The following is a 281,689-nucleotide window of genomic DNA, read 5'->3' as shown; positions in this document are numbered from 1 at the left end:
GATCGGTAGAGTCAGGGCGGAGCTAAAGGGAAGACAAGAGAGGAACAGGGACAAAGAGCAGGAACACATACAGCCATAACAGTCACTATTCATTATTAACAGTCCAACAGCAGCATAGAAGACTGAAATAAATATCCGGATATCTTCCCATTTGTGATCTTCATCATACATTGTATCACAAGTGGGACTTAAGTGACCAGTCTAAAAGTAAAGCATCATGGGGCCGGACGAGACAGACAGGAAGGTGAAAGGCCAGGGATCATGTGGTGCTGAAGCCACGGACTGGAGGTGTTGATGCTAACAAATCCAGATTAATCCTGGAGAGTGATCCGGGTTCACACTGATGGTACGCCAGTCAGGTCTTTAGCTGCGACTGGTCTCCAGCCAGAATGATTATAGACATGCTGAGATGTTGTTCTTTGAGTACCTTGGCGTGATGCAGAGAGACGGACAGCTTGGAAAAGCTCTGCAGACACAATGGAAACAGGCCAAGGTGGAGCAGAGTGTTGCAGTGTGAACTGCTGGCAGGAGAACAGAGGAGAAGAGAAGACGGTTGTGAAACACCCAAACATTTTGTTTGGTCAGCTTGTGGTGCTGGGACGGAGGCCCGACTTCACTTCTGTGGAATTTGAGGAGAGAGACAGCAGTTTGAACGGAAGTTAAAGGACATAAAGTCAACGGATCTAAAAAATATGAGGCAGACAAACTAATTTCCTACAATACCAACACCTTTCATTCACGCTAAAGAAACAAAATATTACGTTGCTAATCTTTCTACTCTGGAAAAAACAGTGAGACACATTCATTCATGTTAAAAAAAATTTTTTTACATACACTGACTTGATCTTTTATCCATGAAATCTTGACCAACAGCCTGGAAATCAGTTATTAAATCAGATACAAAGAGATACACAATAAAATAGTTGAAATAGAGACAGAATAATTAGTTGATTAATGTGAGTTTTCCTCATGGCTCAAGCAAAAAATAAACTGCACAGAGCAAAGATAATCTCTGACAACTGGATAGGTGTGTAAATAGGACCATACCTTCAGATGTATTTGTTTATGTGATATTTTTTTATGTTTGTATCGACTCTGGTCAGATTTGTATGATGAATACTTTCTTTTTTAATTAGAAACTTATTTGACAACCACTACCACAGTGTTTTGTCCCCGTTTTGAAAGTCGCCCCACAACAAACATCCACCCACACAGTTGCACTCAATTGTTTTGCCTGATTAATTGGCCTCCTCTCGGGACTGTGTGGGCACAGACTGTGTATCTCCCACTTGTTATTCTCACATATGTAGTAAGGGGAGTAAAACATCTTTAGGCCTTTTTAAATTACTCCGTTTGTCTATCTCCATCGTATGTAGGTGTGTCAGATCCTACACTGGTATTGCTGCAGCTAAAGGCAATGGAGCCATCATTAATATTATCTGTACCTTTCTATATATGTTTTTATCAAAACTTCTGCTGCGACAAAATACATTTTCTTAGGTACATGAAGTCTAGCAACTTCACAAAACTGTTATTTTTTGCAGCAGACATTTTGACTGAAAGCTTTATTTTTATAGCAGTTTTCTTCACAAAGTTACAAAGCACTTCACAAAAGAATTGAATATCAACAATAAAACAACAATAAAATGAAATTAATCAATTCAAATCCACATAGAGATTCACACTTTTTTATATTTTAAGAAGGGATTTAAAAGCAGATGAAACAAGTCTTCAAGTTGTATCCCGATGTATGTCCGCTCTGCATTAGCTCTCTCTCTCTCTCTCCATCCATCCATCAATCAATCATCCATCTATACCGCATTTCCTCCTTACAGCAGGAAATAACCATAACAACTGGATTTTATTTTTATCGTATTTATAATTCCCTCTGAAAAAGGCTGAATGTTTCCTTTTCTTATTATAGTGATCAGTGCTGTCATACCAATAATTAAAGCAATTAAAGCAAATACTGGCCACCCACTTATGTACAAGGACAACAACTTTGCACACTCTTTTTATTTCTTCCAACCCCACTTCCTGTCTGTCTCTGTCTACATCTCACCCACAAGCACACGCCATGTAATTATCCATGCGGTCAGGCTAGTCCCTGTGAGTTGAAGAAGGACAGTTTATCCAGGTATGAGAGGGCCTTGCATTTCACCAGGCCATAGTAGGTCTTGAACAGTGTGCATCTTCCGCCCTTCTGTCCCAGGTCTGCCCAAACTCTCTCCAGTTCACGATTCCCCATCCCTGCTGAGCTGAACAGGTAGTGGTAGCAGCAGGCGTTGTAAGGGATGTGTTTTTCTCCTGAGAACTTGGCGCAGTGGGTCGGTACCACACCAGCCTTGTGAGCACAAAGGCCCACAAACACAGCAGCTCTCACAGGAGCTCGAACCGCCGCAGAGGCGACGTACACTTTTCGGACCACATCTTGGGACAGAACGTACGCCGTCCCGTCACAGTATTCATGCAGGTACTTGTCAGGGTAGAGAACGAGGGGAAGGTAGCCGGGACTGTTGCGGTCTCTATCAGGTGGGTCTTTCTGGATCACCCTACCTAGGTAAAGGTCCTCAGGGTGCCTGTGCAACCCGAGCAGGTAGCCTCCGATGGCAGGGAGGTTGACAAACACAGAGTTCTCGGTGAGCAGGACAAATCGCGCCAGAGGACAGAAGATGATGACCCAGCGGAGTGCCAGCACCGTCCTCTCTGATGGGCCCCGGAGGGACGAATCAGCCACGTCATGACCCTGGACCATGTCCCCATAGTGGTCAGATTCTCTCATGATGGTCTCCTGTGCAGCAGAAGTCTGAGTAGATCCTACGAAGAACAGCACCTTCACGGGAAAGTCTTGGATCAGAGTTTGGTTGGCCCACGTCCTCCTGACTGCCTCTCGCTGGGTGACATTCGCTGGGGAGCTGAAAACTAGCGTGAGGAGGAAGAGGTCAGAGTTCCTGCAGGCATCAGGGTTAGTGATGGGGTAGACCTGGGACACGTTCTCCCTGGCATTGCTCAGGTCCAGTTTCCTCGCTCTTTCCCTCACATCAACAACGGTGCCATCAGTGTAGACAGCAGGCGAGGGCTGCAGGAGGTACTCCTCGACAAAGTCGGCCCCGAACAACAAGGCGTGGAAGAGCAGCACGTTGAAGAGGAGGAAACACCACTGGTGGGTCCGCAGCTTGAACAGAAAGCACTGGCAGAAACAGACAGAGAATGAATGACCATGAATACAGCCAGACAAACTTAGATAAATATATATATAAGCTGTTGACACTGTACCTGCATCACACGGCCTTGTTGTTTTTCAGCTGTGGGTGACCAGAGGACCTCCTGCTGCAGTCAGTGCTACAACAATACTGGCTGACGGACAAGGTTTCCACTTTCATGAAACTCTATAGCTGCATGAAACTCTGCACCCTGAACCCCAGGAGGAGAGGATCCTGCATCAGCATCATACACATACAACTTTAATGATGGCTAGAACGAATTGCTGGATCATACCACAATTTATTAAGGATCACCACCAGACATGTTTTAAAACATATAGAAATATTGAAATCAGAAAATGTAACTGTGTCTGATGTGGGTTTTCTACATAAACTGTTAAATTAAAAAAATATTCCTCATTGAAAAGTAACGCAGCTATGAACATCCAAACAATTTTTGTTTCATTTAGTTTTTTTATATTTCCAGTTTATCTACTGATGTGGAAACGTGAGACAAGTGTCAGTTTCCACATCACACTTGTATACTAGAGCCTGGCTTCTAAACCTCTGGTGATGTTCCCTCCATGAAAAGATGAATGTGACTCTACACATGCATCGTTCAGCACAGTGAAGGTCAAACATCCAAGTAACAAGACGTGTTTGAGTGAAGAGAGACTTTCAGACAGTACAATGGACTAGAATAATTAGTAAATTGAACATTTTTACTGTACAGAGAACAAACATTTTTCCATAGATGCAAATTAATGTAACTTACATTAAATCAGAAACACAAGTATGCAAATTTGACAAAAAAGTTATTTGATGTTTGTGTCGCTTATGCAATATCAAGCTTTCATGTTTTCAGGGTTAGTCAATGAATAACCTCAGCTGGTAAGAGGTCTGTGGCTCCCCCTAAAAAGTAAAAGTATGCATTTGTAAAAAGATAGTAGAGCACACACCTCTGCCAAAAAAAATCTTACAAATTATTGTTTGGAATTGATAGTAAAAATATAATAGAAAAAGGAAGTGAGGAAAATGAAAGGGGACATAACCTCTTTGGTGGAGCTAATAAAGTAGAAAACATGTTTATACATGCATATACTACAAAGTAAAGTCAAATGTATTTGCTGTACATTTATTTACATGCACAATATTAAAAACTAATCAAAAGATCGCAGTTATTATCTAACTACTCAACATTGCATAATACAAGCATTGTAAAACTACATGATATTGTACAACATAATACAAGAGGATCTTACAGTTTATTGTTTTAGATGCAAGGGATTGTTTGTGAAATGTTATTGGCCATCTCTAACAGTTTATCTTTTTTTAGAACAAAACAATGTGAGAAGTTAACTTGTTCAAAGACCCTTCCCATACTGATGGTTACTGGGTTCCCTCACTACTGCACCTCTGTTTGTGTTGGACTGGAGTGTAGTTTAACGCACTGTCCGGCAGGTGGCGGTAAGGCGCCGTGATGCTGGACGCTCACGTTTTAAATTGCGGCGCCGAGGAAGTAGACGAGCAGGGGACAATCACAAACAGACCGTGGTCGATAGTTTCTCAGTCATGGCGGCGTCCATAGATAGTTTACTGGAGGAGATATCCGCTGTGGAAGACCCTATAGAGGAGCTGCAGGGTCTCAGAACAGCGCTGCTGTCTCTGCCTGTGAGCGCCCTGAGAGACGCAGTGAGCGGGACGCGCCTCGATGTCATTTTCTCCCTGTTAAACTCGAACCACAGGTCGGTCTGACTCACTGTGTCCGCACCGCGTTAATAAAGAGATGGCTGCTGTCTGCTGAGTCAGTCTAATGTCAGGATGTGACACCGGTAGCTCCAGTCAAACCGGTAGTTCAGTTAGCTTGCTTAAAAAGCCTGTGTTTGACCTGTGCTAGTCATTAGCATGCTAAGTGGCTACATTGCTACAAAGAAAACACAGAGCAGGTGTGAGGCGACGTGTTTTCTGTCACTTGGCCCTTTATTCCAAGTTATTAGCTTTAAAGAGAAGCTAAACTGTTACATCCAATGTGCTCTGGAGGGTGTGCACGGCTAACTCAGTGCAGGAATGAGGGAAACACAGTCCCCCATGTTTGTGTACAGTGCAGATGTAGAAGATCCAACATGGATGTGAACACCCTCCTGTTAGAAAAGGCAGATCAGCACCTACACGTCACAGTCACCGTTTAATTCAAGTGCTGGAGTGGAGAGCCAACCGATGAAAAAGTGTCATCGTCTTAATAGTCACAGCTCAGATTTTGACAAGTGATAATGATAGTAAAGATAATAAGTTAAGGCCGTGTTGGTCAAGCCAAACAAGAAATTAAATTATACCAACTAGTCCTGTAATAAAGGATTATTGATGAATCTGATTGGTTCATTTAGTCTTTAAAATGTCAAATAATAGTTAAGAAAACAGCCCATGGTGTCGTGTTTAGTCCAAAGATATTCCGTTTTACTGTCAGGTAAATCAAAGAAGACATCATATCTTCACATTTGAGAAGCTGAAACCAGCCTTTTAATCCAAGTGATTTGAGTATCAAATTTACAGAGAGCTCACATCTCGCAACACATGCAGTTCCATCACCACTGATGAGAAGCAGATTTCAACAACTTCAAAGCATTAAACTACAGCCAGGTTCATCACTTTTTTGGGTCCCCTGGAAACATTTCCGGTGTCGTTTTTTTTTGTAATTTGCAGCGCATTTCTGTATTTGCATTTGTTGCGACTTTTTCAGCACGTGCGTCAAATGAAGATGAAGTTGTTTTCTTAATTTGATGTGCTGTGTTCACAGGGAGCAGGTCGAACTGTGTGTTGACATCCTTGAACGCATCCTATTGGCGCTCAGCCCTGAGCACCTGGCACAGAACTTCAGAGTGGAGCTGCAAGCAGGTCTGAACCATCCTAATGATAAAGTCAAGATACTTGCCTTGACACAGGTAGGCTGCACACACACATGCAGACACACACACACTCATGCACGCACACACACACAGAAAGACACCTTTAAAGGGGACATAGCATGCCCAAGTTGATATGGTTCCTTGGGGTCTTAATGAAATGTCTGTAACATACTTTGGTCAAAATACCACAAGGATCATTTAAAACAGCACCCTTTTTACCCTGTATAAAACAGCCCTCCACAGAGCGACCTGTTTTGAGTGCCTGTTCCTTTAAATGCTAACGAGCCAGCTCCCCCCTCTCCCCCCATGATTTTAAACGATATAAATTACATATTTTATATGATATAAATTATCAAATATGCATCCCATACTTTGTATTCCCCTTCTGTTGTCCTGGAGTTTTAATTTTCCCAATCACATAATTAAATGTCCCCCTCTGCCCATCCACTACAAGCAGACAGACAGACAGACAGGGGTGGGGGGCTATGAAGACCTGCCTCGCAGCGGCGCAGCGTCCGGTGTAAACCCGGCGTAACGAGTGGGGGGGCTCTGTGTGTTTGTGCCAGTGTTACAGTAGTGCTGAACACTGCGGAAGTCTTCCACACTGCTCGCTGTGTGGCGTTGACACAAATTCCAGCTCACGCATGGGAGAGCGAGCGGTCGCGCCCGAGCAGCTGCTGCAGCCTCCCAGTCCCAACGATCCAGACAAATGCCACATGTGAGTGAATCGCGGGCTGACCAGCGGAGAAATGCTCGTCCCGTGTGAACAGCCAGGCGGCTGCACGCTGGGAACGGCGCTGCGCTGCCTCGCAGCCTCGCTGCCCGGTGTAACCCGGCGTAACGAGTGTGGGGGACCGGGGGCCAAGGCCATGTAGGAGACTTCCAGTGCCTTGTTACGACACAAAACCCAGAGCTCAATCGAGTCCACTCAAGCATGACGTTTCTGACTTAGAGGAACCATAACAAAACGCGCGAGTGTTTTTTCCCCAGAGTTTTTGGGTTGGTAGACATGCCAGATACCCACATTAACCTGTAGAAGCACTAACAAAGTGGAATTTGCATGCTATGTCCCCTTTAAGACATTGACCAAATCAGGTGTCCCTGTCTTTTTCGGGCAGATTGGCAGAATGATGGAGAACTCCGACGCTGTCACTAAAATCCTCAACAACCACGACATCCTTCAAGCGCTCATCCACTGCATTAGAGATGAGAAAATGGCTGTGGCAAAACAGGTGAAGACTGAGGCCCTGATATTACCAAGATGAACTTCTAACGAATCTACAATGTGATGGTGCACTTACTGTGTTTTTTTTTCCGTAGGCCATTCAGTCCCTGACTAAACTGAGTCACTCCAAGTCTGGATTAGACAAATTGTTCCACAGCGAGCTGCTGAACGTCATGAAGGAAGTGATGGCCACAAGTGACATTGTCAGATACAGATTGTACGAGGTGCGTTCAGATGTGCGTCACTTGGGTTTGATGCTTAAGTGACAAATTGTACAGTGTTTTAAATGAAATCTATTCTAAAGGAACCAGTAGAAGGTGTGACTAATCGGAACAAGAAATCATGCCAGAGTGTGGGCAACACTGATGCATTTATTTTAATGTTTTAATGTATGACAAATGATTTCATAACCATGTGAAAGCGTTTAGTCACACTCACAGTTAAATGACGGCTGAACTTTCAGTTTGCTCTCTCCGCTGTTTTCATGAAACCATCCAGCAGTCATTTAGCAGACTCTGTAAACAGCTGAAAGATTGCCCACACTTACATGGACTGACTTGTTTTTTTTGCTGGTCACAGCTGGTGGTGGAAATCGCATCTGTTTCTCCCATTTCTCTTGGTTACTGCGCCAGCAGCAGCCTCGTGTCTCAGCTCCTCAGTGAACTAACTGGAGACGACGTTTTGATCAGGTAATAAGATAAAACATACAAACACAGTGGCAAACATATGATATGGTCTGTAAAAACATAATGTTGTAGCTGCAGTTGCATTAGGTATCTCTACCTTTCTTCCGCTTTCACAGCCTCATCTTTAAATGGGCATCTTCAGTCATGTTCCATGCTATTAATCTCAGTCCATTTTAACTTCAAAGCAATGCCACAAACCAAAAATGTACCACAGGAGGCTTTACAATCTCTACACTATACATTCACATATGTCATTAGCCCCTAAAATCAGAAAAAGAAAAAAACATTCCACATCCCATTTAAAAGGGAAAAATGAAGAAATCTCAAGAAGAGCAACAGAGAAGGAATCTTCCTTCCCCGATAGACATGCATGCAATAGATGTTTTGTGTATAGACAGGAGCATTTCAAGGGACTTTGTGGGAGGCCAGGCAAAAATGACCTGGGGGGGTTCTTCATGAAACCAATTACCTGCTTTGCCTGTGTACTGAATAGAGTAACATTGTAGATTTCACAGTATGGATGATCACAATTACAACTAACATCTGTCTTTTTCCTTTTCAACAGGGCCACAGCCATAGAGATGGTGACCACTCTAGCCCACAGTCAGCATGGTCGGCGGTATCTGGCCCAGCAGGGTATCATGGACAAGATCTCCAACATGATCAGAGGAGCAGACACAGACCCCTTGTCCTCCCTCTACCTGCCTGGTAAGTCACTTTAGAAAAGTGCTCCACACAATTAAGCTGTATATTTACTTGTTCATGCTTGGTTGTGAGTAGATGTGTTGAATTACTGTATAGGAGAACACTAGGCGTGAAGAGATGTTGTTTTTGGCATGTTTCACTTGGGTGAATTGAATTGATTAATGTGATTCCAAAAACAAGTCAGCCTGTGAACAGCTGCATCAAAACAGAAAGGACTGCAAACGTCTCCGTAAATAAATACAAACTTTGTGAAGTGGCGAGCGATCCAGGTAACATGGGACGTAATCATGAAAACATGCTAAAGTTCAGGTGTACTGGCAACATGTCACTCCTATAGGTTTGGTGAAGTTCTTCGGGAACCTGGCCATTGCCGACAGTCCGCAGCAGGTTTGTGAAACCTACCCGGCCTTTCAGAACAAGGTGTTTGAGATGGCTCTGGACCCGGACGCTGCAATGATCGGGGTGGCTCTGGACACTTTGGGTTTACTCGGAGCTACTGTGGAGGGAAAGCAGGTCCTGCAAAAAACAGGTCAGCATGTCATGTGTCTTATTTTTCTTATAGTGTCTCTCGGGCTTAAAGCAAATGTCTTTGGATCTTGGCATTGTGTCTTAATTCTTTTGTGTGGTTTCAGGAGAAACGTTCAAGGCCGTGCTGTTGAGAATGAGTAAGCTCGCGGGCTCCGGAGCTACGGAGCTGAGAGTGCGCAGCTTGGAGGCCATATCCGAACTTCTCACTCTTGAGGTACTTTTGTGCAGCATGACTCTTTTATGTCTTAAAGTTATCTTCAGAAATAAGAGATTGATCAGTTTCTGTATCTTAAATCAATGTTGTTTTTTGCAGCCAGAGCAGCAGACAGAAGATCTTTTGGCCCTGACAGAGTCCTGGTTCCACCTTTTGTCTAAGCAGCCCATAGACATGATCCGCACCATCAGCACTCAGCCATTCCCAGAGCTGCACTGTGGGGCAATGGGGATTTTTACTGTGAGTGCTGAGCTGAATCTAACTGTCTAACTATAACCTCCTGGTGTTACTGAAAGAGTAACTTCTAAAACAACAAGGCAACTGTGGATATTGAAATATTTTTTTGTTGTTTTAAAAATATTTGTGTGTGTGTGTGTGTGTGTGTGTGTGTGTGTGTGTGTGTGTGTGTGTGTGTGTGTGTGTGTGTGTGTGTGTGTGTGTGTGTGTGTGTGTGTGTGTGTGTGTGTGTGTGTGTGTGTGTGTGTGTGTGTGTGTGTGTGTGTGTGTGTGTGTTTTTTCCAGGCCATTGCCATTCAGCCCTGGGGTCAGAAGCTAATGGTCAGCACTCCCGGATTCATGGAGTTCATTTTGGATCGTTCAATGGGTCAGACTAAGGAGGCCAAGGACGCTAAGTTTGAACTGGTGGGGTCCCTCTTGTCTTCGTCGACAGCAGCAGAGATACTGGGCAGCCAGCATTACATCCGTCTGAGAACGTACCTCAGAGAAGGAGCTTACTATGTTACAGCGGTGGCCACAGTCAGCACAGAAAGAGCGGAATGATTCACACACAAACATGGGTTTCTGTTTAATGCTTACAGGTGACAGATAAGTGCCTGAATGATCGAAACGTGGGTTAACATATGAAGACAAATTTGTCTTCTCTGCTTGGGCTTCACTTGCTCCTCTTATACACAATAATATAACTATCAGGCTTTTCTGACATGATTACATCCAATCATCATTTTCAGCTCCTCTCCTTTATTTTACTTCATGAGTAGATTTTGTATTGTTTTGGAAAGAAATTGTATCCTCAAAGTTAATGCAGAGAACAAGTGTAAGACAAATACAAGTTTAGTTTTCAAACTTAATTGTTCAGTGCTCTCAAACAAAAGGCATGACTTTGTGGATGTCATATTTACTAACTTCAAATATGAAATATACTTGAAAATTTGACATACTAGAAACTAAAGGGACAGTAAAGTTCACTGAGTTCTTATTTAAATTTGTACATTAAAGGGGCATGCCACCATTTTATACATCAAATTTACTTTATTTATCTTTTGGAGTATTACACAGTCTGTTGTGTAATGTCATCAGTTTATTCTCGGTTTGGGATAAGAGACTGCAAATCTTGCAGGTGGCATGTAGTTATGAGGATTTGGACATTGGGTAGGTTAATGAAAGATACAAGTGACTAGTGCATTTTGAGAAATGTAGGATTTAGGGTTTTTGGAGCTTGACCCGTGTTGGAGACAACAAGTCAGGATGTGCTGGAATGTGATTCATTAATTTTGACTATTTTCAAAAAAATAAAATATTGCAGCAGTGTCACTTTTAATACTCTTGACCAAAGGTCCACACTGAACAAGTGTTGAACAGTAAACTCAGAAAAAGTATGCAAACACATGTTGAGTTTACAGTCTCTTTACCAGCTACAGGAGCCTGACAAGATGTTACGCTTTACTGTTCACTATCCAGATTCTTATACAAACAAATCCCCATCACTGTTCACAGTATCTTTCAAACACTACTGGACTCAACCGCAAACCACACTGATCCAACCCCTGATCTGCAAATTCTTCAGACACTCACTTATTTTTGGGTCAAAATTATTTTTGTTTACCAAATAGATTTTTTTTTTATTAAAGAAGATTCTGTCTGACAATAAATGTGTGTTCTGACTTTTTTCTTTTTACATAAATCATTTTGCTGAACTGATTTATATGAGGAGTGGTGCATGACCCACTAAAGAACAAACTGAATTTTGGACTGCAATGGGTTGATTCAAGATCTTTTTTAAATGATCTTTAACATGGTGTAATAGGGTAATTAAAAGTGATAAAACTACACAGTCATAACAAATAAGTAAAGTTTTACATTAAAAAGATACTTTCCAGCATATAATTATATAAAATATAACAAAATAAGACAAAAGGCTTGTGTGATTGAAAGATTTCTGTATATAATAATAGTGATTATACTGATTAATTTTGTGTTCCCAATATAAAACACCCACATGGACACTCAAGTTTGTAAACCACAAATAACAGTGGAATTTATGGATTACTTAATGTCATATCTGCAGCCTTGTGTGTCTGTACAAAATTAGTTTTTTTTGTTTACTACGGGAAGAAATGCCTTCATCTGTGAGTAAAATCACGTTTGGCTCAATTACAACTGCAAAATCTATTTCACATTTTAAAAAGCTCCAATTCAAATCCCTCCACATGGGACCGCTGCAATATTTCCTCATCCTCCTTCATTCCGCCGCCCATGTGATGCGTTGAAACAGATTTCTCAATTTGAATCTACAAGAACATATCCATGAACAGCGTGGGATAATGTCACAGAGGAGACTTTCCTCCTGTCCGCTGGTAAAAGACTTCCCACTCCAGTCAGAGCGTCTGACTCAATCCCAAACATCCATCAGCTGCCTCGTGTCACCGTCTCCCCACTGAATCATATCACCTCTCCCACGTCTCCTGCATACTTGCTACAGTTTGCGTCATCAAAAAAAATCCAGTCAGTCAATTTCTTCTGGATGCTTTTTTTATTTCCCTGTTATTCTGTCTGTGGCACGTCCTCAAGCATAGTGGAGGTAATTTGGTTCCTCCTCGAATCTTTATGGTGTTTCATCTCTAATATTCAGTGTTAGTTAATGGCCTCCTCGTGAAAGATAGAATAACAACACACTCATTTTTCTAAATGTTGAAAAAAAGCTGAAAGAATTGTTTTCATCTCCTCTGTGTGCAGCTCCATATTCACCAATGCCTGTATGTGCTGCAGTCATCACACTAAAATATGAGATGTAAGCTTTACCTCTTATCCCCAGAGCTGTCGGCCTCTGGTCCCTCCCTGCTGTCAGAGAGTGTGAGGCTTCTCCTGGGTTTCCTCTGTGTGAGAGGTGGGAGGATCCACTTGAGCTCAACACTCACACTGACAAACCCAGATGACAGGTGCCAGGTGAAGGGAAACGAAGGGATTTTAATGTTATATTTGAATGATGAGTAGAACTACCATTGTCAAGCCAATGTGTCAACCTTATAGTCATGATCAGCCATGAATGCAATGCGATTACAATGCAATATCAATCCAACATGCTATTAGATTTAAATTCAGCGATAATGTCTTCAGGCGTAGATGAGGTAGATATAAAGACACATATAATACTGTGACTCAAAGAGTTTAAAAATCCTGATGTGTTCTGGAGAGTGAAATTTTGAGTTGTTTTTTTAATCAGGAGATTTATACAAATTTGTGCGACGGAATACATTATATCCTTTATAAGATGACATTGTATGTGAAGGATATATTTTGTAATATTTCTTATTTCCTTGGACAAACAAATCAACAAACATACTGATCTTTATATAATTAGTTTTCTTTCCTAAAAGTTCTGCTTCCTGCGACAGAGCACCACAGGAGGTCATTCCTGCCTGTGGCCATCCAACTATACAAATCCTTTCTCTGAGTGTCAACAGACTGGACTCATTACAATGCCAGCAAAATCCGCACATATCCATGCTTGCACTAAATACTCAAGCGGGACACGTTTGCTTCAATGCTCTCAAAGTTGGCTGAATGAGAACTTCTCATGGGATTTTGAGGGACGATTTAATCCACATAAACAACAGGATTCTTCTTTCTCAAGTAAATGCAATCTGCTTCTGAACAATACCGTTCTGGATTGCATCTCCTAATAATTTCAATGAGGAATCTAACCCCTCCTTTCCTCTAAAAACTTGTAGAACATTGTATTCAGCCAAGTTTTGTGTTATACAAGAATGACATATGGATGTTACCCTGGTATTTTCATTGAGAACCACATATATCTATTCATCATGTGGTTTTGTTAGTTTAGTTAGTGGTCACTTTTTTCACCCAGGTAAATGGTGATTAACACGTATTTTTAGTCAAAAGTTAAAAAGGATCCAACCTTTGAACCTGAGAATTATTACACACTGGAGAAGACAAAACCAAAATGTCTGTGCGTGTTTCTCATATTGATTTGAGAATTTAAACTGAATAAAATGTGATACCTTATTGACTTTGGTGAGCAAGTCCTCTTTGTGCTTGGGAGAAAAATACATGTATTCATCTGCAACATGCAACTTCACCACTAGATGTCACTAAATTCTACACACTGAACCTTTAACATGTACATCAATAGGCTTATAGGATACAATACAGAAAAGCAGAGTGTAGTAGGGTCTTCTTGTTTTATTATATATGCCAATATGTAGCTATATTTATTAGTTCCATCAAATAATTTCCCCAACTTTACAAATTGTTTGTATTTCCTTTAAAATATGGTCACACAACAGTCCTGTAACCATTTTCTAGCTTTTTTGTCCTAGTGTTTATTCATCATATGGTTGAATCCTGCAGATTAGGCTAAATGTCTTAGTTTAAATGTGAACATTCACATCTAAATTAAATATTTCCACAGTGGAAAACTGACTGAGACTGAGATCCTCCAACAGATGGTGCTAATCTTCATCCCTCCAGCAGGAGTTGGGTGATAATTCCTCAGTTATGTCATTAGGTGTACCCACCACCTCAGGAAGGAAAGCTGTCATCACCTCCCTGCTGCTGCTGCTGCTGCAGACCTGAGCTCCGCATCTCTGTCAGCTGGATCTCACACCTCACTGCCTCATGGTTGCACTTAGTCTTATCTGAAGAGTTGAGCAGTTTGTCTTGTCACTTTAGTCGTTCATCTGCGTCGGGTTGACACAAACTCCTGCACACTTCCAACATGCACCTGGGGAGGTGAGAGGGGAGGAGCAGGAGGAAGAGGAGAAGGAGGAGGAGGAGGAGGGAAATAAACAAAACAAACAAAAACCAAAAAGCTTCTCTCTCTCCGGGTCACCTCTCCTGGTTTGCCAGCCCAGCCTCCGATGCAATTAACCCAGGAAGGCGACTTCGTCAAGGGGGACTCAACGCCGACCACCGCCGCTCCGCAGCATTCCGACGGCAGCGCAGTATCTCTGGGCAACATGTGCAGCGAGTGTTACGTGAACCAGTCATTTGTGAACGACGATGGGACCGTGAACGAGCACAAGCCACGGTAAGAGCAGCACACACACACACAGAGGAACAACTCTGGAGGCAAAACTTCGTTTGTGGAGATATAATGATGATGATGAGGATGATGATGATGAGTAAGTTTGGGTTTTTGGTTTTCGCACCTTGCATCTCTCAAAGTTGTGTCCAGCTGAGGCATCTGATGAATAAAAACCTGAGAGAAGAGACAAATCCTCATCATGACATTTTAATGTTTATTATATTCTGCAGCCTGTCATCATAACCTTCTTATCGTTAGTTTTTATTATGTTTACCTTTATTATATTTATCCAGAGCTCCATCCACTATATATATATATATATATATATACACACACACACACACACACACGCACACACACACACTGTGTATATACACTGCATGCTCCCCCTGTCACCATCGTTGTGTGTTCAGCTGTTGTGTGCTTGCTCTGTGTCTCAGTTGTCACTATTACAGCCCTGATATGATCCAATACTAACATGGTTGTAATGTTAATAATGGAGAGTAAACATCTTCAATAATTGGTCCTGTGTGTGTTCTTTGCAACATTTGTGTTACTTTTCAATGGAAATGTTAACATATGGTTTAGGTTTAGGTTTATGTTTAGGATAAGTAAAATTAAGGTTAGGCAAGTAATTATGGTTCAGGTAAGAGTAAGTCTCCACGAAATCAGTCAATGTAATGTCCTCTGAAGTCATATAGACTCAACTGTGTGTGCGTGCGTGCCTGCGTCCACAGGAGCTCTACAAACACTCATAAGTGGTTCTCTTTGCCGCTGGGCTTTGTTTTGTTTTGTTTTGATTTGTCTAAGTTAGATGGATTTGGCTGCAAACCACATGGGAAACAAATCCTGCATCTATTATGCAATAAGTTTGACAAGCCTAATACAGGATTATGGGCAAACACAGACAGGGTGAGGTGGTGAGATGGAGGGAGGATAAGAGGGAGGGATGGAGAGATTGTGTGTGGGGGGGGCTTGAAGTCATAACTGCACAGAATAACTACTTTTCAGATATTTAATAATGCATTGTAATCACCTTAACTTATTTTTTGTGTAATATCTTAATATAAAAAGTAACTGCTGACTAGATCTTTTAAATAAATGTAGTGAATATTTCCCTATGAAATGTAGTGGGCGCCCAACAGCTCAACACAAGCCTCCTGCACTGGTTGTGCGGGAGGCTTGTGTTGGGCTCCGACCCTTTGCTGCATGTCTTCTCTGCTCTCTAAACTCTGTGACACCTCAAGAAAAGGCTTGATGTCCAAAAATATCATAAGGAGAAAAAGAAATGTAGTGGAATAGAAATATAAAGTAGCAAAAACTTGAAATACTTAAGAACGTCTCATTTTTACAGAACAAGCTGCAGACTGGTTAAGAGGTTCATAACCAGGCCTGTCTCCAAAACTCAGAGCCGAGGATTTTCTGAATTGGGCTAAAATTCTTAATGTCTTTATTTCTTTCCTATTTGTCTGTCTGATGTATCAGTCGACCACTTGTATTTCTCATCCCATGTTTCCTTTCTCTGCTTCCTCTCCTTTTCCCTGTGCGCCTTTTTCCTTTTCACTGTTGCCTGTTCTTCCAACTCCCTTCAGCTTTGCCGCTCCTTCTCTTTTTCTCCCTTTCACTTCCCCTCTGCTCCTCTACTTCCTCCAGCTCTGCTCCAGCGCCACTCCAGACCAACAGCAAAAGCAACGAGGTTATCTTAGACATTTCCACCCTCAAGATGGAGCAGCTGGAGAGCGAGGTGCTGCCACTGCCGCTGCGCTTCCGCTTCCGGGACCTGCTGCTCGGGGACCAGAGCTTCCAGAACGATGACAGGTAGGCAGCAGTGTGGATGTGATGGGAAACAGTAAGCAGGTTAAACAGTGCTGTTTGACATGTTCAGAGACAGAAACATTGCATAAACTCGTAAAAAGTTGTTTTGAAAGTTCAGGTATTAAAAGTGAGTGGGTGTTTTTTTTAATGTTTCCAGGTCCCTCCAGGGAATTGCAGAAAAATCCCCTGGGCTTAAATCCCCTGCGTGGGAATTCCTTTATTAGTCAACTGACAGATAATTAATCAGCAACTGTTTTAATACTTGATTAAAGTAAAAGTAATTTTAACATAAATATGTCAAAAGTTCACTTCTTCCATTGTGAGGCTGTAAGCTGAGACAAAAACTTGGCGGTAACTACAATGGCACTTGGAAAAGTGTACACTTGTGTACACAAATTCAATGAAGTATTAGTTCCCTAAATGTGCCTGGATTTGCTGGGTTTTTCCCTGACCCATACCTTCCACCAAGTTTTGAGGAAATCCTTTCAGTTTGCAATATTGCTCACAAACAAAAGGACAGGGGTGAAAACATGACTTCTTGGCAGATTGAAAATACAAACATTACATTTTGTCAACCAAACCTCTTTGTACTCTTTATACATCCTGTGTTATTCAAGTAGCAGCAACTTTTGCTTTTTCTGATGACATTTGACTTGATTTGCTTTATCAGGGAAAAGAACAATTCAGGTTTGTCTCATGTTGCTTTCACCCATGGAGAAGGCTGATTGTCAGACTTGTTTTCTACAGCGACTTACTTTGACCCACCGTTGTGTCAGTGTTTATAGTTGTTACACCAGAGTAACTGCACGGAGCGTTTAACTTGTCTAAACCTTCAACATGCACAAAGTGTGGTTTGAGTGCAGGGTTCTAGTGGAAGTGGTAAAAGAGGAAATGAAGCCAGACACATGGCAGCATTTGGAGTGCTGCTGTCCATGGTGCTGAAAACAATGTGGTTCGTGAAGCACTGAGTTGGAGGGGAAGTGAAGTAGGCTGAGTGTGTGTCTGACTGTGTGAAGCTTGACTCTGAACATTCTTCAACCTCTTTTCCTCTTGATTCCCTTCTCTGAACTTGATATAAGACGAGATCAGTGGCTGTCTTTTGTTTTTTTGGGATCTGCATCATTTTTTTTTACCATAGGATTCAAAACTTTGCCACAGCAGGGAACTAGAAAGTTTCTGCTTCTAAAGTCGAAAATAAAGAGTCAAAAATAACTTGAAACAGAAAATCACGTGTCCCTTTTTCTGTGAATGCTCGAGTTATGCAGAGAGTTCAACAATTTTGCAGCAGTTAGTTCTACACTCATTTGAGTTTTCTAAAGATATTTATTCAGGACAGTAATTGTGGATTATACCAAATGGACGTCAGGACCTAGGATGATCTAACGTAATGGTAGATGTTGTTACAGCAGCAGCGTTCCTTTGAGACTGCAGTGCTGTTTGTAATATTTGACGAGGAGAAACAAAAAGCTTTGCCTCGCCTCTTTCAGTCAAAGGTGACCTTTACCCAGTTGTCCTTGCAACAGCCACTGTTTTCTCCCTGCCTACAATGTCATCTCCTATTCACACAATCGTGACCATTTCTCTGTTATTTTCACTACAAAAGGACTTCTGTCCGCTGCAGATAATCCAGCGGAGGCGACTCATGCCTCAGGTTTACATTTTCAGTGCTTGGTCTCCAGGCTTGTGTTCAGCAGCAGTCGATGAACTCCCAAATGTCACTGCTCACATCTGCCCAGAGCTCATCTATCACTCAAAGGTTCCTTTCTCAGAAGCAGAAGTACACAAATGCATCGAAGCACAATATCAACAAAATATTAACCTCAATTTCATCCTGTGTGCGGAGGTCTTCCTCTCGCGGTCTTTTTTTGATTCTTTTGCCTGAATTCCTATATTTTCTCAGCAGTTTCCCGTCTAACATTATTTCCATTTTCAAACTGGAATGGCAGTTGTAGAGCACATTCCAGTTCATCAAGATCCATGAATTATTCTCTAGCAAAACAGCAAACATTTTGCTAAATGTTTGACTCGTAATTTTAAACAATTACTTAAATTTAATATTTATTGTTATGGTCTTGGTCTGTAAATATATTTGTTCTTGGAGCTCGAACAACTGTAACAAAACCCAATTTCCCCCAGGTGTAAATAGAGTATTTCTGATTCTGATTAAAGAAAGTAAAAAAAAAAAATCCTTGTGTGTGCACCAAATTTTAATGAGTTGTTCCCTGACGCATACTGCTTCCCTTCACCAAGTTTAAGTTGAGTCTTTGGGAGCTAAACTTTGCAGTATATAAATGCATAAATGAAAATGTCACATAGGCAGGAGTTATGGTATATAAGGGTCTTCACATGCAACTGGGAAAGCCACACTAAGTGGCTGCACCAGTGTGGGCGAAGGGGCTTCAAGTGGAATTGCCTCTTTCCGGTATTTTTCAACCGCAGTGACTCATGGAGGAGGTCATCTATAAATTACCACTTCAGACTCTTCAAATTTAGAGACGACAAAGAGGTGGGAGGGAAAGGAGGGAGTCGGAAACAGAGCGGCGCCTCCTACATTGTTCTTGACTTTTCTTTTTGTCTGCATTTTCCACTTAAAAAACTGTCGCTCAGTTTCTGTCGCTCTGTCACTCATGATGCCAAAACCTCCACCTCAGCAGAGCCAAACAGGAAGACATGCATCCTAGGTGCTGTATGTCCTGGCGGTTGTGGAAGTGTTAATACACATCAGATACAAGATGAAGCCACTTGGATAAAAACAATCAGTGTTTATCTGATTCATGTGATCGTCCCTCCAGTAATATGTCACAGTGAATGTTTACAGCTTTGTGAGGAGCTGCAGTGCTGCTGGAGAGGCGCGCGCTGCTGCAGCATCACTTCGGGTTATTCCTGTCATAGCAACGTTGCTGTGGCAACAGGCCCGCACATGAGAGAGATAGAGAGAGAGAGATTGATGCCTATACATTTCTCAAATATATATACATAAATATTCTAGTAGGCACTGTTTTTCTTATTCCAAATAAATTATTGATCCAACCATATTTTGTGTCTCTGGTTGATCATTTTTTATATTATTTTTCTCCAATCAGATTTCCCTCCAAAGCACAAAATCAATTGATCATCCTACAAACTCAGTTAGAGCTGTGTTATTTTAGAGCTGCGTGCATGCGGGGAGGTGCGCTGGTCAACGAGCCTCTATAGTCTCCTGTAGGAAGTAACCGGGCGCACGACGCAGCCACAGGTGTCCCTGCGTGCGCAATGGACCCGAGGACCGTCATCCCGACCTGGGCCAACCCGTCCGTCGGCGCGTGGAGGTCGGAGGCTCTCGGTAGTGATGCCGGGCAGAGGTAGGGGCACATGGAGCCTGAGACATAACAAGTGTTTCTCATGATAAGTGAGCTCGACGCGCTGAGAGCGAGGCGACATGAGGGGAAGTTGGATGAAAAGAACAGTTTAAGAAGTGCGCCCCCCAAAACTGCTGAGGTCCGCAGGAATAACCGCGTGTGTATTTATTTATAGGAAAGTCATATTTATACATTTAATCGTAATAGGGCTGCAAGTAGGCTGTAATTATGTCACTGTCATTTGGACTAATTATTTTCTCATCAAAAAATTGTATTTAATATTTTATCGTTTAAATGTATTACTTTTATTATTTCATTTTTGTTTATTTTATCAACTTGTCAGTTCAAGTATCAGAAAAGGGGGGTGAAATCGATTTTCAAATCAAAACACCATATCAAATTGATTTTTTAAGTCAACATTTGGTCTATTAATTGATTATTATTATTATTATTATTATTAGTATTTAGTATTATAAGTATTATTATTGTAGTATGCCTTTAACTAATTATATTTTCATTATCAATTAACCTGCCTTTTTAAAAATCTTAAAAAACAAAATCAGATCATACTAGGTTTACTGTCAAATGAAATTTGTTGCAACGCTACAACCAGTGAATTCTTTTGAGTTTTTGATTAAAAATTAATTAAATTAAAAAAACTATTATGCTGATTGGGAAATAATTGTTTCAGCTCTAGTAGCCTGCATGGTGTTTGATAGCTGGGGCTAATGGTTGGATTTTATTTTTATCTTAATTAATCATCTGTTCTAAATCAGAGGATGATGAGAAATGTTGACTGCAAGAGGTGAAACATCTTCAAGAACCTGAAGTGAGTCCATTTCCTTCATAGACCACAGCTCTTAACACCTGACTGAGTATCTTCTCAAGCCTGCAGGTGATCAGGCCTGTTCCTGGTTTGAAGCTTCGACACAGTCACTTGCAGAACTCGCTGAATTACAATTAGTCATCATAGAAGATCTAATTACTTCCAGAGCTGCGACTCTTAAAGCCTGAAACTCTGGTGTGACACTGCTGTATGACTAATGTCACAGCACTTCACGGAGTAATCGTGTGCACAACAAGAGCTGATTAACGGTCATTAGTTGAGCCATTGTGTGTGTGTGTGTGTGTGTGTGTGTGTGTGTGTGTGTGTGTGTGTGTGTGTGTGTGTGTGTGTGTGCGGGGGTGGAGGGGGTCAGACAGATAGTCCTACAGACAAAAAACAAACTCTCAAATGTTACAGCCAGTTCTCAGTTGAAGAGTCTTTACCGCCAAAGCTCATCTCTGCCCTGTGGCTGTCTCGTTCTCGTGTTCTCTGCTTCATCTCTGAAGGGCTTTCTCCTTTTATTCGGTGCACACATGAAATAGCTGTTACACCGAAAGAAGTCAGCGCATCCTGCATCCCACACTGCCTCTTCCGATGAGCCCGAGCTCTGGACTTCTGCAGCAGGAGCCGGAGCACAATCCTCACAAGCTTCCCACCTTCCTCAAATTCTTCTCCTCTCTCTTGCACTCTCCTCTGAGGGACTCACACACCGATAGTGTAAATATTGTTCCTCTGTTGCAGAGCTCCTACTGTAAGAGCTGTGTTTATTCTCTTTCTCTCCTCATGTGCTCTGCTCCATTGTTTTGCAGTTAATCTTCTTTTATCTTCATGTGAATGCAAGACAGTTGTTCCCGACTGCTCACTAAAATCCTGTTGGTTGTGTGTTTTGCTGGAGCCATAGCAAATCAACATGTACATCATGAGAAAGGCATGATGTACATTTGTCATTTTACTGGCAGACTGAACCCAAATAGAAAAGTTTGTGTTCCCTTGTTTTGCATTTTATTCCTATTGCATGGAAACAGAATGCGTAAATATGAATATCATTTTCAATATAGTCTATGTATTAATATCTTTAAGTAATAATAAAAAATAAAAAATCTAAATAAAAAAAGATAAAGTAATACAAAATATAGTAATGATTATTATTTATAATAATGATGAATGATGAATGATGAATGAAGTTGATTAGATCTTGAAACTGATATTATGAAATAAAAAAAAAATATATATATATTAGTTTCATTTATTAGTTTATTTTATTTATTTTATAAGTAACTTTAAAATAAAAAGTTAAGCTTGAAAGTCATATTAAATAATAATTATGTATTTATAATTTTATCTCTTCATATTAATTCTGGGAACAGATGCTTTTTCGTGCTGCTGTGGTTTAAACTGCGTATCCCACAGTAACCCTGTCTTGTAATTGGGAACTGAGTCAGAGACGGATAATTACTCTCCTCAGGCACATGATTAGAAGAACAGCATTATGAATATTCATGCTGTGTAAAAGGTGATACTTTATAAACTGCCTCTTGAAAAATACGTCTGTGTGGCTTTTTCTTTTTGTGCTGCTGATCCCTGTGTGTTCCCCTTCTTCTCTTCTCTGTCAGGGTGCAGGTCGAGTTTTACGTGAATGAAAACACCTTCAAGGAGCAGCTGAAGCTTTTCTTCATCAAAAACCAAAGATCGAGTAAGTGGATGGTGCAGGACAAATTCTCAAGTCCCTCAATTTAGCGGTTGCAAAATTGAAATGACCACAGACCACCGTTTGGCAAGAGTTTTGGTTTTAGATGTTTTATTACAGGACGTGTATGAAATTCAGGTTGTGACCACTGTCTTTATTCGTTATTGTTGTTTCTTCATTGTGTTTCGTCTTAACTGTAGGTCTTTGTCTTGTTTCATCCTATTTTTGAAAAGTGAGAAATATTAAAGACAAAAATGTGTCCCTCTCTCCACGTCAGGCCTCAGGATCCGAGTGTTCAACTTCTCCCTGAAGCTGCTCACCTGTCTGCTGTACATCATCAGAGTGGTCACGGACAACCCCGTTCAGGGCGCCAGCCACGGCGCGGGTCAGCAGAACGCTCCCAACGGCAACATCAAATGGTTTGTCTACACAGAGAGGAGAACTGATCATCAAATCAACAGAGGAACTGATAAAAGAAGACACAAAACATTGAAAACAAGTGCAGATAGATGATTTAAAGCACACAGCTAGAGGGGGCTGTATATTAAATGCTATCATCTTTCCTTAATGGTTTTCTGAAAGGTGATGTTCAGTCAGATGCATGTCAGGGCCAATCAGCTCCTTTGAGTGATTCATTGTTCTGCTGGCTTGTTTATTTTTCTACTAGTTGACTGCAGGGAGTCTTATATGTTTGGATCAGCCCAAAAAACTGGGCTGATCAAATGTATTTTCTATCTAACCTCTAGCAACCAAAACATCTTTAAATAAACGCATGATTTGACCGGTCCAACACTGGGGACTAGTGAGCAAGAAGAAGTAATACTGGTGGATTCATTGGGCTGAATCTGAAAGAGGAACACTGAAGAGCATCTGTGCAGAAAACTTCACCACATATGTTCATTAGTTGGTAATAAAATGTTCTCTTCTCCTCGTCTTCATCACTACCCTGCAGCATTGACTGCCAGTGGAATGGATCCGTGCAGGACAGAGAGATTAACTGGTAATCAACAGACCTTTATTATGTTGCCTCTAGTATAATCATTATTCTGTTTGATCTCTTAGCTCCTTGTTTTATTACTAAACTTTAAATGCAATAAAGTGTTTCCATTATGAGATCAATGCTCAATATTTATTAATAGCCAACAAAGTGTATGATAACTGGCATCTTGGTGATCTGAATGTCCTATTTTGACTCGTCGGCCTATTTATCTTTAAATGAATCTATAAAAATAGATAAAAATGCATATTGATGTTGACAATATCGATTGTTGACTGTTAATTAGAGTGTTGCTGTTCTCCACTGTGTCTGACAGGGAGCTGATCTTCTGGGTGGACAGAAAGGTTCCTGTCTGGGCCATTCAAGTGAGTCCCAACAGAGTTTAAACAGGGAAAGTATGAATTCAGTATTTTAACTAAAGTGTTCAATTGTTCCAAGTCCAACTCAGATGCTTTACTTGTTCAAATAATATAAAAACAGTGAGTTTCATTCGCATTAAATTGTTTCTGAAAACTTGCTTTGTGAGATTATTTATTAATCGCTGTTTGGGTTTGTGCAGGTGATTGTGGCCATCATAAGTTTCCTGGAGACTATGTTACTAATGTATCTGAGCTACAAGGTAACACACACACACACACAATAGCATGATTAATACACTCTGTATAATTAGTCCTCGAAAGTGTGTGAGATTGACAATCCATAAGTGGTGTAATTATCCCAAGTCATTTGTCAAGGCTACATTAAGGACAGACTGTAGACTGTAGTAATTACAGGATCTAGTGGAGATGAAGTATTAAGTACTTTTAGAAAGTGACAGATGACAATGAAGATCTCTGCAGTGACTCACTGTCTGTCTGTCCTGTGTTAACTGAGTAACCTGTTTCTGATTTCAGGGAAACATTTGGGAGCAGACATTCCAGGTGTCCTTTCTTCTGGAGATGATCAACACAGTCCCCTTCATCATTACAGTAAGACTCTTTATTGAGACACTCAAATAACAGACTTTAAATAAAGATCGACGACGCATCTCCACTTCCTCCACTATCCAGAAATGAGGGCAAAGACCCTGGATACGAATCATCTTAAACATTTGGAGCTGGAGTCTGTGCAGCAGCGATTCGGCAATGGTTTCAAGGTCCTGCAGATACACTCTCTGGACCAATCAGGAGTCAGTCTCAGCTGTCAATCACGATGTTTCACCCTGTTTTTCTAACATCAATTAACTAATTAAAACCAAACTTACCAGGAAAATTAACATTAAAAAAAAATCTGTGTGAAAGGAACTACCTACAAATTTTGAGAAAAAAGATTTGGACTTTTTTGTCTGGTCCATGTCTCATCTGCTAACATAGAGGAGGCGGGGTCTATGACCTCTACCACAGTCAGCCACCAGGTGGCGATCAAGACGATTTGACTCCACTTTTGGGGAGCCGTCACATCGTCCATCTTTATTTACATTCTCTGAAACACTCATTGTCCTTCCTATCTGGAAAATGTGTTTTAGTGTTACTGCTATACTGCCAGATTTTTTCATCAAATCAATCAAATCATTATTCTCTGGGAACACAGAATATTTCATAATGTTAAAGAAAGTGAAAACTAAATTCTGGATTCCCCCCTAAAGTGTATTCACACCAACATTTAATGGGTTCTTCCCTGACCTCATCCTTCCACCAAGTTTCGTGAAAATGTGTTCAGTTGTTTTTGTTTAATCTTGCTCACAAACAACAAACCCCAAAAACGGACAGGGATGAACACATAATCTCTTTGGTGGAGGTAAAAAGTACTGAAAGGCAGACCAGTTCTTTCTGGAAACAGATATGTATAAAAATGAATAGTAGCAACAAGCTGCAGCGCTACAGTTATTTTTGTGTGTTAAAATGTTGAATAGCCTGAGCATCTTTCAGCATGTATACAGTATTTTCCAGATTTGTGGAGAAGTGTCTGTGAATATGTGACTGACGTCGTCGAGGAAGGTGTGAAAATCAGTGACTTGATGTGTTTCCCTCTCTCCTCAGATCTTCTGGCCCTCCATACGGAACATCTTCATCCCCGTGTTCCTCAACTGCTGGCTCGCCAAATGTGCTCTGGAGAACATGATTGTGAGTTAAAACCATTATCGTCTTAATGGTTCCTGCTAATGACCTCTTTTTAATCAGTGTCTTAATGACTTAGTTAAGGCGAGAAGCTTCCAGTCACACTGCCAGTTCAGCCAATTTAGTCAGGTCCTCTCTCATTTCCTGCTGCTATTGACAACAGAGTTGCTGCTGCACTGGCTGTGCTCTGATTGTGTGCACCCTTCCACTGAAGGATTATTATCCCTCTCTGTAATCCATCATGTTCTGTGTTCCATGCTGTTATTCTGCAGCAAGGTGCGTCTCAGAAGAAGCATCTGTAATAAACAGCAAAGTTAATGATGTGAATGATTCCTGGCGGTAATAACTGAAAGAAACATTTGGGTAGATCCATGTTAAATGTCTGTATTTAATATGCATATTGAGTTGATGAAGTATTTTGTTTGCAGAATGATGTGCACAGAGCCATCCAGAGGACCAACTCAGCCATGTTCAACCAGGTCCTTATTCTCATCTGCACCTTGCTCTGCCTGGTCTTCACTGGGTGAGGCTGCCTCTTCCATGAGTGTGAAAGACATCTTTAATCTTCCCACTTGTATTATCACAATAACATTCCTGACATTTTTAATTATTCAGTTCAACCCTTTAGTTGTCTGTTGTCTTGTATGAAGTTATAATATCAGATGTATCTAATATTTTTTGTCTGTCTGATAGTCTCAAACAAAAGTAAACATTTTGAAGCTTTATAAGCTGCAGAGCTGCGTTACTAAAGAGTAGAGGAGATGCTGTTAGTTTTCTAACTGGCCAGAGACTGAATGTGCAGGACACAGATCTCCAAACATGAACATTTAGAAAATTTCTCAGTGAATCAATAAAATCTTGAACAGAACAAATTGAACTGAATCAGTCTTAAAACTCTTTTTACTGCAATTATCACCAAAGTACATTCCAGGACACTTTCAAAAACTTCTAAGGAAATTATTTTTGAATAATGACCCTGTAAAATGAACTATTAACCATATGCAGTATGCACATGTAATGGCAGTGCAGCTGTATGTCTGATCAAATTGTCTGTGGTTCATGGTTGAAGACTTTTTGTATTTCGGGGAAGGTACAAATAATTGCTGCAAGCCATTGCTTACGATCTATTATGTTCTCCAGTAATCTTCTCTCATTCATTTCTCCGTAATTTGTAGATTTATTTGAATTATTTAAACGTTTTAAAAATGGTGTTGATATATTCAGTTACTTTGTTTGTGTACTGTATGTAAATTGCGCAGCACTTGTGGAATCCAGCACCTGGAGCGAGCGGGCAAGAACCTCTCCCTCTTCAACGCCTTCTACTTCTGCATCGTCACCTTCTCCACCGTGGGCTTCGGAGACGTCACCCCCCGCATATGGCCCTCCCAGCTGCTGGTGGTCATCATGATCTGTGTGGCGCTGGTGGTGCTGCCTCTTCAGGTATGGAAGACGCCGAAATAACTTCAGATGACTTCTCATTTGTTATTTATTTGGTTTGGCTCATGATGTTGTGTGTCAGTTCGAGGAGCTGATCTACCTGTGGATGGAGAGACAGAAGTCTGGAGGGAATTACAGCCGCCACAGGGCGCAGACAGAGAAGCATGTCGTACTGTGCGTCAGCGCGCTCAAAATAGACCTGCTCATGGATTTTCTCAATGAGTTCTATGCCCACCCAAGACTGCAGGTAGAGAGATACACAGTTACACTATGTTATGACCGACACATACATGCATGCATTTACGGAATTTGTAGACAGATTTTTTGACATTAACATCTTTCACATGGTTCTTCATGTACACCACAGTTTATACTGATGTAATTGTTGCGTCATCTTAAAGGATTACTACGTGGTGATCCTGTGCCCAAGTGAGATGGATCTCCAGGTGCGGAGAGTTCTGCAGATCCCTCTGTGGTCCCAAAGAGTCATCTACCTGCAAGGATCCGTTCTCAAAGACCAGGATCTGCTGAGAGCCAAGTACGTAGCAGCAACGTAAAAAAAAAACTCTGAATCTGGAGATGAATGACTTTTTGCTCCTACGACAATGTATTTGAAAAACTGTGTTGTGGTATTGAAACATTACACTGATTGGCCTAATGAGGGTGCTATAAGTAAGCATCAAGTGTTGAAACCTGACCTCAACACAATGCACTACAGTTTATGCTGAGTTTAATACTTAATTAACCCAGACTTATTTTTTAGTCATCTGTCTCTTAAAAAAAAACATTTTATAAAAATAATTCTACTTTGGCACCATACCTGCTCACAAGCATGTTTTTATCTGTGCCAGCAAACCACTTCAATCCAGACGAAAATATCCAAACAACTATTAAATGGATTGCCATGGATTTTACACAGAAATTCATGGTCCGTAGTGAATGAGGCCTACTGACATGTGTGATCCACTGACTTCAGCAAGTCAAATGTCACAATGATCTAGTGACATATATATCTTTATATCTACAGGATGAATTAAGACAGTCCTGTTTCCCAGAGGAATTACTCTTTAATTGTTAATACAATACAAAAATCTGGTCAAAATTTCTATCAGTGAGGATGAATACCTACAAATACATTCTCCTCAGTCTCAGCTGCAATTTGAGTTTAGTGCAGTACAGGCTCACAACTATGTTGAATGTTCAGCAGAAATGTGAGCAAGTGTTGCTGAAATCAGTGTTGATGGAAGCTTTTATTAGTAGGATGTGAATATCTATTGTCCTTCCAGTCCTTAGTATCTCTCAGATATGCTTTCATTCCTTTCTTTGTAAATAGGCTTGTCAGAGCTATTGTTTAGCCTCATACTCAGACAACAGTGTGATTATTCATTCAAGCGTTGCCCGTTTTTTAAAAGTCAGACGTTAAAAGAACCATTTTCAACATCTGACGAAAGAAAACATGATCCATACACATTCATTTGATCATTTATTAATGAGGCTTTGTGGGAAATTCTACAAATCTACTTATATAATTACTACTTATATACTTATGCTTAATTTACACATGTGAGTCACTTTACTCATCTTTGGTAGTAGTACACACAGTGAAAGTAGTTGAATAATTTCTTCTGTACCTCCTGAGGAACCTTTTTTCCCAGTCTGAGACAGTAACCTTGACTGGGCTCCAACAAAAATATGCTGCATTGTGGGAAATGTAGGACCCAGAAACCAGCAGGTTTTTAATTTCTACTGCTTCGATTAATCATTTATGTTTTTATCTGTATCCCACCCTTATGCAAGCATAAGCCTAAAAGCAAAGACATAGTGTAGCTTATCACAAGAACACAACAGTCCAGTCAAAGCTATTTTACTAAAAGCAAAAGAATGAAAAAAAGCTGGGAACACCATACATAAAAATAAGTATTACTTTGATGAAACTGTGTTATGTAAGCTAACGGTATACATTTGCATTTGGAGGTTTAGGTAATTAGAGGTTTACTGGGTGTGTGTGTCAAGCTTCAATCCTGCATCTGGCACCATTTCAATTCCTCCCACACTTGTTTTGCATTCTACGCTCTGCTGGCTAATATGCAAAATCAGTTCCACAGTCACAGCACATATACATTAACGAATGCCTTTCACAGTGATCCTCATGTGTTTGTCTACATGGAAGGTTGAATTACAATGACTGTTGCTGTCATTTCCTATGACTCGTCAAAGGTCATGCAAGAGAGTCGTGATTTTTTCTGCAGCCCTATAATTGAGTGATTTGCTGTTTTCGTGTATTTTGACTTTGTTCTATTATGTGTCGACCTGTGCAGGATGGACGACGCCGAGGCTTGTTTCATTCTGAGCAGTCGTAACGAGGTAGATCGAATGGCTGCGGTAAGAAGAACAACCACTGAACTCTGACTGTTTATCAAATCTGAACTATTTGTTTACCCAGACTCAGCTCATTAATGCTGTATGTTATGAAGTCAATAACTCATTGATTAAACAAAGGTTAATTTGAAAATGCAAGAGAGAAGCATGATCTTTGACTGTTTCCCCTCAGGACCATCAGACCATCCTGAGAGCCTGGGCCGTGAAGGACTTTGCTCCAAACTGTCCCCTGTACGTCCAAATACTCAAACCTGAGAATAAGTTCCATGTTAAATTTGCAGGTGAGACTTTCTAAACTGTTTTGCATTCACATTTTTTCGCTCCATAAACAATAGGGATGAAAATAATATAGCACATATTTCTGGATTTTAATATTAACAATGGTCACAGGTCTGAATGAACAGACTAAGAGCAACTAGCTGAGAACATTAAGCAACTAAAGGCTACATAACGTGCAAATGCTCAAAGGCCCTCTCTAGAGCCAGTGTTTGGTTTGAGCATTCTGGGCTACTGTAGAAACACGGTGGGAAGGGGACAGGCTCCCTATGTAGATATGAAGGGCTCCTTCTACAAGCTAACGGAAATACATTGATTTGGTTTCAGGGGATAAGAAACTAATTAAAACATACCTATGAATATTATATTCGATTCCTGCGAATAGATCATGTTTGATCCTCCACAGTGTTCCTATAAGAATTAAAGACACAAGACATGACTATAAACTGTATAGACAACATCCACTGTTTGCAAAAAGAAGTCTGTGAGAAAATCACCCTAATTCTAACTTGATTTATAGCATCAGTAAGCATTTTCCTACGGAGTTTATGTTCAAGTCTTCTTCAATATCATGTTCATTTTAATAAATCATGGTCCCTAAAGCACGGTATGAATTGGTGCATGGATACCATGTGATTGAATGCCTGCTCAATGGGTGCAGGTCGCAGGTGTAGGTGGACGTCCTTGAGCTGTCACTCAGGTTACTTCTAGCTCCAAAAAACCGAGACAGCGCTGGAAAATATGCCAAACGACACTTCACAAACACACAACATGATGTGTTACTCTGTGTGGGCAGGTGTATTTCTGATGTTTGGAAAGAAATTGTCTAGATGATCTTTTCAGATCTCAATTTAGCCAAATTGACTCGTAGCTTTCTAGCTTCACACTAACGATCAGAAAACAAATAAATGTGTTTTCCAAGTTTTCCAAATGTTTCACTTATAAAACATCTTACCTGCGTTAAATCATAGATCTTCTGATTAGCTTGTTTTGTTTCTGTTTTCAGATCATGTTGTTTGTGAGGAGGAGTTCAAATACGCCATGTTGGCTCTCAACTGTGTTTGTCCCGCCACCTCCACCTTGGTCACGCTCCTCGTTCACACCTCCCGTGGAAGGTCAGTCATCCTGCGCAAACCTCCTCAGGCTTTGCGATCTCTCCTTAGTGCGATCACAAAGTTGAAATGTCTTCACAGCTTGATGTCTGCTCATGTTCAGCTTATACACATGAGCCGGAGCTTGCTTCCATCACACTGTCACAGAGCGGTGAATAAGCCCAAGAAAATAAATAGTCTGAGTTCATTGTGTAAATCAGCAGGAAGTAAACAGAAAGAGTGCATAAATGAAAAGAGAGAACAGGCGGCAGCTACATTGATTTTTTTAGGACGTGTTCCCTGTAAAACTGTGTGAAAAGTTGATTTTTCACAGCATGCAAATGGATGACTTTTAAAAGCTGATGTCAAAGGCTGGGAGAAACAGAATCAATGGGCTTTAGCACTTACTCTGCTCCTAACTGTGTTCTTCTGAAAGTGAAGCCCTGTGCATCTTTATTAGACAAAGACCTACAGGTTTTCAGATTTCACACTTTAACCATAAAGGTACATATGACGTATGTGTATAAGGAGTATGTTGCAAATATGTACATTTGTGTTTGTTTGCATCACATGTGTAAGTTTTTAAAGTGGCTCGTGACTCGGAGATGATGATAATACGCAGCATGTCATTCGACCTTTCACAATAAGTTACAACATGGAAGCCAGAAAGTGTTAAATACGCTTTGTAAGTTATTGTATGTAAATAAAGTACCTGCTTCCTTGAGCAACTCTCCAGTAAACTCCATCAAAGTGCTCCAGCAATTACAGTAATTACCAGAACTCATTACAAAGGGCACATCAGAGTCAAGCTGACTGACACATGGATGAAGACATCTGCTTTCATTTGGTAACCAAGGAGACGCAGCGTGACCCAGAGGGTCTGGGGGGACGTGGGGGGAGTAAGATGGAGAGTTTTCATTTTCCAAATGTTTTCCCCATGCAAAGGCTGCGTGTATATCAGCATACGTGGTTCATTTCTAACACGTTTAGAGCTTGACTCATCTGTTGTGCACTTGCTTGTATTTTCTCTGAATGACTGCAGAGAAGGACAACAGTCTCCTGAGCAGTGGCAGAGGATGTACGGCTGTTGTTCCGGCAACGAGGTCTACCACATCCGACTGGGCGACAGCAAGTTCTTTGGAGAGTATAACGGCAAAAGCTTCACATATGCCTCCTTTCATGCTCACAAGAAGTGAGTTGACCTGTGAGCTGAAGCATCTTTTCTCAGATGCTGTTTCAGATTTGTGGATTTGGACCTGGTATCGTCTCGGATCGTCAAGTGCAGCTGAAATTTTATTTTGTCTCATCATAGTTTGATATAATTTCCATTCACCTAAATAAATGCAGAACAAAGAAGATCAGACATATTGATTATACTGTCTTGCTAAGAGTGATATCAGATTCAGATGTGTTTCTTGTTCTTGTCATTTTCCTGTAACACTTCAATGCTTTTGAGGAGCTGCAGGAGATAGACAGAGCCACACTAACTGCTTTCCCGATTCTCCAGTCTTTATCAAACTAAGTTCATTCTTCCCAAGAAAGGCCAACTCCCAAAATGCTAAACAATCCCTTTTAGTCTCAACGATCTCAAGTCTTGGCTTGAAATGAAATGACACCATTTTCCCTCTGGTTTTTACCTGATCTCCAGGTATGGCGTGTGTCTGATTGGTATAAAGAGGGAAGAGAACAAGAGCATCTTGCTGAACCCTGGCCCACGCCACATAATGGCTGCCACAGACACCTGCTACTACATCAACATCACCAAGGAGGAGAACTCAGCCTTCATCTTTAACCAGGAGGAGAGGAAGGGCCGCCCCGCCGCGGGGATCTTCGACGGGCCCTCGCAGCTTCCTGTGCACAGCATCATCGCCAGCATGGGTGAGAGAGGAAAGTGTGATGAAGTCGGTTAAACTGAGAAGATACTGGTTCATTAAGCTCAGGTGATTATATTTTCCAGGCACTGTTGCCATGGATCTTCAGAATACAAGTCCACCCGACAGCTCAGTTGGTAAACTGGTCCCACCCAGTGTAAACGGGACAGGGAGCCGCCGGCCCAGCATCGCTCCGGTCCAGGAGCTCGCCGACTCCTCCTCAATCCTGCCGTGTGACCTCCTCGCCGACCAGTCAGAGGATGACTCAGTCTTCACGGATGAGAAAGACCAGTCATCTGCTGAGTAAGGATTCTGTTTTGTTAAAGACCCATCCACAAGGAGGCAGAGCGAGTCCCCTTAGGAAACCATATTTAAATTCACTGGATCCAGATTTTATTTTGATCTGAACCAAATTGCACACACTCATAAATATCAGTCCCCTTAACATGTTAGATTTTTTTCATCAAAATCCACAAATTATTCTATGACAAATCGTAAAAAGTAGAAAAACGACCTGTCTCACCTGTTGAAGAAAGTAAAAACAAAAAGATCCTGGATCAACCCCCTGATCCATATTTACACAAAAATGTATGTGATCTTTCCTGACCCACACTACGTCCTTCCAACAGGTTTTGTAGAAATCCATCCAGTACTTTTTGCATAATCCTGCAAACTATCAGACAAATAAACAGATGAAAACATAAACTCCTTGGCAAAGGTAGTAAATTAGTGAATCTGCAAACAAGAATTTACGACCAGAAAACCAGACCAGTTTTGAACTGAGTGTATGTCATGTTTGATGTTTTTTGGATTTGTTGCCAGGTATGTGAAAGGTTATCCCCCCAACTCTCCGTACATCGGGAGCTCGCCCACCTTGTGCCATCTGTTGGCTGAAAAAGCCCCGTTCTGCTGCCTACGACTGGACCAGGTGGGCAGTCGCAGTCTCTCCAACTTAGTCACCCAGTTATTTATTGCCTTCATCATTCCTTACACTCTCTGTCCTTCACCTGATAAAAGCAAACCGAAGGTACCATTTGTTTTTCTCTCCTCTTGTGCAGGGCTGCAGGCACAACAGTTTTGAGGATGCTAAGGCGTATGGTTTTAAAAACAAACTCATCATAGTGTCTGCTGAGACTGCAGGGAACGGCCTCTACAACTTCATAGTGCCTCTCAGAGCTTATTACAGGCCCAGGAAAGAGCTCAACCCCATCGTCTTGCTGCTGGACAACCCGTGAGTTCATCTCAACGCACGTACGACGCACACGTTGCTCCTTTCTTTCGCCTTTATTTAGTCTTTTCAACAACGCACAGTGGGAAATGTTAAGCACGCTAAGAGCGCACGTCAGCCGAGCACTTAGGCCAAGGCTGTGGGGGCGGTACTCCATTGTCCCTCCTGATGCTAGGTTACTGCTGCCACTCACGCTGACGGTGTGTTTAAAGCAACAAAGAAAAAAAAAGAAAAAATGGTGCTCTCTGTATCACAAGACAGTCACCATGGCAACTCGCTGTGCCTTGAACCTGAATATTATACAGTATATCGCTATGAGGGGAGAAAAAAGATGGAGAAAAGGATTTCTTTGGACAACACCAAGCCGGCTTTCATCGACCGCCCTGATGCGTTCCTTTTCAGCCCCCACATGCGAGCTCTCAGGACCCTCACAGAAAACACGCACAAAACAATAAGCGCTTCCTCCATGCCGCCCGCTCCCCCTCCACTTTTGCACATACGCACACACAAATACAAACACCCACACACTCTGATATGCAATTCAGGCACCGACGACAGCCTTGGGTCTCTAATCAGCAGGACAAGGCAGATGCATAAAGTAATGTTCTGTCAGGGCTAGTGTTGGAGGACAGGCAGCAATAACGCGACAAATATCTCTGAGTGCTTAGCAACAGATGGACTCACCCCTCAGCCGAAAGACACACTAACTAGAGAGCTGCACAAACGTAGGGTCGCCCTGGTTATTAGGCTGCTGTTTTATCTCATCTCATAGTAACCACACACAGTCATTAAGCAGCCGTAAAGGGTTGTTCTTTTGTTTGGCCAATCAGTTTAACTTGCAGGCGATCTGACTGAAATAGTTAAAGTGGGTATAGTGTTTCCTAGGCCTGAAAACAGTCGTAATTGTTGACTTGAAAGTGGCTAGACTGGATTTGGGAGATTTTAGAAAACAACGTAGAGATTTTATTTATCGACCAATATTTGCTTGATATGATGCAGATAGACGTGATGCAGATCATGTATTCTCTTCATTGATTTTTACATTTGCCCAATTCAGAATATCAAAATATCACAAACAAAACAATATATCTTAACCATAATGTTATTTGTTTTTCCAATAACGTCAGGTAACGCATGTTGGCCATAATTTGAAAATATCATGTACACTAAGCAGAAACAGAGGCACCCATCACTATGTCGAGGACCTCCCCCACCTTGGCAGCTTTGTCAGTAAAGATGATGCAGCACACTAGGAGATCGGAGAAAAGTTTAGGAAAGCACCCGGAGCATTTGCAAGACTCCAGCCCATCTGGCAATCCAAGCAGTACAACCGGATGACAGACAGAAAGCTGTTGCGTAGTAAAAGGTGACACGAACAATGGATGCCTCAGGAAATCATCGGGCCCAGATGGAAGCAGATCGCTGATGCCTCATCCGCCTGAAGGAACGACAAAGACTAACAAGAAGAGAAAAAAACTGAGCAGAAGAAAGAAACGCTAAATGTTCAGGGTTTATGATGATCTTGTTACTCATCTTTCAGGTTCCCTCCAAGTAACTGACGAAATTAATGTCTCTCATGTGAGCAGCCAATTCAATCATAGTCATTTCATCTTATACAAACACCAAACAATGTATTTTGTGACCTAATGTAAAAAGGAGAATAGAAAAGAGAATGGTTCCATTTCATTCATGTATATATATATATATATATAAATATATGCTTCCTTTAGGCCAGATAATCACTTCCTGGAGGCCATCAGCTGTTTCCCTATGGTTTACTACATGGCTGGGACCATAGACAAGTAAGGCTGTCATATAATCTTCGGTTTTTCATGCATTTTATCATATATAATTTACTCTCTCATATAAATCAAACCTGAATTTTCTCTGACATTTTATTTCTTTTTAGATGTACAGTACACTCCCAGTAAATTGGTGTCGTATGCTCTTATGCTCATTTTGTGTGTGTGTGTGTGTGTGTGTTTCAGTCTCGACAGCCTGCTGCAGTGTGGAATCATCTACGCAGATAATTTGGTTGTTGTGGATAAGGAGAGTACAATGAGTGCTGAGGAGGACTACATGGCTGATGCCAAAACTATCGTCAATGTGCAGACGATGTTCAGGTAACTCATCGGTTTTCCTCACAATATTACTGATGACATTCTCTTAAATTGTGTCCCGTCAGTTTGATATAAAACCTACAGATGTGAGCCTCCATGTTTGGACATAAGTAAGAAAAGCGATGGCGGAAATGAGTCTGAAGGTTTGGTAACGAATTGTAAGTCACGTCTCCTGACTCATCTTTTTCCTTTCCCCTGTTGCAGGTTGTTTCCCAGTCTCAGCATCATCACAGAGCTCACTCACCCGTCCAACATGAGATTCATGCAGTTCCGAGCGAAGGACTGCTATTCACTGGCTCTCTCCAAGCTGGAGAAGGTAAGAGGGCAGACGGTGTGAGCTGTGAATTTGAATGGCAAAGCGAGGAATATGAAAGATGTTTTATGTTTCATGCCAGTTCATTGCAACATTCTGCACTATCAGAGAAAGCAACAGACCTTTGAACGGTGTTGGTCATTGCTTTGCTTTGTGCGTGTCGACAGAAAGAGCGCGATAAAGGCTCCAACTTGGCCTTCATGTTCCGACTCCCCTTCGCTGCAGGCAGGGTGTTCAGTATCAGCATGTTGGACACGCTGCTCTATCAGGTTGGTGCACACCTACGGCCGAGCATTTGGCCTCAGATGACTTTTCAAAAGCAGATAAAAGAGATGGAGGTGTTTTAAGGCAGCAGAGGAACACGATCACCTGCAGAGACAGAGCGGCATCACAAGGCAACAGTGCCCTCTAGTGTTCAGTTGCTGGTTTATTCATGTACATTCATGGTAAATTATTCTCTGTGATTCCCTGTCAGTCTTTTGTGAAGGACTACATGATCCTTATTGCGAGGCTGCTGCTGGGACTGGACACCACTCCAGGATCAGGGTACCTCTGTGCTGTGAGTTACATAATAACAAGAAGAAAACAGTACCATGCTCATGTTGCATAAACTAAAAGCACATCTACGTATCTCTTGTTCCAGATGAAGGTGAATGAGGAGGATCTGTGGATCAGCACCTATGGCCGACTTTTCCAGAAACTCTGCTCCTCTAGTGCCGAAATTCCCATCGGGATCTACCGGACAGAATCGCACATTTTCTCTTCGTCTGAGGTGAGATCTCACAGAGAAATCTTCAAGTTAACTTCCTAAAATGTATTTGTATTTATTTGTTTATTTCAAATAGGCTTGTGGTCTCGGGTTTACAGTAGAATATAAATCCAGACTGTGACTCTCATGCAGCAGCTATGTGAGGTTGTACTTTGAGCTAATAATTGTCAGTGGTGGAAAAAGACTCATGTAAACGTACGGATCTATTAGTATTAAATATTATCACATCATCAGAGATTGTAGAAGCTGCAGAGGTAACTTCTTCTTCTTCTTCTTCTTCTTCTTCTTCTTCTTCTTCTTCTTCTCAGTCTCAGGTGTCAGTCAGTGTGGACGACTGCGAGGACACCAAGGACAAGGGGGACGAGGCTCGCAGCAACGACCAGTCCGATCACCCCCTGCTGAGGAAGAAGAGCATGCAGTGGGCCCGGCGGCTCAGTAAGAGAAGCGGCAAGTGGCAGGGGGTGAGCCGGGACTCGAGCAGGGACCACTCCCAGCGCATCGCCCAGCAGCGCCTCAACCTGTACCGACGCTCCGAGAGGGAGGAGCTGTCCGAGCTGGTCCGCAACCGCATGAGGCACCTGGGCCTCCCCACCTCCGGATATGGTGAGTTCAGACACATCTGAGACTGAGACACACAACAGCTCATCCTCTAAACCTTCATGTTTCTGCTGGAGAGTTTGACTTATTCTGCTGCTTATAGAAGACCTTACTAATCTGACAGCCAGTGACGTGATGAACAGAGTCAACCTGGGCTATTTACAAGGTCAGTATCTAAGTCAGGATCATATGGCAGACAGCAGGCATCGCATCATCATCATACAGATGGGATTGGTCCCGATTGCTGTGTGAACTGATGTTTTCTTTTTCAGATGAACAGAATGATCATCAAAACACCCTCTCATATGTCCTGATAAACCCTTCTCCGGACACCAGGCTGGAGCTCAACGACATCGTGTAAGCATGACTTTGACTTTATATTGCTCACAAGTCAATTAATACACTCCTGTGGAGCATTTCTGTGTTGTTATGAACACATGTGTGGAGATACTCCTGGTGCATTGTTAATGGGTAAAATGCAAACTCCGGAGAAAGTCCGCACCCAGCTCCTCTGTTACTTAACCTGAGCAACAGCGCCCTCTGCAGTCACTCTTGGCGATGAATTATGTTGGGCTCCGTGTTCCAGTGGTTTTCATGTCAAGAAAAAAAACTAAGTGTATCAGTCTCTGGACAGGAGCCAGAAGAGCTGCTGCTGTAGGAAATACACCAAACTCTGTTCAGAATTCTTCATATTTCAAAAGTTCTCTATAGCTGATTGTTGACTAAAAGTTTAAACTAACAATTTAGTAGCACTTAAATGGCACTTACTTATTGCACTTTGTAGTTTGGCTTTTTTGGAGAAATTGTACTTTCTTGATTCTTGTTGTTCTGGGTTTGTACCCTCATGGTTGAATGCACTTATTGTAAGTCGCTTTGGATAAAAGCAGGTTAGGGTTAATGTAATGTAATGTAATATAACACTGGTTTGTAATGAATTCTCTTTATAACTGATCTACAGTTTGGCTGAATATGCTGGACCTGATTCAGTTCAGTGAGTTACACACTTCTCACAGAAGATGGTTGGTTACCCACTCACCAAAGTTACATAGAGTCAGAAGAGACGCTGTGAGGAGTGGGAATGAAATAATTACAATAATGACACATTTGTTGACACTTTAAGGTGGTAAGAGACAGGACTCCGAATAAATAATAATGTTGCTTCATGCTTCATGATTGAGTGAGCAGGGGGCCTTTCGGTAGCCATGGTGACGGCAGATAATGGTGAGCGGCGAGTGCAGTTCACACCTGTTTGTTTAGCTCCTCTTCTTCGATGGAGAGTGCCCCTCGTGCCTGAGAGTGTGACCTCAATGGTGAAGGGTTGGTGGAGTGCAGTGCTCCCATCATTTCATCATCATCTGCACCCCCCCCCGCTTTTTTTCCCCTCTCAGGTACCTGATTCGTTCGGACCCTCTGGCCCACGTCCCTGATGACCCCCCCGTCCACAGCAGCAGCCTGAAGGAGATGCACGAGTCCGGCCTGGACACCAGAGAGGACACGCAGCTCTAAAAGCACGCTGACCTTCACGGGTACACTTTCCTCCTCCTCACCACCCCCGCACTGTTCAGTGGGTGGGGGGTTTGGTTGTGTCCACACAGGTCCAGACTGACAGAGGACAACCTGTGGCATAACGTTTCAGAGCTGCAGTCTACAGCTGTATTATATGAGTGCCTACTATTCGGCAGATGACAGTTTGAAGTCATCTGTGACATTTTCATGAGACACTGTATGTAAGAGTGGTCATTTCTGTGAAAGCTCGCTCCAGTGGACAGTCAAGGACGCGCTTGTTCAAAAAAGATTTAACTATTTCAGTCAGGTCGCCTGCAAGTTAAACTGATTGGCCAAACAAAATAATTAAGATCACAGGACAACCCCTTTATTAGTTTCACTGTCATTTATCAAGAGAATTATACCTTTTCTCTTTTCTCTTCGATTGTCGCTCCCTCAGAGAAAGTGGAACCTCAGCATCAGAGGTTGCAATTGGAGGATTGTCCATCTCATCTTTAGTTTTTGAGATGACCAGAAACCACATGCAGATATTCTAAACTTACCTGGACCATACTCTTACCTATTTACCATTAAAAAAACCTTCAACACAATGTGACTTAAATAAAATGTGCATTTAAAGCTTTTATTTGAAGCTTACTTTTGTAGCTGAACTATAGAAATAGTAGTAGTAGCGTCTACAAACAATGGTGGTATCTTTATATGTTTGCTGTCTGAGGTTGGATGAGGTTTTTGCACAACAAGAGCTTAGTTCAACCCTTTAACCGTTTTCCATGACATATATTCAGTATTGTGCCATAAAGGTTTCATTTGATTTTGTACTACAATATATTAGTAATCAGAGAACCTCATTCCACTTTCACCACTGCTCAGTGATTTGTGGCTGTGTGGCTGAGATCTGTATTTTTAAAATGCTACATCTTGTACACAGGAGTTTTAGATTGCGACTTTTGACTTGGTATATATTTAAATGTTGAAAATATTTGTACATGAGTTTCATTTTATTATCGTGTGCACATTAAAGTGCTACAATAAGAACAAAGCAAATTAAAATGGTTTGAGTTGTCTAATAATTTAGCCTTTGAATTGATATATGCCTTCAACTTCGGTATGGCAATATGAAGGAATAGTTATAGTTAGTTTAGTTGAGATTTATGCATTAATAAACAGGTTATCTATCCTCTGCTTAATCCTCATTAGAAAGAATAAACATTTAATGAGGAAGTAAACCTGTGTACAAAACACCAGGGTTAATGTAAAATGTTTCTGCCTTTATTAATCATTTATAAATATGTAAGTTTATTGAAATGAAACTACAGAACTTGAACTGTTTACTTCCAACAAGGAGTTTATTTTTTCACCCTTTGTTTGTTTGTCTGTTTGATTTTTAGCAGGATTACGCAAAAAACGCTCATCCGATTACCCTGATATTTTGTGGAGGGGTGGGGTATGACCCAAGGAAGCAGATCCAGGAATTTCTTTTGACGTTCCTCAAAATTGTGTGTTTTTCAAAATTTTCCTTAATCTCTCAAAAAACTATTTATGGATCTTGATTTAAAAAATATATAATAATGGATCTTGTGAATTTAAATGTGGTTTCATAAGGTGACTGTTGAGCTTGACTGAACGTCATTGGGTTAATGTAATTATGTTTTCAGGACTTTGTATAGAGTTTCAGAAGTGAACATATATCACTAATCTGAGGTGTTGCACCAACCTTCCCCAAGGATATAGAATCAAAACAGGAACATAGATTATAAAAGCCGCTGGTACATTCCAATTCCTTCATATATACACTGTAGTGGAGAGTTTTGCTGAGGTGAGTAATCACATAATCCTCAAAAACGTTTCATCAGCATCATGTTGCCTAAAATTCTCTGCATTATTCAGGTGCAGCACTCAGCAACCAGAGTTTGTTTGTGCCATTATGCCCCAAATCTTTTTTTTTAATTTTCTTGAAGCGTCATTTAGGAAACTCTGCGACTGATTGATAAAGAGATGTTTGTATTTTTGGCTGCAGGTTTTTAACTTCATCAAGAAGGTTCTTGGTAAACTTCCTGACCAATGTATGTTGCCAAAATGTTTTGATGCTGCTCAAAATACACTTTAAAGGGAGATCAGTGTGTGACTGTTTCATTTTCTGATCATTCTTTAACCATGTGCTGTCACAAACGGAGAGACAAAATGCAGGAACCACAGATTCCAGTGGAAAAACACCAGGAAAGGGAACATAATGCAAAAACAGGTTTCCAAAAAACAAAGATCAAATCTCAATATGCAAGGAAACAGGGAACAGCAGCAAAGCACAAGGCAAACGAGCAAGATGACACACAAAAGACAACAAACTGACAAAGGGAAGCACAGAGACTTATATACACAAGGGGGGGCTGCAGGGATGATTGAACACAGGTGAAACACATGAGGAACAGGTGCAGACGATCACAGGGACAGGAAGATAGGACAAAGACAGGAGGTTAAGCTACAGACACACAAGGAGCATAATTTCAAAATAAAACAGGGAGCGGAGAACTCAGGGGGAGGCAACTGTACACAAACGTCAACACAAGGAAACACAGGTAAAAGTCATAAAACAGAAGCAAATTAGTTTTCCATACTTAAAAAGTTCAGAGCCACAGTGGCAGAATCATGACATGTGCCTGTTATTAGCCTGGGCTTGTCAGCTTACCCAGCATGTCGCATTGGAAATCCAAAGAGAAACAGCAGCCGGAAGGAATGATAATGCAAACCATGACTCTACCCAAAGTGAGCCACAGGTACCAGGGAGAAGTGAACAGAGTGTACCAGAACATCAATCTGCAACCGGCGTGACACACTCATGAAGGCAATCAAGGCCGAACACTTAAAACGCACTCAGTGCAGAAATCTGAGTCATAATTCTGAGCAATGATTTTATATTCACTGAATTTAGAGTTCCTCAAAGTACATATGTTCTGTGAAGACTTTTAACGCTTAGTGTCACATTGACACGCACAAACAAATATGAAATAACCTTTCATAAAAACACTGTTTAGTCTTTATCATCCAGAGGAGAGAGAGAAATGAGAGCAGCAGAGAAACAGAGTGCACATGAAGAGGAGAGATACAGGAAGGCAGGTGAGACAGAAAAACTTTAACCTTGATTGATTTATCACTTGGTCGATAATATTGGCAGATATGAGCCATATCGTTATCAATGTCGATTTTTGCCAATATGAGCCAAAATGAAAACTACTCATGTTTACATTTTAAGTAAGAAAAATGTTTATTCTCTTAATATAAGTACTATATATTTGGTTGTATTTGTACTGGTGTTTATTTTTTAGTAAATATATCGGCCGACATATTGATATTGTAAATGTTTTACTCCCTCTGCCCAAGAAAGAAGTGGTGAGTAACAGATGAACATATTGGAAACATAAAGATCCACACAGACCACGACAACTTTAGCAAGAAAACATACCTAGTTGCACTTTATTATATTTCTTCAAAATAAATAAACAACATAACACAATGAAATAAGTCTGATAACGTCTCTGATAACGTTGCCTGTGACAGAATAAACCTCAAAATAGTGCCTGCTTTTTAGTAAACATAACTTGTACATAAAGTACAAAAAATACTACTCAAAAATGTACAAATGCAGCAAACAAATATCAAGTATTGTGCAATTCCTCCCCCCAACATTATACCAGCCGCTGACAGTCATCACAGGGATATTACTAGTGTACAATGCCAGAAGCTACATTGAAATATAATGCTCACCAGAATCCTGTGAGCTGTTAATGAGCAGCGAACGGCTCAGTGGCATAGCTCAGATCATTTTGGTTCAGCAATACGAGCCAGTCAGGGATCTCAGATGACTCGTATGGGTACGGATATATAATGCACTACTGATGAAGTATAATGCACTGAGTCTCCAAAGCGCTTCCTGTGTGGAATAAATACTGGTAAAATATACCCTCCTTTCGAAAGACGTAATCTCTCCTCCACAAAAACGTAACAGCAGGTCCCGAACAGAAACATAAATTGTCTTGTTGCTTTGCCCCATTGTTCCGTTTCATGACAGTTTTAAAGCATAAATAAGAGTAAACATTCAGAGATGGATGCACAGGTGTCATCGCTTTCAGCTCCCCCCCCCCCACTTCCCTAACACAAATACTCGCACACTTCCTCAAACACACTAAAATAGAAAACAACACTGGACGTGACCACTCACTAACATCCATCCCATACTTACATAGAAAAGTTTCTTTACTTTCAGAAAAGCATTGACCAGTAGAAGTTACTGGTGAATAAACAGGAGCTCTGTATGTCGAGCCTGGATTCATAATAATCACAGCTGAAGGTGTAAATTTTTTGCCGAGCTGAAATAGCAAACGTTACGGTATATAGTATCGAGTGGTTGTTCACCACTGCCTGTCTGTAGTCGTACTTGTTATTAGTGTGTGTCAGCTTTTGCCAGTAGTATTCAGTAGTATTCAACTCCAGGGTCCATTTCCTCTTCGCTGCTACATAAGAATCCATCATGAACGGTGCCTAGTCACTGTAGGACGTCCCAACAAATCAAATCAGTGTGACATGCAGGAGAAAACGCAAAAAAAATTTAAAAATAAGAATAAAGGACTGCATTCAATTGTCAGGTGGTTCACCCTCTTGCACTGCCACACACTGACATCTACGCCCTCGATCTAACATGATCGCATGTCAATCATCTCCAGGATTATTGGGTCCTGCCCAACACATGTAAATAAACAGAAACTGGAAATCAGGGTTTCTTTTCCCTCTCACTTCCTCCGTGCGCTCCCTGGTCTCTTGACCTGCCAGAGGTGGTTGTGGATAGTCAGAGCGTCCACGCTGACCGACACGCTCTTGGTGGGGATGGCAGTGAACTGCTTGCGGTCAGAGCTGTATTTATAGACCTTGTCAATCATTTTCCGGGTAATGTTGCGCGGCCCGGTGCCCGTGAACTTGACGATCTCCTCCGTGTCTGGGGAGTATGAGTAAATGGCGCGGAACTGGCACCCGCCGTCACGGAAGAGGATGATCAGGTGGTTGGCATCGCACTTTTCAAGCTCCTGTGAAACAGACATAAGACAGAATTCAACACATCGCATCGAACAGGAAGAGAAATGTTACTGTGAGAATAATAGATAAAAAAAAATACAAACTTTCTCTACAAATGACACAAAGTTTACTAATAGCTATAACTTCAACTTCAAGTGATGACACTGACCTCCAGAATAACATTCTTCTGGCCCTCATTAACCTTTCCAGCCAGGCAGCAGTGAGCGATGGCATTGATGATGATTGGCTTGTTGGACTTAGAGCTCGGCTCCTTGAAGAGTTTAGGACCTTTTACAAACAAAAGAGAGAGAAATGTCTTAAAGTCAGTGTGTAGGTGTTGAAAGGAATTGTTTAGGAAATACATCGAGCGAGATTTGAAGATTGATACCACATATCCCATATCTGTAAATTAAGTATGGGGCTAGAGCTTAGCTATCTTAGATGAGCATAAAGTCTGGAAGCTGGGTTGGATGCAGCAACCACTTGGACTGAATCTAAATGTGCTTCATGCATAACCTAAAACTCAAAGGACATTACTTTACGTATGACAAATGTCTGCAAGTCCAGAGGGCTCAGCACTAGTAGCCTGTTAGCGTCGTTGATAAGACAAAGGTCCAGGTGGCCAGAAAAGGTTCCAGGGCATATCCCATCCTAAAACTTTACTCTGATTGGCTGATGGCTCTGATTTCATATTTACAGATTTGATCAGCCAATAACGGTGTCAAACTTTTCATCTACCTCTCAGCAAAAAAAAAAGGAAAAAACACATTTCCCCAAAATGATCAAAAATATGTTTTGTCTTTAACTTTGTCTTGAGATTTTTATGCTCAAATAATTGCTAGGTGATAGTAACAATAAATGAAAAGCTTTTTCTACATCTCTGCTCACCGTTGTACTCTGTGGACATGATGGAAGAGGCGATGGAGCCGTTCTCCCAGTCCCTCTCCATGTTCCTGCTGGATGCTCTGCTCAGCATCGGGAATGACTCCACAGAGCAAACAGAAGCAGCCCTGAAGCACAAACATACAGGTCAATCAAATTACTAGTATGATAGGCAGACTGGACGAGTCTATCATCTCGGGACTTTACACACAACTTGGGAATCCTCACCTCTGCGGCTCTGCCCCTCCCGATATGACACTGTCTGTCTCTGTCGCCAAAGAGAGCGTCGATCCTCGATGACTGCAGCTCAGATCGACTGAAATTGACAGATGGACTTAGTGCCTAATTGTTGTTTGCCCGATCCCCCCACTGTTCTATTTCCATATGCAAGCAGGAACCCAAATAAATAATGTAACGTTACTCTAAATACTAACAGCCTACAACCCCATGATTCAAACAAGGGACAGAAATCTGCTTAAAAGACAAGTGGATCACAATTCGTTCTGAACCAGGTACTGTATAAAGTCTGATCTTTTCTAGTCCAGGGATTTTATGGGATGTGTTTGTCTCATATCACATCATGCAGAGCAGGTTAGAAGGTTCACCTCCCCTGCAGCCTGCTGCTGAGCCCTGGGCTTTGATCAACATGGACACCTTCAGAGAATTACCTGCACAACACACGTACACACTCAGAGCTTGACAACATTTACACGAGTGAGGTTAACTGAAAAGACTGTATTGAAAGATGGACGACGCTTCTCCACCTGCCATTTAACCCCATTTTTATAACAAATAACAAATTAAAACATAGTGGTGGCAAGGGGTTTATGACCTATACAGCAGCCAGTCACTAGGTGGCAATCAAGATGACATAACTTGACTTTTGGGGAGCTGTCATGTCGTCCAACTTTATATATAGTCTATGTTGTACACAAACAACATGACAACAAGACAACATGGACAACACTAGACAAAACATATATGCTGTTCAAGTACCTAGGGTGTCCTTATGTGTGGTGTATCCTTTGGAGAGGCTGTTATACTCTTCACGGTGGAGGGATTTCGGTCTGTTCCTGCGGGACTTAATCCGCGGACGAGGCTTGACCTGACCCTGCTCTTCCACCAGTGATTCCTGCTTCCTCTGCAGGTATTCTTGTTTAATTAGCTCTCGCCGCGCCTTCTCTTCGTCCTTACGCACACGGTCCTCTTCCGCCTTACGCCTTGAAGAGCAGGATGGAGAGTTGAACACAATCCGAATTTCACTGCCTGACACACACAAACCTTTAACCTTATAATTATTGTGTGAGTGTGTGAAAAGAAAAAGTACCGTGTCTCATCACGTTTGAGCTCACTGTCGGCTTCTTGTTGTAGTTTGCGTAGTCTGGTCTCTTCAGCTTTGCGCTGCTGTCTGAGGAGGAAGGCAGCACGACGTTTTGCCATTTCATCTTCTGCCTTCTCCTCATCCTGGTAGATAAATTACATTTATTCACTTACTCACTGTGTTTCTCAGACGGTACTCTCCATGTCATTGATGTACTCTTGATGATGCCAAATCACAAAATGCTAAACATCTCAATTTTACCTTAAAGAAGAAGCCCAGCCCATTCTTCTGCTCGCCCTCTGCTGTGCAGTCTGTACCATCTGGATTGCCATCCACCAGTGAATCCTTAAACTCAAACAGGTCGACCTCAATCAGTTGACCTTTGACCCTGGTACTCTCATCTCCAGCCAAAGCCTCTTTTCCTGAGTTGTCAGCTTCTTCTGGATCTGCCGCCTGTGAGGCAGATACAGTTGTACTGGAGATGACTGGTGGGTCCGGTGACTGGGGTTGTTCTTGGAAGCGCCCGAATCCTTCTGCAGCTAAGCCATGGACTCTGAAGGTGCTCTTTCTCTGAATGTTTCTCTCTAACCTGGAGCTCTCCATAGAAGCCACTGTCCCCTGGTCTCCACATGGACTTTCACTAGGAGAGGGAGTGCACTCTGGGGAGTCAGTATTAGAAGCCACTATAGAGGCCAGCTTGCTGTTCTCTTTATTCTGTTTTCTCTCCAAGGCTTTGCTGCGTTGGCTGGAACTAAGCTTGGGAGGTCGGCTTACAGGAAGAGAATTGCTGCCACCGATATCTACAAAGTGGACTGCAAAAGATTTGGACTCTGAGGTAGAGGTGGTGGATGGTGTTGGTGTCGTTGTGGGGGTTGGGCTAGCTACAGATTCTACTCGTTCTGGAGGTGAGGCCACACTGTGCTTCATCAGCAGGTCCTGCTGTAAGGAGAGCTGCATCATCTGCTGCTGAATGGAACTAATAGCGTCATTGAGAAGATCTATGGAGCGGGAATACTCAGGGCAGCCGGGATCAGCCCCATTATTTTGAGACAGGGTGCTCAGTTTGTTGACTCTGTTCATGTGTGCTCCCTCTTGATGGCCCATCTTTGCTTGGACCTTCAGCGTATCCAGACAGGAGTCATCCCTGCTGGACAGTGACTTCATTTTATTCCTATCAGCAGCTGTTTCAGATTCCTGGGAGTGTTTCAGCGGCAAAGGAAGTGTCTCACTCTTGCCTCCACCCTTTTTTACGATGTTCAAGAAAGCAGCTTTCCCTAGCTTTAGTCTCTGCCGTGCTGACAGGGTCTCCATCTTCTTCTTCTGATATTCTATTGCACGTCTTTGTTCTTCTAGCTGCATGTGAAGTTGCAGCAGTTCTGAAGGCACTACTGGGAGGCTCCCCATCATATTATTCCCCAACACAGAACCAGGCTCCTTCCCAAGCCAACTGGAGGTGGGGTCAGTCTTCAGTTGCCATGGAGGACAGGGGTTGTTCTCAGAGCCATCAGGTGTGGTCTTCTGGGAGCTACTGGTACTTGAAAATCCATCCCGGAGGCCAAGTTTAAGGAGCTTTCTCTCTGCGAAGCTGGTCATCTTGACACTGGCGCTGCCCGAAGCGCTGCAGCTGCTTGCCCAGGATACGGTGCTGAGGCAAGGGCTTGAGCGTCCACTGCCGCCTTCCTTATCGTCCCGCTCACTCACCTTCAAGTCTTCTCTCAGCTTGGCTGACTCGCCCTCACCGAACTCACACACCTCCCCCTCCTGTAAATATTTCCCCTTTCCTCTCTTCATCACTTCTCTAGTTTGCTCTATCTGATCGTCCTCCTCCTCGTCTTCCTCAAGGTCTGCAATGTCTGAGTCAGAGTCGTATCCCACCTCAAGTGTGCTGGAGAAAGAGCTGTGGTGCTCCGGCGACAAATGAAGGAAAAAGCCTGGGGACAGTTGTTTTCCAGGCGGAGAATTGCCTAATGAACCCTCAGTGGGCGGCCTGAGGCAGGTAGGCACTGACTCTGCAACAGGTAAGGGTGTAAAGGTACTTCTATTAGACTCAGCCACAGGGGATATTCTCTGTGAGGTTTTCGGGACAATGGTGGGCGCTTTCCTTGCAGCCACTGCTCTACAGCGACTCTCCCCACTTTCTTCCTGCTTGTTCAGGCTGATGCTCTTCTCTTTGGCTGGCTTGGGGATGGCAGGCATCAGAGGCTCCAGATAGTAGCCGTCTGCCTGATGGTCCGAAGTAAAACAACCAGTGTCAAGGCGAGGAGAGCAATGAGGGTTCGAAACCCTTGAGGTGGAGGTTGCATCCTGGATTTCTAGCTCATCTTGTTCCATGTCACTCCCAAGCCGATGTCGAGAAAATGCATAGGGGTGGATCACAGCAACAAGTTCCTCCTCTTCTATTTCCTCCTCTTCGTCTTCTATGCGTATGTGACTCAGAAGGCTCTGACCACTGAGTCTGTGGTGAGACAGACGAGGACCTGACCCCAGCATGTGTTTCGGGGTAATACTCATGATGTTCGAGGCCAAGCTGTCTTTGCTGATGGATCGAGCGAGGCTGATACTGTCGGCGTCGTCCTCCATGGGATAATGCAGGGCATAGGGCACTGGCTGCGATAAAGGCCTGGACAGGAACAGAGGAAGGAATACAAATTAGATGAGCTAAGTGTAATGAATCATGGAAACAGAAACTGTAAAGGCTGTAATCCCGCTGCTCACCTCTGCCTCCTCTCTTGCCAGGCCAATACTGAGCCCTGGTGCGGCCCATCTGCACGAGCCATAGAGGTGGACCTATTTCTCAGCACTGAACAAAGAAAATATGATCCATATCAGAAAAGGGAATTCTCAAACATGCAACATTTGAAGTTGCAACTCCTTAGACAGAATATTAAAAAATGATTTTACAGTTTACAGTTACAATTCAAAATATTCCAGTTAAATGCTTTAGTTAACAAGTCGGAGGTGATCTAAGAAAGATACAAGAACACACGTCACATTAGGTACATTAACGTCACCTACAATAAACAATCCCATTGTTTATTCTTTCCTCTCCCTTTTCTCTGCTTGAAGAACTTTCTTTGTGACTTAAAGGATCTGACTCTGCACAGAGTAAGTATTTTTTTATTACCTGAAGTGCTCTCCTCAAGCACCTTCTGTTGTCTCTGTCTCAAGGGCAGTAAACATTGAGAGGAGCTTGATGTGCTTGGTATAGAGCTGTAAGAAAAAGACAGATGTTTGAATTTAAAGATTAAATTAGGTTTGAATTGAAAAAATGATGATATAGTGAAAGCTTTTCTGAAAATATTACTCTAGTGGTATGTAACCAGTATAACAATTGAACCGTGGTTTCACAATTAAAATATATGGGAAGATGCTACGATAAGTGCACTTAGTTTTTGTCATATTCATACATGAGATCTTTCTCAGAACTGTAATGTGAAAAACAACTACAGTATATGAATTGGTAAACCTGTAGGTTGAAAGTAAAACTCTCTGTGTGTTGTTACAGGCAACAGTTACTGTGTAATACCTGAGGTCAGAGCTCTGGGGCATGGTCAAGACATCAGCGGAGTTTGATGACGTCAGGAAACTTCGTTTTGTGACGTTGGAGATGGGCGTATGGGATCGAGAAGCTTTAGGCTGGAGCAACAATCTCACTAGGAAAATTGTAGAAGAGATATGAAACCATTACGGGTGACCATAGTGTTTACGAAAGGAAAAGTGTATTTTTGTGGGTGTGTTTTACCGTCTCTGATTTCGTGAAGGTCCCTGGGCTGTACAAAGTCTGGCCTCACGCTCTCAAACCACCAGAACAGCTCAGCAATAAAGACCATCATGTTATTCTGTCAGGAACCAGATCAATGGGACAATAGGACAGTGTCATTGGAGCCTGTTTTTAAAGTATTTTCCGTCTGTAAAGTGTTTTTGAGCTCACCTTCAGGACCGGTGGAGAATACAACATGTCTTCGGGCTTCAGGTAGAAGCATTTGCTCAGGTACTCGTTAGAAAACTCCCTCAGTAACTCAATGTTGTACATGCTGTCTGCTATGGAGGGAACCTCCTTCAGACAGATATCTGCACAGAACAGGATAACAATGGTCATTACTATCAGGGTAATACTGCATAGGGTAATAGTAGTAGGCAGATCAAGAGCTTTTTTAACCCGTTTCTTGTGAAAATCAAATTCTTTCTCTTGGCAAGAGAACATACAAATATATTTCCCAAAACGTCAGACTGGCAAACAAATCATACAACCTTAGGAAACTATCTTTTTCTTCAGTGGATTCAGTCGCCCTGTGTTACCATACCTTCCAGTCTGATGAGTTCAGGGCAATAGAAGTGGATCACAGCCAGCAGAGCTGTTCCGTCACACACGTCCTTCAACAAGTCGTCCAGCAGGGGGAAGTGCTGAAGTGTCCGACCTGACAGGTGATCTCTGCGGTATCGCACCTACACAGCAAGAGAGAGCCCGACTTTACATATAGTACACAAATTCATAAGATCATAACACTGAGTCACATGCTCACTTGTCACACACACACACACACACCATTTCTCATATAATATTTGGAAATATCACTTTCCATATGACTTATTATTCTCAATGTCATTATTCTCATTGAGCGGCTCTCTGTAAAAGTTTTTGATGATATTTAAATATCTGTATCAGATTGTGTCAGATGTTGCAAACCTCATGTCGTACATTGATAATGTTTGTGTGTCACTCAACTGGCAACAATGTTTATCACTTTCACGTATTATAATCAAACAACACAAAGTTCTTGTCTGATACAGAAGTCATTGTGTCCGAATACTGAGTCATAGATTCTGGTGACTTGGCCGTGAGACATGACAGACCACAGGTTCTTCAGGAAGTATGTCCCCGGGGCCCACTGTGCCATGCTGTGAGGTTTCCCAGATGTGTCCATTACTATACACTACAGAATAAAATGATCATTGTTGTGCCATGGTGCTAATTGTTGGGCATAGGCCTGATGTAATTATCAGGTTGATATTGTGTAGTGCAAACCAGATACAAGACTGAGATGGCTTTCATAGCTGGTGCATGTAATAAATGGTTCAAAATGCAAAAACAGTAGAGGTCAGGAATAAATAAAGGAAGGGGTCAATGGTTGGTACATTCCCACAGAAAAGAACTCCAAAGGCTCTGATACACACTGGACCAGAGCGTGCAATACAGGCTGGTGAGGGAAGAAAGAAAAGAGTGGGAGGAAGTTAATGAAATGAGAAGAGCCGGGACCGGTTGAATGGATTTGAGCAATTTTAACACTTGGCTCCACACACGTTGCGTGATGGTGACAGTGAGTTCAAGTGCCAGGTAGCTTTTCGCGGTGGACAGCAGAAAAAGTGTTGAAAGGAACAGTGGATTGTGGATGTGTTTGAAGATGTTAGATGCAAAAGCTCACATGGAAATTGAAGGAATTACTAAAGGGTTTCATGCAAAGTAAAAACAAACACGCAGAGGAAAAAAGGGGTTGGGAGCTTGCTGTTTCTTCATTTGCCTCCATGGGGCACTGTGACATCTTCAATTTGTACATCACTGTCTTCTCTGTAAAATTGGTTTTGATTCATGTCTGTGTTTTGCTATCTGACAAATTAGTCATTAGTTTTTAAGGCTCCTCTGTTCTATCTGATCAGACACGCATACACACACACACACAAGTAGACACACACACCCCATACAGCCACGCATACATTCACACAAGAGATCGCTAGCAGTTGCACTTACTGGTACAAGCTTCCAGTACCATTTGGAGGGAGACTAGAGACAGGAAGGAATAGAATTTAGGTGGGAGACACAAACAGGGACAGCAGCAGACAAGGGTGAGAAACAGAGACAAGGAATCAGATTATCCCCTGTTACCATGGGGACAGATCTGATCTTAACAACTAGAGAGGGTTAGACAAGTGTTAAGAATATTTAGTGAGCAGGCAAATGAGGAGACTGGAGGTGTTTGTGCATTTTGTAATTGATGGTTCAAGTAAGATTTCGTGGCAATACCATACTTCCTGATAAAATACCCCAATGACCTCAAATTAAGGCGGCAGAAGTTCCAGAATTTAGAGAACGATCCTCGAAATGAAAGTAGAGATAGAAAATCCATTGAGTGAGTGGGCAGAGGCGCAGTGTCAGACTTTGAAAACCCCTGACATAGGGTGTCCACACTTGAGAGACAAGAAAATGTTTGAATCTGTTTTCAGAAGGTGAAACGAGGTGCCCATCACATCATAATCCATGGAATGTTCGGATTATAATGACAAAAAACTACATATCTGACAGCTAATGCACCCGGTGAGTAGAGGATGCTTGTGTATAAGACAGCCAGAGGAACAACAGACAAAGGCAACAACATTACTAAAGAAAGACAGTGTTCAACAAAGAGAATGCTTTAGAAAAAAGGGACAGAGAGGGACAAAGAGACAAAACAAAGAGAGTGTGAAACGAGGGGATAAAACGAGGCACACGGGTCTTACCTTCTGCTGACTCGACGACTCCAGCAGATGTTGCTTCATCTTCAGCTCTTTCTCTGTGATCTCCCTCATCTTTATGTTCACCTGAAGTGGCAGAGACACCGTGAGTCAACAACAAACAAAAGAATGAACAAATACTACCATGAAAACATCAATGTTTTGGTTTTTACCTTGTTGATCCAGAAGAGCATTGCGTCCTCCATATCAAAAGGGAGCTCCTTAGAGGCACTGAAGTTCGAGAAGCGCTTGACACTGGACACAACCTTCTCTATGCTGATCATCTCCACCATGTAGGCCATCATCAGGGCGTCAATGAGGTGGATGTGGGAGCTCTGGGAAAACACAGATTGTGGGTTATATTCTAATGTAATAACAGAAACCTAATTTTGGATTCCATGTCATTATAACCAACAAGTCACTTGAGAAGTGTCTCTAATGTGTATATCTGTATTAGAATCACTGCTCTGTTTATAGAAGAATATATTGCCTAAAATAATTGTGGTAAGGTAGTACTTTGCTCTGAGTTGCCATGGAAACAGGGCTGAATTTTGAGACTGAACAAGTGGAGGTCTAATAGAAAAATCCTTACCAGCCTACACATGATACAATTGCTGTCACTATTTAGTTTAACACACGCTGTTTCTGTTGCTTCGAAAAGGCCAGGGGTGAGCTACAGCTGTGTAAAATGACTGTGTGTGTTTTGCTGTACGCCCGACACATTGATTCCCTTTACTTCGCAATGATAGGCACACCCGGAATATCAACAACTCATTTCCAATCACTGTGAAAGAAGACAGTTGGACAGAAAGTCGATTCATAGGTTTTTAAAAATCGATTACATGTGACGATGACAGTCTGAGAGTCTCTTCAATGTCTCCTATTGAGCTTGATACAAAACTAAGTAGCCTGGAGCCAACTTTACACTCATTTATACTGTGAGGGACAAAGCGTCAGCCACTGCTTCTTGGGCAGGTAGTTGCCTTTTGTGTTTTAACACCTGTGGGATATGACTAATACGTTGAGACAGTGGGTTTACTGTATATTCATATGAACTGAGCCTTTGGTTCATTTTGCTTCATGAATATTTTAGATACACACTCTAAAACCTGCAAAACAGTCACATCCACCGATTAATTATGTATTTAAATACTCGTGGCTCACTAGGCATTTGGCTCTGGAAAGCAAAGTCACATTAACCTGTAATAAGGTGGTAAGAATGGGTTGTCAGTTCACAAGGTTTTTTTTTAAAAATGGGTTCAGGTTAATCTGAAATGAAATGCTGCAGAAGACTTCATACATACACAGATCCCGTTACCAACGAGGACGTGAGCAGTAGGGTTAATCTGCAAATGCCTTATTTATGATTAGACATTTTCAGAAAAACTGCATCTATTACTGTTTGAGCAATGTTCTCTAATCAGATATAAAACTGATCTATTAAGAGTTTGGGGGAAACGTATGAAAGCATGTATGACAGAAATGCCCCTGATTTAATGAAAGTGTGTACAAAAGCAGGCCATGAGGAAAAAATGCTCTCAGCGAAATGTCCATAGATAAATAAGGTTTAGAAAAGGAATTCAGATACAAAAGTATCATACCTAGAGTATCACAGAGTACCTCACTGTAAACACTGGCCATTAGATCCTGTTTCCTTGGTTAATGTGTAATGCACTCACTAATTTGCTATAATTATTACTTGTGCATAGGTTACGTGAATTTTGGAATATAACTAGACAAAAGATATATCCACCATCTTTAAGGGAGCAGAGCTGAGGTCCAGATCAGAAACAGGGGTGTTGTCAGCCTCCAGGACATAGAGGCCTTTCCTGGACAGGGCCTGGACGACAGACTGGTGGCTCTGGAGCGAGGCAGCCTGCTCAGCGTGCAGGATGAGCCCACACACGCGGCAGTACAGCTCTCCAGACAGCAGCAGGCGGATGATGGGGGGCTTGATATGTTCCTGCTCATACTGGTCGGTGTAGAAGGGGTTTCGCTGGTCTGCAGGGACGTTGTCTAGAAAGAGGAAAGATCATAAACATGTAGACCTAATGACATCTTTTTAAGCCTGGTTGATGAGACTGGGTTAGACAGTGAGTTGCTTTTCTATCTATAGTTCTATTAAGCCACAAATCACATCATGTGCATCCACACGCAAACATGTTCTGCACGTGTCCAGCAATGCATCACAATGTGACGTAACAGAGAAGCTCCCAGGACACAGACTGTGAAGGTATTAGACTGTCTAAGAAGAAACCAGCGCAGGAGGAAAGCGCTGAGACAAAGTCGACAGTTAAACAGTGTGCCAGGTAGCAATGAGGGCTGATAGGTGGACCTCAGGCCTGAAGCCAATGAGCTAACAGGACTTAGCTGGGATACTTAAGCTGATGGTGCTGTCCCAGCCTGCCTGGTGTTCATGGACACAGACATGGGGCAGCTATTTTTATATGAGTTGGACACGTTAATCCAGAGCTACGGTCTCAAGCACTCACGAAATCAAGCTTCCAGTGCTTTCAGGGAAGATTCAGACAGAAGGAAATACAGGGACTGGTGCATGAAAGAGTTATTGAGTGAGTTGGTTATGTACGTTTATGGTGAGGAACAAAAGAAAATAACGGGAAGTTCATGATTATTTCTTACATTAATTATCAATATTACCTAACTGAATTTGTATTTTTCCAGCCTGGGTTTTATTAGTACATTAGTACTTCTGTCTATCACACCAGCCATTTTACTGTCCACATGAATTGTAGTGTTATAGGCGCATGTCCTCTTAGTAAACATGTCTTAAAGGAGTAGATCGACATTTTCTGACCTTCTGGCTCTGGCAAGCAGAGTAGTATCGATCTTCTCATCTAACTCTCAGCACAAAGTGAATAAGCATTTTCCCAAAATGATGAACTGCTCCTTTGACAATAGAGCAATGCCGAATAGGCAGCCAGATCATTGCACACATCCATTAGATTGGGCTGAGCAGCTTTCTCAACCACGATAAAAACTTAGGTTGTGTACACACGCAGTTTTATACATAGATAGATAGATAACCTTTATTTAGACAGGGTATAAAACAATTGAGAGCAGAGCTCTCGTTTACAATGGTGCCCTGCATTTACATAAACAAGTAAAGATCAGAATACAGAGGAGTAAAAATGTCTTTAAAAAGGGATAAGATAGCCACATCAAGAAAACCAGGAGCATTCATCAACTAAAACTTCCTTTACCAAAAACCTAAACTGTTCTAAGGTTTAAAAAAACAATCTAGTCTAATTGAGTCCTGAAGTTTATTCCAAGTATGAGGAGCGTGGTATCTGAATGCAGTTTTACCAAATAATATGCCCAAGAAAGTTGCCCTCTTATATGGATCTGCAGCAAATTTTGATGGGTTCTTCCCTCACCCAGTGTACTGTATCCTTCCACCAAGTTTTGTGGAAAGCTGTCCTGTTGTTTTTGTGTTACCTTGCTTACAAACAGACAAACAGACAAACATACAAACCAACAGGGGTGGAAACACAACGTGACTGGCAGAGGTCGTGACAATGAGTCAGATCAAAACTGGGAAAACAAGAAAAGCTGGTGATCAATGATTCGTGCATCAATATTTAACGACCCTAAAAGCATTAAAGCTGACGTGCGGTAACCACAACATTCAATGTCATGATGACTAAGATAAAAAAACATAAAATAAATGATTAGTGGAAAACCGCCACGCTCTCACTCTCACACACGGGGCAGGTTCAGATTAGTACAGCACACTGTGAAGACCTCAGATGTGTCTTTCACATCAGACTGTGAACCTACAGTGTCTATCTCACTCTCTGTTGCTGCCATATGTTCATGAATCCCAGATCATGTGAGAAATACTTCACATATCCACCCTCCACCGCTCTCTTCTCAATTGTGTTTCTCTCCACAAAAACAAATCTCACAAGTCCCCCACCAGCCCCTTTCTTAACACAACACTCTTCACCCTGACACTTCCTCAGTCTCAGCTGTCCCACAGTGTCCCCTCTTCCTCCCTGGTTGCCGTGGAGACGGTGGCGGGGAATGCCAGCTTGGCCGGAGGTGGGGGCTGGGTTGCTGTCCCATTTCATTACAGAGGCCTGCTCATTGGGTCGTTGTATGGTCCCTGACATCAGGAGGTGGTTGTGTGTGTGTGTGGTGGAGAACTGCAGAGGGGGGAGGCTGGAGGTCCTCTGTAATCCCAGTTTATAGTACTCCTTAGATATTTATTATCCACCTGATCCAAGCGTTAAAGCCCACCCTGGTGTACATGTGGGGAAATCAAGAGGAGGGGTTTGGAGAAAGCTATTGTTCCTATTCTTTTGGACACGAGGTCAGATAGATCAGCAGGGATCTTGCTGACAGTCAGGGAAGGGCTGTCAGACTCTGGGCATTGCTGGGGAAAGACACAACCATTCTCTCCAGTAAGAAGGCTTAATGGAGAATCCTGCAGAAGACAGTATGTTGAGAAAACACAGCCTTTAAGCTGATGAAGCCTGTGGTGACACTTGAAAGTCTGACCATGCAGAAATGTGTTAAGTCTCTTATGGAATCGCCCAGTTCTTCAGTATAGTACGGTTTGATTTGTGGCTCTTGACTGACCACACTATCTTTTATATCCACACACAATTAAAGAAGTTATTTTGAAATATTATTATTGCAAGTATTATTTACATCCTGCAATATAGCTGGAGCCAACATTAGCTAATTACAGATATATCTATATTGGTGTATACTCTATGTCGGTAAAAGGAAAACCGATTTTCCAAGATATGCTTGACACAGTTAGGATACAAAAATGTGTCCATTTGTATTAAAACTTTTTCAAACTTTAAAATGTTCTGCTCAATATATATCTTACAATTATTCTAAAACCATTTTAAAGTAATTTTCATTCAAAATATCTGTATACTTTGTGTTTCATCAACTAAAGATATAATTTAGACACAACTTTTATTACAACTAGTTTCCTTAAAGTCCTTATTTTTATTTGTTACATTTTTCTATTCAAAATGTCTCAAATGCAAACTTGAAAATATGAAAAACATGATTCCTCTCGTCAGAACCTAATGTTCTTAGTTTCTAGTAATAACATTTAGAAATCATTTCAATGCTTCCCCAAAGGCCATTCGTAAAACTGGCATGAGTCTAAACAACCAGGCTGTGTTGTGAACAAAGACTCGGCCTTTCGATCCAATCCCATTAAACACTTAAACATGTGACTGGCTCTGACTTTCACTCCAGCACACACAGACAAACAGAGTCCTCCCAGCACTGCCCTGTTGCTTGGTTTGCACTCTAATCTAATAAGAGTGTTTTGGTTCTTCTGACCTTCACACTGACACTCTCCACTACAATGGGAGATACTGTTTTCAACTCTGGACTAATATATCCCAGGTAGTTAGCGGTAATGCAGTTTCACAACCTGCAGTATACAACCAAAATATTTAGATCCTGCCCAAAACCAAAAGTCCATGTTTGCTTTGGCACTGCATCATTGTGGTTATAACACAGAGTAAGCCAGCTTTAGCCTAAGTAGGATGCACCAGTCAGATACACCTGATGCGTACTGGCGTCAACAACTTAGTAAGTGGTATGAACGGGTATTGGCCAAGAAAATGCACCGTCACTGTATCGTCAGGATCAAATGATGTGTTTACGTTATCCGTTAGTACATTCGCTTTACTGTGGTAGAGCGGCAGATAATCCTGAAATCCCTGGCGTCATGTTTAGCCACATAAAAATGAGTGCAATAACTTCTCTGCAGTGAAGTACCCAGATTTTAAAGAAACATTTCAAAAGCATTTTTGATGACACACAGGCAGAAGTCACACACCACCGGGCCATCACCGAGCTATAAGAACAAGCTAGCTCAACATTTTCAGTATACGGACATCATGGCAGATTGTTTTCAATATATGAGCTCTTAGCTTCGAGGGGTTACGGTTCTTCCAGTACCCTTGACAGCCACAAATCATTTAATGCACCAGCTACCTGTAATGATTTTTTTCTTTTGGCTGCAGAGGCCACTGTTGCCGCTGCTCAAAAATAGCCACATAGTCTATCTACAAATCCCGGGAAAAGATGGACTGGAACAGGTACTCTGTATCAGCAGATATCCTGAGTTGAGGTATCGAAATTGGTAGGGATAGATAAAAAGCTGGATCTACAGCTGAAACAATTAGTCATTCAATACTATTGCAATAACAGATTTATTGTTTTGGTGATTTTTCAAGCAAAAATAACAAAATTCTCAACTGTGGGGATTTCCTTCTTTGCTTTTGTGTTGTCGTAAGTGATAGTAAACTGAACATCATTTGGTGTTGTTGCCTAGAAGCAATGTGAGAATGAAACTGTAACTGACAAAGATAATTGACAGATTAACCTATAATCATAACAGCCATTAGCTGGAGTCCTATTTGGTTGATTATAGTCATCAGGAAATAATACTGCGGAAACGAATGATTTAATGAAAAAATGTGTAATTTCGGCAACATTACATCTGAAGTAATTTGTCATTTAATCAATTAATCATTCAACTGGGGGTTAATCAGCAACTTCTCTGATAAACAAAAGTCTATTTTAAGATTTAACATTTCTTTCTTTCCACTTAGTTGCTTTTCTTTATTCATCCTAAACTAAAACCCTTTGGGTTTGGGACTATTGGTTGAACAAAACAAGCAATATGAGGTTGCCAAGCTTTGACAAATTGTGATGAACATTTTTCACTATTCTCTTACTTTTTGTGGGTCAATTAAGAAAGTAATTGGAAGATTAATAACAATAATGATATTGAATATAACTGCTAGTTACAGCTGTACACAACGTTAGCAGAAAAACATTTGACTCATCAATGACACGAACAAAGAAAAGTAGATTAGACTGATAATAAATGTCAAATCCTATTACATTGGGTTCTTTACTGTTCCTGGCACAGTGATGGCAGGAGGAGCCAATGAGATTATGGGAAGCAGGAAGCTTGATGGAGTAAAGGGTAATTGTTTGATGTTTATTATCGGTGTCTGATGTCTGTCCTAGAACATTACAGCGTCACAGAGAGGAACCAGCAGACAGTTCTCATGATATTTACAACACTGACACTGAGCATGAAAAGGTATCAGTTGCTTGCTCATGCTGATGTGGTGTAATACTGGTTGTCAGATTTTGGATATTTGAGAAGGTTTTGTCTTATATCTATTTGATATCTTTGTTTTTCTCTCTTGGCTTAGTTGCTATTTATCCCAGCACACATTACGAACTCTGAATTTCAGGATTTTGAACCAGTCCATTTCCTGAGTCATTGCCTGCAGCACAGGATATCTCACTGCAGTGATGGGAAGACTTAGAGTAGAGTTTATGTCTGGCTATGATGACAAAGGCTTTTCCTTTACTGAAGGACTTTCTCGCTGTGTCTCCTTCCAAATGTCTCATCATTATTGCTCATAATGATGGTAGAATCAGGGAGACCCCCAGGCCTGCATGAATAGCACAGCTGACATCCTGTTCACACTCCCCAAGGAGCAGTCAGGGAATGACACAAAAACCCACATTCAGTGAGTCCTTCCCAGACATTTCCTCACAGCCATTTCAATCATCATCAGCGATCATCACTATTGCTTTTCGTTTGATTATTCAGCGTCAGGCCTGGTGAAAATTTACGCATTCTGGAGTAATTAGAAACGGCCGTGGCAAAATGGCTCAACAGCGCCCCCTAAAACGCATCAATTCCGTCTGGTTTAACCGATCTTCACGAAATTTGGTGCAAACGTGTATCATGACCGGACGAAAAAAAAATGTTAGTGGCGAGGCGTCAAATTTCAACGTGTCGCCATGACACACGAAATTGCTGTAACTTCAGTGTACTTTGTTCAATGTCCCTTAAACTACATGTGTGTAACAACAGCCCCCAGAGGTTTCATCAGATCAACTTTAAATTCAGTGAGTGTCATCTTAACTCTATGGAGATTAAAATCACCAACATTCTCACCTATGGTCAAAGTCCCGGCCTGAACAGCTCCATATGTCAATGTGGACTCAGGGTCATAGTGCCACTGACTGATTCGCCATGAAACAGGGCGTTTTTTTTAACTCCACTGTGCATTGAATTAAAACCTATGATCAGACCACTGTACATTGTCCAATCTGCTCTCAAATTCACGCGTTTATCCTTCCCACGGATCGCAAAACGGGCGTGACGCAGAGATGTTTCACCCGATCCCTGTCCGCCCTCCCCCATGGCCAAATCAGGTCCAGAGTTCACAAGTGCTCAGGCCCAGACAGTGCTGCTTCACAGCCCTAGTTTTCAATGTTTTAGTAGAGCTCATCAGATCTGGCAAGCCCAGTGACCTGAGTATAAATGACGAAGCGATGTCGACCTAAGCCTTCGCTCACAACCACCGAGGTCTGGAGCGCTGCTATGCTCTTGAGATGTAAGCATCTTTTCCTTAGGAACTTTGCTTACCACACAACATTGCAGTTAAAAACTGAAACAACCTATGAATCCATCATTGTAAACAGTAAGATTGACGTCATATGAAGTGAGAACTGGAGGTGTAGATACAGTTAATAATTATTGTTTTTTTTATTAATACTGATATAAACCATATAATGACAACATCATCTCAAAATACCATTATTCATAGCTCCATTTATTGCATTCAACTTCATTATCTATTGAAATGTTATATTTATTAATAGCCGATGGTGACTGCAGGGATTCTTGCTATGTTTTAGTAGTGGTGGGCCATCTCGCCTTAAAAGAAAGTCTACTACATATATACACTCTAATAAAATAAAATATTCACTTTCATGAGACTAGAGCAGATGCACAATTTCACATGTGGCATATAGTTAATGAGTGTGGCTGTTGTCAAGACAGTCATCAGCTAACCACAATGATACAGAGGCCAGATATGTAAAGACCTGGGAGGTTTACGGAAACTGGGAACAGGACTAAAGCATTTCAGCTATGTTATACCACCGAATAATGATTCATTATCAATGATAAATTATCATTTATCAAATAACCTGCTAATTACTACTTTCTCTACTCATTCAAATACTGCAATGAACTGTTTTTTTCTGTATATATTGTTGTTTTATGTCCGATTTGTTGTTATGTCCAAAGGCACCAACCACACCAAGGCAATTTCCTGTATATGTAAATATACTTGGCAATAAAAAAATTCTGATTCTGATTCTGATTCTGAAAGGTTCTATTATTTCATTCAAAGCTGCAACAATTAGTCGAATAATTGATTTGTTGGTTGAGAGCAAATTAATCAGCAACTATTTTGATAACCAAATAATCTTTTTAAAAAATGTTCAAGAAGAAACTGCCTCTTAAATGAGAGTTTGATGATTTTTTTGTCATAGAGTAAACAGAGTATCTTTGATTTAATAATAATAATAAATACTGGGCATTTCTTTCACTGTTTTCTGACATTTATTGATCAAATGATTTATTGATTAATAGACAGAATGTTCTGAAGATTTGTCAATAATGGATATACTCATTAGTGGCAGCATTAATTTTGTCCTTGGCTAAACTCATCAGCTTCATGAATGTGTGTAGTTTTCTCTGCTCTCCAGGACACCAGGCCAGGAAATGGAATTTGAGTTTAATTAGCAGGATTTGTATTAAGTAAACTGTTCATGCAAATACAGTGCAGGGACTTGACTGCATAAATACAATTTGGCTTTAACACATGAAGCTGCTGATGTAGCTCAGTTCATGTACAGTAGACGGTTGCTCCAATACATGAAATAAAACAAATGAAACATATCATACTGTGACCACTAGGAAAGAAACAGGCCCCTTTCAGAGTCTCAATGGTGCAAGGTAAACATAGAGAGCAAGCCTTACCGATACCATAGGCTTTGGCAAACAACCAGCGGAGATTTGCTTCTATTTTGGCCCTGGAAGAGTCATAGAGCTCCAGTGGTACAATCTGAGCCTCCATGCCTCCTCGTCCTCCTCCTCCTCCACCTCCATCATCATCATCTGCTGCTGCGGCTGCTGCTGCTGCTGCCCTCCTCCAGGTGCTGTCCCTGCCAGCACTCACCTCCACATCCATCCTGCACAACGGAGGAGACACAGAAACATTAATGCCAGACCCAACCAGGGCCATGACATCACACAGTAGATATAAGAAGAACAACAAGCAGGGAAGGGGCCTGGCTCCCTGACAGACACCACCTGCTCTGCTGATCACAGAGAACACTGCACACAGAGGGGCTATCTGCATGGGTCCAACCTGCTGGTGCTGCAGGTGTCTCTACTGTCATTATTCATATTTTACTGCCATAAATCTATGCAGGTGCACTTTTGAATCACACCCTGGTGCAGTTATTAGCTGCTAGGCTGTTAATGCATTGCAAAAAGCAGATGTTTTCTATGAGAGCTAGCTAATTAAAGCTAACAATAACACCCATCTTTGCTAGCTGCTGCTGGTGGTGGTTATTTCCTCGCCTGCTCCGGTGGAGGGTGACCAGTGGATGGCCGGAGATGAACCGTGTGTGTGTTTGTGTTAGCTCTCTGACCCGCACACACACACACACACGATATTAGACAAAGACTCACCTCTACCAGCTCATGGAGTCCTGCCTCGAGGTGACTGCGATGTTAACACACCGACATACCGGCCCTGCGCTCCTCAGCTGACGGTGGAATAACGGAGGTGGAATAACGGAGGACTCCTCCCCGCCCCGGAGGCGCAAATCTCCGGCCTCGCAGGATAAACCCGCGGCTTGATGCGAGCTAATCCAATAATAATTACAAAATAACGTACAATCTCACTGGCAACCATCCGGGAAGTCCGTTCTCGAGGGAATGAACCATGTCCGGGTGGAGTGACACCGAGGCTGCCGCTGACAGAGGCCGAGGAGCAGCGGCTCTGACGGGCAGCGCTGTTTGTGGGAGCCTGTCTCTATGGGGACCAGGGTTATCCGTGTAGTGCACCTGTTCACCTGCCGAGGGCGCTGCGGAGGGAGCCCTGACACTGACACCGCTGTCTTCATCATATCACAATATATTATTAAGTGTTTAAATTATATTTTTTAATGATTCATCCACTGCGTATGATGATGGTCATCTACACTGACCTGAAGGAAGAGTCCAGAGATTTAATGTTGTGTGGTTAAACTTGGTCTGTGGACTCAACATCAGAGAAAAATCTAAAGTAACAGAGGCCAAGACATACTGGGTCAGTCTATGATCTGGCTCCAAAGACACTGGCCAGATACTACATGTCCCACAATGCAACTTTGTTGACTAGTAAAATCCCATTGTCATAAAATATCTCCTCTACCTTTTTTTTAAGATTTCTTCACATTTCCAGGTAAATTCTGCACTACTAGCAGCTTTCGTGGTGGTCAAACTGTTTTGTGGAGGTAGATTTAGATCCATAACTAAGTAGTAGAGGATATAAATCTACTACTGTAAAAATACTGTCAAATAGGTCTTCTGTAAGAAAGAGAGCAGTAGCAAGATAGTAGCATTTTAATGATATGATCGATACATCTAAAATTAGAGCATTTTTACAACAATAAAATGTATAACATATTATAACATACTGCATTTTATAGGATGATATATGTACGATCTATATGTATATAATTTGCATGTAAAATATAATCCTGTATAGTAACTAGAGGGTAAAATTGTAGGAGAAAAAGTTGTACTGCTCAAGGTTAAAGTACTCAAGTAAAGTGCAATCTTACACAACTTGAGTAATGCTGATCAATCAATTAGAAAAGTTATTATCAATGATACAAATATTGATTTGTCTAAGTTATAGTGTTCAGCAACAGCAGTCTCATTTTCACCAGTTTCACTATGGTACTACCAGTGTACCACCACTAGAGGGCGACATCCACCACCTCCTGTTGTGATGGGATACAGTTTCTTTTCATTCCTCTGTGATGGCTGTTGCATTTAATCTGGGGAACAACAAATAAATTGACTTTACTTGTCAACCATAGAATATTTCAGAAAAAATAAATGATGTTCAGAAAATAAGAAATTTGAAACTTGACAGTAGCTTTTATTGAATCAAGACAATTTTTACAAAACATTTTGAATCAGGAAATACTTTGCAAACTACAACTTTGCATGAACATTATCTTTGAATTACATCTTCTCTTTAAAAACATCTTTATCTCTGGATTAGTTTATAAAACATGACATTTTGACACTTTAGACAACACTCCTTCACGAAGTGCAGGCGATGCCATCAGACACACAAAGGTCCCCGGTTCTTTCACAAACATCGTTCTCCACCTTGAAGACATCTTCTGTTTTTTACAAGAAATCTCACAAATACATTGCTTTTCTGAGGAAAAACCAAACTCACACTGGCACTATTTGAAACTGTGGCAAATGTAACATTTCAACTTCCTACAGCAGGTCTGCAAATTTAACACTTGACAGGTTAAACATGGTAACCACAACCATTGATTTGAGAGGCAACATGACATAAAGATAAACAGTCCTTCCATCATAAATGATCACAATTCAAATACTCAGCACCAGCCCAGACCTTTATTCCAAAAAAAAGCAGGCTCAGGTTGATTCAGATGCGTTTTCCACTTGTGTTGAAAAGCATCTCTCATCTGATAAGAGAAGTTTGTTCTGTGCTTTCAGGTCCCAAATCTCCTACGAATCTCTCTCGCTCTCTTAACATGAGTGGACAGTGTAATAAGTAACATGAGAGGTGACTCTTATATATATTTGATCATCATCTAACTCAGTGATAAGACTTATAAATGTAGTTCAGTAACAAAAACCTGTGTCACTTAAAAAGACAAAAGAGGTTAAAATATAATTAATTAATACTGAAATTTTAAAATAATCTATAAAAATTGAAAAAAAAAAAATCTGTACAAACTTAATGCAATGCAAATCCCAAAACATAACATTTTTGAAGACCAATGCAACACAAGATTAAAATAAAATCCAGTGAATATAGCAACACAAGAGACAAATAAATAGCCAGTGTACACATCTAGGAGTCATTTATTTCTGATATACACTCCTTTGTTTCTAATCTTCCCATAGATAACAAAAAAAGAAATTAAAAAGCATAAATATAAAAGCATCTTCTTTAAATTTCAGGTCGAAAAAAGCACATAAATAAATACAAAATTACTAAAACGGTTCTTATCGTTAGTATAAAAACTGATAGTGAAAAAGGAGCGTCTTCAGTCTTGGATAGGTTTGTCACTCTCTGTCTTTGTTTTTATATATTTCTCTCTGAACTTAAGAGTCAATTCAACAAGTCTCTACTTAAACTGGTCTGGGATCAGATTCATCTGTGAGTGGATACTCGTGGGCGGGCTGCAGATGCCCTCTGACCAATCGGACATGTTGGAATGTGGGGACGAGCTGGACCACTGGTCAGGGGAGCCGGGGGAGGGAGTGAGAAACGGGTGGTCAGGGACCTGTAGCTGGTGGTTAGGTGTGTTGTCCATGGGGCCAGAGTAGCTGTGCTGGGAGGGAGGGGTGAGAAACTGGGTGCCGAGGATCTGCGTCTCCTGCGGCATCACAGTGTGGATCTGCATGGAGCGGCCCGAGACGTTGCTTTGCTGCATGTCGGAGCTGGTCAGCTCAATGCTGGGGAAGGTCTGGTTGAGGGACTGGCCGGCTGTGGTGGAGTTGGAGTTCTGGTGCTGGAGCTGCCGCGAGTGTGCCTGCTGCATCATGTGCGCGGATGAACTGAGGTGGCTGGTCTGCAGATTCTGGTAGCCCATGATCTGAGACAGAGTGGCGGTGCTGACGCCATGCAGGGGACCCAGCATGTTGTGGGATAAGGGCGCTGCTTGCGTGAAGCCTCCCTGCTGGCCTATACCAGGGTGCATCCTGGAGACCCAGTCACACTGGCCTCCTCTGCCTATGGAAGCCGTGCCCTGACTATTGGGGCTGGACACAGGCAGGTGAGAGAGACGCGGTGGGTTTAGGTCAAAAGACATACAGACCATATCCTTACCCATACTCATCTGGCCCATATGAGAGTCTCCATTGCCTTGTAGGTGATTTAGAGACATAGGGGGGGACTGCTGGAAGGGTGACGTCATGGGAGGAGAGGCCACATCAGATAGGTAGCCATGTGGAGACTCAAGGGAATCAACCGGCGAGAGGACAGCTGACGTGTCCAGTAAATTATTCTTCCCATCTAGAGACTTCTTCTTTTTCATCCTATTATCTTTGCCCCCGTCCTTCCCTCCTTTTCCCCCGGAGCTAATTTTGCGAACCTTCTTAGCAGAGAGGTTGGGCTTCAGGTTGCTAAGGTAGTCATTGGGTGAGCAGAGAGGCGGAGAGAGGCTGGAGGTGCTCATGTGGCCGTTGTGAAGCCCAGGACTCCTCACCACATTGTACTCGTCCAGGAGGCGGACGATGTCGTGGTGCATGCGCTCCTGGGCGATGTCTCTGGGCAGCTGGTCCAGATGGTCGGTGATCTCACGGTTGGCAAAGTGCTCCAGAAGGACCTTGGCGGTCTCGAAGCTGCCTTCACGGGCTGCGAGGAAGAGCGGTGTCTCCTCCTAAAAGACAAACAAACAGAGACAGGTCAAAAACAGGCAATACACAAGATATACTACTGTGCATGTAAGGGAGTAATTACATGTCATTTCACATACCTTGTTGTCTTGCATGTCTTTGTTGGCACCATTTTTCAGCAGCACCAAAGCTGCCTCGACATTGTTTACAGCCGCGGCCCAGTGAAGAGCAGATTTACCTGCAGAGAGAGAGGAAACAAAGAGAGTTAGTATCACACAACACCTGAGCACACTGAAGGATCCTGAAGGACTGTGGATCCTGTGAATCTTGATGGTGATAAAACGTTATCTACCTGAGTCGTCTGTGGCATTGGCATCGGCGTGGCAGTTGATAAGTTCTTCCACCATGCCCTCCACCGCCAAACGGGCAGAAAGAATCAGTGGCGTTGTTCCGTCATGCATTCGGGCATCGAGATCGGTGGCACGGTTTCGGATCAAAATCTGCATGAATAAAGATTTGTTTAGTTCAGTGCTTTCAAGCTGCAGGACAAACTCAAATCAAAACCTGGAGAGATGAGGTTACCTGGAACACTCCTTGTGCATCTGCAGCCACAGCGGCGTGAAGTGGAGTGCGGCCCATGTTGTCTTGAACGTTGGCGTCGGCGCTGGACTCCAGGAGGCGTTTGGCGGCATCAGAGCGGGCATACCGAGCAGCCAGGTGGAGGGCGGTCTCCCCCGTGCGGTCGGTCTGGTTGTGGAGGTTGGCTCCCTGGTAAATAAAGTCAGTGATGATTTCTGCCGAGGGGTCTTCTTCCTCTTCGATGTTTCCAGTCTCCAGTCCTCCACCGCTGCAGGAGGCGATCATCAGGGGAGTGAAGCCATCTGAAGGAGGAAGGTCGGGGAATATAATGAGCTCCCAATAATTTTTCATAATTTACAGGAGATAATAGTTTTATTGATTGAGAAAGTCTGACATCCAGTAATGTAAATGTACGCACCTGGTCCTCTAACATTCACATCCATGCAGTCGTTCTCTATCTCTCCCTGAGGAGGCGTAGGGGCGATGGATGGAATACGTAGGTCAGCAGCATCCAGGTGCTGCTGCGTCCATTTCCTGTGGTCAGTACGGTCGCTCAAATCCAACATCGCCTGCTCCTCAAACTGAAAGACAAACCAATCATCAAAACATCAGCATCGGTAGGCGGCACACATGAAAATGGTTGTGATTGGAGAATTTTGTAAGATGAGGAAATTCGCTAATCTTACCCTGAAGCGCCTGCATTCTGGATCCTCATCACCCCATTCATTTTGATTGTCATCCATGAGATTGATGTCTGGGTTTTTCATAGGCCTGTTGAAAAGAGGCAGATTAGACCACATACATGACATTAAATACAAACAGCACATGATACCGTTTGCTGCTGCCAGTAAAAGCCAAGAAAACACAGTTACAGGTAGAATTTAAATTCCACTTTTCAAAGTCTACTTACTTCAGTCCAACAGAATCCTCTCCCAGTGGCTCTCTGCGTTTCTTTTTGCTGGGTTCTGACACTTTGAATCCCTCTGGAAACCAGAGCTGGCCGTGCTCTCGCCGCCGCTTACGAGACACCAGAACACCCAAGCAGATGAAACCCAGAGCAGCCAAGCCCAGGAAGACCACGTACATGGGGTAGAGCTCGGAAGAAGGTGGAGTTGGTCTCACACCTGAAGAGATGGTCAAAGTCACAGAGGGTTACTTTAGGTTTCAATTTTGTGACCACTTTTAACCTTACATATTGACTGTAAGAAACATACTTGTGACAGCTTCAATATAGGGAACATTGAGATTCCCGCTGGAGGCCAGAGCTCCGAGGAACGCAGCTACATCTGTGGCGCTCTGGAAACATTCTGAAGACTGCTGGTAACACTGGCGGTTGTCGATCTCCAGGTACACCACAGACCTACAAGCAGAAATAAAAATAATATGTTAACATTCATAAGATTTTTCTGTAATGGCAATAAAAATCATTTTATCACTCAGTTTTTGTGGTACGCACCCTTTGACTTGCAAAGGATCCAACTCTCTGCGTTTCCGTGGGCTGACCACGGCGGACACGCGCTCCTTCACCTGACCCAAAACGTTGGCGGGCACTGAAGCCCACTCGGGCCAGCCGTCTGCAGAGCGCTTCAGCACGTTATGTTTAACCAGGTCCTGTTCGTTGCCATAGTAAGGGAAGATCATGGGTTCCCCTTTGGCATCGCGACGGAACACCACGTTGGTGTGGAGGACGCTGCTGAGCTCTCGGAGGAAGGTCGAGGAGCGATTCTTAAGTTGTTCTGGTGAAATGTGAACCACCAGAACCAAGTGTCCGTCAGCCAGCTTCTCTGGCATGTTGTTAGCACAGTCCAGACCGTCCCATTCACATTCTGCGTTGTTGCAGCCCTGGTCACAGTGACCGTCAGCATAGTGGTCTTTACAGTACTGGTCATACAGTGGGCTGAAAAACAGAAAAAGACCAGTTAAGTATACTGAAATGTTTGCAAACGCCCAAATCTATGGCAAATCACCAATACATATATTTTCATCTGTTTTCCATACTTACTTGCATTGGCCTTCCTGTCCTTGGCAGTCAAAGCCATCATAAAGGCAGCCAGGGCTGTTGCACTGACCATCACACTTCCCGTCGTTGAAGTATCGCCAGCACTGCAGCGCAGCCGAGCAGTTTTGCCACGGGTCATCGAAATTCAGCGAGCAGTCTCCTCCATCCCAACCACAAGCATGGTTGTTGCAGAGGGAATCGCAGATGTGGTTGCCTGCCCACTCGTCACACTGAGGAATCTCGCAGCTCACCTCCACTTCCGGAGGTGGGGTGATGTCCCGACCGAAACCTCCGATGAAGGAATAATCCAGGATGTGGCACAGCAGGCCGTTGAAGTTGCTGGGGCAGCTGCACTGAAAGAACGGGGCTTCTGAGGTGATCTGGCACGTTCCGCCGTTGTAGCAGGGGTTGGAGATGCAGAGGCTGTCGGTGGGGGTCTGGCACTCCGGGCCAGTGAAGGATGGTGGACACAAGCAGCGTGGGACTAGGTGGCCTGACACACACGTACCTCCGTTCCTGCAGTTCAGACTCCCACAGGAGCGAGAATCATACTCACAAGAAGAGCCAGTGAAGCCCTAAAGAGACAGAAATGCAAGGAGGTTATGATATTGTACTATACTTGAGGTTAAAAAAGTATTTTGTAGGATATGATGGTCTCAGTAAATCTCATAGCTGCACTCACAGGTGGACATTTGCAGATGAAACCATGAGGTGTGTTACTGGCAACAGCACATGTCCCTCCATTTCTGCAGGGTCTTCCTTTGCAGCCGTCGAACACTTTATCACAACGCTGACCTGGAGAACAGAGGTTAAACGGTTAAACACACTCGTGTACATTTAGACAATGCAGACAGGCATGTTGCATTCATGTTACGGGCTATTAGGTTCACATCGGTACCTGTATATCCAGTACGGCATTCGCAGCGGTAGCTGTTGGTGAGCTGAATGCAGTTGTACGACCCCCTGGGGTCACAGGGGTCTGACAGACACTCGTTCACGTCGCCTTCACAGCGCTCGCCCACGTAACCCGCCGGGCACACGCACTGGTAGCCTCCAATGCGGTCCACACACTTGCCATTGTTGAAGCACTTGGGCTCGTTGGTCAGTGGGTCAGTGGAGGGGTTGCAGTCATCCAAATTAATCTCACAGTGGACGCCTATGGGAGAAGGAAACAGTGGGTGAGGGGAAATCTCTACCCTCTGTATGTGTGCATGTGATGTTATATGTAGGTGTTCAGTTTACCTTGTGTTCCTCTGGGACAGGAGCATTTGTAAGTGTTGATGAGGTCGATGCAGGTGCCTCCATTCTGGCAGGGCTGAGACTGACATTCATTGATCTCTTTGGAGCAGTTTACACCATGGTAGCCAGGGAGACACTGACAGAGAAAAAAATATAGATTAATCATTATAGGTAAATCAGTCACTTAAATAATATTTTAAATTTTCACATTTTATTCAAAAGCAACTAGGAAAGTTTTGAGAAACATTTTGGTTTACTTTGTTAGGGTTCTAAAAGATAGATTTAATGAGCTTTTATTAAACTTATTATCCCTACCTCACAACTGTAGCCTCCCAGATAATCAGTGCATGTGGCTCCGTTCTGGCAAGGATTGGGTGAACATTCGTCTACTTGCTCCTGGCAGTAACTCCCGGTGTAGCCGGCCTGGCAGCGGCAGTAATGTGTGTTTCCAGCATCCAAACACTGGCCGGAGTTTCTGCAAAGGTGACCCACCTCTACACCTGAAATCCACAAGGAGGAAGTTACAGAATGTACAAAATCACTCTCAGGACTCACAGGTTCAAGAGAGGAAAGTTGGTTATATCATGTGATAGCAATTGAGTTTTGGCGGGCTATCGTACCTTGCTGTTTGGCTGCTACCTCGCAGGACACGCTAGGGATGTCACAGTAGATGCCCGTCCATCCAGTCTGGCACTGGCAGGTGTAAGAGGCTCCCTGCTGCCAGCACGAACCTCCATTTTTACACGGGGAAGAGTCACACCAGCGCACAAGATTCTAACACAGAAACAAAAAGAGAAAATATTTAATGACCTGTATAAATGGAGGCAACGTGTGAAGCAGACACAAAGCCGGTCACAGTTACTCAGACAAAATAAGACTTTTCCTTACCTGACAGTTGACTCCTGTGTAGCCATGGGGGCAGGTGCACTTGTACGTCCCATAACTGTCAAGACAAGTTCCTCCATTGAGGCACGGTTTGGAGTCACACTCGTTGATATCGTACTGGCAGTAGCTGCCGGTGAATCCAGGGAGACACAGGCAGGTGAATGCATTGATTCCATCCATGCATGAGCCACCATTGAAGCAAGAGCTGCAAGAACACAAGGAAATAAAAATGTTAACATATTACTTTGCTCACTGGATGTTGATAATTCAGCCAAGCTTGACAGTTGAATGAGTACAGATAATATTTTTTAGTACCTGTCAGTGCAGTCGTTGGTGTTGATCTCACAGTTGATGCCACTGAAGCCGGGCGGACAGGTGCAGGTGTAGCTGTTGACACAATCCGTGCAGTTGGCTCCATTTCTGCAGGGGTTGCTCTCGCACTCGTTTATGTCCTTCTCACATCTGCCGCCACGGAACCCGGGCAGACAGGTACATGTGAAAGTGTTGATGCCATCGTGGCACAGACCACCGTTACTGCAGGGATCTGAAACACAGAAAAGGAGGATGTAAGATTGCTGTTTGCTGGTTTGAAGCTGCAGACAATATGGGAAGTTGCAAAGGTGTGAATCTGTTCCATACTTGGTTTGCAGTCGTCAATGTCTGTCTCACACTTCTGGCCAGAATAGCCTGGCTGGCACTTGCACTGGTAGCCACCCATCGTGTTATGGCAAATTGCACCATTGCGGCATGGGCTCTTTACACATTCGTTGATATCAACCTCACATGTTTGACCTTGAGATAAAGAAAAAAGATAGTTTAAGAAAAAAGATTAGCCATGTCCAGTGGATGGATAAACTAACTGGCAGGACGTGTAACAGATGATGAACAGAAATGAGTGGATGTATACCTTGCCATCCTTCAGGGCAAATGCAGGAGAAGCTCTGGTAGTCGTCCGCCTCCTTACATACCCCACCGTTTTTACAGGGTCTGGGGCTGCAGGGGGCCAGCAGGATCTCACAGTTCTCACCTGGATGTGGACAAAGGACAACATCAGTATGTGTGTTGCACTGGTTACATAGAGAACAGTGCTCCTGCTTTACGACTTCACCAACAAATACGAAACTGCAAAAAGGTTGTTTCTAAATCCATGTTAAAGATTTCGTTTCTAAATCCCACTTCCTTATCCATTTCCATGACGACTTTGCTAAACAGGAAGGCCCTTCCTGTTCTTCCTGTTTCCTGCTATTGTGTGATCACAGACAGGAAACAGAACAGGACGGAAGTGGGAATAGGGCTTGGAGCCGGCTCCACTACTCCAGCTTATATTAGCCACTGTGGTATGTTATTCCAAAACACACACAAACTCTGTTATCCCTGCAAAGCAGACAAGCAGATCTTTCCACACAGAGGTGCCAAAAACAGACCATCCCTAATAGTGGCCGCTGGTTGATGTTTTCTAAAACAACAGAAGATAGGGTAGGACAGGACAAGGTGGGACGGGATGGTACAGGGTATGATAGGACAGGGATAGGATAGCAAACTGAGTCTTAACTTAAGTAACGATCCAGGTAATAGTCTGATCTTTTGAGTTTAAAAGCAGCTATGTGTCATACCAGTGTAGGGCAGCAAACAGTTGCACTTGTATCCAGCCACATCATCGATGCAGGTGCCCTGGTTTAGGCAGGGGTTGGAGGCACACTCGTTGATGTTAGTTTGGCAGTTAGGTCCTACAGTGGTGGGATTAGAGATCACACTTGGGTTAGATATCAGCCAACAAAGACACGCACTCAGTGTCCATGAGCAATGGAAAAGTAAGGTAGTGATGAGGGGTCGCAGGGGGTTATAACTGACCAGTGAAGCCGGCTCGGCATGTGCAGTGGTATCCGCTGGTCATGTCCTTGCAAGTTCCCCCGTTCATGCACGGGTTGGACTCGCACTCGTTATTGTTGATGTCACAGTTTGCCCCGCTCCATCCAGAGTCGCAGGTACATTTGTAGCTGTAGTAAAAATGTAAGAGAAAGTCAGTTACATTTATTAACTCCACGTAGGATGTTGTGTTTTTGTTTGTCTGTCTGACTTTCAAACTTAAAACCTAGATAATGAGTTCCCCTCTAATACATTTGGGTGCTCACTCATCTCAAAATTTTGATCTGTGCTCACCCATTGATGAGGTCCTGACATCTGCCGTGGATGCAGGGGTTGCTGCCACACTCGTCCACCTGAGACAAGCAGGTGGGGTCATTGTAGCCCTCTGGGCACAGGCAGGTGTAGCTGTTGATGCCGTCCACACATGTGCCCCCGTTGTGACAGGGGTTAATGGCACAATCATCGATGTTGATGTTACACATTGCTCCTGAAAGACAATAACGTTTGATTTTAGGAGGTGCAGCAAATATTCCTTTAGACAGACGTGAACTGATAAATATCTGCGCTGTTGGACACCTCACTTTTTGTTGTGGTATTCTTTGAGCCTTTATATGCTGCTAGCTGAGGTGCACTGTGTGGCTTTCGGACAATAGAGAGAGCTAACACTAAAGACTCCCTCAACATTCAACAGGCTGAAGCTGTGGCAGCTCCAATGTGTGCCTAGCCTGGCGGCCCCTGGAGGCCCTTTTGCCTCTCCCTCATTGATTGAATGGGGCCCTGTTGAATAGGCATAAGGAGCTGGATGGGAGAGGGGGGTGGTGTTGCAGGGAGAGGGGGAGGTGGGCTGTAGCTACTCACCCTATTCACACATGCACCACACCACCCCCCACAGAAGTAACCTCACCCAGGGCTGTTTACAGGGACAGAAGGCCAGACCCATTTCACACACGGCCGAGTAACAATTAAACCCCCCTCTGATCCCCTACCCGGCTCCCTCCTCCTCTGTTCCTCATCAATCAGGGAGGGAGAGCCCAACTGCCTGATCTTCAGTTACAATAGTCCTCTGTCCCTCTGTGTCTCAGTCCCGCCGTGCCCTCCACACTCACCCCGTCATCACAAAAAGATGGACGGGAGAAAAGAGGAGGAGGGATGCACAGCAGCCTGCACACACACTTGTTCCTCCCTGCCCCACTTTTAGCATAATGACACAGCTGCTACCGGTCAGAACCGGATCTGCTGGGCCATGAAAGGGACGAGGACAAGAGAGGTCCAGGGTTGTGATTGGGATGAGACTTTGTAATTTAAGTTTTATATTCTAGTTTATTACAGATAGTCAAGTTTAAAGTAGCACTTCAATGTGAGTTATCAGTGCTATTTCTCGTTGATAATCATCCGATATGTGATTAAATGCCAAGCGATTTTCCTTTTAAAGTATCACCTTACAGACTCTTTACAGGCTGAAACATCACAGCCCTTTCAAGCGGATGGCAAAGTCAGTGCTTTGTGTGTGTGTTTGCATGTGTAGCTGGTTGGGGACTGTGCTCCTCTCTCTATTACCCACACACATCCCGAACAGGCAATCCGACACCATTGTTCCGGAGCAGTGGGCCCGCCAGCCATCTGTCCTACCTACCCCTCCCAAAGCTCAGGGGACAATCCCACCGCAACCTGTAAACTCCACCCAGTGCTCGCTCACCTGTGTATCCCGGCTCGCACGCACACTCGTAGCCGTTGATTTTGTCGATGCATCGCCCATAGTCACAGGGTTTGCTCTTACAGTCGTCCAGGTTCACCTCGCAGTTGAAACCTATAGAATTGGAGCAGAAGTGAGCAAAGTTGAGGAGAATGTAGAGATTTAAGCTTATGAATTTGTCACAGTTAAACGTGGATGTCTTAAAGTCTCACCTGCAGTGCCTTTGGGGCAGGCACAGTTATACGTGTTCTCCCTGTCCTGGCAGGTGCCTCCATTCTTGCAGGGCTGACTCAGACACTCGTTGATGTTGGTCTCGCACAGGCGGCCATTGTAGCCGGGGTGGCAGTAGCAAGTGAAGGAGGCCAGGCCGTCCTTACAGGTGCCGTAGTGGCAGGGGTCAGAGTAGCACTCGTTGATGTCGATCTCACAATGCTGCCCTGTGTAACCTGGATGAGAAGAATACGAAAAATGAGTATCAAGAGGGACAATGGTAATGCTCATTTAAGTCAGTCACACAGAAAATTACAGAAGTGCACAGAAATTAAGGCAGTCAGTACTTCCACTAGTGACGTGCTTGAGCTAGTGGTGTAATCCATCTCAAAGTGAAATTTAAAGTAAAACATATGCAAAAAAAAAATCAGGTTTACCTTCAGTACATTCGCAGGTGTACTTGTTTGGACCGTCTGTACATTTAGCTCCATTTTTGCAGGGTGTGCTGGCACACTCATCAATGTCCACCTGACACAGGTTACCTGAAAAACCTGCAATTGGATTGGACAAAATACAGAATTTAAGTTATATTTAGATTATGCTTTAAAGGTGCATTTTTTTATCAGCTCGTTTCCATCGGGCAAAAAATATAATAAACAAAGAAGAGAAAAACTCATTTGCATCTGAAGTATGTCTGGAGGACACTGGAGGTCCTAACGAACCATTCCTCAACACTCCTTCCAGCCCCCCATCACTCTTACTGTGCAGGGAAATCTCTCTTTCAAACCACAACATAATAGCCTCCAGCTTACCAGGCCTAAACCAATCCCTGCCCCCAATTTTGGCGCTAAGCTCCAAAACAAACTCTCATGCCCGCCAAATATGCTAATGTGTCTGCAATCTGATGTGCTGCACGCTGGTCACCCGAAAAAAGTGTGTTTGACACGATTAGAAAATAGTAAATCATTTACATTCAATCTGAGAGCCATGCACACTCTACTCATTGACAGATACGTTAATGATCCACTCTTTTATAGCCCCTTCCCTGCTCCTATTGTCAGACCTAAACAGGGGATAAAAGAAACCTGAAGGATTGAATAACCTATTTCTAATACTCCATCCACGCTATCATATCTCCGGACCTGATAATGTTCTCACCTCTGGTGCACTCGCAGTGAAAGGAGTTGATCTTGTCAACGCACTTTCCATTGTTGAGGCATGGTTGGCTGGCACACTCGTCTGTGTTCATGTGACAGAACACGCCCTCATATCCTGAAAGTTATACAGTTATTAGTGAAAATGTTTTTCTTTTCTTACCCAAATCATTGTCCAAGTATTGAATAATGCTCCAAAATGATTCAAACATTTTTATTGTATCTGTTTAAACAAATGTTCCTACCTGGCATGCAGATGCAGTGGAACCCTCCGATCTGGTCCAGACAGGTGGCGTCATTGTGACAGGGATTAGACATGCATTCGTTGACGTCCATCTCACAACGAGGACCTTCATATCCTTGAAGACACCGACACTGGAAAGAGCCTTTGGTGTTGAGGCAGCGACCACCATGTTCACAGGGGTTGGCACCTGAAGCGTATAAAAAAACAAGATATCACACATATGAGGTCATTTATGTACAAGAACTATGAAGGATTGGACTTCTAATCTAAAGAAGAGGAAGGAAGCAGCTGGCTCTGTAACTTACCGAGAGAGCACTCGTCAATGTCCAGGTTGCAGGCGGACCCAGTGTAACCAGGGGGGCAGGTGCAGATTGCCTTGCCATTGACTGGGTTGGTGTCACAGTTGGAGCCCTTTTGACACGGGTTGCTGATGCAGGCGTCATCAAGGTGGCACAACAAACCTGTGAGCCGGACAAAATACACATTTTTGTCAAAAATGTTTCATTACGTTTAATCACTAAACATTATATAAAAAGAGATCAGGATCTTTGTAAACCAGGGCCAGATCCAGGGGTGGGAACAGGGGGGGCAGTGACCCCAGCTGAAATCTGATTGCCCTGAAGTGTCCCTTGTTAAGAATTAAAATTTTCTTTGCTTTTGAAGTACACAATATGCTTGAATTTTCTAAACATATTCGACAATGTGTGGCTTTGCTCTAAGCTATAAAGTTAACGGTAAACAAAGAATGGCTTAAATGTGCGTTTTACTGAATCAGGAATTGTGCATTGATTGCACAATTGATTGGACAGATAATTGGCCCCTCTGTGTAAATTGTGGCCCCTGATTTAGAAAAATCCCAGATCCACCTCTGATGGGCATACTCTGCCCGGAGGAGTCGTACCTGTGCGACCATGAGGACACTCGCAGAAGAAGGAGGCAACGCGGTCGTGGCAGGTTGCGCCGTGGTAACAAGCCGCGCTGGCGCAGTCGTCGATGTTCTCACTGCAGTCGTCGCCAGTCCACCCGTTAACACAGACGCAGTGGTAGCTGCCGTGAGTGTCATGGCACGTGCCTCCGTTCTGGCATGCGTTGGGCATCAGCTCGCACTCATCCACGTTTTCTGTGCAGTACTGACCTGACGGTTTAGAAAGAAAAGAGGGCATAAGCACAGTGTAAGGGGAAGTTTATGAATGTGCAAATTTTTGATTTTTTACTTCAAAAGAAAATGATATTCTTCAAAAAAGTCACACAAAAAATCACCTGTGTAATGTGGTGGACACTGGCAGTTGTAGGTGTTCACACCATCTACACACATGCCACTATTCTGGCAGGTGTGACCTGGACAGTCGTCGATGTTATTTTCACAGTGCTGACCTGTGAAACCTGAACAGAGAGGAAGAGGAGGCTGTGGTGAGTCTTAGAAAAAGATCTGGCAACATTTGCTTATGGTTAATAATCAAGATTCCCTCTTCCTCTCGATATCACGCTGCACTTAAGTGAGAGATAAGGTCCATTTATCCTTCTTTATCCTCGTGGCAGATTGTTTTATTGCCCTGTAGATGACAGCGCAGCTTGTCACCTCCTCAAACATCAAACAGCCAAGTGGGTGTTTTACGGCCACGAAAGTCTGATTAACTATCAAACCGCAGCTCTGCAGGTGCCTGTGCAGCTCCGCTATCTAAACGCATTCCAGCACGGACACCCACGAGAGACACACAGCGTGGGTTAAACTTTAACACACAACAGCACATCATCCCTTATTCATCTGCATATCTAAACAGCCTGCTCTGTGCTGGTCATACACACACAATCAGACAGTAAAACAGCAAAAGCATTGAGTCTTTCAGAGCAATAGAAATGTGCTTTGTACAATGTGGTTTACAGGGAAAAAGTTTCTCCTCAGCTGCTCCACTGACACTAAAGCAGTAATAAAAACCACACAAGATTTCCCAACACTGCAACACAATGAAAATACCAAATAGATTGACTTTATTGAGCTTTAAAAGAAAGTTTTTGTTGTGTATTTTTGTGTGTGTTTGACTTCATTGCCAGTGTGTGTTTGTATATACATTCATCTGTACGTGTGGCTGTTGGGGATTATCTGAAGGAAACGTCTGTACGACTGCATCCTGTCGGTGGAGGCTGGCAGGGAGAGAGAGAGCGGAGGGGGGGTGCTCATTCCACCCAATCAGAGTTTACGACAACAACAGACTGGTTTATAGGTCAACTGATGTAATAGAAAAACAAAAATGTTTGTGTTTTTGTTGCTAGACGAATCAGATCCAACTCCATATGGCAAGATAACCACTATTTCTTTCTGCTGACTTATGTGTTCATCTTTATAAACAGACTCTGCATTTGAATTTGCAGAATCAGTAGGTGAGTGAGAAGATTACGGGGTTTGACCAATCACCATTGAGCAGGCTTTGATTGTCTGCAGGTAAAACAGTCCATGTGGAGAGAAAACGAGGTGGAAATGCATCAGCTATCGGCTTTTTAATTGATTGCACTGATTGGCTGTGAGGATGCTTATGAGTAGAAGTATGTCTGTGAGATACCTGGCAGGCAGCTACAGTCATAGGTGGTGTCTCCCTTCTGGACGCAGGTGCCTGCATTGTGGCATGGTGAGGGGCTGCATGGCATGTAGCGAGTCTCGCAGTGTTTGCTGGTGTACTCGTGAGGACATCGGCAGTGGTACGAGCCCACCTCGTTCACACACACGCCACCGTTGACACAGGGGGAAGGACTCAGAGCGCACTCGTTGACATCTTGTTTGCAGGTTTGACCGTAGAAAGTGGACGGGCAGGTGCAGATGTAGGTGGAATCGAAGGCTGAGCAATGGCCGCCGTTTGCACACGGGTTGGAAGCACACGGGTTGGCAAGCTGGCATGTTTTGCCTTGAAAACAACACAGCAAAAGAATGTTATTAATAATTATGGTTCATGCAGAGATGAGGCAAAAATGCACATTGAGCATATAAAGTTTTTGCTGCATACCTGACCACCCAGGTGAGCAGCGGCAGCGGTAGGCAGTCAGGGAAATGAGATCACATGTCCCTCCGTTGCGACAAGGGGAGCTCATGCAGGCATGGTTGTTGGGGGTCAGGCATAGCCGGTCGGTGAAACCCAGGCGACACACACAGCGGAAATCAAATGTGTTGTCATGGGAAACTGGGCGGCATTCGCCACCATTGCGGCAGGGTGAAGGGCTGCAGGGGCTTGGGTACTGGCACCGGCTGCCTACGTAGTCACTGGGACACCTGGGAGAAGAGTAGAGAGAGAGAGGGGAAGCAGTTGTGGTTAGAAAAGTGGGATCTTTTTTTTTAATCATGGGAACAATTATCTAAACAAAAGAGGAATGAGAGGAGGGGGTAGACGAGGAGGGGGACTGAAAATTTCCCGCCCAGCAATGTCCCACTGCTGCAGGACAGGGATGGCATGTTGTTCTAGTGTGTCTCTCTGGATTAGACTCCCTCAAAACCCTGAAAACACACTCTGCTGGGACAACAGATGCCACAAAATAGTCTAGCCGTAACAGCCCGTTCCCATCTACCTTTCGGCCCCACGCTGTCCGCACTCATCCTGTATGATCGTAGAGATCAAGGGGACTGTGCCGGCCTCTGGATGTCCTATATGGAGCAATGAATTCAGGCCCTAAGCCCCTGGGTGCTTCCCTCCCATGCAGACCAAGGACAGGATAGAAGCTGCTACAGTCACATAGCTCATACTGGCTGCTTATGACTAGAGAAGACTCACAAACAGAAGCTGGACAAAGACTAGGACAGAATAGTTTTTTTTGCAATGTGAAAATAGATGATAAAAACGTGACAAATCATGAGGATCTCCCTTATTGTGTTTTACAACCTGCACACTGCTCAGACATTACTTTATATGCAGCTTGTACACAGCGGCAAAGTCCTCTGGTCACGTGCAGGATCCTTTTTAAGTCAGCAAAAAAGGTGTTTATGTTTGAATTGGGGCTTGTGTGAGAGTGTGTGGTTGTGCATATGAGAAGTGTTTATGTGCGAGGGACGGCATCTGTTGGCCTCCCCACTATCTCCGCAGGGAGCAGGTGCGCATGTTAATGAAGGCAGCTGTTGGACACGACTCCTCCCCCCCTCCTCCTTTCTCCTCCTCTCTCCCCTTATCCATCCCTCCCTCCCCTCTGTCCCCTTGTCAGATGGGGGTGCCGACAAGCCAACCTCTCCTCCGGGGAAATAAAGAACCCATGCGAAGTCAGCTGTTGCAACTTCTGTCTCTTGAAAAGACCCCCTGCACCTTCACAACCACCTAGTTCACTCTTGATTCCTCTCTTCCTTACCTGTTCCTCATTTAATTTCCCTTTTTTTGCCTTCCCAGCATCAACTCTTTCTCCCCTTCGGCTCACACTCAGCTTTCTCGTACAGCTCTATTTTCTCGTTTCTCCCCCTGCGTGGACTCTTTACAGCTCCCAGCAGTTTGCTTTTTACAGCGTTCCCCTTTTGTCACATGGGACTGCTGAAAACTCCCCTTGTTGACTTAGTTAGGTGAGACCAAATCTGGGAGTTTTTAACAGTCCCATGTGCCCCACACACACATCCCAGACAGTTGCAATTGGCAGAAGATTGCAAAAGCTTTGGGGGAGGCTTTGAAGTTTCCCTGCTTTACGTTACCAAGAAAAACACACTGAATGATCACTGTTTTGGTATAAAAATCCGTTCTGTGTGTGTGTGTGTATGTGTGTGACTAACTGTAATAGATACTCTTTGTTCTGAAGTCACTCCCGTCAGAGATAAAGATCCACCCCACACATGCTGCAAAACGCCGCACACACACCACGGCAACAGGTCTCTCCCAGCGATGCAATGTCCCCTCAGGCCAGAGCAGATGCTTCCTCGACCTCTGACCCCCCCCCAAACACTTTTGTGACTGTGGGATGGCCTCTTTGCCTTCTCTCTCCTCTCTCCCCACGGGGCCTGATCTGCCATCTGCCACTCTGGGGGTGACTTTATCCTGCCGACACAAAACCAGCCCCAGTGTGTGGTGGAAATGCCACCGCTGAGGGAAATGTTATGTAAATGACTGTCGCCAGTGTACAGTAGTCATGTCTGTGTGTGAGTATCACTTTTATACTGTGGGGGGTTGTCGCTTCATTTCATATTATTTATGAAAGTATTACACATAACCCTCTTCTCTGTTCGCTCTCACCACCCCCTCTTTTCTCTTTGAGCAGCCATTTGTCTCTGTCCTTTTCTCTTTCATTCATTTTGGCTAGTTAGCTAATGTTCCCTTGGATTTGTCTAATAATTAGCCAAGTCTGACCCCCCGGGGTACACATCTGTTGGTAAGACAGAGAACAGAACAGCAAAGCATGGCTCGAGGAAATGAAAAATGTGCTGTGCCTGGAAGGCTCTGAACTCCCATCACAAGGATCAGTGACTTTAAAACTGCAGTAGGTGCTTAACACTGAAAACAGTATGTGCACTATACATAGAATAAGTGAATTATTTGGTCAAGTGACTTGATTATTTTTAAAAGCTTTCCTGTAAAATGATTCCCCTTTGAGTGTGACATAATCGGCGAGCCAATGTGAATTTTTGAAGTACACATTAAAAATCTAAGTTGGTACTGTATAGAGTTGGATTTTTAAACAAGGTTCTGAAACTATTGTCTAAGACAGAGTCAACACCAAATGGGAAAACCAGAAATTCAAAAGTAAAGATCAATATTCTCTATAATTAACACGCATCAAAAAGATATAATTTTACAGTGATTGAGCCATTTCCTTTCCCAGTAGGAAGATTTATGAGGGTCAGTCACACCAACAAGGACACAGCGCCCAGTGACTAATGACTGTGAAGTCACTTCCATGCTCAAAACACCAGCTAACAACCACCAGGGTCATAACTTTTCCACAGTGCAGTCCACTGCGTGTGACTGAGTGATACACCTCCGCCTACTGACAGCACATTCAATACAATTACTCTCAAAACACAACGTCCCACCTTGCAGTCCAACAAGGAGAAGCACCTGCCTGCCGCTCCACTTTTCTTTACGATCATTATCAGTGACAACACATCTGCCTAAGTACCTCATAGCCTGGAGTCCATGAATCAGCCACAACGCCCGGGGTTGGAAACTGAACTGGGACCATTATGACTTAATCCCCACTCTTTCTTGGTTCTCTTAGTAGAAATACCAACAGCATTAAGGATAATGAGAGGTAACCAACTGTCCCAACGGATAACTTTTCCACTCTGGCACGTCATTTAAACGCAGATAAAGAAACGTGCAAGTGTACAAACATTTAACCCATTTAGCCCCCTGCTCTGACCGACCTGCCAGAGCAGTCTGTGTTGCTACATGTGTCTGCTTGTGCTGGTGCATGTGAACTTCCAGCACCCACTAGAGCCGAATAGCCTCTTATCTCTCTGCTCTGACAGCGCAGCTTTGATCGTCCCACTCTGAGGATCCCCAGACCCCTGGATCCCCAATCACTGCCCGGTCTCTATGTGTTCTTCTGAGGCCACCTCAACACTAAATGTCAGTCTATGTACTGATTATTTTCTTAAGGTTAAGCTCAGCTTCTTTCGATCAAATGTCAAAAGCAATATAGAGTTTCTGTATTTCTCTAGGTTAAATACGATCGAACCTTTTTCCTTAGTGTCCCCCCCAACCTTATTCACAGCTGTATCTCAGGGGCCCTGGCATCTTGGGAATGGGCCTAACTTGGGGAGTGGCAGCCGCGGGGCTTAAACCCCAATAAAAGCCTAACACCAGCAGGCACACTTGACCCAACCATGCACTTGTATGCTCCTGATTCGCTTAAACCCACATGGAGCTAAGCTTTAACAGAGACCTGCCCGGTAATCCTATAGTAGGACAAATGACGAGCAGCATTCCTTGGGGGAGAGTGGAACATCTTCTTGTTACTGGTACTGTTCTCGCTCCATACTGTCTTCAATGGTGAGACCTTTTATCATCAACATGCAACATCACAAAGCTCCGTGCGAGATCATAGAGATGGGATCAAAACAACCACATCAGACTTTCACTCAATTTTCTATCTTGCGTCTATTTCTGTTTGCCTTCTTGCAGTATTTGAGATATGTAGCGAGACAGTTGCAATGTTTTCTGGGTTTATTATTACCACTCACCTCAGACCAGAACAGTGTCTATTTCAGCAAAGCGGCATCGACAGTCAGCCAGCCACGCAAAGGCAAGGTTGAGGGCCAACAACCTTTCGACCTCGCCATGCCCCCATTACTGTCTCACAAGTGGAAACTAAATTTGACTCAAGCGGTGCTGTGCCCTCACATGTTTTAAGCGACATACAACAAAATGACTGGAGCGCCATGGGAAACAGGAAGCCCTAGACCTTCAGATAACCTCTTAGAATCATGACCGAGTGCTTCCCCATTACGTTGATTCACCACCACAAACTAAAGCACACTTTCGAGTCTAGACAAAGTTTTCCACAGACTGAAACCTTTTCCTGTTTTGAACTAATCGGTTGACCGAATATGATTTTAAGCAAGTTTGATTGATCAAATATATGTTGTTTCCTCTTTGTTCATTTTGAGTGTATAAAATACCCCGTGTACATTTATTCTGTATTTTGTCAAAAACATCTAACCGGAATCTGACTCATTGACTTTTGTTTTAACTCATGAAAACTACGTCATAGGAGTATAGCTAAGTATAGCTTCAAACAAATGATGAACAAAATGACTTGTTATTTAGCTTAAGACAAAAGAAAAAAGTAGCTATAGTGACATAATAGTACAATAGTACAATTCACTGGATGAGAATGAAAACTCCATAACTTGTATTGAAGGTAATTAGTTTAGCAAAGTAACAATAATTGCTAGATAATATTATCTTAAACCTCATGAATTTATGATAGGTTGAGGTTATGTTACTTTTAAATGACCTTTAAATGTATTATTTTGAAAATAACCTTATTATGCAGATTTTACTGTTTTAACAAAGTGGATGGAAATGTTTTGTTTGGTTAAAATTGGATTTTCCTTCACATACCCTGAGGCTTTGTTTCATTTAGGGTTTATGCCTGTTATTACTTTCATTCGGATGAAATAATCAGCTTTAAAACATATAAATTGAAAACATTACACACTACTGCAGTGTGTTGGACAGACTGAACATGTTACTCAACCTCCTCTGTTGTTATTGCCCTTTTACCGGTGTAGGTAGCAACATTTAACAAGAGAGCGTTGAAACAAAAGCTGAGCCTAATAAAACTAAGAGAGAGAGATACACAGCAGTTAAATAAACAAGACATAAGCCAGATCCAATTTCAGGGATGATCCCGATTGACGAGACTCAAATTAACAAGGGTTGATTTTTTTTTTTACCACCAGGAAGGACATAAAACATCCTTTCTGCAGGAAAGGGCAATTGAATATCAGTTTTGTCCCAACATAATCCCACTAAACCATTCCATTAGACATGTGATTACCACAGTTTAAACCAAGCCTAACATTGTTCTCTATGCCAACATGTGATTTTACTCCCTGTTCTCACACTCGTGGGAACTGTGCTAAAAGGGGATTTAAGCCTAAAATCTTACCACTCAAATCTGTGTCGCCAAATGCTTAAACACATGCAGCAAAAAAACACAACGCACAACATGACTCACAGCTAACTCCAGGAGCTGCATATCTGGGTTTAAAGCATGTTTTGCATTGCGACCTTTGACCTCCCATTGAACATTGTGTAACTGGAATAAACATCTTAACCTCACGCGGCTCATATCAGTCTGAATCTGGAGCATCGCTTTGACTCGGCTGTCACGGTGCCAGCCTCTTCTTCTCATCAAACTGTGTGTCAGTGATAAGTTTCCCCAGGAGGACTTTCCACACGTCACCAACACACATTCAGAGGGAAATTTGGCAGTTAATGTGGCACAACATCAGCCCCCCTCACCCCAGTATAGGGACGCTACACTCTGACCCAGGGAGTAGTGACGCTAAATTTCCCCCGTGCACCCTGTGACTGCTGGCTGCTCGGTTTGGCAGGGATGAATGATTAATGAGAGGGAAAGCGAGGAGGAAGAGAGAGTGAGGCTGGATGAAGTGATGCTCTTATCCTGTCCCTTTTTTTTAATTGGGCCCGAGCAGAGATGGGGACCACAATAACAGCTTTGTGGAGGAGGAGGGTGGAGGGAGACTTTCAATGTGCACACGTGTGTGCGTGTGTGTGCGGAGTGTGCAGATTAGATATTGTGAGTTTGTGGCCCTGGACTAGTAGCATGGGCTCTTAAATAGTCCCCCCTTTTCCCAGCAGACCGGTGAATTGCCACCCCCCATAACCACATGCCCCGAGGGTAAATCAGGCCACCCCTGAGCTTTTTCACAGATACAGACAATATAACACAGGTGGAAATCCCAGATATTTTTCCTCTTTCACAAAATATCCAAGATTTAACCAGTTAGCAACTCACAGACTTACATGTAGCAGCTAATGGGAATATGTCAGCATATTAAGTATCTCAAACTAGTGACAACCCAGCCAAAAGAAACGTCCCACAATCTGCCTCTCTGTCTGTTCCCACTTGTTTGCCTTCAAATTTCTGCACTTTATTCCAATTAATCTCACTCTCTCGACATCCAATCCAATTACATTTCTCGGCCATCTGGCTTTCTAATGGAGATCACAAGCCGGTGAGGTGGGGGGGGGACGGAGACGGAGGAGGGGGTGCATCCATTCAGATAGCAGAAGGGGGAGTTTTAAGGTTAGTGGGGGTTGTGGCAGTGGTTCGATGTGTGTGTGTGTTGTGGGGCGGCTGTGGCATGATGGGAAGCCCCACTCAGATTAGTCACACAGCATTATTCTGACTGCAGGACAATGGGCGACGGGCGGCGGGCGAGCCCCAGCTGTCGCCCGTGAAAGAGCAGAAAAACAAGATTTAAGACTGGACGCGTCCTCTCACTTTGCCGGCGAAGGGGTCTTGCATTCATTAACAAGCCTACTGATGGAGGGGTGGGGGGTGGGCTTTTTTTGTCTGCAGCCTTCCCTCTCTCACCTCTCCAGCACTTTGGAATTGCACTCTCTTTTCACTTCTTCACTTCTTAAACTCTTTTCTTCTTCCGGGGAATGTGTGCAGCCTCACAGAGCAATGTGACTCCTGGAGGGGTACAGGAGCACCACACCGGGCCAGAGGAAACTCAAGGGCCTCCTCTGGTTGCTGGGCACAGGGCCCGCTCAAAGGCTGGAATGGAGAGGGGGAATATGTGGCCCCCTTTTCTTTGCAACTAAGAAAAAATCCTTTCAAGTTGCAAAATTACACTACACTGCACTTCTAAAAGTTCCACAACACCTCAATGAGCTATGCTACAAAGCGGCAAGATAGCATGAAATGTTAATGTAGTTGTGGTCTAAACTGCAACATCTGGGTCATTGCATGTTGCTGCTTTTTAGTTTTGCTTGTTACTTACTTGCATTCTCCATTTCCATTTAAGGTGGCTTCACACCTTCCTCCATTCAGGCATGATTCAGTGGATATGGAGCATTTTAGACCTGTTGAATGCAGGAAAAATATTAAAACTCATCCTTGATCCAACATGAAGTCATATAACAGACATTTATTTATAGTGCATGGGAAATTACACATATTATTAGTGCATTGTCAAACAATCTGTTTGGGATTAAGATGGATTAAGCATTCCAATTTAAATTATTCACCAGTGAGATTTTTTTGAGACAACTTTATTCACAGGAATGTAATATTTAATGCACACTCGCACACGCCTGCAAGTCCTGGTTGATCTTTTAATTGATTTGTTACACAGTCGCCCGTGGGGAATATTGGGTGGCTAGGGGGGGTTTACAGTGGACAGCGGTGAGTCCGGAGCGGACGCGTGGTGCGTGGCTTGCGTGGGGGTGAACGCGCAGCAGCAGCAGCAGCTGCGGGGCTCAAGATGCGGAACAAAAGAAACCAGAGTCCAGCACGAGCCATAAAACACTCTCCTCGGGCATTGTTTACCACCGGCAGACGGGAATAACAGCACCTCCTCCTCCCCCCACCACCACCACACTCTCCCACACTTGCAGACAAAAGGTGCACCCCTCCCCAGCGTCCCCCCAACACACGCACGGACTTCCATTATCTCCCATGCTATTTAAAACCGGTTTCTCGGAGCAATGTAAAAAGAGAGGGAATTCCCTTTACAACTTAAAACTCACTATTTTCCAGTTAAATATAATGAAAGTGTGTGGTTAGAATAAAGAAAACAGCCAATTAGAGGCAGTATAGGTTTAAGTCCACATGATAACACGTTTAGAATTCATTTGTGCATTAAAAGTAGGCCTATAAAGTTGATTACCTGTGCAGACCTTACTAAACAGTTAACTTTGAAGTGCGCAGCCAAAGCGCACCGCAGCTTTTGGCTCCTGCACTTGTTGTGTGCCAATTAAACACGAGTCTACTAAAATAAAAGATGGAGTGAAGGGGATTCATTGGTGCCCTAATCTTCTGCTCGCAATAACATGGCTCTTAGATCAAGTTTACAGGATTGCACCAACTTCTCAGAGGAAAGATTTGATGTGGTGGAGCTTCCTTCCTGAGAATCGGCCGTTGCGCGCAGCCTCCTGTGTGTATGAGTGTGTAAATCTGTGTGTGTGTGTGTGTGTGTGTCTGAGAGTCTCAGTTTACCTTGTGAGAAGACGATCGCCGGAATCAGAAATGTCAGTTTCACAAAGAAACGATACATTCCTCCTCTTCAACTTCACAAATGTCGCTGAATCCCGCGTAGGGCTCTCATAGATCCACCAGTTTGGTACACTCCAGATGTGGGCTTGAGGTGAAGAAAAAATAGTCCTCTGTATGAGAAAAAGTTAAATCCGACACAGAGAGGAGGAGGAGAGAGACGGAAAAGCGCAGGAATCACTTCATAGATGTTAACCTGGTGCTCTCCGAGTTCTCAATGAAATCTAGAGGCAACTCTACAAGTTCCTCCCACTCCTCCTCCCCCCCCCCCGTTCCTCCTCCTCCTCTCCCCCTGTCCTTTTCAGACCAGATAAAAGCTGCCTCTTTCTCTCTCCACACGCTGTTAGAGGCACAGACACACTCTCTCCTCTTGCTGTCCAGTGTAGTCTTTTGAAATTAATAACAATAAACAGTGGTGGAGAATAAACACATTTACTCAAGTGTTCGACTTATTTGGATACAAAGGCACTTTTATTTAATTTCTTCTATTTTACATTATATTTCTTTTTACATTTACTCTAGAACATGCAATGTTATCTTTACTCCATTATATTTATCTGGCAGTTATATAAATACTGTAGAAATCATGATTGTACCTTAGTTTATAAAATATGATCAATTATTGTACATTTATAATGTAGACGCAGTGCATCTATCTATCTATCTATCTATCTATCTATCTATCTATCTATCTATCTATCTATCTATCTATCTATCCATCCATTCAACTGATCTCTGCTCATGTTTAAAACAATAACCTTCACTCAGGAGCAAAATTCATTCTTTGAACTTAAAGACATAATAATGTAACATTTATTCTGAGAATTATCAATATGGATCGGCTGATATGAATTTCTTTATTATTTTTACTACAATGTCTGTGCACATATAATCTTTGGCCATATCGCCCAGCACTATAATTTTGCCATGATATTCCCACTTGGAGGACTTTGCTTTTGATAGGACATTTTGCTGATAATACTTGTAAAGCACCATTATATTTATGAGTAAAAGAGCTGAGTGATTGTTGCATAACTAGAAGTTAATATTTAATGTTAAATCAAAAGCCCGGCGATCCAATCCACTGCACTTCACACTTTCTGGTTTGAGAATCCGGCTCTTCCTGTATCTGCTTGTAAATTGATGCCTCCGAACCACAGAAACTTAACTCATGTAATAGAGATATAGTTAAGTTCTTGTTACAGTTTCATTTTCATATCACAACTTCCCGCAATAGCCAGGGTCTTAAAAACACATTTAGAATCCCTCTAGTGACGCCTTTTTGCATTGTATTTCTATGTTTCATTCAACATATACTTTTGTACAGTAATTACAGTACAGACACTGAAAGCTCTTTTTTCACCCTCTCTCTCTCTTAGGGCAAGTGAAACTGTCAGGGAGTAGCTGTGGAGTTTCTGCACCCCAGGGCAGAGATTATTTTATTATGAAGCCCACGCACATGCTGGTCCTTCTGTCGGTGTGACGGCCAAATGGACTGATGCCAAAAGGGGCTAGGTCTCTTGAGGTGCACGTAGTGTGGGAAACACAGGGACGAAAGAGAGAAAAAACAGGGAGAGTGTGCAGCTACAATCATATTACGTAGCAGAAAGAAAAACACAAATGTGAAGTGTTGAGGGAAGGTGTTGGACATATGAAATAACAAAGATGTGTACAGGCATGCAGTGTGATAGTAGGGGAACACCTGAACCAGCGTGAGAAGTGTTAGATCCATCAGGCACACGCCCGGCTCAAGTGATGGCGTGCGGTTGACACATGCCCTCCGTCCTCCTCACACGTAGTAAGGCGCATGGTTCCATCCTCTAAATCAGAAAGTGCAGAGAGCGTTGTCTTTTTATCTGCCATGAAATCGGAGCTTCTGTTTTCGCTTGCGAGGCCCTCTCTGACTTGAGATACTTGTTTGTTTGGGAGCGACAACATAAGGCCATGAGAAAAAGCTCTGTGATGGATTCACAAGGGTGTAGAGGGGGAAGACCCAGAGCCAGCAAAACAAACTCTATCAAAGCTTAATATAGAAACAAAAACCAGGGAGGTCGACGCAAAGTGCAAGACAACAGAATCACTTCTTTGAGATTACATATAAATACAACTGACCAGCGGCGGCTCGGTGCTGTAGAGTCTGACCTGGAGCTCATTGCCGTTCCTTCGGCTCTGACTCTCTTCCTTCCTTCCCTGGGAGCAAGAATGGAGCGAGGTCAGAGGTTCCGATAAAACCTACGAGGGATACATGATGTCATCCTACTATCAGACCTGTATGTCACCGCAGCCTGAGATAGGGTTCTTGGTTCACACCCAACAAAGTCTCCATCAAGCACAATGACACAACAATCAGCTATAGAGCAGAGATATTCACAAGCCAGAAAATGTTATTTTACATTGTTCTCAAGAACAACAAATGTTGCTTCATATTGACCAACTAACTTAATGTGTTTTTTCTTCAATTGTTTCAAATCGAAAAAATAGAACAAATTGGACATTGCACAGATTAGACATGACTTAAGCATATGATACAAATTAAGTATTACATCATCATTTGGCATCAACCATCTTTTTTCTGTTTGTGTGTGTGTGCAAGTGAAAAGTAAAAATCACAGAATGCACATCAATGTAAACTGAGCGGTTGATTTGACTCGATTAATGGAAGAATGTGATAGCACATATGTGAATTATGGAAAATACTAAAGGAGCCAGGCCATAACAGCCACTAAAGATTCGACAATTTTGACAAAATTAGAAGATTATATCAGAGGTATTCTTTTTGTGCTCTTACTATTATTCTGAATTGTAAAGTGAAAAGCAGATATATCACATTCAACATGCCTTTTTATGCTTGTAGTTTTCCAGAAAAAGTGGAAAAAATAAATTAACTTCATGTTAACATGAATATATTGATACATTGAAGTCAAAACATTTTATCCCTGTTCTTCCTTTGAATCAAAGTACTCAAATGATGCTTCGGTTGCAAAAGTTACATGGTCAGTAACAGCGGCTGATTTTCTAAAGACAAGTTGCTTTAAATGAAACTATTCAAAAATCTATGAGATCAATTTACAAGCAAAAGCGCTGCTCAGAGAAAGGACCGGCTTTGTGCCTAATCTGCTGATGGTACTTCACACCTTTGCCTCTGCCAATCTGATGGCCCCGTGTTTACTGAAGGGCCTGGGCTGAATTGGCTGCTGTTTGTGGGAAAACAACCCCTCTGTTGATTATTTGGAGATAAGTGATTGGACAAACATGAGACTTTATCAAGAGGAATATCGACCTCCCTGTGGCGTGGAGGCTCTGTTTGTTTTCTCTCCGGAGTATACGGCTCCCCGAATCAGAGAACAGAGGTCCTCAGGTGTCTCAATTATCACCTTCCTCTGATGGCCTTCACATTCACTTTTCAGACAAGCCTCTCATATGTATGTCACTTGGGCTGATGTCAAACATGCCCAGACACTCAGTAGTGAGAATGAGTGAGTGATACAGATCAAGCACTTTGCCACACATCTAACCCCCAGCGGCAGATCAGCACATGAAGACACAGCTTATCATCAAGGTGACAGAAGGAGAGGACCCCTCTAATCTCTGATGTGTGCTGCTTCCCATCTACATATTTTTCCAATTGAATGTGATAGAAATATTATTAAAATCACAATGCACTAACTTAACACTTCTTTCCGGTGACACCGTTTCAGTCACCATGAAGCAAAGTGTTGAAGCAGAAGCAGATTTACGATCTTTTTTTCTTCTGCTCATTCTTCTTCCTGGTCAAAATCCGGAGCCTGATTTTCCCACAATGCAATTCAGCTGCACCAACAGTTGCAGATCCCTCAGGAGCCACAAAAGCCTCTATACAACTTTATTCACCCAAACAGTTAGACTTTGATATGTAAAATCTGTGTATTTTCCCTTTAAATTACCATACAACTTCTATGTTGTCTTTAATCCTACAGCCTCTCCACTGATTTTCAAGACTAAACACAAAGTGCTTATGAAGCTCATGGAAATATAATCTTTTTGTGCTGGTGTTTTGTCATAATCCAAATATTTGAATGTGGTGATGGTGCCAATTTACTGCACGTTATCAGTATTCATCCGCATGTATCTGCATGTTTAAAAGATATGGACCAACATGAGTGTCATGTGGACTTGTATCTCTGACCACCTAACAAACCTGTCACTGATCGATTAAACATTATATGAGAGCTTTTTGTTTCATGGTGCAATTTATAGAGTAATATACTATTTAACCACATGTTAACTGTGTGTGTGTGTGTGTGTGTGTGTGTGTGTGTGTGTGTGTGTGTGTGTGTGTGTGTGTGTGTTTGCTTGTGTGTGTGTCGGCCTGTTTGCCAAAGGACAATGGAATGCAGGAAGGGCCCGGCTCCATGCTGTCCATGTAGACAAGGCATATATATACCTATATGCTACAACAGACAGCCCAACACACACACACACACACACACACACACACTTCCCCCAACTACATAGTCCAGAGTGCGAAAAGTGCAGGAAATGGCCTCTAATTCACAACCTTGTGACAGAAAGGACAACTGGAGAAACACACACACACACACACACACACACACACACACACACACACACACACACACACACACACACACACACACACACATCACACACAAACATCACACACACTAAATACAGAAATACAGAAATACACTGTCTCAGCAGATAACCAAAAAAGATCATAAATTAGATTTGCCGCCTCACTAAGCAGATGTTCCAGGCCTTCACAGAGGAACATTGGATGGTTTTGGCTGGAGACTGGAACAGTGCGGAAGGTCAGGCAGTTGGCCTCGACCGGCCCACTGATCCGACCCATAATAGCTGCACGAACTGGTCAGGGTTGCACAGTTGGAGGCCTGTGCTATGCTCTGCGGCTCACGGGGAACGCAGGCTTTTCATATCTGAACGTCCCCCCTCTTTCTGCCCAGAGGTCTCCCTCTGTCCAGGGTGTCAGTGTGTGTCTCTCCTGCCAGCCAAATGCTGCAACACACAACCCACAGAGATACTCGTTATACTACTGAACCCAGAGGCCCCTGCAAACCGCTCCACCAAAGCCCCAATACATGATAACAAAAAATAAATGAAAATGAAATAGAAAAGTGTTAATGTGACCGCCACTCTTATTTCCCATGGACTATAGTTCACGGTGGAGAGATGAGTTAAAGTCTGAATTTAGGGACAAGAGACAAGACAAAGAGATGGGGAAACTGACTGGAACATGTGCTTAGAAACTCTATGTTTGTGTGTGTGTGTGTCGGCACATGCCCGAGTAGTATGAACACAAAGATTGGGAATATTCTCTATGAGGGGGAGATATTTGTTCAGCCGGGGAATTTACTGATGAGATTAAGCGCTGGAGATCTGGTTAGGGGGTTTGGGGGTGGAATGTAAACAAGAGGCCGGCAGACAGAGAGACTTTAAGTGTAGACTCAAACACCCGCCCCTTCCTCCCCACCACCACTATTATTATTCTTCAGCCCCCCTGTCGCTCCAAATGCAAGTTGGGTACAGGGACTTCCCCCATGTAGCTTGTTTTTACTCTATTAAATGCGTTTTCTCCAAGCATCTGTGTGTGAATGTATGAAAACGTATATGCTCCAGTGAGACAAGGGAGCAGGAAGCAATAAACCCCCACTATTACAATGTTTGTGCACGGTGATGATGTTTAAGTCATGACACAGCTGGACTGTGTATTAGTTTTGAAGGAGTTTTAAGAGCAGTGCAGATTTACTCTGTCATAACTAATTGAATGTTGGTGTTTTTCCCATACTTTAGAGAACAGCGACAGTGAATAATGATCTCCCTCTTTCCCATACATCACGCATGCTGGTACTAATGGACACTAATGGATGCCAGTATGCATTCTCCCTCTCTCTCTAAGAGAGAAGGCCAAGTTTTGGGATATACACACAGAGAGAGGGTTTGCAAAGTGTGAGCCAAAATCCATAATTAGAGATAACATTGTAGTCAGGAAAGCAATTGTGGAGATCTGGGAACACCGTGGTGTAGCAACGACAATGTCCGGGGGCAGAAGAAATGATACAACCTGTTGTCAACAAGCCTGAATAAGAGTTGTACTAGTTGTATTCTCTCCGCCAAGGTAGGTTATGTTTTTGTTTGCTATTTTTTTGTCTTTTCTTCTGTTTTCTTCTGCGTTTGATTGTCTTTTAGTCAGTGTTTCAACAAAAAGTCCTGGGTGGATTACCATGAAACTTGGTGGAAGGCTGGGATAAGGGTAAGTTAAGATGCTATTAAATTTTGCTGAGGATCTGAATCAGGGGGAATCTTTTTTTCTCTTTCTTCAACATTGCAAGATGTTTGCATTTTCAACATTTCTCTTCATTTCTTTGACAAAAACTGAAATGTTTAGGTTGGGCCTCAGCTGAGGTATGCTTTCTGAGTGCCATCCTAGTTTGGCCTTGGTCGTAAAATTGACAGTGAACACACTAGAAATTATAATAACTAATCACAATCGAAAACTGTGTGCACACAGCTAGCTCTCAAATGAAATATGTAGAAATTCACTGGATCAGGGAAAATTGTGACCTGCAGGAGGTGCTGGAAGAAAAGTCTGAGGATCGCCAAATGATTCATCCTCTGGGGACTATAAATGTCTGTAAAAAAATGTCATCACTGGTCAAACTGGCAGACAAACCAATGGACAGACCAGCATGGCTACAGCATGCTTACAACTTATGTGACTTATTGTAAGTTGTAATAAACTGTAATTATCCTATAAAGAATTACATCAATCCACACACATTTTTCTGTTCAATCCTTCTGAGGGATAAAAACACAAAACCTTCGCAGACAGAACAGTCTCTTCAGGGAAGCTGCACACTCAAAGTAAACTAGATATTATACAGTGTCACCCATCAGCTCAATCCTATTCATGATGATTCATGATTCCTCGTGACATTGGCGCTGAAGGCATGTGTGGAACTTGGAGTGAGTCCCATTTGGAGAAGGAATATCTGGTGTCCAGAGAGTCTCATCCCACTTATTTGTTTATTTTAGGGCCCACCTGATATGCAGCCTCACTGCGGAGAAAGAGGGAAACATTCACTGTGGGGCTCTCATCATGATCTCTGAGCCCCCAAGACTACATGGGTGGGGTGTGATGTATTTGGGAGGGTGCCAGGCCTCAGTGTCAATAATTATGACTGAAAGAGTTACAGACATCGCATGACTCTGCGGTTACACGACAACCTCAGGAATGTGTTCTGTGGTCGTGACTGCAATTTGGTGAGCGTGTGTGAGAGAGAGAAGGGGGGAGAGTTAAGGACAGGCAAGAGGCTGAGATTTCCATTCAGCCCCCAGTTCCACGTTCATTACAAATCCATCCAGAGCAAAGTGAATGTTAAGACGCTCCAAATTAACCCTGAGAGTGACAGAAGCAGCCTCAGCTGTCCGCGGTATCACTTTCCATCCAAATGGTATGGATGGGGGCCTGACAACTGTCACCCTGACCTTGCCTTGCTATACCCCTGTCCCAAGACTCACAACTCTCTCTGGGGTGAGGTGGGACAAGATTACCAACATTCATGGTCTCCTCTGTCAGAAAAACACGGCCAGCCATCTGCCAATCACCAGATACAGTCACGACCCGATGGCTGAAACCTTATGAAGATACTGACAAGTGAGGATCTCAGTATGTCTTCAAGTAGGTTTATATTTAAAATAATTGTTTGTCTCTTGCATGTCACCTTGAATCACAGCAGAGGGTGACAACTAGTTGGGCAGAAATTGCTGACGGATTTATTGGCTGATTAGCGAGCCACGTCTGATTTGCAGAGCTAAATGTCACAGAGATAAGTCACATGCTTTCCACTCTACATCTTCGTGAAGTAGCCTCTCTCCACTTCCCTCTACTGTCATACTGATTTCTTCATCTGTCCACATTTTAAGTTGACTATCCTCACAGTAGTTTCTCTTCTCTCGTTATCTGGATCCCATCTCTTGCTTATCCCTGCTTTGCTGTTTTCAATGCAAAGAACTCAAAACACAAAATTGTCCTGAAATTTCCCAGAGAAGGCAAACATCAGTTGCAGCAGACATTGTCCAAAACATTTTGTGCCGACCTCCTCAAGTAAAATGTCCAGAAAATGTCCAAGTGAGCCCATGTGAGAATACAGCAGTAAAATGTCAAAGCGAGTGAAAGGACGTGTTGATGACATTTCTAACACGTGACCAATGCAAAACTGGAAGAATACAGATACCTCAGGATGAAAAAGAGGAGCCATTCACATAGAAGACACAGACAAAGATGTGAACTTTGAAAGACAAAGAGATTGTCTGTGCCTTCCATGGCAGAATTGTTACAATATTTCTGGCCTTCTGCATGCTCTAACCAGATGACTGTCCTTGTGTAACTGTTACGGACCTTTTCTGTTGTTGTGAACCCATCTGACCCAGAGAAACTTCTGCTGCAGTACATGTGAAAGGCATAGTACGATGAAAGCCTGGACCCAATTTTCTGGACTTTTTTTCGGAGTTCAACGGCTTAAGAGTCTGCAGCGTGTATCACTGTACTTCGGCACAGTGGTCCACGGAGCTAACACATCTTAGTTTAGCGTGTTTGCAATGCTAACATTTGCTGCAGGGCATTACAGGAAAAGGTTAGACAAGATTAAATCTCTGAGGACCATCAATGTCAAACATCTCAATCCAACCCATAATTGTCAAGGTATTTCAGTATGGACCAAAGTGGTGGACCAATTAACCAACAGATCGGCACAGTTATGCTGCAATGTACTCCAGCATACACGCTGAAACTGAAGCTGAAACTTCACATTGAGGTTTTTTCCTTGAGCCCTGCTGTGGCTGTCACAGTTGTCCAGCCAATCAGTAAGATAGGTGACAGAAAATGTAGTGACAGGAGCCTTTAATCCTGCTAATGACAGACAGGACATTCACTGTTGCACAAGAAAGAATAAATACTGTACATATCTGATGTACATAGCAAACACAGACACGACGCTCCTCATTGACTGCAAATTTACATTTTAAAACTGCTACAATGTCTTTGGACAGTGAATATCAACCAGGAGCCATCAATTAATGCCAGAAATGTGTCCTCGCATTAAACTGATATCTGATACCTGATCAAGGCTACAACCAAGGCCAAGTGAAGGGGCTGATAGGAAGGAGGGGAAGTCCTCAGGGGGATGCTGGAGGGTGTGTGAAGCAGTGGCCTGCGTGCCGTCGGCCAGCCGCCTGAGGGGGAGGCACATGGTGCCAACAGCTGCCATGGTGAAACGCTAACCCCTCTAAATGCTCTGTCCAGTAAACAACGTTGGGCTGAACACATGCCAGTGGGGGAGCCAGGGTGAACGGGGCGACCCAGCTGACGCCGTGGAGAAAGGAGAATTGACCCCTGTGAAATGGCTTATTAAAGTGTGGTGGTCGCCATTCTGGGGGGCCAACACAGGACAAGAGAGTGAGGGTAACTCAAAACCCTCTTTGGCAAAATGAGCACCGCGCACAGCACAAGCCGCAGACAGGAAGCCAGAGATTCAGGAGATACTTTTATTGGATGTGTTCACACAGACAGAACACGCTGCGTGCATGAAATACTGACGACAGATGCTTTGATTTTCCCTGCCAACCCCAAACATGAACAATGCCAAGTTTATTTTTATCTCACAACTGGATGATGGGTGGAACGGGAGTTGAACTCTGCTAAGTATCCGTCTCTCTTACCCCCCAAATGCATCACATTCAGACCCATGCAAAGCTTAATTTACCTTTTAAATTGATAAATGAACTGCACTTTTGGAAGACTGTTGCAACCATTGGAGCTGCTGAAGGTTCCCATGCTCCCAGGCCCCCTAGGGAGTGGCAGGAACAGATGTGACGTCTACACTCCTCCGCTCGGCCTGTCCCTCCCACTCTCAGTCTATCCCTCTGCCGCTTGTAAAACAATCCATCTTCCACAAGTAAAAACATTACTTTCTACCTCCATCGCTTGTGCCATAACTCGCACTTAATAACACGAAAACAAAATTATCAGTCAATTTGTAACACGATAATTGCGTCCAGTCCTAGCTGATGTAATACAAGACCCCGAGAGTAATCTTGTAAGTGCTCTTCAATGTGTCATTTCATTTTGCTCCCAGCACTGGTTTTCACTAACATACACATTGAACAATGTACACATTCAAACACGTACAACAAAACCAGCATCTGCTAGATCAACACATTAAAATAAAGTGAATTTCTTCCACTTATTGCGAAAGAAAAAAAGTAATTTGGAATCAGCACGCTTAATATGAGGAATTCTTCCTGGTACTTTTCATCTGTATGTCTCCAGGCAAGTCAGCTGAATTCACCTTTGTCTCATGATTGATCATCCAAGCAACAACGCCCCCATCTGGTGGCATTTTCGAGCTCATGAGGGGGGTGTAGACTGGCTGCTCACTGATCATTTCTCTTCCCTAACTAACATTTTTTGTGAAATAGTCCTGTTTTCAGCCGAAATGCTTCAATAACCACTTTATTTGATTCCCCGGTGCAGTCGTGGTTTCGTGTATGTTGGCTCACTGGCTTATGGAGCCACTGTTGATGTCATAAGTGGCTAAATACACCTTTACTTCCAAAGTAAAAATGCATACAGTACTGAGGAAAAACACCAATATTGCTGCTTTTGATTGCAGCTGCAGATGCATCAGTGCTATTCTAGTTTTTGAGAAGATGAGAATCATACATAAACCTACCCGCAGGTCACATGAGAGAAAAGCTGTCACTTTGACAAGGCTCGATGACACCACAGCTTCTAATTGAGATTCTGTTGTAAAGCCCCATGAGGCAAATTCATGATACTGGGCTATAAATAAAATGTACTTGCCTGATGTCTCAATATGTAGATCCACAAAGATTTCCACGATAATATCATAAACATTAGAGAACTATCATTTGCAGTGCTGGGATGTAAATACAACATTTACTCAAGTGCTGTACTATAGGTCCACTAGATCTATCTTCTCCTTCTCTATTCAAAAACATTTTTTTAAATCTCCGTGCCATGGTGAGTTTCTATCTCAGTCATCACACACCTGCCACATTCGTCAGATAAGTGTAGGCGTATGTGCCTCAGCAAGAATGATCTCACTCTGGGACCATTGTTCAGAGATCCTTTGCTATTTAAAAAAAAACGCGGGGCTCAGGTTGATATTCAGGGGCTTCTCAGGCGTTTAGACAGTGGTTAACCAAACATTAACCACTCTCTTGGCTTTCCTGTAAACATGGCCTTAATGACAAGGTCACAAACACTATATACCCCGAGGAAATGATGCAGACCACAGATGCTGCTGATTGAGCAATTACTTCTTGAGTTAAAGCTTCCAGCTTTCATTTAGGTATCAAACCTGATCATTAGTATTGGCCTCATAAGAATTTTCACCCAATAAAACAGGATATACAAATTAAAATGACAGGGATGTGTTTCAATCTTTTTATACTAGTTATGGAAACTTGCAATTGACTAAATTCCACATCTTCTATCACTTTATTCTCTATCCCTTCTCTCATTGGATAAACATGTCTCTTATTGAAACACGAAATGAAAACAGTTAAGTGTGTGTTTGTAGTGTACATCTATAACATATGGTGCAGACATTGTGGTGTGTGTGTGTGTGTGCATATGACTATACTACACATGCATGTGAAAAAGGGAAACTTCAGCTGCAGCTCGACATCCTGAGTCACACGGTTACTTTAACCACAACAGCACAACATTATAACTTTTCATAGGAAGACATATTTCATAATAATACAACTCTCCTTTACTACTTTTTTATTAATTGTGTGTTCATACACTAGCCTTCGCTTATGCATATTGTGCTATCTATGTATTAGATATCTATTTACTGGTTAAACCATGATAAACAGTGGGGGTGGGGCGATGTATGTGTTATCATTTCTGTGTGAAGCACTTGTTTTTCTTGCGATAATCTCTTTAAATGTCCCAATAAAGTTTGATTTATTGAAGGTTTGGCAGTGCAGAACAACATGAGGCGAACAAGCAACTGATGATGATAATTTGTCAACATGTAAACACTGATGCTCCAATTACATGACATAACCTCCCATGTAATGTTGCCCGATAGCATTATATAATATCACATTATTACATGAGCTGATGAATATCGATTAAGGATAAATTCAACGTGTCATTAACAAACAGCATATTTAGAATAATGTCTTGTATTATTACCGCCCCCAAATGTTTTTGTCGACGTTTGTCTCTGTGATAGTTAACAGGATTACACTAAATCTACTTACCGGATTTCCACGAAACTTGGATGAAAGATGTGGTATTAATCAAAAAAGAACCCAATAAATTTAGTCAGGATCTGGATCAAGGGAATTTTTTTTCAGTGTGTGCAATTAGGCGCTGATCCAAATAAAAAAAACAGCATGGAGTGAATTTAAACCTGTATTCAAAGGGGACTGTTTGGCCTTGGCGGTGTTACGTGATCTTCTAGGTGAATTAGAATAATAATTTATGTGTTGAAATTATGATACATAATAATCAGCTCTAAGGCAGTGAAGGAACTGCTGTGAATTTAGCAATTTATCACATCACCAGGATGTATGACATGTTCCTCTTGTTTTTACAGAGATACTGTACATTGAGACAAGTTGGCACATCATCATTAGCCAGAGGGTTTCACACTCAGACAGAGCTCGAGATTTCTCAACAGCCACTTCCTGCACGGAAAAAAAGAGGCCAGTGGGTTTTAGGTGCAAACGTGAAGGTCTGTTCAAACCTGCCCCGCGGCCTATATTCTCCACACACAGTCTGGTGGGAGGGTAGGTTTCGGTTGACAAGCCTGAGCGAAAGTTGAGGAAAAGCAGGCGTCCAAACAAGTCATAGATGTGCGTATCGTGGGTGTTTGAATTCTGCGTTGACGGCATGTGCCTTCCATCATTTTACCAGTTTTTCATTATCTTTGACAGAAAGGATTACTTTTATAAGTTTGTTTAGATTAAACACCCAGTGTAGCTCAAAGCCTTATGTAGAGTGCCCATGGTGAGGGATTTGTGGCTGCATGCTAAAATATATCATGTATAACAAAGGTGGAATGTATTTTATTTATTATCACAAAATATTTTTAAAAGAATCAAGTTCATATAGATCTTCTCATCTTCATCCACCCCCTCCTTGGTCCAGTTTCAACATGTAGCTGTGTTATCTCTGGATTTTAGACAAATTACAGCCTACTCAACATAATTTAATATTCACAGTATTCACTTCCACCACATTTGTTTTTGGAAATAGTTTTCCTCAGAATCTCATTTGGTTTTCTGTTTCACCCCATATTTCAATAAACGACAAAATTATTAACTCCTACATGTTTGTTGCCGTGTTCTTTATTTAACAATGGACCTATTGAGTTGGAAAGTTGGTCCAGGTAGTATTTAAAAAAATACTCCATACAAGCCATTGTCTTTTCAAGGTGCAACATATTGCACTTTGCATTACTGAAATTCACAATAAATCAAAGTTATAGTTTTAAGGAACATCTAAGATTTATATTTGGTTAAAGTTGGTTAAAAAACATGGTTTGAGATAGTAGATTGTATAGTACGTGTATTACACCATACTGCCCCCCAGTGGAGAAAGACCTCATCAAATGTTTTGAAACGGGGTTAAACGCCATAAAGGGCCTCCAAAGTTATCAGTGAGCGATTGGAGAGAATATAAAACCTAGTGGGAGCCAGTGAAAAGAAGCTTAGTAGTTACGTGAGAGGATGGTGATGATAATCATACATACAATATTAAATAATTTTCAAACTATGAGTCAGTAGTGTCCACAGACTTTTGTCAACAAATGCTCTCCCTCGTTCATAATATTAATAACTTTCCTATGAATTTCCCCGCGACAATAACAAACACTTATTTAGCGTTTTATTCGGAATATCTGTTTCTGTACCCACGCTTATTTGTGCAATTTAATCACGTGGCCAATAATGTGGCAGAAGTGCAAAGCATAAAATCATGAATTATAGGTCAGGTCACACAGGTGGGGATCTTCAATTAATGTTCACATTAAACATCGGAAAACCTGTGATCTCACTGACTTGTGATGGGACTGTTGGTGGCAGATAGGCTGGTTTGAGTATTTCTACCACGGCTGATCTCCTGGCATTTTCACAAACAAATGTAGTGTTTTTACAGAGAGTGGCAGAGGAAAACATCAAGTGAGAAGCAGTTGTGTGGACTTTTTCGATAAGAGAGGACAGAGGAAAAAGGGCAGAGGGGTTGAAGCTGACACAACGAGTCAGGTTACACAGATGACCCCTCTTTATGCTCAACAGTCTAGTGTGTCCCAAATGACCTTCATCACCTGTACAAGGTCAAAGAAGGGTCGGGACAATCCCAGAGTATTAAAGCTATCCACTGTTTAGTGAGTATTTGTTGCTGGCCGTAAATCATCTAGTAATACAACTTTGCAAGCTTTTACATGTGCAGGTGATATTTTTTAAATATTTCCCATCCTTTCAGGTAATATAAGGGACCAGCATCCAAGATTCCTCAACCTGGAGATAAAATGAATCACAGTCTGACATTGTGGAACAGTCTGATGTTGAAAATAAATCGCAAAGCAGAGGCACCTGATTACGCACCATGTCACAAAGCAAGCATCTCAAACTGAAGAATATGGAAATGTACTTCAGAGGCCTCCCACAGCCCCCAGATCTGGATCCAATACTGCACCTTTGATATGTGATCAAACAGGAGATTTGCAGACTGAGAAAGCATGTGATAAATCTGCAGAAATGATGCAATTAACCCTAGAACACTAACGTAAAATTAGTAACACCATCACTAACGTTGGGTATATTTTACCCGATATAATATACCCGATAAAAATATGTCTCATCAAAATATATTAAAGTACAACAATACATGGCAAATTGAAGTACTCTTCTTTTATTTCCCCCTATACAACGTCTCAAAAAACGAAAAAAATGTATCATGTACCCTATAAAAAGGCTCTAAAATTGGTGAAAAATTAGGGAATCGTTAATGAAAAATTCCTTAAAAAATAAATAATGGAGCTGGGAACTTGTTCTTCGGTCCACCCGTTCCTGGGACATGTGAGCCTTGTCCGGTGAAGGCACAGTCTCCCTGCATCACTGACAACTTTGGGAGAGATAAACAAAAAATTGCATTTTTCGAGAGGGGAAAAATGACAAGCTGACAATAAAAACATTTTTAACAAATGAATTTCCTTGGAAATTACCACTAAGTGATATTTATTCATAACCATTACACTAAATAAGGATTACATGCAAATTCCAAGCTAGATAACTTAGCTCTAGTATCAAAGAAGAAATCTGCGTAGCTAACGATTGCCAACGTAAACGAACCTTAGCTATCTTTTACTCAATGGCATGCCAGAGTCACCAAGCCTGTGACAGGATGATAGCTGTGCACGATATGGGGCAATAAATATGGCGGGCCTGAACTTTGTTACCCTTGAAAGGTAATAAGATCGCCTGATTTAATGCACAAACACTAACGTCGGGTGAAATCCACCCGGAAAATATTTTACCCTCAATCACTAACACGTGCCTATTGAAAAAAACCAGGGATGGGAGAGGGGAACTAGCCTACCGTTGATGACGTCAGTGAGCAGACTGAAGCTACCCAAGGACCCACGGGTTAAGAATCTATGTTTTCAGAATCCACTGCATGAAGAACTGAGTCTGAGAGCAAAGAGAAACCCTCATCATTATGGGTATGTGGTTCCTAATAAAGTGCACCCATAGTGGATATACATCAGCTCTGGGATGCACATAAATTGAAGGTAAATACAGCCAATGAACCTTTTTCCCGAGCTCCGCCCTGCGATGACACCGTGGTTGTTTGGCCCGTGACGCGGCTTGTACACGTAGCCTAGTAGGATGTGTTCATTGAAGATGGTGGCGCCGTGTCAGACTCACCCTGCTGCACATTTGTAAGAATTGATTTATACCTGTACACATTCCCGGCACCGGGTAAGAGTAAATATACACCGTCACTAACAAGGTTTAGCTCTCGCTGCTTCCATCTGGTGTCCGCGGCCGACCTGGAACTGTTATCCTTGGAGTTAGCATTAGGCTAGTTAGCCAGCGGTGCTAACTAAGCGGTGTTGCTAACGCTAGCAGGCGTTGAACCGGTTAAAATATGACCGCCGAGGGGCCAGTGACGTGTAGCTGCTCGTGTCCGTGTCTAATGTGTGTGAAATGATAAGTTACCGGTTGCCAGGGGGTCTGCAGCAGTCCCGGCTTCGGGTACAAGCAGGCGACTGGGTGTCTGTTTTGCTGGGTCTGGCAGAGCAGTGTAGCTCTACCGTTAGCACCCTGGACCTTTCCTTCATAGCAAGTGTAGCCTGAACTTAAAAGACGCAGCGGACCTAACAGGGTCGCTCGTTTTCAAACAAGTGTCGCACGATGAGCAGAAGTCTGTGTCTTGTTTCTCTTTGGGTTAACGCTGCGGGTTTCGCTTCGTGTTGACCTGTCAGTGAGCCGGGACATCGGCTATGCTAACGTTAGCTCCGGGTAGTGCAACGGTTGTCGGTGAAATTATAACCCAGAGCGCTTGATAAGCCCCGGGATCACGTCGGGAGAGTCCATCCGGTCAAGACGTGTCTGTCGCCCGGCACTATCTGTTGCCGATCTCCCTTTCCTGACTTGTCAAATGATCATTTTCAGCCGGCGTTAGCTCCGCTGAGCTCCGCCGCTGACAGATCCACAGTGCTGGTGTGACAGTCAGCTGTCAGACCGTCTCCTGTGTTTTGTGTGTGCTGCTTGTTTATTGAAGTCTCACCAACAACTAACGTTTACCCCTACGAAAACCAAAGGGCTGAGGCACGTTTGTTCTGTCACATGTAACATCAGCAAGTTCCTGTTTGGAAAGTGTTTGCTTAATCTCTGTCAGGTGAGATGTTTTTACAAAATCCAATAAGCCAAGCAGAAGCCACCACATTCAAACTTTCCCTCTTGAATCTGTCTCTTATCAAAATGAAGTTGCTATTTAGATATGTGAAGAAATTCTGATTTGATTTTTGATTTCTGATTGTCCTCACTCATTTTAAAATAACCTTGCTGCGAAACAGCTGCGTCTATTTGAACTGTTTTAACTTAAAATGGGATATTGTAATTTTTAAATACATATATAAAACAAATCAACTTTGATTTGGAGGCAGTATTTTTCTCATTTGTGACATTTTTTAATATACTTTTCAATAAAGATCTATTTATCTCTTCTAATTGCTTGAGTAAGATAAGTAGAAAGTGTTTGAGGTAATACCATATGACTCATTGTGTGTCTTACAATCAAAGTTGGCATTCATACAATTGGTCAATTGTGTTCTGCCCAGTAAAGTACTTAATGTATTTATCTCTAAGAAAGTACAACAGGTGTTGTAGAAATTGCCACGTTGTACTGTTCATCTGAATAGGATCTTGGCTTATTATACAAATAAAGGTGTGGTGAAGTCTATCAAAGAGCTTTTGGTTTACCACTCCCTCTTTCTTTCCCTCTAACCAGCTTCGCCTGACTTCCGTCTCTTCAGTGACATCTACTAGAGTGACCTGGTCCTCGGACCTGTGAGCTCTGCAGCCATGCAGCCTCCTCCGCGGACTGGACCTCCAGGAGCCACCGGCCCTCCTCCGTCTGGGCCCAATATGTTCCGCAGGACCAGGCCCTACAAGCATACAGCAGCAGCTACTGCCACAATGCCACCTGCGACCCAACCCATGACAGACCCTTTTGCTTTTGTCAGAGCTCCCCCTCCTATGGCTGCAGGTGGTCTCCCAACAATACAGAGCAGTAACCCTCCACCCATGCAAGCCCCACCTAACACCATGTACTCTCAAGCTGGTGGAGGTCTGCCTCCACAACCACAGACATTGGAGGATGTCCCGGCTGCTCCATATGGTCCCCCACCATCCTCTGTTCCCGGGGTGACGCTGTTCAACCCTCATAGTACAGCATCCCCTGTTGTTTTCCCAGTTCCAAGTCCTGCAGGATATGCATCGTCGCATACAGAGCAAGGCTATTTTAATTCAAGAGAGCAGACACCATCCACAGCCACAGAGCCACCGCCTGTCTTCTCAGCCCCAGCGCCTACTCAGACACAATTTAACCAGGATTTTCAAGGACAGCCAACTCCTCAGCCTGTGCCCTTCCAGCCAGTTCCTCCCACCACCTCCTCTTCCCACTGGGCCCCTGATCATGGAAGTCGCCCTCCATCAGTTCAGAACTACTTCCAGCCTACAAGTGACCCTCCACCACAACCTTTTAATATACCTCCACAGCCCCAGATGTACCCATCCCACGCCCCATCGCCCCATCAAAGCACCCCAACCCCTCCACCACAACCTTTTAATATACCTCCACAGCCCCAGATGTTCCCGTCCCACGCCCCCTCGCCCCATCAACACACCCCAACCCCTCCATCACAACCTGTACATCCCCACATCCAGGCTCCTCTTCCTCCTCAGAACCTTGTAAGGCCCCCTAGTTCTCAATGGCCTGACCCAAATGCACCCCAGCAGCATAATTCACACTTCCAATCTCCAAGCTACTTTTCCCCCCAAGACTCTTGGTTCAACCAACCCACACAGGATTCAGGCTACCACCAAATGGGGACTGGCTCTGGCCATTCTCAGCCCACACTTGACTCTGGTGGATCTCAACATGTGGCCAGTTTTGAGCCTGGGCCTAGTTCTGCCCCTCCCCCAGTACCATACTCTCAGGAGTCTGGTACACTTTCAATGTTCTTCAAAGACAATGATGTGGAAAATGAGGAAACACTGGCTGGAGACAGAAATAAGGCAGTGAATGGCATTCCTGCTTCCTTTCAGTATCACAACAACCCACAAACCCAAAGTGGCCACACAGATGCCCCTATGGATTATCAAGGAGCTTCTCTTCAGGATCATTCACATGTACCGTACATGAATGATGGCAGTCATGCATCACAGAGGCCCCCGGATTCTCACTACGACCATGTGGAGAATTTAGAGTGTGTCCCGAATCAGGAAGTATTACCCAGTGAAACTCACGGTAGTCCTGCTGCTACTGCAGTGCTTGATGTTGACCAGTTCGAAACCGGGCCTAACCTGGAGACTCCAGATTCTGTTCCAAGACCAATGAGATCTGCCAGTGTGTCATCCAACTACAGCAATATGAGTCATGGAAGCGGGACTGGCACTCGCCGGCACCAGGGAGTAGTAGGTACCTTTATTCAGCAGGAAAGCCCTCGTCTCACTGATGATGCTAGCCTGACTGCTGCCACTGGAGGTTACTTTGAGCAGATTGACACTTCTCCAGCTGGGGATATGGGTGCAAGACAGAGCTCACTGGAGCAGATGTGGCAACCCACACCAAGCCCTCCCAAACCAACTGGCATCTTTCAGGCAAGTGCTAACAGCTCTTTCGAACCTGTTCGCTCCCATGGTGTTGGGGTGCGTCCTGCTGAAGTTGATATGGCTAAAATTGTAGCAGAGGGAGGTGCAGATTCTACACCAGGTAACCTGGAGCAGCCACCAGATAATATGGAAAATATTTATGGCCCAGGACACCCCTTGCCTCCTGGGACTGGAGTTGGTGTACCTCACCCGACACACCCAGTGGTTCTTTCTCACTCACGACCTTCATCCCGTGCTTATGGGGCGAGTCGGCCCTGTGAGAGCCCAGCCACTACTCTGTGGGCACAGCATGATCCTGCTAGCTTGGGCGCTAACATCCTTTTAGCCCCTGCCGCCCCAATGGTTCTTGCTCCTTTACGAGAGCCCAGTGCTGATGTTATCCAACCTCCAGAGGATGGTCCCCTGAACCTCCAGCCCTCCCACAGAGTTCAGCCAACCTCACAGCAGCACTCAGAGAACCTAGAGAACCCACCAAAGGTGAGTGACGCAGAGTCACCTGACTCTCAAGGCAACATGGGATATGCGTCTCTCCTGGTGGCTGATTCACTCCACCAACCTGTTTTGATTGCCCCGCCTGTATCCAATTATAGTGTGATTTCCCCCAGTACCCCGACTCACGCAGCCAGTCAAAGTAGCCTTAGGGAAACTACCCCACCTGTGAGATCACTCGCACAGGGGCAAGGTGCCAGTCCCCCCCAATCACTTTTAGTAGCCTCCAATCCAAATCCACTGTTTGCCCCTGGACCAGTAAGCTTCAATTCTTCAGCCTCTAACCAGGGTCCGCTCAATTTGACCCGAGACAACACAGAGGCGGCAACATCAGAAATCACAGCTCCGCCACAGTCTCAGCCAGTCCGCCCTCCTCTTTCAAGGGGCCAACCAGACAACCACTCTGCTCTCCAAGTTAATGCACAGGCTTCTCTCATGACTCCTCCCGTTTCTAATCATAATCCGCCTTCAAATTATGAACTGCTTGATTTTTCTATGCACCAATCACAAACCCAAAATCAAGCATCTGGCCATCCTTCCTCTCTACATGAGTCTCCGCAGTCTAGTAATGGATTTTACCTACAGGTAACCAAAGATGCTCAGCAGGGAGTAAGAATAGAAGGGAATGCCCCTATCCAGACCCCAGCCTCTTCATCCACCCCACAGGTACCGCCAGCACCCTCCCAAGCAGCTGCAAACACAGAGCCACCACCAATAGAACCTCTGAGGACATCAGATCCTCAGCCTGTGTTGCAGGGACAGGCTGATGCTCCTCGTGTTCCACTGAGTGGAGCACAACCTTTCCGTGGTCAGTATCCAGCTCCTGCACAGGGGCCTGCTGCAGGGAGTGCTCCTCCCCCTGCTGCTGCATACCCCCCAGGGCCTCTAGGACCAGGACCTCCAGGGGCTTCCCATCCAGCTTCTGCAGAGCCACCACGACCACCTTCAGCTGCAGGCAGCCAGCAGGGCTACGGGCCCCCTCCTCCACAGCCAGGACAGATGTACAGTGGCTACTATGGTTATCATGGGGAATACCCGGATAGCAGAGCACCATATCCTCCTGGCCAGTACCCACCACCACCTGGGGATCCTAGAGCACCACCTGGGGATCCTAGAGCACCACCTGGGGATCCTAGAGCACAGCAATATTATCAAGTATGTGGAACGACTTATATCTACGCTGGCTTGTGAATGTATTCAACTATGTGAAGATGCACTACGTTGCGTTTTCTTTTCTCTCAGGATGGTCAATACAGGACCCCAGCTGATCCTTGGTATGGCAGGTATGATGCGCAGACCCAAGCTTATCGGGACCCAAATCAGTACAGAGAGCCTCAGCCAGAGCGACCCAGCTCCAGGGCTAGTCAGTATTCTGACAGGCCCTCATCCAGGTCAGTGAAACTGTTCCTCAGTTTTACATTTGATGCACTGCATATAAAACCACAATATTTTCATTAATTTGTTCTTGCAGATTCCAAGTTTCTTCCTTAGAATTTTGTGAACTAGGTATAAACTCATCTCTTTTGTTTACTTTCTCCCATAGACAAGGCTATCCTGAAGATTACCAGAGAGCTAACCGCAGTGCCTATAGTGAATATTATGCAGATTATCCCAAAAACTACGATTACAGAGGTATGAGTTGAAAACGGTGTGAATCCTTAAATGAAGATGTTGCAAAAATAAAAAAGATTAATCACTATGCATTAAACAATTTTTTTGATATGAATCTCTCTTTTTACCCACTCCATATATTCTGTGAAAAGGATACAACTATGGACAGTATGACCCTCGATACAGAGGATACTATGATCAGGCCTACTGGGCTAATTACGATGAAAACTACAGAGCCAGAGAAAACTACTATAATCAACAGGTGTATCCTGCCAGGTATGCAGAGAGAAGCACCACTCACAGTGGCCACTATTACATTAAGCTAAATCTGTCAGTAACTGTGTAGAGCTATGTTTTTTGATTCTCAAACACTTAAAACTCCACTTATAGGAAAGAAGGCGTTGAAGACCAGTGGCGGTACTATCCTGGTTACGATCCCAGCTTTGATGACGATTACCAACGACGCGGAGAAATTTATGGCGATGAGTTCGATCGGCGCAGCGTCCACAGCGAGCAGTCAGCACACAGTGTGCACAGCTCTCAAAGCCACCACAGCAGACGAAGCAGCTTCAGCTCAAGGTCGCAACAGGTAAAAGTCTTCTTGTGAAAGTATTATTACCTGTTCTTATTATCTTGTGCCGTTTTCAGACATGACCTCCGGGTCAAATCCGGAGAATTGGCTAAAGAGTTTACCCAGAGTTTGTCTTTCACACATACACAACACAGCGGGAGGTTCTCTGCACAGATGCGTTCAAAACAGCAAAAAATCCTCTGCATTATTGAGGCGAGAGGTAGCAGGCAGAGGCAGGAAGTGACGTATTAACTCCGCTGCAGATATCATGTGATTTTGTTTACGGCTCCCGACACCGTCGTCAGCTCTTATCACCACAAACTCTCTTGACATCTTCGTCGGTGTCTTCTACATGTGTGACAGCGCTTTTTCCCCGGGAGATATTTGTTTTCTTTTTGTATTTTCATTTTTGCATCTGTCGCATGTTAGAAGCATCATCATCATAAAATGGGCATTGGATCACATTGTATAGACTGCCATGAAGCCGACTGTAACACATTCAAATGACAACATTTTAAGTGTTCTGAAAAACATTGTTTTGATTCAGGCTTTATTCAGATTTTAGAACTTGTGTGTTGAAATGCTTATCAGACGTTGTACGGTTTGTAGATTGTGAGCAATGTGTTTATCACATGGAGCGTCTGAGTTGTGGTTGAGAAAATGTCCGAAATGAGCTGGAAAGAAAAGAGTGGGAATGTGTTAATTATTAATTGCAGAAGAAACCAATTTTCCCTCACTTTTTTCAAGGTTAATATTTGCTTGCCACCAGAACAGTTTAGACATTTCTTTTCCTAGATTTGTTCCTCACCCCCTGGTAGCATCTAATCTGTACTATTAGCTATGCTTGTAAGCGGTCTCATGATCCCTCCTGCTTCTCAGTTGCTTCATTCATAACACATCCTTGACAATTTTAGGATGGTAATCTATGTGTCGCTTGTGTTCAGGGAAGTAGGTTGTCTGATAACGGCTGCGTTATGTTCCAGACTAACCCATAATGGTCTCTCTTCGACTTTCCCTACTGCAGAGCCAGGTATACAGGAGCCAGCCTGACTTAGTGTCAGCTGTCTATGACACCACAGCCTCCACTCTGGCTGTGGACTACTCCTATGCACAGTACCCAAACCAAACTGATGCCACACAGAACTACAGCCAGTACATCTATCCTTCTGAGTACACTGCAGACAGCACATGGATCAGCCCTGAGCAACGTAAGGAGAAAATTCTCACGCTCTCAGCCTTTTTAAGCTTAACCAATCTCTAAATGTTAACAGGATCTTTATCAGAGATCAGTCAAACACTCACAGTCTGACTCTTGTTTTCCCCGTAGCCCCACCTCGTCCTGCAACCCCAGAGAAGTTTAGCATACCCCACCGCTGTGCCCGCTTTGGACCTGGTGGTCACCTGGTTCAAGTTCTGCCCAATCTCCCCTCAGCTGGACAGCCCGCTCTCGTTGATATCCACAACATGGAGGTACGTATTTAACGGGTTATAATTCAGCATCTTTGGTGTAGTCTGGGAAATTTTCTCCGTCCTCCGTTCATGTTGTGAAGTATCATAAGAGTTTAAGTATCTACACAGTGAAAAACAGAACAGAAGAGGGTTCTTCAAAACTACAGACTTGTCCTAAAATATTACTGATTTTGGTATTTAAAAAGATTATATTATTATTACTATTATTATTATGACCTACTGAAGCGGTAAATGGACTGATCTGGCTTTGAGAAATTACTTTGGCAAAAACTTTCATATTCATAAATGATCTAAATCCATTCTGCCTTATGCCCAAACAAATGCTTTAATAAAGGGAACATAATACTAAATACTAAAAATGAGTGACAGTCAAATCTTGTGTCCTAACTGCTTCCTCAGACTCTTGAGTATATGTTATACATACTGCTTAAGAACCTATTAGGTCAAACATGATAGCTTTCCCTGTGTTTTTTTTTTCCAGGGAACTTGTTTGACTTAACCTCAGACACTTCAGCATTTGCACAATGTTTAAGTACGTCAAATCTCAAACCACATTTGTGTTTGCAGACCATGCTGCAGGATACCCCGGATCAGGCAGAACTACGAGCCTTCCCTGGACCTCTTGTTAAGTAAGTGTACTCAACCCTTTGTATGTATTACAAACATGTCAGAGACACTAACATTTTACGGGGTGAGGCTGGCAGCATTCTATATTTATTCTCTTGTTAACAAATCCAATGAAACACTAAAACCAGCAATGCATTAGTTAATCTCTTGACACCTATAGCCTTTCCAAGCCTGTCTGTTGCACTAGAAATGTTTCATCTTTAATTTCCTAAAATAGTTGGGGCGATTTATAGCAAACATACCTAAACAAGACTTGTAAGTCAGACTATTTTTAGCTACAGATTTTGCATTATTTATGGCAGAGAATTCTTAGTTAATTCTTGAACACTTGAGCTGAAGCCATGTCCAGCTTTTGCAATACTTATAATACAATAATATGACAAAAAAAAGAATAATACAGAATATCATTTAACACTCTCTTATTGACTTCCAATCCATCTCACTTATTGCGTTCTGTCCATCAGGGAGGAGACCCATAAGGTGGATGTGATAAAGTTCTCCCAGAACAAAGCCATGGAGTGTTCTCGTGACAACAACCTCTTGGACAGGGACTCTGCCTGTCTGCTCTGGGACTTCATCATGCTGCTCTGTAGACAGAATGGGGTAAGACTGCGCAGACGTAACTCCAAATCTGTCAGAAAGAGAATTAAAAGGGAAAATGTTTCAGCCTTTCTGCATGAAACAATATTCTTTTCATCATCCTTATCTTCCTCATTTGTTTCTCAAGACTGTCGTGGGCACGGACATCGCTGACCTCTTGCTGAAAGAGCATCGATCTGTTTGGCTGCCGGGAAAGAGTCCGAATGAAGCCAACCTGATTGATTTTAACAATGAACCACTGGCGCGAGCTGAGGAAGAGCCTGGAGCCGGACCACTCTCCCTCCTTTCTGACACCTTCATGATTGTCCCAGAGAACGTTGGCAAAGAAACTGAGCGCTTCAGGGAGCTGCTTCTGTTTGGCCGCAAGAAGGTAAAAAAAAGTGTCCTCTTTAAATGTATTATTGTCATTTAGTTTTTATCTTCCGAAATCTGACATGTGCTCTGCTTTGTCTGTGGAATAGGATGCACTAGAGGCAGCCATGAAGGGAGGTCTCTGGGGCCATGCCTTGCTGTTGGCCAGTAAGATGGACAACAGGACACATGCACGTGTCATGACAAGGTAAAGTGCGAGCGATATATAAAAGGTTGTGGCTCATAAAATAATTAGCATATTTATCCTGCCCTTATTTGAATTCAATAAAACATTCAATATGTTTGTCTTTGTTGTTTAGGTTTGCCAACAGTCTGCCCATCAATGACCCTCTTCAGACAGTGTACCAGCTGATGTCTGGGAGGATGCCGGCCTCAGCCACTGTAAGTACTAATTTGGCTTTCTCTCTTTAACACCTCATTATTTTTGAATAATTGTTCTAAGTAAATTGTTTTTTGTTTGTGAAGTCATTTGTGGGGTTTAAAATGTTTTGCTTTTTTCACAAATATATAACAAGCCATATGTTGTGTTCATGTAGTGCTGTGGAGAGGAGAAGTGGGGTGACTGGCGCCCTCACCTGGCCATGGTGCTGTCCAACCTCACACATACCATGGACCTGGATACCCGCACAATCACCACCATGGGAGACACTCTGGGTAGGACTGCATAAAAAGAAAGCAGATACTCACGGCTTCTAAATCAAAAAGGATTTTTCAGACAATACCTCACATTCTATCTGCTCTCATTTTGTGTGGTGGCAGCTTCCAAGGGGCTGATCGATGCGGCACACTTCTGCTACATGATGGCACAAGTCAGTTTGGGAGTCTTCACAAAGAAGAGCACCAAGATGGTTCTGATTGGCTCCAATCACAGGTTCGAAATAGAAATTGCACATAAATGAAATGGGTGTTTTCTAAAAAAACAAAAAGCCAAACATTTACCCTCATCTTTGTCTCTTCACTTTAGTTTTCCCTTTTACCAATTTGCAACCAACGAAGCTATTCAGAGGACTGAGGCCTATGAGTATGCTCAATCTCTTGGCTCCCAGCCCTGCACACTGCACAATTTCCAGGTAGGTTTTTTTCTGTTACTGATTAATCAATGAACTGTCTCCTACAGATGTATCCTAGTGATTGATTGCACTGAAGCCTCTGCAGACATTTTAAGAAACAGTCTTGTTTGTGTGTCTGTATATCTGTCCACTATGGTGATATAACTGAAGATTAACACACTGTTCTCTGCTTTATTGTCTCCTACAAGGTGTTCAAGTTGATCTATGCATGCCGTCTGGCTGAAGCAGGCCTGAGTGCTCAGGCCTTCCACTACTGTGAAGTTATTTCCAAGACAGTGCTCATGCAGCCTGCCTACTTCTCTCCTGTCTTTATTAGCCAAATCATACAGGTATGCACTCACTCTCTTTCCTGTCTTTCCCTCTGGTACCTCATGTTTTCAGTCATCACAGATGTGCATTAGGCTTTGCATTCTGACAAACACCATATTATGCTATTTGTTGACAGATGTCTGAAAAGCTGCGGTTCTTCGATCCACAACTGAAGGAGAAGCCTGAGCAGGAGCTGTTCAATGAGCCTGATTGGCTGATTCACCTCAGACAGTTGGATGGACAGATCCGGGTGAGGAGGCAGACACATATTTGCACTCATAGATGCTATATTAACAACTAGAATTGCACTCATTGGAGCGCATACCACGGCCATGGATCAACAGTCTAATTTATTTTGATCTAGCTGCATCATCTTTCAGACACTCTCAGATATCAGTTCCCTAAATGTGTCTGATTTATTTTCTTCAATATCCACGAATAAGTAGAAAAGCACCCTAAAACGCAATGTGAAAGAAAGTGATACAAAATTCCTTGATCTGCACCAAAATTTCACAGGTTCTTCCCTGACCTATACCACATCCTTCCATTACGTTTCATGGGAATTAGCTCTGTCGTTTTTGTGTAATCTTGCTTATATTATTGGTATTTAACTCATTTACACTTTTATACAAAGCAACTTACAAAGGGTGAGGGTTATTTCATAAAAATACCTTTTTTGTCTCTAAACTCAAATTTCCATGACGATGACCATTCAAATAATTATAATATATTATAATAATAATAATAAGTGAAGATATGACTTTAATTTGATGTGGAACTTGTTGAATTTAATCCTATTTTCATTGTATTTTAAACTTTTCTGCTAATTTGTACCCATTCAACAATTTTCATTTAATACCAAAATTTCAGACTGGGGTGATTACTTACAGTGCAGACAGAACAACTCCTCTACAGTTCGACTGCAGCAGCCCATCTGACTTGGACCAGCCCAGTCCACCTGAGCCCTACAGCATGCCACTGGAGGTTGATGGCCCCACTCCTGACAACCCACTAATGAGCTCATTACTGCCCGGGCCTCCACCACAGGGAGTACAGCTGATGCCTCCAGGTGGGTTTGTGTAAATGTATTTGTGTACTCGTATAATAATACTCTTGTTGTCTCCTTTTTTAACCTCTCCTGACTGTCAGCCTATTCAAAATGCAATCTACTTTTTTTCAGCCCCTACCTCCATTCTCCAAGAGGGGATGGCCCCACCTCAGCCTTTACCCCCCGGTGATGTGCCCTATTTCTACCCAGTACCTCCCAGTGGACCACCAGGTCAGATGTCTGTCCCAGGCTACCCTCCACAGGATCCCGGCTTTGCCCCCCCTCCCTTCCAGCCTCAACCGGAGCAGACAGAGATGTATCCAGTAGCCCATCAGCAGCCGTTTCACCCACCTCCTCAAGTGGGCCAAATGTCACCACACATGCTCCCTCAAGTGCCACATTCACCTGTGCAGATGAACCACCCACTGCCCCAGATGCCTCAGCACATGCACTCTTCCCCTGGGCATATGCCGCCTGTCGAGCACCCATACCAACCCCTACCAGAGATGCAGACTGCTCAGGCAATACCATCCTCCCCAACCAGAAACTCCTTCACACCTAAGATGGACTTCTATGACCACATGGCTCACATGGTCGGTTTCTCCAGACAGTTGTGATTGCTGTTGTGTTGTTGTTCAAATCTTACAGAAAATGTTTACCCCATTGTCTTTCCTGGTGCTGCAGGGTCCTGGAAGATCGAGGACTACTTCACAATCATCAATGCACATGGTGGGTTTGTGTGTCATGTTTGTATCAGAAAAAAAGCCTTCAATGAAGTGATGCAAAGCTTATCAAAAATGGTATTTTAAATTTCCTTGAATTATTAGAATTTGTTACGTTCTAAACAGTTTAACTTGTCTAACCAGTTCAGTGGAGTATTTTAAAATCTGCTAACAGTGAGAAGAATAATCCATCATCAGTTATCAGCCGATCTCGCAGCTAGTGTCTGACACTTCTTGTCTCTAGAGATTCTGCATGTTTACATACAGAATCTGTTTACCGAGATAACTTATCAGCATATGTCTGCAAAGTAAGAATTCGATATCAGTTCAGTAATTATAAATAGTCATGATTGGAGAAAATGGCCTAAAGGAAGCCTGTCTATGTCAAGGCACCACAAAAAGAAGTTCCGTTCAAGAGGCTTGAAAGAAAGGTGTGTGTTGTCGTCTTATTCTTACCTGTATTTTCTGACTCCAGGTTTCAGGGCGACGCTCACGCACCACCTCTGAGTCGTCCACTCACTCTGGTGGAAGAGAGCGCAGCAACTCAGCTGTCAAGCAGATCTCTCTACCGCCGCCTTCAATTCCTGAACAGCCACGCAAAGAAGAGGCCAAGAAAGTCAAGAAAGACCCCCCAAAACAGGTTCATATTCACTTCTGATTCACAATGAGTGCACCCACAGTGTTCCCTAGTGGTCATTTCAATATGTCTTCTTTCTTTTCATTCACAGAGCGGTGGTGGTGGTGTTGGCTTGCTGAAGAGGTGGTTTGGGATGGGGAAGAATGAGGCTCACTTGCCAGATGACAAAAACCCATCTGTAAGTTACAGCAAGAACATGTTCATGTCTTATTTCAACATTTTCTCTATATCAGCAGTAACTGATAAGAGCCCATTGTTCTCAATTGTCAGATTGTGTGGGATGAACAGAAGCAGAAATGGGTCGACTTGAACGAGCCTGAAGAGGAGGTCTGCTATCATCTTTTAAATTGGTCCACAAGACAGATATACAACAGATTTGTTGTTGAAGTAGACTGACACTTAAATCTGATGTGTCTTTTTTTTAAATCTGTTAGCGTAAGCCTCCTCCGCCACCTCCCTCTGGCTTCCCCAAGATGGCTCCAATGCCTGGCCCTGCAGGACCTCCAAGCAGTGGTGGTCCGCCTGTCAACATGTTCTCCAGGAAGGCAGGTGAGATGAGGGTTATTCCCTGTGGCCTTTGGCTTTACAAATACCATATATGACCTTGCATAATTTTTTGAAAGTACATTTTTTTTTATGTCTATGTCAGATGTCTATCAAATGAGTCACTGTTTACTCAGTTTCTTGCCACTTGGGCGTTTTTCCCTCTTCTCAGGCACCAGGAGCAGATATGTGGATGTGCTGAACCCCAGTAGAACAGCTAAACCAAGTGGATTAGCCCCTGCTCCAGCGGACATCTTTGCTCCTCTGGCACCGATGGCCATGCCTGCTAACCTATTTGTGCCTAGTTCAGGTGGGAGTTATGTATAATTTAAATACATGAAATCATGTAAACAAATTTAAATAAGCAGCCTTAGTTGACTAACGTACCAGTTAACTCACAAGCGAGATATCCCTGATGGCTGCAGAGGAAGAGATTCAATATTTTTTCTAAATTACCGCTATAGCTCCTGACGATCAACAACCTTTAGAGGGCAGTGAAGGAGGATATCAGGAGCAGAATTCACCGAACACCAGCACTGCTCCTCAGGTAAACCTGACATCTAATGTTTAAAGAAAACTCACATTGTTGCTCTAATGCAGAAAATGTATTGTAGATTCAAATTTGTATAAACAATTCTCTTTAAATGTAACTTCATCCCTAAGTTTTGGCTGAAGTGATTCCCCCTTGGCTCTGTCCCTGGTTTGAAACACTGGGTGGTGTTATGAGCCATGTTCAACCCATAAATGTAGATTTTATTTAACAAATTTGGTGTATTGTGTATGTATTTCATCAAAGAAAACTAATGCATTTGAGTTTACAGCTCAATAAAGCACATTTAATTGTGCAGTATCTCTAAAAAAAACTGTAATTGCTAAAGGTCATGGGAAATGAGGACATTAGGGGTAAGCCAGTCGAAATGAAGTACAAAGCTGAAGCTCTCCTCATCCGCATTCTCTTCCTTTTGCACATTAATCTGTTCAGATGTTCAACCCAACGTTGTTGCCACCTGCCCCAGAGGGAGCTCCTGTGCCTGATGGCTCACAGTCCGGGGAGGTAAGACAAACTGTCCCTGTCAGATCTCACTGTAGCTGCCATAGTACCATCATGCCACCACTGCTCATCACCTAACAGCCAGTGCGTGCAGTTTGCTTATTTGTATGAATGTAAGTTAATGTATAAAGGGTTGAGAGAACATGAGAATGCCTGCATGTCAACTGATAATCTTTCCTGGTAATCATGCTAAATGCAGTCTTGATTAAAAAAAAAAAAATCTGTTCCATTTGCTGTTACATTCTAATTTTGTCCATTTCTGTTTTTTCAACAATCATAAATTATCTAACGCTGATTTTATTTGTTTTCACTCTGAACTGGTGGCCGAGGGGAAATAGTTCTAATCCAATTCATGGGAGATTTTTAATATGGGCTTGTGGTTTGTGTCTTGGTTTTTCTTTCTACTGTTAATTTCCCTCCTGTCTTTAGCTCTCACGTTCTAGCTCAATGAGCTCCTTATCACGTGAAGTGAGTCAGCATTTAAATCAGGTACCTCTAGCTGGGCCTCAAATGGTTCCCTCTCACCCCTGCCTGCTCACCCACCCAGCTCACTACATCACTAGCAGCACGCTTCACTGATGCTTCGCCGCCCAACCATCAAACCCAGGATGTCTGCCCGCTCATCTGCCGGCTGTCTCCGGTGTTGTTCACTTCTCTGTGTGATGATAAACCCAAATTGGCAAATGGTCAACACATTTAACACACTAGCAATTCTTGCAGCCAAAGATATTTCCATGTGTATTGAATGGATTGCCATGCCATTGCCACGTTTGTATCTCAATATCTATACCATGAATTGGCACAAAATGTTGGTGTAGACATTAATAGTCACCAGAAGATGGATCCTACTGTGACATCCTCGAGCACCACCATTTGGTTGAAATTTGTATTTTTCGACTGAGTATTAGGGCCATATGAAGAAAATATAATTCTGAGATTTTGAGAATACAGTCGTAATACTACAAGAACAGAGTCCTAATTTAATGAGAAAAATGTCATAATAGTACGAAGATGAAATCTTAATTTAACAAGAAAAAAAAGTCATTAGGAGAATTAAGTTCTATTTTAATGCGAAAAAGTCATATTACGATAATAAAGTCGTAATTTAACAAGAAAATAATTATAAAGAAAACCTTATTTACCAAATAAGTAAAAATGAGAACCCCTGCTGGACGGAGTTTCACTTCTGGATCCAGAATCTTGATACCTAAGATAATGTGGCGCTGATGTGACAAAATATTAAGTGTTTTGTTATTTTTTAAACATTTACTAAAGTATAACTTAATAAGACACTCCAGATTCCTCATTTTAATGCAGGGGACAGGGTGATCTTCTGATATCCTCCTTCTAATATGACACATAGCCTCAAATTGTGACTTTATTCTTGAAATCTCCGATTATTTCCCCCCTTTAAATTGCCCTTATACGCCGTCATACATCACAGAGCTGCCAGCAGAGTCTTGGTCATATTGACGTCAGACAGAGAGTGACACATGCTGGAGACTGCTGCAGGACGACACCCCTGTTTGTGGTCATGGGAGCACATTGCTTGATTAACCCATCATAAAGCATGCATGCTTACTAATATCAATGACTTGTGGTTTGTAAAGCTGCCTCACCGTAGAGCTTTGCCATTACTTTGTGTCTGTTTTATAATGTCCAAACATTCAGTGGCATTTGGAGTGTGACCTCCTCTCTGTGCCTGTAGCAGTAGTGAGAGTAAATGCACACACTGTACTAACTCCATTTGTGCCTTGCAGAGTCATCCTCCTCAGGGAGCTGCACCCACAGGAGGCGTCACCTTTTATAACCCTGCACAGTTTGCACAGGTAAGGATGTAAAAAAAGAAAATAAATACCAGTATGGACCAGTATCGTGAGGCGCTATAAAAGCCCCTCTCGTGTTTCTTCTTTTCCACTTCATAAATCGTCTTTCCTTATTGTTGTTTTTACTCCTTTTTCCCAGCCAAGTGCAGCACCAGGCGGTGGAGTTCGTCCTGGGCGTTTGACCGGTCAGCGCCAGTACCCGGTGATGAAGTAACATCATCCTGCAGAGAGATTACGTAAACAGACTTTGTTGGATAGAGTGATATCCGACCTGGAATTATATGAAGCACATGGACGTACTGCTCTCTGTCTTAAGGACCTTTTCTTTTTGCCCGCACCTAAGAAGAGCGTAAGGTGTCTCCATCTTGTCAGTCTTCGTCAAACAGCTCCACCGCTCTCTGTCGTCTCTGTTGTTCAGTAATTGTCACTGGAGTATTCTAAAAGGCATGGCGTCTCCACGAAGGGCTTTTTGCTGCATCCAAACAGAAGACAGGAAGTTGTATCAAGGGTTTTAACGAACATGAAATAGTTTCCTAGGATGTATTCACAAACCCAATGTTCTATGAAGGCATAATTTGATGTACCATGAACATGTTTCCCCTCAAAGCTGTCCAGCTTCCCATCAAATGCAACACAGAATGATCAACCCAGGTCCTGTTTTAGTTTGTGTCTTAAGTCTGAACGTCCATGTTTGCTTGATTGATTGACTGTGATGGATAGAAAAGAAGTGGCGCCTTTTTTTAATTTCATACTGTCACGTTGGACTTGTTTGTGCACCTGCAGCTCTTCAGAGTCTGTCTGCTGCAGATTGCGTTTTGCGTGAGAATGATTTGTGTCAATAGTGCGTCGTCTGCTGTGTTGTGTGCTTTCCCTCAGTCACCCTCCAGCAAAGGAAGGATTGTTGAATGATACAGGAAACGAAGACTCAAACCTGCTTCACAACCTGAGAGTTGGAGGACGTGTGCAGTGTTAGGATGCTGCTCATTTCAGATATTTATTTAAATGTCCTCCCGCCCAACAGCGACTCTTCATTTTTACAGCTGAGTCAGGGGCTTTCGTCCGAGTCAGGCTACGGTTTCTCTTCCCGAGAAACTTTGACAGTATCAACGAAACAAGGGGTGGTCTTCAGAAGAGGAGGAATCTGGATTAAACCTGCATTTTAAGTATCGCTTAAATAAAAATAAATCTATCCAAATATTTGTATATCAGATTGATTGTATTTATGGGCTGTAGGCAAGACGGTTTGTGTGAGTGTGTATGTGTGTGTAGAGCAACTAATTTTTCCCGAATAGCTTTGACAAAATGCATTTATGATTGACCGGAGATGACATGGATTCATATTCTGATCATTTGTATTGGCCGCTTCTGCAGACAAATAAATCTTTACCTAAATTGTGAATCAAGATCTAATTGCACTCTGAAGACTTTCTTTGTCATTTAAATTTACTGACGTGTTTTTCTTTTCAACTCAAATCAAGTGTTTTGGATTCGTTGATCTTTTATTTTTTATTTTTTTTGTAGAAATCCACTTCTGATTTTGAAAGGTCCCCTTTTGTTTCAGAGTTCCTCATGTGCAATTATTGACAAAACCGTGAATAGAAAAAGATGAAAACAAAATGGTAATAAAGGTATTTTGTGCTCTGTAGCACCATGAAATAAATGTGTACTTGTTTCGTCACTGAACTTTGTTTTTAAATGAATTGAATCTATTTTGGCAAATATCGCTCTTTTTGTGCAGATGTGATATCAAATAGCTTATTTATTTTCAATAACTTATATTAAAATGATAAGAACATTAAAGATGACAGAGATATTCATTTTAATTGCATTCTGGAGAGGGGATTTTTTTTAGATATGTTGGATGTGACCAGGATCATTTGTCTGACCAGTGACGTGGTGGAGGGGGATTTACAGTCACATTTTCATTTTCACCGTATTCACGTCTCTTCATGTAAAAGCACCGGTGTGACCGAGTTAACCAGCAACTAGTCCCAGTTTAAGTTGTGTATTTGAGTAACAAGAGTTCATCCATTTGCTTAAAAGATTATTAACACTCAGCAATGTTTGAAAACCCCTGAATGTGGTTTTGAATAACAAAATACTCAGTTCACTGCATGAGAAAAGCATATTTTTTACTAAATTTGATAAAATAGACATTTTATTAAAGTTCCAATGTTAATGCATTTTTTCACCATTTTTGTGTTTTAGCATGCCAACATCAGCTAATTAACATGAGGACAGCTGAGGGGGAGGGGCACGTCATTAGTTTCTGTTATTTCATCATAAAACAAGAGAATTGGACATTTTAACTTGATGATGGCACTTGATTAAAAAGTTAAGTGATCACCAAGTTGGTCAGATTCATCAACATTTTGTGCAGCTCTGTCAAGAAGATGTTGAAATATTCTTAAATTTAAAACAAAAACGGCATCAACAAAGTCAGTAGCATTTATCCTCTGGGGAACATGAACGTCTACACAGGATTTCATGTCAATCCATCCAGTGGTTCCATAGTTCAGCCTGAACTAAAGCGCTGAGCCGACAGACCAACATGTCATTCCATAAAACCACATTTACACAGCTGCACTGATAAAATGCAGAATTATCTTCTGTATTTCTGTTGGCAACAGACATTTCACCAAGTTGAAAAATCCAAAGATACACTGTCATCTCTAACACAATTGTTAGCAACACTAAGATAAGCACTTTATCTTAAAACCACACAAGTAAATCCTTTCATACAGCAAAAGTTTTCATCCCACAACAATAACTCTGATGTGATGTAGTGAAAGTTTGTCTCCCAGATGGAGCAACACTGATAAATAGTTTTCATTTGACACTTGTGTGGCACTTGTGTTGAGTCTTTTTTATCTGAGAAATAAAAGCATGTGTTGGCAAAGAGAGCACCCGTATTAGAAAGTGGCAAAATTGACTTTGATTCATCTGAAGAGAGGTTTAACGGTTATTTACAGTTGGTCCAGTCAAACCTAAACCCTCCACGATTCAACTTCCTGATCGCAGCCTGGATACGTGATAAAAGTTCATCCAGGTCAGTCGTTGATTAATGTGTTCTTCTACGTGTTAAATGTCATTGTCCAGTGTCCAGAGCTGATTGTGCTTTCTCAACAGCAGCCTCCAGCATCGTGTGGTCGCTGAGCAGCTGTCGGAGAACCGCTGGCTCCATCTCCAGTAGCATCCCTACACGGACAGATAGACCCATGGATTACAGAGAAAATATCATTAGTGTTATGATAATGTCCGTATACATATAAGAAACTGAGGATTCATCCTAAGTGTCTATACAGTGAGACAAATGGTACATTTCTGAGATATTAAATCTAGTAAGATCAATCATCATATTTACCACGGATGTCAATTAAAGCCTCCGCTCACCTGTGATATCATTTGCATGAAGAGAATCCATCTCCTCCACCAGTGAGAAGAGCTTCTCTCCCAGTTTCTCTGTGTCGTCAGCGTCCGACACGTCGCTGAAGTCTGTCTCCTCGTTCTGCCTGAAGAGCAGCGGCAGGAACGTTATTACGAAGAGCTGGTTTCACAGAAATTCATTCCTTTATACAGACTCTTATTTAAGTTGGTATTTTAGTGGATTATTGTGAATTATGGATTCGTGTCTGGGGTGCACATGTAAGAAATGTGCTTTAACATAGGAAACAAAGGTGGATGTGGATGTGTGATTATGGCCTTGTTTGCACACATGACTATGCTCCATGAACAGGAATAAGTCACATACTCCTTTAGTGTCTCCAGGGCGATGTGCACCTGCTCCTCCAGCAGTTTGGGATCTGACAGAAGGTTTGAAACTGCTTCTTTGTGCTGCTCCAGAAGCATCCCTGTGGACAAACAAATATTTGATGTTTATGTAAATTATAAGAGTGCAGAGAGTGTACAATGTTCTAAAAAATAACTTATTATCCATTTCATTACTAATTGCTATCTTACCCCATAGCATTCAGTGTTTGTTGAGTCTGAGGACAAGTCTCCTACCTGTGATTTTCTGAGAGTGACCAGTGTTGTAGATGTCCACCAACTCAAATAGCTGCTCCCCGAGAGAGTCAGAGGACGCTGACACATTGTCCTCCTCCTTGCACGTTACCCTGCTGCAAAGAAATGAGACACACACACAGTATCCACATATATAAATTATTCTTATTCCAACAATAATACTTAAACCTTAGCAAAATGCATCAAGTAGCTATATCTATATATGCATACATATGTATACGTTTATTTCAATATCTCCTTATACATAATGCACACACACACACACAGTGCATCTATGTGCAGCACTTTCTCCATCACACATACACTGTCGGCACTGCTGTCAGGGGGAATTTGGGGTTCAGTATCTTGCCCAAGGACAGTTCGGCATAGGGACTGGTGGAGACAGTTGGCGACCCTCTGGTTAGTGGACGACCTGTTTTACCTCCTGAGCCACAGCTGCTCATAACAGCGTGTGCCTTCTGCATCTATTGACTACCTCACTCCTGTGCTGGGGAATGCATGTGGCTCAGAGATGCAGACTTGTGAGGACCCCCATACTCCCCCATACTGGAGGACGGAGATCATGTGTAGTCACCTCCTGCCTGTTCCTGTACCTTGGCTCCTGCTCCAGCTGCAGGGCTCGGAGGGCTTTCTCCACAGCAGCGGTCAGCATGGCCTCGTCCTGCAGCATCTGACTCAGCACAGGACCTGGCAGCTCCAGCAACATACCTGCAACACACACACACACGCAGGCTCGGGAGGCTTAGCTGCTGTTTTCAGTGTTGGATCCTGCTGGTTTGTAAAAGTCAGCTCACCTGTGAGTTTCCCAGCAGCCTCTCTGTGTTTGGAGTAAATCCTGGTGTACAGCTGCTCACCAAGCGTGTCCAGAGCTTCATCCATCACATCAAGACACTTTCAACCTGGCATGTGGCTTTAAAACGAGCTGCTCTCCAGCTGATTTTCACTTCTTAACAACCTCCACATCTTCCAATCACACGAGCAGTCAACCACAAAATCGACGCCCCAGACTGCAAGTGTTTAATGACATGATCCTCTTATTACTCGGGCATGCATTCGTCATAAAATCGAAAACAACTCTCCTGTTTTTAAGGTTTAAAACAGCTGCTGTTTGGTGTCTGGTGTTTTTTGACGGTTTCCTGTAAACACCAGGCGCACAGTAATGACGTCAGGATTTTGCCGAGAGAGGCGAGGACGTGTTCGTCCGCTGGGTTTTGAGAAAAAATAGTACTTCATTGACACTCACAATTAAAGATATATCTACACAAAACTTCAAAGAAAATTAATTAGAAAACAATAAATCTCTAATCTAAGTGTTTTAAATGTGTAAAAAAAATGGTTTGTGGTTAAATGCTTTATAAAGAAGGTGGCTTCAGGGGCGCAGAGATCTCGGATAGAGGTTCCGTAAAGCGGTTTCCGGTCTCTCCGGCCCTTTTCCTCCGCTAAAAGGTAACGTGGTCGCTTCAGCCGCTAACAGCGGATCATTTATGTTGGTTTGTCTCGTTTTCTTGCCTCTTTTCTCCCTCATGAACTAAAGCTCATCGTTGTGTTGTTTGTTACACATTAGAATCTGAAGGCAAAGCCCGTTTGAAGCTTTAGAAATTGTAGAGAAAGTGTAATGAACGCGTCGCCCCGGCCGGGCCTCATCGTGCTGAGCTGTGGAGCTAACGTTAGCAAACTGAACTGTGGGGAAACTACAGCTTAGCGTTTGGTTCCTACAGTGAAAACCCATCAAAACTGTTCATATTCTGTACAGCTATCTAAACTGACTTCCTAACCACTGGTGGTTGACTCACTACATGTAAATGTGAAGCTAGGCTAATACGAGGCTAGCTTCAGTTAAAATGGTGTCACACCGTTTGAAACCTGTCAGGTGTAACTTGATTAACACGTGGTTCTGTTGTGTCCAGATTCATCATGTCTGCCCATTTGCAGTGGATGGTCATCAGGAACTGCTCCAGCTTCCTTCTCAAGAGGAACGGACAGACCTACAGCACTGTGAGTGATCAGTCATATCTATTAATGTGTACCTAATCGATGTGTCAAACGTGATCTCTACACATATCTTATTTTGTGTATCAACCATTTAAAAACCCCAAAGTATTCATATAGCAGTAATAAGGTTTACAGAAAAGGTTTTTATATTTCGGATTATATGAAAAAGAGCAAATATTTGCCTGTTTTTCCTCAACAATGACACAATAGCTTGTTTATTCAAACCTCAGTACTTCTCTGATTGTTTAATATTGAGTGGCTCTACTGTTTATTTCTCATGCGACCTCCTCACCACCACATTAACATTTGGAAATCCATCAACTCTCCCTAAGATTTACTATTCGTCTACACTACTCTGGCGTTTTAGAACAGCTAAACCTGAGAAGGTTTGAAATGCTTTTGGAAATGGCAGGGCTGTGTTTTAGTCTGGACGGACAGAAATGGGTCCTGTTCGGTCACGATGTAGCCTTCGATGACTCCTATCTCATGTCCCCCTTCTGGAAGAAAACATATCGGCCGTAGCCTTGGCTACCAGTGTATATAGATAGGACCTTATTGATCCCAAATTGTGAATTTATTGTTACAGCAGCATGTCAAGAGCATTGCACATAGAGAGAAGTGGCAATTAAACAATTACGAAGAATTAAAATAGCTCAAAATAAAATGTAATAAACTTAAAATAATAAAAACTATACATATTCCCTAAGTAAATGATACACAATAATGTACTAGAATACACAGGGAATTTCTTAAATATGATATAACAAAGAATAAGTCTATTAACAAGGGACTAAATGCAAGAGATGACAAACTATGTACAAGAGACGGCAACATGAATAATCAGAAAGTGTTCCTGACTGTTACAACTGATGATACAACTGCTTACATGCGTAGGAAACAAGCTATTTACAAGCAATGCCCAGTGTATGTGAGTGGTCACATGATGTGCGTTTTCAGGCGTGTTAGTTTGAACAGGGATTAAAACTGATTCAAAGCCAAATGGACAGGGATCGCTTTACGCATCAGTATAGCTGTAGCCTCAGTAAACTGTTGTCTAGTAATTCAACCCTCAAAGGTAATGGAGGAGATTCTCACAACTGGACCTTGAAGGTTTTGGTTCAAATGTTAGAATTATGAAAGATCATTTTTGTTTTATCTGTTGAATTGTTTGCGTCTTAGCACACACTGTATGGATTTTTATAGTGGATACGGAATTCTTGCATATTAACAGCAACATACTTGAAGCATTTAGTAGGAAATCTGACTGTGATGACACAAGCTGTTCAGTGGACTAATCTCAATTTGACCTATTTACGTAACAGGAACCCAACAACCTGAAGTCCAGGAACTCTTTCCGCTTCAATGGTTTGGTGCACAAGAAGACTGTTGGTGTTCAGCCAGCGGCCGATGGGAAGGGTGTCGTCGTCGTGCTGAAGAAGCGCAGAGGTAAATTGTTGATGGATGTGTGTGTAGAGAGCAAATTCTTTAAACATGACGCAATGAAATGTTAACCTGTTCAGCCTGAATGTGGCCCTTGACTGAAAAGAAGCCGAGATTTTTTTTTCTTAACCTTGTTCTTGAGTGACTGTTTTTCCAGCCAAGTGATTCAAATTAGACTTCGCTCATGTTCTTTTAGAGTGTTGGTCACAAGCAGGAGTTTCATGCCTTTTTAATAGATTTACGTCTGCACTCATTCATATCTGGAATACTCTTAACATTAGATATATTTGGATCATTACTTCCCCTGAGATTACATTTGAATTCCTGTCCTCTTGTTGCACAGGCCAGCACAAACCTTCCGGTTCTTATGAGAAGATCACAATCAACAAGAACTCCCGTGCCACCCTCAACAGCCTGAGGCACATCATTCGCAAGAACAACTACAGGAAGGACCTGCGCATGGTGAGCTTTGTATAGTTTAACGGCAAAATGTCCGATTTAGTCTTCACATTGTTTGTGTGGTGGTTTTAAGTTTGTACTTCATTTGAAGTTGGTATTTAAAAGCTTTCAACAACCTATGCTGTAATTTGTTTCCCCAGGCTGCCCTGCGTCGTGCCAGTGCCATTCTGAAGAGCCAGAAGCCCGTTGTGGTCAAGAAGAAGCGTACCAGGGCTACCAAGACCGCATAAACGAATACACATGACAAATAAATAAACTTTTTGTTTGGAAAAAAATAACTACATTGTCCTGAGTCTTAGTTTGTCCCACAGAATGTTTGCAGTGTCATACAGAGCTATTAATACTTATGACAGTATGGAAATGAGCAAACCTCCCAGTAGGGTCAGCCATGGTTGTCTGGATTAGACGAGGACTTGGAAGGTTCTTACCTCCAAGTCTAATGACATATCTTGGCATGTTAAAGAAAGTGTAAATAAAAGTTCCTGGGTCCACATCTTTATCCAGATCGGCTACAAAACTTGATTGAACCTTCCGTCCATGCAATTTTATGGAAATTACTAAAGTGATGTTTGAGTCTGAAAGACAATCAATGGAGATGTTTTATTTGTACATTTCAGTTCCAACTTGCAAACCTGATTCCTACAGCAGTTTCTGTAGTGTTGAATCCCATTAATCTTCTGTTCACTTGTTTTTGCACTGTTACGAATAGAGATGGTTCAGTAACCAGGTCATCTTCTTCAAGCTGTTTTAAATTTAGTTCAGATTTGCATAATTATTCAGACGGTACAGCAATGCAGTTTATAGTATATCAGGTATTTTCCAGTTATTTATATATAAATGACCCGAGAACACCCTGTGTTCCTCTCTGCTGAGCTCGGTGCCCTGATGTACCAGTGATGATGAACAGACTACAGCATGGGACAGAAATGAGCTGCAGCTAATTAAAATAACACCCGGGTGTCTGGATCTTCTGTGTGGATGATGCTTCCATTTTAGTCCATATCAGGGCCAGAGTTATTTTGTGTTTCTGGGCATTTAAAATACATTTCTTAAGAGCTGTACACCCACATGTAAAAAGTATAAAGCATAACATTGTCAGCTGATGCATATTAAGGCCTCTCGCTGCAGTCACTGTGCCCACTGGTGCAGAAACATTGGATGGATTTTAAAGCACAGCCCACTGGCAGCTTTCCACTCGTGGCTTTGGAAAGAAAGAACAAACTGCAGTCACCTCCCCTTGTGTTTAAGCTGATGAAGTGTGCTACACCGAGTGTGGTACATCGCAGGGTGAGGCATTGTCTGTGAAGATGAGATAGGAGGAGCGGTGTGCTGCGGACGCTATGAGAGGACTGAGGCTGGTGTTTGTGTTGCTGCCGCTGGCCCTGCTGGTCCTGGACGGTCAGAGCTTTGAGCTGCAGGACACCATCCACTTGCTGATAGAGGAGAACATCCACCTCCATGATCAGCTGGAGAACCTCACCCAGGCCCTCAGGGAACTCAAGCGCATGCTCTGGCATCACCCAAATGGTACTTTTAGACAGGAGGTGGGAGCAGGGGTTCATGGGAAACTCTTTGTTGGGCTCCAATTATGAATAGCAATATTGTATATAGTACAGATATACTGTCTTCATAGTAATATTTCAGAGGATTCCTCGTGGGACTCACTACATTCATTAAATGAGCAACTGAAAATATAAGGTTCAAATTTTGTAATAATTTTAAAATAATTTATAATTATTAGAATTTATGCAGGTTCACTCATACAATATTAGCAGCTCATTCAAAAACTTAACTTTAAAACTTTCACTTCATATTTCTGTTTTTAGTTCTTGATTTTAACTTTATTATTCATTACATACAGTCGCCTCATTTTATAGAAAGAAACCCTGTGTTCACTACACATGTTTGTCCAAATAAACCTTTTGAACCAGATTGAATAACTTTTACCACATAGATTAAATCTGAGAACATAATGTATTTGTATTACTTGCTTTTAATTGATTCTGCTTTATAAAACCCATGTAAAGTATTACTGATCATTGTTAAAAGTTCAATATAAATCAATGTATTATTATTAATACATTGCATCATTGCGTACATCCATCTGCAAACAATTTTATTATTAATCAAATATTGTTTTACTTTTAAAGTGCATATTGTGCACATTAATGACAGTGAAGTAGTAAAGTTTAAGAGCAAACCTCCACCCCCATCCCAGGCTTGGCATTCAAATACATTTAGACACTCTAGTCTCCTGAAAAATTACAAAGGTGGCAAAAAGTAGCATGGGGCCTAGTGAGGGGGCGTCTGACTATCCAGGCTCCTGTACACAGATGATGATAGAATTTCAGGGGGTTCTCACAAAATTGTTGTTGTTGTGGACTTACGTAACCCACCGTGGGACCAGACGATCGCTCTGCCTCCCCTCTTGCGACGCCTCTGCAGCTGGGCTTAAAGTGTTTGGTCCCCAAGGTCAAAAAAGCTTTTTTTCTTTCATTTCCTGTTGGTGTCCAGTCTGTTTCCCCTTAATCCTCTCTTTGCTGCTTTTTATTTGTTCACATTCTCCCAAAATACTCAGGATTCACTAAGCTTTCAGTTGTGTGACGTCAGACTGAGGAATGAATTACCCACGCAGGATTCTGGTCCTTTATTTGACATGCCTTCGTCTGCCTTGTGACAACAACATCAGTTTTCTGTGTGTTTTACTGAAGACGCAGATCATCTCGAACACCCCGAGCATCACGAGGAGGGCGCTCAGCACATGTGGGACGAGTGGTCTCAACACGGTGCGTATCGCTGAGAAACAGTTCACTGGATCCACAGAGGACTGACACCAGTTGTGAAAAGCTTCCAGCAGATTAACAGCATCGAGTGGACAAGTTGTGGCAGAGGCCACACCATTAGTTGGCATTGATTTCATGAGGATGTGGGCTGCAGTTTGACTTAACGGGTCATGTTAGCACCAGAGGGATAATGAAATGATTTGTTAATCAGCTTGGGCCTGATGAGGCTTCAAGAAGAGACATGCTCTCTCTCTCTCTCTCTCTCTCTCTCGCTGACTCTTTTTTGCTCTCTCTCTCTCTGACTCTTTTTTGCTCTATCTCTCTCTGACACTCTTTTGCTCTCTCTCTCTCTCTCTCTCTCTCTTCTTCATCTTCTTCTTAATACTAGTACTATTGTTATCATTAACTGATGCTGCTATCATTAATAGCATTATTACATCTATAAATATCACTCTTATTATTGTGCTTACAACAACCAGCCTAACTAATATGACAGTTACCCAACTCTTCCTGCCCCCCCTCTCTTCTCTCTTCTCTCCCTCATATTCTTCTCCACTCACTCAGATGGCCGCCCACATTAAGTATTTTCTCTCCACAGTTGCCAAAGTGTTTGCTCGTTGTGGGAACAGTTATGTTTCTCTATAATATTTTAAGGTCTCCACCTCACTATGTAAAATGCCATGAGAAAATGAATGTTTTGTTTGAATTGAATGTTTGTTGCCCATTGGATTGTAAAGATAAAGCCCCGTATGAGCTGATGTGACGGTTTCTCTCCCTCTCAGGCATCAGTGCAGAAACCCATCTCCTGCTGGAACATGTCTTTTGTGGACACGACCTGCACAGCTCAGCGTCTCCCTCCCTCCGCGAGGAGACGACCCTCCTGCTGCTGACATTACCCTGCCTCGCCCTGCTGCTGCTGAGCTGTGTGTAGGCCGCCTGAGCCCGGTGTCGCTCCTCATGGCCCAGTGGGTGTAAGAGCAGAACTACAGCGGGTCATTTTAACATAGCCAGAGTGATGAGTTGTGATATTGTTGCAGAGATTAGTGCTAACTCTGGCTCTTCCCGCTCCGAGTGATTACTGCGCGGGCCGGATTGGATGAGTCGACCTTCCCACAACCTGCGTGAGCCAAAACACCTCTGGGAAATTACCTGGAGTAGGAGAGTTGGAGCCTGTTGATGCTGATGTGTCATCACAGAAGCTGAATTGCAGCAGGTTAAACCCCTGAGTCTCATCTCATTATTCCCATTGTGCTTATGAGGCCAGGGGATTTTTTAAAATCATGCTTTCACTCAGTGTTCTATGATAGTGATGATAAAGGGAATCAATCACAGAAGATACTTTTGTAACTCAGTTTGCATCAACCCAAAACAAAAGAGACTTTTTAGGAATTTTTTATATATATATATTATATTTAACAATAATTTAGGCCTCTTATTTCAACTGTCACGTGCGGCGTGAGAATGAGGGCCTTAATATTTGGAGAGTAAAATTGTAATTTAATGAGAAAAATATATATATTTTGAGAAAAAATATTCTTTTTTTTTGGAATTAACAAGCAAAGAGAAACAATGCTAAAAATGTAGATACTATCTATTTGAAGTGATCTGTGAATACAATAAATGGCTACAAACTCAGGCAGCTCAGTGTGTTACTTCTTTTGTTCGCTCATGTTGTTGAAATAACTGACCACTCATTGTGGATATTATTTTTTGGCCACATGGGGGCAGCAGGAGAAGCTATGACAATAACCTCAATTCATGAAGTTGTTATAATGGATGTGCAAGAGAACAGTAACTTACGGATATTTACGCAGGCACGGACGCTGAAAATTGACAGTTGTGTTGAAACACCATCAGGAAGAAATGGATAATTCATTGTACGGGATTACATGCAACACTTCCTGTGAATCTGTGATATTTATATAGGGAATCCAGTGCAGGAAACACAGACTGCCTTTACCATTATGAACTACGTTTTAAAGGGTTAATCATAAATATAGTATTAAAAAGTGTTTGATGTCATTAAATTCTATTGTAAATTCAATGTCGATCCTTCTTTTAGCCCGGGTTTGGTCTCCACCAGCTCCAGAGGGAGGTATCAGGTTCTTTAGCTACTAAATTCTCCACAATGTTCATCAGCTAATTGCCAACCCTCTGTTTACCATGATTCTGGGGAGATCATGTAAAGTGGGTTTATTATAGTTTTTTCCCCCCCATTAACATATCTGGAAAGAAGGTTGATAAGGACTTAGGTAATGGGCTGGAAATTCAAAACAATGAGCTCAAAAAGGCTGAAGAAGTGGTTTCTTTACTGTGACCTTTCACATGACACATTCATTGCAGTTGCTTTAGTTTTATTATTCAAGCATTATTTCACAACTCTGATAATGAAGGTGCAACAGGCAGCAAGTCCAAAGACTTTACACTTTATTATTCTTAGTATTTGAAATGTTACAGCACATATAAAAGTTATAAAATGAACTTAAAGTCAGAGATCGTTGAATGTTTCGTATTCGACAGAGTGACACAGATGATACAAAGAGGATGCACGTGGATCAAAAACAGGGAAATGTGTTTTAAAGGACCAGTGTGAAAGAATTTAGGGGGATCTAAGAATAAATTATAAGTTTTTTTGTGTGCATGATCACTTGAAACTAAGAATATGTCCACATAAAAATAGGGTCCTCTTGTGTTGTACCACCACCATGTTGTACCACCACCATGTTGTACCACCACCACGTTGTACCACCACCACGTTGTAGCACCACGTTCTACAGTAGCCCAGAGAGGACAAGTCAAACACTGGCTCTAGCGTTTTGAAGGGGTGATTAGAGATGTACTCAGGTGGTTGCAATCTGGAACCCCACCACTAGATGCCACTAAATCCTACACACACACGTTCCTTAACACAACAAATAAATAGTTGACAGTCAAAGCTCAAACAAAATATTTAACCTACATATACAGCATTCACACCGTGCTTAACAACAGGTACTTGATAATAATAATGGCTATTGTTACTATCATTAAATATAAATCATATTTACCATGGAATGATTAACGCCCACTGGACCATGATTTCTGTGCATTTACTCTTCACTCTGCTTCAGTGTTTCTAGTATGTTGCTGTGTGAAGAGTAAACGACAATCCTGGCTCAGTCCCTTATCACATGGGGTCCGCATAAATATGTATGAATGACGTATTGTCCATGCAGATGCACTGTAGGTACACTATTCCCAAGCATACAACATATTTAAGATATCATGACTCTAGTCTATATCAAGGTCAGAGTCCTCATCACTCACAATGTTCTGTCTGATGGCTCCATTGCGAACCGTCTTGGGGACCATCGAGGGCTTGTCAGGCAGCAGGCCGTACTCCTGCAACAGGGCCTCCAGGTCCACAGCAAAGAAATCTTCCCCGAGCTGGTCTGTGAGCCGCACAAAGTTGCCGATCAGGTCTCCTCCCTTGTATACAAGCAGAGCGGGCAGAGCACTGTCTCTGAACAGTGCGCTGGTGCTGATGGCCGAGCTGCGGACGCTGCAGAACTTCACCAGTGGGTATTCCTGAGCCAGACACATCAGGCTGCCGCTCATGGCCTCACAGCCCGGGATCTCCGGCTCGTAGATGTGGATCATGACCAGCGTGCTTTTATCCTCTTTGTCTAAAGCTTCCAGGAAGTCCTCGCCGCAGATGAGCTCCTGGACCTGCTCGAAGCGTTTACCACGGCAGAGCTGGTGCCGCATCTCTTCAATGCGCTGCATACGGTAATGCTGGAGGAAATCTTCATCATCCTCGCCTTCCTGGAGCATATTGTACTCCTGAATTGTCATCTGTAGAGTATAAAAAGATTAGTGATTAGTTCAAGTAATTGTTTCACAGCAACCAGTCTGGTTCTGTCCAAAAGTAACAAATTTACATTCTCAACAAGCATTTCTTTCACATGTATGTATTTCTTCCCCATCCTACTTACTTTGCCTTTAATTTTATCCTGCAGCTCTTTTTGTTTGTCCGCGTCCTTTTCCAGGTCAAGGTCAGAGCGGCAGGTCATCGACAGTTTCTTGATCAGTCTCTCCATCTCTTTCTTCTGCTCTTGTTTCTGCTCCACCTCCAGCTGCTTGTATTTCCTCCAGTCATTGATCACGCCCTTCGGTCCTGAGAAGGAAGAGCCAGTGACACTGTCATCATACTAACTACTGTAAACATGAACCATATTCTAAATAAATATGATATCCATATAAATGACAAATGCATGATCAGCATTGATGATAGCATTAGTATTGATTTTATTGACATTACAGAAATTATGCAAAGCATAGTATTTTTTTCCTGTTTTAAATCACTGCAACCTGCATGTATTGGACAAAACATTAAAAAAAATTCTATATACTAAAGGGCACTTAAATAATAATAAAAATAATCATTAGTTTCAGCTCTGGTCTGTATTTGTAATAGCTGATACCTGTGTTAACAGCACTTCCATCAGCGCTGTAGTCGATCTCTGGCTCAACAACGTTAGCGTCCCTGATGGTCTTGTTCACCCCTTCCTCCTCCTCGTTGTCACTTCCTTCATCCTCACTGCTGCTGTAGTAGTACTGCAGCTTCTCTCCCAGGATCTTATCGTCCAGAGTCGTCATGACAACAGCTCACCTGAGTAAAAGAGTTACTTATGTGTGAAACAGGACACTGATACAAGTCTCTGAAACAATTGTGACTGCTTTCATATAAAACGGTATTATTAAGTTTAAGTTTACTCTAATTATCAACTTGACTGAAAGCTAATACTCCATCTTTCTATTGCCTGCAAGGGAAAGTGTGAGTATTACGCAAAATGAATAATGTGTACTAATCTCATGCATTTTCCCCTGGAAACAAAGCAAACTCAGAATTCTTGTGTAATCAGACTAGAGCTGCAACTATTATAAAATAGATTAAGTAGTTGATGGGAAAAAAAGAGAATTATTGGCAACTGTTAAGCAATCCACTGATCATTTGTCTTTATTTATCAAGCAAAAATACCAAATGTTTGCTAAAATATGAGGATTTATTACAGTTTTCTCCAATGTTTGATAGTAAATTAAGTATTTTATGGGTTTGTATCACTGGGCACACAAACAAGGAAGTTAAGAACATCAATTTGGGCTCTACTAAGTTATGATGGACATTTATAATAGAATGCTGGATATGGTAAATAATCAATAGTGGCAGTCCTGACAAAGACACAACTACCATTTGCCTTTAACAATTGAGCCAATGTTAACTGTGTTGCAGACTCTCCACAGATTAACAGCAGTCATATCACATCAATTCAGACAGAGCACTTGAATCAGTGAAGCGTAATAATCCACCTGACAGCCATCCAAGTTGTCATGGGTCAGAAAGAGCTTATTTCGGGGAACTAGGACATTCACACTATGCAAAGCTTCGACCTAAGTGTGTCAGTGTAAAAAAACCCTTGAGCCTAAAGGGCCTTTAATGGTGCACTGAGCCGTAGATAAACCAGCTCGTATGCACAGATGGAGAGACAAGGAAGCAGAACCACCCTCTCAGGATCACTCTTACTTTAATACCTGTCAGGCTTTATAATAAAAGATATTATGTCATATAACTGTGCACAGCTCCTTTGTTTAATTTTACATCGGGTGACAATGAACAATGATATACATGCCCTACCTTTGCATATAAATCCTCAAACACACAAACAGTGGAGACGAGGGGCTGGAGTTAGCAGCTACAGTAATCGCTATAGTTCCTGATGGGACAGCTACTCAACATTAGCAAACTGTGACCTGTCACCGTGGTTTCCTCGCGTATCTCAACGCTACCGTGCGGAGGATAGAGACAAATCCAATTATCCTGCTTATCGAGTAACACACCAGCAGTGCGAGAGTGAGCTAAGTTAGCGTTAGCCGCCTCAGCTAGCTAACCCTGCCTCGTAAACTTAAACTACGGGTTAGCGAGCCCGACAGTTAAATACGACTCGGTGACGATACTACACACTGCAATGAATGGATGTAAAATAGTCGCTGTTTGTTTTTAATCTCACCTGTATTGTATTGCCAACCGGTGCTAGTAGTAAATCACCTGCTCCCACCGTTCACTCACTCGGGCTAATGCTAGCTTTAGCCGCCTCAAGCCACTCTCCCCGGACTGTGCTGCCTTCACGCCCCACAGAGCTGTCGTAAATATGATACATAAATGCAAAGACAGCCCACGTTTTTCCACGGAGGTGCGACTTCGGCATGATCCCCCACTGAAATCCACTTAAGTAACTAGTGACGATAGAATAACGTTATATGTTACAGCAGCACATATGTATTCTCAAATGAGCACACCTGAGCTTCGTTTTATTGTTGCATGAGTAAAAACGTTGACTTTACCGAGGGTACGTAAAGTCAACATGCAAATATGGTCTGTCCCATTGACGCAGGACATTTTGCATATTTATACAAATGTCTCTTTTCCTATTGTCTTTTCCTCATAAAATGACAGGAGTTTAACTTGATTTAAAGCAAAATACTTCTGTCATTTTACCTGTAGTTGTTCACATACAGAGAAAACCTTGTTCACACTTTCTAGAATCCATCCATCATTGCAGACTTTTTATTTTGTTTTGGGATGTTTTCTTTGTTATGGTTGATCTGAAGGTGGAAAATTCTTTATTAACAGTCTATTATTTTCACTTGGTAAATACCACATCCATAAATGCAAAATTGGTTAAAACCTAAACCACTCATTCCTGTTTTAAACTTAGTGAATATGCCGATGCCCTCAAATACACAAGGTGCCCCAAAGCCATAAAGACTGTGTTGTTATAAACAACCTTTATGAGCTTTTAAATGTATTTACAAAAAAATTTGTTTATGTTTTTAAATGTGGCAAACCCCCCTTGTATGAAATGATTTACTGGGCTCCATGTGTTCACCGCTATTTTGCTTTGTTTCTAGTAAACATAGGTCTGAAAAGGCACACGAGTGCAATGATCATCCTGGAGAGGATTTTCATTTTACTACTTGCTGCTACTCCTGTTGGAGCTGCCCCAACTATTTGGGCCTGGCTCTGGTTTGCAGACACACACAGAAGATGCTGGAAGTATGCAGTTCCAACCTTCAAAACTGGATGGCAGTATAATTATGAGACATACTTGTTCTACTACCACTACCGCTAGTTGTAGTCTACAACTACATATTATTCCCATTCTTTAAAAATCATATGATCAGTTTTTGTGTAAAAATTATACATATATGGTACCCTATTATATACCAGTACTAGAATATGGGTTCACACTCTTTGGGTTTGTTTTATCTGGCTGGTTTCTGACATAAATAAACCCAAATGTTTTTAGCTATGAGATAACTATTGCTTCAGTTTTATAAGTGTTTGGGCGAGTCTCTCTTCTGTTGCCATTAGTATTTGCTGTCCGGCCAAAAGAAACACTGACATCTTGAGAAGGTGCAGATTAATGGAAAGTGAAAACAAACAATAACCCACTTTGTGTCTATGGTTTTTATTTCCATGAATGTACATATTGCATTAAAAAAAGCCACTTTCAAATAAACTTACAGACGGTACAAACGTATGTGACTAGACAGTGTGAACACGTATTGATGATAGTATTTCAGCCTTCAGACACTAAGCATTTAACACAAATTATATGCCTATGTGTGTCTGTGTCCCTTGTGATTCTCCAGTGTTGATCAAACAAGCATAATTGTAAGTTCTCCACGCAAAGCATCTCCAAGGCTTGTTTGTGTTTTAGCAGCAGCCTCTTCTATCTTTAGGTTTGCTCTACGTCTGGTGTCTGTCATAGCTCATCAGATACTTTACTGTCACTTTTGTCCTCTGTCGGAACTCTAAATGCCACATAAGGACACGTCCTGGTATTCAGGCAGACCAGCTTCTTTAGCGTGGCAGAGTTCACTATGTCAAAGCCGACGTTGCCTCCGAAGGTGCTGGGCTTCCAGTAATTTGGAGAACATAATGGGTTTCCCAGAAGCCCCTTGAGGGAGAAGGGGGCACCCATCTCCACCATGCTCTCTCCAAATATGGCATTCTTTCGTGTTCTCTCCAACATCAAGCCGGGATAAAATTCAAGAGCATCGATGTCCCCGTAGTATTCTTCAAGCATACTGGCTATCTCTTCATTATCTGCAAAGGTAATCACAAGTAGAAAACAGTTAATGCTAGCATATACATAAGTGTAGGTATTCATTTATAGATTTTTTTGTCTTACTAGTATGGCCTAGCATTGATCCGCCAGGTTGACCTTTTTTAGTTTTTTACTGAAGAACTTGAACAACTATCGGACAGATAAAATGGTCCTTGGTGCATGGGGACCAGTTGATCATTAGTGGCACCATGAGATGTCACTAAATTATTTTAACAAGTAACTGCATTGGAATCATTATCATGAAACACACATTCATGTTCCCCCTCTGGATTAATCACAGCAACTTCCATGATCCCTCACTTTTCATTGTTTATGACAATACCATTGAAACTCCCATCAACCTGTAGCTGTACTTTGTGTTCAGTGCTAATTAGCAAATGTTAGCATGTTAAAGTCGATATGGTGAACCTGGTAAACATACGATTGCTAGAGATCATAATAGCATTGTTAATGAGGACCACAGACTATATATTGTATAAAGATGGACGACGTGTCTCCACTTCCTCGCATTGTACAAAAATGAAGCCAAGTATCATGAATAGGCTGCCACCATCTTGCACTTTGGACGTCACTTAGAGCCAGAGACTGCGCAGTAGTGATTGTGGTGTCAGCAGTTTCAGCAAAACCAAACTCACATTTTAACAAACACCAGTCAGATTAGAACTTTCTAAATTGACAGAAACCGTCACTAATGACAAATAATTTCATATGTTGGCTATTTTGACTTTTTAGTTTGGTCCGTGTCCCATCTGCAAACAAGGAGGAGTTAGGGTTTATGACCTATAATGCATCCAGCCACCAGGAGGCAATCACGACACTTTGGCTTCACTTTTGGTAGCTCTCGTGTCGTCCATCCTTACATACAGTCTATGACGTAGACACAAGTTTAGCATTTAGCTCAAATAAGTAATCCTTCACTAAGGTCTGGCTATATGTCTTAATTCTGTTAATAAATTCATATGCCAAAACTACCTGATTAAAGCCAACATACAACATGAAATACATCGAATTATCCACGTGCATACCGTGCAGTGTATGTGAAGCAATGCAGAATACATCAACAACCGAGGACTGGGTTAAAAATGTCTTCCGTGGTTTCCCCTCACAGAATAGCGGTCGTAAGTAAACATACAATTACAATAAGTAATATTCTTAAGACCATAACAAGAACTTGAGTGGATGCCATGTATTTCAAGAAAGTACTTGCTCAGCTGTTCTCATGGACTCGTCGAAGTCGTAAATCTCAGGCTCTTGTCTCTGTGTGGTTTGGACACAGAACAGTTTTTTCTCACCAGTGAATTGTCTGAATGACGTGTACGGTTTCAGGTTGAAACGCTTCCTGTACTCGTTGAAGGACTGAATGCGGAGTTGGCGGGACTCCTTTATGGCTCCCACTGCCACTCTGGTCACCACAGCATTGATGTTATGGCCGCCGCCGATCTGTAGGATAAAAGGACATCATACAAAATACAATATGAATGGAGGTTTCAAAATCTGGCAGACGGTATCTTGGATGAAGATAACGTCGTGGATGAAATGTGCATTAAAAGAAACATTAAATACTTACAAATCACATCCTGTTACACATACATTGTTCTGTATGTTTTCCCCGGAAAGACGTTTGTACAGAATTTTTATGTACAAAATAATGCTCTTCCTTCACACACAAACTGAACCATTATGATTTTTTTAATTATAAAAATGTTTAATCCAAATGATGGTTACAATAATTACATATTACATGCAGCCCCATTGTGTAATGTTTCTTATTCTGCATCGAAATAATAAATAATCTCTAATAAATGTCTTATTTTAACTAATATCCTATTTATCACCACAAAGTGATTCATTCAACAGTAAAAGATATTCACTGTTTTTTACTTCCATGCAGCTTGGGTTGATGTGTATTGATCTGTCTGGAGACCGGGTTTAAAAAGTGTATGAGCTCCTGTAGGCTTGCAAATGTATTAATCTACGTGAGGATTATGATTATTAAATATGAATCATTTCCACCTTATATATAAATTTGAGTATATGGCACAAAGAAAAGAAAAATAAATCGTGATATTCTTTTTCTCTGAGTTCAGTCCAACATCAGCATGATTACAGTGTGACAATTTCCACCAAACTCAGTTAAACACACAAACATAGTAATTTGTAATCATGCCAAGTACTTATGTGAACCAAATCCATATAAACAGGAAGAGCATGAGTGACAAAAAAACTTGTGACGCAATACTGCATATTCTATGAGTTAAACACATAGTTATAGCATTATATTTCTCTTTGTATATTAGTTTTAATGGTTGTGGTTTGTTACCTGTCCGGCAACCTGCCGAGAGAAACCATCCACCAGCTTCTCGATGCCGTAGTGTGTGAGGACAGACGTGTTGAAGAGGAACTGTTGATACGACAGCTCGTCTCCATTAATAAAGAAGCTGTCGGGCATCAAAGGGTGCCAGTGGTAGAGCTGGCTAAACTCTAGAGCAATGCGGTTGCTGTACTGAAACTGGGAGCTAAACAGCAAGGTGGGATCAAACTTCAGCTGCAGCAGGTATCCACTGAGGTGCTGCACGTACTCCTCTATCACGATTTTGATGGTCTCACCTGAGAGAGACAAAAAGGGAGGGGGCAAAGGGATGAGGAAAACCCACCAACCTGATACTGAGTCACAACTGGACTGGTTCAAACTGCAACAAAGTTTGGGTTCGGGACGTCCATGCATGGGCTTATGTAGAGATGTGCTAACATACACTGCTATTGAAGAAATCAAGTGAACATGCACTAAGCAAACAAGATAAAAACTTAAAAAACATAATCAATACATTGTTAGAATAGCTTGACATTTTGGGGAATAAACATTTTGCTAGCTGAGCTTTAGAAGAAATTTAAAAAAATTCTGTCGGCTATTTTATCATAAAGGCTGAAAAAAGGGAAATAGGCACCATCATCTGGCCCTGGCACCTCAAAGGCTCATGCACGAACACGTTACATTACACATTACAGAACCGACAATTAGTGGGTTTTATTAGATGTTATCTCTTGGCTGAGTGCAGAGACTTCCTGGAGTCTTGGCATCACTATGAGCAATCACGACATCATGACTGCGCCTGTGCCTTGACCAAATATAAAAACTATAATTATTATTATTACTGTTTGTATATTATATACTGAAATGTGTGCAATTTGGTCACAAATAATGTGTGTGCTAAGTGATTTTAGTCTTTATATGTATTATGAACTGTCGACTACCTGGAGCATACACTACTTTTTTTTATACAACAGAACAGATCAACAGACCCCCCATAACCACATCAACAATTAATCAGATATAACTTGTTAATTAGTGAGCTATAGAGGTTGCAGACTATATTACCATTGGTCAGCTAAGCTAAGCTAATCAGCTGCTGGTGGTAGCGTTCAATTTAGCATACAGAAGTGAGAGTGGTATCACTGATCTTATGTAACTCAGCAAGAAAACAAATCAACACACAGTTTTACCCAGAATGTCAAACTATCCCTTCAAGATTGTGCCCAGCTCACCAATGATGATGAGACGTGAGGTCTGGAAAAGCTGCTCGTCGTCCCAGGTGGGATGTTCCGCCTTCAGGATTTCACAGACTCGGTTATGTTCTCTCAGCCACAGTGTGGCGTACATTCCCAAACCAGGGAGGAGTCCATACACTTCCTGACCAATAGCTATCTGATGCTCAGGGGGGACCCCGGGGGGGTAGTTCATCTTCACTGGTGCATCAGCTACAGAAGGAGGGTATAGCTCGCCGTCAATTAACTAATGGGGGGAAATAGTAATATTAATGAATTATACAAAACAACTCACTGCAAAATATTCTTTCCCCTTCATCTGAGATTATATTCCTAGAACATGACATTTAAAAAGTCAACACATTTACATCAATCATATTTGGCAGGTGCTGCACAGGGCATTTATTTGTGAGCAACAGGTTGCTTGTTATTAACTAAACTCAAACCAAGCATAATACATTTTCAACTGAAGGGAGAATTTTTTGCTCAACGTGTTGAAATAAGTCTGGGAATATGTTTTCTCTTTCACCTGATACTTGAGCTTTCCATCCTTATGAAGCCTGAGCTTCAGCTGACGTTCCAGATTGTCTCCGTAAACGTGCCCTGCGTCCACCTGTACCACATGACAAAAAAAAGAAAATAATCAAATTAATAACTACAATTTCTTTCATTAAAAATTGACATTAAATGCATAAATACAAATGTTTTGGACTACAGAGACAAACATAGGTGTAAAGTTATGTGAGGCTTTTTCTACTTTCGCTCAAACTGTCATGAAATCACGATGAATTATTAACTTTGTTCAATAACTGTCAATAACTGCTGCCTCTCTGTCATTGGCCACATAGCCCCATTTAGAAAAACACATTTCCATAATTCTTATATAAGCAACCATAACCCCTTATTAGCCCATGTGCAAATTTTTGTCTGTAAGTGTGTTGAGAGAAAATAATTCAACAATGCATGGATGGATTTTCCCCAAATGTGGTATTTATATTACAGGGGAGGGTAGCGCCAGATAATTAACTTTTGGAGCTGAAGTGTAAGGTCAAGGTTAACATAACTATAAAACATAATAAATATAAAGCTACCACCAGCAGCCGGTTAATGTAGCTTTGCACAAGCTCGACGACTGAAAACAGAGGAGCTATCCTGTCACAAAATCTTCCTACTAGCACCTATAAAGTTAATAAATTATCATGTTACAGTTTGTTTGTTAAATAAGAACAAAAAAACTGAATTACTGGTTCTTACCATAACAAATTAGATATAAAATGTAAATTTATGGACTTTAGAGGATCCCATCGGTTGTCTTTGATGTTTGGATTGAGCCAGGCATCTGTTTCCGGTTGTAAGACACACTTTAAACAACAGAGCAAATGACTCGTACTTCCTTTTAAGAAGATTGCTTTAAACCTTTCACATTTGTATCTCTCAAGAAGAGCCTCCTCTTGTTGTGTTAGCAGATTTGTGTTCCGTTGTGGTCAGTACAATTGTGGTGCGCTCCAAGAATCAATTCTCCGCCCACTGATGTTTACAACTTACATGCTTCCCCTCAGTCAGAAGATAAAAAAACAGCTTTGTTATTTTATGTTTGTATCTAATCATAACAGTATCATGTCTTTATGTTTTATTACTTCTTTTGACTACCTTTTCCCTATTAAGATGAGTGCTAACCAAGTAAATTGTATTATTATTTAGCAGGATAAAAGCTGTAACCGCACTAACCCCATGCGCGAGAGCCTTAGTGAAGCCCAGGCCCATGCGATTGTAGGTCTTAAAGAACTGGTGGGTGAAGTGCTGTGCGAAGAAAGCGAACATGAGGTTGGAGCCCTGGGGGTCGGGTCTGAACGTCCTTCTCTTCAGCAGCTTCTCAACCAGCATCTCAGGGTCAGGCAGCAGAGCCTTGCCTATAGAGAGACAGCACAACGTCACACACAGCACACAGCACAGAGACATCACACCTCTAGTCATAACACTGAGACAGTCTGTTTGTGAAAACAGTACTGACAAAGTGAACACATCACACTGCACTTCTGAACCATTCAAGGTCAATAATCTGCATGCACTGTAATCATGACGTTTCACCCTGTTTTTATATCATATCAACATATTAAAATAAAACCTATCAGGAAAAATGAACACTAGAAGAAACGTCAGTGCGATAAGAACTACCTAAAATGGCAGATACTTTGAGAAAAAAATATTTGACGAGTACTTCAATTTTAGTTGAGTTCATGTCCCATCCACTAACATGGAGCAGGCAGCCACCAGATAGTGATCTAGATGCTTTGGTCTAATTTAAGGAGCAGTCACTTCGTCCATCTTTAAATACAGTCTATGGTCATGATATAAGCATATTTGTAAGTGGCGTTGCATAAATGCCTGAAGTTCATGTGAAAATAAATAAATTTAAATTCAATATTGTTGAGTGGCTCACCTTTGACCCCCATAGGTGTAGGACAATCATCTGGTACCGGGGGCAGCAGCCGAGTGTAGTAGCTCACGTTATAGTAGGATTCCCAGCTGAGGTAGCCGTACTTTGAGTTGAAGGTTGGAGGGCTGGGTATTAAGTTGGCCCTGACTGTTCATACAAAAAAAAAAATCAGGTCATCAGATAACTGGAATTTGTGAGATCCCTGAAAGACTTTCTTTTAGTGACTCCCAACCTGTGAGGACCAGCCGCATGAGGACCTCCCGCAGGAAGGTGTGATTGATGATGTCCCAGAGCCAATGGAAATGGGTGAGAATATAATGTACCACATCTGGGCTGGGCTTGATGAACTGACGCACTCTGGTCCAAAACTCGGCTGCAGGGAAAGGACACGGGGAAAAAAACACTCTTTGTAATGAGCATCTGGGAATTTATAGTGGACATTGACAAAGTCAGGACGTCAAAGTCAAACAGGACACACAGTGAGTTTGGGCTTGGTTTTACAACCTTGGTATAAATGTTTAAGTCACCACCTGCAAGTCAAAAAGGTCATTCAGTCTCATGTCTGTTTTTCTCAGAGAATAATACACACCTTTCAGGGCAGCCATTTTGACATGAAATAGTAGGTTAACACGTGTGTAATCCAATTCATTAAGATTCTGCCCTATTTAGATAGAGCCTTAATGAAAAAAATGGCTGCTGTGAAAAGGGCCTATTAATGGACCAGGAATCAGGCATGTTTAGGGGACTGATATTTATGACTGTGAGTATTTTGGAGCAGATCCAAATACATAAAAATCTAGTGAATTTAATTAAGTCTTGTTGGGTCTTGGCGGAGGTATGCACTCTACTGGTTATATACTAATATAATAATTATTTGCTGACTCATTTCGTTTTTGAAGCCACAAACATCTAAATTTGACCACAAGAAAGTAAACAACATCAAACTATCACTTTAAGAGAATAAATATAACAATAATGACTCAATCCATCACCATCCACGAACACATTCCATTTCCCTTATCCTGTTTGACGTTGCTTCTCTCGCCCTCTATCTTGCACAATCAAAGCAATGGTTTATTGTCCTTATGCCCAGTGAATGTGACGTAACTGCATAACTTTCAGCCAGACACATCACATGTGATTAATGTCTCCAGTGTGTGAGCACTCCTTGTTGAGGAGAAGCGTAGCGGCAGAATTAGTAGGTGCTCCGGTGCAGAGCTTGGCACCAGCAGCTCTCCTCCAGCTGCTCTCTTTCTGGCAGGGGCTCCTTTTTTTTCTCCAATTTATCCTCCAAATATTTGGGTCTAGACAAGAAGCCCTGGCTCTGGGGAGCCGGGCTATGTTGCACTATTTCCTGTTTTAACAACAACAAAATGTAAGCCCTTTCATCAGCCAACCATCCTGACCCCTTGCAGCTCGCACACAAAGGAATGAGAGGATATTTCAAATTCCCCCAAAAGCTCCTCTCACTCACGGACGGTGCAGTTTTCTCCTTGGAAGCCGGTGCGGGTGCAGTCACACTCGTACTTGTCCTCAGCATACCTGACACACACACCCCAGTGCTGACAGGGGAAATAGCAGCACGGGTTCACTGCGGAAAACAAGAAGGGGAAGACACTGTGAGAAAGTGGAAAAGAGATCAACTATTATGCTGACAATCATAAAATAGAACTGTGGCTTGGACAGTAGTTTATCCGCCCACCTTAACATCTGTCTGGGATTAGATCACCACTTCTTCTCGGATAAAGCCTTTAGGACTTTCTCTTATTTAAAACAACATCTGCCTGTGAGGTAATGCCATTTTTATTCCCTTAGTGCACTTCTTCCTCTCAGTTTTTCAGGAATTTTGTGGGAAATACTCTCAGAACTTGTTTAAAAAAAAAAAGACTGAGTTTATTGCCACATATTACCAAACAATTTCTCTAAACTGTCCTGGAGAGATACGACTGTTTGTATCAGACATTCCTTTATCTTTAGATTAACAGCTCAGGGAGTAGCTTCACTGATAACTGCATGTAAAAAAATGACCAATGAGAAGCTTTGCAGCAGTGAATTTATAAACACACAATAGATGGTAAAACAAACCAGGAAACATGTCTGTACACAGCCCCCAGGCCTTTCTGTCTACCAGCAGCACACTCGAGTATCACACACTGATACTATCTGATTCAACAGGTCAGATGTTACTGAAGTAATTGCTTCAGATTCAGACGTGGGAAGTAATCACCGTCTTCCCAACTGTGAGTCGACAGTTGATGGGAAAAGTACGTCTCAAAAGCCTGGAACGTAAATCCTCTAGTGATTGGCCTTTACTGGAAAAATGACACAATATCACCGTGAGAAACCAGAGGACCTGGAGCTCGTAACAGCAGAAATCAGATGCCAAAATGTAAAAAAAAGAAACGAGTAGGTTTTTGTTCACAAGTGTGTGCGATCTCTTGGCCTGAGGGCAGAAGAGTATGTAGCTAGGAGGTGTGACACGGGCAGGGGGGGGGGCTGGATGTCTCCACAGGTTGGGCAGGAAAAGTCGGTTCAGGGGCTCCATTACAAGAAACACATGTAAACTCAAGGACAAATCTAGTTTGGCATATTGAAATCTTGGCTTTAATGCAGTGAAGAGATACATTTCTGTAGTGCCTCCTCAAGAGACAAGTTCCTGAGACAAGCTAATATGCATTAACAAATACAAAATTAGGCCCTAAAATGATATTTTTTCCATATTATGATCTGTCTTAGAAGATAAAAAGGATGTTAAACATGATTTTATATACATTATCTTTTCTGCAGTGCCTCATCAAGATGCAAGAAGACGTGAACCAAGCTAATATGCACACAAAAAACTACAAAATGAGGCTGTTTTTCCTTATCATGATCAGTTTTAGAAGATAAATAATGTGTTAAATATGACTTCATACACATAATCATTTCAGTAGTGTCTCCCCCTTGCTAATGAAGTCATGTCATTGTTACCAGGCCTGTCAGGACCTGCCTGTGATTACAGGAATGTCTAATAGCATGGTGGGCATCTTAAATCCAGTGTCTCCAGAGGAAGACCTGAGAAAACCGCGGGTACAATGAAAACCCGGGCGTGCACGCACACTGATTCCTGCACGTGTTTCCCTTCCGAAGACCTCTGGCAGCTGTAAGAGCCACGAAATGACCGGACTACAGCATTCGTGATGTGATTACAATGCAGGTACAACAGTGGTGGGTCCAGCCTGCTGACCTCTCACCTACCTGTGCTGGAGGTAACCTCATCTCCCAGGCACGCAGGCTCCCGCAGCAGCAGGAGCAGGGCACAAACTGATCCCAGGACAGAGGCTTCAGAAGGAAAAGTTTGGAGTCAGTTCAAGTGTTTCAGGGGAGCAGAGAGGTGTACACACACACACACACACACACACACACACACACACACACACACACACACACACACATATATATGTATAGAGCAAGCAGCAGCAGCCAGGCTTCTACTCACATCTCATTACAGCAGCCGCAGTTCAGGAGAATCTCATTCACAACTCATAAAAACTGGAGATAAAGTGGGATAATCCGGAGGAGAGAGATGCAGACAGGTCCACAGCTGTAGAGGAGGAGATCCAGATGTTTTCAGATGGTCAGTGTGGGAGAAACAGACCCAACAGGAAAAAAGTCTGCTGCCTCTGGGTGCTGCAGCTCCGTCGCACTGCGCCTTCACCTGCCCTCTCACACACACACACACACACACACACACCCTCAGAGAAGAGAAAGTGGGACGGTGACTTCAGGCAAGTCTCCCCGGCTATGTATCGCCCCCTATCGGTGTAAAGTCATTACTGCCGTCTGTGCACTGCTGATTTTCCTGCCTTTACAGTTTATCTATCTATCTATCTATCTATCTATCTATCTATCTATCTATCTATCTATCTATCTATCTATCTGTCTGTCTGTCTGTCTATCTATCTATCTCATCCATCCATCCATCCATCCATCAAGGATTATGCAAAAACTACTGATGCGGTGGGCCCTGGGTTCCTCCTGGTGCAGGACAATGCCTGGCCTCATGTTGGCAGATCCTGGATGACGAAGGCCTTGATGCCATTGACTGGCCCTCACGTTCCCCTGACCTAAATCCAATTGAGCACCTATGGGGCATTATGTATCGGTGCATCCGACACCACCAAGTACCACCACAGACTGTCCAGGAGCTCACTGATGCTCTGATCCAGGTCTGAGAGGAGATCCCCCAGGAGACCATCCACCGACTCATCAGGAGCATGCCCAGATGTTGTCAGGAGTTGGTGATTAAATTCACGCAGGTTGGGTCAGCCAGTGATTTCAATTTTATACTTTGATTGTCAGTGTGGTTTTGAATCCAGCCCTCAATGGGTTAATGATTTTGGTTTCCATTGACCCTTGTTACGTCATTTTGTTCTCAACAAATTATAAAATGTACATCAGTAAAGATTTTCAACTTGAATAATTCGTTCATCAAGATCTGATGTTTGAAGTGTTCCCTTAATATTTTTGAGCAGTGTATTATTCAGCCTCACAACCATTACACTGCTTCAGGTTCCTGGGACCTGGGTCACTGCCACAATAACCAAACAGAACTACTGAAGTCCATCTAATATTTGTAGAGATATTCCAATCATCCCCGGAATCTCATAGCTATCATGGAAAAAAGAACTTCCTTCTTTTGAACAGATCATCACATTCAAACTGTGAGAACCGTCATGGAGCTTCCTGCTTGTTTCTTGGCCAGTGTGATGTTTGTTTGAGCGGTATCACTCCACAAAAGACGCTCAGCTCACAGAGAAGGAAAACAAAACCAGGGCCAGAGTGGAGCAGGTCTGCTAGTGCTGAGTGGATGTAACAGATCTCCACTCCAACGCTGGACTTTAAAAAGCCCGGGAAAGTTACATTACACTGTGTAAACTTTAATATTGCAAAAGTTGTATTATTTTGATCAAATATCACAAATATTTTTAGACATTTGTCTGTGGACAGCTGTGGACATTTATTATATCTGTGAAGTTAAAAAACTGTATTTTTGTGCATGTGTGCATTTGTAAAACTGTTTTACATGTGCACAAATTGCTTGGTATTTGAATGTGGATTTCAACATGCATTTGTGAGTACCCAAAGTTACACACAAATTATTGTTCACAAGTGTAAATCTTATTTTTCACTTGTAAATCATGTAAAACACCTTTGCGCCTATTTTTTTTATCTATTTTCTCTCCATACATTTTAAGTTTTTGCTTAAGAAATCACAATTCTCTTGCCAATATTTGTACATTTTTATCTCTATAACAAGGTTCTTCAACATTTATTTAGTTATGTTGGTCACAGCAGGAAACAAGGTAAAAGATATGATTCCTTTATCATTATTTTCCCTTTAAAATTAAGCCTCAATATTCACAATGTAAAATCTAAAAATGTGTTACTCTATGTGGAATCTGGAATCAAAAATATTTATCTTAAAAAGCCAAATCCAGTCATCACTTTATTTTGAAAACTCAATCAACACTGTAGAAAATAAACAGATAAGCTGCATTACAGCTGGAACCACATCGTAAAGCTGTATAATCAGATCCACAGAGAGTATTTTGGCCACGCAGGGGGAGAAACTCTGCAGCACAACCAAGAGGAATGTTTTCTGTGAGTGGAGCCGCGCTCCTCCACTGAAGTGTGAGGCTGCAAATCATGTATGACCCAACCAGATCCTCCAACAGATGAGTTTCACTGGAAGAAAACTGCCTGGAAAACATTTTGGATTCCGAAAAACCAGGAATAAATTACTTTGCCGGGAAATCGGTGATTGGTAATTCGATATAATTCCAACACCCAAACTTTTCCACTGCGCTTCTCTGCTGCTTTTCTTCACTGTGGCCGACTCCTCTGACATTTTCCAGCTGCAACCATAACATTTAAAAGTTCGAGTCATTTGTAAACAGACTTCCCTCCACTCGTCATCTAAGAAATCTCAGTATTGTTTGGCCCCTGATAAATATTTAGACTTGTTTTGTTGTTGAGGATGTTTGGAAGCTGCGCGCTGCCATTAAAGCTACAGATTCAATCTATCAAAGCTGCACTTTTACTAAGTGAGGTAGAACACAGCCCTGTAGGAGTATCTGTATTACATGTTGTAAGTCTAATGAATCTGACTCAAATCCAGGGAATACACGTGACAGTGTCCTGGAGGCACGTGTCTCAAAGAGTTGTTAAAACTATCTCCAGACTGTGAAAGAGATAAGTTGCAGTTTGATGCTAAATCTGTTCAGAACTCCACAATAATTTGGATTTTAAAGATGTTATATTACAAATATTTCTCCACTAACAGGGGAGATAAAAAAGTAAGTCATTGCTTAATATGCAGAACAAAAGATATAAGATAAAGTCAATTAGCTTTGGTCATTAAGTGCACTTGTATTGATGTTTGTGTGAAATGCATGGTGTGGCATCAGTGATTAGGCCTCATTACGGAATGACATTTTCTAAATGCCTTTAAGAGATAAAAAAACATGTATATTCAACAAATGTGCTTAAAGAGGGTTTGGTAAGGATATTTTTTTAGATTTGCTCTTGATGAGGTTTATATAATACATTTTAAAATAATATAAGTTGAATCATACCTGATTAAAAGGTTTATGTTTCACACAACTACTAAAAAAAGCTGTTTACTTTCAGTAAGCAAAACATTTGACTTGTTAAATAGGAAAAATGTGAACTCAAACATGTCCAGTATTAATACAAAAAGGCCCATGTTTCTGAAAACACTTTATTTCAGTCACCTGTGTTTTTCTAACATTGAAACCTTTACATTTTGGAGATTTGCACAAGTGAACAAAGTGAGAGTTAAATCTCAACCATGTATATATTTAATTGACACTAAACATGGCCTCTGTCTTTGGCCTTCATCACTGGATAAGACAGTGAGGGTGAAAGATCAAGAGACAAGAACAAAACTCTTGTTGTACATCACATTTATTTAACCAAAAATGTGTCTTTTAGGATGAGCTGGAGGCGGCCACTGCAGCACGTCTGGGTTTGGGGGTGGTGCCTTCCCGGAAACCATTCCTGGAAAATAAGGAATGAGATAAATTTAAAAGAATGAATAATAATATACGGTTGATGTAGATACATAAAAGAGTAGTCTGACTCTGGTGAAAAAACCAGAGTCACAGTATTTGTTATTTCACAAAAATGCTTGATAATTTACTTCCAGGTTTTAGTCACATTTATAAACAAATGAACTTGATGATTCCAGTCTCCTGTTTACAGACTGGTTAACTATCTGAACGGGTAAATAACTCGTGTTACCTCACCTGTTGTGATCTGATGATTAATTCTGAATATTTATTTCTCCCAGTTTTGTTTGGACAGAAGGATAAACATCAAGTTAAGTCTCTGGCAATTTGGCACAAATAAGCTGCGACTCATTCTGGTGTTTATTGCCCAAACAGAAGTTGGCATTTCAATTGAGATGCTATCTAAATGCGTTGACGTTTTGACTTGTCAAAGCAGGATAAGAGGTTTAATCCTTAAATCTTGGAAACTGGCACAGGTAGATTAAATGACAGCAGTGAGAGAACATGTTCAAACATCTGCCCTGAAAGAGCTGTACTTTTATGTTAAATAACATTCATCACCTGGCTTCATCTTTGATCCACAGATTTCCAGTCCTTATTAAGACCAACTTCACTGCACAATCAGTGAGTCGGTTTATCATTATTCACTGAGCACAAAGGTATGTACGCTCTGATGGTGAAAACTACAGTACGACTGCCTATAAGATAATGAAGTGATATGAACTATAATTAAAGTCTTTCAAAGCCCTACTTCAGAAAAATAACTGGAATATGAACAAAGTTTTAACTTAGATATTATGAAGTTAAAAGACATTTGGTCTTGGCAGTTTGTGACTTTGTGTGGATCCAAGACCAACAAACTCTGCCAGTCAAACTTATTTGGATGAAGAGTCAGAGCTTATTTACTGTAATGAAGCCAAACTTTGTTAATGGAAAGGCACCAAAAGTACAAAAGCTTGTCTATATTCTCACAACACACACAAAACAATGTTTCCTGCCAAACTGAATAAAAAGCATGTTGAAAACTGCACATTCAAGCAACTGCAGTGTCCAGTTCTATGTCACTGATTGAGTCTTGGAATGAAGCTTACCTCAGAGAAAATACTGATATCATTTGATTTCATTTGTTCAGACATTTTTTTCAAACATCATTGGTAAGCGACACTGACAAGTCTCCACAGGACTCCAGACAAGTTTCCCGTAAGCAGAGTTCTCATGTTACCTCAACAAAAGCCACGATGGGGAAAATGTGGTTATACAATCTAGCATTTCTTTTATTAAAATGTCTATATGGGAAATAAAGAAGTGGTTTTAGGTAAGATGCATGGATCTTGCTTGTATTTCCATCACGGAATATGTCAATACAAATGAAAAGCAAATCCAGTGTTTGCAAATCAAGATGCCAAATAAAAATGACTTATTAAGAAAGTGTTAGAATACTTAATTATAAGTATGAGCATCATGATACATTTAATCATTTGTAACACGTCACCTTTCATACATGGGAGTCCTATAACACTGAGGCACGGAGGGCAAGCTCTCTTTCATAGCAGAGTTAGCACCTAAGTGGCAGCACATCTAAATCAGCATCTTCAAATGGATCATACCTGAACCTGCGGTACACAACCTTCATGTGTCTCAGACGGCCGGTACCAGTGGTGTTCCTCCTCTTGGCCTTCGCGCTCCAGTTGTCTACAAAACAAATATTTCAATGCATCAAATCAGCCTGGACATTCACACCAATGTAGAGCTGGATAATGCACTGACATACAGACACTGGGCAAACAAAGTCAAAATTTGTTGTCAACAGTACATAAAGTACGTGTGAGAAAAGACCTCTTTAGAGGATAAAACCGTAGCTAAACTAAACAAGCACTGAGGCAATTCTCCTGCATGTTCTTTCAAGTCATTCATTCACAAAGCTACACTTACACTTTCTCTTGCGCTTCTCGGGGTAGCCACACTTGCCGCAGCTGGACTTCTGCAGGTGATAGGCCTTGGAACCACAGCGACGGCACAAGGTGTGCGTCTTGTTGCGGCGCTTTCCGAAAGAAGATGTCCCCTTCGTCTGAATAAGAAAGACGCCACAGGTCAACGACAACTCAAAGACTTGAGCACAAGTTCAGAGCTCTGGCGGTCTTGTCTCAGATACAACGTATGAATCACAGAAAATCATTTGTTCAGACATTTGTGTTTGAGAACATCACTGACAAGACTCAGACGCTCAATGACAACCACTTGATGAATGTAGGGGACTGCCTCAGTGATAGTAAATAATGTTTCACACAGAAGATCTATCAACTACAGTTCAGTGTTTAGTCGATAATCACTAAGAAACAATACACAACTGCTTCTGTGGATATTTAAAGTTATGTGGATGGTTAAATGTACAAAGTAGAGCAGGTACAGCTCTTCACCTGGTTACTTGCTGTATAATACGCTCAGTAGATGTTGCTGCTATGGATTTGTTTATCATTTGTCACTGGTCATTATATTTGAACATTATCAGTTTGTTTAAGTCTGTTTTGCTTAAACAATGTTTACAATTATATCAATGAAAGGTGTTGACTTGTACAATCAGAATGAATTACTTTATAATGCATGAACACCGGCTTCAAACATACACAAACTTTAAAAGGTCTGTTTACTTGGTGCAGATTCACCTAAAATATCACATGAAGAAACTAGCTGGTTATGCTAACCGCTATGGAGGAGCTAGCTAGTTAGACGTTTCACAGCCTCCTTTAAACTTCACAAGATAAATAGTAGGTGTAGGTTTGACTATTTGCACCTACAACCAAAATCAGAGGGTAATTTAAATGTTATCCGCTCGTGTCCCGGGTGAATCAAACTGAATTTGTAAACTGAGCCTCGATGCTAACGAGAGCCTACAGATGCTAGACGGAAGCGACATGAACAGCCTTATTTTGTTAATAAAATGGAGCTTCATCTCTAAAATAGATCATCCGAACAGAAACGGTGTTTCTCCGGTGGAGAAACATCGTGAGTTGGTGTCATCTTAACGGCCCATTGAGCTGATGTTTGCAGATTTCTGTGTGACAGCGTTGCTTCTCACCATTTTCGTCCGAAGGCTGAGGGAAAAGAGACCGGAAGAGGAGCAGGCGCCGCATGAAATCACATCCGTGCTGCTTCCGGTGTAACACACAAATGCGGCCCCATACTGTTTTGCACAGGAAAAAGATTATTAATTCAATTTCCCCACCCAACGCACCGAATTTAAAAGTTCCCACTCAAAGCATAATATCCATTTATATTTAAATAACATAAAAAATTGAATTTAATGTATTATAAAACACAAGACATTATATGAAAATATAAAAATGTAATTCTGGTGTGTCAGTTTTAATGTGAACTGACGGACCGAAGCTTATTTAGAAGGCTTGGTGTGAGATCGAAAATATAGTTGATAATCAACTAGAGACATATCCTATATTGAAACGGCCCCTGTTTCAACATTTAGAGTTTTGCTGTTGATACTGTGCTTGTATCAGGAAACTACGTTTGTGCCTTTTGGGGCAAACATAGAGCACACAGAGGAGGGAGATCCTTTATAACTTCACATATACTCTCAATTCATGGTTAATCTATTCATGGTTAATGTATTCATGGTTGATCCATGGCTGGATTAACCATGATGACAGAAAGTAACACTGCAGATATAAAACACAAAGGGGCTTTCTTTGCAGGCCTGGTCTCACCCTTTAAGGATGAAGAGCTCACAATGCTCCTTTCTGTTGAGAGTAGTCAGAGAAGTTTGTTGCAAGCCTTTTTGTGTGTGCAAATAATCTGTGTACATCCAACTGGGAGGTGCCCCAGGAAAGACCCAGAACATGCTGATGGAGCTACATGTCCCATCTGGTCTGGGAGTGAGTCAGGTCCTGAGGGCTGCGGCCCGAGAGAAAGATGTCTAGGCTACTGTTCTCACCTTGCAGGCAAAATTCTAGAAAAATAGGTTGTTGTGGAGAATAGATTTTTGCAGGAATTCAACTATCAGTGTTTCCGTCTGACTTGCTTCAGTTTTAAATTACTATGTGTGTCCCTTCTAAAATATTTGTCAACCAAAGAATAGATCAACAGATTTACACAGAGGCCCACGGCAGGTTGGGCTAGATATATGTTTCAAGACAGAAATGTCAAATTATTATTGGTGGGTCAAGAAAGAAAAGACAAAACATTTACATTCCACCATGCAGATCTTTTATAAAACACCATTGACACTGTGTGTAGAAGTGTCATTCAAAGTGACATTAATGAGACGACCCACAGAGCAACATCAGTAAACACATGAATAATCTAAAGACTGTCACACCCACCTATGCCATCACACAAACTATCAACGTGGACAATGAAACTGAAACTGTTTTCTGCAGCACTTAAAGATCCACTGGTTCCTTTCAGTGGTTTAGCTCCGGCAAGGTAATATACAGGGGTCCTGAAGAGCAACACAACAGCAAATCACAAAACACAACAACAATTAAGAAATCACAACAGCAAATCACAGAACACATTGGCAAATCAAAAAAATACAGCGACATTTACTAACAAAAAAGCTAGGTACCTGTTAATGACGAGGCTTGTCGCTGATTTTAGTGTGTATTGTGTTGTATTTAACACAATGTATTATTTTTGATTTGCTGTTGTGTATTTTTTGATTTGCCGTCTGCACTTCAGGGCCTCCACACTGCTGAACACTGTTAAATAATGCTTAAAATGCTAAAAATAATAATAGGACAGAAAATTGCTTAGCAGAGAATTGTTGGATGTGTATTACCTCTGTGATACAAAACAATGAATGGCTTATAATTTACACCATGTAATCTTATTGTGAAAGTCAATTTTTGTGTGCTTCATTTAAATCTCAGCGCTGCGGATGTAGTGAGTGTGCAGGTGAAGGAGAGCGTGACCTTGTCTTCTGGCTGTATTACAACGGAGCATCTGACTGAGTGCGCGTCCCCGTGTGCCAGGCGGAGAAAAGGCGCATCCTCCTCCATTTAGATTTCGGTCACGCAGCTTTGCTCACATTTGAGATGAAGCATGCGGGACCCGTGTGTTGTCTCTCTCTCTCGCAGCTCGCACCAGTTATTTAAAGACAGAGAAAGAAAGAAAAACCGAATGCACCTTCTTTATCTGATTAAGTAATTCAGGATTTATTCTGGACAATAACAATCTGAGCGTGTTGTTGTGGATAACCTGGATTGTTTGCCTGCGACTGCACCTCCTCGACGTTTTTTCTCCCATCCAGCTGTTAACAGCATCTGCAGCAGCCTATATTACACACACACACACACACACACAAACACAGACATCCAGGGTTTATTCTAGGCAGGACTGGATGCAGAGCCCGTTGACGGCTGCTGATACATTGCGATGCTTCTCCTGCAGCAGCGGTGATGTGATGGCGTGAGGGGCAGTGAGCTGAAGCCCAGTGAGGAGGTGAGGGACGATGCCCGGTGCAGCGGGCACAAGGCACCTGCGACCCCGGCCGTGAATGCAGCGGAGAGCGACACCTTAGCGGGTGTCCCCACCTTCAGCCCTGGATGCTGCGCCGCAGGATGGGATACGCCGACCCCTCGTCGGGTAAAGACATACTCGGCAATCGCTCCCTTTGTTTCATATTCATTTGCGCCTTCGGCCTCGTCACGTTACTGCAGCAGATTCTCTACGGGAAGAACTACGTCAAGAAGTAAGTGTTGTTTCTGTGCAGCCGCCATTGACTAAACACAGGCAATTAGAGCGCATGCATGCGGGCCTTGCTGTTCAGAGTTATCCACGCTGTAATGATAATAACCAGATTTGAAAAAGCATGTTTTCATAGCTTCCATTGATCCCAATGATTAACCGAATGTTGTTCGAACAATAGGCCAGTGATTGATAAGCTGATGGTGTTCAGTCTACATGTGGGGACGCATGGGGGGGGCAGACAAGCTCTTATGGCTGAAAAGAACAAAAGCAATTAACCATCCATCTTTCTTTCCCAGTAGAAACAGTTTCCATCGGATTTCTTTTTTTGATATTTTCTGAAAGCAAGGCATCACATTCATACCATACACAGTGCTCCAGCTCGTGTATGGTAATGGTTTCCCCCCTTTCTTTTCCCTCAAAGATTTTTATTTTATATTTTTCCGTTTCAGCCTTTCTTGACTGGTAGTAGCCTACATCTGACAGAGCATCAGAAAATCATACTGCAACTGAAAGCTACTGGAACTGATGATGATGACAGATATGGTTAAAATGATGTGTATTTCTTATTGCCCCCAACATCCCCTGATAAATAAATAATTTGTTCCCTACCAGGCTGCTGCACACACAGCCACTGCAGAGCCAAGTTTTATAACAGCTCTGCAACAGTAGTAGTATTTAACTCCCGGATGCATGGCTCTCGAGCTGAATCCTGCTTGATAGCTTCCACTCATTTGAATCAGTTTAAAATTGCAGGCCCATGTCATTTTTTCTTTTCTTTTTTACATTCGGAGAAAATTTCAGTGTGAGACGAGCAGATGCTGAGAAGCCGGGATGTCTGATCTTTAGGTGGTTTATGAAGAACACACCTAAATCTCACCTCAAACGAAAGAAACAATTAGAAAAACTTCACCCCCCCCCACGTCCAGATATTTGACACTCAGCACATATATGCTTCCTCCAAAGCAAACATACATGTGCTGCAATCTGAACAGCTCCCCCACAGCGAAAAAACCCTCCCCCTTTCTCCCACCCTGCTGGGCTGGTCTGGATACTCAATGTGGATTCATGGCATCCTGACCTCTGCGGTGAGATGCATGAATCCACACCTGACACACATGCACACACACATGCACACACACATGCACACACACAGGCATACACACAGGCACACACACCTATATGCTCTGTGCTCTTACTCGCTCCTGGTGCTCGGCCTAGGAGCGATTGGGGGGAACAAGCCACGCGACAAAAACCAGAGGGCTCAGCGGCAGCCATTTTGCTACAGTCTGTCTGCACACACACCCCAGTGCAAGTGGGGGAGAGAGAGAGAGAGAGAGAGAGAGAGAGAGAGAAGAGGGGGTGATGAACTGAGTGTGCTTTCATGCTTTTGTATGTGTGTGTGTGTGTGTGTGTGTGTCTGTGTGTGAAGCAGAGTGAGAGGGAGAAGCGACGTCATCTTACGACATCTCTCCAAGCATAAACAATCAGAAGTCGATGCCACATGGGTTCAGCCGCACCCTGATTCTTCCTCAGGCCTGGGACCATGTTGGCAGGGGCATGCGCTCCTGTTTCTTGGCAACACAGGCAAATAAAAGACATATATCTTAACTTGAATTAACAGAGACATCTTGGCTGGACTTGCAGCTGAGGAGACATTTGGGTGCTGTAAGTGAGAGAAAGCTCAGGGAGTCATATTTCGAACTTAAGTTATCATAAATCTCATCCATTCATCCCAGATGAGCAGGAGATGGCAAAGGTCCCTCCTCTAAATGCATGAGGGTCCCGTTGTACTTGATAGATTTGACCGTGAATCTGGCCGTTGAGTGTCACAAATCAGTTCCCCTGCCCCTCTTTGCTGACATCAGGGTGAAGTTCTGTCGGATTGTAAGATTGCACCTGCAGGAACAAGCAGGGAGCTTATTAAAGGATAACAATGAGTGACACACTTCTTCTTTGCTGGCAGACATATTAACTTTCAGCTGTAATGGCTTGAAGAGTGTGAGATCTAAAAATAGAAGGAGGAATGCCAAGGGCCTCAGGGTTGGAGCAATCATCCAGAAAGTAGCGGCTTTACAATTAAGTGCAGGTGGATGATTCATTATCAATTCATTATCGTTATGATTTATTGTGTAAAGCTATAAAACCTCAAAAATAACAAACGTCCTCGTCCTAAATCAAAAATGAAAAAATCTTGGCATCTCTACCAATCAACAAATTTATACACCAGACTCTTGAGAGACAAACATTTCTTGGTGCCTTATGTGAGTGGACTGTATCTCCTGAGCAGCTCAGTGTTTTTCTCCAACATGCTGTTGACAGAGCTGTATACAAATATATAGATTTTAGTCCATAAAAGTGCATATTTCATAATTTATAAGACTGCACCATTTACCAAAGTGATTCCCTGCTAAAGGTTAATGCAAAGCGGAAACAAGATAGAGTCGGTGAGGAGATAACGTCTGTTAATTTCCTGTTTTGATAAGGACAGGAAGTCCTTGATAGTAACAGGAAATACTTCTGGACATACAATAAGTACTAAGTGGTCATCTGGATCAATGGGCCTGGCCTATCCTTAAAAAAACCAGAGTCACTGAATCCAATATTACAAAAGTCCTGACTGCTTTCAAGTCCCATTAACAGCGCTCTAGGGTAGAATCAAAGATCGTTAGTGCTTCGGAGCAACTTTGTGTCTGTTGTTCGTCCAATCTAATGCTTAGATTACTGACCTCGTAATCGAGTCAATGGGAGATAAATGGGCTCTCGATGCTTGTTTGCAAGATCAGATGCAGTAACATGAGATTGATTACACTTTTATTGGAGGCCACATTATTGGAAAATATCAGTACTTAACAATCTTGATGCTATTAATCAGCAATTTGTTGATGATTATCTATTTTTTATCATAAGTGACCACATTATGTTACTGTGATTCTCTTTTCTGTCCTATTTCAGGCCCATAGCCTAAAGCAATAGACAGATGTCACTCAGCAGGAGCTGTTCTGTCCTGTTCTGTTTTGTTCTGCAGCCGCTTGTTACAGAGAAGACGGAGCGGCTCCAGAGAAGCCAAGTCTGCCTGCAGATCAGTGTAGACATGCTCTCGGTGATGAATGCTCGACCACATTATGCACCCGGAAAGGCTCTTTGGGTTCGATCGCTCTGCTAAATTTAGCACGACGCCTACAGAGTACTCACAAATATGACTCACACATGAATAGCTGCATAGTAATCAGTCACATAATAGGAAGAGTTGTCGGGTTGTGTAATATATTTTTCTTATTCTTATTACAAATCCAATGAAAAAGACTGACCAATGATACAGTTATACCCTTCTATATATTATTACACCGTCACATTAACCCTATTTTGAGTCCAACCTAACATACACTGTCTCAATTCTGTAAATAAAAGCTTAGTCAGCAGCAGAATATAGTCCCCAGCAAATAGACAATTTGAGTAATGTTTGTAACAACTTGCAGAGCTCAGCTGCTTTGGGAAATGACTGAGCCTTAAAAAAAAGAAACTGTGTTTGTCGCCTGTTTTTTCAGTGGCCGAGTTCCGCATTGTTGATTTTGGTGCTTTATTAGGATTTGTTGACAGTAACAAAACTGTAGAATATTACCAGCCGCTCAAAAATAAATATGTCTTATTGCTTTTTATTGTGTCGCCTATCTGTTGTCCCCCGAGGAGACTAAACATCAATAAGGACTTGAAAACAGGATGTGAACATAAACTGGGGCCCCTCATCTCTCTGGAATTACTTTCTTTACTGTGAGTTTATGAAGAACCTGCACCAAATGATCTCCTCTGTCAAAGATATCCTGACTTTAGCCATATTATAATATAGGTCAAGTTCCAGTGGATCCTCTTCCCATTAATACAACCATAGCATTTTTTTTCTTTGGAGATTGGCCCAATGTTTTTTTGTGTTATGGCACGGTCACACATACTCGAATGCGAAGCGAATATCGTGGCCCAGAGTTCAGCAAAGTTGAACGAAAGGTTCGCCACTGATATGTTCACGTATGTGTAACCGGGCCTGTGGTGTCCAGGTCCAAGTTGAGATATCCCATCACCTGATTCGACAAAGAGCCAAGGACGACATATAACAACTGTTTTCGCAGTCTGAATAGCACTTAACACGATAAATAAAAGGATCTTTCGGTGTAAAAGCCTCTAATCGGTTATATTTGGCTGAAGTGATGGTCTAAATTGACCACTTTATAGCATCTACGCTTGGCGAATCCATTGGCATCTCTTCAGAAGCGATTTGACATTTGCAAAAACATTGGCAGTGATTAGTGTTCCGCCCATTAAATCGCAGTGACGATAATAGATTCAAGTACAAGTGTAACACTCCTGGAGCTCAATACTGCCGAGTGCGATTGTTTGAATAACACACAGGACGATGGCGACAGCCCAGCAGATCATAAATTCAACAATTCAAACCCCAGTGTCATCCTAAATCCATTCTAAGCATGTTGATGTCACATTATGACTGTTTCTCTTAAGCCAAAAAAGTTGGTCCCCCTTAATGTATATATATGTGTGTGTGTGTGTGTGTGTGCGTGTGTTTGAGCTGCGAGTTCTGTGAGTGAACACATGGGCTTGGTTGTATGTGTTTGACATTTGCACAAAAAGGACAATAAATCCCAAATAAACTGACTCATTTTCTTACTAGTGCGCAACAGTTTAGCCGACTCAAAGGGGACGAGACAGGAAATTGGACCGGTCCCGTCAATTTCTCGGATGACGGACCGCTGAAGCCGGCCAGAAATGGAAGGAAAAGGTACCTTTCCAGCGTGACTGACTACACAACACATCTGAGAGCAGGGAGTGTGAGAAGCAGACAGACAGACAGACAGATAGAGGAAAAGGAGAACACAAGTTTTAGATCCATCACAGTGACGGCCCAGTCCTGCATGCGTGGACTGGGCCGCTGTTTAATGCCCATCATTTTCCTGTGTAGATGCTGTAAGACACACACTGCAACACATTTGGTCCAACACATCTAGGCCAACACAACTCTTTCTCTTCATTACTTGACTTATTTTGAATTCTGCAGGTTTAGGAAGTGAGCAGGGCTACATTACCCAATTAATTCTAACTTAACCTGTCTGCATGTTGACAGATGTTTCCGTCAGAATATTCAGCCAGATTCAAAGATCTCCGTAGTAGTCGTACCCTGCGTAGGCGGTAATAAGAAGAAAAAAAAACGCTCTCACAGGTAGGCCAGTTTGAAGGCTTTCTTTTGTAGTCTTTTTTCTCACAGAAACCCAAGAATGCCTCTTTCTTTTTCATTAGTCTGAAAGGTATAAACTCTCATATTTTGTCAGTGGTGGTTGCACTTCAGATTTGCTCTTGCATGTTGTCTGATCCCGTTCACCTCGAAACCCCAGTTCCCCAAACCTCACCACCCCCCCACTCCCCCCCCCCCACCCCCTGCCAGAAGCTGGTTGAACCACGGTCTGTCGCTGCACTGGCTTCTCCTCGTTACCTCTGTGTCCCATCCAGCACCCATTTCCAAATGCCTTGTCCTCCTCAACCTGTGTTTCATGTGTTCTGCACAGCTCTGTGTGTATGCCATGTACATAGTGTGGACACTACTCTCTGCTCCCCCCTTTTTCTCCCCTTCTCACATCTGCATTGTCTCTCCCTGTGACCTGGATCTACCCCCTTTTTTCCACTTGACTTTCCTTGTTACAAGAAGACAGGAAGGTGCCAGATTTAACCCCCCTCCCTCCCCCCCAAAGTTCCAAATCCTCATTGAGGATGTCCCTATGGCAAAAAAAATGAAAAAGATGCAGGTTTAGTTCTTTCTCATCCCAGATTGGTTTTGAACCAGCATTAAATGGTTCACCCTGGCTGCCATTAGAGATGAAATTCATCTCTTACTGAACCAAACACAGAACACTTGCAAAGGTTTCGTCATCTTAGCTAAAACAAGCATGAATAGTCCTCATTCAAAGTGTCACATATAATTATGTAGGACAGATGCTCCTCTCAGTAAAACCTCAGAAATATCCTGCATCATCAGGTGGATGTAGACAACCAGTTTCATCGCTCTTTATTTCTACAATTTCATCCCAGCAACTTCTTCCTTTTATTGCATCCCTCCATTGTATTGCTCGTTCTTTTATCATCATTATTTCTTTTCAAACTCGCCTCATTTACCTCCACAGCCACAGGTAATATGTTTCAATTTTATTCATCTTTGAAAACTACACACTGCATTTAATCTCTCTGACAAATACCAACATTTGTTCTGACAAGTTCACCCCGCAGCTGCTGCCATTTTGGCATTAATTCCCATTTTTCTCAAATGTTTATGTTCTACTTTTTCTTTTGATAGTCTTTTACATAAAATGAACACGGACAAAATCAAATAACCTTTTAGTTGGTATCATTCATTAAGCAACACATTTTGAATTGAAACTGGATCAACACAAATTTCCCAGCCTTATCAGAAACTCCTTCCCACGGACGACACCTTTGACGCATCAAATGAAATTCCTTCCTCTCTTCTTTCAAACTTCGTCCCAACCACTTCAAGTTTAGTTGAAAATATAAAATTCCAAAGGTCTTGCCTCTTCTCTGATTACCTGTTTGCATGGCCATCTGTGTACATGTTAACATATCAAAATATCAGGTAATCAGCCATTGAGTCACTCTACAGCACAATGTATATACAATAATACCTTTGTGCAATTAGCTGTACAAATTTGTACATTTAAAATATTCATTATAATATTCTGCCTGACAATAAATCACGGACCCTCTCATACTCATATCCACCAGATACTACACATCTAATCCGCCATTTTAACAAGCTTGTCTTTTAAATTAATACACATCACATATGAATCATGGACTAATGGTGTTAAATCATGTAAGTTCTCATCATAACCTTTAAGAAAAGGTAAAATATGAGAGGTATTGTTTCTCTTCACCCAGTTTAACATTGGTTTAGACTAAGATGTAAAAGAATCTGGTGCAAGTGTCAACTAAACCGTTTCCTTCTCTCCTGTTGCATCCGTTGCATCACTTCTGTCATTTGTCATCCCACAGTGCTACTCTGATATTCTACTATTTCATTAAGTCACTCTATAGATATTTTTTATTAAACATAAATAATGTTTTGCTTCATTATGTACTTTAAGCACACTATTTTTTATATATTGCATCTTATCTCTGTGGCTTGTTGTTAATTTTGTTGATTCTCTTGTGTCTGAGGAGAAGTTTAGGCAGACGATGACTGTGTCTATCCCGCCAGGTATCTGGATAACTATGATGGCCCCTTTGATTACAACTCCACTGCATGCAGGGAGCTCAGGCAGGAGATTATGGATGTCAAAGTCCTGACAATGTGAGTGTGCACCTGCGATATAGAGAATGGTGGAAAACCTTTTTTATTCATTTAGAATGAATGTTTATTTTTTTCGGAGGCGATCCCATCAGGTAGGTAAAGAGCAAATTCTCCGCAGTTTATATGATATATGAATAAACCTCATTTCCCAAATGAAATAAATATCAAATATATTTCATGAAGCAAATATTGATTATGTAATAAATCCTAAATTTAAATAAAAGTCTATGGTACCTTTAAATTACCTTTAAAATTCCCCACTCTCACGATTCTTTTTTTATCCCTTTTTAGATTTTGTCAGTAAAATTTATTGTTTCCAGACTTTGATTGGTAATGTTTCCTTAAAGCCTGTTGAAAATATCAAGAGTTATTAAGTTAAAGTGGGCTGCGATTCATCAGAATTGTTAATGTGAGCTAGTAGTTATTTAATTCTACTCCTTTTTCAAAATAATTATTAAGTGATAAAGTGGCAGAGATTATATATATCTAATTAATAGCACTCAGTACAGCGTATACCTTTACCAAGGCCCAATAGTCCCCTTAAATTCAATCCAGCCACACTAATTGATATCACTTCCCCAAAAGTGCCTTATTTTTGCCATTAAGATCCACCAATTATTTCCTTGGAAAACTAAAACTGTCAAATAAAGTGAAAAACAATTCCTGAATGTGCAACTGATTGGAGTACGCACAAAATTCAATGGGTTTCGTCCAGTAGAGAGCAAATATCTCCACCAAGGCTAACACCCTATCTCACCAAGTTAGATATCCCCCACCCCTCCATGAGTGTAATCCTGCTGACAAACAAACAAACGCAGTTGAAAACAAAACCTCCATGGCGGAGGTAATAAACAGCAAACAACAAGTTACAGGCCCACACACTGGAAACTTTAACTGCAGCACACTACAAATAACATTTCTACATCATGCAGTAGATTAATGGCCCGATTCATTGCACTCCTCAAACAGCCAGTCATGCTCACGGCCGTCTGAGCAGCATATTTCCTCTGGTATGAATATGAACATTGTCCAGTGACCTTTTACCCATGTCCCTCAGGCAGTCAAAGTTTATTATCAGACACATTCTGGGCGCCTGATGAACGGCTGTGAGCCACACTGGCCGTGGCAGAGAACAGCCGCTGTCACTCTGCCAGAGCGACCGAACTAATGGTGCCACTCAGCTGCTCAGAGCAAATCCCATCTCCCAGTCATCTCAAAAGGAATGGCATCTCAAGGACAAGCTATTCGCGGACGACGATGGAGCCACTACCTTTGTGCTAATGAGTCTAGATCCAGTGGTGCCCCCATGCCCACAGTCATCCCGACAAATGCTCTGTCCCCTTGTTTGTCTTCCCGTGTTGTTTCCTTGATGCTTCTTCAATTTACTACCCCTGTAGAGACATGGTTAAACGGAAAATTCATGGCCATGGGTATCCTTCCTCATTCCACAAGTCTCTCTGCCTGTCTGCCAGGGTGAAAACCTCAGACCTGTTTGAGAGGTGGCGGAACCTGCAGGTGTGTAAGTGGGAGCAGAACAAGGAGGAGGCCAGCAACTTCAAGTAAGAATCACACAGTGTCGGCCACAGAAATAAAGCCTGTATCTGAGTGTCTCATTCATTCAATCTCATACACAACGTCATTACAAAAACACGCTTCTAAAGAAAGCTGCCTGTTTCATTTTTAATCTTAAGTATTTGCTTTTTTTTTTATTACTTTATTCATACTGGGAAAAGCCTTTTCTGATTTAATTTTTGGTTTGTTCATTTTATTTCTCTTTTTATTTTATTTGTTGTCTTAATTATTGTAAAGTTTATTAATATTATTAAAATACCTCAGTTTGTATACTGCACACATGTCTTTGCTTTTTCTGTTGTGTGTTTGGGTTCAAAATCATTTCTATTTACAGTCGTTTCAAATTTACTGGTTTATTAAAAGCAAATTGTTAATAAATATGATTTTGAACTAATGAGATTACTGATGTTCAAAGTCTCTAGTTATAAAACATGGTTAAATATAAATGATTTTCTTATTTTGTCTATGAGTGATTGGTTTCTAGTAATTATTATGGAGCATTACACGTCGCAAATCCCAAATCAGTCTGTTTGGATTTGATGCTGTTGCAGTTTTATAAGAAGGATTTAACTGGGCCTTAATTAATCCCAAACATAATTGAAGTCCCTATGTGGGACAGAATTCTGCACATGTTTTTGCCTGTAAATGACTTTTCAGCAAACAAAGTGAATATATGTAGAAATAATCTCTCATTTGGTTTAATAATGCTTTCTGTTGATTGCTGCATGATTTTTTTATTGCCCTCATTTAAATGTGGAAACCCAATCTGAGACAAATATGAGCTTTACCATCTCAATAATTTGATGAGTTGTTATTTATTTAATTTATAATATTAATATATATATAATTACAAAATTGCACAGAGTGTTGGGGTCTGTATGATCCTAATGAGGAGGTAAAGCTGATATCGTGATGCTGCCCTCAGTCGACGGAGATGAAACTAACTCTGACTTTCCTCTGGTGTCTCCCTGAAGGATGTCTCTGTCTCGCTGCTGTAATGCTCCTTCCTTCCTGTTCACCACCAAGAGGAACACACCTGCAGGCACCAAGCTGAGGTACGAGGTGGACACCAGTGGTATCCTCCCCATCACCACAGAGGTCTTTAAGATGTTCCCAGATGTGAGTTCATAACCTGCGTGATATATAATCCCATATGAGCGGTTTACGTGTATATTACCTATCGTTTAAATTACACCGTGCTACCTGGTGCTACAATCTGTTTGATTTTGAAGTGCCCTCTTGTCTGACATTAATAAAACCTGTCTGCTTCATGCAGGATATGCCGTATTCCAAATCGCAGTACAAGAAATGTGCTGTCATTGGAAATGGCGGCATCATCAAGAACAGCAAGTGTGGAAAGGAAATCGATTCAGCAGATTTTGTATTTAGGTACGCAGCATATAATCCTTCAACTAGGACAATAGTTTGAATTAAACAGTGTCATTTAACAGCAGCTTCTGATAACCCCAAAAAGAATAAGCAATCAGTATTTATGTGAGAGCTGCATTATGACAAACACATTTATTTTTGCTCATTAATAGCAATGTGATTGTGATTGCAAATTAAAATGTTTCTCTAATACTTGACAAAATATACCTGCTGTTTCACATTGTAACTGCAACATTTATAACAGATTAAAAAGTAATAATCCTGATCACATCTATTTTGAATTTAATTGTGCAACTCTGTATATATTTGCTTAGTTTTAAATGAATCAAGAACTCGTTTATCAGTGGACTTCTGTTTTCTTTTTCTCCAGGTGCAACATCCCGCCCATTATTGAGAAGTACTCAGCGGATGTTGGCACTAAAACAGATCTGGTGACAATAAATCCGAGCATTATTACTGAGAGGTACTGTAGATATGAGTCAGAGTGAGGAATCAGATCTCTCTCCCACTCTGTGTGTGTGTGTGTGTCTTTGTGCAGTCTTCTTCTCTTTTGGTTTCGGTCATCTCACATGTCGCCTTCTCTGCAGATTTCAGAAGCTGGAGAAATGGCGGCGTCCGTTTTACGAAGTCCTCCAGAACTACGAGAACTCCTCGGTGGTGCTTCCAGCCTTCTACAACACCCGCAACACAGACGTATCTTTCAGGGTCAAATACATGCTGGACGACTTCGACTCGCAGCGAGGCGTGTTTTTCTTCCACCCGCAGTACCTGCTCAACGTGCAGCGCTTCTGGGCGGTGCAGGGCGTCCGGGCCAAGAGGCTCAGCAGCGGCCTGATGCTCGTGACCGCCGCCTTGGAGATGTGCGAGGAGGTTCACCTCTACGGCTTCTGGGCGTTCCCCATGAACCCCTCCGGCATCTTCATCACCCACCATTACTATGACAACGTCAAGCCGCGCCCGGGCTTCCACGCCATGCCTCACGAAATCTTCAACTTCATTCACATGCATACTCGCGGGATCATCCACGTGCACACGGGGCAGTGCACGTGATCCCTCACTCCTCTGCTTTAATGTTGAAAGCACCGTTGATATCTTTTTTATTTTACATGTCATGTTTTATGTCAGTGAATGAGTCAGTTCACTATTTCCTCCGTGTTTAAAAAGAGAGTCAACCACACATTGAAGGTTGCTTGCTTCACCTACCGACATACTTCTCTTTTAGATGCATACCTGAGGTCGTTTATTTAGCCAATCAAATCACTCTGGCTCTCTTTGACTGTCGGACCATAGGATGCTTGTTTTTAATGTGAAAAGTGGTCTTCTTAGTGATGTTGTTTTGTGAAGTTTTCTAGTGGCTCTGCTGTACAGAGGTATTGTTTTTCTACTCAACGTTGCACAGAATATTTATGCTGAAATGGGGCAGCCTGGGTGTCTTTGTGCTGCCTCATTGCCCCCTCTCTTCTTCTTCTTCTATTTCCTCTTCTCCTCTCTTTATCTCGGACACTCTGTGGGTGTGGCAGCTTTTAATGTTTGTGTAAAACAAAGCCTGAACCTTGATATCAAGCTAACATTTAAAAGAAAATAATAAAATTGTAACATCCAACTGTCTCCTTTTTAGATCTATTTCCTATTCACCAGATTAATTTGGTGAATATTTTAAAACATTGTTAAAATGGCCTGTTTTCTGTGGCCTCCCCTTTAAAATTTCCGGTTTGAAAAATGTGGCACATGAGAAGAAGCAATGTTTTTTCTTCCTTTTTCCTTTTGGCTTCGTCATGATTTTGGACAAAAGCCAGATAAATATTTTGCAGCGACACCTAGTGCAGCGAAACGTTTGACTTCATCCAATTTGTAGAGCAACAGAGCACTGTTGAGTGACCCAGCCTCTCGCCGTCATCCTTGTCTTAAGCCATGCTGCCTTAGGAGATATTAAACCCTTCTCTTTGATATGCAGTGCACCCATGCGTTTCGCTTGTCTTCAAATGCATCAACATCCACCTAAAGCGTAGCTGGTCTCTTGAATGAAAAAGACGTTTTAAGACTCTTTGAGGTGTAGACGCTCATGTGCAACTTATATTCTATTGGAATTAGTGAAGTCTGAACACCGTTCATAATCATGTAATGCTCTGCATGACTTTACTCTGTACTTGGCTTTGTGTGTGCCTGCTTCAATGATCACTAAAATATGTTTACACTTAAGCCTCTACTGAATCTCACAGTCGTTGGAGATATGTACATGAACTTTGTCACGGAAACACAAACGGTTTTGTTGAAGTGAATTGTATAATAGTGGATGCGGTTCCTACTGATTAAAGATGCAAGAATGAAGACGGTTGTCGCCCTTTTGTGAAGCGGTACAACACTTTTATGTATACTGTGTTAAGTTATTTCCCCTTTGAACTGTGGTCTATTTGCACTCAAGAAGGCATTGTGCATTTAACTTGTGCACGTGAACGCATCGTGGGTTTTCACTGTTTATTTTGTTGTACACATCACAAGTTTTTTAGAGACTGTGAATCAATTTTTTTTGTTCATATGTTCATGCTTGGCTGAGCACTTGTCAAATATCAACCATTTGTATTTGAAAATATTGCTAACAATATTGAGACATGTCGTTCCATTTATTTACATTAACTCAAGTGATACGAGTTTAGCAAATATCAACACCAAAAATATTTTGGATTGACCACAAATTGTTGTGCAGACACAAGTGAATCAAGATCAGTAAAAGAAAGGAACCCTGGTGTGTGTGCAGAATGAAGGTAATATATATAACACAGTGCTTCTTAACTGACTCTGGATATTTCTTTATACTGGTATAGTGTTTGTAAATAAACTTGTTTGGATTTTCTCACATGTATGCTCGTTATTATTGTGTATGAGTGGGCATAGAGTCTCCAACACTATACTTACATACATACGCACATACTAGCATCGGATCTTATATTAATAATAATAGAATAGAAGAGAAGAGAACAGGCATATTCATACTTTCAATAAACAACAATTGTTTCTCTTAGAAAGCTGGAGCATTCCACATCTGCTTCTCTTGACAGTTGCAGTGATGCTAGTCTGCGATGATGTGTAACCACCCCCAAAAAAAAATTAAAATCAGCTGTCAGAAAAGGATGAAGCGATTAGATCTGGCTGTTTCCATCACTATTCATGTTCTCTCCACAGACTGTATATAAAGATAGAAAACGCATTTCCACTCACCCACAATTATCCGGATTAACCCTAGAAACCCAATACAAAATGGGTGTCTGCCTGGCAGCGATCTAGGGATGTAGTCGCAGAAGCAAGGTCCCGTCGAAGTGCTCGACCAATCAGGAGTCAATCCCAGCTTTCAACCATGACGTCTCACCTCGTTTTTAACGCATCAAATAACTAATTGAAACCAAACTTACCGGACAAAAGAGCTCTTAAACAAAAACCAGTGCAAGAACCACCTTAAATGACAGAATCCACATTTGAGAACAACTATCATTTGATTTGTACTTTGAGTTTTTAGTTTGGCCCTCCCTCCCATCAATTAACATGGAGGAGGCGGGATTTATGACCTATACTGCAGCCAGCCACCATCGAGACGTTCTGGCTTCACTTCTGGGGAGCAGTCATGTCGTCCATCTTTATTTACAGTCAACAGTTCTCTCTGTCTGACCTGTCATTCTTCATCCAACCACTAGATGTCCCTGGACTTTCTTCATGTCTATTATTCCACCTGCTCACCTGTTCCTCATCTCCAGTCACCTGACCTTTACACCTGTGCCTCTTTCTTTAATTTTTATTTCTTTGGCTGGTTTATTGGCAGGTGGCAACCAGCATGAAGGTGCGTTACCGCCATCTGTCTTCCTTCAATGTCATAAGTCTTCCTTTTACAATCACACATTTCAGCTTCATCTGTCCCTCATCACACAAGCTCCAATTTCTTTTTCACAAGTTCTTTATCAGATTTTCTGCTTTAAATAGTTCCTCCATGTTTTTCTATGTTCCTGCTAACAGTGAGTAATATTCCTGTTTCCTCTGACAAGCAGGCAGACCATGTGACAAGCAGGCAGACGGTGTTCCTGTCTGCCTGCTTGTCACATGGTGACATGCTAAAATGTCTGCTGTGAGAAAGTCCTATCTGTGATCCCACTGCAAAACCTTGTTGCGTGGATGTTCTGAATGTGATGGTTAAAAGAAAACTGCAGCATTTTGCCTTTTATTTTAGAGGAGCCGTTTACTGTTTCACATGACTCTGCTGTCATCCCTTGGTCGGGTAATCTGATGTTGAAAGATCAATATGACCAAACTCTGCCCTCCCCCTTGATGTCTGTCTTATCAGGTAGCAGCAATAACACTAATGGGATGGTTTGGCTCATAGCCAGGTGCAGATGTGTACAACTGTGAACTAGAAAAGGCCAGAGGAGTACAGAACATATTTGCATAGAGGTTTTTCTAGAAAACACAGACTTGCCAAAGACAGAATTCACACAAGAATTTAAAAAAGAAACGATGTGAAGAAAATGTATTCAATATAATTTTACACACTGACGGTTCTCACATTTAAATGGGCTTGAAAATCTACAGTATGAATGGAGATGGAGGGAAAATCCTCGATCGTGGTGATTACCACAAATTCAAACTTTTAGAACAATGTATTAACATGTTGTATTTTATTTACTTAATGCTTAGTAAGTACAAAAACAAGTTGTGGTTTTATGGATTATACAAACAAGTGAGGTTTTGAGGTAGATTTGCCTTTATATGCCTTTGTACTTTTGAAAAGAAAGCTAATAAACGTATTTCCTAAAATATGAACCTATTCCCTTCGCTGATATCTAATAAAGAAAACAAATCATGCATGTATATCAGCTTTTTCAGGAATTGTAATAGACATTTTTTTTGTTTAATCAGAAACAGAAGAAGAGTTGTTGTAACTGAGAGTTTGTGTGTGTGTGTGTGTGTGTGTGTGTGTGTGTGTGTGTGTGTGTGTGTGTGTGTGTGTGTGTGTGTGTGTGTGTGTGTGTGTGTCTGTCTGTCTGTCTGTCTGTCTGTCTGTCTGTCTGTCTGTCTCCGTCTATGTACGTGTGACTGCAGGTCAAAGCGAGACGTCCCCGGCCCGTAAAGCGATCCTGACACCATGAATAATGGAGCGTGCCGTGGCAGAGAGGATAAGTTCTCTGTGCAAGGCTCCTTTTTCACAGGGCTTTCTCCCATGGGTCACGTGCATGCTGAGGTGACAGTAATTTTTCATGAGTAGTGTGTGTTGGTTGTATGGCCATATACTGCCCAGGTTGGAGACGTCCATGCAGCCATCCGTCCCTTTGCGTGTCCTGAGTTGGTATACATACCACCGCTAACACCCGGGCTGCTCTGAACCCCACGATCCCAGAGCCGCCCCACAGCCAAGGGTCAAATGAATTGTCTTACAACATTAGAAACTCAAGGCAGCACTTACGAAACTAATAGCCAGGGAAGTGGATGAATTAAAGATGCCGTCGAAACAGAAACAATCCACAGCTTCAGAAGAAACTGAAGAAGTCGATGACGAAGTGGAGGAAACAGAGCCAAAGTTAAAGGAGAGGAGCAAAGGAGTGACCCGTGGGAACTCCACAAAAGGAGAGAAGAGTCGGAAGAAACACAAGAGCTCAGAGAGCTCTGAGACTCAGGAGGTCTCAGAGAAAGAGCAGAGAAAAGAGGGTGAACGAGTAAAGGAGAAAAAGAGGAAAAAGAAAGCAAATGATGACTCTGAGGCTGGTGCTGTGATTGAAAATGAAGCTGAAGAGGATGAGCAGAACAATAATGACCCCACAAGCAATTCCAAAAAGGAGAAATCAGAGAAGCTCAAAGAGGAAGTGACTGAGGGGGTCAAGGAGGAAAAGAAGAAAAAGAAAAAGAAACCCTCTGCTGAAAATCCACAGGGAGAGGAGGAGATGGGCTCCAAGGATAAAAAGTCCAAAGACGGCAAGAAGAAAAAGAAATCTCACAACAATGATGACGAGGAGCCCTTGATTGAGGAGCAGGAAGAAGAGGAGGACTCAAAGAAGAAGAAAAAGAAGAAGGCAAAGAAAGGATCTGCTGACAGCGATGAAGATAAAAAGAAAAAGGGAAAAAAGTCCAAAAATAAACAGCTGGACTATGCAGTGATCTACCAGAACGAGCTGCTGAACTACCACACGGACTCATCTGATGGATACGAGGATGAGTACTACAAAAAGAAAGGTCAGTATTTGGCACTGCAGCACCAACAGAGAAACCTCCAATGCTGCTCTTTAGGTGAGTCTAAGATGTAAGAACCTGCTGGAGTGAATCAACTGGTCAAACACTGACCACAGATTTCCTCTTGTTCCCCTCAGCTCTGAACAGGGCACACAAGGGAATCCCTCTGTGATTGCTCTTGGGTGAATGCTCAGTTATGTTCCACATGAATGGTATTAAATAGAGGCTCAGGGGCAGACAGGTGCTGGGTGCCATCCCAGTCGCAGGGACTGGGAGCGACACCGGGGCCAGAGGCAGGGCTGGCAGCCAAAAGAGTTTTCTTTAAGCCGATGAAAGGTTGGCGAATAGGAGGCACAAGATTGCTTTGTGCTTTTGTTTAGTAGGGGAAATGGAAACAAGCCTTTTTTAAGTGATTCAAATGTAAATACAATACATGTTTCTCTAGATTATTTCATATTTTGTTCTTAAATATTCTTAGATGCTCAGATACAATAATCTGAAGAAGCATGTTGCCTTTGTGATGGCTGGTAAAATCTAAATAATTTTTCTGTAATGATAAGTCTTGGATAAGAAGGACAGGTCAGCTCAACAATGCAATAAGAGCAATGCAACTCTGTGCAACTCTGATTAACTCTGAGTTAGACTATCATTCAGTGAATGAATTAATCTGAGTAAATTAATCATGATCTCACACCAATGGCTTATTAATACCTTCTATTGACCTGTTTCTTTTTGCCGTTATTACGCCCAGTAATAAGCCAAGTACGTCTTTTAATAAATTAATTTCGATTTATCTGTGATACTATTCCTACCCAGGTAAATAATATTCCAAAAAATATTTCATAATGTCTGAAACTTTTTTCAATAACTTTAAGTTCACACTGTATTCAAGTTATATAATAACAAAAGATGTTGCATAATCAAGAGAGAAAGGAGTTATATATACAGTAAGGCAGCCGGACTATAGAATTACCACTGTATAGGCAACAGTATTGAGTCACAGGTAATAGCCACACTCTGACTAATCCCCTGATGAAGATTTAATGTTGATACTGTTACTCAAACAAAGGCAGATGCTCAGGTGTGTCAAATTCCAATAATCTAAAGAGTCATTATTATCATTAGATTCATATCAACATAATCAAAAAACTTGCAAGAGGAAGAAGATGCATGTTTGGAAATATCCTCACATAAAACATATTTGTTTTATGTGAGGAAATTGCACATAAAGACAAAAAATGTCTGGACTTAAAAGCACTTTGTCTCTTTTTTCCCATCAAGTTGACAAAGAGTGATGAAAAGGTGATACTGTATGCCAATGCACTTTCTGGATGAATAAAAGCCTCCATAGATTAAAGCTAGTAGAGTGTTCTTGTTTAGCCGTCATTAGCCCTGACTCTGACACTCCACAGAGTTTATCATGGCTCAGTTGTACCAGGCCACGGTCTGTCTGATTTTATCAGGTGTATCTCTTTCTCCTTAATCTGCTTTTAATAGCCCCGCTCACTGTTAATTAGGTATCAGCGTCTCTTTCTTATCGAGTTTGGTCAAATGGCTCTTCAGGGCTTTCCTCCTCTCCTGGATATTTTAAGGTTATCTGCTTGTCTTCTTTCTCTGTGCTTAGCCTTCCTGAGCATTTGTCTTTACCTGACTTTGTTCTCTACTCTCTGTTCTTTGATGGTTTTTGGCCGAATCTACAATTATTCTAACAATTATTCTCTTCAGTCCACCATGCTTTTTTTAACATTCACCCAAAACAATGGATACCCGACATAGAACCACCTTTACCAAAACATATAATTCTTTTCCATTAGGTCTGTCAGTAGAATCTTTTTCAATACCTTTAAGGCCACACTATATTCATGTTACATAATAACATAAGATGTTGCATAATCAAGAGAGAGAGAGGAGTTCATATACACAGTAAGGCAGCCGGACTATAGAATTACCACTGTATACTGTTACTCAAACAAGGGCAGATGCTCAGGTGTGTCAAATTCCAATAATCTAAAGAGTCATTATTATCATTAGATTCATGGAAACAAAATCAAAAACAAGACTTGTGCAAGAGGAAGGAGCAAATATGAACAAGCATATGGGACCTGAGGGACCTGAGAGTAAAGCCCCTGTGCTTCCAAATAAGGCCATTGTAAACTGTTTTCAGTAGGTGCCAACTTTCTTAAGATCCATTCAATAGTAGTTAAGATGTTTGACCCTTAACCAAAAACCATCATGGCTAAAATGCCAAACAGCCAGTGCCCTCTCTCAGATATAAACACCTTCAAACTGAGGCAGCTGTTTTACAAAGTGCTGAGTTGTCTTCCTTTTTACCTTCTCATCAACTCGGTGGCTCGGTCGGACGAAGAGACACATTTGTGAAATGTGAGAGAGGCTTGGCTGATGTATCACACCAGACATGGATTCGCTGCAGATTCGCCGCATTGAATTCCCTGGCAACCGTGTATGGAAAGAAACATAATGCTCCCTAATGTTTAAAGATTATTGGACACTGTGTGATGTGACTTTGGGTTTGTGACTTTTGTTTTTTAGTTTTTACTCTTCAAATGAGTCTCTGTTGGACATCACAGAATTGATTCGCTACATCCCCTGTCGTTTATTCACAAACTGGACAACACCGCAAAATGTTTAATTCTCCCTAATCTTTTCTAATCTCCATCTCCTCTTTTTCAGTGTATGAGGTGGTCACTGTCACTGGTGATGTAAAAGGAGCGGGGACTGACGCTAATGTGTTTGTTACCCTTTTTGGAGACTTTGGCGTCACGCCCAAGGTTCACCTGGCAAGCAAGTGAGTTATTTAAAGGGGTTTATGTTGATGTCCCATAATTATAGTTTACTTTGGTACATTCTGTAAATTGCCTTTAAGATTCTAAACCAGGTCTCAGTGAGTCACTCTGCTCTGATTTATTTGCACGTACTCTGGCTTAATGTGTAAGACTGTTAACCTTGAGTCAGAGGGAGTTCATAACTGATATAAAAAACAAGTTTAGCTAGTTTGTAACATTTCAATGTCCACTGTTAACTTTTAACCTTTTCTATTCTTCTCTGATCCTTCAGCACAGAAAAGAGGTATTTGTGAATCAGTCTGCTAAAGGATGATTATGATTCTGTCCTTGTGTTGAGTTGTATTGTGCATGTAACACTGTATGAGGGAGCATTCCTGTTTAACATTGACCTGATGTCTGTGAAGCCGATGAATCGAGGCGAAATCACCTTTTCCACCAGGAAACTGTGAACACTCTGATCTCAGAGAAGCAGAGCGTGTTTACAACAACAAGTTTTGTTGTGATGCAGGAATCTCTCCTCTATACAGTCATATAAAATGTCGGACACAGAATATCTGGAGTAAGGAGGAACTACGTGACATGGCCGGTCTTCTTTTTCATTTGAAATGCAAATGAAAGAAGACCACGATGTCATTTCTGTGGATGATCAAATGACTCTCAGGGGGCCTTATCAGCATCAGGCTCTTTATCTCTGCACACATTGATTGACAGATAGGGTTACCTGTGCAGCGTATAGGATATACCAACTTATTGTGAGCCGCTCTGGCCCGTGTCACACAGACCTTGTGGTGGTCTCATTCATCTGTTTCAGACAGCACCAACATGCCATGCATTCAGTATCTCCATGCTGTGTAACTGCTGTGTTGCTCAGCTGATGAAATACCATACATGGATGTTGATGGAGTCACTTTGGTCATATTATAAACATATTGTATACTAAGGAGTTTCGCCTTACTCCGATATATATATTAGGCCCTGCCTGTATTGTGTAATGATTGATTAAAACTTTATAACATGATACAGGTTAGGGAGGGTTGCTATGATTGAACGATCAAGGCAGATTAAACTTGTAACTCTTTGGAAATTCACTGTGATTATTACTCATATGAATTGCATGAATTCCAAAGTTTGCATTGGGTTTGTTTTTGTCATAACCAGTGTCTCCCCATCATTCTCCCACAGGTGTGACAGAACAAGGTCATGTATTCATGTGTGCTGTACAGCATTTCATTCTTGGCAGTTGTTTGATAGTATACGACACCGTGCACCTTAATTATTCGAGCCTTGGCATTGTGCACGGGCTGAATATTGCAGGGAGAGGAAAGCAGATGGAGGTGTGGGTCAGACAAAGTGAGGCTTTCTTTGTTAATGAAAAAGAAGGTGTCTGATTCACTGCGGTTGGCAGCGGGGGTGTGCTGGGTGTATCGGCCCAGTTTCGTCTCTGCGAGGGGTAAAAAAGTACATGTGGAAAAGGAGGAGGGATCGATGAAGTGGCCGAGCCTGAAGAGGTCTCAGATTATACCACTGCCATGAGACCACCAGCGTATACCTTAAGCTGGATCAGTCAGGAGATGTCATTTACCTTTCTATTCACTTGTCTGGCGGGACTGTATCTCTTTACCCACTTTCTTCCAATTAAATAGAGTCTCTCTCTCTCTCTCTCATACACACACACTCACTCACTCACACACACACAAACACACACAGACTTTCTCTCAGACAACTCATTGTGTCTCCCAAGTTCTGACATTTTCATCGTTTCTTCATTCTACAGAAGCAGAACTGCATTTGAAAAGAACAAGACTGACGTTTTCCGCGTCAAAACACACAACGTGGGGCCACTGAAGAAGCTGAGGTAAATTCCACCGTGCTGAAAGTGACCTGACATATATAAACCAACATGTGTTATACAATGGTGTTTGGCGTCGCAGATATATAATCTTCTTCTAAGTCGACAGAATGCACAGCTACAGTTGACTGGCACATCACAGTTGAGGCTTCACAGTTAGGATAACAGCGGCTTACAGAGCAGATCCCACAGGGACATTTCTCACTTATTTTCCAGCTCTGCCATCGGCCATCAAAGGATTTCATCCAGCTTTAGAGGGTTAAGCCCCATCTGTTGTTGGGAGTCAATAAAGTCTTACTCCAGAGGAGGCTGAGTTACTATGGCTCAAGTCATTTTTACCCTTGAAAGTGCAACTTTTTGCATGTTATACAATTTTTTACAGAACAATCACAACATTAGCCACATTTTTCATCATGGATACTTATTTGTTGACATGCATACTAAACAGGTGTACTTGACCTTTTTGACTTTATAAATAGTAGGATATAACATGAAAACAACAAAGTCCATTTTTCCAGAGCTTTCAACTACTTTTTTAAGCTTCAGTTCGAAGAACGGGAATTTCTACTATGCATGAAATTATAGCATGTATTGATCTTGCATATCAGATTAACCTACATTACAACAGATCAACTCCATCTACTAATAAGGACTATGCTGAAAGCTCTGGAAATAGCTAGTAAGTGGACCTGTTCTTAGTTTTCTAAAACATTATTTTTCCAAGGTCAAAAATGACCTTTTCTGCTTGTTGTAAACATTGTCATGTGCTGTGATTTCATTTTATACAACTACTCAAATTCTATTCAACTTGATTTGAATAGCAGACACTGTTATATATACCTGGGCTTTGCCTTCCCCAAATGCAGTCCAGATTAATAACCTAGAAATGTATTGGACAGGACAGACGTTTCCACTTTTTTAAAAACTGTAGTGGATGATTCTTAAACAACTCCACCAGAAGTTCTTGAGTTTGTTGGAGCCTTTAGAAATGTACACATAATCAGGCGCATAATCTTGAATTGGGTTTATTATTTTTCGTGACATTATACTCATTCAGGCCTTATGATATTTGTGATATGTCTGAAACAGTCTCTGTTTATTTATGACTGCAGAAATACACTTAACACACTAAAAAACAAAGGCACTGGTGAATCTGATGTGACAAGCGTCTTCATACCTGTACAGTGAATTCATATCACACCATGACTGTTAATTGTTTCTCTAGGATCGAGCACGACAACACAGGGATGAACGCCAGCTGGTTCTTGGACAGGGTGGTGGTGACCGACATGAACCGGCCCCATCTGCGCTTCTATTTCGCCTGCAATAACTGGCTGAGTCGGGAGGAGGCTGACAACCTGTTTGTCAGGGACCTGCTGGGCAGCCTCAACCCGATGGACGTTCCAAAATGTAGGTCACTCTGAGCCAAAATACACAAAGGCTCAGGGAGGTCAAAACTAAATAACAATTGATGGAAATTACAAATACCTCAAGAGAAACTACTTGGTCTGAAAATATCACCAGAAAGACTGCAATATATACTATTGAATAGTGAGTTGAAAATAAAAGAGTAAAAAAGAAAGATATTTAAAAAAGTGTCCACTAGAAATGAAATGACGCTTGACAGTATCAGTCCAATGTGCCTCACCAGTTATATAGTTAAAGTCGCCTGGTGGGCTTACACATCTTCCTACTGTTTCAGGTTGTAATTGAATTCCATCAGAGTGCAGCCCATGTGTCATCTGTTGCAATGTGATCTAACATGCAGTCAGTCAAGCAGAGCGTCAGGAAGCCGAGACTCAGATAAACACAGGAGACAGTGTGAGGGAGTGGTCGGAGCAATATGGACACAGACACACACATGCAAGCACACATGCAGACGCACACAATGTTATGAATATTTAACCAAGAGATCATCTCAGTGTGGATTAGCAAAGAACCTGCCTAATGACACAAAAAAACGTCTAATTATACTTATTAATTTTACATAATGCTATTAATGCTGAACTTATATTATATATTATATTTATTATTTTCTAAAAGAACCTGATCATCAGCATTTTCTACACTATTAGCATTTCAGTCAGTCATAATCATTGATTATATAAATCACTGTTTTCTGTGTTGTATTCCATCTGCAGTGAATAAATACATAGTGAGTGTGTTCACTCCTGATATGAAGGGAAGTGGAACGGATGCTGATGTCTTCCTGAATATTTTTGGAGAGATCGGTGACACAGGTAGACCTTCACATTATTTTTTCATCGATTAATTATTACCACATACTGAAAATATGCTTATCACATTATCCCTTAACCACAAGGTGATATCTTGAATTTGCTTATCATGTCTGATATAGGGACATAGATTAAATAAAAAAATATATTAACAGAGAAAAGCAGTCAGTCCTCACATTTGAGAGGCTGAAAACAAATGTTATGTTTGACGATATCATGCCTTGAACAATCACATAAATAAACATCCTCATTGGGATTCCTAAACTTTGTTTATTTTGAAAGGAGAGAGACGACTGGACAGTGACAAAGACAACTTTGAACGGGGCTCAGAGGACAAGTTCACGATAGAGGCTCCAAACCTGGGAAGGCTGAGGAAAATCACCATCGGGCACAACAACAGAGGTTCTTCGGCTGGATGGTTTCTAGATAAGGCATGAACAACCTGCACAGGCATACATAATCTTTGTGTACACGTGCGATACATGGAAAACATGATAGCGCTTAATGCCTCTGCAGGTGGTAATCGATGACATGGGGAATAAAGAAGTGTATGAGTTCCCTGTTAATCGCTGGTTCGCCTTAGATGAAGGTGATGGCAAAATACAGAGAGATGTGTTGGTTGGATCAATGCAACCAATGGGTGAGAACAACACAAATCATTTTTCAGTTTATCTAATATATTGATGTAGACAATAGCCACATATCATTTATAAATGAGAGAAAAGTGTGAGTTTTTGTGCATATTTTCTTGCATCGTATAGGAATCGTGTATAATGTACAAGTGATGACTGGAAATGTGAGGGGTGCAGGCACCAACTCTAAGATCCACATGGTTATGCACGGCTCCAAGGGCTCAAAGAACAGCGGCAAAATGTTCCTGGAGGGCGGAGCCTTCGAGCGCGGCCTCATCGACATTTTCAACGTGGAGATTTGTGAACTTATCAGCCCGCTCAGCAGGGTCACCATTGGGCACGACAACGGGGCTGTTGGCGCCGGGTGGTACTGTGAAAAGGTACCTCACATATCTCATCGGTTACACATTTGCAAAGTGCTTTACACTCACCAAGTATCCGTTTTCCCTCCAGGTTGTTATATACTGTCCTTTCACGGGTATTGAGCAGACATTTGCGTGCGGAAAGTGGTTGGACGAGGACGAGGGGGACGGACTGATTGAGAGGGAGCTGTATGAGATGGTCTCTCTCAGGCAGAAGAAACAGAAGAGTAGGTCTCCTCATTCTACTCTCAGATCTCTACTCAGAAAAGAAAACGTAAATCACACATTTTTCTATTTTCAGAACAGCAATTAAAGTTACATTTTCCCGATTCATGTTTGGTATTGAAAATGAACGTGTTCCGATTAGGAGTATTTAGAATTTAATAAAAATCAGACAGCCCTAATTTAATGTCAAATTGAATCTTCCCCAGAGTTCCCGTGGTCCCTTTGGATTTGGACCTCAGATGTGAAGGGGGCAGGGACAGATGCTCAGGTGTTTCTGCAGATCTATGGAGAGAAGGGAAAGTCCGATGAGATCAAACTGGAAAACAACTCGGACAGTTTTGAGCAGGGCCAGCTTGATAAGTTCATCGTAAGCCCTGGCTCCATCTGCTGAGCACATCGCAGTTTTTTTCCCAACTGTGAGGCTTTCCACTGACATGTTTTATTTCATGTGTCTCCTGTTGTTACACTGTCTTTTAAAATGTCTGTAGGTCGAAATGCCAGACACAGGACGGCTGCTGAAATTGCGCATCTGGCACGAAAAGAGACATCCATTTTCTGGCTGGCATTTAGCGAAGGTGAGACCCATTACTCTGTGGGCTTGAGCTGTCAGTGTAAGCTGTTAAAACTGTTGTACAGTGTCACTTCTAAGCACTGCGTCAGACACTGGATTAGAGGTTATTTCCCCCCTAAAATGAGACTTATGTGCAAATCAGGGTGTAATGGAAGGGGCTTCCAGGCAAGTGCAGTCCATTAAAAACATTTTTCAGATAAAGACTTACTACAGTATGATAATACTTGACGCTGGTATTTTTATTCAGGTCACTTTGCTTAAGACCCTGACGATGGAGAAATACTCTTTTGAGTGCGGCCGCTGGTTGGACGTCAATGAAGACGACAATGAGATCGTGAGAGAGCTTTCAGCCACAGGAGCTCTCATCAACGAGCCTCTGCCCTGTGAGAGACGCACACTTACAAATGTTCCCAGATCATCCTGAATACTCACAACCTCCATGTTACCAGTCTGTAGTGTGATGTGTATGAGATTGCACTGAACGTACAGTAGGTGCTTAATATGATGTGATTGCTCTCTTGTTTACCTCCAGTGATTAAATACCGCGTCACCATCTGCACTGGCAACGTCAGCGGCAGCGGCACAGATGCCAGCGTCTTCCTCAATGTTATCGGTGACCTGGGGGACACAGGGGAGCGGCTCATGATTATGAGTAAAAACAATGTCAACAAATTTGAAAAGGGAAACGTGAGTGTATTATTTATTAAAAGATGAACACAGAAGATGCATGGATATAATTTGCATTTTGAATCTGTTTTCTCCCTGACTCCCCTCAGCATGACGAGTTCCTCATTGAGTCTGTGATCTTGGGTCAAGTGCACAGGGTGCGTGTGGGGCATGACGGCCGCGGAGGAGGCTGTGGTTGGTTCCTTGATAAAGTCATGGTCAGGGAGGAGGGCCAACCAGAGACTATGGCCATTGTATTCCCTTGTTTCAGGCAAGGCAACAATACTTTTCACATGACTTAAAGAAATATTTCAACATTTTGGGATTCTCAGCAGGAATGGGAGAATGGTTATTTTCCAAAATATCTAAAATATTTAATATATATTCACACTGTTGTGGCTGTAACAGTAACTGTTTCATATGTATTACAATTACATATAATTTTTATGTTGAATTTCTCTCAATGTTTTAGTCAACCACCGATACACCAACCAAAATTGTCCAAACGGCTCTCAGAGCCTCTGAGAATTGGCCATGTTTACGTTTCCTAGTTCTCCAGTGGTGTGCGTTTAGGTTGTTAGGCAGCTGATGGACGGGTTTGACCTTACAAATGGACACTAAATGCATGTGGCTGGACAGCTCTCTCCTTTAGTAACTGGAGCCAGACCACAAGGCTGAGGTGCAGTGTTAGTTCTGGAAAGAGACTCTTCCTGTTTGTTTGTCCTGTTTAAAGAGACAGAGTCTGAGTTTCAAAGGCGGGTTGTTCTCATCCTGTGTTTTACTTTTATATATATATATATATATATATATATATATATGTTTGTCTAATTTCTTTGTGTGTCCCTTCAGGTGGTTGGACCGTAATGAGGATGATGGACAAATTGTCCGTGAGTTAGTTCCAGATGGAGATGGCCTGCGTCTCTTCAGTGAGTCTTAAAAGAGAGGTTAAGTAAAAAAAAAGGACAGCATTCGTTTAATGCTTTGATACATTTCATCCATGCCCCCAATTTCTCCTTCATCAGATGTCAGCTACCATATTGCAATCAAGACAGGAAGTGTGAATGGAGCCAGCTCCGACTCCAGGGTGTTTGTGAAGCTTTACGGGGAGAAGGGGGACACTAACAAGATGACACTGGCGGTTTCTGACAATGACCTCAGGAACTACTTTGAGACAGGGCGCACCGACATCTTCACCATTGAAACCTTTGACATTGGACAGGCAAGTTCTTCTGACACAAATGGATGTGATTCAGACATTTATTTTCTGTTTCCTAATTCTGTTGTTTTCTATTTGTTCACGTCCTCTCTACTTACAGATCAACCGTCTCCTGATCGGTCACACCAACGAGGGCCTGCGGGCCGGATGGTTTCTGGACAGCGTGCAGATCTCAGTGCAGGTTCACGGGAAGCAGTACATGTTCCCAAGCGACCGCTGGCTGTGCAAAGATGAGGCTGATGGGAAAGTGGAGGTTGAGATCTATCCCAGCGAGATCCTGGAGATTGAACAATGTAAATAACAGGAACTTAAAACATAATATACATTCAGAATAGTGATTATGAGTTGACGTATATTGCTCTTCTCTACATAGTCTTTCTACTGGTCATAATATTTTACCCCCTCATTAACAGTGATCAACTATGAAGTAACAGTGGTCACAGGGGACGTGCGTGCAGGTGGCACCAATGCCAATGTTTTCTGTCAGATCTATGGAGATGAGGGAAAAACTGAAGTCCTCACTCTCAAGAGTCGCTCAAACAACTTTGAACGTAACACTACTGAAATCTTTAAGGTCTGTGTTGCACCTATGTGGCATCATGTCAATGTCCCATGGAGATTTAAGGTCCCGGTTTGATCACTGTTTCATCCCACCCAGATTGAGGCTCATGATGTTGGCAAGATCTACAAGATTCGCATCTACCACGATGGGAAGGGTATCGGCGATGGTTGGTTCCTGGAGACAGTGGACATAAAGCAGCTGACGATGGCCATGGTGCAGGTTGAGGTGAAGAAGGAGGAGCCCAAGAAAGACAAGAAGAAGGACAAGAAAAAGAAGAAGAAAGAAGAGGAGGAGGAGGTGGAGATAGTTGAGCAGCTGCAGGAAGTAGTGGAGACATTTTCCTTCCCTTGTGGCCGCTGGCTGGCCAGGGATGAGGAGGATGGAGAGATCGTGGTTGAGCTGCTGACAGAGGACAATGAAGACCTGGAGAGTAAGTAGAGCATGAATGTGATGTGTTGACCCACCGGTAGCAGTTTACGGCAGATATATATTGTTTTAAATGTGATTCTTTTGTTGTTGCTTTGATTAATGTTTTTCCTCTCAGTGAACTCATATGACGTTCACGTGTTCACTGGGGCCATGTGGGGGGCGGGGACCGATTCCAACGTTTACATCAACATCTACGGAGAGACTGGTGACACAGGGGAGCGACGGCTCAGGAAGTCCAACAACCTGAACAAATTCGAGAAAAACCAGGTACATTTTGTTTCTGTTGGTGCAGAATGTCTAAATCTGCGGTGAGGAGACAGTTTGCTTATCAGGACTGGTCAACCAATGAAAATCCTGTTTGAAATATGTATGTGACAATGTGCATGCACTGAATGCACTGTACCTGGTAGGCTTATTAGTCTAAATGAATAATAAATAAAAATCTAAAGTGAGTATTTACAGCATATTAAACAATTTTCACCCAATTATTAGACCAAACAACTTCTGTTATGTTCACTCAGAAAGCCTCAAGCATTAAACACAAAGTTATCATAAAATCCTAGCTGATCCAACAAATATTGATTAAACAATCAGGTTCTCACGCTCTCCTATCCTGTGACCCTTTGTCTTCGTTTTGTGCATGTGTGACCCAGGAGGACATTTTTGACATCACAGCGGTCGACCTTGGAGTCCTGAAGAAGCTGAGAGTCCGACACGACAACAGCCAGGCCAGCGCCGGCTGGTTTTTGGATAGAGTGGAGATTGTAGACAACAAAGATGACACCACGTATGTCATGATGATTTTAAGAGAGCAGCACTGCACCATCACTTTACAGCGTCTTCATCATATAGCAGACATAACCTTTGCACATAAAATATCTTAGAGCTCCACTGTAAGGTGTAAAATGGTACAATACACTGTGTAGGTAGTAAAATATTCTGGTTAAAGAACAGCTTCTCCGATGAGATTTGCGATCAGTTTAAAGTTCTTTCAGTTTGGGTATTTTTGGACACAGGAACATTTAACAATCTTCAGTTGAGGCCCTGGTTGTGGTTTAATCACTATGTATTCTGGGCGCTTATAATAAATTAGAAATTGTGTTTTAGGTACTTTTTTCCTTGTAAGCGTTGGCTGGCTACCGATGAGGATGATGGACAGCTCGCCCGGGAGCTCGTTCCTGTGGACGAGGCCTTCATGAAGAAGGGCGATGATGATGAGGAAGACTCTGAAGCCACACTCGGTCTGGAACAGAAAGGTTAGAGCAACACGACCTCTGGACAAGGGGGGAAGCTTTTTTAATTGAAATGAATAAGGATGGTAATCTCCACAGTTGATCAATGATTGTTCAATGACTCATTCATTATTATTTTCTCGTATGACAGCCATGTCAACCACATACACAATACGAATAAAAACTGGTGACAAGAAATACGCTGGAACAGACGCCAATGTCTTTATGATCCTGTACGGCAACAAGGACGACACAGGTAATACTTTATACTATGGTAGTGAATTATATCTGTGTATTTAAATAACTAAAATACTTTGTGATTGGATAATCCACAGGGATAATAAACCTAAAGGCATCAAAGACCCATAAGAATAAGTTTGAACGGGGTATGATTGATGAGTTCACCGTGGAAGCCACGGACATCGGACAGCTGAAGAAGCTGCGTATAGGACACGACAACTGTGGTACAGTAGGACCGACTCCCTGCCTGTGCAGTGAAAAATTAACACATAATGATGAATATAGTAACTTGTGTCACTGTTTAAGGAGGAGGATCAGCAGGTTGGTTCCTTGACTGGGTGGAGATCGACGCCCCGTCTCTGGGACAGAAACTGCGCTTCCCCTGCGGCCGTTGGCTGGATAAAGGGGAGGATGATGGTGCCATTATCAGGGACCTCTTCCCCAATAATCTTCAGACAGAGCTTTACACACCTTGTAAATCACAGAAGTCTATATCACAATTTAAAATATAAAAAAAATTGTCATTTGATGCACATAATTGGTTATGATATAACTTTTTTTTATTTTGTAGTTGTTCCCTATGAGATCAAAACCTCCACGAGTGACGTGTTTGGAGCTGGCACAGATGCAGACGTCTTCATCGTCCTCTACGGGAGAGATGCAGTGTGCACACAGCAGAAGTGTCTGTGTGTCAACAAGAGGGAGAGGAGGATGTACTTTGAGAGAGGAGCTGAGGAAATGTTTATTGTAGAGGTATCATTACATATTTTCATGAACAAGTTGAATTGGTGCACTCCAAGGTCGTAAGTGCAGTTTTTAATATTTACTCTCGTAAATTCCACACTGAATAATTCAGTAATGTTTTCTTCTTTCTGTGTAGCTAGAAGACGTGGGGGACGTAATTGAGAAGATCCGTATCGGTCATGACAACCGTGGGGTTAACCCGGGCTGGCACCTGGACAGGGTGGAGATCAGACGTCTGCTCAGAAAGGGAAAGGTACTGTCCACTGAGGAGGGAGTACTCAGCTCTTTTACTTTACGGAAAAGAACAATACTGCAAAATAGAAATGCATAATTGCAAGTAATAGTTCTTTAAAATGTAAGTATGTGAACATTCAGAAATTTTGTCTCAGAGATGTCATACTATTATATAAAATGTGGTATTATATAATACTAATATGATAATACTTATATTATAGATATTATAAACAGCATTTTGCATTTTTGTAGTAAATCAAGGTTTACTAATTTGAATAACTATATACTTTTGATAATGCACCATATTTTTAAAGATCTTATTAAATCTTAAACCTTAAAGCAACCAACGCTGTGAAATTAAATTTAGAGAAGAATACATCATATTTGCCTGTGAACTGTAGGAATAAATTAGCTCTAAATCCAAATGAAAAAAGTACAAGTACCTTAAAATTGCACCTATATATAAAAATGTATATAAAGATCAGTTCATCCCAAAAGCTCCAGGGCCTGATTGGTCTCAATACTTGCAACCTAACTCATATTTAACATTAAGTATTTGATGCGAATGACTTATATTTATCTTTGTCAGCATCTTCCTCTTTACATCCGTTGGTTACAGGCTCTACTTTTGGTCAGTAGGTGGAGATGTTCTCCTCACAGATAGATGAGGATAATCCGGCACTCTGACTCTCATATACTCACCCAGGGCTCAGATAAAAAAAACACGACACTGTTCACTGATTTCCCTCTAAGCCACAAACACACAAATGAAATTGGTAGTTGAGTTTTAAGCCTGTCCCTCTGTTTTGCTGTAGGGTTCAGAGACTGTCATCTTCCCATGTGAGCGCTGGCTCGCCAAGTCGGAGGATGATGGCGAGACGGTGAGAGAGCTGGTGCCCTCTGACATCATTACTGAGAAGCTTTCGCGAGACGGAAGCCTGAAAGTCACTGAAGTCGAGGTGGAGGAAGCTCTAGAGAGTATGTGAACAAGTTGGCACGCCAGAAAGCAATCATATTCAACTTGATTTATTAATAACAAATATACAATGATGTGTTTTCTGTTGTCCCGTCTCAACCTTTCTAGTTAGAAAAGCTAGAGACAAACTTCCCTTCAGGTTCTGTCTGTCCTGAAATGAGTTTCTTTCATGACAGTGGCATAAAACATCAATGGCAAACAACTTTCTTTCTGGTCTATTTTCAAAAGTCTCCTCAAACATTTCCCCTGTGTTCTTGTCTCTGCTCATTGTTTCCACTACAGCTCACACATACAAAGTGTCAGTGATGACAGGCGACGTGTACGGTGCCGGCACCGACGCCGACGTCTTCCTCACAATTTACGGGGACCTGGGCGACACCGGGGAGAGGAAGCTCAGCAAGTCTGAGACAAACAGCAACAAGTTTGAGCGAGGATGTGTAAGAAAGACCCACTATCTGTCTTTATTACTTTTAACGTCCAATGAAATGAAGATTAACAAGCTTGACACAATGAATCATTTTCCGTAAACATAAATACAAACAACTTAATGATGTGCACGCTATTCCACCGACTGTTTCCCCTCCGCAGGTGGATAAGTTTACTATTGAGGCAGTTGACCTTGGACAGGTTTTCAAGATAAAAATCCGCCACGACAACAGCATGATGAGCGCTGACTGGTACTTGGACCAGGTGGAGGTGGTTGACGTGGACACGGAGGAGGTCTTCCTCTTCCTGTGTGAGCGTTGGCTGTCTCGGAAGAGGGAGGACAGACGCATCAAGAGAGTCTTCTACGTCAAGGTGATATGAATGAAAGACTGTGTATGACTGCATGCAAAAGTTGCATTTATAAACACATATATATGTAGAAGTGGTAAAGAAGATATTAAAACGTAATACTAGAATGCAGAATAAGAGGAGTAAGGTCATGTATATTACGTTTTATTACCTCAACCAAGGAAGTTAGGTTTTCGTCTGTGTTCGATTGTTAGTTAGCAGGATTACCCCAAAACTAGCAGATGGATTACCACGAAACTTAGTGGCAGGATATGGTGTGGGTCACGGAAAAACCTATTCAATTTTGGTGCAGATACACCTTAAACTTTAGCATTACAATCTACATTAAGCTTATTTTATAAGTTTATATCTATACATATTTACATATATATATATATATATGTTTGTGTGTGTATATGTATATGTGTGTGTGTTTTTGAATTTGTCTGTATCACTGTGTGGGTTGTGTATCTTTTAGGGTTTTGAAGGAGTAAGAGAGAGCATCAACAGCAAGAAGAAGAACTCTGCTCTGACAGTGAAGAGTGTCGACAGTAACATGAACAAAAAGAACAAGAAGAAGAAGGAGGAGGAAGTTGAGCTCCCCAGTAAGAAAGATCAAGAATCTACAGCTCTGCATGTCTGCTTCATCTGCTCTGTGAAAATGCCTGTTATTAATACTTGGGCGCAGACATTTTTACATAATTCCTTGCTCTCGTGAATGTGCCTATTTCCTGTGCAGTCATACCGTACCACATCACCACCTCGACGGGACTGGAGCGGGATGCGAGCACCACCAGCAGGGCTTATGTGATCATTATCGGGGCCAATCACGTCCAGACAGAGAGGTTGTGGCTGGACCTGGCAGATGGGAGGAAGGGCTTTGAGGCCGGCTCTCTGGAGAACCTTGAGTCCCACGGTTTAGACGTGGGCGAGATCAAAAAGGTTGAGGTGAGGAGGGGGGGTTGCTATAAGAGATTCACTGAAGATCATGTGTCCACACACTCAAACACACACGAACACACAGCAAAATACACCCATGTCGCTCGAGGTGATTGTTTGTCTTCCTCCCCGCAGCTCGGCCACGATGGGGCCACTCCGGAGAGCTGCTGGCTGGTTGATGAGCTGGCTGTTGCCGTACCAACCAAAGGGGTCAAATATATTTTTGCTTGCAAGTGCTGGCTGGCCAAAGATAGGGGGGATGGGTTGACTGCTAGAGTATTCAACGTGTTGGATGCAGAGGCCATTTCCATCTCCCAGAAGGTATGTAAGCGTAAACTGAACACAGTTCATGTCTCTATTGAAACCTCTGGGACAATTTACATGAAACAAAATGATGTACTAACATTCAACGTCCATCCAAACTCTCACCCCTTTGAAACATGTTAAAACTTCCGGTTAGTACCTCTAAAATCTTGTGAATCAATCATTTTGAATTTGGTGGTATTATTCGAATGGGATTAAGATCGAATAGATGTACCTCATCTTTCTGACCGTTGAGGTTAAATAATTACTTTTATTACTTGCTATTATTTGGCTGTGACACCAGAACTGTATCTAAATATATTTTGTATTTTACTCAAAATGATGTTTCATAATATTATTGATATGGAAGGCGACTAATGTATTGAGGGTCGAGTTATCAATCATGGTTTTTTGAGATCTGTAGGAAAGAAGTCATGCTAATGAAGATGAACATTTCGATGTGGCTTATCTTTGTGTCTGATTTTGATAAATCTGTTAATGGAATTCTATAATATTTCAAATAAGACAGTCACCACATCACAATCTTATTGGTTTACACCTTTGGCTATTTATACATGATCCCTCCCCACATTGATGGATTACTAAATGGGCCTTATAACTACAAATAGATTTAAAAAATAACAATGAAGAGACGTGTCATTGGTACAGTAAAAGTGCATTTTTCCATATATTGTCCACTATTATTTTATGTATGTTTGCTGCCATCAACCTTATAATTCCTTCAATATAAACTGTTTTTTATATGAATATTCATCCGCTGCAAAATAAATCTTTCTCTCTCTGGTGTTTCAAAGGTAATATTGCTTGTGATATGGATGTTTGATAAAAATAAAGTTTTTACATTTTCACATCAGATTATTTATGAGGTGACGGTGGTGACGGGGGACGTGCAAAACGCAGGGTCAGACACACAGATCTTCATGTGTGTGTTTGGGGCCAACGGTAGCACAGAGGAGATGCTGCTACAGAAGAACGAGGACAGGTGACCAAAACTGGACATCATCAGAAACAATATCAATGAAAAGACAATTTCATTTAATCAAGGATGATAAACTGTGTAATGTATGTGCTGTGCAACAGGTTTGAGCGTGGTCAGGACGACACTTTCAACATGGAGATCGAAGACATTGCCCCACTGAAGAAGATGAGGCTTCGTATCGACGGCTCCGGCAGTCGACCTGACTGGTTCGTGGACAAGGTCAGCTCACCTGAACCAACCTGCTACAGAGGCAGACAGACATATGTGTTCAGGAGATGTTTACGTGCCATAAAGTGTCAAGGATTACAGCAAAATCTAAGCAGATAAACTTAGCAGAATCATCCGATGATGTACTATACAGATGCTACTTTTGGAATTGTCAATGTAATGAAGTACAGATGTTGCTGCTGATTTAAAGCTGATCTCTTCTATAAAACATAAAACCAGGAGCATAAAGGGCACAACAGTAACTTCCTCCAGATCACTGGTTGAAAGCAGTCGCAGGTTTTGTGTTCACGTCCTGATGCTGTAGGTCACAGGATCATTTAGTTATGTCACACCGACAAATACACATCTCTCCATGCCTGCAGGAGAACTGTCAATAATTCAACCACCCACAAAGACACAGACACACACACATACACTGCAGGGCCCAGTGTTCCTGGAGTGATCATATTGACTCATTCTTTTTTTTTACCATGCTGTTGTTGCTGGCATCACAGACACCCACACGTCTACAATATACACAAACAGACTTAGTAAAGAGCACTGTGCTTTCAGGAGAGGGAGAGATTTTGGAGTGAACTGATGTGTGATAGTGCAAATAACACAATTTTTTTTATGTGTAGTCCTGAAATATAATCAACCGTATTAATAGTTTCCCAAAAAGGTGTCCCCATGAGCTTCCTGTGGCATCACCTGCTCACCTCCAAATTCAGTCTGATGTCCCCGGTGAACCGCTCTGATGAAACAGAGCATATTCCCTATGCAAATGTCCTCTCTGGTAAAGGCAGGATGCCTGCAGAGCTGCAGAGGAGTCAGGAACAATACCTAGCCCTGTCTGTCCGTGCCTGGGACTCAGCGACTGCGAACATCTCCTTGACTTGACCCTGGGCAGAGCCATGTGTGTCCAGCATCACAAGCAGATGTGCTGTCTTTATGGATTTCTGGGTCTGTGTATTGAAATCGACACAACAGTGCACCAGGCGAACTGCCAGCATACTAATCTGCCCAGATAAATATGCAGTGCAGAGTAACAGTGCCTGAGCCCAGTCTATATTAATGAATGCTTCCCAGAATAAGTGGTAATACATCTTAAGAGAAACGAGGATTTGTGTGCATGTCAAAATGTGACACTAGCACTTTTTAATATACTCAGAGGAGATTGTGTTTTTTTGCCATACAAGTGATTTTGACCAGTTGTCACTTGGACTCAAAGAAGAACTGATAAGATTTCAGTGGTCAAAGGTCAAAGGTCACAGACCTCACATCATTGTGAATGCAATATGTCTGGAATAGGGACGGAAACTGCACTGCAGAGGCAATAATTTAATCTTTGCAATACATTATAGTTACAAACTAATATTGTTAAACCTTTAAGTTTTAAAAAGTGACCTTTGGAGCCACACTTGTTATGAGACTTTAGTTTCACCAACATCAATGATATTTACAATAAGTGTAATATTATATTTACACAACTGACTCTGTTCATTCAGGTGATCATGCGTAACCTGACCACAGAGGAGGTGTCTGTGTTCACATATGAGGATTGGCTGTCCAGGACACATGGACCAAAGAGGACGATGATCTGCGAGATGGGCGCTATGGTGGACGAGGAGATGATGGTGGAGCTCACCACCTACATCATCCAGGTCAAGACCAGTGATATTGCAGGTAATATGTTGTTGGCTGCTGGTTTACAAACAGAGATGTCCCATTGAAAACACATTTTCACGTCTGTTCCAAACATACTGTGAGTGAACAAAAGTGCGGTAGGCAAGAAAACAAAAGATGCCAGCTCTACAAAAAATACAGACACAATCTATGCATCCTTCCATCGCTGGGTCAGCGTCAGGTACAGGGATGTGGAGAACAGGAGTTCTCTCTCATCAGTATCATCCTCCAGCTCTTCCTGGGGGATCCTCAATGACCTCAACAGCAACATGTCATCTGTGTTTAGTTTCCTGGCTGCACCTTTCCATCACCTGCTAGCTGTTTGTTTTTGAATCACTTTCAAAGGGATGTACCTGAGGGGATCCTGCAGGTGCTCATCTCTCCAATGTGAACTCTTTACCCATGTAACCACAAAGAAGGTCCACTCTGTAGAGAGTCTTTAATATCATTATTTCACTCTCCACGTTAAGACGGTTATTACATATAGATTCTCATCCTCTCTTGACTTGTCCTTGTGCAGAGGGTTGTGTTTTCCATGAGGAGAGAAAGTGGAATCATTTCTGTTTGAGTCCAACGTGGTAAAGGAAGAAATCCTCTTCAGAGACCTTCCATGCAGCTTGGCTCCCTCTGTTCTTCCTACAGGATTTTCTAAGGCTCAGTCGAGCTGCTGATCAACACGATAGCAAGGCGAGAAGTCTGAGCCGACTTCAAAGGGGCCGCTCTCTGGAGGCTAAGATGTAGCTCTGCACCACTGCTCAGACTCTGTGAAGAATAATGAGCCAGGCTGACAGACACACATACACAACAGACATGCAGACAACATTACATAGGTGGGGCTGTGCAAACGGTAATGGCCTCCTTGGGGATCTTTAAGGAGTGATCTGTAAATGTAGGGTTGTAGTCAACCAAAGAAAATCTTAAGCGACTCAAATTGTACCTGCCCTTCTGTTGGTGGTGAGGAAAACAAATCTGACTGTTATGTCAGCCACAGGTACTCTCTATGTGTTAGTGTAATTAACCGCTATCAGGGGTATTCACTTAAAACAACGCCTACTTTTCTGTTTTTTCAGCACGCAGCAGTTTCGGTCTTTTCGCTGACTCACTTCTGACTGTCCATTCTCTCTTCTCTTGTCTGTTCACGGTGTGTTCGATTGGCTGAGCGGCATCTCATGAGATGATTTAAAATGCATGCAATTGGTTTTTAAAGGTACCTGGGCCACTAAACCAGTCAAAATTTGACAATCCTCATACAGGTCTAGGTCTGGATAGGATGGCATCTGGGTCTGGATCTGAGCTGCGGTCAACCTATCAGTGACCTCTGCTCTAAATCAAATGTAAACAAACATAAAACTAGTATCTGCAGAATATTAAAAATGTTTAACCTAATTATTAAACCAAGCATAATTACATTCTATGTTCACAATCAAAGCCTCAAGCGATAAACACAAAGTTCATGGAGCATATTGCGTGAACAGGTTAGGTCACTTTCTTTAGATGATTTAGCATGTTGGTTGCTAAAATGACGTGCAAATGGCTGTTTGGAAAGTTCACGCTTGACTTATTGGTCTGATTTAACACAGCTGCACCTATGATCTGAGAACTTGGTCGATAAAATAGCATTGTCCAGTTAAATGGGAAACTGCAGCCAGAGTAGTGTGAAGAGCCACTGAATGTCAAGTACGTAGGGTTGTTACAAGTTTGTAATGGCTTTTGTTATGGTGCACAGAAACCAGGACACAGAAAAGATGTTGCAAAATGAGTTGTAATGAAATAATTAAGCACAGAGGGATCCTACATGTGCTCTCTGAGTCAGTTCTCTCTACTCCTCATTTTTCTTTTCACATTGTGTGGTTGCTTGTTAGCTTATTAGTTTCCTTGGGGCTTGTCAGCAATTCAACAAAACTCTGAGAAAGCTGAGATCTAAAGTAGTCAGTCATACAAAGAATAGAAGTATGTACTTACTGATGATTGTGCTAATGTGGATTTAGAAACTGTAATTATAGACAAGAATCTAAAGCACAGTTAAGCTCACCCTTCCAGTCACATTGTCAAAACAATAGGACAGAATGTCAGAGTTTATTTTTCTAAATGGACAACTCTCTTCTGTCTTTTCAGGAGCGGGCACTGATGCTAATGTGTGGGTCATCATTTTTGGAGAGAACGGAGACACGGGGACGCTGGCACTGAAAGAATGCAACAAGTCCAACAAGTTCGAGCGCAAACAGATGGACACGTTCCGCTTCTCAGAAATCCTCAGCATGGGAGAGCTCTCCAAAGTACGGGTGTGGCACGACAACGCAGGTCAGCCACCTAAACATAAACAGTCACACTTTGTAAGATAAATCCCCCAGTCCACAAATGTCTGAGGTAACATCTGTCTTGCTTTTGATGAAACCTGGACAATTAATGCTTATTGTAGCTGCTGTCCAACAATAACTACTCAGAACTACTCTGGTTTTTTTTGAAGCACGGAGGAGTGACACAGCTTTTTACTGATTGGCCCAAAAGATTCCTGCATTGCTCTTGGTTTATCAGTCTTAACGACATCTTGACTTAGTGTATCTCTTTTGTTTGCTGGTGTCACTTCGCCCAGGTCCTGCTCCAGGATGGCATTTGGAGTACATCGACGTGAAGGATGAGATCATGGACAAAACCTTTCGTTTCCCTTGTGACCGCTGGCTCGCCAAGAACGACGACGATGGACAGATAATGAGAGAACTGGCTTGTGCTAACAACGACTACTTAGACCTCAATGAGAAGACCAGTAAGGATAGTACCTGCAATTACACCTTATATTATATAGCTATTAAACTAATTTGTCAGAAATACAACAGAGAAGCAAATGGTGTATCAGTTGACGGAGCAGCCAAACAATCACAAGTGTTGTAGTCAAGTAGTTGCACAAACATAAAGCAGCTCTGATTCAATATAAAGAGAGAGAGCTGTGAGCAAAGAGGCAAACATCAATGAGACAAAATTACATGCTGATTTCATGTAAATCAAATTGATTGCAACTTAAGTCTAAGTTAACTTTAGTCTAAATCCTCCTTCTTATTTTGTTAATGTAATATCTTAATATAACTATATATTCTGTGTGGAAATGATACCATGTCTGAAACAATTGACTTTAACTGTGTCCATGTTTTCTCTCAAGAATATGAAATTTGTGTCACGACTGGAGACACAGCTGAGGCTGAAACCAAAGAAAATGCCTGGATCATTCTCGAGGGGAGGAAGGGTCGATCCAAAGAGTTGGTAATGGAGAACTCGTCAAAGAAGAAGAGGTTCTTGCGGTAGGTTCTTGCTGCAAGATGAACTCAGTGAGCTGTAACTGTTGCATGAAATTACTCAAACCTGCACTTCTCTCTCTGCAATTCTCCCACCTATGCAAACCAACCAGCACCAAGTGCATGAGCCCATTTCAAAGCTGCAAACATTACACTGTCCTGCTGAAAATTCACTGTGACTCAAAACAAGTTAAAAGCCAATGTAAGACACCAGCTGCTCATTGACCCAACCTGCTCATGTCCCTCCCTTTTTAGGGGAAATGTCGACAGATTTGAGTTTTCGTCCAAGAACCTGGGGGATATCGCAGGAATCTGCCTGGGCCACTCACCCAAGGATGGAAAGAAAGTAAAGGGGGAATTTCACTGGCATGTGGTGGCTGTCGCCGTCACTGAAAGAGAACTGGGAAACAAGTAAGACATCTACGCATCCACTGTCTACATCTCTGCCAAAGTCATACATTTTACCTCCACCAGGGAGGTTATATTCTCACCCCTGTGTAAATAAGGCATATTAAGAGGACTAATGTCTTTCAAGTGTGTAAAGTTTAGAGCAGCTTGATTGAAGTTAGGACTGTTGGGCCTTGGTGCAGGTATGTGCTCTACTGAGTGCAATTCTAGTTATTACTTATAAAGTTTGTTGGTATCAGATAATATTCTATTTCTTTCTATCTCCTCACCTTCAGGTACATCTTCAATTGCAAAGCCGTCATCCCTCTCTCGGCAAAAAGGGATGATTTCTTGACCTTTGAGTGCTCAAAGATAATGGAGAGCTTCGCCAGTAAAGCTCGAAGCCTGGTCCCAGTCAAGTACGAGATCATCGTCATCACAGGTGATGAGAAAGGAGCAGGTACAGATGCCAACGTTTTCATCACTGTCTACGGCTCCAATGGAGATTCAGGCTGCCGGCAGCTGCGGCAGAAGTTTCGCAACCTTTTCGAACGAGGGCAGACGGACCGTTTCCTGTTGGAAATGTTGGACATGGGAGAGCTGCAGAAAGTGCGGGTGGAGCACGACAACTCTGGTTTGAGCCCCGGCTGGCTGCTGGACCGCGTGGAAGTCACCAACACGGCGAACGGTGTCACCACCATCTTCCTCTGTGGGAAGTGGCTGGACACGAAGAGGGCTGATGGGAAAATCACTAGGGTGATCTACCCGAAATATTAAAACAATTTATTATAAGCAAAAACTCCCACAGCAGAGAGAGCGACACTCATGTTTAAACGACCTAACGACTTAAGAGATTTTTCTCTGGAAAGTTTTATATCTCAGGAAGTGAGAAGGATTTTTACATCCACGCTTTTTTATGGTCAGATGTTTAATACATGGAAATATAGCCTTTGGTCAGAAAAGTGAATGTGCCATTCTTTAGAAATTCAGGGATGGTTTGCTCAGCTGCTTTGTCATAATAGAGATTTTATAAAAGATTCAACTCTTTTGTAATACTCACGTGTGTCCACATTCTTTTAACAGTGTAAACGCAAATCCGTCCTGGGCCACATATGAAGGACTCAGCTGACGGCCGCTGCAGTTTCACTACTAGTCCAACGTATATTTTCTCTTCTGGTTGATTTGTTTGTTACCACCGCCACAATATCAACCACATAATGATCAACACTTTCCTTAAAATTGGTCAAATCTTTCTTCACAGCTGCACGAGTCATTCAGACTCTCCTGACTCGTCTCTCTACCTCTCTTTCGCTCGCTCGTGCCGACACACACACACACAGAGTGACATCGGACACATCTGTAAACTCAGACTGGCCCAAAACAACATTGTTTGGTCTTAACTAACACAAATGACGTACTTGTTCATTTACATATAGAGTGGGGAAGTGAGATCCGATCACAAGTGGTCACAGAAGACACTTTCATGACACATTCACTGCTGCTTTAATCCGACAATTATGGATTTTTTATTCGGCCACTTGGGAGCAGTGGAAAATAAATGGAAACTACAACCTTTATCGTTTATAAACTTGTTAACACTTCATTCATTTCAATCATTTGGGTTTTTTTCTCGGTTTGAGGGAGATATTTACCTCATGAGCTACGATTGGTCAGAGTGAGCCAAACGGTAAAGTTTGAAAATACGAAAACTAAACATAATCAGCTGAAAGTTGCTTTAAAAGGTCCCTAGAACCAGAAGAGTTTTTTAACCTGAAAGTCTGATCCAAGGTTCATGTTTTTGTTACATCGTTCACATTTGATCCGGTCAGTTATGGTTTTCCAATAAGGGAGAGGACTAAAGACTTTTGTATGACACAAGTACGTCCTGTTGTCATCACCTATGGGTTGCGTTGACCTATACTCGACACTGGTTTGTAGACGGGTGTGCGTCTGGTGTTAGCATGTTGTCGATATGTTGCCACTGTAATGTCATTATGGTTTCACTACCAGCTTTACCAGCTTCAGAAGCAGCAGGAGTTCGAATGCACCAAATTATTATATCAAACATTATCTCATTGAATGTGAAGACTACAAGCAAACCTGTGAGCCTCTCCCCCATCTTTTACTTCTGTTGTTTAATGGTGTTTCCACTTCCTGTACTTTGTCCGAAAGTCGGAACTATTCAAAAAGTCACACGATAAACGAACAGAACCAAGGTTCAGTTTGATCTGGACCGAGACCACCTAATGTGGTCAGACTAAGTTTTGGTCCATCGGTCAGATGTGTAAAAACATCCTTAGAAACATGAATAAATTGATGCCTGTTTAGAATATTAATGTAAAAGTCGTAAATTGAGCATTTTGCTTTTTTCTCACCAACCTATCAGCAGCCTCTGAGGTATCAAAGGCTCCCATTACGTCCACATCTTAAGGGGAAGTTAAGACCAATACAAAAGAGTCGAAAACAAGTCAATTTTATCCAATTTATTACAAAAAGAGCACATACAAAAGGATAATATACAAGCCATGAAATAAAAGTCAAATTAAAAAAACAGAACAGTTTGGGTTTAGCAATGCAACTTTTGAAATCATCACCGTTATTATTATTATTAGTAATAATAAATAAAGTACAAAATTCCACCAAATGTGAATCTAACATTTACCCATAATATGCTCATCCATTTCTTCATTAACACACTCATCACCATTAATGCGCTATTGCTTTAATATTAATGATAAATAGTTCTATTTTCAGGTAAAATATCCTATATTGAAAAACATTGCGCAGTCACAGCTAAACAGCAGATTTTCATACGAGGATGGCGGCAGCCCTTTCACTGGCACTTTTTGGGATTTTTCTCTTCAGTTTTGTTTTTCAGATTCAAGCAGCAACAAAATTAATAGTTTTTTTTCTGTTATATTCTTTGTATATATTTTCACCATATACTATTAAACCATTGAGACTATATTGAAACCTGAGAAAACATGCATTTTTAGAAAAAGGTTGTGCTTTAAAATCCTTGCCTTCCTTTTTAGACTGTGAAAGGAAACCGAGGATAGATCCAGAGAGGAGGGATGGACGGTGAAATCAAAATAAGAAATGGAGAGAATAGGAGATGGAAGATAGGGAGAAGGGAGAAATGAAGGAACGAAAGGTGAGTGGAGTATTTGTAAAGCCCACAGTGAAAGATGCCTCTTTAAACCTATTTCCCCGCAGCTATTTTGGACATTTTGACTGGAAGTTTTTGAGGAAAATGGCTTTTGTAGACACCTGTCAAATGTTGTCATAGCTCCTTCGTGACCCATTCTTTCAATTAACCGGGCGACCAATAAGGCATGGTGGCTTCGTGGATTGATTGTTAATGGTTTCAGTCATATGGAAATATCTCCTAACACTTAGAGCGAGGCACTTGTTATGCGTAAGTCTACAAACTAGTCTGGAAAAAACGAACTGAAGAGAAACACCAGAGAAATTCAAATGAAAAGAGGTCGACACAAAAGAGTTAAAGCGAAGGAACATGCTTCACAGATGATCATCATTAAGACCCATAGTGCATTGTGAGAAGCAGAGCATTAAAATGAAAATATAAAATAAAATAAAAAGCCAGAGTTCTTAGTGATAATTTGAAATTATCTAAACTACCTTTTTGCCAGTGAGAGGGTTCCCATATTTAAACAAGTGAGTGCAAAACAAAAGAAAAGAGAAGTCACAAACTAAAACCAATTCACTTCATTGCAGTTTGTCCACTACATCACAGCATGGGGGATCTGAGAAATTGCATTGAATGGAATGTAACCAAGATCCACAGCACCACATGAGAGAGAGACAGAGAAAGAGAGAGAGACAGAGAGAGAGAGAGAGAGAGACAGAGAGAGAGAGAGAGAGACAGAGAGAGAGAAAGAGAGAGAGAGAGAGAGAGAGAGAGAGAGAGAGAGAGAGAGAGAGAGAGAGAGAGAGAGAGAGAGAGGAGACGAGAGAGCGAGAGAGCGAGAGAGGGAGTGAGAGAGGGAGAGCGGGCTCAGTAGCTCAGCCTTGGACAGTAAACATCGCACAGCCAGCTTGTGGAGGTCAAACAGCAGGGTGAATCGTTTTTTTTTGTTTTCGTTTCAGTGTTCCAAAAAGTACAACTGCATGCAAAGCATTCCTATTTAAAACAATGCAAAAATGAGGTAATTGTTTTTTTTTCATAGCATTTTTTGTGTTATTTCTAAATAAATAAATTATGATTCAGTCGCCCCCCCGAGAAAAAAAACTATACAAAATTAAATACATACCCACAATATCTACAGTTAGTAATAAATTATGATTGTTAAATACTTAAGGCATCTCAACTGACAACACCCTGTGTAAACTATGAAAACTTCATCACGGATGACTCCACTACAGGAGGAGGCAGTGTCGACACTGGCAGTGCACAAGACAGGGAGAAGTGGATCCTGTTTTGATTGGTCCTTGGCCTGAAAGAGACTCTGGGCCAAGTCTTATTCTTAATTATCACAGTGCATAGGACGGCGAGGGTCCTAAAAGCAGCAATTAACACGCAGGGACCTGTGAAACGAAGTGAAAGCAGGCGAGACTGGATCGAACAGCCTGAATGTTCCCCTGCTGCCGTGTCGTCTCATGTCTGTGTGCACTGTGAGAGGGAGGCTGCCTCCGTCACACCACGTTCTACATGTTCTAGCAATACAGCATAGCAACCAGCATAGCAACCACGAGGGGAGGTCTGTCACACAAATACACAAGATCAATACACAAGCTCTTCTCTCTGCTGAAAAACACTGCATGAATCTATACCTAAATATGAACCAAATGCAATACCAAGGAAAAGAACTACTTGTCACCGCAACTACTGTCACATGTGCTTGTTCTTTAGGCCAAAAGGTTCACATCAAAACAAAAAGAAAAGAGGATCCCGATGTTTTGCCGCCCAAAGGGGGACGAGATGCACGCACGCTACAAGTCAGGGGATCTGACGCCGTGCTCGTTTTTTTTGTTTCTTCGTTAGTGTCGAGAAGTAATCACTAAGTCATGCACAGCCGTCTCTGCACCTTTGTTAAAATGGAGTAACACTTGCAAAGCTCACAGCCCGACTCGACGATGAAACATGCATTTTTAGCTCACGACGTTCTGCCACTGGCCCGGCGCCAAGATGAAGGTGCAGGTACAAAAGCGGCTAAATCTTCCTCCCACCTCGCTCTGCAGTGCACGATACTTTCTTTTATTCATCCCCCTGTTTGTTTTTTTTTGGGCTTCGTGTTGTATAAGCACTCCAGTGGCCATTAACCTACAGTGAGTCTACCTGTTGCCTGAAACCCTTAAACTCACACACTCACATTTGCACTTTTCCAACACCCACACTTTTAGTTTGCCACATCCACACACTCACAGCAGGGCCGAGCACAGACGTGTCGTCAGGTTGAAGCTACACTGTGAAAACAAAAATTCATTTTGGTAAAATACTCTCTACCTATTATTTTTTTTTTTTTTAAATGTTAAAAACACACACAACGACTCAAGTCACCGGGCTGGGTTTTATGCGGCAGTGACAGAGAGACCTACTCACACGACACCATCTCACATGACACCAACCCAAGGTAAATGTACAACTGTATTGCAAAAATGTCAAAGCTGCATGATAGAAGTAAAACACTCAGCTAGGCTGGCGCTCGCCCACCAGGAGGGCATCTGTGCACCAGATATCACTTGTTGGTTACTGCTACTCTACTACGACCACAAATGATCTTTAGGTAAACATGGCATCAGAGCATTTAGTTTCTGGTAAGCTTTCTTGTGTGGCAGAATATTTATGTTGAAGTGTGTGTGAAAAGAGAGAAATATATATATACATATATATATGTATATATATATATATAAATGTGAGTGTATTATACATATAAATATATATGTATAATACACTCTCTCATAATACATGTATGAGAGAGGGAGAAAGTAGCCAGCTCACTGTGGGGTTATGTTTCCACTCTCGGGACATTAAGTCATGGCTTTAAGGACATGCTACACAGCCCGGGGCTACCTACAGTACAACACAACCACAGCAACAACACCCAACTGACGAGCAGCAAGCTACAAGTAAACCCTGTGTACATGACTGTGTGTGTGTGTGTGTGTGTGTGTGTGTGTGTGTATGTGATGTGTGTGTGTGTGTAGTGTGTGTGTGTGTGTGTGTGTGTGTCATTCTTTTGCTTCCAGAGGGATGTGCTTCTATATAAAAGAGACTCTGTCGCGGCCTCTCGTGCAGTTAGTTATCCTGGCTTGGCTCAGTAAAGCATGAGTCAGAAGGAGGGTGGTGATGTCACATGACGTCTGGAGACATTTGGCAAAGCACCCGACAGTTGGGTGTGGGGGGTGGGGGGTGGGGTGGGGTGGAAGAAAGCGTGGAACCACACAAGGGTGATTGACAAGTGTGTGGAGGGGTGTGTGTGTGCGTGCGTGGTTTGAATCTCATCAGCTGTCAGGGTTCAGCTGTGTTTCGATGTCAACGCGGCAGATTGGACACTTCCTGCTGGTGGCCAGCCATTGGTCCACGCAGCCCTGGTGGAAGAGGTGCATGCAGGGCAGTCTCCTGCAGGACGGAGAAGAGAAGACACAGGGTCAACGTTGATTCACAGTGACAAGCATGAGTCTCACCGGTGCAGACAACTATGTGCTTCTGCAAAAGAACTTGTGAAACCTGCAGGGAGTTAATTTAGTTCCTTCAGGCATGCAGAGAGGACTTCTGTCCGGCCTGAGTCCCACACGCCTCTCGGACAGCTGAGACTCCGTATGTTGTAAGCCGACTCTCTCCTCGTCCCACAGTACTTTTCCCTATCCCCTAAACTCACCCACCCCAGCTCAGGTTTAACCGCCTGTGTAAATCCGTGTGCTCATGTCAGTGCTTGTAAAAAAAAAGGGCATCATTTGGAGGTGACTTATGCTACATTCATACCACTGCAATTACGTATGAAAACTGTTTTTTTTAGACTGAAGCGATCTCTGTCCACACGAGCGTTTGAAATCACGTCTCCTACACATCTCGTCTCCTACACATGTCAGCAGTTATATCATTGTAAAAGGCTGAATTTAACTGCACGACAGCTGATAGCTGTTAAAGACAACAGGGTCAGCAGGGCTTATAATTTATTGTGTCACGTTCTACACAGGTAGCCGAGGCTAATGCTGGTTGTTTGCTTCAGGACGGGGGTCATGTGATAGGAGCCTGACAAATCAGTGAAGGTTAAGTTGTGACCGAAAAAGACCCAATCAGTTTAGAACCAAGACTGGAGAAAGTAGCCTGGCTCTGTAAAAAATGCCCACTAGCACCATTAGAGCTCATCGATTTAAATGCGTGTTTGTTTTTAGAAAGACGGAAGTGTAGCTGTAACCAAAGTGTAAATGTACTGGAGGGAGTTTATGTGTGTGTGACTATTTCTTGGCTGCAACATAGACTGGTTGCCTGACAACGGCTCAGAACAAGTTTTTACACACTGGCTTTAAAATCCCAAGTATCAATTCTGCAGTCTATCTCTGCACGAGAAACAAAATGCAAGTTTTATTTTAAGTTTGAAAGAAAACTGTTGTTTCAGTGAAAAGGCTTCTCACCTGACGTCCTCTTTGTCCTCCAGCATAGACAAACAGATCGTACACTTCTCATCCACATCGGTTTCCTCCTCCTCCCCGATCTTCAGATGCAGTGGCTTTCTCTGTTATCAGGTCACATTATAGACACAGTCAATGGGAGCCATTCAACCCAATGAGAAAACTTTGAATGGTGTGTATGTCTGTTATTATCTGTCCAACCTTCTTGTATTTGTGTGGAAAGGTGAATCTCTCGATGGTCGTCTGAACAGCTCCTCTACTCACACTCCCCAGCCGGTCTTCAAGCTGCAACAGCTCCTGGGGGAAAACATTACAATCACATAACCGATACTAAATGGACGGTGTTTTTGTCAACACCCCTAAAAGTGCTTAAAAACACTAGAAATGAGTTAGACTTCATTTCCTAAGGGAACATAAAGGGAGATTACTCATCAGCAAGAGTAAAAGCCGGAGTAAAACAGTATGGAGTGATGAATTTCTCTATAATCATTTATTATTATTGATAATAATAATAACTTTATTTAAATAGCATCTTTAAAAGCAGGGTTTACAAAGTGCTTTGACAGACAAAGCAGACACAGAAAGTCAATCACAAAAATGCATTCACATAAAAGTAATAAAGTGAAGGCAGAAAATACAAATAAAAGGAATAGAACAATAAAAAGAAATGGATGACACTACATAAGAGCAAATAAATACACAGAACAAAAGCAGTAAAACAAAAAGATAAAAATCTCTAATAGACTAAATAAAAATGCAAATCAGATGGTTCGAGAGTTTCAAAGTTTGTTTTCAGATTACAAGGATGTTCTGGTTTTGATCGACGGAGGGAGGAAAGTGTACGGAACGTATTCAGGGATAAATTTACCTCGTAACTCTCTCGCACAGCAGTGGCGTGCCTCGAAGGATTCAGACTTTGCAGGGCCAACAGGTGCAGCTGGGGGTACGGGTAGTTTCTGATTTCATGCACGACCTGGCAAAAGAGAGCTCCTCATCATTTAACAGCACTGATAATCCTGCAGAGGAAAACAGGTCTTCTCTGTTCTTTGAATGCAGAGTCTGACACAAGCACCAAACGTGTCTCTGTTTGTAAAACACATCCTCCGAAAGAAACTCAGAACTCCTGACGCACTCATTTACATCACACTCTATGACGTTTCCCTTTGTGTGAGACTTCATTCTGATTATGGAGTTAATTTATTTCAGATATCAAAGTCCGTTTAGGCGTCTTGCGGAGTAAATGTGCATATGTAAAAAGGAAAGTTGCATGAGGCCATTTGTGGTCGTGAATGGAGCCGTGTAAAGTCTGTTCAATTGTAGGTTTTTTAATGCCTTTGTACTCCACGTTGCATTGTGGGTAATTTAGGTGCCAGTTTCTAACAAGGGGGAAAAAGGTGGTTTCTCTGACACTGCTGCATCAGTTTTAATCTTTTTTTTGGGGGGGGACTGTGGCTCAGGAGGTAGAGAGGGAGGTCAATTAAACAGAGGGTCGGTGGTTCGATCTCCAGCACCTCAAGTCTGCGTTCTAAGTGTCCTTGGGGAAGATACTTAACCCCAAAATGCCTCTGACAGCAGTTTTAATGTCAATAGTACTTTAATGAAAATGTTTGATCAAATCTGTTCTCATCTTCTCTTTTCTGTGATGGTACAGGTCACTTACCCTCAAAAATAAGAAACAGCGACAGGTTCTGTAAACGTGACGTGACGCTAAATGACCTTCATCAACTGAGCAAGGTCAAGATTTTAAAGAAGGCCCGAACAATCTTCATATTGAGTTTTTATTCTTCCGTCTGGCCGTAGATTCAATCTGCCAAGATGCAGAACTAACAGATTTAAAAGGTCATTTATCCCTGCGACCATCAGCCTTTTAAATGTCTCACTGTGATGTACTTGTATTGTTGATGTATTTCTTGTTATTATATGCTTTGGTATATATGGTTAATGTTGGCTGAACATTGAATTGCCCCTCAGGGATAATAAAGATACCTCGAACCTTCTCGCGATTGACAAGACCCTTAAAGCTCTACAGTTCATTTACCATCCTTGTTTAAAAGCATCAGCTCAATGGAGAAAGCTCTGACTAACGAATACAAAATTTGAAATAAATTATAGCAGGGCAGTATACCACCTACCACTTGTGCGGAGGATGTGTTCCTGGGGAAGTGGTGCATGCGAGGGGAGGCCAGGTAATGCTGATAGTGCTGAGGGAGCTGCTGGAGCTGGTACTGGTGGTGAGGGATGCCCGCGTCCACACTCAGGTCCCTGAAGGGCAAACAGACAGGCAGCTAAATCCAAACTGTCACCCATGCGAGGGTGATGTGACAGACAGATGGGTGCCGAGATGAAAGCATCAAGATAATTCACACTCGTTTATCTCCAACGGGGACTCACCAGTCAGTGCCTTCAGCCAGGTACCGCGGCTGCTGTGTCATTGGCTGTGGAACATGGAGGGGAGGGGAGAACTCGTAGCCTGAACGCAGCCGGTGAGGGTTCAGGGGAATACGCTCCTGGGTTCTTCTAGAATAACACAGATATGTTTGACTTGGTTCTATGAGTATACAGAATGTGTGTGTGTGTTATTTGCATGTAGACTAGTTTTACCTGGAGTGCGGGAGGATCCTGCGGTGCTGCGCTTCAAGAAGCTGCTGCTGGATGAGGTATTGCTGGTGTAAGGCCTGAGGTAGGAATGGAGGCCCCGGCACATCCTGGAACTGGGGGGGTGCAGGCAGGGCAGTGAGGGGCGGATGGTGCGCCGGGGGCAGGTGGGTGGCCAGGCCCGTCTGAGGGGGCTGGCTGGTGTGTCCCAGAGGGAACTCGGCTGAGATGGGCGCCTGGGGAGCGCCCAGGTGAAAGTGTCGGCAGGAAGTAGCATGGCTATTGTGATGCCTGGTGAAGTGTGCTCCTGTGGGAAATAGATCCGAGTGATGAGAATTGAGCGTGCGATTACTCCCAACCACACAAACAACACACAGAGATGCAGACGAACAAATGAAGAACACATAAATACATGCACACACACTTGACTTCTGGCTCTCTCACACACACACAAATACATTTAAAAACATACAACAACTTATCACACAGAGAGAACATACAAATAGGACACAGGAAGAGACAAGACAAAGCAGACAAACCAACAGATGGATGACTGACACACTGACACACACACACACACACACACACACACTAAGACCCCTGTGGAGCACCATCTAAACCCACGGACAGATTGCACCCAGTGGCCTGTCTGTCCACTCGCCATGATACAGCCAGCAGGGGGGATGGATCTTCACTAAGAGCCCGGGTTGGTTCTGAGATCTACAGCACCGAAGGGGTCGTCTGCAGCCTGTGATCTCCAGTCACTTTAATACGTGTAGTTTCTATATTATATCTGCTGTTTGATGGATCATAGATTAAACGGTCTCGTTCTGATTGAAACCCTCGCTGAGTCTGATAAAAACAACAACAACCGAGGTGGGCTCAAAAGATTATCTTGCCTCCGGTTTCACCCTCCCCCATCAAGCCTCCTATCAGAGGTGGAGGCGACGTGAGATTGTGCAGCACGGTCCAAACTGAGTCTCCTCCTGCACAGAACAATCGATGCAAATTACTCCGAGTTCGGAGAGAGGAGGGTTGGGAGGAGGGTGCGGAGGGGACAAACAGTTCATACTTCAACTTCCAATTACAAGCTTTCATGTTACGGGGTTTCTGAAGCAGGAGGCAGACCACAGGGTGCGGAGGATGGACTGTGCAGAGTGGATGTTACAATACCACAGTGTTGTGCCTTTTCAAAGGCCTGGAAATGTATCCAATCACTTTGAGTTGAATATTTTTGGAGTAAATCTACTATATGTTGTTGTTGTTTCAAGCTGAGTAGATCTGTATTATGGTAGCCATTTTGAATATAGCAGGTAAACACAGGTCATCATATTAATCTAGGTTTTGTATGAATACAATAAAACATTCTTTAGAGGTGCTATTGGCAGATTTTGCACAAATAAACTATTTCCCCTTGTTTCCAGTCTTTGTGCTAAGCTAAGCTAATCAGCTTCTGACTGTAGCCTTCTGTTTAACAATCCAACATTAGAGTGATATCAATCTACTCACCAAGCTCCCTGACAGAAAGCAAACAAAAGCATTGGCCAAAACGGCGAACTTTTCCTTTAAATTAATAAGATAAATATGTAGGATTTTGTGTTGACATCTTAAAAAGACGATCATGATTACAGATGATCATTTTTGTGTTCTGCAGAAAGTCCCATTTTCCCCCAGTTGTGGCATTGCTGTTCCATCTGAATGTGGACAAAATATGGACGCTGTAAACAAAACGTGTTGTATCTGTTTGTTTAGAGCATATAAATGAATCATAAAAACATCTGTATTGTCTAAAACGAGCCTGTGAGGTGCAACATTTGACAAGTTCACATTAATAGATTGTTTAGAGCTGACTGAAGAATTATGTTAGAATTAGACACCACATGAACGTACAATCTGTTCAGGTTGAGACTAATTTAATGTGACATCTGCGTTTACCTGCTATTTCAAGTCAAGATGGCTGCTGTGAAAAATGTCTGTTAGATTAAATGTGAACTTTCTAACAGTCATACTAATGACACTGTGTCTAATATAAGTAAGTGGGAGGATTCAGTTATTAGTTAACGGTTTGTGATAAATTAAGCATTTGCTGACAAATGTAATTAACTAAAGCTAGTTCACAGGCTTCAGATCACATTTACAAATTATCATCTGTAATAATCATAATCGTTATTCGATTTCAACACAAAATCCCTCATCTCTTACATACATGGGAATTATATATTTATTTATTTAAAAGGAATAGTTCGCCATTTTAGACTATATATTTATTCGCTTTCGCTCAGTGAGCTATATGAGAACACTGATACCACTCTTATGTTGAATATAAAGCTGATTAGCTTAGCTTAGCACAAAGACTGGAAACAGGGGTAAACAGAAAGCCTTGCTTTGTACAGCGTAGCACCACTAGAGTAATTTTTTTTTTGGTTCACACTAAATCCAAAGCGACAACACAACAATTTGTTATTTTATAGGGATTATGTGGTGCTCTGTTTCTCACCAAAGAAATAGCTGTGCACTCCAGGGTTTGTATAAATCAAACAAAGACAATATAATAATACATATAATTTTGTGAGCTTTTTTTGTGAGCTGGGTGAGCCGTTTCCTCCGGGCTCCAGTATTTGTGCTAAGCTGTTTTAAGTAGCCTCTGGTTGCTGCTTCATATTTAACATTGGATCGTACAAATGTTCTCTTGTTCTCCTACAAATAGAAAATAAGCAGAATTTCCCAAATGTCTCACCATTCATTTATTCTGCAGTTATTCCTAATACGGCATACTGTATATGCATGATTGTTGTTTTGCTTCGTTGACATTTCGCCTCAGGACATGAGAAGCCAATGAACCTTGAGAGCCACGGGCAGACTGAAAACATTTGGCTGAGGAAGTAGAGCAGAAATGGCAGACTGCTGGTTTGATTTGGTAAAAAGGCTGTGCGTCACTATTGTATGAAACCTGTGACCTGGTAACACTGGACTCTGTGTGGAGCTTAAAGTAAATGTCAAATTATTTGTCTGTGGGCTCCTCTGCAGAATCGGCCGCTGACATTAGTGTTTGACATATTGCAGGGCTCCCAGCAGCACTGACGCTCTTACTCTTTATACGTCCCTGCTTTCACTTTGACAGACAGACACAAAATGCCTGATTGGTGCAGGACGGACCCCCACCCCTTGCACACAGACGCACACAGACACACACATGCTCTCATCCACCTCTCCTCACCCCTGAGCTGCTGCACAGGCAGCCCCTCCCCCACGGTGTGGCTGCAGCATGGCGTCCCCTGTGTGAGTGACAGCCCGGAAGCACCGCCCACCAGCGACTGCAGCAGTCTGACATTAAACCTGTCTCCCTCTCCCTCCCACCCTCCCTCCCTCCTGCTGCCATCACTGCAGCTTTACAATCACACCTCCTTTTCTAAACATAATCCTGTCTTCTTCCTAGTCTGATTGTCCTCCATCATGGAATGCTCCGAGCTGTGTGCAAGCTGTTTTTCATTGAAACCCATCCCCACACCTGCTGATATCGCTGATCGGCACACAAACCATTACAGTGTGGGACTAAAAGGAAAGGAATCGGCCTCTGTGATGTACAGCTGGACTGAAAACATGCACACATATTGGCTATTGTCTGCGCTCCCTGACCTTGATTCTACAGTACATGGGTCACATAAGGGCATGGTGGGAGGAAGACAAAAGATCCGATGCTAATGATGCCTGTAGCCGTGCAGCTACTGTGGATTAACATATGCATTACAGCTGCTGGGTTATTTTAAAAGTCTGTTGCTGCAGTCGCTGGCAAAAAGTTGCAGAGCAACATATGGCTACTTCTCAGCCACACCTTGTGTCTGCAGACTCTGCACATAAATAACTCTGGACTATTTCAGACATTGTGAACAGATGTATGGCTCATGTGGCTGGAGCGGGCCAGTTAGGAGTCCCCCGCTTTAAAATGCCTCAAAGTGCTGAGTCTCAAATTTAAAATGTGCAGTGAAATAGTCCAAATGAATGACACCAGAGCCTGTGCTGCACGTACTGCCCAGATTTCACACTTGTCAATAAAGCAAAGGCTTTGTTTACAGTGAGAGCAAACCCCTTAACCCAAGAGATAAAACTTAACATTTAGGAAAATATAGAACTTATATAGTGAATAATTTTGTTGGCTAGTATTAAAATTCAGTACTTGTGGAATTTAAGACTCTTCGTAAAAAACCTACAGCGCATTAATCCTACCGCAAACACTATGTTGACACTTTCATTTAACTCCCTGCGATAAATAATCAGGTCTTATCTGCACTTGTAATCTAATACGAGTCCCATTAGGTTTTTGTTGTCACCAGGTGCAGACACACCAGTTTGACTATAGGAATTTAATCTCACATTACCAACCTGGCTGCTTCTTCCTGTGATTTAAGATTGTGTGTTAATGTGTCTGTTGTGCGACATGAACGAGAAAGGAAGTGGATGAAACAGCCCAGTTTACACAGATATAAAGCTTCACATACGAAAGACTTGCAATGTGCCGATTGAACCGAACGGATTTGTCATTATGAGACACATTTGGAGATTCTGGAAGGAAAAGTTGGACATTTTGGGGGAAATTTGCATATTCGCTGTCAGATGAGAAAGATAACACTGATGTCTATCAGATAAATATAAGTAAAGAAAGAGCTGGTCTGGCTCTTTCAAACTAACTAAATCAAGCTATCAGCTTCACCAAAGTTCAGCAATAAATATGTTATCTCTTCTCTATGCACAAATGACTTATCTAGTTGTTTAAGCTAAGCTAATTGACTGTATAGCTTCTGATTTAGAGTACAGATATAAGAGAAGTATCAACCTTTTCATCTCTTTGCCAGAAAGCAAATAAGCAAAGTTCCCAAAATGTAGAACTATTCCTTTAATAACACATTAGGAAAGAACTGCACAAGCTACAGAAGAATGTAGCCTGGTGTTAACTGTAGACAGACTTCCAAGGTTGTTTGAATTCAGCTATTAATCAGTCAGTTCCTCGAAATGTTGATATATACACCTTGAGACGATTCATTCGCCAAGCTATTTATATAACGTGGCTTATAAACCTTTAACATCTTTGGTTTCATTATTCAATTTAGGCAATTCTATAAATCACAAAGCAGCGTATTCAACATGTTAACCTTGATTATTTTCTTTTTTAGAAATCAAACATTACTCTAAGGTTGTTTCTCCATTACTTTTACAGAAATCTGACAATAGTATATAATATCACCGGTTATATCTTACCCAATATAAGATTACCATGTTGAAGAAGGTTATCCATTTTGCCCAAAGTGGTTCCAATGTTAACTCAACACCAATAAACACCAATGAGTGGATGTGAGGGAGGCTTTGTTGAGTTTTATAAATAATAGTGTATGGAATAAGAGGGAATGACAGCGTGTAACATTAAATATCAATGCCGATGTGTTTCAGTATAAACATGCTTTTCTTTTTTTGTTGTTGAATGGATAGAAAATTTGGTTGCCCCAACTCCAAAGTAAGCAGAGCAGCAACTTGAAGAAACTCTGTCAGAGACAGCTGAGAGAATGAGAGCACATAGAGAGTGAGGGGACCGTCTCAGTGACAGCACGGTGTGGAGGGAGGAAGGGAGGAACACATGGAAATCAGCAAAAAGCACACTGAAGGTTAGGAAGAAAACTACAGTCTTTATTGGAAAATATTAGTATGTGTGGCACTGTGTGATAATAGTAATAATAAGAGTAATATAACCAGAATAATATCATGCAAATAAAGACCAAAGGCAAGGCCCGACCATGCTCTCTGTAGGGTTAACAGAACAGAAGCAGCATCCAATGAGTAGATGTGTATGCTTACAGCACATTTCAGTACAGCAGGGGCATCTCTACACAAAGATTACATTGGAATCTGCTGTTCAATGTGGAAAAACAAAAAGTATAAAATGACCATGCATTAGGATCTAATACAAGAACATAAGGTAGAAAGAACCACAACCAAAGAATAAAAAGACATTTTGATTCTAAAAGGAGTTCTACAGCAGTGCAGGATATACACATCCCTGTAAAATGGATAGCATTCTGGAAGTGTCTGAGGAGAAGACTTAAGAGGGGGCTGTGAATGATAGTGGTGGGGGGGGATTTTCAAAATGGCAAGATGAGTTAGACCTGAGTCTCGCCAATTTATTGTGACTGACAGAATCAATTCAGCTCGCATGAACAAAGGCTTTCACACATGGATAGGATTGTGACCAGCCGTTTGGACGCTTTGCACTACAGCAGGTGCAGCGGACCATCAGGTGAAAATAACACCACACAAATCACTGTAATTTCAGCGCTGCGAGTACAAGCCAATTGGTGAATGTTAGAAAAAAAAGCGGGATTATTGGTAAAACTGGTTTAGAGTAGGTGATCATACGAGCAATTTTGTAGATGACAAAAGCTGGTACTTAGCAAAACAGGGGATTGACACAAATATCCAAAGGGTTCGATCAAGCCTGGCTGTAATCGAATCAGGGGGGGTGGGTGGGGGTGGGGGGGAGGATCAAAATGTATCCACTTTACAGAAATTTACAGCAGAATGTAGTCTATCCACACTGAATGGGAGAATCACAATGACAGTCTGTAGTAAAAGTCTAAACGCTACAATGGGTTATTCACTAAAGAGCAACATGACAGTTTAAATAAAGACAAACTGCTTACTACAGAAGGTGTTATTCTTTAGTCGGTTACACAGAAGGATACGGTATGAGTGGGAACTCGGTTTGGTTTGTTTTAATGCCAATGTCGTCTTCAGATGGAAAAGAGGAAATGAGGAAGAAGGGGGTTCACAATACAGCTAGATGCAGAGAACAGGCAGAGGCTACGGCAGACAGCAGCAGATGATCGTTAGCTACACAATGGAGGGGGACAAAGGTCTGAGAAATGCGGAATGTAGAGCCAGCCTCGATACTATGGAACAGGAAAAAAGAACACAAATAAAAGCACAATGAAATCATTGGTGCTACTGCATGTAGTTTTAACAATCAGACTATTCTTGTTCTTACTGCTACCGCTATTATTACATAATCAACACAGATCGCCTAGTGCTGCAATGGAGGATGATATTAATGCTGTTATGTCCAATTGAACGAGTGTGGTTATTCTACCTTTATGCTGTTCTCGCTGCTGCAGCGTTTTTTCATTGTGTATTTTTAGGATTTGAGGCAAACTGCCACCATTTTATCACCTCTCTATATTAAACCTGAGGCACACTGCGACACTAACCTGGATTAAAAAGGATGAGTTAATTGAAAAGAATCATGTTAAATCGTGTTAACATGAGCACTACGGGGAGAAGAGGAGGAGAGGGGGGACAACACACTGGATGCCACACAAAGGGGCAAACAACCCTTGTCATGTTGTCAGCAGCGTGCACGGCCAGATTACACACAAATACACACAGTCGCGGGTCTTATTAGCGAATGGAGCTGTGCTAGTAAATGTGGTGGTGTCGAGCTCCGGGTGTCGTCCCGTGTAAACACACGAACCCGAAGCACACCGGGGGAGACCGCGCTAGCAGCGGAGGGTAAAAAAAAAAAAAAGACGGAACAAGCGGGGGGCTGCCATTTGACAGCTGCGGTCATTCGGTGCCAGAAACAGGCCCCGAAACACCGCAACACACCGATATTCACGGTTCAGACAAGATGTCTGAGCGTGTCAAAGCGGCTACGCACACGCGACGCCACCGTTAGCAGCGCGGCTAATGTTATTCGTCGCTCGTCGCTAGCAGGTGTCAGCTCTGTTTACATCATGAGGACATTTAGAGAAAGAGAAGAAGAGACGCGGCGGCGTTTGACGGGGTTAGGACGTGAAATAGAAAAGCTCGTCATACCTCTATTTCTAACTGAGCCGAAGACGGGGAGAACCAGATATCCAACATGTACTAACACCATCCTGGGTCCTTCTTTGTTGTGCGGGCGGCCACAGCGAGACAGATGGTCCATGGAAATGATCCCCTCCGGTGCTCGGTGCGTTCAAACGCACAGGCTGCGCTGGCTGCACACGCACACCCGCGCAGCCAATCAGCGGAGCCCCCCGAGCAGGACCCTCCGGCTCTGGCAGGCGGCTCCGCCAATGGGAGCAGCGCGGGGGCGGGGACTGTCCGCCCCCCCTCCGTCCACACTGAAGCCTGCAGCCCAGAGGAGGTGCTGCTGCCTCCTCAAGTAAACATGGCCCCTCGTTAGCTTTCATTCACACCGATTATTCAGCTCTGCCACGATTATGTCACAGACAGGATGTGTCTCATGGAGGAATTAAAATGAAAATCTGCAACAGATCATGCTGCAGGGACATAGTGTATATAAAGAGGTTATACCATTCAATTTGCTTATAATCAGGTACTATGCAATATCAGGGATAGGATCACAGATAATCATCCAATAATTGATCCTTTTCACTGATTAAATCAGCTATCACGTAAAGAAGAAAAACATGTCATGATTTATAACGTTAAATAATTATTGATTGGCTATTTTGTTACTTTATTGCAGGTATTGCAATACAAGTATTCAGACTCAAGATGTTAATCGTCCTGCAGTATCTAGCTTTAGATTTTAGTACTTTCCTAAAAAGGAACTAACCAAATTGAAAACACAAGTGGTTGTATACATATATACACAAACAGATGAAAGTGACAAAGCTGAAAACATTTAACCAGTGCCCTGACAACGGGCCCTATAGATGCTGGCTCACTGGGACACCTGATCAAACTGAGTTACCTGTTCCTTTCCTGCTACAGCTAAGCAAAATGTCTGTGCTGTGAAAAAAAAGGCTATAAGATTTATAAAGTTGTATCTTGTACTGCAGCAAAGCCAAGAAGACAGTCAAGAGAAAATAAGTACAAACACCAACAAGTCAAGAGTAATACAGCTGCATTGCAATTCTGGACATTTTGACTATAATAGTCCACTAATAGTGTATTTAAACTCTGATTATTCTTCATCATGAATACTTGTTATACTTGCACTTATTTGGATACTTATTAAAGAGGTACATTTTGCTTGTAATACATCTGTAGAGTGTTGTATGGATGGATTTTACATCATGGTGTGTTAACCTTTACTTACATAAAATGTTGTAGTCTTCAGTGGACCGCTGTCCTAATTACTTATTACTTTAGTGAAGGGTTAGGGCTAAAATGAACATGTGTGACTCCTTTTGAGTTGTAACTAATGAGAAGACTCCATAGCCTGTTTGTAATAAGAATCTTGGAATTGTTTTAAGGACAAGAAAATCTGGTTTTGCCTTTCTTCACTGTGGGACCCAGTGGATGATTTGTCCCATCTGTCTCTGTGTGGAAGGAATCAAATCACAGTCATTAGGGCTGCCTGCAGGACTGTAGGCAGATTACAGCTCATTAAGTAATATTCAGTTCTCATCCTCATTCATTTAAAACAACGATGACATCCTGAACATATGTTGCACCTTTTTTCTGGCCACCAGATATCCTGAAAACTGTCCTGAATCCAGGAAACCTCTCTGTGTTCAGTGTTGAGCCCGAGGGGTGAAGGAACAGATGGGCCTTGGAGGCTGGGGGGGTGGTCACAAAACTCTTAGTCCCATATGTCCTCGTCTTCCAGTTCCCACCATCTAATACTTTAAGCCTGCTGTGCCACACAAAGAGCCTTTCATAATAGTTAACTATCAGCACAGGTCAAACTACTGCAATCAGTTCCCTTTATCCCCAAATGACAGGCATCTGATCTTTAATTCTGTCCAACCATCATTTTTTTCTTCATTTATACTATAAAGCAGTGAACAGTAAGTACTGCAGTGGTAGATATTATTGAAAAATGTATTTCTCCCACTGCCTTCTATTCCAATGCAACATGTCAAAAAGTAGTAAGAAGGAATCTTTTCAAAAATGTTAAATATCTTATTTTGTTTGATATAAAGTGCCAAAAGATGTCCAATTTGCAAAACAACATGACAAAGAAATGAAAAATAAATAAAGAAAGAAAAGTTAAAGAAAATTAATGGAAAGAAAAAAGGAAAAAGGAAATATAAAGAAAAGAGCAAATAAAAGCTAAAAAGAAAAGCTAAAATGAGAAAAGCTAAGAAAAAGAAAAAACAAGGAAACAGAAAAGACATGAAAGGGAAAATAAGCTCATCCTGGCACATCAGAAGTTAAAGCATATACTGTGACCATAGTTTAGATATAAATCAGCTCTTGAATTTATATTATACTGATCAGAGCCTGAAAGTAACATTTCATGTTGTGCTCACTGTTAAATAAAGTAGTTCCATATATATATATATATATATTTTGCCCTCTGGTGGTGGTTGGAGCAGCCATTCTCTGAATAAACCTTCACAGAACAGCACACTGAGTGTAAACCTGCACACTGAGAGACATCTGCAGGAGGAAGGATGCTCATTTCTGCCTTTTGAGAGTGAACTGGCACATTCACTGCTCTGTGAGGCCACCGCTGCCCTGTAAAAAAGAATTTGCATACAGCTGATGTCCTGCCCCCGGGGGTGAAAGGAGTAGGCTGAAGGGCTTCTTTGGGTTTTTAGGAGACGGGCCCCGCAGGCTGCATTGCTCCACTCCCTCATTGTCCTCCTCATGTGAACTCCATATGTCCCTCTAGCGGCAGGTGTCGCGGTGTGACCTCTGACCCGACATGCAACTTTGGCGGGTGAGGGTGAAGTTGCATTGTTAACAGAGAGTCTCACAGTCTAGACTGTTTAGCCGCAGCATAAGAGAACACAATGAGATATCTGATTAAGTATTGAACCTATGATGGAAATCATTCTCACTCGTACAGACAAAAACACTCGTCTCGTACCAAACACTTAATAGACTGTCATTATCATAATAGAAAATAGAATTTAAGTGTTTTGTTTGCTAGAGTTGTGTTTAAACATGTCAAAAATGTCAATTCAGTCCCAATTAGACGAGCTTTGACAGGTCTAACAATTCATTTATCAGAAAAATCCTCTCAGCTACATTTTCCTTCTCTAAGCTGGACGCCTGACATTTGACATCCAAACAGGCACATGAGCAAAGACGACATAATGAGCTTCATCTCCAAAGCTTAGAAACAAACAAAACAACTGTACACGAAAGTCATTAAATAATGCTCTATTTATTTAGTTTTAAAATAGTTTCTTTTTGTTCTACAGACATAATTTCAAGGAAGTCAAGGACCTGCTGAAGCAACAAAATAAACACCCCTTTTTTGTTAATTTAAAATACTGAGAGTAAAACAAAACAAAAAACAACAGAAGAGCGAGGCTAAATTACTGGTAATGAGGGTAATATCAGACTTGAGGTTAAAATATGTGACCAAACATGCAATGTGCAACCACAGATGAGCATCACTGCCCTTTATTTTCTATACCAAACCTCTAAAGACATGAGCAACGTCTCACTAACATCTCATAATAATCCTATAAGGAACAAGAGCAACATGGGTTTTGCAAGCAGAAGTGGTCTGTAAAATAATCAACACTACAGTAGTAGCTGCATATAGTGGAAAAACAAAGCAACTGGCCAATGGAACAAAATATCAAACTGTATCTTGAACAAATTGCACCGACTTCCAAGTTAAAATAACAAACTAAATTTAAACTGAATAAACTAGAGGCAATTTTCAAATTGGCAAACTGACAAAGTGAAAACATATTCCATTTAGACTTTGGTTTAGTTCCTTAGAATTAGGATTTTCCCTTTTCTGTGACCAGCGGACATTAAAATAATGACTATAGTTCTCAAGCATCACTTATAAGAAAGAATAGAACAAATCTCAAGTGTTAAAACAGTGTATGAAGTTGGATTTTTGATTTTTTTAAAATACTAATTTACCAGCATGGCTGCAGTACTGCATGAAGAGAAAAATAAGACCACAGGGAAAAGAGAGCAAGCAGGCCCTGAGCATCAGGGTAAGAACAGTTCATACACTAAAATGTCTCTTCTATAAACGCCCAACACACGTGGGCACAAACTCAACACCACCTCTACTGTGTTTTTTTTTATACGTGTGCTATATTCACATCTATTATTAAAATATTTATTGTTGAGATAGCAAAAAAATCCACTGCTTTATATTAGGTAAAAGAATAAGCTTTATACCATTCTAAAAAGAAAATAGTGCACATTTCAAGGCATTCAGGCCATCTTGCTTTGCAGTATTCAATGGAAGATACATTTTCCTCAGTTGTTATAAAGGGGTCCCCAGAGGTTTAAAGGTGTTTGCATTCACTCAGAGTGGGCATGCAAACAGTGAAGTGCATCCAGTCAGCCCTGCAGAGTCATACATTCACTGAGAACTAAACGTCGCTCTGCAGCAGAGACGTGGTGTCCAACGTGAAATCTATCTCGAAACAGAGGATACAGACGTTCTATTGCCAAACACACACCATCGCCACATATTGTACTGCTGCAGTGGAAATGAGTCCTACCTTGTAGTGTGTCTGTGACAAATGTGAGTGTGACCAGTGGTTTGATTTGTTATCACGAAGAAGGAAAAGTGAACTCTAACAGTAATGCAAATAAAAGCTGTGAATTTGAAGCAAGAAACATTGAGTAATGTACTTGTTTGCTTTTTGGTGGCGAGTTCACACTAGATGAAAAAATCTTCATCACTGCCCTGTCTATTAAAAACGAAGCAACAGCTAGCAGCTAGTTATCTTAGCTTAGCATAGACCCGTGAACCTGTGATGGTTGCTACCGTCGGACGCAGCCGAGCTGTTCCCTTTGTTTCCAGTCTTAAGCTAAGCTAACCAGCTAGTGGCTGTAGCTGTATATTTAACAAAAAGATATATTTTTTACTCATTTAATTCTTGGCAAGAAAATGAATGGAAATAACTATTTCCCAAAATGTTCAACCACTTCTTCAACACAAAGCAAAACCTAAACACTACTGGACAGATCAGAGTACAGGCTGTGTGATGCTGGACACTGTATAATAAAGCAAAGACATCAATGCAGATCTAAATATGAAACCAGTGGTGAGACTTTTGAAAACAAAACTGTACAACAGAAAGTGTACAAGCTGCCATTTTGTCTTGACCGCAGGTGACTGCAGATAAAAATGCAGAATCCAGTCTGAAAAATATGCCGTTCAAGCGTCTGTTGGGAAACGGGTCAACGGCAACATTGTGATACTGACCCGCTTTCAAGCAGCAAGTTGAAGTTTCCTCTGTACAGCCTGCAAGCACACAACACAAAATGACTACCTACATCCGTTATAATGGGGTAAATGAGGTATCAAATGAAGGGAGGATATTGCTATCGTTAACAAATATATCACTCTTAACGTATGTTTCCACCTGCACTGAAAGTGCTGTGCCATTTTATTACAACTAATTTCATAGATGACAAGCCAGGGCCGGGGAATTACGTCAGCAGAATGGCTTTGATACACATGATTGTTCAACAGTAAGTTAAAAAACAAACAAACAGTGCTCTGGAGCTGATAGAGTTCACAAGCGGTTACAGGCGAGGCTGCAACTCTGGGAAGGATTTCAGCCGTAACATGGAGGCGAGGTGAGACGGGTGAGGATCGGGAGTGAGAGGAAGAAACAAGGAGTCTTCAGTGTACAAGTCGTCTAAAGAAGGTATTTGTGTCCGGTGTCCTCGTCGAGCGTGAGGTCCACCACTTCAGGAGGGGACACCCAGTTAGGCTGAGGGGAAACAGTAGTCCAGAGCTGGGGTTGATTTGTGCTGTTTAACTGCTCCACTGAACTCTCCTTCCAGGAGGACAGACTCTTGATCACACCTCCACACGGGTGGGCGCATCTGAGTGATAAAAATGAATTATTTTTATAAACTGGCAGGGAAATATTGGATTTTCTACAACTGAGTATTAGGGCCATATGTCATAATATTACAAGAATAAATTATAATTTTCATGCAGGCGACAGTTTGATCTTCTCATATTCCCCTGCAATATTTCACTTTGTTCTCAAAATCTTAAGATGTCCCCTTGTAAGTGGCCCTAATACTCTGTTCATATATCAGTCATATATATATTCAATACTCAGCCTATAAAATTACAAAATTAATTAAAACACTACTTTCCCCCCCTTTAAGTCTTTACCTTGGTTTCTCTTGTACGCCGACTATTTCCACCTCACTGTCAGAGGAAGCAATGTTAATCTGGCTCTTGTGTTGAGAACTCTTGTGCGACAGCTCTGCCTCCACGTGGCCTGAAACAAACAAAGAGGAACAGTCACACATTGTGAGGAGGGTTGGCAGCAGTAGGGAGCTTCAGGCCCTGCTGACACATGAAGACTGCAGCTGCTTTGACAGACAAGGATGAATCTGACACTTGTGTTTTGAGACGCTGACCGGATAGCATGGAGTGACTGACAAAACAGAAAATTGTGGACATTACATTCTTGTTTCGAAAATGCCAGCTAGTCAGTCATTAAAAGGTCAATTCTTTTTGTCTTTTAATAGCCCCCAAATGCAAGCCATCAGTGTGGGATGCAGAGTGGCCCGTTCAATGACGTCTTGTTGACATTATTAAGAAAGGTTCCCCACTTCTGCGTGACACGCATGCCTCTAAAAGTCCTGTCTTCACTGAGAGGAGTGGAAAGGATCAGTTGAGATATACTGGGTTTGTAACTGACCTGAGATTGAGCTCAGAGCTCTTACACACCCAGAGTAAGCTGCCATATCCTGGCCTCTGTGTGTTTTTAGCTCATGCTTTATCACCGTGGGCCGGACTGTCTCCACACTCATACTCTCCTGGTTAGAATCAGTGTCTGAAATATCATAGTGACCCACTACTGGAGGCCCGTCTGCGGGAAACAAAGAGAACACTTCATTATTCAAATCGTCCCCGGGAATGGTGGGAATCTGGATCGGACACTATACGTCCATAGTCCTGCTAACTGCAGCATCGGATGTGTTTATAAACAAGAAAACAGCCTGTTTAACCAGATGCTAAGGTAAACCAGTAGAAAGATAACAGCACTCAATTGGCTGCAAACCACAAACAATTACATCTATGATAATTTCGTCAAGCCATATGAATGAGGCTTTTATAAGAATGGATGTGTTTGAGGTGCATCAACAACCCCTTTGCAGCTGCACAGTCTTTTCTCTCCATTTATTGCTTTTAAAAGGAACAGCCATTCACATGAAACAACACCAGAATACAGTCATTACAAAACACTTCAACATAAATCTTACTCGGTGAGAGACATGTTGTGGGATAACAAAAGCCGAAGAACAGAATAGAGAAGAACTGTGGAAGAGGGGGGGGAACACAAATCTTTGTTCTACCCTGTCATAGGAGTCCCTGGGAGACACACACACACAGCTACCCAGACTCGTGTGTGTGTGTGTGTGTGTGTGAGAGAGAGGCTATGAGAACGCTGCCTATGAATAGCTGATTGGTAGCAGGGTTACCAGAGAAACCGAGCACATGGTAAAAGGTCATGTATTAAGGATAGAAAAAGGACTAATGTAAACCAGGATAGTCTCTTTGGTAAACAATGGACTGTCCTTAGTGTTGTTTATAATGCACACAGCTTGTGATTGTATGCACGAGGCTCTCTTTACCGCGTTGATTTAAAGGTTATTTCAGTTTGAATAAATGCAAGACGGCAGTTGTTGGATCCATTTAAACGCAAAATGGCAAAAGTATGAAACAAAAAACACCAATATCCACACCATTTGAAACAAAACCATTCGGCCAAGAGAAAACAACTAAGTAGATAAAAATGTTCTGTCAGTAACCGTTTATCAGCATAAGCAAAGTTGCACACATGCTGCTGACGAAAACTAATTTGGCCTTGCACATTCTGTATACTAATATAGTCACATGCAAACAGGTGGGGAAACGATGCTGTAGGGTCTGTAAAATTGACAGTCATAGGGCTACATATACACACATACAGAAAAACACTGTAACATCCTAACTATAAATATGATTAGGCCAAAGAGTCCATCAATGTCTGTGATGCTTCGATAGTGTTAGCGGTGTTAAGAACGCTATGGTCGTCAGTGAAAGTAGTTTGAGAAGACGGTTGAGAAGGAGTAACTCCGCCTCAAAGACCACAGGATCCGAACCGGAGAAGGCCACTTAATCACCCAGATCTTCTTTTTTTTTTTTAGTAAAACCAGTAAACATTGCCATGCACCACACTGCAGCTGTACTACTGCCGTGTATCTGTAAGTTTGATGCCTGGGCTTTTAGTTTACAGTCGAGCTGTGGAACACGAGTTGCCTTGTAGAGACACAGGCCAAGCTGGCAGACCAGTGCAAATTAAAACAAAAAATTAACTGGGCAAATATAATGCGTGAAAACTTGAGGCTCTTGTCATTGCAGCTAACAGCTTCAACAAAAGGAACCCATGCCTTGTCTGATGCCCATAAACTACACACAGGCTACTAAAAATAGCTGGGAATCATTCCTCCCTCACTAGTTTCCTGTTACTGCACACAGGCAGCGATAGCAGCAAATGTAACAGAAAGGCAAATATAAAAAAATGTAAACACATCTAATCTAATTACATAATCTTAGAAAGCAAGAAATTGTGTGGGTAAGTATATTGCATTTATATTTATAGGCATATCTATGTGTAAATGTTTTGATGTTAATAAAGCTATGCCACCAAAGTAAAGGTTGTCATTAGATTTTTAAATTCCTGAAACATTTATAAGCAAAGTGCTTACATAATTCAGGAAAAACAATGCTAATGTAGGGTGCTGAACCTGATTTCTAAAGAAATTGTACTATGACGCTTAATCTATCTTTCCCAGCACAAGTTCAGAATGACAAGGCACATGCTATTAAGCAGCAGCACCCTAACTTGCACTGTCATGATGGCCGCCCCGGTGCTGTAATGCACAGTCCTGTATGGATGACGTATTCAGCTACTGTGTGTGTTTATGTGTGTACAGCTTTTTAACTAAAATCAAACAAGCTATACAATAAGCAATACAGTAAGAGCCCTGACTCGACAGTTCATCGAGATATGCCCCGTGTCCATGTCACAGATGCTGCAGAAATCAAACAGGTGAGTTGAAGGTTTGAATGAAAGTCAAATCTCACAGTGATTCAGTGCCAGCAGACACACTCGGGCCTCAGGTCTGCACAGTCAGCTTCAAATAAGCAGCTCCAGCCGCTGATGATCATGTATCTGTTGTTCGGTGACCTTGCATCATTTACCCATTGCCATGCTTTCTGTATAAACTAATTCTACACTTGGTAAGATCGTAGTGTGAAACTGCAAAGAGTGAAGAAGTGAAATCTAAATATTCAAGAGACCTGGGTCTGGAACACCTAGATTTCCATTCTGAGTGACCACGTCAGGTATGATGTTGTTGTTTATAGGGGTGGGGGGGAGACTGTTGTCTCGCGCCAACATGTAGGCGGCCATAGTCTCTGCAGACTCAGACGATGGCAAAAAGGAACTGGGAGGGGACGGGCGTGCCCCCTGGGAGTGATGCTGCGGCCCCTCGTGGGCGTCACTTGAGCGTTTGGACGAGTCGTTGTCCGAGTCGAGGTGTGCAAGCTTTTCCATCCAGATGCGGAAGCGCTCCTCGGTCTGGCGCTGCATCACGGCAAAGCGCGTCATGGCCTCCTCCAGCACGCTGCCGATGCCGTTCCTGTCCCACGAGCTGCTGTCCAGCAGCCCATGAATCTGGGCGCCGACTCTGGATCTCTCCGATGCACGTCTGAAGCCAGCTTTAAAGACATTGAGGCCAAGCCATAAGAAAATACAGTAGCACTTTCATGCTTCGGAGGTGGACTTTTGTATTAAAAAGAGAAAATGACAGTTTGTTTTTGGTTACGTGCAGATCGACTCTTTCATGCTGATGGACTACATCATGCAGTTGTAGCACTCAAATCTGTGTGCGGGATGTAAAAATGGTTGAAAACGTTTTATGTACAACGGATCCCTACAGTAAGGAACTGGATGTCTCAGGCGACATTTTCAGGGACTGCGGTTTGGAAAGTGTGTTAACTGATGAGACTTTGAGGCAAACACACCCACTTAAGATAAATTAATTACAAAGACACTTATGTCAAAAACTAGTGACCTAAATAATAATTCATTAAACAAACCACTAACAAACACTTCAATCCTGAATTTAAAGGAACAGAAAAGCTGACAACTTGAACCAACCCAACAGGTTATGTTCTAAGGAACACAGGAAAAGATCAGCTTGAAGTATGCATAGTGACTTCTTCAACAAGAGCAGCAAACATTAACCAAGCAGTAGTTACTTACAGAGAACTCACGTCCACAAGTGTCAGGAAACATTAGATTAACTGAGGGAACAAACACAGGACTGATGTGCAGGCAGACAATACTGTCAGCGTCTAATCCTATTACACACTTCTGTGACTGAGTTCAGTTTGCAGAACAACCATTTACTCTAAAAGCTGTATATGCATTAATATGTTACAGTCGCTGACACAAGGGCTATACGAATTCTAAAAAGGTGCTGTGGAACTCAAAAGAAAGCCACCTGTTTACAAAAAGCTTTGTCGCCTCCTGTGAAGGGAGAGCGGAGTGTACGACAGACCTGAGGAATAGTTTAAAGCCACAGGCAGAGAGAGAGGGAGAAGCATAATAATACTAAATGCCAAGCAGCCTTGAGGTGACACAGACATTCACTGTACCTCCCTTAACAGATAAAATTATTAAAATCTTTTTTAATGGTCTATACACATGCTATTAAAATGGCTGATGTCTAAACTTTCAGGTATGAGGTTACATTTCTATAGCAAATAGACTCCGAACCGTCGCTGCAGAGTCTTGCAACACCGACCAACACAGTGAGATCATTCACCAACGTCTAGTGACAGCAAAGGCTGCGGATAAAAATGGCTCACTTGTTGAATCGCAAAACCCACAATACAGATTCGAGTAACACAGCTCTGTATTTATTATTCTATGGAGTTGAAAAATGACCACTAGTTTACCAAAGCATGCCAACGACAAGACAAAGTTCCAAACTAAACACATGTTGTACTACTACAAGTGACTGGGCATGGGCCCTTCTAGGGTGAATGAAGACAGATGATGAGTGAGAAAATAACAAAAAAGACAATAAAACAAACAGACAAAGCAGTGCTAATACTGATCTGATATCATGAAGTATGAACTATATGTGACTAGTCAATAGTTTGTTTTGGGGTGCCTGAATTTTTTTGTTAAGGTCTGTATTTGACTGTGATGGCAAATGATCTGTGATTGTTATACAGGGTTAGTCTGTGTGTCTTTTCATTACCATGTGAGAGTGTTTTACACGATATCTAAGTGACTGCTGCTACTGCTATTCTAGACAATGATACTGTGATAATTACTGTGTGTTGTGAACACTGGATGTTACCTGGAATATCTGTCTTGATTGTCTTGCTACCTCCTGAAGTGTCATCATCCTCATCGTCAGAGGTGCTGGTGCTGGAGTCACACGTGAGCTCGCTGTCACTCGTACTGCTGTCCTGCAGCAGGTTATACTTCTTCCGTGCTGCCGCCTCTCGTTTTTGCCTTAGCAAACGCATGCGCTCTTTGTGTTTCTGGCTCCGATGACCTTTCACTTTCCCCAGCTTGCCGTTGGTTTGTTTTTCATGTCCTCCTGCTGCTGCTACCACCACATTGGGGTGGCAACGATTCTTCTTTGCGGCCATGGCATTGGGAGGCATCTCGCTCTCGGAACGTGACCGCCGAGACTTCCTCCCCCCCGCCGCCGTGGCAGATGCTTGCTTTCTTCCTGCCTGCCCAGAATCATTTACAGCTTCCATGTTGCCCTCTTCCTCTTCGCCTGCAGGAGGAGCAGCACCATCATCCCCTGAGGAGAGTGTATCTGAGTCAGCGAGGTGTCCGCTCGATGAGGGGGAGAGCATGCAGGGGTTTGAGGAGTCACTCTCATAGATATGATTGGAAACGGGTTTGTCGCTTTCTGTAGAGGCGTTCTGGGACTCCGGGGAGTCTCTGCGGAGCTCTTTCATCAGGCATGGCATGGAGAGGAGACTCTGCTCACCCTCTGTAGTCAAGGGGCTGTCTCCCTCTTTTTCCCCTGGTGGTGAGCTTGTACTGGTGGTGGTCTCCGTTTTCAGATGTTCGTCCTGGTCTCCCTGAACAGAAGCCGTGGCTGATTGTGCTTCATCAAGGCACTCTGAGGGGCAGTCAGCATCCACAAATTCCTCTGCCTTCTCTGAATCAGCCATCTTCATCCTAGTTGAGCCCAGAGCCCAAAGGTCCAACAAACATGGACCAATGTGCCTGGATAGGAGCTCACCTGCTGGAAGAAAAAAATAATTCACAGTGAAAATCAGTGCAACTTGATGCATGTCAGGAAATGGAGCATAACTTACTGCATATTGTATTACAAGTCAAACTTTCAGTAAAGAATTGTTAGTCAAACTGGACTGTCACCTTGGCTGTCTGCATTTGAATGACTACTTCAAACATGTGTGGGATAGACCGCTGTGAACTAAAGGTCAAATATAAGATCTTGACCATTGCTTTCAATGTCTAATCTTTGCTATATTTAGAGGGCAGTATTTACTAATACATTGTTAAAATTATTAACTCAAACATGTTCATATTCTCATCATCATAACAATAGAAGGCCACAGAAATTAATATTTGGATCTAAATGATAAGATCTCCAATTCAACTATGTTGGCATCAGTGCACCGGGTTTCTTCGCCATTCAAAATCGTACATAACCACTGACTTTCACCGTATTTGTACATTTTGTACCAAGTTGACATGTTGCAAAACTGTTGACTTTTCCTAAGCAGAACCAACAAATACTCACTTTAAATATGAGGTAATAATCTGGCCAGAAATTCCCATTTATCGATGTAGCTGGGGAACATTGACATTAGCCAATATGAAGACTAGATGTTACTCTTACTTTAAATTTCTATCTATTTTACGTCTCACTCAGTTAGAAAATGTTTTCACTAATATCTGTTAAACCTCCGCAGTCACATTAGACTAAGTGTGTGGACACTGAGAGGCATATTTGTGCCTAGATGAATGACTTTAGTTACTTGTGTCTGCGGCTAGCTGAGGCTAACACGGGCTCTGTTCTACTACTTTTAGCTGCGTAGTGAAGCTAACCTCGGCCATAACCTTAAACTTGGCGAGGAGAAGACAAGTCATGGAAAAATATTCGGGTTGCGGGACAGCTGCCTTGCCGGGTCCTATAAATGGAAGCGGTATCTATCCAGCCCGAGGTGTAACAGGCAGGGTAATGTCAGCGGCTAACGTTATCCGAGCAACTTAGCATTTGACATCGGCTGCGCTAGTTGAAACTTACCGCGGCGTTACTTCTAATCTTCTTCTCCCCGCGTCAGACTTTTCCACATCTTCGGTAATTTGTGGCCTCTTGGATTTTCGCTGGATAAACGCCCCCGGGCAAAATGCGCTTCACTTCGGGGGAACTTGGGAGAATTTGAAGGTGTTTTGGCGCAGTGCGCTCGCAGCTTTGCGAGCCCTGTTAGCCGTTGGCGGCTAGCTGTGTGTTTATTTTAAAATGTCTCCATCGGCCGTTCACAAAGATACATGCGCCACTTCCGGCCTGCTGCTCGGGGCCGAGCGCCCCCTGCGGTCAGAGAATAATACCACAGAGTGAGAAAATACTGCAGCACCAGTTTAGAGAAAACTCAAAATCCACAGGGATGGTCATTTCAATGCTGTGGTACATTTTGATCATGGATCAGAAAACAAAATACTATCCCAGAAATTACTGCTGAATACAAGCAGACTTATGTTGAAGGGTTTACTTCAATGCATGGTGGTTTGATTTTGGCACCGGATGTACGGTATATATCAGAAATATCTCCATTAATTTATAAAGACTACCAATATAACACATTTGAAGGGGTTTTATGAATCAGAGATAGATCTGGGTAAGAGATCAGTAATCAGAACAGATCTGATTTGTTTTGTTGATGTTAAATGACAAGATACAAATGTAACAACACTGATGGTTTATAAAAGAGAATGCTCTGACCCATAGGTAATTTTGGAAGAAATGAATTGATTCGATTCGAAATAATTATGTTTATTAATTCAGTTAACGATCACTATCATTCCTTGTGGGTATAAAACAGAATACATGTGATTTTGAGGTTATTAAGGGACTTATAACTGACGGGTTAATTTCAGCCACTGCCTTCTATTTCAACTTAACATGTCAACAAACTATTTATTATTTTTCGGGCTGCCATCAACAGCTAAATTTCACAATCAATTTTAAATAAAATGTCAAAAAGTATCGGGGGGAAAAATCATCACTTCTTTTCATAGCCTTTTAATATCATATTTTGAATTAAAGTGCAATAGCCCAAACATATTCATTTATATTATATTAAAAATGAAAAATAAGATAATTTTATTTTTAGAAGTGCTTCCGGGTCACTGTGACCTTTCTTCAGATCTACTTCCGTGTCCGCCATCCTTCTCTCTCTGCTCCGGGGGCAGCTCAGACTTCAGGACTCAGACATGTTGTCAGTTCGCGTCGCAGCGGCTCTCGCCCGCGCTTTACCTCGACGGGCTGGATTTGTAAGCACCTCTAACTTCTTTATGCTTTCATTTGTGTTGACTGCATCCAGAAAAATGTCGGATTTATCTCCATTTAACGTCATGGCGGTGCGGTGTCTTTGCACCGGAGGGCACCGGGCCCTTCAGCCCAGTGTTCAAGTTAGTAGATGACGGGCAGCAGCAACAACAACCCTCCTTACAGACAGCGAAGTGCACCATTAATGGAAACTAGACGGTGAAATGAATGTCCTGTCCTTGTATTGGACGTGTAAGACATTGTCAGTGAGTATGACGCGGCTGAAGTGCAGTAGTGAAGGTCAGGTTGAGCTCAGATCAGATGCCAGCTTTCCCTGCTAATGCGTTTCACAGGCTAAGTCTTGGCAACTACATATTTAACTTTAAGTATGTTTTATAGACACCGGTAGCTAATTTAGGTTTTATTTTCTACAAGTAATCTACAATTAAATGTATTTGGAAACTGCTCACCTCTACTCAATCTATGCGTATCACTGTTCTGAAGGTTCGAAGTAATGAATTATTGAAAAGTAATAACAAAATGTGTGTATATATGTATATACCTAATTTCAAATGTTGATCTTGTTTAATATTTTATAAACTAGAATGTTACTCAATAGAGTGCATGTCCTCTCCAAGGCCCACCAGTCTCCTTCAATTCAATCAAGCTGCTCCAAATTTCTTGTACTGATGTTGTAAGTCTCATCAAGTTGTTTTTCATCAATATCTCTATTATTATTTTTAAGAAATTCACAAAAATGTCTGTCAAAAACGTCCTATCCTGCAATGTTAAAGAAAGTGGGAGGGGGGGGGGTCTGCCATACCAGAATTTAATGGGTTCTTCTCTGACCCAATATAAAATGCAGATGAAATCATAACATCCTTGGTAGAGGTAATGAAGCAAAGAAGTGTTTGTTCTGGCCGCCATCTTTAGTTATTTAAATGTATGCAACTTTAACAGTTGTCTTTTTTTAGTAACAACCAACAGAATGTTTTTTCATATTTCATCCCTGAATGAAAAATACAAAATGGTATCAGTTTTTCCTAATTTATTAGTTGACCCATCAGTTGAATTTATTTTTTTGGAATACGATGTACCCAATAAATTGTATGTGTTGGAGTTGGATTCAGTTAGCTTTAAAATGTTTAAGTTATTTTGACTTAATAAAATCTTTTCCTTTACTACTTTCCATTGGCACAAAGGTATCCAAAAACGTCGCTGCAGCATGTGTAGGCGCCAAGAGTCTCCACACTGCCAGCCCATGGCTGCAGAAAACAGGTATTTAAAGGAATCATTTAAATACCTTATTTAAAAATAATTTCATTTGATGATATATTAGCCATCAAGCTTTCTAAATATCAAGGGTAAGACTCATCTGTATCATGTGGAGTTTTCAAAGTTAATGCTGAACATTCCTTATAGGCACTGCCGAGGTCTCATCCATTCTTGAGGAGAAGATACTGGGAGCTGACACCAGTTCTGATCTGGAAGAGACTGGTCGCGTGCTGTCCATCGGTGATGGTATTGCCAGAGTGTACGGTCTTAGGAATGTACAGGCTGAGGAGATGGTGGAGTTCTCCTCTGGTCTGAAGGTAACATTGGTGTTATTCTTAGATACTGACCTCTGTACAGAATGGGCTGCAGCAGCTTCAATGTTTGGAAAGATTTGATTCAAAAGCCCCTGATTATATCCGCTTAACCTCTTTTGTTCATGAATTTTAAATGAACAGTACATGGCCACTGCTATATGTTTAAATATACTTCACATAAGTATGTCCCTTATTTATCAAACTCGGTACATTTTGAGTATCAAATACAACCAACATGTTATCAGTAATTTAGCCATGTAAATGCAGGGGAGATTGATAATAACTGTTGTTTCTTCTGTTCTTCAGGGCATGTCTCTGAACTTGGAGCCCGACAACGTTGGTGTTGTGGTGTTTGGTAACGACAAACTGATCAAGGAGGGCGACGTTGTCAAGAGAACAGGCGCTATTGTAGACGTTCCTGTTGGGTTAGAGCTCCTGGGCCGTGTTGTTGATGCTCTGGGAAACGCCATTGATGGAAAGGTAACGACAGAATTCATTTTCAAGATGGGTCGTCTTTCGGTGTTTCTTATGTTCATATATTTCGAGTAATCACATTGGCATGAGATAGATAGGACCATTGCAGTTTATCTATAAAATGTCAATTAGATGACAACCGTTGATTACTTTTTTCTAAAGACCAACGTTTCAAATTTCAGTTTGAGAAACAAAGACAAATTATAAATCCTCACATTTGTGGATTCGTTGATAGTTTACTTTTTAGTTTATCACCTTGTCAGGTAACTATTGATTTAAATTCTAAAGAACAGGGAATTTTTGCCATATATTAGAAATGTGTTGATCCCACTAAAATGCTTTGTCTTTCACTTTTTTCTTCACAGGGCCCCCTCGGCTCTAAGGAACGTAGGCGTGTGGGTCTGAAGGCCCCTGGTATCATCCCCCGTATCTCTGTGAGGGAGCCCATGCAGACCGGCATCAAAGCCGTGGACAGTCTGGTGCCCATCGGTCGTGGACAGCGTGAACTCATCATTGGAGACAGGCAGACTGGGTAAGAGGATCTTTGCTCATAGTGAATAATGCAACAATCTGAAAAAAATAAAATACTTATTTCTTTCCACATCAAGAACCTACCTTTTTAAAGGAAATGCTGCATGACATTTAATGTGAATCATAGTAATTTAGCATCATTCAGGGTTAAAGGCCTGATGCACTAATAGAAATAGTGCTTTGAAATGGCTATTATAATAGGTTTGTCAAGACAAAAGGCAAACATGGAGGAAGGTTTGAGTTTGTTTCAACTGGGGAACAAGGGAAATAGGAAATAAAGGCCTCTCTATGATAAGCCTGTCCCAAAATAAAGGCCTGACTCTTTTTGTCCCTGATATAAATAAAAGCCCATGTAACTGTTAGATAATTTATACTGAGAATATCGGGCCCCTAAAACAGACAATTAAAAAGCACCTGTATAACATGGATGTTTGTTTGGTGTTTCCACAATGCTTAGTCTCTTAATCTGTGCTGCAGCAAAACCGCCATCGCCATCGACACAATCATCAACCAGAAACGTTTCAACGATGGAACTGATGAGAAGAAGAAGCTGTATTGCATCTACGTTGCTATCGGCCAGAAGAGATCCACAGTGGCTCAGCTGGTGAAGAGGCTCACAGATGCCAAAGCCATGGAGTACACCATCGTGGTGTCTGCCACCGCTTCCGATGCCGCCCCACTGCAGTACCTGGCTCCCTACTCTGGCTGCTCCATGGGAGAGTACTTCAGGGACAATGGCAAGCACGCCCTGATCATCTATGACGATCTGTCCAAGCAGGTGATTGTTTGAGAGATTTTTTGAGCACATAACTGTTGCTTGGAATAATTTTCTGAAGGTTTAGGTTAGAGCTAAACTCAACCTTGTACTATCTTCCTGCAGGCCGTCGCCTACCGTCAGATGTCTCTGCTGCTCCGTCGTCCCCCTGGTCGTGAGGCCTACCCAGGAGATGTCTTCTACTTGCATTCCCGTCTGCTGGAGAGAGCTGCCAAGATGAATGACAACTTCGGCGGCGGCTCCCTCACAGCCCTTCCTGTTATCGAGACCCAGGCTGGCGACGTGTCAGCCTACATTCCAACCAATGTCATCTCCATCACAGACGGACAGGTGGGTACTGTGAGTCACACTTCATCACAAGAAAAATCCTGAGCGGTTATTTAAACAATGTTTATTCTCTCAGATCTTCTTGGAGACTGAGCTGTTCTATAAGGGTATCCGCCCAGCCATCAACGTCGGCCTGTCTGTGTCACGTGTCGGGTCTGCTGCCCAGACCAAGGCCATGAAGCAGGTCAGACTCTCTCACACTCCCTCATCTCCCAGCTGATATCAGTTAATCTCTTTTAATTCTGACTTGTTGATTCTGTCCATCATCAGGTGGCCGGCACCATGAAGCTGGAGCTTGCCCAGTACCGTGAGGTGGCCGCCTTCGCTCAGTTTGGTTCTGACTTGGACGCTGCCACTCAGCAGCTTCTGAGCCGTGGCGTTCGTCTGACAGAGCTCCTGAAACAGGGGCAGTACTGTGAGTATTCGCTGTTCTTTTCAGGGCTGAAGATGAAGAATGTATACAGCCTAGAGTTGTCTTAACTGTGTCGGTTTACCTTTTTTGTTTTTCAGGTCCCATGGCTATTGAAGAACAGGTAACGGTCATTTATGCCGGTGTGAGAGGATACCTGGACAAAATGGAGCCAAGCAAGATCACCAGGTTCGAGAGTACGTTCCTGCAGCACGTTCTGAGCCAGCACAAAGACCTGCTGGGAGATATTAGGTAAGTTAAAGACCGTTTGAAGGGGAAGCATGTGTGTGATTTTTGCATTTTTGTAACTAATCTCTTCTTCGTTGCAGGACTGATGGCATGATCTCTGAGGCATCTAATGTCAAACTCAAGCAGGTTGTCCTGAGTTTCCTCTCCAGCTTTGAGTAAAGTGAGGCTCCAATGGTCTGGTTGTTTTCATGTTTGCATAGTGCTGTGTCAGTTATGGTTTCTATGAACTTGAACTATGAAAAAAAAAAAAAGTGGCACTTGATCTTAAATGTACAGATATCTCCTAACAGAGAATAAAGTATTCCAACTAATTGACTTTATCGCCTCTTAATGATTGGTGGACTGTTGTTGGGTTACATATCTTCACTGACAGACAATTAGGTTTTTTCACGCCACAATTTGCAAGTCTCACTGATACTGAACATTGCTGGGATACAGTGCACAGTTACATCTCTGACCTGTTTCTTTTGAACAGAACAATTAAAAAGCAGATGATGCACTGCTGTTTTACCTGCTGTGTCTTCCTGGACACTTAAATACCAACACAGAAAACATCTCACACGTCTTTCAAAAGCCAGAATGTTGTAAATAAGCTTTTCGTTTATATTTTCTTACATGATCATCGTCTGACGCAGTACACTATTTTGATTCTAATGTCCAAAGCTGCATAATTAACCAGTTTAAAACAGTGTCATTTCTTGAAACGTCACAAATGACTCCTTCTGACTCCGTCTCCTTCTGCCATTAAGTGGTGAATTATATTATCTCTAAATATCTCACAGTTCAGCACAACCCCGCTGTAGATCCTCAGCATCCTGAGTTATCTACTTGTGTTAGTTTATTCAGTGTAAAACCCACAAAAGCACAAACTAAATTACAACGCCTCCCTCTGGTGATATCAGGAAATAATCCTCAAGTACTTAAAACATGTTTGACAGAAGAGGCAGTGATAAACTGAGAATTACGGGCTGAACCTCATTTCCGTGTCCTGTAGTATAAATTCTTTCTGCAAACCTTATTGTACAACAAACATTTCATAGACAGGAAAAATAAATAGGCCGATAAATTAGAATATAAATTTGTATTTATTAAAGTGAAAACATCAAACAATAATAGTGACTATAAATCATGTGAGTGATAATGAAATCTGGAGGTGACCGAACAGTTGTTTTACAAAATAGTGACGATAATAAACAGTAGCTGAACTGAAAAGTGCACAGTAAACGTTTCACGGTAATTTAAGTAACGGTGCATAGTACATGATTCACAATTGATCAACTTTAGTGGCAGTGTGTTCAATGAATAAATAAATAAAATTTGAACTGGTGTAACAGTGATTAGTGACAAACTAAATACAAATACATTAAATGTGTCTTTCCAAAGAAATATGAAAATAAATTATTTAAATAAAATTAAATAAAACATACTTTAAAACCATTGATGGTATCAGACCCAGTACTGTTTGGTGTGAACTGCAGGCCTGTGGTGTTTATGCTTGGGCACATTATTCTGTTTGACGTAGCAGGGGTCATAATAATCCCAATCCAAGGCTGAACTCAGCACACCGTTGGACAGACCGTCACTGTCTGCTGACAAAATCCGCAGGGAGACACCTGAACGCAAATCACGAGTCAGATAAAGCAGGTGTTTCAATAGAGCGGTTACAGTTCCTCATTTAAAACCTGTGATTCCTCATGTGTCCCCTGTGGAGATCCTGTGCCGCCTCTCGTAAACCTTCTACTCAAACAATGAAGATGGAATCATCCCGAACCCCTGCTCTACTTGCTCTGTCCAGTTTGACGCTGCATTAGTTACTGAGAGTCATTAATTACAGTGCAGGTGAACGTACCTGCACTTGCACCAAAGTCGCTGTCGAGTCCAGGACCCACTGCAGATGTGTTGAGGCAGGACGTCTCGGAGGGCCGGCTGTTGTACTCGCACTCCATGTCTACTTTGTCAAACACGTACACTGCAGCAGCTGGATTCACATCGGTCAGCATCTCATAGGCACTGCTCCGATAAATATAACCCACGTGTTCTGTCTCCTGCTGTGAATGAAGCAGGAAAAAAACAAAGAAAGATGAATTCAAGAGCTGGAGCTCACTGGAAATTGATTTTATATTGTCTTCATTTTAATTAGACCACATGGTTTACATCCTGCTGACTATTCTCTATTGTTGGTCAACAACATTTGTTGTCCAGTTTTTAGATCCTGTGTAAAGTCATTTTCTATTTGTTAGGAATAAACCAGAAGACTTATATAAATGGTGACAATCCCAGCTTCATAAAGGCTTATTGGACTAATTTGACAAAACAGTTTGAGCTGTTGCACCAAAGAGGAGAGAGACTCAGAGTTTTAAAGATATTGGATCATTATTACTAGAAAATCAATTGATGGTATCAAATATTGGACATTGACGATTGGGACCTATGCAAATAAAGTAACCAGCCTGATAATCAATTTTTTTGACAAATGAATGTGTAAATGGTCAGACATGAGATATATCGTAGAAAGCATTTAAATGCATTATATATTCCTATATCTCACAGCAACTGGTCTAGATATGTCTAATATGTGTGGACAACCAAATGTACACAAATCAATTTTGTGTTCACCTGTAGCTCAGCTGGATAACTGCCCTGGGGCCCCAGATCTCCATCCTCAAGGGGCCCTTGAAAAAGCCCAACTGACAGGAATAGGGTCTAAAGAAGGGTCCTCCTTTTTTTATTATGATCTTGAGGCCCTGTGGCAAAATCCAACACCTTCACTGTTTCGCTTGTTTATATTTGCTTGGTGCAGATGTCTGAATTTGTATTTAAACCAATCACAACTACTAGAGGTTACCAGGGGCCCTGCAGCTCATTTGTATTCATGCAGAAAAGGTAATGACTGAAATGTAAACCTGCCTGTGTCACTTTGGCCCTTCACTGGTTCTCTTTAGATACTGACCACTCACCATGGGAGAGTTTGGCGGAACAAGGTTGACCCTGGTTTCAGCCTCCGAGTCGCTGGACTGCGGTAGGAGCGGTGCGCTCCTGCACCAGCGGGCTTTGCCAACGCTGTGTGTCCGTGATCCGGAGGCCAGATCCAGTCTGGGGCTGAAACCTGCCGCGGGGGAAGTGGCCCGGATGGTGCTCGGCGCCCTCAGGGACCCCGAGCCGGTGGCGCCGTCCGGCCTCAGGAGCCGGATCCTGTGATCCGCCCCGGCCCTCTCCCTGGACGAGGCCCTGGACGAGGTGACGGGGTGCGGCAGGATGGGCTCCGACGCGGACACGTAGACTCTCCTCCCGTCCTGCAGCGGGGGAAAGGGCGAGTCGGACGCTCTCCCGACTCTGTGCAGGCCGGACTGCAGGAGCATCTCCTCCGCGTCCTCCCGCTTCTGTCGGCCGCTGCTGCTCTTCGACAGGATGAGGAACTTGTAGCCCAGGAAGAGGCAGTTGAGCAGCAGCAGGATGACCACGCAGGGGATGAGCAGAAGGACGACCAAAGTCAGGTTGGTCACCGGGTAACCTTCTGTCAGATTGGGTGGCGTGGTCGGACTTATGTGCGACATTTCATCCCAGAGGACATAGGGGGCTGGATTTTAGAGAAACCCTGATCTCAGCTGAGGTTTCTGCTTGTCTCTCAATGCACAGGTGGATTGATGTGTCAATCAATGTGGACTACTTTGACTTTGACAGTATTTTCCATGTGACACCAGCCTGGACTCTGTCTCCAGATGTGCCTTTGATCTCTTAGCCCCTTCTTCTTCATCGTCACGGACTGATGCTGTCTGTGTTTTCAAAGCAAAGGTCTTGATCGGACACTGAGCCGCATGAACTCAGACGGCAGCCACATAAATTACACATCAACAGGTGTGTCCTATTATCTGCGGGCTGTGTGGTGTTGTCGTGGCACCGAGTGACCACTAGGTGGCGGCAGGGCCCCCAGCATCACTGCATCTGAGAGCTCTGCAGTGATGCCTGAGAGATCTCCATGCTCTCAATTGGGCTTTTATATGGGCTGCAACGTCTAATAGTTGATTGTGGACTTGAAAGTGCAAAGGGGGCAACTGTGGCTCAGGGGGTAGAGCGGGTTATCAACTATCCAGAGGGTCGATCCCAGTCTCCTTGGGCAAGGTACTGAGTGATGTAGGAGTGATGCACTGTAAAAATGTGGGTGAAAAAGCGCTTTGAGTGGTCATCCAGACTATAAAATGCTGTATAAATACAGACCATTCACCAAACTACAGAATTATCATAAAGTAACACCAGGAAACAGAAGTCAAATTCTTGTTTTTATTGATTTTTCATGCTTTCAACATATCCGGTAATAATACATTGTCAGCCGACTCCTTGCAGAATATATACAAACATTTTCAAATAATTCAATAGAACATTTGACAGATGAATCTCTCTTAGAGACAATGTAGTTGCATTTTGCACACAAAGTAGATCTTTGCACACAAGTACATGTTGCTATTATAAGAAATCACTGCAAAAGATCAGTCATATGAACACCATATAACTATGATAAAAGTTGTTTTTTTCTTTTTCTCTGCACGTGTTTCTACCCCTCAGGTTTAAGGAAGTCTATACAGACTTGAATAGCACACTGATATCCTGCGATAGCTTTTGCAAGTATAACAGTAAAGAGAAGCTTTTCACTTCAAGAGAAAGGCTGTATTGAGTCAGTACGTCCTCAGATACCAAAGACCCCGTTCATCACTTGTGAACTCGCTGCTCATGTGGCCTCATATAGCTGTTGTGCATGAAGCCTAATACCTGCAGAGTCCTGTCTGAACTCACTTCATTGCCGCTTGCCATGTCCAAACACAATAAGAGGTTGTGGTTGGTTGTGATACTTAGCACCTTGGGCAAGGCTGTGTTTGTGAATTGATAACAACATACACACACGGTGAAGCTGCGTCAATCCCCCCCTGTGTTTGATGCAAAGCCGGCTAGCACTGGGCCAGGCTGTGCTTGATGATCTCGCGGGACTGTGGCGGGATCCGGTCGGGGAAGAGCACCTGGAACTCCACCACCAGGTCGCCGCGCTGGGACGGGCTCTTGGGCATGGGGAGACCCTCGCCCCTCAGCCGCCGGACAGCACCGGGTTTGATGACATCGCTGCACGGCAGAGGCATCATCCGCTTGTCGAGCGTGGGGACGTTGACTGTGCAGCCGCAGAGAGCCTGGACACACAAAAGGAAGGAGGAAAAAAGTTAGCCATGTAGAGCAGGTAAATTTAGAGCAGGTTTCATAATGCTGTCTGAGTGGCCTCGTTATGACTGGAATGAAGTGGGCTGCACTCACACACACAAAAAAATCAATTAAATGCCTGATCTTTAGAGGTGTCAAGTTGCATAACGGATAAATATAGAGAGTCTGTCTTTGTGAAAGCAAACCATTTTTCTGTGTTACACAACAGACCGGTGCTACAGATGTTATAATCGCTGCTCTATTTACCGGCTGTGTGTGGGAGTTAAGTGCTTTGGTGACTGAGTGGAGCCACAGGAAGATGGAGGAGCTCTTTTGAAATGCCAGTCGATGTGACTGCTACCCTGCTAATCTGTGTGTGGGTTGGAAGAAGTGAGAGCCAGAGAGGGAACGAGCCCAACAAAAGAAGAAAAAACTGCCTCTCTGCCTGCTGGTACAGGGAGAGGGGGGGGGAGTCTGCAGCACACACACACACAGTGGCTCAGAGGGAGAGTGAAGTGTGATTCGTGGGGGCAGTGAGCGCTGAGGCTAAATTTAGCTTTTTCCTCTCACTCTCTCCATAGGGGCTGATGAGGTAACGGAGGCGGTGGCAGCCTACTGCTGCTGTTCAGTTAGTGGGGGTCTGTAAGTCCCACTGCAGGCTCGAGGCTCGGATGCCCATAAGAGAATATGTTTTATGTATTGAGTCTATATCTCAAAGTAGCCGTATTTGGCAGAGATGGTCTGATTGACATTATTAAGCAGTTACATAAAGACAGGAAGTGATGGATGGATTTTAGCTTATCTCTGAGTAGGTGTAAGTGGTGGAAAAATTACTTGTCATATCTTCTTATGGTCTTGACCACTGTGGGTGTCAAACTCTAAACCCTGATGGACGAGTTGGATGTAAATGCTGAAAGCTCACCTCTTTGAGTGTGATCTTGGCCGTGTAGACGATGTTGGAGCCCTCCCTCTTGTACTGCGGGTGCTCCTTGTCCCTGAGAATGAAGGTGATGTCGGCAGGTGTGTTGTTTGGCGTCTCGTCTCCCTCCCTGGGGAAGGTGATCTTGGTCCCCGCCTTCCAGCCCTTCTTCACCACCACGTTCAGCACCTTGTCCTCGGACCGCAAGCTGCGGCCGTCTGGGTTGAGGCGGCGGCGGGTGATCTTCACGTGCTTCGTGCAGCCTTGCATCACGTCGTCCAGGGTCACCTGCAGGTCGTGCACCACCGCGTCGCCCTGCAGGCGCCGCTGGCCCCTTCGCAGGCCGCCCTCAAAGCCGCCCACGTGGCTGAAGGTGAACCGTCTGAAGGGGTTGAAGAGGTCATCTTCGCCATCCAAATCGTTACCGAAGTAGATGTCGAAGTGGTCTGATCCGTGGAAGTTGGCGTGGGAATCGCCGTGGAAATTATTGCGGAAAACGTTGGTTTGGCCTGCCATGGACACTGACATTCCATTTTTAAGACCTAGAAACACAGAGGACACAGAGTTAAATTTCTGTCTTTACATTTATCAGATGCTTCATTCTGATGCTGTTTTTATGCTAATTCTGACTTGATATTCAGAAAAACTCCCTGCTCCCTGAATCATTTACCAGCCCCATAGCTGTTGATGCTGCACATGTTTAGCTGGTTTAATTGGGGTGGGAGTGTTTTAGCCATCCCACTGTGTGTCACTATTTAGCCTTGATGATGGCAGCAGCATATGCTACAGTAATCAGCCAAATGGCGGTCATGCTTTAACCTGTTTAACTCCAAACAGGGTCACATCTCACTCAGCCTCACCTTCTTCTCCAAACTGGTCATATATGCTCCTCTTCTTGGGGTCAGTCAGGATCTCGTAGGCCTCTGCGATCTCTTTGAACCTGTCCTCCGCGTCAGCCTCGCTGTTCTTGTCCGGGTGGAACTTGAGGGCCATCTTCCTGTAGGCCTTCCTGATCTCGTCGTCATTGGATTCAGGGGTGGCGCCCAGGATCTTGTAGAAGTCCTTGCCCATGGGTTTGATGGACAGGCAGGGTGTGTCCTGCTCAGACTTGGTGCCTTCCTGCAGAAACAAGACCAGTCAAACATGAGACAATTCATAAAAGCTGGTCCACAAATTGTGCACAAATCCGAAAATCTCACATTTGGCAACCATGCATAGTCATCTCAAGTGAGCAACTAATGAGCATGTAAATTAAAAATATTCATGCCCTACAATACAGCACAGAATGGCTGAACATCCTCCACATCACCTGCTGTGCAGCATTTATTAATATGCAGTGAAATCATCTGCCCCTCTGCACAGACTCTTTCCGGGAGAACACCACCATATATGGGCTATATACAAATATATTCGCCTGTGCTGCTTTATGCAAGTGCAGAAAATCACATTCACCGGCTGATGCAAAGCACAACGTGACAAAAGGGGGTATAAGTCGCGTGAGGGGCAAAAGACTTCCCCCAACGACAGAGATTCTCTGCAGCGATTGGCTGAGCTGGAATCAGCGACTGTTGAATTTGAATGAACCCACACGGCAACAGAAAGATGCTGCTGCTCCACCAGCGAATCAACTCGTGTAATATACCCAGAGTTAAGCTTAAACATCCTAAATAATATAGTTTAAAATTCAACAGGCTTTAAGAATGAAGAAAAAAGTCGAATAAAAACTTAAAGAAATGTACTCACCGCTGATGATGATGATCCTGAGCTGTCCCCCCTGTGCATGACCCGCACTTTGCACTTGACATTGACATTTTTGTGCTTCACGCCGAACTGAGTCCAGATGAGAACCATGATGTCTTTTGGTTTGGTTTGGTTTGGTTTGGTTTGGATTGGATTGGTTTAGGTTTGGCTGTGTGTCGCTGTCCACTGGCTCCGGTGCTGAAGTCTCTTCGCGCTCTTGCCTCTGCTCGGCTCTGTGATGAAGCTCCGCCGCGGCAGCTCCTTTTACTCTCCACTCACACGCCCACGCACCACGGACGAGCTTTCCCCGGGCCCGCCCATTTCCCCCACACGCACGGCATGGGATGCCGGTGTCCTCACAGCCATTGGGCGCTGCCGGTGATGATCGCGCGGATGTTGCAGCCTCCTCTCTCCATGTGGAGAGTTAGCTTCCGGAGATCTTGGAGGCAGAGAGCCGAGCAGACAGTCACGACTCAGACGGAGGAGAACAGAACAACCAGACACGCAGAGAAAAAAAAAAATCGACCATGCTGCTGCCCAGACAATCTCCAGACTGTCCCCTGCAGATAACTGATGGAGCCCCTGCTTCTTATTTACTTTCCTGTGGGTGAGAGACCAGCCTGTCTCCTGTTGTAGTTATTTAAAGTCACTTATAATTTAAAAAAGTGACATATCTGTGTCAAGTAAACTCCATGTAAATAAGCAATGCACAAGTTAGATAAGATGAATATGTCTTTTTTGATACAATACCATCAAGACTTGATGCATTTAAATGAAAATGTAGTGGTAAAAAAATATTCAGCACCCATATGCACATAAAAGAACAAGCCTAATGTGTTTCATAAGTAAAAGTCCTCCATTCAAACCCCTATACTGGATTAAAATCAAATAGCTGCCCCCTCCCCAATGGGTGGATCGCAAAAACTGTACTGTAAAACACTTTGAGTGGTCATCAAGACTAGAAATGTGCTAAACTCGCTCTGGGTCTCCCTCCCCAAACATTTTAGAGACTGACTATTGCTCCACTGTTTTTAACCTATGTTAAGTGTCTTTGAGCTCTGTTAACAGCACAGTATAAATTAAATGTATTATTATCCATTCATCCAGTATCTACAGCGTAGCCTGTGAGGGTTGCAGAAGGAGCTGGAGCCAATCCCAGATGACATCGGGCGAGAGGCGGGTACACTCTGGACAGGTTGCCAGCCTAAGACAAGCAACCATTCACGCTCACATTCATACATATGGTCAATTTACAGTCTCCGTTTAACATAACCCAAGACAACATGCAACAGAAAAGCTGGGAACCTTCTTGCTCTGAGGCAATAGTCATAACCACTGGAACCACCATGCCACCCATGTTATCGTTAGTAGCAGTAGCATTTGCAGCAAAATGCACTTTAAATATCAAAAGTTCTGTTGTTTGAGTTTCCCTGAAAAGGTCAAAGTACTTTGCAGAGACATTATTTACTGAACGGCTCTTGTAGCCATTAGATTGTGCAGGTGTTCGTATAAATGCCTCCGCCCCCGTAGATCTGCAGAAATAAAGAGCAACACAAACACTGAATGCAAATCAATGCAAATGAGGCATCATAACAGACAGCACGATAACAGCGGTGGAAGGAACGCGCTTCATGTTATGTAACTGGATGTGTTGTTCATGTATCTTCTGCATGTAAAAAATCAAGATGTCAGCTCATAACGTTTTTGATAATCTGCAGGATGATAAACGCTTCATCCCTCTAGTTTGCTATGTGTATTTTATATGAGATCGTGATCAATTTCCATTAATTCTGAAGATCCATATCAATTGTTTATCACCACATACATTAGGGTTCTACAAGTACAGTATAGTTTTGTTTGTTTTACTCTTAATATGACAAAATACATCTTTATTTTCAACAGAAAACCACATGGTGGGACTATTCCGACCCTCCCCTGCTCTTCCAAACAATCAGACAGAAACATGATCCTATTCTGACCCTGTGTGCAGTCCCTTACCAAGCCCATACTTTGTAAGGATAAAAGTAATAACTGGAGAAAATGTGTGTGCCATGGCTTATGTAATATTCGAGTTAAATAAAACATTTAAAAGAAACTTCTGAAAATACCCCACAAACCCACATTCTCCTGTCATCATGAAAAAACTAAATGCAGCGATTCATCTACTTGAATGACAATCCCATTGAAGAAGAGTCTATTTTGAGATGACACTACATATACTACGAGATTACGACACAGATCCGACTGTGCAGCCGGCAGCGCAGCCATGGATATGGTAATCAGTGTCACGAGGAGTGTACATACATGGCAGTGCTTCCTCCCGGTGATGCTTCGTGCATCCAATGGGGGATGGAGTTTCCTGGGGATTCTCCTTCCGTCTTACAGGAACAGGCAGACCAATTTGGTGTGAACATGTCGAGCCCGGAGCGTCATGCACCACATAGCAGCTGCTGCATATACTATTCACAGATTGCACAGGACGGAGTGAATCAGAATCAGCCTCGTTCTTGGCGTTCATTCTTCTCCCTGCCCACGGCAGCAGTCTGACTGTGTGCTAGGCCTGTTTCCTCCACACAGCCACACTCTCTCTCATGGAAACCCATACAACCTGTCAATCTCACAGAGAATCGTGCTAATTAAAGCAGTAAACTGCACAGACACTGTTATTATCAGGCGGTGAGAAGGTGGACAGCTCACATTCAGCCTCGTGTTATTATACTGTTGTTTGTTCAGGCTCCACTGAAAAACTACTTTCTCTTTTGTTTGTCACCATGCCTGTTTATATATTTCATGGTAATGTGCTTTATCTTTTTACCAATTAAATACGTCATATAATCTCATTTATGGGTCGGTTGTTTGTTTTAATATGTTGTCTATCATAGTGATTGTGTAAATGACCCATTACATATGATGACTATTAATTCAACAGCAAGCGTGTCCCAGCTGTGTTCATCACCTTTTAGTGTCCCCTGGAAACACTTCCATTGTCATCTCTGCAATTTTACTGTGCGTTTGTGTACTTGATTGTGTCGTGAGAATTAGGTTGTGTTGTGAATATGTGGTTGTGTTGTGAGTATTCGATTGTGTTGTGAGTGTTAGGTTGTGTTGTGAGTATTAGGTTGTGTTGTAAGTGTTCGGTTGTGTAGTAATTGTTTGATTGTGTTGTGATAGTTTGGTTGTGTTGTGAGTATTTGGTTGTGTTGGATTTGGTTTTGAGTACTTGGTTGTGTTATGAGTATTCGGTTGTGTTGTGAGTATTTGGTTGTGTTGTGAGTATTAGGTTGTGTTGTAAGTGTTCGGTTGTGTTGTGAGTATTAGGTTGTGTTGTAAGTGTTCGGTTGTGTTGTAATTGTTTGGTTGTGTTGTGAGAGTTTGGTTGTGTTGGATTTGGTTTTGAGTACTTGGTTGTGTTATGAGTATTCGGTTGTGTTGTGAGTATTTGGTTGTGTTGCATTTGGTTTTGAGTACTAGGTTGTGTTATGAGTATTCGGTTGTGTTGTATTTTTGTGAGTATTTCTATTTGCAGCACATTTTCTATTTGCCGCAACGTTGTTTTCATTTGCATGTCTTTGTCCATTTGCATGTGTTTTCTTAAGTTGTAATATGTTGAGCTCTCAGTACAACCGTATGTAGGTAAAAGAAATAAGTTCAGGTCTCATCATCTCTTCCCATTTTCTAAACGTGTGGATTTTTAGCCGAGTTAGCAGCTTGTCTCTTTGGATAAAAGTGTTGCTCAGTTGGTCACTTGATTCACCACAGAAATATCATTATAACACTGAATCCTACTTACTTTGATAACTCCCCAACCTTTTATCTAATATCTCAAGAACTACTAAATGGATAAACATGGGATTTGGTAGAAATGTATGACGTGATAAGTTTGGTGATCCACTGAATTTCTCCACCATCCTCATACCTTGTTGTTTAGTTGATGATCAAATGCTATTTCATATATTCCATTCAGCTTCAGTGTTGCTTTGTGTTTATGCTAAATGGGACATATAGCTTTTTAACATAAAGATGGTTTACATTATGTAAGCACTGTCATGTTGAAATGCTAGCATTAGCCTTTAGCTCAAAGCACCACTGAGTAAATGCAGCCGTTCATATTTCATTTATTCAGGTAATTGTTCAGTTATATTTTCTGTCATTTACCAACATGAAGGTTTCATTGTTGTTTCAAAGCTTTTTCTTACACTATGGTAAATAACATTCTGGTGAAAACATAATCCTTTATTTATGTATTTTGGAGTAAAACTAGTCATCGTTTCTGAGTCTGACACCACTGAAAATATCCCAGTGAGAACCCACTGCAAGTTGTCAGAGTGATGAAGAGACAAGTTGGCTGGTTGTCATCAAGGCTACATGAGATGAGGAGGCGTTGCTGTGGCTGAGACACTGATGAAGATGCTGATGATGAACCTCAAAGTCCCCAGAGCTGGTCTCTAATATTTCAGACGCCTATAATACTTTTCTTTCTGTAATTTACGATAGTGTTAAAAATGGTAGGCCAGGGTTAGGGGTAGGAACTCAAACCGTTTTCTGATGCCTCCCTCCAAATAAATATATATATACTGTTTATGATTAGACTAAAATCATTATTGTACAAGCCGACTAGTGACTTGAACTAACAACTGCTGGTTCACTACGAAAATCTTTGGTTGAGGCTAAGAATTTCAAAGTGAATCCCAAATTCACTAGAAAAATACAGGGGACACTAGATGGGTGCTGAGAGAGTGCAAAACTCCATCTCGCCATATAAAGAAAGTGATAAAAAAACAGATCCACCTCAAATTGTTACTGGTTCCTCTTTGTGTTAAGCCCCAACCCTTCATAAAATTTTTTAAAAACCCAACAAACTGTTTTTATTACTGTTTTTAATAAATGCATTGTCCTCACTGGTAGGGGATTATACACAGTATGATCTGATTTCCTATACAATATGTTTATAGGCAATAGATCTACTTCACATGTTCTTGTCTCCTTGCTGCTGCCGTCACTTCCGTTGAACCTCTTAATCCATAGTTATATAATTTTTTAGCCATTGTCTTATGGGATTTGCTGTTCCTACCAACAGGCACATGTGGGGACAAACAGAGGCACAAGCCCATGCTTAGTTTTCTCTCTGTATTTAGACAAGTGTGCATAACTGTGTGTTGAGGTTTTATCCCTCACAGCTTCAGCCCCCTCTCTCTCTCTCTCCTCTGTTGTGTTCAGCAGGAGCTGTGCTCGCTGCCTGCAGGGGACCCTGGAAGGTGAATCACACAGTTAGGAGCACTCAGCACCGGCACAGGGGATATGACACCAACCGCATCTCACTTCGTCGCACTTCCAACACTTATCCGGTCCTTCAAAGGTCGCCGGCTGAAGCAACGTTGTGTAAAAGGCCACGCTGACTGATGTCACCTTAACCTACAGGCTGCAGTAGTTAAGAGGAAATAAGTTGTGGCGGAGTTGAAGAAAGTTTCCCTCTGTAGCAGAATATCAAGTAAAAAAACTGTTGGATATGAGTAGGTGCTGGGTTGAAATGAAGGGCAGGAAGAAATGCACATTAGATGTTTAAGAAAAAAAAAGAAAACCTGTCATAACAAGTCATATTTTATCGCCAGAGAAGAAAATGAGATGTTCTCATTTTTGTTCGCGGCCCCTCGTCTAGCGCCCTCCCCTCCGATGTATCAAATCTCCCACACATGTCTGGGAGTGTGACTATCTCTTATCTGTTATATTGGCTAGACTTGTGTCGTGGCAGCCAGATACACAGACAGGCAGATGGCACTAGAGACATGGAGATATACACATAAATGTAAATATACAGTAGGTCTAGACACAGACTATAGACAGACCTCAGTGTGTTTAATCAGCTGGCATCTCAGGAGTTTTGGAGAGCTCAGAAAATCTCCTTGTGTGAGGGGAATAGGGACAAAGGGTGTCCTCAATAAACGTGAATCAGAGAAAAGAGGAGAGAATGAGAGGAAAGGTAGATGACCACAAAGGGATTTAAATAAAAAGATGTTTAATTGTGCAAGAGAGACAGCGAGAATGTAAAAGAGACACGAAGAGGAGCGACGGGAGGAAAACAGCAGGAAAGATTGGAGTACAGAAAGCAGAGGTGTGTTATGCCAGGCAGAGAAGAGGGTGTTATTTTGCTAAGGGGAGCACATTATGAAATCTCCCCCCACAGCTCACTGTCTGCACTGATTAGCCCTGCTGCATTTTAAACCATCTCCCAGCAACCACCACGATCCTGCTGTGGAGGAAGGAAACACCGTTTACTGCTTTTACCTACTAATGTTTGAGTTATAGCTGCCGTAATTGAAAAACTCAACATTTAACATTATATTTGTTATTTCTAACAAAGCTAGTAATAAATGCATTGGCTTTAATCTGCTCAGTGATTTCCTGCAGGTTACTATTAGATTTTCTCTGTATGCACTGTGGTTTCTGGCTTTCCTTGGAAAATGCTGCCCTCTGCTGTGTAGAAAAGTAAAAATAAAAATGCATGCTAGAAAACAAATCATCAGCCATTTTATATAACAACTGTTGTGTAAGAGACAAAATGCCAAAAATGTACATCAACATAATACCCAACAATTTATCTTTATAGAGGAACATGTCAGGACAAAAGAGCGTCTCCTTTAATCACACAGAGCCTCTCTCCTCTACCGACTGGTTATCTGTCCCTCTGTTCTCCTTCGGCAGGGCCTTCTCCTCCTCTTCTTCTTGGCCGCTGCCCTGCTGACTGCGCCGAACTCCCTCTGAGGCCTTCAGTCGTCTCCGGTTGCGCAGACTCTCCTCCGGGTAGGAGACCACAGACAGAGGCAGCCTGCAGATGGCTGGGATCTCGGAGGAAACGAGGAGGAAGATGAGAGTGGACAGGCAGAAAGGCCACGTGCAGGCGGGTAATGCGAGCTGAGAGGGTAGGACGTCGAGGGAGAGCAGAGTGTGACACACGATACGAGAGACATCTGGATTTTCAGATGATGCTTATAGACCCATGGGAACAAAGTTTTATACGTACCACGGACATCAGTCTTGAGGTCGCCGAAGTCATGTATGCAGAGAAAAGTGCTGGAAAGAACAATTTCACGGTTTTTATGGAAAACATTTTGTGTGAGGCATATGAAGACAGTGATCGTTTTGTTAATCTCACCACATATGACAGCCAGTAAATGGGTTTGCCACGTTATAACATAGAAGACGCCTCCAACAGCGATACAGGACAGAGCGCTGTTATATCCCCACAGCCCTGAGTAAATATCCCAGAGAGGAGCAGCCAGAGCAAGGCCTGCACCACAAATCAGAGGGAGAACAGTATCAAGGCAATGTTTCATTCAACAGCAAACAACTGCTCAAAACAAACAATTGTGTCAACACACACACACAAAGTATGAAGCATTATTCCTAAAAACATGCCACGGTTCATTCACCATAATTCAATGGTGCCCTTTGAAGAGCCACAGCTCCCACTGCAGCCTCAGAAGACACGATGCATATTTATATGCAAATGAGTCTTTTTTACCCGTCAACACGCCAGCAGCCGAGCCCACCATGGCATGAAGACAGATAGTCGGAGAGGAGAGCAGCAGGCCCAGAAGGATGACACCTCCTGTCCAGGGACTGTCGCAGCCGTACACCTGGCCAACGCCAACTGGCACCGACAGGAATAGCTGCGAATGGAAAGCCTCAGTTTTCTGACATTTCAAACAATTAGAACAGGTTGGTAATTGAGATGACATATGCAGGGGAAATAGACACCGCAGTAATTTAGATTTGAAGAGCTAGAGGTGTGATTCCTGTTGAACCTGAAAGATGTTGAGGCTTTCAGTGGAGTCATTACGGGGGTGTTGATGGTTATGTGGCTGGATATCCACCTAGAATTAAAGGAAAAGAAGATTTAATTTGCATCCAAACAATGTAAATGTACATTCTTGTGTGTAGCAGGGCTGGAATATACCTGTGGAAAGTAGGGATGATTGGCTCCTGTAGCTGCCACATGTAGACACACCAAAATATTAAAGGGCAGGGTGAATATTGGGAGGTCCCATTTGCTGGCAACTGTGGACAAGGCACTGGAGACAACTGGGCTATGGACAGAGACCAGTAGATATGTTATTGGTGGGAGGAGAGTGTGATTCTTCACATTTACATTATGGGCAGAGCTCTATGGAGCATTTTGAACTGGAATGGCACTCAGAGAGCACTTTCCCTGAATTCACTAGAACCAAACCTAAATATGCCAGATTTTTTCCATCAAGATCCATGAATTAGCCTTCGAGAAATCAATGAAAAACGTCCTATCTCACAATGTCAAACAAAGTGAAAAAAAAGAATATCCTGGATCTACCCCCTTATCCAGATAGGCACCAAAATATACCAGGTTTTTACCACAGTCTGTAGTTTTTGTGTAATCCTGCTAACTAACAAGCAAACAAACAGTATGAAACTGCAGTACAATTACCTCCATTGTGTATGATACTGTAGTATCTCTATAAAGTACTAGCAGGTCTGTTCTGCTCTTTATTCGACTTGAGTTCACACACACAATCATTTGTTCACTATGACTTAAAGATGCATCGTTTACTATAAATTCCTATAAAAAAAATCAAAAATTTCAATTCTGGTTAGAAATGAGAATCCTCTTCTAAAATCATGGACCCATTGTCGTTCATTTTGTTTGTCTGGTAGTCAGGATACAGGAATTGTTTTTTTTTTTCACTTTCTTTAACATTGCAAGGCATTTTCACAGATTTCCCAGGGAATAATTCAAGGATCTTGATGGAAAAAATCTGATACATTAAGGAAAGTGAAAACTATTAGTGTGTGCTATTTGGTGCAGCTTGTTGTTGAGTGAATTCAAATTTTTAGGCAAACTATAGAATCAGATCATCTTCAGAAGAGAAGTCTCACCACAACATGGACATGAACACATTTGGCAGTAGAAGCCACCAGTACCAGTTTCCTCTGGCAGAGAAAACAGCCATCAGTATGCCGACCAAAGCTCCATTGTAGCTGTACAAACCTGCTGATATGGCCTCCCTGAGGAGAGAGCGACAGACGTACCCGACATAAGTGCAAAACACACTTTAATGAGAAACACACTGTGAAAGCTAAAGAAAGCGTAGCCTCGGGGGAAAGAGGTGTCATGCTGTGAAGAAAATTATCTGTTTTTGTGCCCTGGGATGAAGTCAAATAAGGATGAGGAGATGACACCTGCTTTGTCCCAGAAAGATGGCAGACACGGTGGAGACGAGGGTCCCCAGCAGACTGTTCAGAGCCCACCAGGGGTTCTGCAGGAAGAGGCCGGCCGTGATGAGGAGGCCGCTCAGAGGGTTGTTGACAAACATGACCTGGGCCATGCCTCGTAAAATCCAGTCCAGCAGCTGGATCATCACATTCTGTCCTGTCGTGGAAGACAGTGATGTCTTTTCAATCAGATAAGCTCAAATGTCAAATTGGACAAATATTTGTATATTCTAATATTTCGACTAGACTAGGTTTATTAAACTTGGGAGCAGGGCCATGCTTCAACCACATCTCTAACCACCTGTTAAGCCTAAATGGGTCAACCCATTATGTTCTGCTTGTTTCCTTCATCCATTCACCCTTCTACCTCATCCTTATCCACATCCCTTCATCCATTCACCCTTCTACCTCACCCGTCTCTCTGCTCATCCTTATCCACATCCCTTCATCCTTTTTCCTACTTCCCTCATCCTCATTAACCCACATCCCTTCATCTTGTTTCCCCCCATGTCCCTTTATCATTTCCCTCCTTCTCTTATCCGAGCTCAAATCCTTTCATACACTTTTCCCTCTCTCCCTCCCTCCCTCCCTCATCCGTTCTGTGTTCAATTTGGTGTATGCCTGTCATTTTCATCTTCTAGGTACAGGATGTGGATGCCTGTAATAATCTCAGCTGGAAGGATCCCTGAGACAGAGCCCATACACTGAGTCTCCAGTGTGTCCTCAGTCACATCAACCCTTCCCTCAACATCCAATTTAGCAATTTCCTTTAAAAAGTTTAAATTACATAATTCTGTGTCGTGGTCCGTGCTACTGAAACCAAGTATAATAGATATGCTGAGAAGATTGGACACCTACTTGACACCCATTTTCTGCACAGGCGCATGTCCCCTGTGAAAAGTCCCACAGTTCTGCAGAGAGAGAAGTTTCCTGGAGCTTCTTCACATGACGGCTGGTTGCTGTCGTCCATACCTGCTGTCATTAAAGTTGATTGCAGTTGTCATTCTGCGATATGAAGTATAAGGTTTATGAAAAAACTATTGTCTTACAATCATTTCAGTTTCAGTTGAAACTAAAGTGCATATTTGGCTGTGGAAATTGACGATGCCACGTGGGTCTCCCCACAGCTGTCAGAGATGAACCACTCAACAGACTGGCTCCACTGCACTGATTGCTCCCTGGTAGAGGGGGAGGTTCTGTCTGAGAACCTCCACGCCCACGTTGGCTTTTTCATTTTGAGCCACTGTGGCTCAAGAAGTGTAAATGTCAATTTTTGCGTCCAGTACTTTGGCTCAAACTGGAATGTCTCAACTATTAGATGGAAGAAGATGTCGGTTGAAAATCCCACAGATAATTTAAAACATGTATTTTACACTTAGTATTGATACTTTCAAGTAAAAAAACTTTTTGAATGATCATCTTTAAATGTAGAAATAAACGTGTTTGCCGCACTTTGTGCTGTAAAGTGCGGCTCTGCTTCTATTTACATTTACTACAGGTCGGGCTGTTCCTGCTACCCTTGCTCGTCTCATCTCTCCGCCGCGAGCGCAATGCATGATGGTACATATTGCTCGGTTAGTGACCATCGGTTGTGCGCTACTTTTCACGATGCATTGTGGGAAACAATGAGTGCACTATATAGGGTATGAAAACTCACTATATAGTGATTTCGGACACAGCCACAGTCCCAGTCCCACTTGTTATTGTTTGATGCTTAACAAAGTTACAAAGCTTCACCTGTGTGATATTAATCAACATTTGTCCACATGTTCATTAACTGTGTTTCTCTGATCTCCATAATTTAGACCCAGATATTGTCAGATATTCTCTTCCTCTGCCGCTCACAAATTAGACACGTTGATTTGCTCCATGCACACAAACTAAATCGGCATGAACATGAACGTCTTTGTTCCCTGAGGAGGGAACAGCTCCAACAGAGAAGCGTGAGTTCAAATCCAAACCTCGCTGCCAATTTGCCCCACAGTTTTTTTTAATGCATTTTATTTTTACATTTTTCGAAGAAGTGATCAAAGCAGATTTGCAGAGAAAAGCTTCCTGCTGCTACCGTCAACATCCTCAGTCGCAGTTCTCTGCACGATAGTCTGAGTGTGTTTATGTTGTTCATTGAGCAGAGGAGCTCTTGATCTTTCCGCTCGGCTGGTGGCTTCTTTTCTTCTGCGCTACAATGCTTCTTATGAGAGTCAACAAATACGAAGGCTACAGAAACTTTTCAGATAAAGTTAAGTAACCAAATGATCAGTTACATCTCTTGTAAACTGTGATCCTCGTGTTGTTACTTTGCAAATCTTAATTTCTTCATGATTGCTTTGTGTTGTTTGGATTGCTTTTCCTTTTGTGTGAGTGTTTTGATGATGCCAGGGCAAGTTCCTTTTTTTCCTCACAGCTCTGCAGATTACTGCTTTTGTTTAAAAAATTAGGTCTCACACACATTCACTTTTGCATTCCAGGTCCATGCTCATGCATTCATGTTAGAATCAGGGTGGCTTGTTGAGTCATATGCAAATCAAAATTCACCCAATCTCTTTGTTCAACAGTGAAAACAGCAATCAAGCTTCACTCTGATTCAATTGGTCAATAAATCACTCAACAGATAAATAGGTTCTTAAAGGGGCTCTGCATCCAGACTGAGCACAGAAAATATTTCAAAGAATTTAAGTCTAAGAAATCTGCTCATTTCCTACTTCTAATTTGTGAATAATTTCAATTTATAATTAGGTACTACAAACTGGGAGAATATATAATAGTAATACATAATATATATAGTCATTTTATTTACAAACTCCTCATTATTATTTCTGAATAATATAAAAGCACTTTAACCTAAATGAAAGCACATTGCATCTCTCTGCTTATTTAGATTCATGTAACTTATATCATATAATAACAATTAAAGACAGAAGTTTTTCTTACCTCTTTGAGATGAAAGTAAATCACAGCTGTTATCCACCAGCTACTTGTTAAGTTAAAGACAGCATATACACATACTTCATTAAAAAAAACACTGCATGACATTACGTGGCCTCTTCTTCGCTATATTAAAGACAAAAAAAAAGGTCTTCCTTCCCGTCTCTTTTCTGTGGGACGCCTGCCTGGAGCGAAGTCCGAACCCTCTCTCTTCATCTCAGCAGCTAATCAGGAGAAAGAATGTTCTAATGGGGTCTAATGGGTACGGAGGATTTTTGGCTGCAGCAGAACAGAGGCCTTTGTTTCTGGGATCACAGTGAAAAGAGGAGTGCTCCAGTTTCGAGTGTGGGATGGTGACGAGTGGTCATTTTCAAGCATTTACATGTATGCATGTCCCTTGGTCTATTGAAGTAGACACTGGATTACATGACACATGTAAAACTCATAATATATATTAAAAATCACACAAATACTGATAATATCCCCCTTAAAAGGAATAGAATTCAACATGTATTTCAATATATTAAACAGCCCTTTATTGTGACCAGGTTTCATGATGATACAGATATGAAATGATCAAGACCTTGACAACCCAATGATCAAGAGAAATCAAGGTCACACGGAGCTTTAAGTTAGTCACACAGTTAGAAAGACGAGGCAGAATCTGGAATCTGACTGATACAAAACTTGGTCTGTTCATCCTCAAGACAGAAAGAGTAAAACACCATGCTGATAGTTAGACTGAGAGCTCACTGACGGCACAGTACAACCCCAATGTGATCACTATACAGGAAACACCATTATGAGGCCAATCCAAAGCACGTTCTTTTCCTGGTGATTACAATACTACTCATGAGCTAAAATATTCCCAGTAACTACAGTGTAGATGCAAACTATTATTTTTATAAGGAAGCCCAATTAAGTATGAGAAAAAACATAAAAAGATAAAGCAAATATATGGGAATCTGGGGGCCACGAGGGGCCTGGTGTGCTTTTACTATCTGCAGTGATGGTACTGAAAGTCAGAAAAACCTGTTAAGATTTATTATAACTTAGAATATTTATCATAACAAGCTCAGCTGGAGTCTTGAAGAGATGATTAAACAGGAGGATGGGATCAGACGTGATAAGATGCACATACAGTACAAAGATTGTGGTCATAAATGCGCAGAAACTGTACACATCAATACACGGATAGACAGACACACACACCCACACACACTCCCACGCACTCTCACTCACGCACACACTTTCTATTGGAGTTCTGGTGTCATATGCTCGTGTTGACTTCAGAGTGAGTCAGTGCCGTGCTGAGTGCTGAACTCCTGGAAGTCCTCGGGGATGGTGTCTGTGGAAATGAGACGTTGGGTATCATGAGACGAGCTCAATATCTAAGAGCACAGCGAGGCCAAACTAATTTCACTTCGCAGTTTCAGTCGTGTTCATGCAACAACGTGATAATATATAATACAGACGCTTCCCAGACACAAGTCATAGAGGTCAATATGGGAAATAACATTATGCGTTATTGACAAGACTACTGCAGCCCGGCTAGACGCTCCGTGAGGGTCTATATTTACATGGTGCCTGGAACTGAATGTTAATATCAGCAGGATAATATGCTCAAAAGCAATGCTAACATTCTGGTGTTTAGCACAGAGGTTCACCTTATTAGTTTACCATATTAGAATGCTTACATATATCTGATTAGCACAGCAGTGGCTGATGGAACTCGTATTCATTTTGTGGGTGAACTTTTTGACAAATTGAAAGTTTGACCAGATGATGGCGCTAGATGAAAAATTAAAGGATCACCACAATAATTACAACACATCCTGTGGGGAAGATGAATGTTTAAGACAAACCATCTACTAGTTGAGATGTTTTAGTCAGGATGAAAGTTGTGGACTGGCCAACATTACTTTCCCTGTAGTGATGCCTCAAAAGAGATCAGAAAAGTGCCTTGAAATCAGCAAAATGATAAGATCAGCTTGGAAGAGAATGCGAGAGACATAACGACAGATATAATGTATGGATTTGATGATGCGTTCTCACCATTGCAGCGGTATTTCAGATTGGACCAGATGATGTTTTCTTGAGAGAAGCAGAACACGCCAAGTCGTCCTCCTCTCATGGTCGTGTCGATCGTCACTCCAGAGTCAGCGACCAGCTCAGTTCCCTCATAAAACCGAGCTCTGAACAAAAGAAACAGAGGATTTTTTATTTGTATGTCTGTTGTTTACTTATTAAATGCTTTTATGCCTTTTATGTCAACCATCAAGGGCCAGGACTCAAAAGGGGAGCAACTGTATTGACCATTGACTGTTAATAAAGATGACAAAACGAAAGCTCCGTCTAAAGTGAAGCCAAATCATTTCCCCCTGGTGGCTGGCTGCAGTAGAGGTCATAAATCCTGCCTCCTGCCACCAAATTAATACGATATAGAAACATCCAAAAGGTTTCTCATGCTCCAAATAAAAGTAGCTCTATGTTCAGAGGGAGGAGTACGGTCTAAAACAGAAAGGGATCAAGGACATACAAGTCAACAGAGTTTGTGTTATTACCCTCACTGCCACAAGGGGGAGGCAAAAGCTTCATACTGCAGGTTGAACCAACGTCATAAAGTGAGTTAATTTGAGCTTCACATGTGATGGTATTGTCTTAACTTTAAATGGAGCATTGTTTCCATGTCTTCATGCAAAGCTAAGCTAATCAGCTGCTGCAGCTTCAAACTGAACAGACAGATGTGAGAGCGCTGTTCGTCTTACCTGATGTATCCAACCTGTGGGCGGTGCTGCAGGTACCAGCGGTAGGACACCTTGTCCTTCCAGCCGACATTTCTCGGGTCCTTCCACAGCAGACGCACCTGGTCATTTGTGTCTCCCGTGTGCCACAGCGAGTTCCTTAAGTGCTCCCCGGGGCCCGATCTAGACTTCACCGCCTGACGAACAGACACATAGAGGTGAGGAGGGATGTGGAGGCAGACAGACGAGAGGAAGGCAGGAGTGGAGAAAATATGGATAAAAATAGTGGGAGCTGGGGGAGTTGTGACTTATTGTGGCTGTGTGCTTTCACCTTGAGTTGGATGCCGGGCTCGGCTACAGCTCTGAAAGGTGTCGCCTGCCAGTAGGTTTGTTCGGTCTGCTTCCACATCACCACGTAGAAGGAGGATGAATCCTGGTAGCCAAAGATGAAGCCGGCGTAGTCATCATCAGTCACTGTATTCACATGGAACGTCCCCTCAAAGTCCACTCCACTGAACGCAGTGTAACCTGATAACAGAGGGAATGATTATCATATTATATATGTTCGGACTGGGATATGTTTTGGAAACATTATGTATTTTAATGATTGATATTCAACTCAGAGAGGAAATACATCTTACCAACAGCAAGTCCTGGATCACTATTCATGGTCTGAACTATTTCCATTCCCTGGGGGACAAAGACGGACGCTGTTAAGAAGGAATCTTGCACTTTGATGCCATATTTTGCTGAACTAATTATAAGTTATATACTAGATCTATCAAAATGAGATGTACATGCGCTTAACATTTCGTTTTTAGCATGGGGTTTTGGCCACCGGGGGGCAGCATGCTCGATCAATCCTCAGTCAGTGTGGGTCGTCAATTGTGATGTTTCACCCCCGTTTTTATGACATCATATATAATAACAAATTAAATAGCTATTCAAATATTGGCTTCCCTCTTGGAAGGCTGTCATGTCGCCCATCTTTACATAGAGTCTATGTGGTGACTCAGTAAACAGTCACTTATTTACACATCGATCAGTTTTATATCAACATTATAATTACTCTCTTTTGTTTTTATTCTCCACTCACATCCTGAGATAAATATTTGTCTCTTTAGCAGCTAAATGCTCCACTATGTTCACCAGGTAGACAGTAACTGTGCCATTCTGCTGTTTGGTGCTGAGCAGATAGTCTAACAGTGGGTTTTTATGGCTGATATCCTGAAAACAGCTGCTTGATGTGGCTGGAAATGACACTGTAAGTGGTGTGAATGAAAAGAAACCCCAGTAAAGTTGTGGGATGCACATTGAAACAATGAGCTGACACTTGTTGTAAAACTCTATTACTCTCACATTACACATTGCCTAGAATATTGATTGTAGCTCCTTTAACTTTAAGATAATGCAAGTTGTGATTTCGCCTTATATGACCGATAGATTCTTTTAAATAAAGCTTTAACACTGAGTAATCTCACCTGGTTTAAAACGACCCAGTTGGGATCGATCTGGGCGTCACCCTCAGGGTCCAGCACCACTGTCTGATAGGCCCTGAAGTCAGTCAAGGTCACCTCTGCGTTCTCGGGGCAGTTGTCAATCCTGTCGATCACTTTGTCCTGGTCAAAGTCGGACTCACATATGTCTCCAACTCCGTCATCTGAGGCACAAGACAGGGACATTAAACCTCTGAAGCTCTGAGGATAATGAGACAGTCATTATTTCATGATCGAGGCGCAAGAACAGATACTGGATTAGCGCCTTCCGTTCAATTTCAAGCAAGATCCTTTTCCACATTGTCACGATGAACAGATTTCCGACCAACTTGATCAAAAATGTCACGGCGGCCTGCTCCAGGGGAACTCGATGTCCTTGCCCAGAAGCCGCAGAGCTGCAAGGGCTGAATATAAAACGTCCCAGATATACTTCTGAATGTCTTTTTTCTAAAATGAATATTTAAAATGTAACTAAAGACGTTTTTTTACTGTGTGTTGCAAGTGTTCCAGTTTTGACGGACTTTGTATTGAAGCTCGCTCTGGTCTGTACCCTGCTGTGAGTGTGTGTTCAGAATTAGAAACTGCTCTGCTGCATTCGCCATGGTGGAATGTGCTGTGATGGAGTCTCTCTAGCACATTAGGTGGTGTTATGCCAATCTGTTTTTATCTTGTGCTATATTGTGTAGGGCTCTAAAGCTAGTTGATGGAGTGGATTAGTAAATAGTAGTATTGCAGTCATGATGGACTTTTAAGACACAATGTTCTATTGCTATATCCCTGCACATGAAAAAAGCAAACAAATGAATGTCTTACCCTACATGTGGGAGTCTGAATACATTTTTCTAAGCTCCAAAACATGCAAACAAATATTTTTATATTTTTGTATAAGCCATAAATAACACATCTTACAATCTCTTCATCATGTTTAGAGGCACAGAGTGAGAGATACTGTACACCCTTAGGACACAGCTGGTCATACAGACCTCCTCTTCTTCCTCTCCACATCACAGAGCTCCCTGATTACCAACCTCTCCCCTGCAACACTTGATTTCACTGGGCACTTCTCTATCGCTGACTTCACAGCCCATTTTCCCAACATTAAATGTCACAGAATTGCCAGGTGGGTGCTGGGGCAAAAAAGAAGTGCTTTTTTTTTTACTCAGCAAAATTGCCACTTGATCTGCCCCAAAGGTTGCTTTTGCTTGGGTGTGAAATTGGGGGCCAGAAACTGCATGTATAGGTCCATCAGGAGCACTTCAGGGAGAATATGGATGCTGAGATGAAAAAATGAACATTACCTCTGAGCAATAAAGCTGCGTTTCAGTAGATCTGAATGTTTTGAGTCATTTTGAGGCATTTCGACGTGCTGTGTGTTTGAGACTCACTGTTGTCGTCGGTCTGGTCAGGGTTTGGTACCAGCCGACAGTTGTCCGGTCCGGGTGGAATCATGTCCGGGATGCCGTCGTTGTCATCGTCATCGTCACACTCGTCACCCAGGCCATCTTTGTCCGTGTCCAGCTGAGAGCTATTGATCACGAACGGGCAGTTATCCTTGGTATCCTGGTGACCGTCGCCATCACTACAGGGGAAGGGACATGATCACAGAATGTGAATGAAAGCTGGAGTATCAGAAGTAGTGGAGGGAAAAAATCAGATATATGTAAGTTAATAATGTAGAGACTGTGTGTGTGTGTGTGTGTGTGTGTGTGTGTGTGTGTGTGTGTGTGTGTGTACCTGTCTTGGTTTGTGTCGCAGGAGTCTCCGACCAGGTCATTGTCAATATCAGACTGAAACAAGAGCAGAGAGTTCATCAAACCAACCAAACAACCAACCAACCAACCAACCGTCTATCTGTCTATCTATCTATCTATCTATCTATCTATCTATCTATCTATCTATCTATCTATCTATCTATCTATCTATCTATCTATCTATCTATCTATCTATCTATCTATCTATCTATCTATCTATCTATCTATCTATCTATCTATCTATCTATCTATCTATCTATCTGTCTGTCTGTCTATCTGTCTGTCTGTCTGTCTGTCTGTCTGTCTGTCTGTCTGTCTGTCTGTCTGTCTGTCTGTCTGTCTGTCTATCTATCTATTTCTCATCATCTACTATCTATATCTATCTATCTATCTATCTATCTATCTATCTATCAATCTATCTATCTATCTATCTAGCTGTCTGTCTATCTATCTATCTATCTATCTAGCTGTCTGTCTATCTATCTATCTTCTATCTTCTTCTATCTATCTGTCTGTCTGTCTGTCTGTCTGTCTGTCTGTCTGTCTGTCTGTCTGTCTGTCTGTCTGTCTATCTATCTATATTATCTATCTATCTATCTATCTATCTATCTATCTATCTATCTGTCTATCTATCTATCCGTCCGTCCATCTGACCTGGTTTGGGTTGTAGATGTCAGGACAGCTGTCGCAGGCGTCTCCCACTCCGTCTCCGTCTCGGTCCCGCTGGTCTCTGTTCTGGAGTCTCTGGCAGTTGTCCAGCATGTTTTTCAGGCCTGATTGAAAGAGTTAGCGTCATTTTGCATCAAGTCACGTCTGGTCCCTTTTACAGCAGTGGATAAAGATTGATGTCATGTTACTGTAGCATAACACAAACTGACATTACCGTCAGTTATTCTGTAGCTCTCGCAACGGAAAAGGGTGAATGCTTACAAAGTGCCTTTTTTAGGACATAATATTAATAATCTTTGACGATTAATCATTTGAGTAAATGTTCCCACCAGAAATACCTCGCATTTGCAAAATTTCAATTTTCCAGTGGTGGATTTATTTCTCCTATTTCACCGTGAACTGAATATTAGAAGCAACTTATGGGAATTTAAAGATGCCACTTGGGCTGTTGGAAATTGTGATGGTATTTATTACCTCCACCAAGAATGGGAATAAATGAGAGTGTTCATGAGTGTTTGCTGCTGATCCAAATAAAAATCAGGATCTAGTTAATTTAAATGTGGTCTCATTAGGGGACTGTTGGGCCTTGACGGAGGTTTGTGCTCTACTAAATGTCGTTGTTCACTATCTTTTGGTATTTTATAGACGAATAATCAATTAATCAGGAAACAAAATGAACATATTAAATGACAATGCAAAAAATCCTTTGTGACAGCCCTACAAACAAACCATATGTTTAGGTGTTGCCAAATATGAAACTGTTTACACTGATACAGTCATGGGGTGTTTACTTAATTAATGAAGTCTGATCACTAAAATCAGTCAGTCAGTGTATTAATGTCGATGTTCTGGGTGATTTTTATTCAAGTAACTGAGAAATATTCATCATTTCAGTGATTAAATCTATATTTGATCAGTGAACGCATGGGAACACTTGAGACATTATGCTACCATACCCTGATACCCGATTCATTTCACAGCATATTGTTTGTAAATCCACCACTAGGCTGCGCTGTTGCACTTGCTATGCAGCTGAGCACCAGTTTGACTTTAGCAGCAATTTTCTGTTGATCGCAGGGAGGCAGCAGCAGCACCACGAATGCATAAAGGTCAGGCAGGAGCGATAGGACAGAGGAAAACCTATCTTCTCTCCCGCGGAGGTTTTTCAGGTGTAATCATACTGGTGAATGATCAAAGCTTGTGTTCGCTCTGGGGTCACACTGGGCCTGGCTTTGATTTTTTCTTTTTCTTTTTTTGCAGTGCTGTTTCTCACGGCTCAGATGGCTTATGAGAGCATCCATACCACTACACACTACGTGATATATTTATACAATAGGATTTAGGAAGATGTGAATTTCACTGAAACATCTGTCTGCATCAGTGCCTTTAACCAAGGAGCAGGGTGTAGATGAGAAGGAGAGAACAGAGTAATACGTTGTAACAGTGAGGGCCTTCAGAGATGCTGGTTATATAACTGGAGCTTCAGCGTCAGTGATGTAATTTCTCCACATACCATCTCCGTCCATGTCTTCATCGCAGGTGTCCCCTTTGCCGTCGCCGTCTGTGTCCCTCTGGTCGGGGTTCTCCATCATGCGACAGTTGTCACATGCGTCACCGTGGCTGTCCTTATCGCTGTTCCTCTGGTCCACGTTGGGCTTCAACCAGCAGTTGTCCTGAGACGGACAGGGACACACAACTGTCTCATTCCCACCATCACAGAATGTGTCAGTGAATAATTTTTGTGTCATCTATGCAAATTTGTGTCCTGGAAAAAGAATGGTTCCACTTGCGTTTTGGGGCAGTTTGTGTATTATGGTGTAAAATATGTGCCTTGACCAGATGGAAATAGTATTGACTGGTTGTCAGACAAATCAAGCAATTTGAATGACCCTGTGATTTGCATTTGCCCTATTATCTCACTTTTTATAGACTAAAATATTGATCAGTTAATAGAGAAATATAAATCAGTAGTTGAAGTCAATGTGTGCTCCAGTGGCCATAAAGGGGCCACAATTTACACAGAGGGGCCAATTATCTGTCCAACATCCATGTACAACTGCTGATTCAGTAAGGTGCATGTTTAAGTCATTCCTTGTTTACTGTTAGCTCTATAGCTAATTCAAAACCACACATCATTAAATATATTTTGACATTTGTTGGGACCAGAGCCCCCCTGGCCCCGCCACGGTTGTGCTCCCATGAGTTTTACATTTCCACCAACCTGTTCATTTGGAATACCATCACCATCTGCATCATCATCACAGGCGTCTCCATGGCTGTCCCTGTCAGCGTCTTCTTGACCAGAGTTAGGGATGTACATACAGTTATCCTGTGGAGAGATGTTACAGGGAGAGAATGAAGTGAAGACCCCTCAGTCATGACCAGGATGTATTAGCTCTACAAATCTGCTCTACATTTACCTTTCTGCAGCTTGAATCCTTGCATTTGAGTTTCTCATCTGGGTATCCATCAATGTCAGTGTCCTTCCCGCACAGGTACCCGTTACCTGCCCAGCCAATTCCACACTGACAAGACAAATGAAACTCCTCAGGAAATCAGGCAGCAGCTATGTATATATCGAGTCCAGGTGTGTACAGGAAGTACATCAGAGTGTGTGAGCGGGTGTGAAATCCTACCAGACAAGAGACTGACCCGTCCCTTGCTACGCTGCACTGGGCGTTGACGTCGCAGGGGTTGGTCAGGCTGTTGCCGCAGCTGACCTCCGGCTTGCAGCCTTTCAGCTGGTCTCCGGTGAAGCCCGTCTTGCAGGTGCCGCACTGGTAGGAGCCCTGTGTGGGAATGAGGACAGTTACGTACGAGCTCCTTTCAGAAAAGTCTGAAATAAAAGAAATAATCGTCCCAGCGTGTTGCAGAAGTCTTACCACAGAGTTGTGACAGATTGAGTTTGCGGTGCAGCCTCCGTTGTTCGGTCCTTTGCATTCATCAACGTCATCACACACCTGAATTATGCAATATGAGAAAAATGTCACATCCAAAGGTTTGTTTATATGACAATTTATGTAATAATTATAGCATAAAATACACAAAAGAGTCCATATTACCCTACAAGCTTTAATAGCAGAGCTCAGACCTGTTGTAGCTGTGTTGAAACACTAAATATTTTGTACATATGGGGCATTATAAATGTACATTTAAGATCCACCTAGAAATACATTGCACTTTACTTTTTAAACTACCTGGCTCATAATAATTAATTAGCCAACACATTACAGCCCCCATACCTACTTTGCAGTTACTTTAACAAGGAATCGCTTTATTTAACGTCCCATAAAGCCCAGATTTACATTGTGATGAGGTTTCCCCCAGATTGTCAGTGCTCTGTTCTGATGTAGGTGCACTGTTACTATGGAGGCCATGTCTTCAGAGGGTAGGCTTTGAAAGAAAAGTTGGTAAAACATCTAGAAAGCTGACATGACATCTCGTTGGGTTAATGCATTGCCCACCACGTTCGTTTTTATATAATTTGTTCAAAAATCGAATATAAAACATATATTTTGCACCTTAATAGTTTATTATCTGAGGAAAGAAGCAGTCCGGTAGGTTCTTCTTCAACACTAGATTTCATTGTCGTATGGGTCATCACAAGATCCAAAATAATACACTATTTTCTTTTTATTTTAATTAAAAAAACACAGTATTAAATATTTTAAAGCTATACATTTATACCAGTATTCCAGGCTTAACGTGATGCTTTCTTCCTCAGCAGCAATGCAATATATTTAAGTCCCCTATCCACTCAAAAATACAATTTGCTCATTGTCACTTCATTTGGATGTTTGACCTTCACTGTAGGATAATGTATGTGCACCGTTTGACGCCAGACGACAGCTCTCACATTAATCTGCTGAGAGGACAAGATTCTCCCTGAACAACTACTGTGAAACCTCCACTGCACAAACACTGACATTGGACTTTTCAGTAACATTGGAAAATGTTTATGGAAATGTAAAAGTATTTGCATTTGTCACAGATTCTTGATTTTTCAATGAGGGAGCAGGATAAGATTTAATCATAAGATTTTAACAAGTAAATGGTACATTTTGTCTGGGAAAAGAGTATTTTTTAATATCTTAAAATATGTCTGGAGGGTGTCTTTACTAATAAGAGTCTACTCATAAGAAGATCATACTTTAGAAACACAGTTAATGATACCATAACTAATATAATTGTAATATCCTCATTACCTTGCTTTTCACATTTTTCCTGCTTGGTTGCTCAGTAACATTTTATTACACCCCATAATTTTTTAAACAGCTACTTGTTAATAAAAAAACAAAACCTAATGTGGTTTATAACTCGCTTAAACACAAAGTGTTACTACACTCACATATTTATCCCGATAAAGCTGGAATACAGTTTCCAGTTTTGAGGTATGTAGGTGCACCTTATGAAGTAAGTCATAATTTTTTACAGTATTTTGTTGATATTACATATATTCTTATTAATCATATTAAATAATTACACAATAACCCTAACCCTGTATTCTCTCTACAATAAGCCTTGGTGTTCTATGTTATCTTTGATGCATACTGTAATTTGCATACATCTTTTTTTCATTCTGTTCTGATTGTGTGTGTGTGTGTGTGTGTTTGTCCTCCATACTCTATTCACTCCTTTACCTGTTTGTTGGTCTGAGCGTACAGAACCCCCACACCCTCCACAGGCAGGCCAGTGAAGCCCAGCGGACAGGCGTCGCAGCGGAAGCCCGGGGTGGTGTTGACGCACTTCACGCCGGGATAGCAGGGGTTAAACTGGCACTGTGGGAAGGAGGACATGAGCTCTGTTGAAGCTGCAAAATGTATATGGCTCCCACAGGGCTTCTCCCCCCCAAAAGCTTTTAAGTCTGATGACACTTTTGCACATGCAAAAAAGGGAATGCTGAAGAGGCCGGCCCCTAGAAAAGAGGTCAGCGCAAACACGAAAAGACAGACAGGCAAACACATGCACATACTTGGAGTATTACATCCTTATGAGGACTCCATCTGCAGGAGTAATTCCTTAACTTTCACAAAGTTACCAAACTTTTACCTTCACCTGCAGCTGAGGTTTCCAAACCCCATGACACCGTATTAACATCTGCCTTTAGATCTTGTGTGACAGTTGCATGATCTCATTGCCACGTTCTTTGTCTAACTCCCCAAAAAAGTAGCGAAATTACTTCGTAAACTGTATCATAGACTTCTTGAAACCAGGAAATCTCAGTTCTGAATTATTCAAATCGTCTAGACCCTAGACCCCAATTTGGAAAAAACAAAACCTGCAGATGCATGTTACCATATATTGGGATCGCATAGTTCCCAGTTCAAATCCTGTTCTGAATCTTATTCCACCTCTCTATTGTCTCATTTACCATCGCCTCTCTAAAAAATACTTTAAAAACTAACATGAACTGAAGGCCCAGTTTGCTGCTTTGTTTCTTGAGTTTCTGCGTCAACATTTTGTCAACACTGCAATATCTTATAGCTCACAGCTGCCTCGTGGGAGTCGATGCTGAATTTTTACAGAAGTGAAGAAACACACACTGAGCTTTACCTCATTCACATCGTCACAGTTGTAACCGTCCCCGGTGTAACCATCAGGACAGGGTCCGCACTCCACACCTTCCGCTGTCTCTATACACATATCGTCACGGAAACAGACACCTGGGGCACACCTTGGTTTCACCACCTCAGTTCCACCCAAGCCTTTAAATCGACAGAGGACATTTTTTGTATTACTGTCTGCAGTTCTAGTTTGTTGACTATCCAGGTAGCCATTAAACATCATATTTACTGGTGAGAGACATGGCGTTTTTTTGGAGATGAACTTACCGCAGGCCTGACACTCTGAGATGGTGTTTCTGAGAAATGAGGTCTCCTTGACCTACAAAAGTTCAGCCATAAACACACGTTTATATGCAGCTGTCAGAGAGGTCAGAGGTGAGGTAGCAGGAATTAAGTGGGACCCATAGGAACTGTAAAAGGGTATTTACCTGCTGAATGAGGACGTCTTTCAGCTCACTTACCACCTTGGTTAGCTCCAGCATTTGATTTGACAGCTGCTTCGTGTTGACCCCTAAAAGAAAGGGACTGTTATTTTTGTTTGACTGGAGCAGAGGAGCCTGTTCTCAACTGGCTGTTGTGCTCCTACCACTGTGATTGTTTTCCCGGGATCATTTGTCTCTGTGGAAGTTTACCTCCACACATGGACTCTTACCCAGAGTTTGAACCGAGTCCCTTTGTTGGAAATGGCAGTCTTGTAATGAAGCAACATTCTCAAAAGTGTCCCCAACCACCAGCTTGAGCTCGTCTATGCTCTCCTGTTTGAATAAAACAAGTAAAAGTGGACGATTCAGCCATTTGAAAACCTGCAGATTCAATACTGAAACATTGTTGTATGGAAATACTCTATGTGATGGGTCACCTGGTCTCGGGCTTGCATGGTCTTTAGCTCCACCGTACCATAGCCTGCTGGCAAACCCTGGAAGGCAGCGGGGAGATCCCTGATTGTCTCCACCAGCCTGCAGTCCAGATGCAGCTCCAGCCCTCCTGGCCCCTGCTGCTGCATCCCCTTCAGGTGGAACAACAGTCGGTGTTGTTGGCCGTCCGCCAGCACCAGGTTGTTGAAGGTGACTGAGCTCATCCTTTTGTCGGTCCGCAGGTAGCGTAGCACAGCTGTGACGGGACAAAGCAGGGAGAGTGGAGAAGAGATAAAAAGGAGAACGAGTTTAGGCTGCATTTAAAGGATAATTCATTTAAATTACAACAAGCTTAAAAATGTTAACAGCTTTTACTTCCTAGGTGATCTGGAGGAAAGTCAGAGGATAAAAAAAACTTTTTTAACATTGTTTTATTGGTGGTGTCAAATGTGGCCACCTAAAAAAATCTTTCCTTTTATCTCTGTTTTGGTCTCCTCCCTATAATGAGGGAAATATTACTTTGTCTGCTGGGAGTTTTTTGTGAGAAACAAGGTTGATGATACCAGTGAGAGTGAACCAAAACAGAAACGTTGAAACACCCTATAGAGCTATAGGGGAACTGTGGAATCTTCTTCTTATATTCTCTGTGGGTTCATGACTGCATGACCCCATTCACATAACCCAATCCCCAGTGCAGCTTTAAATGTTGTAGTTGAAGCTTTAGCCTCTTTGATGCTCTCCTACCTCTGTTGAGCTTCCCCATCACGGTGAACTCAAAGTACTTGCTGTTGTCCCTTGGGTTGTACAGGCCGAACACGGTGGTTCCGGTCTTGGGTTGCAGCTTGAAGGTGGCCAGGATGAAAGCCTCGTTCACACCTTGCTCGGCCAGACCCCCCTGCAGCAGGTCTGGCAGGCAATCAGGCGAGGTGAGCAGATCATAGACTGTTGATGGGGATGGGGAAGGAGACAAGCAGTAAAGCACATGAGTAATGGATGATGAGATATGAATATTTACAACCTGCATCCGCAGAGTAAACACATCCTGAGTCAACAAGAAGATGATGATGTTGATCCAGTGTTTGTTGCTCTTATGAGACGCAGTGGCAATCAGTCAGAGCAAACTTGGCAGACGGAGTTAGCTCAAAGAAATCACAGGGAGGAGGACTTCTGAGTAAATCTAAGCTATGTAGGATGACTTTTAGTTGTAAGGTTTCTTTACTTCTCTTGTATTTTCATGGTCATAAAAATAAATGTGAATCTTCATTTTCAGCCACTATTCATTCATTGTGCTCACTGAACGAGGTATGATGGATTTTAGACATATCCACTGACAGGCTACTTAGCAGGAGTGAAATGCCAGAGAAATGCTGTACACTTGCGCTCATGTTTATAGGCCTCCTTTAATAAAGTAGCATGGGAGCTGGGCAGGCCATGAGAGGATGTGCAGTGAATCGTTAGTCCCACCATCTGCACACATCATGAATACACAAGTACCCGGAAAAGCAGTCTGAGAGGCCCTCTGTCGCGAGGGAACAAAATTGCTCCCAAATGCTCCCGCAGATTGGCCGTTGTCAGCCAAGATTGTGAAGCATGATCTGCAGATGAGATCCCTTCTTCCTTCTTCTACCTCCTTTTCTCTCTCTCTCTTTACCCGAGGTCCCTTGTGTGTTTCGGTGTATTTCACCACAACACGGGGGTTTTAAAAATGCGTGCAGTAAAATGTGACTAAGCCAGCGAAAATGCCCTCTCGCACGGTGCTGTCAACATCGCTTTCGCCAAAAATTGGATGAGTGTTTTTTGTATTAACAATAGCCAAGATCACCTGGTAAGTACTGCACAAACAGATGGATCTGTTTTTCACTCGATGTGACTTATTGCTCCATTAAATTGGCTTCAGTCCAAAAGTGAACAAAACAAGGGAACAAATGAAAATCATTCCACTCCTCACGTTTTGAAGAGTAAAGACTGGTTTATTCTCCTGCTTGGGATTGACAAAGAGGCTACACTACTGCTAATCAGCATGGGGTGATTGGAGTTGATGTCTTTACCACCATTGCAGATAAAAATCAACCTGACGTGTCCCAGGTCATACGTTTTATTCACGTTAGGCAGCAAACAGCAATGAATAATCCTGATTCATAACGAGCAACCAATACAAACAGTGGAAGGGAAAAAACAGCCGACTGGCAAACTGGCGAGCAGTGTGTTTTTCCCCTCTTGTGCATTGTTTGTGAACAAAACCAAACGTCCTTCACCTTGAACAAAATTGGCGATTTTTCTGGGTTTGAACACTGTGGGAGACATTTTGTTCCACAAGTCAACAAAATATATAACACAGGTTTGGTCGAGTTTAGACATTTTAATGAAGAACTGTTACATATTTAACTTCTGATCTAGTTCAGCAACCATCTCTGCGGGTTTCGGATAAATGCTGGCTTTGTTAACTGTTTTTGCGAGCTCACTCCAATCCCCTGAGTTTCCATACAAGCATTTGATGGTGTTAAGAGTCAACGCCAAACCATTAGTCTGCGGTGGAGCTTCCATGTCACTGTGTGTGTACTTCAAATAGTGGTGAATGAGCGGATCATGTTGGAATTGGAGCTAATAAATGGTGAACAACAGTTACTTTTATGAAAATTAATTGTATGTGACCATCGAACTAAGCCAGAGATGGATGACTCTTCTGTGCTTGTCTGGCCACTGGACGAAACTGCCAAGCCGACCAATCACAGTTGTTGCAGTCTGTGTTGCCATGACGTGTATTGTAGAGTTTAGTGTGTAGGGTGCATGTCAAGCTACGGCATAGTTTACACCAGCTACACCCTCCAAACAGTTCATTCTTTAGATTGTATATGACATGACAGCTTTCTAAAAGTGAGGCCAATGCATCTTGATCGCCCCCTAGTGGCTGGTTTCAGTACAGGTCATAAACCCTGCGTTCTCCATAGTAGCAGGTCATCATTGTCATTTTAGGTATTTCTTGTCATTATTTTTTTAATGGGATATTTTGGCTTCATTTCTATAGTGGGGAGGAAGTGGAGACATGTCGCCCATCTTTAAATACAGTCTATGGGAAATTCAATGACAATTTATAAATTGACCTACTGTAACATTGGCTCAGGAGGAGTAGCAGGTGGTTCAAGCCCAGATCCTCTAGTCTTCATATCCAAAGTGTGTGAACCATAGACTGTATGGTCTGAACCCCAAATTGCCCCTGATGTTGCCCCTGATCTCCCACCGGTGTTTGAGTGACTGTGTGTAAGAATGTAGTGTAGTCAATTACATTACAAAGACACACACACTTTGATATAAAACACACAGTCCTGCCGTTCATAAGTCTTCTGGACAGAGGCCTTTGTGGGAGTCGGGGGTTGTTTTACACCACAGATCCTGAGAGAGTGCCTCATTTTCACCCCCTGATTAACCTCCGATTTCAAGCTTCATAAAACTAACTGCTGGAAGCCATAAAGTAATCCAGTCTTGCCCTCTCCTTAACACCAGCAATATAAATCTGTTACGGTTATAGATTACTCCAAAGTGTGCAAATGGTTGGAATTTTTCATCTTTTCATCCTACAACAGAGGGTTTGTATGTGGAACACTCTGATTTATCGCAGGTTCCTGTTTGGAGAGATACCGTGTCGGCCATTACCGGTGTTGAAGGAATGACATCATCAACATCAGCAAGTAGTTAACATAAACAGTGAAGTCACGTTTTTTTCGCAATAGCCATGAGTAACCTAGCTGAAAGGGACAGGGATCCAATTTGTTTCTTGATGAGAAATAATGTGATAATAATCATGTTGTGCTCTCAGATGCATTGTTTGAGTCATGTCTTTTGGAAGACTTGAAGTTCAATATTAACTCTTTAGCTGCTAAATGCCTCACAATGAAAACTGCTGCAGCCGATAAACAACACTGTGAGTGCTGTGAGAACCAAAACAGTAAAGTTGCAGCTAAAGGAAACGAGATACAACTCGCTATAAAGCCAAAGAGAGCTGTGGATTCAGGTGATAATCCTCTGTTGCTCCACCAAGTGATCCCTCTCGTATTGTCACATTGTGTTTACGGTGTTACTTGATATCATGAAAAGATAAATTATGGCCTCTTTAAAGATACACTCTGTCCCTGTCCCTGTGCCCGGCTTCCCCCGCAGCTTTAAATTGGCTTCACTCCACGGTGAATTCCAGTCATGCAGACAAGAAGTAATTTGCCAGCGAAATTGATAGATGATGAACGCCATTAATCCGGACCTGCTTCACGCAAAACATCAGGTAGCTATTGCCGAAAGATCGTAGGGATTAATGGTGCACGAGAGCACGCCATTAGTCAACCGGGGGGGGGGGTTAGAGAGCAGCTGATAAACTATAAACACCAATATTTCTACATGTCTGCTGCAGCTCCACGTTGTTTGTGTGTGTGTGTGACCTTGAACAAGTTTCTGTGTCAGAGAGAGAGAGAGAGAGAGAGAGAGAGAGAGAGAGAGAGAGAGAGAGAGAGAGAGAGAGTCTGTGTGACTTGAAGTTCAATATTGCACCCAGATCATCTCTGATTATTCCCATGTGTGTGACCCAGCTGAGGACTTTGAATTGGATTAATACAAAGCAGAGAGCCAAACCTCCTGAGCTGCAGGAATCAAGCAGCTGCATAGATATAAAAAAGCAGGGTGACTTTCCTTCAGCAGAATGACGGTGGCTTTAAAACTCTTTAGTCTCGTAAAAGAAAAGGAAAAACTCTTTTTTACAACTGACAGAGACATTTAGCATTTTATTTGTACCCCAGAGACTGTCCCACACCGGGGCTAATCCTTTGTGTTTTTTGGATCTGCGTTTCATATTCTCTTTCACAGTGTCTGCTTTATCCATTATGTATTTCATGTGGTAAAATACACAGTGCTGCTGCCATTAAATCTCTTTTGACACACAATGAAAATGGAGGATTGCATCACAGACAGGATTGAAAAAAATCCAGAGAGTTACAAAAAAAGAAAACCAAAAGAAAATATGATTCGTATTTCTTCCTCTGCATCACTTAACCACAATCAATCTGACACAATTTGTGAAAAGTTGTCATCATATTTACATAACTTATATGAAAAGCAAATTAAAGCACTTTAAACATCACTTACCTAGAGCCTGGGCTTCCACATGTGAGCACAGTTGGAGCAACAGCTGTGAGGCCAGAACCAGGGCCGTCAACAAGCCCATTTTGTCCCTTCAACTGGTCCCAGATCTGCAGCTTCCCTCCAGTGACTTATCTGAACGTGACACAGTGACAGTTTCCTGTGTGTCTGCGTCTGCCGTGAGTGGTGCGCCTGTGTCCCTTCTTTTTGAATTAGCAGCAAGGCGAGACTGTCATGTTAAGCTTAGAGGCTGCTGACAGTTTGTGTGTGTGTGTTGTGTGTGCATATGTGTCTGAATTGAGTGTGTGGATGTGGAGAGAGGACTGCAGGAGTCTCACTGAGGGAGGAGCATCAGGACCAGAACCTGCTTTTTAAAACCTTCCTCAGATGGCCCCATGTGGAGAAGGAGTGACCTGGGGGAAACTCTATTGCATTGGCTCCTACTGGCTGCTGCCAGTTCCCACAGGCTCTTACACAAATGCACTGCACACGAGCAGCTTCTGATCCACTGAAGAAACCCATGTCTGGCCGATGAAATCATGTTTCGACCCAAACTGGAAACATTTTTGACTCATGAGTTCAGGCTTCAGGGGCGGAATTTCTGGACATGTCTCACTCACCTCCAGCAATTAGACCGCTTTTATTTTCTTTTTCACACTGTGCGAGACACTTGCACTTTCCTTCCAGGCATCAAAAGCAACACCTTTCCCATATGCCCTTGCTTCCTCCCTCCTTCCCAGGGCAAAGTCAGGAAATGAGCCTACGCCTTAACAAGTGGCGTTAACCGGCCAGCCGAGCCTCAGACAGGCTGCTGGCTCAAGGTCGTCAGCATGTCTGGCACCACGCAACTCGCCACATTTGGATGCGTTTGCCTAGGTCTTAATGATGTTTGTTTTTCCCTCTTTCTTTGCCTGTTGCATCTTATTTTCTGAGCCAAGCGAGCTATTTTCTGTGGGCGAGTAATTTTGAGGAGCGTTGAGCACAAAAAAAAACATCGGTATTTAAGATGTTTCCTGGTTAGAAAAGTAAACAAAGCTGTATAGAAACAAGAAGCAAATGAGTCATAGTTTCCAAACAGCTACCACAGGTGTTCCTTGCGGTTAGTCTGTACAACACTGCTCCGTTCATTCGCCGTGCACTGATAAGGTCTCCCAGAGTTTTATCTGCCATCTGATTGGTTTCCAGACTGATCCTTCGCAGGCGTTTTTCAGGTTCTGGAGCACAGCGAGTCCCACAGACCTCCGTGCATGGTCAGCAGCTGCGGCAGAGAGCTCAGTGCCACCACATCAGCCGGCTGGATCGTGGACCTGGGCTGAATCACATCACGGTGCGGTCGATGAGGTCAGACAGTGAGCGCTGCAGCTGGCTCTGAGATAAAAACCAAATCCCCAAATGCGTCTGACACCATCTCCTGACTATTTTTATTCAGCGATACTGATACGACCGAATCCTGTGACTCTGATACTCATCTTCACATGGTTAGCTGGGAGCAGACACCAAAGATTATAGCATTGCTGTCACCCCAACAACAGCCAAATGCACTGCGTTACCATGTTACACACAGCCGACCCGACAATGAGGCTTTATGCTGCAAATAATAAAAGAAAGTTGAGGTTAATGCTTTTCAAAACCTCTATACCGAAAATGAAAACAAGGCATACTGAAAGATTAGAGGTGCATAACAGGAAACATGTGGCGCATTAATAACAACACAAAGATTATTGTAATCCAAGAAAGAAAAAAACATGCAAGACCCACAAATATTTTATAAATGGTGTTTATTCTCATCAAATCCGCCTACAGAGGAAATACATCCTTTGATATGTTTGGCTTTTTTTGTGAATCCACCTCCTTCAACTAAACTCAACATTTGAAATTGATTAGAAACACATTGGTGGGTTACTGTGAGATCATTTTATCGTGTTCATTGGATTTATTTGTCAGTGACGTGGTGTGCAGAAATGTTTTGCAGGCTTTACCGTAAATAGTATGTAATAGTTTGGAGTTGGCATGTTCTCCCTGCGTCTGTGTGGGCTTCCTCCCACAGTAAATGCTAAATGGTCTGTAGAGCTTCTGTAGTCTTGATGACCTCTCACACACACATTCATACAGTACATCTATGTGCAGTAGTTTCTCATAAACCTCGTCAGGAGCAATTTGGGATTCTTGCCCAAGGACACTTCGGGCATGCAGAATGGGGAGACTGGGATTTAGCCGAACCTTCTGCTTAGTGGACGACCCGCTCTACCTCCGGAGCCAAATTCCAAAAAGATGCAGATTGGGGTTAGGTTCATTGGGAAAGAGGTGTGAGTGTGAATGGTTGTTTGTTTCTGTATGTAGGTCCTGTGACACCTTGGTGACCGCCTCCCGCCCAATGTCAACTGGGATTGGCTCCTCTCCTCAAGGGATAAGCGATGGCTGAATAATAGTGTTACTCAATAGTTTAATTCATCATGATAATAATATTAATATATATATTAATTATGTTATGTCAATCATGCTCATTCTAGACCACTTTTGTCTCTTGGTACACAAATAGTACACAATTTGTCATCCATTTAATATTTTCGGGCATAATTGAAAAAAAAGATTTCCTGATGATGAATGTGTGGGTAAATGTTTCATGTCAAACAAACTGCAGCTTCTCCGAATCAGAGAAGATTACAGTTGAATTCACCGCATAAGACGTTCTTTCATAAAACGACTTACATCAGTCGCATAGCATTTGAGGAATGGACACAGACTTATAAAACCACAGCTGGAGGTGAGCATACGTCTCTCTGCTCCTGCCCTGAGTGCCTCATTACTCTGTGGGATGCAATGTGTTACAAGCTCTGCGCCATCTTACCTGATGAAGTTACATAACAGCAGCCAGTCAGCGAGTCAGAGGGGTCTGATCCAACACCTCGTAAAATCTGCAGCATCTATCAAATACCTCGCCCCAGTCTGGCAGCGAGAAGTCACTCCAAACCCCAAATTACACTATTAAATTGCCTGAATTTCTGGTATTAGACAGACTGTATATCTTTGAACTCGAGGCAGGCGCTTAATAAATGGACCCACATCCTGCAGCATATTTAGACTGAAAACTCTCCTGCCAAATTGGGGTGTCATGGTGGATAAAGCTGTCGACTTTCCTGGAAGTGACACAGCGTAGAAGGCATGAATACAAATGATACCTTAAATGTTATAGATACAAAATAAATCAGAAAATTGACTCTGAGTTAATGCAGAAAATAAGGTTTTTGTTTTAGAAATGCAAATTTGAGTTGAATGTCATTAGTCTGGGTTGTGGGCTTTTCTAATCCTTTGAAACCATCTTTGGAAAATTACAGGAAACAGATTTTTTTCAGTTTCATTTACCGTACTGAATTACTTGCCTTCATATCTCTCTGTAAAATCACTCAGACCTGTCTCAGTGGTGGAAGCAGTAATATGAACCTGAGCTCCCTTCTTGGAAAAACATGACCATTACACGAGAAGATTGATGAAAGATGCATAAAGGTATTCCCAGAATAGCTTCACTGCGATGGGACGTATCGTTTCTAAAAACAACAAAGTGGTCTGAGGCTGACTAAATTTCACAGTAGTTTGCAAGTTTACGTAATACAGGCCCCTGTTAGAAGCCAGGCCTGATGGTTTTGTCATGTATAAACTGTGAGTTCACAGTCGGACCATTTGAATCTGTCCAGCTGTTCCTTGAGTCACCTACACCACCTCTTTCCTAATGCATGTTTCACCAACACCTCATACTGATGACGGCAAACCATCACTTTAGCTGGACATCGCTTTTTTTCAGTTTTTCACACTAACACCCCCAATGCAACCTTTCCCATAATCTGACTTTTCTCTCTTTCCTCTTGGCTTTAGTTTGATTTAGCCCTGAGCATTCCTTGAGCACCACCATGAGGTTTCATGTAAAATGTATTTTCAACCACTGGCTGGATTTCGACTAAATTTGAACTAGTCACTTAACTTCGCAGTTAGTGGTTTGGAGCGGCCTGTACACATGCTCGACCAATCCCGACTCAGTGTTAGCTGTCAACCTTGTTGTTACAGCATCAAATAACTACAATAAAATCGTACTTACCGGAAAAAAAATATACATCTGCCAATATGATGAAAACAAACCTAAAAACCATAAAAATTGAATGTGTGACCTTTTAGATTTCTCAATGTCCCACCTGCTAACATGGAGGGGGAAGCATTTTTGACTGATACTTCAACCAGCCACCAGGGGGGCAATTCAGCTATTTTGGATTTCCTATACCTGCAAAACTAACTTCCCATCAGCTTCAACTGTACTGTGCCATTTAGCAAATGTTAGCCTGTTAAAATGCTAAACTGGCTAACTTTACCTGTTACACAGGCACGTTAGCATTGCAGCCTGACAGAGCTCCTAGCATGGCTTTAGACACATAGTCCTGTTTTGTACGATGTGCTCTCCAACCCCTGCGGAAACAAAATGTGCTCATAGTTGTTCCGAAGGACCACGTTTGAAGCTGGAGTGAAAAGCTGGCTGACTCACCCACTGACGGGGGAAGGCGGTTGATGATCGTTAAATGTCGGATAATGTCGCATATTTTTAGAAAATGTGTGAAGAGTGAATAAACACGGCTTGAGCGAGAAATTCAACCTCCGGCTCATTTCTCACCTCTGTGCCGTGAATCAATCACAGCTTGAAGTTGGCGTGAAAAATTGTCGGAAAGCTACAGCAATTATTGGACACAATCAGCCGCTGAACTTCAGAAAGGTGGGGAAGGAGGAGGCTACTGACACTATTCAACATTTCCACAAGCTTTAGATCTGTTTCCTCTGCTCAGCATCTATTATAAAAACCCACACACTTCTCTAGAAGTTGAATATATCCCATTTTTAAAAATCATTTTTACAACTTGTTCGTAAAGGATTCTTTGTAACAAAACATGAATCAGACAATCTTCGGGAAGTGTGGACAGAACTCGCCTACACAATGGTGAGCAGCCTGTGCGGGAATAACAGAGCTGCATTGTGCTTCATTGAGTCGTATTCCAGGTGCTCTCATTAATCCTTCATACTTCTGGCACTTTGAGACCGTGAGCACGTCTGGGCTGGAGAGGTCCGACGTATGCGGTGGGAAACGGCACATGGAGTGCGAGAGCAAACTGGGTCATTTGTTCAGACACAGTGCAATTCACATCCACGTCTGCGCCGCGCTCAGCCAGCATGACTGGCTGCACCGAGAGGAGTGTGCACGAGAGGAGGAGAGAGAGGACGGCACATGGAAGCAATTAATGCTGGTTCTGTAATGTGGCCCAGCAGATACAAGATGACATGCACGTGTTTGAGCGCATAACAAGAAAACAAAGACTCACCACTCTTATACACACAGGAAGTAGTTTCTCTCCGTCTCACCTCCGCACCTTGTCAGATATGAGGCTCATTATCGAATTTGCCGCTGCGTTCTCAAGAGTGACACAGTATGAAAGATGCAAGAATCTGGCTTAGAGTGTTTCCGGCGGTGCGTTCGTCGTGCAGCGATTGTCAAATCACATCAGAGGAGACACCGTGGTCTCCCCCTGCAAACTATATTTATTGAAGCCGATATAAATATTAATGATCAATCTTCCTAAGATGCAATAAGTTTTTCGCAAATGCGACTGCTTCTGCACTCAATCACGCAACTTATTCTTTGAGTGTCATTCCGAAATTGTGAAATCATAGCCTTCTGTCGTAATGATAGGTGGTTCATGTGGGGGAAGTGGGCCACATGTGGTAAAGTGAGGTTACTTGAGACGGAGGCCCAAATAAGTGACCTTGTTTTTGAGTGCTACGCCACAGACGCCGTGCCAGGTTCACTGAATTCCTTTGTTACATTCGACCTCTTTGAAACTGGACTCTCTATTTCCTGTCTTGCACTATAGGAGCAGGGAGATAATGCATTTCCCAGAGCGACAGATGTCCGATCTCTAAAATGCAGTCCAGGAAATGAACAGATTTCTTCCACAGTCGATCTTTGCCTTCAACTGTTACAAGGGACAAGGCATGAGGATTTCTTTATTTTTTATTTTTTTCTTTCGTAACACCAAATGCCCAGACTCAGGCTTATCACCCTGTTTCCACCCATATCTAAAAGGTCTGTGGAAAATCACATATGGCGTTAAAGACTGTAACTGTCCTTGTTTCAGGGAGGATCTTCACACAGTCCACTGCTATGAAGAATTCACCAAGGTTCACAGCAGCGGGGGATAACACTCTGTGAGAGCGTGGTGATTTACAACAGCCTCTTCCACCTGTGACTGCCTGTTTGCCCCAAGCTGAGGGTTAATGGTTGGGGGAGTGAGGAATGGGGGTTGAATCGGGGTAAATCCACAGCCAAAATGCAATGTTTGTAAGATAATTCAAGTTAATGAAAACTCAGATTTTCTATTGATCATGGTTCAAATTGAACTCACTTTAATATTTGCTGAGATGTGGTAAAAGCGATAATGCGAAAAGGTTTTAATCTGTTAATTTCTCATTCCAAGAACAAGCAGTGTTGGCTAATTTTACAGCTAGAGACAAAAAGTTACTGAAATAAAAGACAACAGAAGTTAACGAAAAACATGTCAAGCAGCTAAATCCACTTTTGAGAGAATTTTTTGTCAGATGAAGACAATCAGGATCATATCACAGATTTCTAGTGGTGAATGCAGGTTGTTGAATAATATAGCATTTGCACTTTAACTGGCTAATTTCCTTCTGTCGTACCGATTAGCATTTCCTCATAGTTTTTGTTTTCAAATGTTCCCTAACCTCCGCCAAAGAGCTTATGTTTTCACCCATGTCCATTTATTTATTGGTTTGTTTAATAAACAAACCAATACACAAATACACAAGCACAGTAAGTCTCAGCTGAACCAGTGAAACCATGGGTCAACCTTGATGGGTGTTTAAACACGACAGTTTGGTTCATTCATTGCTCATGTTTGTTTTTTCGTTTAAATTTTGCTGAGCTAAATGTTTCTATCACCATAATAGTGGTCAAAAGTCTAAAAATATATAATATGTTGGAAGTCAACCATTTTACCGAGACTTAAACTGCAACGTTGCGAAACAAAAATAGATCAAACCTCGTTCAAAGATGATGAACGCACATTTCCTAATCACGTGAAATCATTTCTCATTACATCGTCTGAAAGACTGTTGCCAAAATATGTACGAGCCAAGTGGTTGCATGCATGTGAGCGTGTAACATGTGGTCGTCTGTGAATGGAAACCAGGTGGTTTTGCGCTGTGCCAAGGCGGCCTTGTTGTTGCATCGTCAGCTCGGTGTTGTCTAGGAGTAGCTTAACAAGCTCAGCAGGACCCCTCACATCAAACACCCCGCTAATGGCTGATAAACTCATGTGGCTCGGCCAGGCCGGACAACAAAT

General features: G+C 42.3%; 19 protein-coding genes and 2 non-coding genes across 50 annotated transcripts; 7 read left to right on the top strand and 14 right to left on the bottom strand.

The window, feature by feature from the left end:
- Nucleotides 1-1,776: 1,776 nt before the first annotated feature.
- Nucleotides 1,777-3,383, bottom strand: LOC118097987 (beta-1,3-galactosyltransferase 9). The gene is given in 2 exon segments (XM_047344554.1): nucleotides 1,777-3,190; nucleotides 3,270-3,383. Coding segments are annotated over 2 exon segments (1,209 nt in total). The 3' UTR covers nucleotides 1,777-2,095.
- A 1,313-nt stretch (nucleotides 3,384-4,696) lies between these two features.
- psmd5 (proteasome 26S subunit, non-ATPase 5) lies at nucleotides 4,697-11,349 on the top strand. Its single transcript, XM_035141335.2, has 10 exons — nucleotides 4,697-4,948; nucleotides 5,998-6,142; nucleotides 7,225-7,338; nucleotides 7,427-7,555; nucleotides 7,911-8,020; nucleotides 8,583-8,725; nucleotides 9,060-9,251; nucleotides 9,355-9,464; nucleotides 9,564-9,704; nucleotides 9,987-11,349. The coding sequence occupies exons 1-10, from the start codon at nucleotides 4,776-4,778 to the stop codon at nucleotides 10,242-10,244; spliced, it is 1,515 nt and encodes a 504-aa protein (XP_034997226.1). The 5' UTR covers nucleotides 4,697-4,775; the 3' UTR covers nucleotides 10,245-11,349.
- A 5,122-nt stretch (nucleotides 11,350-16,471) lies between these two features.
- On the top strand, nucleotides 16,472-39,135 carry kcnt1a (potassium sodium-activated channel subfamily T member 1a). Of its 4 annotated transcripts, XM_047344464.1 has the most exons (29): nucleotides 16,472-16,566; nucleotides 22,341-22,420; nucleotides 22,692-22,810; nucleotides 23,380-23,414; nucleotides 23,728-23,776; nucleotides 23,971-24,030; nucleotides 24,305-24,379; nucleotides 25,430-25,513; nucleotides 25,936-26,030; nucleotides 26,767-26,947; nucleotides 27,027-27,191; nucleotides 27,346-27,482; nucleotides 29,263-29,326; nucleotides 29,496-29,604; nucleotides 30,606-30,714; nucleotides 31,733-31,882; nucleotides 32,339-32,568; nucleotides 32,648-32,864; nucleotides 33,384-33,489; nucleotides 33,620-33,792; nucleotides 35,520-35,591; nucleotides 35,778-35,912; nucleotides 36,114-36,225; nucleotides 36,390-36,491; nucleotides 36,698-36,781; nucleotides 36,866-37,010; nucleotides 37,295-37,594; nucleotides 37,861-37,945; nucleotides 38,977-39,135. In XM_047344464.1, the coding sequence occupies exons 1-29, from the start codon at nucleotides 16,472-16,474 to the stop codon at nucleotides 39,092-39,094; spliced, it is 3,486 nt and encodes a 1,161-aa protein (XP_047200420.1). In that variant the 3' UTR covers nucleotides 39,095-39,135. The 4 variants fall into 4 exon arrangements, with proteins under 4 accessions (XP_047200420.1, XP_047200421.1, XP_047200422.1 ...); XM_047344465.1 differs by lacking the exon at nucleotides 23,380-23,414 and having other exon boundaries at nucleotides 22,692-22,795; nucleotides 23,732-23,776; nucleotides 36,866-36,994; nucleotides 37,300-37,594; XM_047344466.1 differs by lacking the exons at nucleotides 23,380-23,414; nucleotides 35,520-35,591 and having other exon boundaries at nucleotides 22,692-22,795; nucleotides 23,732-23,776; nucleotides 36,866-36,994; nucleotides 37,300-37,594.
- Nucleotides 39,136-42,533: 3,398 nt separating this feature from the next.
- camsap1a (calmodulin regulated spectrin-associated protein 1a) lies at nucleotides 42,534-63,770 on the bottom strand. Of its 2 annotated transcripts, XM_035141574.2 has the most exons (19): nucleotides 63,427-63,770; nucleotides 62,710-62,921; nucleotides 54,598-54,860; nucleotides 53,018-53,179; nucleotides 52,851-52,931; nucleotides 52,105-52,137; nucleotides 50,663-50,804; nucleotides 50,290-50,429; nucleotides 50,101-50,197; nucleotides 49,885-50,011; nucleotides 49,483-49,568; nucleotides 49,074-49,158; nucleotides 46,620-48,978; nucleotides 46,365-46,501; nucleotides 46,034-46,257; nucleotides 45,266-45,353; nucleotides 45,044-45,165; nucleotides 44,325-44,443; nucleotides 42,534-44,166 (listed from the first exon to the last, which is right to left on the bottom strand). In XM_035141574.2, the coding sequence occupies exons 2-19, from the start codon at nucleotides 62,918-62,920 to the stop codon at nucleotides 43,876-43,878; spliced, it is 4,767 nt and encodes a 1,588-aa protein (XP_034997465.2). In that variant the 5' UTR covers nucleotide 62,921; nucleotides 63,427-63,770; the 3' UTR covers nucleotides 42,534-43,875. The 2 variants fall into 2 exon arrangements, with proteins under 2 accessions (XP_034997465.2, XP_047200541.1); XM_047344585.1 differs by lacking the exon at nucleotides 52,105-52,137.
- A 1,097-nt stretch (nucleotides 63,771-64,867) lies between these two features.
- notch1a (notch receptor 1a) lies at nucleotides 64,868-89,116 on the bottom strand. Its single transcript, XM_035141319.2, has 34 exons — nucleotides 88,860-89,116; nucleotides 87,643-87,724; nucleotides 80,204-80,466; nucleotides 79,766-80,104; nucleotides 78,468-78,590; nucleotides 78,109-78,342; nucleotides 77,513-77,668; nucleotides 77,209-77,394; nucleotides 76,968-77,081; nucleotides 76,247-76,360; nucleotides 75,812-76,045; nucleotides 75,603-75,713; nucleotides 74,201-74,393; nucleotides 73,892-74,037; nucleotides 73,654-73,767; nucleotides 72,948-73,067; nucleotides 72,680-72,832; nucleotides 72,356-72,584; nucleotides 72,044-72,245; nucleotides 71,776-71,929; nucleotides 71,471-71,655; nucleotides 71,159-71,291; nucleotides 70,815-71,072; nucleotides 70,599-70,711; nucleotides 69,920-70,491; nucleotides 69,374-69,814; nucleotides 69,132-69,277; nucleotides 68,828-69,041; nucleotides 68,604-68,688; nucleotides 68,336-68,498; nucleotides 67,921-68,219; nucleotides 67,691-67,838; nucleotides 67,479-67,576; nucleotides 64,868-67,382 (listed from the first exon to the last, which is right to left on the bottom strand). The coding sequence occupies exons 1-34, from the start codon at nucleotides 88,915-88,917 to the stop codon at nucleotides 66,126-66,128; spliced, it is 7,437 nt and encodes a 2,478-aa protein (XP_034997210.1). The 5' UTR covers nucleotides 88,918-89,116; the 3' UTR covers nucleotides 64,868-66,125.
- Nucleotides 89,117-104,817: 15,701 nt separating this feature from the next.
- On the top strand, nucleotides 104,818-122,998 carry sec16a (SEC16 homolog A, endoplasmic reticulum export factor). 3 transcript variants are annotated; one of them, XM_035184244.2, is made up of 31 exons: nucleotides 104,818-104,914; nucleotides 106,489-110,018; nucleotides 110,106-110,254; nucleotides 110,407-110,495; nucleotides 110,627-110,750; nucleotides 110,865-111,063; nucleotides 112,070-112,253; nucleotides 112,373-112,515; nucleotides 113,083-113,144; nucleotides 113,607-113,745; nucleotides 113,870-114,112; nucleotides 114,204-114,301; nucleotides 114,414-114,495; nucleotides 114,651-114,768; nucleotides 114,874-114,985; nucleotides 115,079-115,184; nucleotides 115,373-115,513; nucleotides 115,630-115,743; nucleotides 116,364-116,562; nucleotides 116,674-117,134; nucleotides 117,226-117,270; nucleotides 117,739-117,903; nucleotides 117,992-118,078; nucleotides 118,171-118,227; nucleotides 118,335-118,449; nucleotides 118,616-118,753; nucleotides 118,908-118,990; nucleotides 119,426-119,497; nucleotides 119,924-119,962; nucleotides 121,255-121,323; nucleotides 121,460-122,998. In XM_035184244.2, the coding sequence occupies exons 2-31, from the start codon at nucleotides 106,563-106,565 to the stop codon at nucleotides 121,532-121,534; spliced, it is 7,164 nt and encodes a 2,387-aa protein (XP_035040135.1). In that variant the 5' UTR covers nucleotides 104,818-104,914; nucleotides 106,489-106,562; the 3' UTR covers nucleotides 121,535-122,998. The 3 variants fall into 3 exon arrangements, with proteins under 3 accessions (XP_035040135.1, XP_035040134.1, XP_035040136.1); XM_035184243.2 differs by having other exon boundaries at nucleotides 119,924-119,983; XM_035184245.2 differs by lacking the exon at nucleotides 119,924-119,962.
- Nucleotides 122,999-123,431: 433 nt separating this feature from the next.
- Nucleotides 123,432-126,506, bottom strand: LOC118125545. The gene is made up of 6 exons (XM_035184247.2): nucleotides 126,138-126,506; nucleotides 125,937-126,051; nucleotides 125,326-125,438; nucleotides 125,072-125,171; nucleotides 124,714-124,832; nucleotides 123,432-124,518 (listed from the first exon to the last, which is right to left on the bottom strand). The coding sequence occupies exons 1-6, from the start codon at nucleotides 126,220-126,222 to the stop codon at nucleotides 124,409-124,411; spliced, it is 642 nt and encodes a 213-aa protein (XP_035040138.1). The 5' UTR covers nucleotides 126,223-126,506; the 3' UTR covers nucleotides 123,432-124,408.
- Nucleotides 126,507-126,717: 211 nt separating this feature from the next.
- rpl28 (ribosomal protein L28) lies at nucleotides 126,718-129,512 on the top strand. The gene is made up of 5 exons (XM_035184242.1): nucleotides 126,718-126,789; nucleotides 127,251-127,338; nucleotides 128,658-128,781; nucleotides 129,119-129,237; nucleotides 129,375-129,512. Exons 2-5 carry the CDS (start codon nucleotides 127,258-127,260, stop codon nucleotides 129,462-129,464), a joined length of 414 nt encoding a protein of 137 aa, XP_035040133.1. The 5' UTR covers nucleotides 126,718-126,789; nucleotides 127,251-127,257; the 3' UTR covers nucleotides 129,465-129,512.
- A 4,915-nt stretch (nucleotides 129,513-134,427) lies between these two features.
- pdcl (phosducin-like) lies at nucleotides 134,428-149,876 on the bottom strand. The gene is made up of 14 exons (XM_035185211.2): nucleotides 149,647-149,876; nucleotides 149,406-149,489; nucleotides 147,643-147,759; nucleotides 146,401-146,541; nucleotides 146,172-146,315; nucleotides 145,460-145,641; nucleotides 144,261-144,344; nucleotides 143,732-143,978; nucleotides 142,509-142,795; nucleotides 141,481-141,628; nucleotides 139,825-140,166; nucleotides 136,481-136,663; nucleotides 135,992-136,173; nucleotides 134,428-135,851 (listed from the first exon to the last, which is right to left on the bottom strand). Exons 1-14 carry the CDS (start codon nucleotides 149,651-149,653, stop codon nucleotides 135,288-135,290), a joined length of 2,712 nt encoding a protein of 903 aa, XP_035041102.1. The 5' UTR covers nucleotides 149,654-149,876; the 3' UTR covers nucleotides 134,428-135,287.
- Nucleotides 149,877-153,119: 3,243 nt separating this feature from the next.
- On the bottom strand, nucleotides 153,120-156,374 carry rpl37 (ribosomal protein L37). Its single transcript, XM_035184376.2, has 4 exons — nucleotides 156,318-156,374; nucleotides 155,174-155,309; nucleotides 154,849-154,933; nucleotides 153,120-153,230 (listed from the first exon to the last, which is right to left on the bottom strand). The coding sequence occupies exons 1-4, from the start codon at nucleotides 156,318-156,320 to the stop codon at nucleotides 153,161-153,163; spliced, it is 294 nt and encodes a 97-aa protein (XP_035040267.2). The 5' UTR covers nucleotides 156,321-156,374; the 3' UTR covers nucleotides 153,120-153,160.
- Nucleotides 154,326-154,402, bottom strand: LOC118098227. The gene has a single exon (XR_004694135.1). It is a non-coding gene; the product is annotated as a small nucleolar RNA SNORD72 (small nucleolar RNA).
- LOC118098228 lies at nucleotides 155,378-155,457 on the bottom strand. Its single transcript, XR_004694136.1, has one exon. It is a non-coding gene; the product is annotated as a small nucleolar RNA SNORD72 (small nucleolar RNA).
- Nucleotides 156,375-158,169: 1,795 nt separating the features above from the next.
- st8sia5 (ST8 alpha-N-acetyl-neuraminide alpha-2,8-sialyltransferase 5) lies at nucleotides 158,170-172,119 on the top strand. 10 transcript variants are annotated; one of them, XM_035184353.2, is made up of 10 exons: nucleotides 158,170-158,945; nucleotides 162,632-162,712; nucleotides 163,623-163,730; nucleotides 164,073-164,168; nucleotides 166,215-166,307; nucleotides 167,705-167,866; nucleotides 168,854-168,998; nucleotides 169,156-169,268; nucleotides 169,639-169,731; nucleotides 169,856-172,119. In XM_035184353.2, exons 1-10 carry the CDS (start codon nucleotides 158,800-158,802, stop codon nucleotides 170,316-170,318), a joined length of 1,500 nt encoding a protein of 499 aa, XP_035040244.1. In that variant the 5' UTR covers nucleotides 158,170-158,799; the 3' UTR covers nucleotides 170,319-172,119. The 10 variants fall into 10 exon arrangements, with proteins under 10 accessions (XP_035040244.1, XP_035040245.1, XP_035040247.1 ...); XM_035184354.2 differs by having other exon boundaries at nucleotides 158,173-158,945; nucleotides 167,780-167,866; XM_035184356.2 differs by lacking the exon at nucleotides 164,073-164,168 and having other exon boundaries at nucleotides 158,173-158,945.
- Nucleotides 172,120-174,745: 2,626 nt separating this feature from the next.
- LOC118126052 (lipoxygenase homology domain-containing protein 1) lies at nucleotides 174,746-200,001 on the top strand. The gene is made up of 42 exons (XM_047344547.1): nucleotides 174,746-175,475; nucleotides 178,164-178,278; nucleotides 178,548-178,559; nucleotides 180,051-180,131; nucleotides 181,351-181,535; nucleotides 182,267-182,365; nucleotides 182,645-182,793; nucleotides 182,879-183,002; nucleotides 183,124-183,374; nucleotides 183,448-183,583; nucleotides 183,788-183,948; nucleotides 184,070-184,156; nucleotides 184,400-184,535; nucleotides 184,685-184,839; nucleotides 184,929-185,089; nucleotides 185,668-185,744; nucleotides 185,841-186,037; nucleotides 186,135-186,327; nucleotides 186,448-186,608; nucleotides 186,693-187,026; nucleotides 187,141-187,292; nucleotides 187,679-187,812; nucleotides 188,133-188,281; nucleotides 188,409-188,513; nucleotides 188,593-188,721; nucleotides 188,807-188,971; nucleotides 189,069-189,250; nucleotides 189,378-189,494; nucleotides 190,291-190,453; nucleotides 190,734-190,888; nucleotides 191,040-191,249; nucleotides 191,704-191,830; nucleotides 191,965-192,173; nucleotides 192,300-192,485; nucleotides 193,343-193,470; nucleotides 193,569-193,686; nucleotides 195,183-195,360; nucleotides 197,476-197,661; nucleotides 197,954-198,124; nucleotides 198,515-198,653; nucleotides 198,903-199,058; nucleotides 199,331-200,001. The coding sequence occupies exons 1-42, from the start codon at nucleotides 174,746-174,748 to the stop codon at nucleotides 199,809-199,811; spliced, it is 7,284 nt and encodes a 2,427-aa protein (XP_047200503.1). The 3' UTR covers nucleotides 199,812-200,001.
- A 1,501-nt stretch (nucleotides 200,002-201,502) lies between these two features.
- On the bottom strand, nucleotides 201,503-217,241 carry rnf165a (ring finger protein 165a). Of its 6 annotated transcripts, XM_035184375.2 has the most exons (9): nucleotides 217,083-217,241; nucleotides 214,479-216,160; nucleotides 209,232-209,532; nucleotides 209,022-209,147; nucleotides 208,763-208,892; nucleotides 207,499-207,603; nucleotides 206,832-206,927; nucleotides 206,634-206,734; nucleotides 201,503-205,617 (listed from the first exon to the last, which is right to left on the bottom strand). In XM_035184375.2, the coding sequence occupies exons 2-9, from the start codon at nucleotides 214,513-214,515 to the stop codon at nucleotides 205,500-205,502; spliced, it is 1,014 nt and encodes a 337-aa protein (XP_035040266.1). In that variant the 5' UTR covers nucleotides 214,516-216,160; nucleotides 217,083-217,241; the 3' UTR covers nucleotides 201,503-205,499. The 6 variants fall into 6 exon arrangements, with proteins under 6 accessions (XP_035040266.1, XP_035040263.1, XP_047200367.1 ...); XM_035184372.2 differs by lacking the exon at nucleotides 214,479-216,160; XM_047344411.1 differs by lacking the exon at nucleotides 214,479-216,160 and having other exon boundaries at nucleotides 206,832-206,924.
- A 3,077-nt stretch (nucleotides 217,242-220,318) lies between these two features.
- Nucleotides 220,319-230,728, bottom strand: c18h18orf25 (chromosome 18 C18orf25 homolog). Of its 4 annotated transcripts, none has more exons than XM_035184366.2 (5): nucleotides 230,493-230,728; nucleotides 228,552-229,460; nucleotides 223,829-223,999; nucleotides 223,294-223,402; nucleotides 220,319-222,992 (listed from the first exon to the last, which is right to left on the bottom strand). In XM_035184366.2, the coding sequence occupies exons 2-5, from the start codon at nucleotides 229,393-229,395 to the stop codon at nucleotides 222,803-222,805; spliced, it is 1,314 nt and encodes a 437-aa protein (XP_035040257.1). In that variant the 5' UTR covers nucleotides 229,396-229,460; nucleotides 230,493-230,728; the 3' UTR covers nucleotides 220,319-222,802. The 4 variants fall into 4 exon arrangements, with proteins under 4 accessions (XP_035040257.1, XP_035040256.1, XP_035040259.1 ...); XM_035184365.2 differs by having other exon boundaries at nucleotides 228,552-229,463; nucleotides 230,493-230,727; XM_035184368.2 differs by lacking the exon at nucleotides 223,829-223,999 and having other exon boundaries at nucleotides 228,552-229,463; nucleotides 230,493-230,726.
- Nucleotides 230,729-231,611: 883 nt separating this feature from the next.
- Nucleotides 231,612-236,403, top strand: atp5fa1 (ATP synthase F1 subunit alpha). Its single transcript, XM_035184218.2, has 11 exons — nucleotides 231,612-231,739; nucleotides 232,937-233,012; nucleotides 233,157-233,326; nucleotides 233,630-233,803; nucleotides 234,163-234,329; nucleotides 234,806-235,106; nucleotides 235,209-235,433; nucleotides 235,507-235,614; nucleotides 235,701-235,845; nucleotides 235,941-236,091; nucleotides 236,169-236,403. Exons 1-11 carry the CDS (start codon nucleotides 231,680-231,682, stop codon nucleotides 236,245-236,247), a joined length of 1,656 nt encoding a protein of 551 aa, XP_035040109.1. The 5' UTR covers nucleotides 231,612-231,679; the 3' UTR covers nucleotides 236,248-236,403.
- Nucleotides 236,404-237,154: 751 nt separating this feature from the next.
- On the bottom strand, nucleotides 237,155-240,039 carry hwa (huluwa). Of its 2 annotated transcripts, none has more exons than XM_035184229.2 (3): nucleotides 239,046-240,039; nucleotides 237,938-238,136; nucleotides 237,155-237,701 (listed from the first exon to the last, which is right to left on the bottom strand). In XM_035184229.2, exons 1-3 carry the CDS (start codon nucleotides 239,640-239,642, stop codon nucleotides 237,535-237,537), a joined length of 963 nt encoding a protein of 320 aa, XP_035040120.2. In that variant the 5' UTR covers nucleotides 239,643-240,039; the 3' UTR covers nucleotides 237,155-237,534. The 2 variants fall into 2 exon arrangements, with proteins under 2 accessions (XP_035040120.2, XP_035040121.2); XM_035184230.2 differs by having other exon boundaries at nucleotides 237,938-238,133.
- A 313-nt stretch (nucleotides 240,040-240,352) lies between these two features.
- zgc:122979 (uncharacterized protein LOC641576 homolog) lies at nucleotides 240,353-244,202 on the bottom strand. The gene is made up of 4 exons (XM_035184228.2): nucleotides 243,932-244,202; nucleotides 243,049-243,307; nucleotides 242,192-242,730; nucleotides 240,353-241,262 (listed from the first exon to the last, which is right to left on the bottom strand). The coding sequence occupies exons 1-4, from the start codon at nucleotides 244,037-244,039 to the stop codon at nucleotides 241,029-241,031; spliced, it is 1,140 nt and encodes a 379-aa protein (XP_035040119.1). The 5' UTR covers nucleotides 244,040-244,202; the 3' UTR covers nucleotides 240,353-241,028.
- Nucleotides 244,203-250,438: 6,236 nt separating this feature from the next.
- On the bottom strand, nucleotides 250,439-256,493 carry LOC118125535 (urea transporter 2). 6 transcript variants are annotated; one of them, XM_035184220.2, is made up of 10 exons: nucleotides 256,103-256,493; nucleotides 254,030-254,176; nucleotides 253,139-253,328; nucleotides 252,836-252,964; nucleotides 251,883-252,012; nucleotides 251,731-251,799; nucleotides 251,448-251,595; nucleotides 251,079-251,213; nucleotides 250,947-250,996; nucleotides 250,439-250,837 (listed from the first exon to the last, which is right to left on the bottom strand). In XM_035184220.2, exons 2-10 carry the CDS (start codon nucleotides 254,151-254,153, stop codon nucleotides 250,568-250,570), a joined length of 1,245 nt encoding a protein of 414 aa, XP_035040111.1. In that variant the 5' UTR covers nucleotides 254,154-254,176; nucleotides 256,103-256,493; the 3' UTR covers nucleotides 250,439-250,567. The 6 variants fall into 6 exon arrangements, with proteins under 6 accessions (XP_035040111.1, XP_035040114.1, XP_035040115.1 ...); XM_035184223.2 differs by having other exon boundaries at nucleotides 254,030-254,146; XM_035184224.2 differs by having other exon boundaries at nucleotides 254,030-254,143.
- A 116-nt stretch (nucleotides 256,494-256,609) lies between these two features.
- thbs4b (thrombospondin 4b) lies at nucleotides 256,610-274,664 on the bottom strand. Its single transcript, XM_035184216.2, has 22 exons — nucleotides 274,302-274,664; nucleotides 269,919-270,116; nucleotides 269,180-269,430; nucleotides 268,973-269,075; nucleotides 268,749-268,831; nucleotides 268,588-268,639; nucleotides 268,310-268,461; nucleotides 267,397-267,534; nucleotides 265,639-265,716; nucleotides 265,393-265,545; nucleotides 265,177-265,281; nucleotides 264,978-265,085; nucleotides 264,270-264,429; nucleotides 262,742-262,860; nucleotides 262,071-262,123; nucleotides 261,722-261,915; nucleotides 260,322-260,500; nucleotides 259,482-259,530; nucleotides 259,172-259,368; nucleotides 258,865-259,037; nucleotides 258,152-258,291; nucleotides 256,610-257,444 (listed from the first exon to the last, which is right to left on the bottom strand). Exons 1-22 carry the CDS (start codon nucleotides 274,378-274,380, stop codon nucleotides 257,386-257,388), a joined length of 2,823 nt encoding a protein of 940 aa, XP_035040107.2. The 5' UTR covers nucleotides 274,381-274,664; the 3' UTR covers nucleotides 256,610-257,385.
- Nucleotides 274,665-281,689: the final 7,025 nt, after the last annotated feature.

Source organism: Hippoglossus stenolepis, chromosome 18 (assembly GCF_022539355.2).
Source record: "Hippoglossus stenolepis isolate QCI-W04-F060 chromosome 18, HSTE1.2, whole genome shotgun sequence".
NCBI lineage: Eukaryota > Metazoa > Chordata > Actinopteri > Pleuronectiformes > Pleuronectidae > Hippoglossus > Hippoglossus stenolepis.
Note: the sequence above shows the minus strand (reverse complement) of the source record. Positions and strands in the feature narration are given on the sequence as shown.

What these genes read in the sequence shown, in the direction of transcription:
- psmd5 (XM_035141335.2), top strand. Translation starts at nt 4,776, where the DNA reads ATGGCGGCGTCCATAGATAGTTTACTGGAGGAGATATCCGCTGTGGAA. An exon ending in GGAGACGACGTTTTGATCAG is followed by an intron (nt 8,021 to 8,582) that starts GTAATAAGATAA and finishes CCTTTTCAACAG; the next exon opens with GGCCACAGCCATAGAGATGG. An exon ending in GGGCAATGGGGATTTTTACT is followed by an intron (nt 9,705 to 9,986) that starts GTGAGTGCTGAG and finishes TGTTTTTTCCAG; the next exon opens with GCCATTGCCATTCAGCCCTG.
- kcnt1a (XM_047344464.1), top strand. Translation starts at nt 16,472, where the DNA reads ATGGAGCAGCTGGAGAGCGAGGTGCTGCCACTGCCGCTGCGCTTCCGC. An exon ending in TAATGTATCTGAGCTACAAG is followed by an intron (nt 24,031 to 24,304) that starts GTAACACACACA and finishes TTCTGATTTCAG; the next exon opens with GGAAACATTTGGGAGCAGAC. An exon ending in TGGTGGTGCTGCCTCTTCAG is followed by an intron (nt 26,948 to 27,026) that starts GTATGGAAGACG and finishes GTTGTGTGTCAG; the next exon opens with TTCGAGGAGCTGATCTACCT.
- camsap1a (XM_035141574.2), bottom strand. Translation starts at nt 62,920, where the DNA reads ATGGATGTGGAGGTGAGTGCTGGCAGGGACAGCACCTGGAGGAGGGCA. An exon ending in TGCTCTTCTGGATCAACAAG is followed by an intron (nt 52,932 to 53,017) that starts GTAAAAACCAAA and finishes CTGCCACTTCAG; the next exon opens with GTGAACATAAAGATGAGGGA. An exon ending in TGAACTCATCAGACTGGAAG is followed by an intron (nt 50,430 to 50,662) that starts GTATGGTAACAC and finishes TGTTCTGTGCAG; the next exon opens with ATATCTGTCTGAAGGAGGTT.
- notch1a (XM_035141319.2), bottom strand. Translation starts at nt 88,917, where the DNA reads ATGTATCGTTTCTTTGTGAAACTGACATTTCTGATTCCGGCGATCGTC. An exon ending in GGCGATCGTCTTCTCACAAG is followed by an intron (nt 87,725 to 88,859) that starts GTAAACTGAGAC and finishes TGCATTCAACAG; the next exon opens with GTCTAAAATGCTCCATATCC. An exon ending in TGACTGTAGCTGCCTGCCAG is followed by an intron (nt 78,591 to 79,765) that starts GTATCTCACAGA and finishes CTCTCTGTTCAG; the next exon opens with GTTTCACAGGTCAGCACTGT.
- sec16a (XM_035184243.2), top strand. Translation starts at nt 106,563, where the DNA reads ATGCAGCCTCCTCCGCGGACTGGACCTCCAGGAGCCACCGGCCCTCCT. An exon ending in CAACAGGTGTATCCTGCCAG is followed by an intron (nt 110,751 to 110,864) that starts GTATGCAGAGAG and finishes CTCCACTTATAG; the next exon opens with GAAAGAAGGCGTTGAAGACC. An exon ending in ACCCTGCACAGTTTGCACAG is followed by an intron (nt 121,324 to 121,459) that starts GTAAGGATGTAA and finishes CCTTTTTCCCAG; the next exon opens with CCAAGTGCAGCACCAGGCGG.
- LOC118125545 (XM_035184247.2), bottom strand. Translation starts at nt 126,222, where the DNA reads ATGGATGAAGCTCTGGACACGCTTGGTGAGCAGCTGTACACCAGGATT. An exon ending in CAGCTGGAGCAGGAGCCAAG is followed by an intron (nt 125,439 to 125,936) that starts GTACAGGAACAG and finishes ATTTCTTTGCAG; the next exon opens with CAGGGTAACGTGCAAGGAGG. An exon ending in TCACTCTCAGAAAATCACAG is followed by an intron (nt 125,172 to 125,325) that starts GTAGGAGACTTG and finishes GTTTGTCCACAG; the next exon opens with GGATGCTTCTGGAGCAGCAC.
- rpl28 (XM_035184242.1), top strand. Translation starts at nt 127,258, where the DNA reads ATGTCTGCCCATTTGCAGTGGATGGTCATCAGGAACTGCTCCAGCTTC. An exon ending in ACGGACAGACCTACAGCACT is followed by an intron (nt 127,339 to 128,657) that starts GTGAGTGATCAG and finishes TTTACGTAACAG; the next exon opens with GAACCCAACAACCTGAAGTC. An exon ending in ACAGGAAGGACCTGCGCATG is followed by an intron (nt 129,238 to 129,374) that starts GTGAGCTTTGTA and finishes TTGTTTCCCCAG; the next exon opens with GCTGCCCTGCGTCGTGCCAG.
- pdcl (XM_035185211.2), bottom strand. An exon ending in AGGAGAAAACTGCACCGTCC is followed by an intron (nt 146,542 to 147,642) that starts GTGAGTGAGAGG and finishes CTTTCCCTGCAG; the next exon opens with CCGAGTTTTGGACCAGAGTG. An exon ending in CTCGGCAGGTTGCCGGACAG is followed by an intron (nt 141,629 to 142,508) that starts GTAACAAACCAC and finishes TTTATCCTACAG; the next exon opens with ATCGGCGGCGGCCATAACAT.
- rpl37 (XM_035184376.2), bottom strand. An exon ending in CGAGAAGCGCAAGAGAAAGT is followed by an intron (nt 154,934 to 155,173) that starts GTAAGTGTAGCT and finishes TTTGTTTTGTAG; the next exon opens with ACAACTGGAGCGCGAAGGCC. An exon ending in GTTGTGTACCGCAGGTTCAG is followed by an intron (nt 153,231 to 154,848) that starts GTATGATCCATT and finishes CTTATTTTCCAG; the next exon opens with GAATGGTTTCCGGGAAGGCA.
- st8sia5 (XM_035184353.2), top strand. Translation starts at nt 158,800, where the DNA reads ATGCTGCGCCGCAGGATGGGATACGCCGACCCCTCGTCGGGTAAAGAC. An exon ending in GAGGAGGCCAGCAACTTCAA is followed by an intron (nt 167,867 to 168,853) that starts GTAAGAATCACA and finishes GTCTCCCTGAAG; the next exon opens with GATGTCTCTGTCTCGCTGCT. An exon ending in TCTTTAAGATGTTCCCAGAT is followed by an intron (nt 168,999 to 169,155) that starts GTGAGTTCATAA and finishes TGCTTCATGCAG; the next exon opens with GATATGCCGTATTCCAAATC.
- LOC118126052 (XM_047344547.1), top strand. Translation starts at nt 174,746, where the DNA reads ATGCCGTCGAAACAGAAACAATCCACAGCTTCAGAAGAAACTGAAGAA. An exon ending in CTGGATGGTTTCTAGATAAG is followed by an intron (nt 182,794 to 182,878) that starts GCATGAACAACC and finishes ATGCCTCTGCAG; the next exon opens with GTGGTAATCGATGACATGGG. An exon ending in GGTGTGGCACGACAACGCAG is followed by an intron (nt 197,662 to 197,953) that starts GTCAGCCACCTA and finishes CACTTCGCCCAG; the next exon opens with GTCCTGCTCCAGGATGGCAT.
- rnf165a (XM_035184372.2), bottom strand. Translation starts at nt 217,194, where the DNA reads ATGGACCATCTGTCTCGCTGTGGCCGCCCGCACAACAAAGAAGGACCC. An exon ending in TTCCACACAAATACAAGAAG is followed by an intron (nt 206,735 to 206,831) that starts GTTGGACAGATA and finishes ACCTGATAACAG; the next exon opens with AGAAAGCCACTGCATCTGAA. An exon ending in GAGGACAAAGAGGACGTCAG is followed by an intron (nt 205,618 to 206,633) that starts GTGAGAAGCCTT and finishes TCCGTCCTGCAG; the next exon opens with GAGACTGCCCTGCATGCACC.
- c18h18orf25 (XM_035184366.2), bottom strand. Translation starts at nt 229,395, where the DNA reads ATGAAGATGGCTGATTCAGAGAAGGCAGAGGAATTTGTGGATGCTGAC. An exon ending in AATCAAGACAGATATTCCAG is followed by an intron (nt 224,000 to 228,551) that starts GTAACATCCAGT and finishes TGTTTCCCGCAG; the next exon opens with ACGGGCCTCCAGTAGTGGGT. An exon ending in AGCTCTGAGCTCAATCTCAG is followed by an intron (nt 223,403 to 223,828) that starts GTCAGTTACAAA and finishes TGTTTGTTTCAG; the next exon opens with GCCACGTGGAGGCAGAGCTG.
- atp5fa1 (XM_035184218.2), top strand. Translation starts at nt 231,680, where the DNA reads ATGTTGTCAGTTCGCGTCGCAGCGGCTCTCGCCCGCGCTTTACCTCGA. An exon ending in CCCATGGCTGCAGAAAACAG is followed by an intron (nt 233,013 to 233,156) that starts GTATTTAAAGGA and finishes CATTCCTTATAG; the next exon opens with GCACTGCCGAGGTCTCATCC. An exon ending in ATGACGATCTGTCCAAGCAG is followed by an intron (nt 235,107 to 235,208) that starts GTGATTGTTTGA and finishes ATCTTCCTGCAG; the next exon opens with GCCGTCGCCTACCGTCAGAT.
- hwa (XM_035184229.2), bottom strand. Translation starts at nt 239,642, where the DNA reads ATGTCGCACATAAGTCCGACCACGCCACCCAATCTGACAGAAGGTTAC. An exon ending in TTCCGCCAAACTCTCCCATG is followed by an intron (nt 238,137 to 239,045) that starts GTGAGTGGTCAG and finishes CTTCATTCACAG; the next exon opens with CAGGAGACAGAACACGTGGG. An exon ending in CGACTTTGGTGCAAGTGCAG is followed by an intron (nt 237,702 to 237,937) that starts GTACGTTCACCT and finishes ATTTGCGTTCAG; the next exon opens with GTGTCTCCCTGCGGATTTTG.
- zgc:122979 (XM_035184228.2), bottom strand. Translation starts at nt 244,039, where the DNA reads ATGGTTCTCATCTGGACTCAGTTCGGCGTGAAGCACAAAAATGTCAAT. An exon ending in TGACCAGTTTGGAGAAGAAG is followed by an intron (nt 242,731 to 243,048) that starts GTGAGGCTGAGT and finishes CTGTGTTTCTAG; the next exon opens with GTCTTAAAAATGGAATGTCA. An exon ending in CCAAGATCACACTCAAAGAG is followed by an intron (nt 241,263 to 242,191) that starts GTGAGCTTTCAG and finishes TTGTGTGTCCAG; the next exon opens with GCTCTCTGCGGCTGCACAGT.
- LOC118125535 (XM_035184220.2), bottom strand. Translation starts at nt 254,153, where the DNA reads ATGACAGCAGGTATGGACGACAGCAACCAGCCGTCATGTGAAGAAGCT. An exon ending in AAAGCCTCAACATCTTTCAG is followed by an intron (nt 251,596 to 251,730) that starts GTTCAACAGGAA and finishes TTCCATTCGCAG; the next exon opens with CTATTCCTGTCGGTGCCAGT. An exon ending in TTTACTGGCTGTCATATGTG is followed by an intron (nt 250,997 to 251,078) that starts GTGAGATTAACA and finishes TGTTCTTTCCAG; the next exon opens with CACTTTTCTCTGCATACATG.
- thbs4b (XM_035184216.2), bottom strand. Translation starts at nt 274,380, where the DNA reads ATGGGCTTGTTGACGGCCCTGGTTCTGGCCTCACAGCTGTTGCTCCAA. An exon ending in ACGCTCAGACCAACAAACAG is followed by an intron (nt 265,717 to 267,396) that starts GTAAAGGAGTGA and finishes TGCATAATTCAG; the next exon opens with GTGTGTGATGACGTTGATGA. An exon ending in ACATCTACAACCCAAACCAG is followed by an intron (nt 262,124 to 262,741) that starts GTCAGATGGACG and finishes CTCTTGTTTCAG; the next exon opens with TCTGATATTGACAATGACCT.